The 217,943-nt window shown below is 39.9% G+C and overlaps 5 protein-coding genes and 1 long non-coding RNA gene across 15 annotated transcripts; 4 read left to right on the forward strand and 2 right to left on the reverse strand.

Moving 5' to 3' along the window:
- Positions 1-8,287: 8,287 nt before the first annotated feature.
- On the reverse strand, positions 8,288-15,014 carry idh3g (isocitrate dehydrogenase (NAD(+)) 3 non-catalytic subunit gamma). Of its 2 annotated transcripts, XM_057827097.1 has the most exons (13): positions 14,698-15,014; positions 14,478-14,525; positions 14,302-14,313; positions 14,062-14,159; positions 13,876-13,991; positions 13,252-13,312; positions 13,041-13,173; positions 10,541-10,674; positions 10,377-10,479; positions 9,388-9,534; positions 9,192-9,286; positions 9,054-9,114; positions 8,288-8,981 (listed from the first exon to the last, which is right to left on the reverse strand). In XM_057827097.1, exons 1-13 carry the CDS (start codon positions 14,818-14,820, stop codon positions 8,880-8,882), a joined length of 1,233 nt encoding a protein of 410 aa, XP_057683080.1. In that variant the 5' UTR covers positions 14,821-15,014; the 3' UTR covers positions 8,288-8,879. The 2 variants fall into 2 exon arrangements, with proteins under 2 accessions (XP_057683080.1, XP_057683089.1); XM_057827106.1 differs by lacking the exon at positions 14,302-14,313.
- Positions 15,015-15,480: 466 nt separating this feature from the next.
- Positions 15,481-29,965, forward strand: fam3a (FAM3 metabolism regulating signaling molecule A). 2 transcript variants are annotated; one of them, XM_057825544.1, is made up of 11 exons: positions 15,481-15,784; positions 21,805-21,841; positions 21,919-22,026; positions 22,309-22,332; positions 24,424-24,550; positions 24,785-24,843; positions 24,923-24,973; positions 25,101-25,185; positions 27,678-27,804; positions 29,140-29,252; positions 29,387-29,965. In XM_057825544.1, exons 2-10 carry the CDS (start codon positions 21,829-21,831, stop codon positions 29,236-29,238), a joined length of 693 nt encoding a protein of 230 aa, XP_057681527.1. In that variant the 5' UTR covers positions 15,481-15,784; positions 21,805-21,828; the 3' UTR covers positions 29,239-29,252; positions 29,387-29,965. The 2 variants fall into 2 exon arrangements, with proteins under 2 accessions (XP_057681527.1, XP_057681519.1); XM_057825536.1 differs by having other exon boundaries at positions 29,140-29,964.
- A 1,267-nt stretch (positions 29,966-31,232) lies between these two features.
- Positions 31,233-103,925, forward strand: wnk3 (WNK lysine deficient protein kinase 3). Of its 4 annotated transcripts, none has more exons than XM_057825478.1 (25): positions 31,233-31,925; positions 56,678-57,737; positions 78,855-79,027; positions 79,175-79,395; positions 80,141-80,298; positions 80,381-80,469; positions 80,537-80,756; positions 80,883-81,180; positions 81,266-81,375; positions 81,931-82,077; positions 84,537-87,188; positions 87,404-87,447; positions 89,271-89,409; positions 89,509-89,625; positions 89,872-89,973; positions 90,054-90,102; positions 90,173-90,325; positions 90,493-91,655; positions 93,126-93,372; positions 97,397-97,488; positions 97,569-97,894; positions 97,986-98,221; positions 98,293-98,388; positions 98,543-98,703; positions 100,438-103,925. In XM_057825478.1, the coding sequence occupies exons 2-25, from the start codon at positions 57,039-57,041 to the stop codon at positions 100,981-100,983; spliced, it is 8,238 nt and encodes a 2,745-aa protein (XP_057681461.1). In that variant the 5' UTR covers positions 31,233-31,925; positions 56,678-57,038; the 3' UTR covers positions 100,984-103,925. The 4 variants fall into 4 exon arrangements, with proteins under 4 accessions (XP_057681461.1, XP_057681454.1, XP_057681471.1 ...); XM_057825471.1 differs by having other exon boundaries at positions 31,234-31,925; positions 81,931-82,110; XM_057825488.1 differs by having other exon boundaries at positions 31,234-31,925; positions 81,931-82,110; positions 93,126-93,228.
- LOC130909289 (uncharacterized) lies at positions 72,924-100,392 on the reverse strand. The gene is made up of 3 exons (XR_009061723.1): positions 97,545-100,392; positions 97,353-97,459; positions 72,924-81,132 (listed from the first exon to the last, which is right to left on the reverse strand). It is a non-coding gene; the product is annotated as an uncharacterized LOC130909289 (long non-coding RNA).
- A 5,613-nt stretch (positions 103,926-109,538) lies between the features above and the next one.
- On the forward strand, positions 109,539-131,730 carry phf8 (PHD finger protein 8). Of its 3 annotated transcripts, none has more exons than XM_057825510.1 (23): positions 109,539-109,862; positions 110,917-110,999; positions 111,075-111,179; positions 116,074-116,159; positions 116,270-116,396; positions 116,524-116,684; positions 116,864-117,005; positions 117,109-117,295; positions 117,375-117,537; positions 117,649-117,736; positions 117,897-118,003; positions 118,095-118,186; positions 118,316-118,405; positions 118,506-118,787; positions 118,882-118,964; positions 119,057-119,223; positions 127,884-127,969; positions 128,680-128,801; positions 128,905-129,251; positions 129,371-129,466; positions 129,548-129,675; positions 129,768-130,128; positions 130,215-131,730. In XM_057825510.1, exons 2-23 carry the CDS (start codon positions 110,941-110,943, stop codon positions 130,301-130,303), a joined length of 3,168 nt encoding a protein of 1,055 aa, XP_057681493.1. In that variant the 5' UTR covers positions 109,539-109,862; positions 110,917-110,940; the 3' UTR covers positions 130,304-131,730. The 3 variants fall into 3 exon arrangements, with proteins under 3 accessions (XP_057681493.1, XP_057681501.1, XP_057681511.1); XM_057825518.1 differs by having other exon boundaries at positions 129,548-129,657; XM_057825528.1 differs by lacking the exon at positions 109,539-109,862 and having other exon boundaries at positions 110,917-110,982.
- A 2,412-nt stretch (positions 131,731-134,142) lies between these two features.
- On the forward strand, positions 134,143-197,959 carry huwe1 (HECT, UBA and WWE domain containing E3 ubiquitin protein ligase 1). 3 transcript variants are annotated; one of them, XM_057825443.1, is made up of 82 exons: positions 134,143-134,203; positions 135,451-135,516; positions 144,692-144,741; positions 144,836-144,903; positions 147,093-147,191; positions 147,303-147,509; positions 147,785-147,937; positions 148,034-148,096; positions 148,226-148,303; positions 148,401-148,448; positions 148,518-148,686; positions 150,300-150,400; positions 150,485-150,635; positions 150,720-150,847; positions 150,922-151,062; positions 151,153-151,258; positions 151,375-151,482; positions 151,560-151,661; positions 158,763-158,843; positions 158,965-159,071; positions 160,280-160,457; positions 160,529-160,620; positions 160,689-160,891; positions 161,025-161,082; positions 161,158-161,334; positions 161,421-161,666; positions 163,282-163,415; positions 163,491-163,603; positions 163,670-163,843; positions 163,936-164,152; positions 164,232-164,354; positions 164,442-164,679; positions 165,331-165,678; positions 165,802-165,924; positions 166,000-166,095; positions 166,168-166,437; positions 166,525-166,677; positions 166,750-166,877; positions 166,969-167,050; positions 171,986-172,162; positions 172,245-172,790; positions 172,893-173,088; positions 173,186-173,353; positions 173,514-173,662; positions 173,831-173,897; positions 174,010-174,233; positions 174,332-174,543; positions 174,631-174,813; positions 174,915-175,087; positions 175,205-175,344; positions 175,438-175,513; positions 175,590-175,688; positions 175,777-175,901; positions 175,981-176,140; positions 176,264-176,492; positions 176,588-176,763; positions 176,851-176,940; positions 177,101-177,261; positions 177,337-177,379; positions 178,286-178,672; positions 178,834-179,041; positions 179,135-179,259; positions 181,549-181,769; positions 181,877-182,268; positions 182,355-183,015; positions 184,996-185,701; positions 185,780-185,868; positions 185,965-186,121; positions 186,204-186,336; positions 186,475-186,677; positions 186,754-186,986; positions 187,569-187,668; positions 192,567-192,716; positions 192,804-193,049; positions 193,963-194,080; positions 194,160-194,300; positions 194,373-194,660; positions 194,755-194,860; positions 194,975-195,092; positions 196,848-197,029; positions 197,135-197,325; positions 197,415-197,959. In XM_057825443.1, the coding sequence occupies exons 4-82, from the start codon at positions 144,859-144,861 to the stop codon at positions 197,515-197,517; spliced, it is 13,692 nt and encodes a 4,563-aa protein (XP_057681426.1). In that variant the 5' UTR covers positions 134,143-134,203; positions 135,451-135,516; positions 144,692-144,741; positions 144,836-144,858; the 3' UTR covers positions 197,518-197,959. The 3 variants fall into 3 exon arrangements, with proteins under 3 accessions (XP_057681426.1, XP_057681442.1, XP_057681433.1); XM_057825459.1 differs by having other exon boundaries at positions 178,286-178,600; XM_057825450.1 differs by lacking the exons at positions 134,143-134,203; positions 135,451-135,516 and adding an exon at positions 142,481-143,554.
- Positions 197,960-217,943: the final 19,984 nt, after the last annotated feature.

Raw genomic sequence — 217,943 nt, forward strand, 5'->3', positions numbered from 1 at the left:
CAGGTGTCTTATATACCGATAATGAGTTAAAACAGGTGCCATTAATACAGGCAACGAGTGCCGCCTCGTTAGATCTTGTTAGAGGTGTCCAAACCTGTCCGCAAGGGCCGCTGTGGGTCCTGGTTTTTGTTCCTACCAATCGAGCACAGACAGTTTAACCAATGGAGTTTGTGTTAAAACAAGCAGCACCTGACTGCAATCAACTGATTACACTTCTAAGACACCAGATTGGTGAAAAGATGTCATCTTGTTTTGTAGGAATGAAATCCATCACCCACTGTGGCCCTATGTGGAATAGTTTGGACACCAATGATGTAGGAGAACTTGCACAATTGGTGGTTGACTAAATACTTATTTGCTCCACTATAACTCATCTCTTCAGGCTTTCCTCACTATTAACACGCATTGAACTAATGAAATGTTTTGGTGCCACTGATTATGATGGATGACTAATTCATTTAAAAGGGGAGGGCTAGCAGTGAATGATCATATTCAGGCCTATTGTCATGAAACGGATTTGTGTTTGAAAAGTTGATCAACGACTATGTATGCTTCTGTCACAATGTGGTGAGGTTGTGTTGTGGCGTAATTTCCTGCTTTATTTTGAAAGTTTTATCCTCCCTAATCACCAATTAGTTCCACCTGTGTACCTCAAAAAATCCTGACTATAAGTCACGTCAATGCGTTGTGACGTGAACGTCAAAGGACTGTGATTGGTTGTCAGAACGTTGATTCCGGTTCAACACAACGACACCACAATTTTCAAACATTCAAAGATCTCTGCAAACTTCTTATGTGCCGCCTACGCCTCAACATCTGTTGTTCAATTTTGATTAGCTGCAGCTCCAAATACACGCGTTCCATCTCCGTTGCCATTGCTGTCAATGTCCGGAGGAAAACTAAAGGAATTTGACAAGAGTCCCTCAAAACCATACAAAGACAAAGCCACACCCCTCTAGTGGCATGGCGGTGAATTAACGAGCAACACATTCCCTTGACGCAGAATTTCGAATGCTCAATGAAGACATACGGTCTACGCCGTGGCTCCGCCGTCACCACAACGCAGAAGCATTAAATCAACCTTAAGTGTCTTATTTATTGCCTGGCACGGCCAGACTGTTCTCCCTGTATTTTTCAAACAATGTGAGAAGAGTCTGGGACCCACGCGTCGGAAGTCATCTCCACAACAACACAGATGGCGAATGGGAGAGCCGAGAATATGTTCCAGTCCACGGTAGATTCAGTTTGAAATGACCAAAAAACATCGGGTCGCGAAAACCCCAGCAACTGACAGCACTGGAAGCATTTATTTTAAAAGAAGATGTGCTACAGTTTCTTGTCGCTTCACCAACGTCACTTTCGCCCATCGCTGATTGGTCCACTCCGCTGTCTGTTTGTTGTGGCTTGCTCCACCCTGGGAATTTGATCCGCGGAACGGTCACCAGACTCTATCGCTGGAACAGCAGCTAGTCTGGAGTTCCAGGCAATCTTATCCAACCCCTCTCCTTCTTTCCCTTTGACCTATGAGGAGAGGATTTTCGACTTCATCACATTCTTTAAGAGTTGCACCTAGTCTGTCAAATTTCCAGGATTTTTGCGGGTGTTCTGAATCTGTGGGAATTTGCCAAATTAGCTTGCAAAGTAAAGAATTTGTTTTTCCGATCACCAATCAGCCTGTGACCAAACTGACCGACCAAACTACATTCTTGTAGAACAGTTGTTGTAATTATTGTAAAAGATTATGTTGATGTGAGTTTAGGGGTTCCAGCTAGAGATGTACATACATTTTCACCAGGATACACTGGCCTGCAAATAGTTGTTCCTTTTTGGATGATGGTGCCTTTGGCCCTTCAAGCTGTGACAGGGTGATAATAGCTTTGAGTCATGGCATCATGTTATTATTCCCTTTCTGTATGCTGCAAACTGGCACACAGAAAAGATGTGGTGCAGGTTGTGTAATTGGGCCTTAATGTGAAAAAAAGGAGTCGTACGCTTTATATTGTCCTTTCATAATAAAAAAGTAGTGCGACTCAGGTTTGTGTGCTCATTGAAATCCCGTTTGTGTGTGTGTTTAATACAATGCTTCCTCCCACTAATAATAGGGTGACCATATTTTGATTTCCAAAAAAGAGGACACTCGGCCCGGCCTCAAGATACTTGAATTTTACTCGCAGTTCACTCAAAGATGCCTATATCACTTTAATATATTTAATGTGTGCCTCCTCAGTCTGGACAGAAAAATTCTGTTTTATAAAAAAAAAAAAAGTCATATGGTATATATTAGACACTATATGGAAATGAGTTTTTTACTTAACAGGCTTCATTCTTATAAAAATAAATTAAAAAATTAAAAAAACGCAAAAAAAAAAAAAAAATAGCATGCAGACCCGTAGAAATATAGTACAGTCAATACAGACACACAGTAGGCTTGTGCCACATAAAATTTTGTATAAATTACTATCACGACAATTGTCGTTGAGAAATTGTTATTCCCACTCAATTTTTATTCCCATTCAATGTTCTAGATTACACGCAAACAATAACCAAAATAAACCGACAAACTATTCAACCAGCATGTTTCCAAACACAGCAGTTCAAAACTACGTTTCCCATAATGCCTAGCGCGGCTTAGCTCACTGATAGCTACCCTATTAGCGAGGCAAAATCAAACTTTGCTATCTAAGTTTACAATCATTGGTAGCGCAACGATTTGACATCAAACGGGATTTTACAGATCACGCCAGTACAAAGCTCCAACAGAAGTCAACAGTTGCTATTACATACGTATCTATCGTAAAAAAACTCTTAACAACTAGGCAGGCTACTGGGCTACTGGGCAAATGGGCTACTTAAAATATAATACTAACATTAAACCAAATACACGAACGCAGAACAATTAATACAAGACTAATACAACATACTGCATCTCTTTGTACCCATATATTGTATAATATATAACTTTAAGACACATGAGCCACATTAACAGAAGACAAACTTACAGAAAGGTGTACGGAGCACGATAAACGTCTCTTACAACTACTCCTTATTGTAGTCTGTAACTGCCTCTTCTCTTGCCAAACAGTCAACCTAGTAGATGGCGGTAATGGCCCATAATACAAGGTGTAAACTGTACTCCTTCTCCCGCCCCTACTAGTAGGAGCCACGACAACACAGGCAAGCGCTGCCCCCCAGCGGCCGGAGATATTCTCTTCAAATTGGTCCTGTGAAAAATCATAAAAACCGGACATTTTCATGAATTTATAAAACCGAGGACACGACGTGAAAGGTGGACATGTCCGGGCAAAAGAGGACGTTTGGTCACCCTAACTAATAACATACCTAACTTCCATGTCCTAAAGCCGCTTTAATGGCGAATAGCAGACCGCTGACATACAGTATGCAATTTCGTGTATGTTGAAGCTGAGATATAGTTACTTTAGCTGGGTGAGTGTGAGTATGTGTGTAGTGGGGCAAGTCCCATGAAGGGTGAATGGAGTTCTGGCTGCAGCTGTGGAGGCTGATTAGAGCGAGGCAGCTGGACTGACATCAATCATTTGCTTTGGGTCATATTTTGTACAAGTTGCTTGCAGGGTATTGGATAGGAAGTCATGTGAAGAGAAAAACGGCATCCAAAAAAACAGGATCCATTAAAAAGATTCAAACAGATCTTTTTGATGTGTCACCCAACATCAAAGACAAACAGAATAGTGTTAATTGTACTTTTTTTCAACTTGGAACCATCATCCTATCGACACTATCATCACAATTGTCAGGTGACCCTTCCGATATCATTTTAGCTGCTATCAAGAGAATATCTGTGCGTGTGTTTTTGTTTCCCTTTGGCTATTGTTTGTTTTTTGCGGTGGTTGAGAAGAAGTGCATGTTAAAAATGGTGGAAAATAAAACACCTTTTTGGAGGGTTTCATGATAATCGAAGATGGGTGCTCATTGCTCCGCAAAGCAGTGATTGCCTCGAGAGCTTGTCAGGAAATGGCACAATAGCCACGTTTACATGCTGACTTTTATTCATACCGATTCAAATCATTCCGAATGGAAATTTCAGATCAGCTGTTTACATGTCACTTCATCTATTCCGATCCAGCGTTTACATGTGACTGCCTTTATTCCGAAAGGACGTTTGACAACTGCCGTCTGACATGCGCAGATTAATCAAAACAAAGCGTCACGTTGCAAAACATGGAGATCGATCATCGGAGGGCTGCTGTTTTAACTTTAACCCACTTGTTGTGTTTGTGGGGTCGTATCCGCTTCTGCTGTTTTACTCTTTTGCCTTGTAGTAGCCGGTTTTCCACCGGTTTCTAATCTGGTCAACGCTCCGGTCTATTCCGGCTTCGTGTAACCTCCGTGAACTTTTTTAAATAGTTCACTGTTCCTCGTTTTACGCCCGTCTAAGCGAGCAATTATATTCAATTCTTTTAAAGTTTGAATTAAATACAATCTTTCCGCCGGACTCCAATTTGGTGCGCTGTGCTTGGAAGCCATGTTGCAAGTGACGTTACTTACGTCACAAAGTGACGTCACCACGTCAGTACGGAGCATGTGCAGAAAGAACGCAACCAGACACCATTCCGCTTCCCTGTTTACATGATATAATTTTACTTCTAATTGGTTTGGGAAAAGGAATATTCCACCCCTGTGAATCGGAATGAAATTCCATTCGGTTTGGGCCTGTTCATTCCGAATGAGATGTTTATATGGAACACATTTATTCGGTTTGAACAAATATTCCGATTGTAATTGGAATATGTGGCTCCATGTACACGTGGCAACTGTCACCTCATTTGTTCCAGCTTTATCAATTCCTTACAACAGAATCATAGCTTTGTGTTCAACATAACATTCCTAGATTTTACACAGCATAAGTAAATCATAATGAGATAAATCTCTTTTTGAGTATTCATATACTTTTCATGACATTTTTCTTTTTCATGTGTGCCGTGACAGTAAAATAATAAAACGTCTGAAACACTATGTATGTAGAGGACATACTGTTTTGATTTGGTTGAGCTATTTACTTATTTCTGAACTGTTCGCTTTATTTCATAGGGTGCTAATTCCTGACCTCTTCACTTGTGTTTAAAAAGACTACTATTAATATCATTATTTTTACTATTCTTTAAAGAAGTAGAGATGTCGCATGTTTGTCTCATGTCCTGGTTGCTTACTGGTTACAATATTTTACAGTATAGGTGGCAAAACTATATGTACGTAATTAAAAATACACATATTGATCAAAAATAATACTTGCAAAAGTAAAGAAGTACTGATGAAACGAGTAGTGGATAGAGAATACCAGTGACTTGTTTTAGGATTTTGGGTAGATATAAGCTGATTTTTTTTTTCTGTTTTGACCTGCTATTGCCAACTTCAAACACAACTTTAGTATACGGTACCTACAAGCAATTAAGAGATGATTTTACCCAAATTTATTGAGTAAGTATCTGTTGAATATATACATAAATATTTGGTAAATTTAACACAATTTTATGGAGTAGGTATGTGTTGAATATATACATAAATATGTAAATTTTACCCAATTTATTTAAGTAGTTCATAGCTTTTTATTTCAATTACTTTATAGTCAATATATGGAATTAAATCTACCCAAAAAAGTAGATGCAAATTGTTACCTCAATTTTATTGGGTAAATTCTATAGGTTACTTATTAAAGTGAATGGTTAACTTCTATATATTTTGAGGTGTTAAAGATTAAAATCCTCTTGTGCTTTCTTTTCTCACAGCAAAGAATTCCTATGTGATTAATAACATATCTGTGGTGTGCTCTGGTCAAAAGACATTTTAAGCCTATGTCACATCCCTATACGTTTGCATAGCTACATTTGAACCCATCTGCACTTTAAGCCTTCAGTAGCCGGAATATATCCCATCTGATTGTGAATTTAAAGGTCCCGCTCTATTGGGTTACACAGAGAGCTAGGCCCTTTGCAGATTTATACTGTACACTGGCCCGAGAAGATCAAGTGGCTGGTAGTCTGTTGCAACATCCACCAAAGACCCCCTGGCTGTACAATCCATTGGCCATCTGCCCCTAGCTTTTGCTTTAGAGGGGGCTCAGAGGGGAGAAGATCATGTGAGCCGATGAGTGACAGGGGCCAGAGTCTGCATGTTGATGAGAGGCGAAGTGAGGTGAAATAACTCGAGAGGAAGAGGATGGTGAGAAAATGCTGACCCAATGTGGGGAGCCTCCTGAAAGAAGCACAAATAAAAGCGAGGATTCCAAATGAAATAGAGTCAAGTCAGCTTGTGCGGGCCAAAGGAGTGTCTCTGTAGAGTGAGTTACCGACATGAATGAAAAGAGAGTCAAGAGCCAGCTGGCAGAGGCTGAGCACCACACGAGGTAGCGCTCTCCATAACACTCGTTGCGAATTCCAGTGGATGAGCAAATGTAGGCTGAAATGTGAGGAATGTCATTGCGTCGAGCCTACACTTTACCACAACACAAATGAGCACAGAAGTCACCATACACTCGAAAATTTGTTCGTATCATATATTGTTACTCAGGGGTGAAAGTGGTTAGGATTTTTTGCCGGAATTCCCCATCGTGAAGGTCGCCACGGAGCCAGAAATGTTATTTAATTGTTTTTTTGTTTTTTTTTGGGGGGGGGGGGGGGGGGGGGCAAAACTACTGAAATGCAAAGAAAACTGTTTTGGTCAGTTATTTCTATAACACATACAAAACTGATTTTCATTCAGAATTGTATTTTTTCAATGATTTCCCTCATTTCCTCACATACTAAATGCCAAATCTCAATTTTAACTACTTAAGAACATAGGATGTATATTAAAATTGAAGATAATGTAAACATTTACTCTTTGTTGTGTTTTTTTATAATAAAGATAAAAGTAACATACATTCAGAAAAATGAGTACAATGACATATTATGCAGAGTGAAATGGAAAATATTTTGAAGATTGCGCAACCATTGACTTTTTTTAAATCATAAGGAAATAAATAAGTAGCCGAACATAAATGAACAAATATAAGTCCTAAGTGCACATTGACAGCTAAGATGTTCTGAACCTCCCCATCAGAGCAAATAAAACTATATATGATAAATAAGCCACCTTAACTCTTCCTTTGCTCTTAAAGATTTGATCCATTTTCTGTTGCATTGCCTTTTTGTTTTTTATTTTATTTATTTATTGCTGTTTCAGAAAACATGCACATTTGAACCAATGAGAGCTAACTATCCCTGGTGATCACATGTCAGTATGTCAGCCAATTGAACGGAAAAATGAGTCCAGGCATTTTGCTTTGCTGCGTGCATTCGCACATTGACGTGACTCATCATCATCAGACTCAGATAACTGCAGCAGCTGGTGAAACGTCCATGCCGTCTGTGGAATAAATTAATAAATATTGGTGGAAACGGATTACATTACACAAGCACTTTATTATGCTTGTTGTTAACACTTGTGTATGTAAATCTGATGTTGGTAGATTGTTTTCTCCTTGGAGATGAAATGCATGTGTGGCAGTTTTTTTTTTTTTTTTTTTTACATAGCATTTTGACAGTTGCCGTCATATTTTCGGAATCAAAGCACCGTATACCGGAACAGCGTTCCGGCACTGAATCTTATACCGGAACTACGTTCCTGACTGTTCTCGCCCACTTTCACCCCTGGTGTTACTGTGTTTTAATGAAGTACATTATTATAGTATACTATTTTTCCTGTCAAAAAGAAAATATATTTGGTTTGGGGGGGCTTTGTGACGCCAGATTTATTCAGATTTGCTTCACTTTCAGAACCAATTATTCGTAGTAGCTCGCTTATTGGGAAATTAATTTTGACAATTACGTTTAAACAAGCTGTTGTAAGTCTCACATTCCCAGTCAGACAAGCACGCACGGGCGCGCACGCACACGCCGATCAACAAGTGTGTTTGTAGCCTCGAGTCCTTGACTAAGATCATTTACCCCAATGATTGCCGGTAACCTCACAAGCAGCTTCTGCCTCCTAGTGATAAAATGGAGATAAAACAATTTGCAAAGGCCATTTTGATAAAAAATTCTACCTCCTTTTGCCTATCTGAATTTCAAAGAAAAATGTTTTTAAATTGTTAAATATATTGTAACAATATAATTTTGTGTATATTTACCCCAATAATATTACAAAATGAAATTTATGTAAAACAATATTTTAGTAGTTTGTATCTTATTATTCATAAATCAATGAACCAATTAAGCAAAAAAAAAAAAAAAAAGTACTAAATTATAACGACAAATACCACAGGACTCTTGATCATTTGATACTATTGAAGCAACTTTAATAGCTCAGTTCAGGTAAACTACTTATTAATAGTGTGCATGTAGTTATACAGTACAGTCATGCAAGCAAAAAGCTAAGTCTAGTTATACAGTATGCATGAAGATGACGTGGTCGATATGTTGACATACAAGATAGAAAAGTATGTAACAGAGTACAGTAGACTTTGATATCAAAGATACAGCACAGCAAATGAAGTTTAATGTAAAGGGTCTTAATTACCGGGGTTAAAATTGGTAATATTTTCGGCCATCTCTGGATATTGCAAGGGACTTGTGCAGGTGCCTTAAGTCTATTGCATAACTGTATTTACTTTTAAAGGGCAGAAATTAATTTTGAAGTCAAAAAGTGCTCCTTGTTGAACTCGGCGCATGTCGCCAGGCTTTCACTCGCTAGCAAAAGGTCAACAATAGTATACAGTATAATAATGTGATTGATAAGTTAGCATCTCAATGTGGTCATGGTGGGATTCCACAGTTGGAAAGAAATAACCTTTCTGAAGTCAATAATACAAAATGAGCGATATGGAAAATGAATGAATGAATGTGCATCACTGATGCTTTCAGCCTTTACATCTCAGCCGTGTGTTGTCCTTTACTCTGGATGATTCGCATGATGGACTGAACCACTTCTGATGTGGTGCCCTGGCCGCCAATGTCCGCAGTGTGCAACTGAAGGAGGGAAAAAAAATATATTAAACGGTTCACAGTGACACACATACCTGTTGAGGAAATGGGACTCACCCGGGTTTCATTCATGGTTGTGAGTACAGCATTCCGGATCAAAGTTGCATAATCATAAAGCCTGGAGGCATGCACAAATGGAAGACAACAGTCTAAGCAGTTGCACGGCAGATGGCATGATAAAACCTGGGCACGTACTTAAGATGGTCAAGCATCATGCAGCTGGCGAGCAGCAGAGCAGTAGGGTTTGCAATGTTCTTGTTTGCGATACTTTTTCCTGTGTTCCTCGTTGCCTTGAAAATAAAAAGATCGTAATCAGCTAATCTTGTAAATACAATTTATGCAATTGCCATCGTAATAAAATGGAGGAGTCCTCCTCGCCGCAAGCACTCACCGTTTCAAAGACTGCATAGTTACGGCCGTAATTGGCTCCTGGTACAAGGCCGGGGCCCCCCACCAGGCCGGCGCACACATTGCTCACCACGTTGCCATAAAGGTTGGGCATCACCATCACATCAAACTGCTGCGGGTTTGACACCAGCTGTGCACAGTCAAATGGATGGTCATTTTACCTGGGGTGGCTTCGATATACGTCCAGTTCAAATTGATTGGACGTCTCTTGCTGTCAATGACAATGACTTAATTAAACTTAATTAAAATGAATGATTTTAATAAAATGATTTCATTTAACTTACCCCAATTTCTGAGAAACGAACACAAATTGATCGCAACACGACTGCAAAAAGCCACAGCACGAATGCAATAGGATGACCTGGAAGTACACTAAATTTCATGGAAGTAGACATTAGGACTACAACTCCCACCCAGTTGCTGCCGCGGTCCACATTACAAGTCACATTCTCCATGTGAAGAGTTTGAAAACGCAAGTTACAGAAATTTGCCCACAAATTTACAGTTTAGTATATTAAGTTGTAGTCCTCATGTCTACTTCCGTGGAATTTAGTCTACTTCCGAGTTGTCCTTTTACATTCATGCTGTGGCTTTCTGCAGTTGTGTTGCGCACCCTTTACAGTTATGTTGCGAGCTATCTGCAGTTGTGTTGTGAGCCATTTGCATTCGTGTTGTGAGCTATTTGCAGTTTGTGTTAAAGACAAATTGGGTTTTGTGTTGTGGGCAAATGGGGTTTTTGTCATGGCGATTCGCATTCGTGTTGTGGCTATATGCAATAATGCTGTGGCTATTTGCAATTGTGCTTTGGCCAATTTACATTTGTGCTTTTTTGTTTTGCAAAGTGTTTGGAATTGTTGTTTGTGTTATGGCTATTTTGCATTTGTGCTTTTTTTCTTTTTGCAAAGTGTTTGGACTTTGCAGTTCGCCTGACACTTCTTGGTCACTGTAGCAAACATTCCTAGTGAATACTACCTGCATGGTGGTGTTGTCCACAATCATGCTGTCGAATGTGATGTCGGGGTACCCTGAGGCCACCTCCCTGCAACACTGCAGGAACAAACCGTCGCCCAGTTTCCTGTTGGTGCAGAATAATTAGCCACGTAATATTGAGCCATGGAGATGAGCATACAACTCACATGATGTTGGCCTTGTGGACAGCGGTGACCCTGCGTCGGCCCTTCTCTCTGGCCAAACGGAAGGCATACTCAGCAATCCGGAGGGAATTGTTTCTAGTGATTATTTTAAGAGACTCCACCACTCCGGAGACACTCTAAAAAAGACAAAGCCAGAACACACAATGATGTATTTAAAGGGGCAGAGAAGACCTTAATCGAATCTTAAAATCTTATCTTGTTCAATAGGGAAACGACACATTAATTTTATGATGTGAAATGGTGGTGAAAAACATAAACAAAAGCCTGTATTTCCAGGAAGTGGACACCCTTGGTGCAGACAGACATATTATCAATGTGGGTACTATTTTATCCCATTAAAAGCGAGTATTCCAGATTGCCCGCCCTTCCTCGTGACGTTATTATTACACACACACACACCTATGTGTGAGTCTATTACGCTATGTTCACACTGCAGTTCAATTCCCATTTTTTTGCCCCTATGCGACACATATGTATCTGACATTTTCATGCAGTGTGAGCAGTCAAATTCTTACATTTTAAAATCCGACCAAGGCCTTTTTCATATCTAGATACAAATTAGATATATATTTGGTAACTCTGCCTATGAACGCGCATCTGTACATTTCGCCACTCAGTGTGAACGTACACACAGCAGGCAATGAGCGATTGTTTAATGCATAACTCATGGCCATTGAGCTGAAACCCAACACATAAAAATATCTGCTGTTCGCACACTGCTAAACAGTGTTCTTAATAACGGTGTGAGAATATAATGGCGATACTAAAGGCGTTATTTTTTTCAGTAGTGAGTAATCTAATGAATTACTTTTCTCATCTTGGCAACGCCGTTACCGTTACTGAGGCGTGAAAGGTGTGCGTTACTATGTTGGTTGAATGATGCGAGTAAAGTCTGAGAGAGATGGACTCACAGAGACGAGAGAGCAGAGCAGGAGTAGGGAGGAGGCAAGTGAGTTATGACGGCGTTGCAAACGCGATGCTAGGTGGCTCCAATAATACCTGACTGTAGCTGATAGCCTACAAACTACGCCCACATGATGCTATGGTAGATATCACATAATATAGAACTAGATGCAAATGACAGACATGGCGGCATTAGCAACATGTATAAAGAACTAGATGCGTTAGTAAACAGCCGCCAATAAAGCAGTAGACCTCTCAGAAACTCTTTGTTGTAGAGAAACTTCCAAGCAAACCTAAGTGTTTTTATCTAAAATGCTCCTAAATCGGCAAAATCTTGACTTAAATCTATCTTTAAACGATGAAACAGTTTTAAAACTTACACGTGTCGAAAGTAGACAGAAGGGAACTAATGCAATTAACGGGAGCAATTTTAACAACTTTAACGGCTGATTCACAACATTAAATGACTTCCACACATAGCAAAGGTTACTATCTAGTTATCGCTAGGGGTGCCCGATATCCATTTTTTGAAATCGATACGGACATCGATAACTTCCTGCTCCTCAAGGCCCATACCGGTACGATAACCGATAATATATATGTAATTTTTCGAAGCATATTCGATGCAGTTTTTCAATACTTGTAGGTCAAAAATACTAGTGGTTGAATTAGCATAGATTTGCCTTTGACTGAACCAAAATTTTCATGATGACATGAACATTATTATAATGGAGAAAACAAAGACAAGACAAAAAGCATGAAAATTATCACCAGTTACTTTGCCAAGTAACAAATTACTCTTGCATTCAGGTAACTGAGTTACTAACGCAGTTACTTTTCGGGAGAAGTAATTAGTAACTGTAATTAATTACTTTTTAAAGTATGATTAACAACAGTGCTGCTAAAATGATGCATTCCTCCATATTCAGAAATTGTGGAGTGTGGACATGATATCCGGATTGACTAGTGTCCTCGCAGGTGATTTGTCAATCAACAAAATTGTTGATTGGTTGTACTGCCAGGCGACAGCCATAGAACTATTTATTTTATCGCGTCGCAGGTCGCCATGTGCACGTGTACATGAACGAGCGGGAAATTTCACTTGCAGTAACGTCACTGGTCGCTTAGCCGCAGGAGGGTAGGCGATTTTCGCTTCTTCGTGTTAGTTTCATAGAAAATGAATTGAGCTTGAGCGACGTCCGTCACCTCCCGTGTCGAACCCATCGGTGTATGCATGTGTACAATAAATGTGTGGGTATAAATGACATCACAAAGTTGCTGCACTCGTAAGCAGCGTCGTCTTTTGTGTTTAAACACTATTTTCTCTATCATCAACAGTCTGAGAAATTGACGATTTACCATAAATACTTGGGGCAACTGTCTTTCACATAAAGGTCAATATGTCATAAAGGTATATAATGTGTGTTGCCTGTCCCTTTAAGTAAACACTGGCAGGCAAATTGATTTGTTCAGAATTCTGACAACTGCAGAATCAGCATAAAGGAAATGTGGTCAAATGGGTCTCACTAAAATAAAGTACTGTTGACTGAATCAAACAGAAAAAAAGACTTCATCTTACCTCATGCTCCAGACTACTGTACTCTCCCTCTGTGTTCTCTCGAATTATCATGATGTCAATGTTTTTGTGGCGAGTTTGTACACCTGGGAGAGACTGGCAGTGCATCACATTGGCATACAGGTCCAAGCTTGTGCTGTGGATGCGTACAGAAAAGTAGTAAACAGCTGAAAAGTCTGCGTTAGGCTGTGGTATATATTTTGTTATAACTTACCGAAGAAGATTGTTTCTGGATTTGACAGAGGGGGGCATGGTGTGTTTGGTTTCTATGTTACCTATCAGCAGAATTAAGCATAGTCACCGTTATGGGCAACGGTCATGCCTTTTGTCCATATAAAGAGATATATATATATAGTATTCAATGATAGCTCTGTGTTTTTTCATAAGGTTGGGTGAGAATGTAAACATTAATGTGCAGAGCTTTCTGAAAAAAATGTTTGCCATTGTTTGATATACACAATGAGTAATTAGTATCATAAATGTTTTTGACATGAAATTGCATAACCTTAGGTAGGAATGAGGCCTGGTCCAAGTGTTCAGATACGAAAGCTAGACCAGGCCAACTAAAAATTTCCCAACATTTAACATTTGTGCTTTTTTTATTCATAATGGTTTATGTTTATTATTATTATATTACCATTTATTGTTTACATTGTTGTCTCTACTCAATATTGGCACCTCTCATTACAGAAGGGCTGTGTATGCAAGCACCAAGCAGGTTGTTTTATTCATAAATTGTAAATAGGGATGCTGGATATGGATCACTTGAAAATACCAGAAAACGTGAATGGGTGGTGACAGCATTATAGTTTTAAACGCTTTTGAGAAAATTACTTACCTTTGAGAGCTACGCCATTGCGGCGAATGGCAGTGATGGCATTGTTGATATCATCTTCAGTCTCCAAGGCGGAGTTCACGTGTACCACCTCGAAGTCCACGGGCACACAGCTGAATCTGCAGACATCATGTAGCCATCTCTACTTAGAATAAAATGCTATACTTCTCCCATTTCAGTCTGACCAACCTGAACACTTCTCTGACATGACTAAACAGCTCTGGTCCAATTCCATCTCCTGGTATGAGGGTGACAGTATGTCTGCCGCCATATTTTGCTGGGGGAGGCTGTATAGTTGGGATTTAGATGGCACGAATTATGACTTTTCACATAAAAACAGATTTCCTATGTAGTGACAATTGACCAAGTGGTATTGCTGTATTGTATTGTTATTGTAGCGTGAAATGGGAATCCATGTCTCATACTTACAATGTTCCCGCCCTTTGGACGTAGACAGGCAGCAAAGAAAGCAGATGAACGTTAGAAAAAGTGATCTTATTTGTAATAAACATGAAACATTGACGGCTTGTAAATTAAACGCCATTACAGTTTGTGCAAACGACATGCCACAATTGACACGCCAAGAAAAGAATAAAGCCACTCACAGTTAACACGGCCTTATTCCTGTGACTGGTAACAGTTGTTCCAAATACCTGCAGGATATTTTAAAATTATATTTTCAAAGAGGGAAGTAATTTGGATTACTGGCTTAGTTATTTTAACTCATTTGACCTTGTAACACGTTAACGATAACAAAACAAGTTTTCTTTTAAACCCAAGCACTGCCGCTAAGGTTCTATTTTTGAGAAACGTTTGTCGTCTTACTTTCAATGTGTTTCCAGCAAATCCAGCCCGAAAAGGATTGACTATTTTGGAAATGGAGAGTGCTGCAGAGTGAGCTGCCATCTTGGATTTGTAGTTCAGTTCAAATGGAACATGCAGAACCATAGGAACACAGCAAGAGTTTTTTTTCCCCCCATGTTCAAATCAAATAAAAATACATTTATTTGTGTTACTTTATTATTAATTTCATTGAAAATAACAGTTTCAAATGGCTATTGCTGTTATTTAATGTTTATTTAATGATTCGGAACGGATTCATTCTGGATTGCGGAAGTCCGGAAATGATCCTATTGATAGCGTATATATAAACCTAGATGGCTGCTTCACGGTGTAAGACAATCGGGTCGAGCGTTGCCACTTGTCGGACATTTTGCGTCGAACAGTTCGTTCACTGAGTTCTTGCATGTTCTTCAAAATGGCTATAAATTCATAATTTTCAACCAATTTTGAAATGCATTGGTTTTTCATAAACTTCAGAGATGCGGTTGATACTTAAAAGTAATTATAACAATTTGATTTTCTTTTTTAATTAAGCACCCGGCCCGAATAATAGTCATGTTAATACGGTTTGTTATGAAACATACTTTTTGTAAATCGGTGAAGAATTCAGTTTCAGTATTTTAGTGAAGAAAATCACTCACTTTACGTGCGCTACAATCGAAACCGAGGTGCCGACGCAAGATGGCCGCCCGTTCACTTACGCCGCCGATTTACCCCTTTAGACATCTAGTCTAATATGTGCGATATCTATAGATTCCCCGACAGCCACAAGTGACTCTTTTGGCGCAGACTCAATGCAGACGAGCCACTATTTCCGGGAGATGACCGACATGATTTCTTAATTAGCGATATTTTCCTGCACCCCTGATCGAAGAAAACTTTTACAACACGCTCGTGCAATTGTGTACATTAGAAGCGTTGGGCCACGCGAGGCGAAAGGCCCAATGAGGGTATGAAAAAAGTAGTTAAACTTGTGGGTCTCGTCGACTCTTCCACTTTGAAGCTAAATCGACGGCAAGGAACGAGCGTCGGGACGAAGCAACACTTCCTGAAGCTTTCACGTTGGCAGGTATACAATGCTTACATAGTACAGTGTTATCTCTACATACGAAATTAATTCGTTCCAGGACCTTGTTTGTAAGTAGAATTGGTTGTGGGTCGAGCAGGATTTTCCCCATAAGAGTCCATTAATTCTTTCCACGGCCCGAAAAAAACGAAAAACCTACACTAAATCCTTAGTAAATGCTGCTGGTACTATTGCAAATAGCAATTACACAGAGCAAAACAAATACATTATGAATAAAAATTGGAATAATAATGATGGTTATAATAATAATAATAATAATAATAATGCCTGTAATAATGTAACGATTCGGGTTCTAATGTGGGGATTGTGTTTTGCGTGGTGTACCTGAACGCACCTCGTGGCTGACTTGACAACGTGAGAGAGGGACTTTTTACTTTGTTCAATTGCGGCAGACAGTAGGCATGTCGTGTTGCACAATTTCTGAAATAAAAACCTGACGAAGCTGGCGATGTTTGGGCGATGTTACCATAATAATAATTGTCACCTTAACTTATAAAGACTGGTGTACGGAGGTCGGAGGAGGACCGTCGAGATCGTAGACATTCTACGGCCGTTGTTCTGTCGATTTCCGAAGTAATCTCCCCATTGTTGATAGCAGCTTAATGTTGAACAAATCTACTATACGTTTTGACTAGGGCTGTCAAAATTATCGCGTTAACGGGCGGTAATTAATTTTTTAAATTAATCACATTAAAATATTTGACGCATTTAACACACATGCCCCACTCAAACAGATTAGAATGACAGCACAGTGTCATGTCCATTTGTTACTTGTGATTTTTGGTGTTTTGTCGCCCTCTGCTGGCACTTGGGTGCGACTGATTTTAAGGGTTTCAGCACCATGAGCATTGTGTAATTATTGACATCAACAATGGCGAGCTACTAGTTTATTTTTTGTTTGAAAATGTTACAAATTTTATTAAAACAAAAACATTAAGAAGGGTTTCAATATAAAATTTCTATAACTTGTTCTAACATTTATCTTTTAAGAACTACAAGTATTTCTATCCATGGATCGCTTTAACAGAATGTTAATAATGTTAATGCCATCTTGTTGATTTATTGTTATAATAAACAAATACAGTACTTATGTACAGTATGTTGAATGCATACATCCGTCTTGTGTCATATCTTTCCAGTCCAACAATAATTTACAGAAAAATATGGCATGTTTTATCGATGGTTTGAATTGCGATTAATTACGGTTAATTAATTTCTAAGCTGTGATTAACTCGGTTAAAAATTTTAACCTTTAAGTTTGACAGCCCTAGTTTTGACACGTCTATTTATATATACTACTGATATATTATCGTATTAAATATTTAGCTACTCCCGCTGTTAATATTCTATATTCAACAATAAACACTATTAAAACCCAGGCGACCCACATGTTTTAAACGCAATTCACAGGCAATATCATCAATATTCTATAGTAGTCTTTCATGCATATATGCTGCTTACACAGTTTAGTGGTCAAAAGGCACTATAAAATGGATATAATAATAAATAAAAAAAATACTCGCAGCAAAAACTACAACAACGTTGTAGTCAAAATGGTAGATGAACTCGAAGGGCATTTTACATGTACAGTGGGGAGAACAAGTATTTGATACACTGCCGAGTTTGCTGGTTTTCCCACTTGCAAAGCATGTAGAGGTCTGTATTTTGTGTCATAAGTTCTCTTCAACTGTGAGGGACGGAATCTAATACAAAAAAACAGAAAATCACGGTGTATGATTTTTAAATAATAAATTTGCATTTAATTGCATGAAATAAGTATTTGATACATGACAAAAATCGAACTTAATATTTGGTACAGAAACCTTTGTTTGCTATTACAGATACCAAACGTTTCCTGTAGTCCTTGACAAGGTTTGCACACACTGCAGCAGGGATTTTGGCCCACTCCTCCATGCAGACCTTCTCCAGAGCCTTCAGGTTTCGGGGCTGCTGCCGGGCAACATGGACTTTCAGCTCCCTCCATAGATTTTCTATCGGGTTCAGATCTGGTGACTGGCTAGGCCACTCCAGGACCTTAAGATGCTTCTTACGGAGCCACTCTTTAGTTGCCTTGGCTGTGTGCTTTGGGTCGTTGTCATGCTGGAAGACCCAGCCACGACCCATCTTCAGGGCTCTCACTGAAGGAAGGAGGTTGTCAGCCGAGATCTGGCGATACATAGCCCCATCCATCCTCCCCTCAATACGGTGCAGTCGTCCTGTACCTTTGGCAGAGAAGCAGCCCCAAAAAATGTTTCCTCCTCCATGTTTCACGGTTGGGATGGTGTTCTTGGGGTTGTACTCATCCTTCTTTTTCCTCCAAACACGATGAGCCGAGTTTAGACCAAATAGTTCAATTTTGGTCTCATCCGACCACATGACCTTCTCCCATTGCTCCTCTGGATCATCCAGATGGTCAGTGGCAAACTTCAGACGTGTCTGGACATGCACTGGCTTCAGCAGCGGGACCTTGCGTGCGCTGTAGGATTTTAATCCATGACGGCGTAATGTGTTTCCGATGGTTTTCTTCGAGACTGGTTCCAGCTGTCTTCAGCTCATTGACCAGGTCCTGCCGTGTAGTTCTTGGCTGATCCCTTACCTTCCTCATGATCAGTGATGCCCCACGAGGTGAGATCGTGCATGGAGCCCCAGAACGAGGCAGATTGACCGTCAACTTGAACTTCTTCCATTTTCTAATAATCGCTCCAACAGTTGTTACCTTCTCACCAAGCTGCTTGCTTATTTTTCTGTAGCCCATCCCAGCCTTGTGCAGGTCTATTATTTTATCCCTGATGTCCTTACACAGCTCTTTGGTCTTGGCCATTGTGGAGAGGTTGGAGTTTGTTTGTTTGAGCATGTGAACAGGTGTCTTTTATACAGGTAACACGTTCAAAAGGTGCAGTTACTTCCGGTAATGAGTGGAGAACAGGAGGGGTTCTTAAAAAAGAACTAAGAGCCGAAATATTTACTAGTTGGTAATGTATCAAATACTTATTTCATGCAGTTAAATAAACATTTATTATTTAAAAATTATACAATGTGATTTTCTGGATTTTTGTATTAGATTCCGTCCCTCACAGTTGAAGAGAACTTATGATACAAATTATAGACCTCTACATGGCTTGCAAGTGGGAAAAGCAGCAATATCGGCAGTGTATCAAATACTTGTTCTCCCCACTGTAGATGTCAGTAACAAACTGTTTCGAGGCCACCCTTACCACTAAAAAATGACTAGGCGCCATTTATTATAATGCCAGTAAGTTTACACCTACATTGGGGAGAACACGTATTTGATACACTGCCAATGGGTTTTCCCATTGTCAGTGTATCAAATACGTGTTCTCCCCACTGTATGTCAACAAGCCCCCACTCTAAAAAAAAAAAAAACAACACCTATTATGGGTGTTCATGTATTTTAAGTCAGTTGGTCCCTTTGTATTAAGGCTCAGGGAAACCATGGGGCGAAGACAAAGCAACTCTGTATAAGCGGGGAGGTCGAGTACTGTCGGGAGGCCTCATTACATATACCAGACATATTCAAAGTCCGGCCCGGGGGCCAAATGCTGCCCATGGTCAAATTTTATCCGACCCCCAGCCTCTATCCGAAAATCAATAACATCTGGCCCGCACACAGACTTAATAAGTTGGTCAGCAGTACCGCTACCAGCATATGAAGTAGCTTACACACTAAATGCTACTCATCATTTACCCACTAAAAGGCAGCAGCACTCTAAGCAACATTACCCCATGTGACCCTTTACTCCCAATTTTCTAAAATGACGACAATCAACAACAACAAAAAGTTGACTGTGACGGCCGACGCTTCAAGGATAGGTGGAAATTGGACTATTTCTTCACTAAAATACGCTACAACTGTGTCTGCCTCATTTGCAAAGAGACAGTCAGTTTTTAAAGAGTTCAATGTGAGGCGATATTACCAAACAAGACACGCTGACATGTACGACAAGATTACAGGGAAGATACGTTGTGAGAAATTGAAGCAACTTGAAGCTAGTTTATTTCACAGTAGTATTTCGCAAGAGCCCGAGAGTCGAAAGAGAACGCCACAAAGGCTAGTTGTGAGATTGTTGAAATTATTAGTTAAATAATTAAAAAATAATAATAAAGCAAATGTGACGCACAGAATGGCTTGCTAAAATTTGCTTAAATATATTGTTCTTAGGGCTGTCAAACGATTAAAATTTTTAATCGAGTTAATCACAGCTTAAAAATTAATTAATCGTAATTAATCACAATTCAAACCATCTCTAAAATATGCCATATTTTTCTGTAAATTATTGTTGGAATGGAAAGATAAGACACAAGACGGATATATACATTCAACATACGGTACATAGGTACTGTATTTGTTTATTATAACAATAAATCAACAAGATGGCATTAACATTATTAACATTGTTAAAGCAATCCATGGATAGAAAGACTTGTACTTCTTAAAAGATGTTAGTACAAGTCATAGAATTTTTATATTAAAATCCCTCTTAATGTTTTCGTTTTAATAAAGTTTGTAAAATTTTCAATCAAAAAATAAGCTAGTAGCTCGCCATTGTTGATGTCAATAATAAATATGGTGCTGAAGCCTGACAGTGCTGAAATCCATAAACTCAGTCGCACCCAAGCGCCAGCAGAGGGCGGAAAAACACCAAAAAACACAAGTAAAAAGTGAAAATGACACTTTGCTGTCATTTTAATCTGTTTGAGCGGGGCACGTGCGATAAATGTGTCGAATATTTTAATGTGATTAATTAAAAATAATTAACGCCCGTTAACGCGATGATTTTGACAGCCCTAATTGTTCTACGTAAAAAACGTCAGCCTAGGTCGGCCCCCCAAATTTTTACGACACCAAATCTGGCCCCCTTTGCAAAAGGTTTGGACACCCCTGACATATACTGTAGTTACTGTAGCAGTGTTTTCATTCAAATTTGAGAGGCTAGTTAACAAAACTATTCTTTGGAATAGGAAATTTTGTCATAATTTCTTTCCCATTTTACAGAGCATATAAATGTAAAAATGTCCGCCCTTGAGAATTTCAAAGTCTCAGTGAATATTTTAAGATTTCTGTACTTCTCCATGAGAACAGACTTAGTTTCATCCTGAATCAAAATAATATAGTTGCAAACATCTATTTTTACTTAAGAAATAATGCACAACATTTGTGATAGTTGTCTGACGTGCTATACAACACACCAGTAGATGAATCATGAGGAAGGTATTTGTTTAAAATTGAAAGCTGAATAATTGCTGATTTTCAAATGTGTTTGAAGTAGCACCCAAAGCATATCATTATACAGGATGTAGCTAGAGGTTGAACTGCACTGTTTGTTTACGGAGTAGTTGTATGCAACAGCGCAAAGCACTTACAATAGATCTTCTTCCCCCCACCCCCATCTGTCGGTCTGATAAATACCTGTCAGCGAATGTGTAGTAATATGAAAGGAAGACTTTTTTTTTTTTCAAAAGTGCCTTTAATTGTTTGAGTCTGGTGTTGAAAAGTGAGAAAGAAGTTATTTTACGAAGATCAGGGGTAGAGAGTTGCAGAGTTGGGGGACAGAGTGGCTAAATGCTCTGGAACCGTAGGTGATTACCGTAAGTGGGACAGAAATATGAAGGGTAGAAGAGAAGCGGAGTAGTTGGGGAGGACTGTTGATAAGAAGGAGGTCAAATAAATAGGATGGGGCCAGACCGTGAAGAACATTGAAAGAAATAAGGAGGATCTTGTAGTTGATTCTTTGTTTTAATGGAAGCCAGTGGAGTTGATGATGGATGGGGGTGATGTGGTGTGTATGGTAGGGGTTCTTGTGATGAGGCATGCTGTTGAGTTTTGTAGGAGCTGCATTTTCTGGAGGGATTTGTTGTGACGACTGAAGAGCAGTGAATTGCAATTGTCAATCTGGGAGGTGACGAGACTGAAGAGTCTCTGGTTTGAGGGAGGGGCAAAAATGTTCTGAATAACAAATGATTTTTTTCCCCCACTACCACAGCCCAGATCTATGTGAGAGGCAAACATGAGATTAACAGGTGCGTTAAGCTTTTTCACCACACTATCAGTTACAATTTTGTTTAATTTGACCAGTCTGTTCTGTTTCTTTCCACAGGCCCTATGCGAGTTGTGGCCGTGTTGCTTTTGGTGGGGCTTACATGGCTGCTGGCAAGCACTTTGTTTGGAGGGGAAAACGGATCTTTTGTTAGCCGTTTCTTTAATGGTAAGGGATCGTGAGTATCAACTACCGGCAATTCATCAACAATTCTTGACAACAATTTAACAAGACACTATTGCCCTTTCATTCAAAAATCTTATTGGAATCTAAGGTATCTGTTCTAGACAAATAAAGCTGCTCTTCATCATATTGAAATGCTTTCAGTTGTGCTTTTTGGGCGACATATTAAGACCATCATTTAGTGTGATGCAATTCAGTTATGTGCTTCACTATTAACTCTAATTGCTTAATAGGCATATTTGACAGAATCTTTTTCTTCTTTTTCAGGTGCAAGTCAGGAACCGACTGCTGGTACGGTTGAATAATAAGTTATTTGAATTGTACTTTACATTCAGTTATGTCAATAGAAAAAAAATACAATTGGATATATTTATCTGGAACCATGAATATTAAAGGGGAGAGTAGAATCACAAATAGCACAATAATTTTGTTATCATTGATGTTTTTTAAGCATTTGTGGGCTGTGGGGTTGTAATTACCCGTTGTGATTAGGCGTGGGAACCTCAGGGCACTTCACGATACCATACCATTCGTGATACAAGGCTCACGATAACGATTATCTCACAATATCGCAATACAGCCATTATCGATATATTGGTCATAAAATTGATATGATATTCTACGAGACAACTTTTAAAAACAAGATATTTCAAAATATTTAAAAAAAAATACTGTTTATTGAGTCATTTATTAAACAGTCACACCTTTTCTGTGCAACATTGCTGTAAAATATACTGTATATCTACTGCAAATTCTTTACCTGCACATAGACATAGACTGAGACAGTCAGGAAATTAGAATATTGTGTATTCTAATTTCCTGAGACAGTCAGGAAATTAGAATATTGTGTATTCTAATTTCCTGAGACAGTCCTGTATATATACACAGGACTGTCTCAAAAAATTAGAATATTGTGTATTCTAATTTCCTGAGACAGTCCAGTAGAGGGAACAAACCACAACCACTGATATCTCTTGGAAAGATCATGATGATTGGTTGATCTCTGTTCTTCACATTTCCTTTGTTGCCACAAGCCTTGGTTTGAGCACCATCTGCTTCAGCATTTGAGATGTCAGACTCAGTCAGTCACATTCTTCCTTACCTTAACAACAACAAAACAAAAAATGTAAGCTACTTAATAGCTTTTGAGTTGAAATCCTTATTTTTCGTTTGTTGAAAGTATTGAGTGAATTAAGAAATATGAACTGAAAGTATGGAATTTAAAAATGCAGTAATTACTGTACTCATTGCTAATATGTTGACTACATTAATTAACATGCAAATCACCTTATATACTTATATACTATAAGCTATTCAAACTTTTTTTTTTAGCTCATTGCATCAAAACGGCAGTAATAATAGTTTGTGTAGTAAATTAGATGGAAAGAGGTTTTCAATATCAACTAAATCAGTAAATTAATGTAGGCTTGTTTCATATTCATTTCCATCCAATTTAAGTTCTTGGTTTATTTGATATTATTCAACACCAAATGTCATCAAAATAGTACATGTTAATTAAAGAATCATTGACATCACAAAACTTTCTTACTTCAGGTGATAAAAGCGATGCTGTGATGGCAGGTTGTCACTAAAGAAACCAGGTGACCGCTTTGTAACCAGCTGCAAGTTGGCTGCACTGCATATTCATTGGCCCGGGAATTTAACGCCTGCTTTCACGCACACCGCTTACCAGGAAAGTCCCAGACATTAGACTAAGGCGTGACCTGTGAAATGTCTACGTAATCTCCGTGTCAGTCGACCCGGCAAATTGTTTTTACACATAAGCCCTACCCATTTAAATCCTGCGATTTTCAAGGTATTTCGATGTGTTGTTAAATGGGCTTTATTTGTGATGCGTTTGGTTTTATCAGCCACATATGAGATAAACTAGGTATGTTCCCTGAAAGTCCAGTTGTGTTGATCTGGCTATCAACTGTGTAAAAAAAGCCTTTTTTAGGGGAAAGATGAACAGAAAGGAAACTTACTGTATGTCAACACTTGTGGAAAGGTTAGACTGGATTTTGTCCACTTTTTGTTTGAATAAATTGTTGTACATTTTATATGTCTTCTGTGGCCTCAGAGATGGAAAGTTGGAAAATGTGACTTATCTCAGAAAAATGTTGTTCAATTTACCAGGCCTGTTGTTGATTATGGCAGAGTAGAACTTGGACTGAGATGATCAGATCGAGTGCATTTCCCCTGAAGTAGCTCAAAAAAAAAAATAGCCATCAAAGTGTCATAAGCATTTTAAGTGCCTCATGACATGCACATTGAAATCCACATTTAAATTTCAATTCACTCACAAGATTGTCATATGTAGCACCCCTTTTCTCCAGCAGGTACTATTCCATTTCAAGTTTTTTGCTTCCCTTGTTTTTCCAGCCGATGTTCGACCACGGCGGTATAAATGTGGCCTTTCAGCGGCGTGCCCCCCCAAACATTTGGCTTTCCGTCTGGTGTCAGGAGCTGCCAATGTCATTGGACCCAAAATCTGTTTGGAGGATAAGATGTGAGATTTACTGCTCATTGTTTTCTTTTTGTCCTGTCACCGCTTCACCACCTTCTTTTCTGTCTATGTCCGAAGGAGGTGAAAGCATGCACCGTATGCTTTTCCCCCCCCGTTCGTCCACTGTTCATTTGGTTCACTATCAAGTATTTTTATGTCTTTTACAACAAAAATTGTGACTAAAGGGTTATTTTCGTGTCTTGGTAAGGCTAACCCAGCTGTTTTAATGACTCACAGGTTATTAAGCAGCGTGAAGAACAACGTTGGCAGAGGATTAAACATCGCTTTGGTGAATGGTACAATATGCCAAGAGTTTTCTGCTTGTATTAAATAACTGATAGTCATTTTCACACACATTTTTTTGTTTCATTTCAGGGGTGACAGGTGAACCGCTGGAAACAAAGACCTTTGATATGTGGGCAGGAGGTAATGAAAATTGACATTAGATTGGTCAGCTTTTGAGACTTTCCAACTTCAAGCCACTGTAAATGTCAGATCAATCTGAAATAGAGCCTAAATAACTTTTACCATCTTGTGTGATGTTTGTCTTCAGATGTTTCTGACCTGTTGAAATATCTGCGTCCGCTCCACGAGGGAACTTTGGTGTTTGTGGCCTCATTTGATGATCCAGCTACAAAGTAACAAGCCATTGTATTGTATCTTATTGATCATAACCAGTGAAATTGCATATTAATTTACTCATGCTTCCTATAAATTTGTTGGCCACCCCTCTTGTATATCGTTAGATTGTAGTAGCATCAGTTTTGCATTTTATCCCAAAATGCACAGCCAGGCAAGCCGCTGCTCCTCACCATCACAGTACTCGCCCCGCCTCCGCTGCTGTCGCCCGTTCTGAAAGCATCGGCTCAGTGCGTGTGACTCAGTAGCACAAATTGATGGATAGCTTATTTCGATCAGACACCAGTGCACGACACAAAAGTTCAGAAAGATGACAGAGAAGACTACAAGTAAGTGAATAAGTCAGAATATTCCTTTGTAAAATAAGAAGGGGAAGAATGAGCCATCGTAATGTGCTTTTTAAGAGTTAAATGGTGCTGTAACACCTGTTAGAGCAGCTTTTTTACGTGTTTTCTACTTGCTAGCTAAAGCTGACTGCTGCTGGTCAATTTTCAGACAATGAAAAAGTCGACATTCCTTCTTTTAAGAAGAAAATTGGCACAGAAGGAGAGAAAGACAACAGGGGAGTAACAGAAGATTAGCTAGGAGGAGGATAGAGGAGACAGAGCAGCATGACGATGATGCACAGCCAGCATCAGTGATAGAGCACAGTGATGAGGAAGAAGATCAGACAGCAGCAAAATCGAGTCAGTCGGCACCAACAATGGTCACAGAAGCGAGGCAGGACTCCGCAAAAGCAGGTGTTGGACCTGCTCCTGGACCAAAAGTGTGGCAGATTCTTAAAATCAGGTGACTGACTCCGATGTAAAGTTGCGACTATGTTGCCCTTACAATGAAATTGATGGTTAAGGTAAATGGTAACGTCATACAGAGATTTTTTTTAATTAATGTTGGTGTGCCAACCCAAGATTTTAAGTGGCCCCATCTGGTCACCCCTATGAACAATTTCTGGAGGCGCCACTGCAAACAAATGGCACCACTTCAGGTCCATTTTGCAGTTAATGAGGGGCTGTGTGGCGTCATCGCCACAAATTAAAAGCATATATACAAAACCGTTGCAAAATGGGGGCGCTGGTTGTCTTCAGATTGACCTTTAATAGAATGGCAAATACAGTATCTCAAAAATGATACCAGAAACAATTGATGTTTTTATATAAATATGCATCTGATGGGGGGCAAACTTCACGGAGGTACACACTAGGGATTCGGTTTTTGTTGTTTTATGGCTGACAGGAGAATAAACTAATTTTTGGGTGCGCAATCCAAAACTGATTTCGTTTTTTTCCCATCACGTCAAGTTTTTTTTTTAACTATAGGATACCCCTTTTCTTAAAATATATATATATAAATGGAACTTTGTGTGGGTGGGGGTGTTCGTTTCCGATGGACTTCGAAACAGTTGGGCGGACTTGGATGAAATTTTGCACAGTTGTACTTTGTGTCTTGGAGTCTTCCTAGATGGGTTTGATATCTGTAGGCCTCCATTTAGTGCAAAAAAATAATAATTAGAAACTCCAAAAATTAGTATATCTAATGTGACCTGATTGTTGAGGCGACAGCGATATCTTTTGGGCAAAAGACATGTCTCTTGTGATTGCAATGTCGCTGTTGGCTTTCAAACTTTACGGTTTCATGTACAAATTGAAATGCGCTGTGATGATACTTTGTGGCTTTAATAACTCCACAACAAGACGCTGGATTGAAAAAAGCAAACAAAAAAAAGTACAGTTTTCCGGAATATTATTAAGGGATTCATTTCGGCTGTATGTCCTAATCTCGATAAACAGTTTGTCTTTGCGTTCGTGTTTTATGGATGCAGAAAATGCTGAGCGTATTTTGACGAAATTTTACACAGTTGTACTTTTTGTGTCTGGGAGTGTTCTGAGATGGGTTTGATCTTTGTAGGCCTCCATTTAGTGCAGAAAATTCATTCAAAACTCCAATAATTAGCATAGGAAATGCCAATTCTCACTTTTTCACCCAAGCAACGCCAGGCCATACTGCTCGACAAATCCATTCAGCATACGTGAAAAACAAAATCATGGGGAAGCCCACATTTCAAGGTTTCTTATGTGTCGATTTACCAAACCTTGGCCCCAACAACCCAACGCAAGTAGCATGCCCTGCATATATATATATATTGTATATTACTTAACACACGATTACATATGAAGGAAGATTGTATGACTGAAATGTTTAACACTATTTCTACAAAACTCTCTAACTAGTTGTTTGCATGTAGAGGTAACATAGTAATTGGTTAAGCTTTGGAGACAAACATGACGGGATATAAAAAAAATAATAATTCCGCACCCAAAAATTTAAGAACTGCTTTCACACCTAAAACAACAACAATAAAAATAATTATTCTCTAGTCAACTCAGAATAAAATTGTGGTTTCATTACACATCTCACCACCACATCTTCTTTAAAAAAAAAGAACCACAAATGAATGACACAAAAAAATGACACGAACGCATTTTCATTTTAGGTTGAATGCAGAGTCTCGGCGACTGTTTGAGGAGCTCGGGAGCACTGCAATCAAGGAATTAGCCTTTCGAGACAGTTGGGTGTTCGTCGGTGCGAAGGGTATCGAGAATAAGAGTCCGTTTGAGCAGGTACTTTATAACATTGTACAGTACAGTATTATTTAATGAGTCATTATCTGCAATTGATGTTGAAAAATAATATGTATTTCTATATGGCGGAAAACACATGAAAAAGCGGTTTCTGGTCTTGCACCCCTCTTTAAAATAAACTGCTGTATTTTAACCAAAAGAACTGTTGTTTGATAGAACAATGTTTTTATGCTGCCATAGCAGTTTCATGGCGCATTGAGCCCCAGAACTATTTGTAATTTGTCCGTTTTACCCTGGAGACCCCCGTTTACAGACACCGTGCAACCGCTTTGTTTAACCCAGCCATAAAAAGAAGGTAAGTAATTATATTTATTACTCGAAATGTATATCATTTTTAGCTTATAATCATTAATTGATGTCTAATATTTAGTTAAAAAAAGACTTTACATAATTGACTCGCATATTTTAAACTTTTAAACAAATTACATCACAATGAAAAAAATTGTGTCTGTAAGTAGGTCACAGATGTCTACCTCATAACTATCGCCTAATTGTAGTTTTTTTGTTGCTTGCGCATTTCCCCCAATATTTTAGATGATAAATAATCGATCCAAACAAAGAAAAATTGGGGGAAAAAAAGTTTAAAAGGGTAAATATTTGAAAAAAAATCTCGACTACATTTTGATGTCTGCCATTTCTGCATTGCGACCCTTGTTATATTACCATGTTTCACCCATAAAATCCCCCAAAAGTCTGGCTGTGACCATTCACAGCTGTGTCTTGACACACAGTTTTTTTATCGAAACCAGGTAAGTACGCGATATCTCGTTAAAATCATGGTGTCTTTAAATATGCTCTCTCATGCTCTCGAGTTGGGGTTTATGGGTTTCAATTTTTTTTTAAATGCCCCCCTGTTCAAAATTTTTCTTCCCCCAGAAAATAGAGATTTTAAGCTTTCCAATGATGTATCACACATGCATATAGGACAACTTTGAAAGTTGGCCAAATTGGGGGCCTCAGAGCAGAAATTCAAGTCACCTGAGTGTTTTCCGCCATATATTTTTACCATTAATCATTTTTATGGCTAAATACAATTACAAATAATAACATGTTTATGAAACCAAAATTGAAAATAATAAAACAAATAAAAACAGGAATGGACCCTGCCCTATACGGTATTATTTAACTCATTGCCTGCCACTGACAATGATGGCCATCCAACTCATTTTACAACAGAGGACTGGCTCTCAATGTTCAATATTCAGTACCATTGACGGCGCTAGTCGATATGGATTGGATATATATTGTTAGGGAGAGCGTCATTTGTCCATGTATTGCTGACTAATCTGTTTGGTTTGTTGTGATTCCCCTTAGCGGATGAAGAACAGTAAGAGCAGCAACAAATATGAAGGTTGGCCTGAGTCACTAGAGATGGATGGCTGTATTCCCTTGCGGCCACTTGTTGAAGTTTAATTTAGCCCATGATGGTAAGCAGTTCTGTTACAGCCAACTGACTGGCTGTTTGAAAGATTTAAAGAAATACCAGCTTATGTGAAAAACAGGATGTAGGAGATTAATTTTGTAGTGATATAGAACAAACCTGTGTTCATGTTTTTACAAGGGGAATGAATGAAGCTGGAGTCGATATTCCTTTTTGAGGAACTGATACCGATGCTCTCTCCCAGAATACAGGATTCCCGTATAGCTCACATACCCAAGTTCTTGAAACATTTTCCAGCAGTTTCATGAAGCGCAAAAATTTGCACCTCTGTCGAAGTTTATATAAAAATGCTGTTTTATATTCAAGTAATTTTATTGCTGTGACCAATATTTCTGTGAATTTTTTTTTTTTTAAATTGCAGTAGTAGCCATTTGTTGTTACCTTTGAACCCGATGCACAAGCACAGTGTTTGTCTCTTGCAATTTATTTAGTTGTTTGATGAAAATTATTTATTTAAATGCCAAACATGGAAGCTTTTCTATCTATGTTTTATGTTAGACTTCCCTAGTTTTGAGTAATATCCAATGCTGGTTTACGTTTGGTCCATTGAGTGATTTTGTTGGTACTGTATGTATTTGGTGGCCTTGTTTTTTATTTGCATTTAATAACTATTTAAATGCACAAGAATAAAATTACTATAAATGATCTTTTGCTGTATTTGTGTGGTGACAAATTTATACAAATATCTGTGTGACAAAAGTTCTTCTAAATAAAGTAATTTTAGGATATTTTTTTTCTTTTCTAATTCTACCAAAAAAAAAAAAAAAAGCGGGAGTGGTAATTGGAAATATGCAATTCTAATTATTTTACCGTTGGTGGTGTCAACGTTGGGGAGGATCATTGGTTTATGCCAGTGGTTTGTAACTGGGGTCGATCGAACCCCAGAGATTCGGTGAGTAAGCCTCGGGTTCGGTGACGGTTGAGAAATGCAGAACCCTATTTTGTACGCTGACTAAATCTAGCCAAAGTGCCGTTTTAGACCAGGTTTTGGATTGGTTTGCCCTCAATTTACAGGCTTTATTTCTTTTAAATGCTCGCCCTTCTGTCTTATGGTAGGAGAAATCTGTTTGCTCAGTGGAGGGTCGACTGGCACTTGGTATGAGGAAGTATAACATACCTACAAACAGCGTGAACTCCGTGGATAATTTAAAAAAAACAACAACGTCATTTTAGGCCATGATAATGGTATGTGATGCAAGGATGCTACAATAAAATGAGAATGTAGACATGAATCCAACAAAAAAGGAACAGTGTGAAATGAAAAGTTTAATACACCAATGACAAAATCAACAGCAAAAGGCAAAATTATTTGTAGTAAATTTGAAATCTGGAAGAAATTTGAAAAGGAATTTACTGAGGTGTAAGCTTGCTTGGTTTTGAATTTATTATGAAATTCCAAAGGGTTCCGTGAATGCACCTGTCGATACCTTTAGCAAGGTTAAGATAACCACTGGTTTATGCTTTGCTTGTTGTATTGTGCTCGTTGAATCGGCAGAGGGCGACGAAAGTGCATATGTCATTGAGGTTGTTCGGTTCACAACGCCCCAGGCGTTTTTTCCGCCCTTATTACTGATCTTCCATACTCTGTAAAATAGCTGTCCAATATGTCCAACGTGAGCATGCATTACCCCGGTTTTAGAGTCCCGATAGGTGTCATACGGTGCATTCGAGTAGGATGAGTACAAAAAAAAGATTTTTTTTTTTTTTTTTTTTTTAAAGCATGATGAAGTCTTAACCTGCAAGTTAAATATTACGTAGATTTTTTTTTTAAGCGCGTGGGGGGAAAAAACGCGAGGAGCATTTTGAAACTCATGAAACTGCCATTGTACCCTCGGGCATGTTAGGAAATACAACCTGTTCTAAAGTCAACTATCGAACAAAAAAGTAAACTACAGAATTCGCGCTGTCGTGCTGTCACAGAGAAAATTTTGGAGCCATTGCAATGGTCGTTAAAGCGCATTTTATTTCTTCCTTGCACATTATTTAAAATATCTGACTTGTACAGGCTTGAGAGACTAGTGATCACGTGAACACAACGAGTTTGGTGATTGGTCCCAAGCGCCTGTGCTTGCCTGCTGAAGAAGATGATGGTGATGATGATGATGATGATGATGATGAAGAACCCTTTTGGCAAGTGTACGCGGCCGACCACACTGTTGAGTTCACACGAGAAACCACCACGCGCGTGCCCGCCCCCGTGGGAATAATTAAAGGTTTCTTATATAAAAAAAGAAAAATGTCATGCAGCCGGGTGACAGACATCAATAGTTGGCCTGCTAGCCAAGCAGTGAATGGCCATACGCGAACAGCGGACGGGGACAGTCGTCAAGCGGCGGCGGTGGGCATCGTGTGACTGGAAAAGAAACCAAACACCGACGACAGACAACCGGAGTACCGGAGCCTCTCGGACATCTCGGCTGTCACCGACGGTCGGCAAATATCTGGGGGCATTTTCAAGCCTTCACCAACCGCAGTGAAAATATCCAGCAGACGGACTTGTGTTTTTTTAATAGCCGTTTTCCCTAAAATTTTTGTGTAAATACCAAGATGTTTGAACATAGGAATACTTAACGTTTTTTTTTTTTTTTTTTGTGTTGAGTCCTATTTTCCCTGAAAGAAATTCATCGCGCCTCCACACGAGACACGATATTGCACCAGGGTGAGTGAAGTTTATTAATTGGTATTATTGTGGAATGTTATCGACCAATGACGCCGATCATTAGTCATGGCTCTCTAATGGCTATTATGTATTGTATAATTTGTATTGAGTTTCTATTGTGTTAGGTACGTTCAAACCATTCCTGCTAGAATCTCCGGACATGAAGAAACGTAATAATAATTTGGATTTTTAAAAAATTAATGCCCTAAGTAGCATTAAAGCCATTACAAAGGGTTACTTGTGGAGTCAGAAATCCTTTGGAAAAATAGAAACATCTACAATATTGATACAGGCATTTACAAAGAAAAAAAAATTAAATTACCTTTTAATTGATGCGTCATTAGCTTGCACATTATGTATTACTAATCATTTTCATAAAATCTCACTAGAATGATCAATACATTAAAATGACTTTTTGGTAATTGAAAAAAAATTATGATCATATATTTATCATTATTATTCATTTTTGTATTTTTTTAAATAATTTTTTAAATATAATTCTCTTATAAATGAAATAAAAAATCAATAAAATGTTTAAAATATAATACCTGACCTATAAAAACACTTGTTTTTCGTTTTTCTTTTAAATTTCATAGTACTGACCGCTTTGCTTACCATTAAAATTGATAGACGTCCAATTTATTTTATCTGGGAGGATGGCTCGTGTTTTAGCGCCATTGACAGCACTAGACATTAAAACAGCTCAGTCTATAACAGGGGTTGCCAATCCAAAATGTTGGAAGAGCCGTATTGGAGCAAAAAAACAAATATGTCTGGAGCCGCGAAAAAAAATAAAAGCCTTATATAAGCCCTAAAATGAAGGCAAGGCATGCTGTACATATCTATCTAAGCTGTATTAGCCTACTATCAAAATGACTAAATTTGATACTAATGCAGAATGATTACCCTCATTATTACTGTATTTTCCTGCTCTATAAGGCGCACCTGAAGGCCTCCAATTTTCTCAAAAGCGGACAATGTGCCTTATAATCCAACGTGCCTTATATATGGATCAATATTGGTTAATCGTCATAACATTCTATTTAGCTCAGCTCCATCTTGTGGATGCATAACACAATGCCAACCACCACTACTACTACTACTACTACTACTGTGCCTTAAAATGCAGTGCGCCCTATACATGAAAACTGTTTGAAAATAGGCCATTCATTTAACGTTCACCTTATACTCCGATGCACCTTATAGTGCGGAAAATACTAATAGAAGAATGTTTGTTTCATGTTTGTCCTCCTTCAAAAACCATATTAAAACTAAAAATATATTTCCCTCACGCATCTTTTTCCATTTTCAAACATTTTTGAAAAAGTTCCAGGACGCCACTAGGGCAGCGCTAAAGATTCGCAGAGCCGCGGGTTGCTGACCCCCAGTCTATAAGAATTCATTCTCATTCTCCGTGACTAAGCAGCTGAACAGGACAGGTAAAAAAGAAATGAATTGGACGTCGAGGGACGTCAGTAGCACAAATTGGCAGCCAATGAGTTAAATGGGTGCCTTAACGATAGCAACAATTTGCAACATTATTTTTATAAACTGCAAGTGTTTATTTTTCAGATGATCATTTGATCAAAACTCCTAGGAAATTTCAATGGCCCTTTTAAGCTATTTTTAGCGCAGCCAGTCATGTGGCCCTTAGGGGTGAACTGATGCCCACGGGGACCATGTTGGTGACCCGTGGTCTACGTTCTGTCATTGCAGTTGACCTGGAGGAACGTTCCCATAATACACGTTTCTTTTTCGCTGCTGTATTGATGTGAAAGTACTGCATCTGACATCCACGGCAAGGGCGAGTGGGTGCTCGCTTGACTAAAAAAGGCCGACAGCTGCTGAGCCACTCCAGTCAACTCTGAGCTCAGCCAGATCAGTCATCCATAAAGATTCAGCCTTTTGCAGGAGTAAAAAACAAAAAACGATTTGATAATCTCTAATTTCCATTAACGAGTCTCATTAAGGAAATATTAGTTCTCACTCATCTGAACTGTATGGAAAGGGTTCTTCTAGCTGAGGGTGATAAAAGACAATAAAAAGTAGGCTTAGATAACACAGTTGTTTGTGTCTCTCCCGACTGTGTGTGCTACCTACACTCAACTCGCCCATGCCTGACCTGGATTGCACAAAAGTCCTTGTGTTGTCAGCCTTGGCTTTGCTAATACAAGAAGAACAATCAGCATGTGTTTGAAATTAGTTTTCACAAGATGTCAACATGTTGCCTTAGGTGGACAATGTGACACGTTTTTGAGTCACCTGTCGAAGTGCAATCTTAAAGCCCCTCACTGTCTTTTATTGTTTTTTTAACTTGAGAAGAAGTCGTTTGGTAACAGGCCTATGTGCCTCTTGCGCTAGCTGTCTCCTCACATCACGAGCCTCAATCTTGCTCAGTGGGAATAATACTGAGGGTGGGTGAAGTGCCGGATACGTTCCAGTGCTACATAAATAATGCTGTGCAGTGTTGTTGCATTAGCTTGCATTAGTTGCCCAATCAGTATAATCTTTTTCAGTTGTCAATATCATGGCTTTTACTTAGCATCACACTCTTGGCAAATGCATTACAGTAATTGCAAGTTATTACTAGGTGAATGTGATATAGCCTCAAAATTACTCTCACTTCAGCAGTGTACAGCACTACAAAGGGTACCTGACTATAAGCTGCACAGCCCAAATTTCACAAAAAAAAAAAAAAATCAACATACTGTATATGCCGCGCCTAAGCCACATAAGCCCATGTCTTAATATGAGAGTTGAAACAGAAACATTTTATTGATCAAAACTAGGGATGTCCCCGATCGATCTCATGATCGGAAATCTGGCCGATCGCGCCATTTTTCAGAGGACTTGGGTGAAAAGGATCAAAGCAGAAACAAACAAAAACGCTAATTACTTAAAAATGACTGGAAACCATGAGTAGAACTTTTTTTCGGGTACTAATTAGCGACGTATATACAATGTTGTTAATAACGGCGTTACTAACGGCGTTATTTTTTTCAGTAGTGAGTAATCTAATTTTCTCATCTTGGCAACGCCATTACCGTTACCGAGGCGGGAAAGGCGTGCGTTACTATGTGTTACTATGTTGGTTGAATGACGCGAGAAAAGTCTGAGAGAGACGAACTCACGGAGACGAGAGAGCAGGGGAGGAGTGGGGAGGCCGTTGCAAATGCGACGCTAGGTGGCTCCAATAATACCTAACTGTAGCCGATAGCCTTCAAACTACGCCTGCATGATGGTACGGTAGATATCACATATTATAAAACTAGATGCAAATAACAGACACGGTGGCATTCGCAACATGTATAAAGAAATAGATGCGTTAGTAAACAGCCGCCATCTTAAAGCAGTAGACCTCTCAGGAAGGCTCTGTTGTAGAGAACCTTCCTAGCGAACCTAAGTAACTTTTTATCTAAAATGCTCCTAAATCGGCAAAACCTTGACTTAAATCTATCTTAAAATGATAAAACAGTTTTAAAACTTACACGTCAAATGTAGACAGAAGGGAACTAATGCAATAACGGGAGCAAATTTAACAACTTTAATGGTTGATTCACAACATTAAATGACTTTCACACATAGCAAAGGTTACTATCTAGTAATTGCAATAACCGCAATACCCCTGTGTCTAGTTAAGTTTAGTGTAAAGAATTGGGCTAGGGCCAATTGGCCCAAAAACCCTTTAAACTTCACATTGTGTGACCTGTTTTTTTTTTTTTTTTTTTTTTTTTTTTGTACTTTGCCAAGTAACTAATTACTCTTACATTCAGGTAACTGAGTTACTAACGCAATTAATTTTTGGGAGAAGTAATTTGTAACTGTAATTAGTTACCTTTTTAAAGTAAGATTAACAACACTGCGTATATATATTATAAAGCAGAGTTCATGTAGATCCATTTGAGTGGAACGAAATCCATTTTCTAAACACTTTTTCCATGGTCCCAATACACCCTATAACTGCCATCGTAGAGGCACGCTTGCAGAGGAAATCTTCATCAGTGATGCACTGAGCAAAAGTGACAAAAACAAAACATGATAACAAATGACGTCACAAGCAGCCTAAATATGTTGGGTTTATCTTTCTGGCACATTATTCAGCTCAATGTAAAACAAACATTTTATCTGGCTTTGATCTCTTCACTAATTGGAGTCTTTGGCCTACTTAAATCTAAGTAATAATAAGCATTAAGGTTGATTTTATGACAGTGGTCAAACCAGCTACCAGTCAGTCACTGTTTTTGATGCCACTGTTACATGAATTCTAATTTGGAGTCTACTGACTGTGCAAACCACAGTCACATTCCTTAAAATCTAACCCATGTCATTTGTTGTGCTAGTGATGATTAGTATTGTGTTAGTGTCAAATATACTTTTAAGAAGTAGGGCTTGAAACTTTCAAACTTTGTTTCATCCCACAACACACAACATAATTTCGCCACATGCATTAGGAAAAGTTTTTATATTCTTTATAATATAGGGCTTCTGTCTTGTAACCCTACTTTGTAGCCCTGACATATGAGGAAAACGGGACAATTGTCACATGTAATCAGCAGCCTGTACTTGCCAGAATTTCTTACAGCTCCTTCAATGTTGCTGTCAGCTTCATGGCAACCGCCTTGACCAGATTTCTTCTCATCTTGTCATTAATTTTCGAAAGACTAACAGCTCTTGCTATTGTCACTACTGAGCCATATTTTCTCCACTAGACGATTACCAGTTTAAAACTGTGTCCCATAGTACATATACTGTGCCTTGGAAAATCTTCTAGCCCATGTCATGTTGATAACGTTGAACAATAAGATCATTCTGATATGTAAAATAGGCCTGAATGATAGCGTTTGAAAATCACATGGACTTTTTTTTTTTTTGATCCCACAAAGTTTTTCTGCTTCATGCGTGTACACTACCCAAATTCACTCACACTTTGATGCTCACGCTACCGAGAACAGCCTATCACTTACACAATGAATGAGTTGTCATTGATCGTAGAACAAGCGAGTCGTCAATAGCCTGATCAAAGCTACAAACCTGTAAATCATCGTTAACCTTAAGTAACAAACGCCAGCTCCACGTTGACCAAGAAAAACAGTTTGCTCGCACTGCTCAGCAACCGAGAGGTGTGAGAGGCCGAGTTGACAAACTCAATGAAGCATTTAATAAAGACAGGCATTTTTGTAAGTTATTCTTGTTTAAAAATAATTCACATTATGAAGTCTGAACAGTGGTTAGCTGAAGCTCGCCCCCAGTTTCAACAGGACGTGTTTTACGAGCACAGCGTTTGTGGAGCGTCTTGATCGATTCACGTGAGGATTGCAAGATCACGCAAGAGTCTGTGAGTAGTGGGTATTTAAAGATAACAATACAACAAACCATTTGACTTTCAGACCCCACGTGTTGGTCAGCTTTCTTTCTTAAAGAAAGATGAATAAAGAAGTTGCGTTCTAACGAGAAAAAAAAAACAATTGCAAAGAAAAAGAAAGATTTTAACATGTATTTTAAAAATCCAGTGCCTCAGTGAATCCTTTTTTTTTTTCTTGTGAAACCTTTCAAAAAGCTTTGTTGATGCATTTTCGGAAGTTAAAGCCCCACGCAGAAATTCTTAATTCACCCGCGGAACTACATTGAGTGGGACGATTCCGGGGGGGTTTGTTGGTGGGAAAAGCCGGATGTTTTTAGTGCGGTTTCCAGGTTTGACGCACGAGGACCCGCGTGTGACTTGGTTGACTAACAATTGTAAATAAAACATCGCCGTTTGGTTTGACACGCCGACCTGATCCACTGTATTTTTACTGTATTGTTTGAGATAGGGATTTTTGTTTTTTCTTGACTTTTTTGCCAAAATCATCAATATTAAAACAATAAAAAGCTTGAAGTACTTCAGTTGTGTGTAATGAATGTAAAATATATGAAAGTCTATTGTTTATCAGTACATTACAGAAAATAATGAACTTTATCACAATATGCCAATTTTCTTAGAAGGGCTAGTAAATATATATATATATATATATATATATATATATATATATATATATATATACACACCCACAAAAAATAGCAATTGTAGTTCTTTCCAATATCGTTCAGGCTTAGTGTTAAAGTTTACTGCAGACAATAGCTACAGCTACTACACTGTGGTTGTGATTAATTAGAGTAATTTTAAATGTTGGGAGATGTCTGATGACTCCTATTTAACAACGTTTTTAATGAGATCGGTAAACTTTGAACACAACCACGTCCCCAGATATAAGATGGTGGTTGAAAAAAAATCACCTGTGCGAAATATTTTTGTCTAATGTAGTTGTTCAGCTTATAGTGGACAGATTTGAAATTAAAAAAAGGAAGCATTTGGCAGCAGCGGTGTATAGACATTTGATATCTACTGTAACTGCATAGAATAAGCCTTTAGTCGTTCCACAAACGGTCGTTCTGATATTGGAGCAGCCCAGTGGACAGTAGAAGTGCACTAGATTTATATAATCTATGCACATATAACACCAAGCAATGATAATAAGCAGCAGTACTTTTATATGTGGCAACTGTAGAGGAATTACAGTATATATACTACACACTGTATGCAGGAGCTTCTGGACAAAAGGAAGCAGCAAGACTCGACAGTAGCCAGGCAATAGATTATCCCAAAAGAGAATGTAATGAACCCTGCCTAAATGTATACTTTCTTTTTCAAATGTGTTGTTGAAAGTCTCATCTCAACTCATCTGATTTCATCACGTCTCCTAACTCACTCTTGCTGCCTTTGTTGGTGCAGACATTTAGCTATAGTCACTGCTTTCATTCATACATTCAGCACTGGCACATATTTTATCAGACCTAATCCCTCTAGCCCTCTTTTGTCTATGCCCCCCTCCCCTCTTGATCTCTTTGTTGTTCTTATCCACATACACATACATACACATTTTTCCCACCCCTCACTGAAAGCCCTTTGCTCCCTGCCTCCCTCCTCTCATCTCCCCAGTTTCCAACTCGGCTGTGCAACGACGATCCCTTCCTGTCCCCCTCGCTACTTTATATCCATTCCCTTCATCTCTGTGTCCCATCAAGCCAACTCACATGCAGCCCCCTCTTGTTTTGTGTGCTTGCCTGATTTTCTTGCAACAGTTTGGATGTAGTCATTTCTGTGTAATCAGGTAAAGTATTCAAAGTCAGGAATTTTGATGTGCACCACCAACTTGTTTGACACACTCCCAAACTTTTTTTTTTAAGGTGATTAATTATCCGAAGTTGCAAAGGCCAAAAGTAGTGACAGCTTTGGTAGCAAAGAGATCAGTAAAACTTCCATGATTGCCTTTCTACTTATTTTTTCCCCTAATCCTTTGTACTTGAGTACATGGTGTGGGTGTTGTTTTCCCGCCTCTGTTTAGCACCACTGAACACAGGAATTGTGACATGAATTTGACATGATGTGAACCGAAAACGTTTTTCTTTCAAAGCGACATGTCATCGTTACCCTCTGACAAGTTCAACGCGCAAACAAGACTTCCTTTAATCTGCAGACGTAGCCGTATAGTAATCCTAATGTCATCTACCTTTAACCCGATTTTTTAAATGGAAATTTCATTTTAATAACACATTCAGAAAGAAATACTTAATTTAAAATGATCAAAATAAATGTAATAGTATTGTGAAGGGATTCAAATTTTCACATAACAAATTAATGCCATATCATTCAGTCCTCAGTCTCTGTCTGATGCAGTAATCATAAATCAAATCAGTATTGCTATAGCAGCCAAAAATATCACAATTTTTTTCTAAATTGGTCAACCCAAGTTCATGCTCTTATTTTGTTTGAGGTTGAGTTTTTCTGTGCATTAGTGTTTGCTTGATGACCCTTAGCTGAGTGGGACTCTGCTTTGAAACAAGTAAATAGGGCTGCAGCTATCTATTATTTTAGTTGTCAATTAATCGATGAACTAGTTAGTTTGAATAATCGAGTAAAATTAAAATACCTGAGCTGAGCCTCAAACGATATAAACAAATAAATAAATGAGGATCTAAGTACAACCAAAGAACAATTGGCTAACTTACATAGCAAAAGTATGCTAGCTTAAATGCTATAAAATGCTAACCTTTTTTTTTTTTACAATGCTCTTAACAAATGGTTCAAACTCAGTCCCACAAAAAAATGGCTAAATATACAGTGCCTTGCAAAAGTATTCGGCCCCCTTGAACCTTGCAACCTTTCGCCACATTTCAGGCTTCAAACATAAAGATATAAAATTTTGATTTTTTGTCAAGAATCAACAACAAGTGGGACACAATCGTGAAGTGGAACAAAATTTATTGGATAATTTAAACTTTTTTTAAAATAAAAAACTGAAAAGTGGGGCGTGCAATATTATTCGGCCCCCTTGCGTTCATACTTTGTAGCGCCACCTTTTGCTCCAATTACAGCTGCAAGTCGCTTGGGGTATGTTTCTATCAGTTTTGCACATCGAGAGACTGACATTCTTGCCCATTCTTCCTTGCAAAACAGCTCGAGCTCAGTGAGGTTGGATGGAGAGTGTTTGTGAACAGCAGTCTTCAGCTCTTTCCACAGATTCTCGATTGGATTCAGGTCTGGACTTTGACTTGGCCATTCTAACACCTGGATACGTTTATTTTTTAACCATTCCATTGTAGATTTGGCTTTATGTTTTGGATCATTGTCCTGTTGGAAGATAAATCTCCGTCCCAGTCTCAGGTCTTGTGCAGATACCAACAGGTTTTCTTCCAGAATGTTCCTGTATTTGGCTGCATCCATCTTCCCGTCAATTTTAACCATCTTCCCTGTCCCTGCTGAAGAAAAGCAGGCCCAAACCATGATGCTGCCACCACCATGTTTGACAGTGGGGATGGTGTGTTCAGGGTGATGAACTGTGTTGCTTTTACGCCAAACATATCGTTTTGCATTGTGGCCAAAAAGTTCAATTTTGGTTTCATCTGACCAGAGCACCTTCTTCCACTGGTTTGGTGTGTCTCCCAGGTGGCTTGTGGCAAACTTTAAACGAGACTTTTTATGGATATCTTTGAGAAATGGCTTTCTTCTTGCCACTCTTCCATAAAGGCCAGATTTGTGCAGTGTACGACTGATTGTTGTCCTATGGACAGACTCTCCCACCTCAGCTGTAGATCTCTGCAGTTCATCCAGAGTGATCATGGGCCTCTTGGCTGCATCTCTGATCAGTTTTCTCCTTGTTTGAGAAGAAAGTGTGGAAGGACAGCTGGGTCTTGGTAGATTTGCAGTGGTCTGATGCTCCTTCCATTTCAATATGATGGCTTGCACAGTGCTCCTTGAGATGTTTAAAGCTTGGGAAATCTTTTTGTATCCAAATCCAGCTTTAAACTTCTCCACAACAGTATCTTGGACCTGCCTGGTGTGTTCCTTGGTTTTCATAATGCTCTCTGCACTTTAAACAGAACCCTGAGACTATCACAGAGCAGGTGTATTTATACGGAGACTTGATTACACACAGGTGGATTCTATTTATCATCATCGGTCATTTAGGACAACATTGGATCATTCAGAGATCCTCACTGAACTTCTGGAGTGAGTTTGCTGCACTGAAAGTAAAGGGGCCGAATAATATTGCACGCCCCACTTTTCAGTTTTTTATGTGTTAAAAAAGTTTAAATTATCCAATAAATGTTGTTCCACTTCACGATTGTGTCCCACTTGTTGTTGATTCATGACAAAAAAATTAAATTTCATATCTTTATGTTTGAAGCCTGAAATGTGGCGAAAGGTTGCAAGATTCAAGGGGGCCGAATACTTTTGCAAGGCACTGTACCTATAAACTAAATTACGAATGCATTAAAAACCATGAGCTCAAACAACAACGTAGCTTTTGTTGGTCGTAACAGGGAGCAGCTGGATTAAGCCATGTGAAATGAGTTAATGTCATATTCACTGTTGCCACTGGAGGACTGTGTTTCCACCCAAATCAATAAAACTAAATGCAAACACTTTCAAAACAAACCATTACAACACCACTTTAATAAAACAAATTCTGGAAGCAGCAAATTTTGATTCGACTCTTTATTTTATTTTATTTTTTAATCGAATTATTCGAGTTAATCGATTAATTGTTGCAGCACTGCACGTAAATGATAAAAAGAAAACATGCACAAGATAGGTCAAAATGGCAGTGTGTCCTTGTTGAAGTGTGTGCATTTTTTTATTTGAATGAAATCGTGTTTGCAATTGAATTTGTTCTGCAAACGGTAGGTTTTAAAAAACACTGTGCCTTATTATGCAAATGCCTACTCCATTCGTTCTTCCTCTGTGCCCACTAATATGGCTCATCTTCTATATAGTCTTTTTGTAATCACAGAACAGAATGTAGTCATGTGTTTCCTGCACCGTCTCTACTCGTAAACACTCACCAGATACATTGGTTGTTGCTCACCTGATCATGAGTGCACAGAATTAGGAGATACTCTTAATATCTTTGTTTCTTTGAGTTTTTATAGTACGATAAAGTAGTAGTACAGTAAATTGTAAAGTTGTAGTAAATAGTATGCTGCCATTTTGAGCGTGTCGCTACGCTCGTACACACGTTGCACCTTTGCGAGGCTCTAAAAAAGTTCACCATATTTGCGGCTTTCCACTTTTCGTTCCCCACAAAATTTGATTGGCTGGAAGAGCATTAAATGTGGTAGTTCTACCTTGCATTTGGCTGCACAAATCGGCAGAATAAATAGTGGCTGAGTGCAATCAAACGGGTAAACTTCATGCGTCATCAATTCCAACAGTTGGAAGCAGTAAATCAATCTAAAATACCATACAACAGGGAAGAAGTACTTTCTTTCACGGCGTGGAATGGTTGGTACATTGGAACACAGCGGTCCACCTGCTACACACGGGTTCACAGGAAGCGTCCCAATTTCCTTGCAAAGAAGTCGGAATACTCGGAACCACTCCGAGGGTACTCAGAAATGTCTGATATTTTTATGGATCGGCCTGTCCTTTGGACAGCGCAATGGGCCAACGGAGTTATTTACACGAGCTGGCAGTGATTTCGTATGCCCCAAAACAAATTACAGTAGATCTGAGCAGCCCGTAGGCTAATTCAAAATATAGACAAGACGGAGGGTAATACTTTAAACTGCTGTTCCATGCATTTCATATCCCCCTCTTAGGACCAACGTCTGGCGACAGGTGTGCTTGATTAATCTACGTGTGCAATGTACATGAAAAATGCACTCACCTAACTGACGATAAGCATATGAGGTGTTTCTTGCCAATGAAACCTCCATATCAAATCCTGCCACAAAGAACTGGTAGGCCCCGATGCTTTTATCGGCCTTTAAACTTCGGTGCATGTATGCTCCATGTATTTAAGAAGTATTTGTCAGGGTTACCCATATTCAGGACCTCAGAAGTAGACATCATGTCCTCAAAAACATTTGAGGAAACAAATGTGGATCTGTTGAACCAACCTGGATAATCTTGTCAATGCATCGCTCCCAATGAATGCCTGGTAATCATTGTACCCTATATTTTCAGATATGACGACAATTGACCTTTTGCAAAAGCCCTATCCCGCTTAGTTACCTTGCTAATCAGACAAGCTTCATCACACTACAAAGTCATTGTGGGCAGACGTATATACCAGAGTGTTTTAAGTAGTGTTGCACCGATACAATCTTTTGGCCTCGATAACTGCCTTTGCAGTATTGGCCGATAACATACCGATACCACTTCGTTTGAAATTTATATATATACTAGTATATATATATATATTTATATATACAAAGTGAATCCAGTCGAACTTTTTATTGCATACCTTGTATGGGTGACAGTAGTTAAATAAATAAACATTTGGCTCTCAAAAGCCAAAATAGTGCTAAATTTGTGAAATTAAAACATATATAATACCAGCCCAACAGTGACAAAGTAAAAATACAATGAATGAACTGAATTAACTTTTTTAACCCTGAGTATTGCCTCTCAAAGGTCAAACAGTACAACTTTCATGAAATTATAAGTAGTAATATTTGACCACAGCCTCCTGTCTCTCTATTTGCCTCCTTCTCTGTGCACCGGCACCAACATACACTTAGCCACTTAGCTTAGCTTACTTTTACAGCACTTTTGAATAGGCTTGCCACCCATATTTTTATTATAATTTAAACTTGCCGATTTAACTTCACTTCTCGAAACTTTCAGGCCGCATATCTTGCATGCTGTTATTGTACTCGATGGAGATTATAAACTGAAATACAGTGTATCACAAAAGTAAGTACACCCCTTGCATTTTTGCAGATATATAAGTATATCTTTTCAGGGGACAACACTGACAAAATGAAACTTTGACACAATGACAAAGTAGTCTGTGTGCAGCTTATATAATAGAGTTAATTTATTTTCCCCTCAAAATAACTCAAAATATAGCCATTAATATCTAAGCCCCTGGCAACAAAAGTGAGTACACCCCTTTTTGAAAGTTGTCAAAATTAACATACAACATGTCAACTATCAATATTTTGTGTGGCCACCACTATTATTCAGAACTGCCTTTACTCTCCTAGGCATGGAGTTGACCAGAGCTTCACAGGTTCCCACTGGAATGCTCTTCCACTCCTCCGTGATGACGTTGCGGAGCTGCCGGTTATTTGAGACTTTGCGCACTTCCACCTTCTGCTTGAGGATCCCCAAAGATGTTCTATTGGGTTCAAATCTAGAGACATGCTTGGCCAGTTCATCACCTTTACCCTCAGCCTCTTCAGTAAAGCAGTGGTCATCTTGGAGGTGTGTTTGGGGTCATTGTCACGCTGGAATACTGCCCTCTGATCCAGTTTCTGGAGGGAGGGGGATCATGCTCTTTTGCAGTATTTCACAGTACATGTTGGAGTTCATGTTTCCTTCAACACCTGCAGCACTCATGCAGCCCCAGTCCATGATATTCCCACCACCATGCTTGACTAAAGGCATGACACACTTATTTTTGTACTCCTCACCTGGTCGCCGCCACACATGCTTGAGACCATCTGAACCAAACAAATTAATCTTCGTCTCATCAGACCATAGGACATGGTTCCAGTAATCCATGTGCTTTGTTGACATGTCTTCAGCAAACTGTTTGCGGGCTTTCTTGTGTATCATCTTCAGAAGAGGCTTCCTCCTGGGGTGACAGCCTTGCACACCAATTTGATGTAGAGTGCGGCGTATGGTCTGAGCACTAACAGGCTGACGCCCCACTGCTTCAATCTCTGCAGCAATGCTGACAGCACTCCTGCGACGATCTTTCAAAGAAAGCATTTGGATATGATACTCAGCACGTTTGCTCAGCTTCTTTGGACGATCAACCCGAGGCCTGTCCTGAGTGGACCCTACTCTTTTAAAATGCTGGATGAACTTAGCCACTGTGCTGCAGCTCAGTTTCAGGGTGTTGGCAATCTTCTTGTAGCCTTGGCCATCTTCAACAATACGTCTTTTAAGATCCTCGGAGAGTTCTTTGCCATGTGGTGCCATGTTGGAACTTTCAGTGACCAGTATGAGCTGCAGCTGCACAACAAATTTGAACACACCTGCTCCCTATGCACACCTGGACCTAGTAACACTAACGAGTCACATGACATTTTGGAGGGAAAATGACAAGCAATACTCAATTTGGACATTTAGGGATGTAGTTTTTAAGGGGTGTACTCACTTTTGTTGCCAGGGGTTTAGATATTAATGGCTATATTTTGAGTTATTTTGATGGGAAAATAAATTAACTCTATTATATAAGCTGCACACAGACTACTTTCCATTGTGTCAAAGTGTCATTTTGTCAGTGTTGTCCCATGAAAAGATATACTTAAATATCTGCAGAAATGCGAGGGGTGTACTCACTTTTGTGATACACTGTATGTCCAGACCGGCGACATTTTACCCTCGTAGTTTGTTTTTCCTACATGTGAAAAAGCTGCCCGGCATGCAAAGTGGAACACAACACAGAGTAGAGTGACTTTCAGGAAAAAAAAAACTGCGTTCAGTGTTTGCAATGACTGTCAGGAGAGAAAAAGCTGCCTTCAGTAAGTTCAGTGTTTACCGGTAAATGGTATTGGCGCACTGTTTGTTGGTACTCGCCGATACCGATACCTTTTTGCACACCCCCCACCCCCCGATACTGACATCGGTATCAGTGCATCAATAGTTTTAAGTGATTTCTTTTTCCGCAAAACCAGTGCAACATCCTCCAGATTGAGGCAAAAGGGTTTCCAAAATGCAGTGGATGGTTATACTGAAAATATAAAAGAATTGTAACAAGCTATCGAGGCAAAGAGCATACAGGATCAATACCTACACCGACATTGCAAGGAGACATATAATGGGCAGTTTTAAGTGATTTATTTTGGAGCAATACCTTTGCAACATTGTCCAGATTGATGCAAAAGGGTTTACGATATACAGCGGATGGCTATATTAAAAATATTTTTTAAATTGTAACAAGCTATTGAGTCAAAAACATACAGGTTAGACTTTTACAGCCAAGCAAAAGGTTGGGATACTAAATTGTATGTTCACAAAATGTTTAATGAAAAATAAATACAAAATGGGTTGGAGGCGCTTATTATGGAGCTGTTTACTTAAAGAACGAAGTATTGCTTTAATGTTAGCGCACTCAAACAATGCACTGCAAACGAAGATATGAAGTTAACTAACGAGCTACCATAATAATGAAATAGCCACACTTTTGTAGTGTTGTAGACATTATAGCAATGAAATGCTCGTAAGATATAATTTTTTTTTTTTTTTTTTTTTGGTAAAATAAGTTATAAATCATCATTAAGTCATGATTTTTTGTAAGATAATATTTGATAACAGTAACTACAACTTGGATATCCAGTTTAATGAATATTCTTGCCTCTACTAAAGCATTTTGGTGAGACAGCTCGATAGTTAGCCTTTGGCGTTATATTCATCGTACCTTAAGAGAACACGCTTAGCTGGGTGTGCTGTATGTCCAGACTTCATAATCCATTGGACTCCAGTCTTTTTGTCTGATTTTGGAAGGAAAATTACCGCATTTTTAATCCTGTGGTACCTCGTGTCAGGCACATCGCTTCACCATTTGGATGTCCGTAGCTTGTTGAGCCTTTTCTTCTTCTTCCGTAAAGTTTTATGAAAGTTGGCGATCGCAAAACCACCAAATGAATCAATTAGGCAATGGGGCATCCTAAATCTTGACAGAGCTTGCTCCTTAACAATGGTCTCGAGGACATATGATTGGTCGACTGTCGTTTTAAGTTCAACTTTTTTCCCCACATGTATATTTAGGTAAGTTCAATTTCTAAAAGATGCTGGTTTACATCCAAAATCGCAGGATGTTGTCGTTGAGCCGAAAAAGACGTCAAGTCCATGTGACAGTGAAATTCTTCAATACTGTTTTTACTTCATAGCTTCCACCGATTTAGAATAAAACTGCATCTGACCCGTAAAAGTTCTTTTTTTAAATTATTGCATTATTCACTAAGGGTATAAATAAAAAGGGCTCTATGTGAAGAAAGGCAATTCCTAGATCCACATGTATTCTACTTTCGTGTACAGCACCTCTCCACAAGTTATATTTTACAGGCTGTAGGCCTGTATGTCTGTAATCCTACTCACTAGCGAAAGACAGTTGAAAAATTAACAAAAACGGAAGACGCAGTGATGGGTTGGGCTAGTTAGATGTTCTGTGATAGCGCTGTACGGCATGTAGATTTCATGGGAACTCCTTGCCCTAAGGATATTCAGCTGTAGTCAATGAGCGCCTGCCTACAGGGCAATTTGCCATTTTTATCACTTGTTGTTTTCAACTGTAATAATCATCACATCCTGCTTGAACCCTAAAGTCAGGATGTGTATCTTATCCGATTTAAATACCCTTTAGAACACACTTCCTGTTCACACCTCAATAAAGGAACTTTTTGCTAGTTGTAAAATGGGTGTGCTCAATATTGACTTTTTAAAGCATTTTTGTATTTATTTTTCACAGCTGTTAAAAGACATTTGTAATCATAACCAGGGGTGAAAGTGGCCAGAATATCAGGAACTCCCTGACATAAAGGTTGGCACGGAGCAAAAATTGCTTTTGGCATAGTTATACATACTGTATAATGCACAATAAAAGACGATGGGATTTACACATGCATCAGGCTACTGCATTACACTGGAACAAGGCATAAATGAGAAACGGATTTCATTCAAAATGGTATTTTACACTAATTTGCAAAATTACATTTAAAATTCCATTTAATTATTTTCCCTCATATTCTCAAATCTAAATGCAAAACCGCAATTTTAACATTATATTATATTAATATTAGAACATAGGATTTACATTAAAATTGAAGATAATGTAAACACTTTTGGAGGGGCAAATAAAGCTATAAGTAATATACCTTAACAAAAATAAGTACAAATAACTTATTTTACGCATAGTGAAATGGAATATATTTTGAAGATAATGCAAATATTGACTTTTTAAAAAAATTATAAAGAGAAATAAATAGGTAGCCTAACATAAATGGACAAAAATAAGACAAAAGTTCCATTAACATGGAAGATGTTCTTAACCTCCTAGTCAGCGCAAATAAATAAAAAAAGTAAAGATACACGATAATATCGGTCGCCGATAATTATCGGCCGATAATGGCAATTATGACGTCACACAGATAATCCAGATAATAAAAAAATTCAACCGATAATGCAATCCGATAATTATATACTTGATTTAGCCTCCAAATGTGCACAACCGAAGAATTCAGCACGCCGCTTCCTCAACCCCTTCCCTCTCTGAAGCCCCTGAGAGAGGAGGGGTTGAGGAGGCGGAATTACACGACAAGAAATAGTTGAATATTATGGTAGCTCTTACTAAAAAAACGACGCTCTCGCCATCTGCGAAACATGTACCGCAGAAGTTCCACGAGGCCGAAAGAAAGCATCCTCATTCAAAACCACTAACCCAGCATTCATCTAAAACTGCATCACAGAGATTTTTGGAATGAATACGAGGCTGCTGCTAGCGGGAATGCTAAAGCTATTGTAAACACAAGCTAAACTACGGGGCTTGTGACAATACAGAGTCGGGTTGTTTGGGAAAGCAGCCCAAGGTGGGTGGTAAACTCGCATCTAAGGCTAAACACCGGCATGACTGGAGACTGATAGTCTGCAAGTAGCCGTCTTCCGACGGAGCCCGCCGCTCTGGCCGGTCCGGCAGGCCGCCGCGGGGCGGGCAGAGCCCGGTTCCCCGGCTTCAGGGCCTCCGGCGAACACCCCGGTTTCTCGAGCGTTCCCCCACAGCGTGCGAGCAGAGCCAGGCCCTGATTACGCCGCGGCGAACAGGCCGGTGCGGGCGGATTATTCGGTACGAACGTAGCCGCCGCCGCCGAGACGAGACACGATTTTTTTTTTACCGAAATGACCCGAGAGCCAAAGCCCTACGACCACCATTCTTCATGAAAAACATGCCAATCACATTTTCACCACGGATATTTGGAAAAGTGATGTCCAGTAAGCAAGCTTATCATGACGGCACAGTGGTTCGATGATAATTTAAACATGGAGAAAACGAAGTCAGCCAGTCAATAATGCATTCAGTATGTAAAATGACGAGCGGTCAGATGACTTTGTAACGCTGCCTTTATTTTCGGCTTAACAAAACTCAGGCACAAAACACGCACGGAGATGCGAGCTCCAACTCCATCCAAATAGGACTGCCGTGTATCAGTTTAGCTGCTGTAAAGCACATGTCGTGAGTGCCGCAAATGTAAACAAAGCGCTGCAGAATTGGTAAATGACATCTCGCTCTTCGAGTTAATCATTTTCACAGTGCGCAATAAAGCATATAACATTAGCAATAACTTTTCAAATTCATTTAACTTATTTGTCTGCTCAATTACAGTCACAGTAGATAATCAAAACTTATTGGCACTTATTAACACTTATCAATTTAAATATGCACATCCCTGTTGTAATGAAATAACAATAACATTCTGTAGCCACAAATATTATTCAAAATCTTTTCTTCAAGTTTTTTTTTTTTAGGATTAAGTATAATAATGTATTGCTTAAAATAAGGCTGTTAAGATTATTTTCAGCTAGCTATTTTTCTTCCAAGAAATCTGAGAGAAATACACTTGAAGCGCTGGCAGATAATTTCACTTATTTCCAATACATTTACACTTAGAACTGAGTAGTTTTAAGGAGGTGTGTTTTGCAGTGTATTAATGGTATATATGTTACTTTTGGCTTACTTTTAAAAGCATTTTTGTGCAACTTAGGTATTTACTCTAAGTAATTGTAGCCAAAAGTTTACCATTACACGATGTCAGACAATCTGTCATTATTTAGATGTTGGAATTGAATACTTCATATTTTATGTTGAAAAAAAGAGCAATAAATTATATTTTTGCACAGTAATATTTTCTTTTGTGTATACTTTAAAATTTTACATAAATCTTTTAATAGAATTATCGGCTTGACATTATCGGTTATCGGTTGGAATGAGGAGGAAATTATCGGTTATCGTTATCAGTTGAAAAATGTATTATCGTGCATCACTAAAAATAAGCCTGTTTAATCAATTTTCCGTTGCATTGCCCTTTTATATTGCATTAATTCAACAAGCTTGCCCCTCCCTCTATTTGTTCTCCCCCCCCCCAAAAAACATGCATTTCAACTAGTCACTGCTAACTATCCATGTTGATCACATGTCAGAATGTCAGCCAATTGAGTGGACAGCAGAGTCCAGGGATGTTTGTTCATTGTTGCACGCATATGCACATCGATGCGACTTGTAAGACTCAGATACTGACTTAGACGCTGGGAACTACGTGGAATAAATAAATAATGAATATTGGTGGGAATGGATTACGCTACACAAGCTCTTTATTACGCTTGTTGTTAACACTTTTGTATGTAAATCTAACATACGTAAATCTCCCTATTTGTTCTTGGAGATGTGTGTGTGGCAGCCTGGCAGTTTTTTTTTCAACATGGAGTTTTGACAGTTGGTGTCATATTTTCGGGATCAAAGCACCGTACCCCTCCGTTCCGGCCCCGAATCTTTTACTGTAACAGCGTTCCGGAACGCTTTCACCTCTGATCATAACAACAATTCCCATTCCCAAACTGTTCCCAGGTGTCTTATCTTAATGAGAGGTTTCTGACATTTGGCAAAGGTTAAATCAAGGCAAGTGGACTTTTGTTTGTTGACATTTTCTGACATTTAAAATACTGTACATCACCAATTTACCCCACTGTCAGTTCACTTCCTGGAATTATTCAGAACAGCATTTTTGGAGGTGGAAAGCTCATAAAAGATTTAGTTTGCTGAGTAATTTCACACTTCATAGATAGGCAGACACTTAACAACAAAGGCACTTCCATTTAAATTATGCCCTGTAGTAGATCTCATCATGCAGATGCTTTGACAAAAGTCGTTCGTCTATATTTTGTTGTTTTGCAATGTGTAATCATTTTACAACATGGCCACCTGTTCAAAGCTAAATATAGATTCCCCCAACATCTTGGAATGCAGCATAGCTGGAAGTCTTTCTTGTACTTGAGAATCCTTGAGGCATTTGGTCTTACATCAGCCAATTGTGTTAGTAGTTTCAAAGACACACGTCCAAGTCTGTGCTTTTTAATTGAAGAAATACTGTAGTCTGCAGCCTTGCTCACTGCCCTTTCATGCTAGCCAAAAACACATTTCATGAATGTGATCCTTGCGGATGCATTGGTGAACTTGGAAGTGCTGCAACCTGAGACAGGACTACCTCATAGCAGCGGCCATTTACTGACCCACATGTTTGGTTGTCAAGTAATATATGTAGAGTGGGAAACGTGAGTTGATACGAGAGGCGTGCGAAATTTCCTGATTCTTAGATTATTCGCGATTCGGCCGTGGAAGATTTGACAACGTTTCACAAACATCCAAATTCCTATTAATGAATTATACCAGGTAAAGCGGAACTAAAACACAGTCAGCGCGGTCTTCGGTACGCAATGAGGAACTGACCGAGAGTAGATATCATGTTCTACTCATGCCGCTAGATTAAAAAAAAAAAAAAAAAGAATAATACCTGACTGCGGCCGACAGCCGCTACAAACGTTGCCCAGTTGCGAGTTGCTACAAACATACGGCCATGTAATGCTACAGTTCATATCACATATATTTAGAACTAGATGCGAAATGACAGACGACGACAGCGTTAGAACATGTATAGAGAACTAGATGCGAAATGACAGACTTGCCGGCGTTAGTAAACAGCCGCCATTTTAAAGCAGTAGACTTCTCTAGAAGGCTCTGTTGTGGCGAACCTAATGAACTTTTTTATCTAAAATACTCCTAATTCGGCAAAATCTTGACTTGAATCTATCTTTAAATGATGAAACAGTTTTAAAACTTTGACATGTCGAAAGTAGACCGAAAGGAAATTATGGAATAATGGGAGCAATTTCAACAACTTTAACGATTGATTAACAACATTAAATTAATTGAATGTAGTTTAAAGCTGCGGATACAGAATGGGGACTTTAGTATTATATTTACTGTTTTTAACTGTTAACTTGATACTGAAATAGTAGTTTGGTGTAGCCTAAGAGGATTTGTGAACAATTTTGGAACTAATGTACGGAACATTAAAAGCGGGGTGGGGGTGGGGGTGCATCAATAATCAATGAATGTATGAATGAATGAAGACCAAAAGAACTGTCTGAGGACTTGAGAAGCAAAATTGTGAGGAAGCATGGGCAATCTTAAGGCTACAAGTCCATCTCCAAAGACCTGAATGTTCCTGTGTCTACCGTGTGCAGTGTCATTAATAAGTGTAAAGCCCATGGCACTGTGGCTAACCTCCCTAGATGTGGACGGAAAAGAAAAATTGAGGAGAGATTTTAACGAAAGATTGTGCGAATGGTGGATTAAGAAGCTTGACGAACATCCAAACAAGTTCAAGCTTTCCTGCAGTCCTAGGGTGCAACTGTGTCAACTTGTACTATCTATTGGCGTCTGAAGGCAAAGGGACTCTATGGTAGGATACCCAGGAAGACCCCACTTCTGACCCGGAGACATAAAAAAGCCTGGCTAGAGTTACCAAAACTTACCTGAGAAAGCAAAAAAACATTTTGGAAGAATGTTCTCTGGTCAGATGAGACAAAAGTAGAGCTTTTTGGGAAAGGCATCAACATAGAGTTTACAGGGAAAAAACGAGGCCTTCAAAAAAAAAAAAAAAGAACACAGTCAAACATGGCGGAGGTTCCCTGATGTTTTGGGGTTGCTTTGCTACCTCTGGCACTGGACTGCTTGACTGTGTGCATGGCATTATAAAGTCTGAAGACTACCAACAAATTTTGCAGCATAATGTAGGGCCCAGTGTGAGAAAGCTGGGTCTCTCTCAGAGGTCATGGGTCTTCCAGCCGGATAATGACCCAAAACACACTTCAAAAAGCACTAGAAAATGGTTTGAGAAAAAGCACTGGTGACTTCTAAAGTGGCCAGCAATAAGTCCAGACCTGAATCTCATAGAACACCTGTGGAGGGATCTGAAAATGGCAGTTTGGAAAAGGCACCCTTCAGTCTCAGAGACCTGGAGCAGTTGGCCAAAGAAGAATGGTCTAAAATTTCAGCAGAGCATTGTAAGAAACTAATTGATGGATACCGGAAGCAGTTGTTCACAGTTATTTTGTCTAAAGGTTGTGCTAAGTATTAGGCTTAGGGTGCCAATACTTTTGTCCGGCCCATTTTTGAGGTTTTGTGTAAAATGATAACAATTTAATTTCTTTTTTCTCTTTTGTGTTTTCTCACTGCAAGCGAAATAAATGAAGATATTATTACCAAAGCATTGGTAATCGCAATCATTTTCTGGGAGAAATTGAGCATTATCTGACAGAATTACAGGGGTACCAATACTTTTGGCCAGCAGCATATTGGCATACCGCTACTCTCAATGACCAATACACGCTTTGATAGACCGCGGAGGTGAAGCCATTTTTCTCTGAGTCTCAGATGGAGAAAGACAGACATATTGCAGAGGTACTGAAATATTTCCTTTCCAGAAAAAGAGTATGTTATTTTCTTAGCTACTTGTCATTTCGTCAATTGTAATGTTTTGTGTTAAAACATTATTTAACATTACTTTCTCCATTATCGTAGTTCTAAGAAATTCATAATTTGCATATTCGGATTGTTTGCGCAACCATCTTTGTGTGTGGAACAACATCTATTCTAAAGTTATGGTACCAACCTTTTTGTTTTTTTAAAAATTTGATTTAAATAGACTGTATTTTTTATTTTTTTTAAAAAGATGGTATTGTGGGTAAACTATTATTCCAAATCTGTATTCACAGAATTCTACTAGATAGTGTCACAATGTTCGTAAATATTAAAATCAGAACTGTAACATTTCTTAAATGTTTTTAGATTAGGTCGTACAGTGCAATCACAGCTAAAGGCACAAAAATAAGCTTCAACAACTAATATGACCAATTCAAAACAACCCTACTACTACCCTACTCTAGCTATAGTTTAACCATTAAATGTCTATGCAGCACAACAAATCAAACAAATATATGTTCTTCTCACTTGTAAATGTCTAGGAGTCCCAAGCAATACAGTACAGTGCCTTGCAAAAGTATTCGCCCCCCTTGAATCTTACAACCTTTCGCCACGTTTCAGGCTTCAAACATAAAGATATGAAATTTAATTTTTTTGTCAAGAATCAAAAACAAGTGGGACACAATCGTGAAGTGCAACAACATTTATTGGATAATTTAAACTTTTTTTTAACAAATAAAAAACTGAAAAGTGGGGCGTGCAATATTATTCGGCCCCTTTACTTTCAGTGCAGCAAACTCACTCCAGAAGTTCAGTGAGGATCTCTGAATGATCCAATGTTGTCCTAAATGACCGATGATGATAAATAGAATCCACCTGTGTGTAATCAAGTCTCCGTATAAATGCACCTGCTCTGTGATAGTCTCAGGGTTCTGTTTAAAGTGCAGAGAGCATTATGAAAACCAAGGAACACACCAGGCAGGTCCGAGATACTGTTGTGGAGAAGTTTAAAGCCGGATTTGGATACAAAAAGATTTCCCAAGCTTTAAACATCTCAAGGAGCACTGTGCAAGCCATCATATTGAAATGGAAGGAGCATCAGACCACTGCAAATCTACCAAGACCCGGCCGTCCTTCCAAACTTTCTTCTCAAACAAGGAGAAAACTGATCAGAGATGCAGCCAAGGGGCCCATGATCACTCTGGATGAACTGCAGAGATCTACAGCTGAGGTGGGAGAGTCTGTCCATAGGACAACAATCAGTCGTACACTGCACAAATCTGGCCTTTATGGAAGAGTGGCAAGAAGAAAGCCATTTCTCAAAGATATCCATAAAAAGTCTCGTTTAAAGTTTGCCACAAGCCACCTGGGAGACACACCAAACATGTGGAAGAAGGTGCTCTGGTCAGATGAAACCAAAATTGAACTTTTTGGCCACAATGCAAAACGATATGTTTGGCGTAAAAGCAACACAGCTCATCACCCTGAACACACCATCCCCACTGTCAAACATGGTGGTGGCAGCATCATGGTTTGGGCCTGCTTTTCTTCAGCAGGGACAGGGAAGATGGTTAAAATTGACGGGAAGATGGATGCAGCCAAATACAGGAACATTCTGGAAGAAAACCTGTTGGTATCTGCACAAGAACGGAGATTCATCTTCCAACAGGACAATGATCCAAAACATAAAGCCAAATCTACAATGGAATGGTTCAAAAATAAACGTATCCAGGTGTTAGAATGGCCAAGTCAAAGTCCAGACCTGAATCCAATCGAGAATCTGTGGAAAGAGCTGAAGACTGCTGTTCACAAACACTCTCCATCCAACCTCACTGAGCTCGAGCTGTTTTGCAAGGAAGAATGGGCAAGAATGTCAGTCTCTCGATGTGCAAAACTGATAGAAACATACCCCAAGCGACTTGCAGCTGTAATTGAAGCAAAAGGTGGCGCTACAAAGTATTAACGCAAGGGGGCCGAATAATATTGCACGCCCCACTTTTCAGTTTTTTAATTGTTAAAAAAGTTTAAATCATCCAATAAATTTTGTTCCACTTCACGACTGTGTCCCACTTGTTGTTGATTCTTGACAAAAAATTTAAATTTTATATCTTTATGTTTGAAGCCTGAAATGTGGCGCAAGGTTCAAGGGGGCCGAATACTTTTGCAAGGTATGTACTTTGTGAAACAATGTTTTTTTTTTATTTTATTTTATTTTTTTATGTATTTAATTGTGTGTCCTACTGCTGTCATGACAATGTACATATGTTGAAATAATGTAAACACTAGCATGCAAGCAGGTTTTAAACTGAGGCCAGTAACAAGATTATTTTGCACGGCACCTAAGACACGAGAGTTTAAACGGTTAGAAGCCACCTAAACATGTAATGGTGGTTAGAGTAGTTGTCCCCCAACCCAGAGGTTGTGGGTTCAATTCTCCGCCCTGATGAACTCGCCTAAGTGTCCTTGAGCAAGATACTGAACCCCACGTTGCTCCTGGTGCTGCGTCACCAGTAGGTGGATGGCGAGATAGTGTAAAGCGCTTTGAGCGCCTTGAAAGGTGGAAAAGCGCTATATAAGTATAACACCATTTACCATTTAATGGTCATGTACTGGTTTCGAGTGTAATTTTAATGTTAAGGTTGGAATGATCTCAGATGTGAAGAAGGCCTCAATTTTATTGTTTTCCTTCTCAGCCTCAAAATATCTGTTGTGTTTGTCTTGCAGGCTTTAGTTGGAGACTTTTGCTGGAAGGAAGACTGCACTCCTCCCATCAGACGTGTGGAAATACGAATGTGTAAATAAGGCCTCAAAGGCGTGAGCTTTACTTGGCTTAATGGTGGCCTCGAGTGGATTGTGAAGAAAATGTTGAGGATGCTGCACAGGAAAGCGAGGACATAAACTATTCTCCTGTGATTTCACTGCTGAAGAAATGAATGAGGGAAGAAGCAGAGTGGCTGAAGGTCACTAGGTTGAGTCACGGGTGACGAAAGTCTGGAGGACCTGGAAAGCTGAAAGGCAGAGACGGGGACTGTCAGAAGAGAAAAGCGGAGAAGGAGGTATTGTCAGACTGGGAACTCCAATCTCCATGGCTACTGACCCAGGAGAGCCCACAGGCACAGAGGACTCCTCGGAGAAACCTGATGGGCAGAGAGAGACGGACCTCGACAAAGAGGGTGATGCCAACACGCAGACAGAGAGGACATGCAGGACCCCCTCCAATCTCCTCCAATCTCAGGCTTGCGGAAGGAGAGGGACAGGAGAAGAGTTTAGAGGAGCAGGAGAAGCTCCTAAAGAGAATGCTGTGGCCTTAGTCACACCTCAGATATTCTTCTCAACACCGGCTTTGCCAGTTGACACAGGACAGAAATGTCAGCGGCGGGAGAAGCGCTTCTTCAGGAAAAGTGTCGAGGTTTGTGAGGAGGAAGATGATGTAGTTCTCCCAGAAGCGCCACACAGTGCCCCCCACCTGGAGCTGCGATCTTTTGACCCAGTCTTCACCAGCAATGTCACGCAGCAAGGAACTGTATCCTGCACTGCCCTGCGCCAGGACCCATCAGAGCCCAGTGAACAAGAGGTGAAGGATGGGCCACCTTCTTCACCCACTCAAAAGGGAAAAGAGAGGGAACGTGAACAGGAGGAGGAGGCAGAGATGAAAGCTGTAGCCACTTCTCCTGGGGGCAGGTTCCTTAAATTTGACATTGAACTGGGCAGAGGAGCGTTCAAGACTGTTTACAAAGGCCTGGACACCGAGACCTGGGTGGAGGTGGCTTGGTGTGAACTTCAGGTATAAATATTTCTCTTTTTCTTTTCCTTTTTTGTTTTTCTTTCATGTTGGGAACTTTCACTAGTTCGCCATTTACGCATGCATGGTTTTTCCTCTGTGGAAACTGAAATATGTGTCCCCTTTCCATAATCTATACATTCTAAGATACCACAGGTGTGCACCAAAGCTCTGGCTAATGGGAAAGTAGTAATTGGTGTCTTTGAAGTATGGTGACATCATAGATGTCGCCCAAGAGACTTAAGATCTTTGTCTGGCGAGTCGGAACTTTAGCCTAGCCTTCCCACTGTTACTGAGTAATGTGACAACAATATTTTCTAATATGGCTGTTTGTGAGAGGATAGATGAGTACCAAGAAGTTTAAAGATCAGATGATGGGTTCCAAAAGAATTATTTTTGGATGTGTGTTTGAAAAGAATACTTTCAGCTAAAATCTGTCCAAAAGACCTTCAAGTTAGAGTAAAACTGAATAATTTGATTATTTTTCTACAAACGAGAAAAGCTAGAAAATGTTGACTTTTTTTTAATGTAATTATGGAAATAAACTTTTCCATAATATTCTAATTTTTTGAAATGGGTCTCTGTAAGCATGAAATTAAAGGAGTTCTTCCCTTGAACATTTTACATCCGAACAAGCTGAGTATTAAAGAGGACCATTACCATCTTATTATTATGAATAATAAAAGGTGGGCGTAGCACTGTTTGTGGTAGGATTTATTCATTCAGTTTATGGTATTCAGCGTGTGTATATATACAAACAGGACTCATAATGAATAAAACATTTGGTCCACTTTCAGCATGCGACGTTGTTCCTATCTAATGTAATGAAAGAGTGGATGGAAATGGAAATGAGAGTTGGGGCGAAATAGAGATCATTGTAACGCGAAGTTAATATTACTAGTGGGAGACATTCTTGTGGAGGAGAATAGTAAGTACAATAGAAAGCAGTGTTGTGCCTTACCCTCTCAATTGACTGCTGTCTTTGTGTTTGGTTCTTATAATTCAGATCACTTTAGTCTTCGGACTGACAACTGGCCCCTTTGACCATCGGGGTTGTTTCTACTCTGTCACTGGTACAGAAAACTATTTACCTGATACTTGAATTGTGAGGACATGAAACTTGTTATCCAGCCGTCATTTGTTCATAAGAGAAGAAAGACAGCAGACATACAGTGGGGCAAATAAAGTATTTAGTCAACCACCAATTGTGCAAGTTCTCCCACTTGAGAATATTAGAGAGGCCTGTAATTGTCAACATGGTTAAACCTCAACCATGAGAGACAGAATGTGCGGGAAAAAAAACAGAAAATCACATTGTTTGATTTTTTAAAAAATTATTTGCAAATCATGGTGGAAAATAAGCATTTGGTCTATACCAAAAGTTCATCTCAATACTTTGTTATGTACCCTTTGTTGGCAATAACGGAGGCCAAACGTTTTCTGTAACTCTTCACAAGCTTTTCACACACTGTTGCTGGTATTGTGGCCCATTCCTCCATGCAGATCTCCTCTAGAGCAGTGATGTTTTGGGGCTGTCGATGGGCAACACGGACTTTCAACTCCCTCCGCAGATTTTCTATGGGGTTGAGACCTGGAGACTGGCTAGGCCACTCCAAGACCTTGAAATGCTTCTTACAAAGCCACTCCTTTGTTGCCCTGGCTGTGTGTTTGGGATCATTGTCATGCTGAAAGACCCAGCCATGTCTCATCTTCAATGCCCTTGCTGATGGAAGGAGATTTTCACTCAAAATCTCTCGATACATGGCCTCATTCATTCTTTCCTTTACACAGATCAGTCGTCCTGGTCCCTTTGCAGAAAAACAGCCCCAAAGCATGATGTTTCCACCCCCATGCTTCACAGTGGGTATGGTGCAATTCAGTATTCTTTTTCCTCCAAACAAGAAAACCTGTGTTTCTACCAAAAAGTTCTATTTTGGTTTCATCTGACCATAACACATTCTCCCAGTCCTCTTCTGGGTCATCCAAATGCTCTCTAGCGAACCGCAGACGGGCCTGGACGTGTACTTTCTTCAGCTGGGGGACACGTCTGGCAGTGCACGATTTGAGTCCCTGGCAGCGCATTGTGTTTCTGATAGTAGCCTTTGTTACCGTGGTCCCAGCTCTCTGTAGGTCATTCACTAGGTCCCCCCATGTGGTTCTGGGATTTTTGCTCCCCGTTCTTGTTATCATTTTGATGCCACAGGGTGAGAAGGGAGTTGAAAGTCCGTCTTGCCCAACGACAGCCCCAAAACATCACTGCTCTAGAGAAGATCTGCATGGAAGAATGGGCCAAAATACCAGCAACAGTGTGTGAAAAGCTTGTAAAGAGTTACAGAAAACGTTTGACCTCCGTTATTGCCAACAAAGGGTACATAACAAAGTATTGAGATGAGCTATTGGTGTTGACCAAATACTTATTTTCCACCATGATTTGCAAATAAATTCTTTAAAAATCAAACAATGTGATTTTCAGTTTTGTTTTCCCACATGCTGTCTCTCATGGTTGAGGTTTAACCATGTTGACAATTACAGGCCTCTAATATTTTCAAGTGGGAGAACTTGCACAATTAGTGGTTGACTAAATACTTATTTGCCCCATTGTAAGTGTCTAAGAATTTGACAAGAAAACCTCACACAAATTCTGCGTAATATCAATGCATTAAACCTGTTTCTAAAGTTTGCTCTTTTTTATGGAAGGACAACAGTGGTAGAATATCCACAAGACACTAATGTCCCTGCAAAGTCAACCCTGATAAGCCTGTTACTTAATCAAGAGGTTGTTGGAAACAGCCTGGTAATGTACTACTGTGCAGTATTCTTCTAATGGTAACCACATGGAGAGTGTGAGATAAACAGTGACAAGAGGTGCTGCATGTGAGAAAGAAAGCTGAGAGACAGAGTGGGAGAGAGATGAGACAAATTGAGGATTACTATGGCATCCCTCCCAGAGAGCAGTTGCCTAGCTAATACAGAGTCACCACATGCAAAGAGGAAATTCAAGCACACACTCACTCACATGCACACCAAGGTTATGGGACTGTTGAATTCAGCTCAACACTATATTCGCATGAGCTGTGCCATTAATCCCAATGACCGAATGAGTGCTCGGATTGATGACATCGTAATTATAATTGACTCATGGTGATGATAACAACATACAAGGGATTATGTAACATAATGCCTTAAGAAGAGCATTTACAAGTGGATTCTTTTTGTGGGAGCACCTTGCTTATCTTCCTCCATCCACAAAGACAGGGAAGCCAGAGGATTAGCTGTCCAAACGCAGCATGAAAGAGAGGGAAATTAAAGCTCACAGTGCAGACAGTATTGCTCTTACAGTATTTCTTATCTTTCTCTCTGTGAAATTCCACGGTCAGGGAATTGGAGAGTCATGTTGCATTTGCAATGTGTCCATCAGTCTGTGTGTTCTTGCCAAGAGGCCAATTTAACTTTTTTAGACTCTCCAAACAAAATTTACGATTGAGATCAGTGATATTTGGAATAATTGTTTTTTTTCTCAGTCCAAACGGTCACTATGATTGCCGAAGCAGATATTTCATTTAGTTAGAGGTTCAACAATACGTCGAACTGGATCGCTGTATTCATTTGTTGAGCTCAATTGAATCAAAATCAAAATGCAAAACATCTATCGATATTTTCTTTTGAATATGATGTTTTGTTAAAAAGAATGGTTTTCATTCAAATGTCTGGTATATTTCAGCAAGAAAATTGATAAACACATCGAAATTGCTTTGTATTTTTTATTGCTTTAGATGAATTATGATTGGGTTAAGTGTGTACATATTATTGTATTAAATATTGAAACAAATCTAATCTAACCGTGTCAGACTTTATAATATCGGCATACAATGTATAATTTTCCGAAGAATCAATAATCCTATCATGATATGGGTGATGTCTTAAATCCTAACCTTAAATTTGAGGGGTCTTAAAAATCACATACAGTATGTAATTTTTACCATTAATTTCACATCTGTTCTGTTTACAAAACTCTGCTGAATACTAGTTGAAGGCCAACCTACCAAAGTAAAAGCTCGGTTTGAAAGAGCTTTGGCTTTCTTAACATTAGATTCTGGAAAATATTCTTCTTCACACCACTGTCATCCTTGCATTAACAGCATCACTAAAAAGTTGGGTAAAAAAGCAGTATACACAATTAAATCATTTGTGTTGGCTAAATTGAGTTCTACTGATGTGCACTGACAGGTCATGTGATTACGTAGATGACAGTTGGAACTTTAAAATTATTTTTCACCAAAATTTGTGAGAACCTATAGCACTCCTGATACAGTACGTGTCTGTTTTCAGCCCTGCCCTCTTTTGCTTTCTCACCATCCATAAATTCTGTCCGTGTGAGTGAGCAATCAGGGTGATCCAGGGAGTGAATTTCAGCCTGTCAGTCTGGAACAAAAACCTTGTACAGACAGCATACCACCAGCAGCAGCAGAAAGCAGAAAGCAGACTGGTTCAACCCAGTTGTCCTAGGCTAGAGCTGCTCATACTCGTACACTCCCTTTTAGGCCATTAAGTACGTGGATTAGTTTTGTCATTGTGTAATCTGCACCTCGTGCTCTCGAAACAATGCTTTGACAGAAAAGTTCTCAAAAGGCCTCTTGTTAAGAAGCTCAAATGTTGCTGTTTTTATTACCCATTTTATGTGGGTAAAACCTGTGATAGGACGCTGAAGATGAGAAGATTAAGATACAAAGACAAGAGGACCAAACTTGGTTGGTTCTCAAGTTTATTTATTTAGCACCTTACACATTCACAAGTCAATAAATCACACCAATCAGTTACATAATTTTGGCGAGAAAACATTCAGTTGGAAATATCCCCCTTTCCTGGTGACCAGGGTGCCAGGTGGGCAACATTTGGTTCTGATTACACAGACCCATTTGCACTACTTGAGGTCATTCAATAATATACAATAGTATTGATAAATGTCTACATTTAGAAACAAAATACAATGCACTGTAGCTGAACCCAATCGACCTGAATGGACCAGACAGTGCTTGTCAGCAAAAGCCTCAGGGTAGTAAACCATCAATGGAAATTCTGCTACCGCTAAATAATTATATTCTGGGACTTTAGGAGACTAAGGGGCCGTTTACATGGTGACTCTCCGAGAATACGAAAAAATTTCAAATTTGCTTTTGCTTCTCCATTCGAACAATGTCGCAATTCCGCATGAAAATGATGAAGTATTCATACTAGGCCCTAGGGGGCAGTGCAGGATTACAGGGTGACAGAGAATGATGCACATTGACCCCACCAAGCTCCCGCAGCCCGGAAAAAAATATGCTCGCCCACTTGAAGCAATGGCATTTTTCTTTTGTTTAAAAAGACACAAAAATGGAAACATTCAACATATCTAATTTAAAAATATTATTAAAACAGTAAATTAAAGCCGACATTCTGCCATATTTGCTGTTTTTAATGTTTAGTAACACCACTGCGCACGCGCAATGTGACGTGTACGAGTGCTGACGTTATCGGCGCGGTCTCGCACCAGGGGAGCCTTTGATATGCATGCCGAGGAAGCCCCCCTCGATCCCACGCAATAGGATTCTTCCACTTTGGAGGCAGGATTCAGAATTTTTCGTCTTTGCCTTCCGTCTTCGCCGGCACCATATGCAAGCGAGGCGAGTCCGCCACTCAGTCATTGCGTCTTTGTGTCGCAGAGTCGCCATGTAAACTGCCCCTAAGATTGTATGTAAGTCTGACACTGAAGAGAAGTCGTTTTGGATCAATGAAAGCAGTTTGGTAATGTTTGAAGCCTTTCCATTAATTGCTTTGATTAAGGGCCCGCCAGATCAACCACTAGAAAAAGGCGAGGACAAATTGACAAGCTGCTCCTTTCTGACTGACTGACTGACTGACTGACACATACTGGCGTATTTGGAAATTGGACTGGTATAATATTCATATTTCACCTTAGTATATTGATGAAACATCCATTAAAAGTATTTTAATAACAGTAATTTTACTCACTCAAACTGATGTAATTTCTCAAGGCTAATTCCAGTGTTGTTAATAACACCGTTATTTTTGTCAGTAGTGAGTCATCTAATTAATTACTTTTCCCATCTTTGCAACGCCGTTACCGTTACTGAGGATGTCAAGGTGTGCATTACTACATTTTGGATGACTGACGAAAGATGTCTGAGAGACACGGAAACAGCAGAGCGGGAGAGGGGGAGGGTTGTGACACCGTTGCAAACGCCATGCTAGGTGGCTCGGAGAGTTAGCATAGCATTCGAGTTCTCTCTATCCTTAGCATTTAGCGTGGTGAGCGTCATCTTAAACTTTCGGGCAACTTTTTATTTTTATTTTATTTATTTATTTTTTTACATTCAGTTCATGCCATTCAGGTGGGTAATTTGAAAATAATGAGCTGTTTTCCTGTTCAGTATGCATTATCATCACCAAGTGGGTGTTGTCTTTGACGATACTGCAATATAATAATTGTTTGTTTTTATTACCAAAAATAGTCACTTGCTCTAAGCTTTTCTTGAATGACGTATCCATAAACCTTGTATGATTTTCTTAAAAATCAAAATAACTAGAGCAAAGATAGAAGAGGGAAGAGATTCAGAGTCTCACCTGCATAATGAAAAATATATCTTTTTGTATTAGGGGTGTGATGGTAGACACAAGTCACGGTTCAGTACGTACCTCTGCACGGGGGTCACGGTTTGTTCCGGGTTCAGTACGTCAGGACAAACAAAAAGGCATCTTTCTCATGGCATTTGAAATTTTAAGTTTGTATACCATTACATCATCACATTATATTGGTGAAATTTAAAAAAACAATTTTTAAAAGGGTGACCTATGTTTTTGTGATGAAAAAGTTCAATTAAATAATTTAATACAAATATATTTGATGTGAAAGGCGTTATTGAATGGATCACGTCATAACGTGTAGAACACGAAAAGTAGCGTCAGTTACTTTGCTGAGTAACTCTTCCATTGAGGTAATGGAGTTACAAACTCAATTACCTTTTGGGAGAATTCATTTGTAACTTTAATTACTTTTTTTTTTTAAGTAAGAGTAACAACACTGGTTAATTCTAACTTTTTTGCTTAAAATATGAATCGGGAGGAAGCATAATTTATCGGTCGAAGCAAATTAGCATTGTGTACTTCAATTCCACTATTATACAGTATAATGTCAAAAGTCTGTTACAAATTTATATTCACTAAAGTAACATTATTTTTGGCAGACCATCGCCAAAACCTTTGATTTGGTGACCGATTTTGTTAAGAAGCAAATTCGATCAAGACACAAGGGGTTCTTGAGATTGTTCTTCCAGTTAGCCGTGAACTTGGCCTACTGGCCTGGCATTCTAATCTGGCATGTGGGCCAGCCCTTTTCCAGCGATCTATCCTGTTACTGAGAGCTGTTGTGGCTTACAGTAATCTAATCCCAACCACCCGCCACCTCGGATTGCCAAATGCCGGATGCTTACTTGCACATTACGGAATCAACCATAATCGGAGCAATGTCTAAAGATCTAAACAAAGCTCCTCTTGTATTCATTTGCCTTGTTTATGATCAGTGTAAATATGGAAGCAACAAGTGACTCTCGGTATGCTGCTGACATCTGATGACTCACAGTCTTTTTTCCAAAATAGATGTTTTAGTGCTCAAGTGACCTTATCTGTCGAATATCAACCTGGATGGGCCTTGTAGCATAAATCCTTATCATCTCTCTGCTTTTTTTGTGAGGCCACTTCCAAGGTCACCATGTGTGGCAGGTACAGCTAGGCGATGTGGCACAAAAAAGATCAGATCTTTTTCCTCCCCCGATATTAGCCTATCTTGATTATTTTCATGATTTTTTTTTCACTAGCTTTTTGAGTTTTTCTTTAACTGGTAGTTTTCAGGGTTGCCCCCTAGAAAAGCCCGGTGTTAGAGAAGCCCACCGGTGGCACCACCATGTTTTTGAGAAAATAAAAAAAATGTTAAATTTACAGGATTTTTGAAATTGTGACTATGAATTGTTCTTATAAACCATTTGGTAACAATACTTAAATGGAGAGTCTTACAAAAAATGCATAATTATGAATAGGGGTGGGAACTTCAGGGTACCTCACGATACAATAAAATTTGCGATACAAGGCGCGATAATGATTATCTCACAATATGGTGATGAAACAATTATTGATACTTGGGTCAGGAAATCAATCTACAGTTTTCTATAATGAACTATTAAAGAGTAAAACAAATTATTTCTAAATGGAAAAAGAAGCAATGTTTGTTCTTTGCACTTTTGCGGACAATGCGTCAAAAACTACTGTCTTCCACACATACTTTGAGAACATTTCAGTGTAACATTTATGTGAATAAATATAGCAACACAATATTATTGCGAGCCTATCAACTATGCGTTGTATGTGTTTTTTTTAACATAGGCTCTTTTCTAATGGAAAATTTTGGTAGCAACCTGTAGGGTCCTTTATTATTTTTTAAATTCAATTATTTATTCCTTTAAAAATTATCACCAGATGTGGTTCAGTGTGATTTTTATATTTTCTTTTGTGCATTGCAGGGTTTCCCCTAGGATTTTTGAAGCTGTGGTGGTGGGGTGCATCGGAGTCAGAAAGCCTCACCATGTCATACCACGGCGAAATTGCTTCATTTAATGACAAATAAGAATTTATTTTTCACATTTTTCCCAAGAAGAACCTTAACAAATATCTATTTGAAATATTTCATTAGCTAGGCTAATGTTGTAGCTCTCAGCTCCAGTACAAGTACGTAAAATGCGTAGCTGATTAGGGCTGCAGCTATCGATTATTTTAGTAGTCGATTAATCGATGAACTAGTTAGTTATAATCGAGTCATAATCGAGTAATCAGATAACGAACATAAAAAATTAAAATACAGGAGCTGAGCCTCAAACGGTATACAAAAAAATAAATAAATGAGCATCTATGTACAGGAAAAGAACAATTGGCTAACATGCATAGCAAAAGTCCGCTAGCTTAAATGCTATAAAATGCTAACTTTTTTTTTTTTCAAATTCTCTTAAATGGTTCAGGCACATATTCCCACAAAAAACGGCTAAATATTTCTATAAACTAAATTACGAGTGCATTAAAAAAAATTCAGCCATGTGAAATGAGGGAGACTAGAGGGCAGTATATCCGCCCAAATCAATAAAGCTAAATGTAAACACTTTCAAAATAAACAATTACAGCGCCACTTTAATTAAACGAATACTCGAAGCAGCAAAATTTAATTCGAATCTTTTTTTCTAATCGAATACTCGAGTTAATCGATTAATCGTTGCAGCACTATAACGGATTACAGCTACATTACCAACTACGTAATAATACGACTTTTTTTCTTCAAAGCAAAAACTTACATCTCGTAGTCCTTTTTTCTTTTATTTGGTCCTAATATGTACTACATTACCACATCTATAATACTCCTTCTGTTAACGGACCCTCGTCCGTTGACATCTTAAATCTTTTCTATATACTTCAAAGTACTCAGCTGAAATTACAACCAGCGACATCAGCAAACAACAAATTCTATGCGTGTACGCGACGATTTGGTTCGAACACATTCCACACAGAACTGAAACGTTATGTCACTGTCAATATTCAGGTTGTTTAACAGGCTTAAATCAGAATTACATTCATTAACTTGAAATACCTTTCTGTGCATTTTTCTACTGATTTCCAACTCTGCGGCAACGTAGTCAGGCACAAGCTTGCAACAGGAGAACCGATCTGATGTTCAAAATAAAACGTTTAAAGAAACAATTTGTATTTGACGTGCTATTTCAGATGACTTCTGGCAAATAGTGTGCAAATAATTCAATTCAATTCAATTCAATTTTATTTGTATAGCCCACAATCACAACAGAGGTCTCAAAGGGCTTTACAGAGGCAATATGATACACAATTAGAATAATATATATAATGAGCTATATATATATATATATATATTCATTTTTGCTCATTTTGCGAGTGTCCCAGAGCTCTCGAAACTTAAATGCGCTTTTAAAAAAATTTTTTTTAACAAGGTTTCGTCAGTTGTGATTGTGTATATCCGTCCCCGAAACAGCCTGATAGCACAGATATAAGTACGCCTCCCCCTTTGCTATTGGATGCGTTGTTGACGTTAGCGCGGCGGTGCTTTGAAAATTGAGCAAGGCTCTATATTGGGCCCCGCTCTCGGCGCAAATTTATTCAAACTTACTGTATCACCCAAGACGGCCGTCCACCACTCACTTTCACTGAAAAGTCTGAACCCTTCACACTAGGCTGCCACTAGTTTGAAACTGTTTTAAAAAGAGAAAAAAACTCATTTTCAAGGTGTGGCGGCTTTTATTTTGGTGTAGCGGTGCACCACAATTTTTTTTTTATATGGTAGGGAAACCCTGCATTGTTATAGCATGGCTGAATAAAAGCCTGGTGGCCCGCCAGCCTTATAAAGCACTGAGGGAAACCTTGTTTTGAAGAATCTGCAAAATATTCCCGAGGCGTTTGTGTGTGTTTGTCAACTACATTTCTTCCCAAACACACATCAAGGTACTATTTACTGTAGCTTAGAAACGAGAGGTATGAGAGTCATTTTTTCGAGTGTACCAGAGTTTGCGAAACTTAGGGGGAGGCGGGGGAGCACATTTATCAAGGTTTTGTCAGCCGTGATTGTGTATATCCGTCCGCCGAAACAGCCTGATAGCACAGATATAAGTATGCCTCCCTCACCAACGTCACAGAATGACGTGTCGCTGTATCCGGCCGCCATATTGTCCGTTGGTTTCAATTTGTCGTGCAATTTATAGTGCAATTCATGGAACCCCCGGTGCTTTCAGACGCTGTAAACTCATTGGATGCGTTGCATAAAAGGTGTTATGTGGAAAAGCTTCAGTCTATCCATTCGCCAGATCCATATTTGATGCCTAAATCGATATTTTTCGACCCGCTGTCTTCGCCCTCTCTGCCTGACATCTGCTACCCTGATATCTACAACTATCTTGTCCACACAAAATCAGCGTATTCTCACGAAAGTTTGAAAAACTTTAAGAGCAGCACTCTAAGCAACATTACCCCATGTGACCCTTTACTTCCAATTTTCTAAAATGGCGACAATCAATTAAAAAAAAAGTTGACTGCGATGGCCGACGCTTCAAGGATAGGTGGATATTGGACTATTTCTTCAATAAAACACGCAACAACTGTGTCTGCCTCATTTGCAAAGAGACAGTCGCTGTTTTCAAAGAGTTCGATGTGACGCGATAATGATATTACCGAACAAGACACGCTAACATGTAAGACAACATTACAGGGAAGATACGCAGCGAGAAATTATAGCAACCTGAAGCTAGTTTAATTTCACAGCAGCAGTATTTCGCAAGAGCCTGAGTGTCGAAAGAGAACGCCACAAAGACGAGACTGTTGAAATTATGAATTAAAAATAATAATAAAGCAAATGTGACACACAGAAGGGCTTGCAAAATTTGTTTAAATATATTGTTCTATGTAAATCAGCCAAGGTAGCCCCCCGCATTTTTACCACACTAAATCTGGCCCCCTTTGCAAAAGGTTTGGACACACCTGTTTAACTGATAATCCGTAGACGAGGCCAGATTCTTTCACTTGGTACCAGCTAAATATTATTCAAAATGTAATGATGGTGGAAGAAATAAGCATCTTGAATTTGAAACTATGTTCTCGGCGATTAGCCTCGCAATGATCTTAATTGTGGTTGTCAGCCCAAAACCCTCTAAATATATATTAAATGCATCTTACCAGATATAAAATGACTACTACATAATCTGTGGTAATCGTTTGGAGCCCAGTTTTCTCGTCGAATTGCAGCAGTCCATCTCACTCTCCTCTCCGGGTCTCTCGGAATACGGTAGAACTTCAAGTCTCTCCGTCTATTTTCTCTGTTATTGCAACCAACTGCCACACACGCCTTCACCATTTTGATTATTAATGTTAACGAGCACGCCATAATAGGAGAAATTTACGTAGCGGTAATGCATCAACACGACGAGTAGACTGACAATATGGCGCGCAGGCATGGTTGTGACGTCATGTGAGCAGTGTTGTTAATCTTACTGAAAAAAAGTAATTAATTATAGTTACAAATTACTTCTCCCAAAAAGTAATTGCGTTAGTAACTCAATTACCTGAATGTAAGAGTAATTAGTTACTTGGCAAAGTAATTGGTGATGATTACTTTTTTTTTTTCCTAAAAAAAAAATTAAAAAAAATAAAAATAAAAATAAAAAAAACATTGGCCACACTATGTGAAGTTTTTTGTGAAGGTTTTTGGTACAATTGGCCCGAGCCCAATTCTTTACCCTAATTTACCCTTTACCCTGAATCAACTGTTAAAAGTTGTTAAAATTGCTCCCATTATTGCATTAGTTCCCTTCTCTCTACTTTCGACATATGAAAGTTTTAAAACTGTTTCATCATTTAAAGATAGATTCAAGTCAAGATTTTGCCGATTTAGAAGTATTTTAGATAAAAAGTTACTTAGGTTCGCTAGGAAGGTTCTCTACAACAGAGCCGTCCTAAAAAGTATACTGCTTTAAGATGGCGGCTGTCTACTAACTCATTTAGTGCCATGTCTGTCATTTTGCATCTAGTTATACAGTACGTGTGATATCTACCATGTCTACCATATCTACCATAACATGCGGGCGTAGTTTGTAGGCTATCGGCTACAACATGTATTATTGGAGCTACCTAGCATCGCGTTTGCTCGGCGTCACAACTTTCTTGCCTCCTCCCTACTTCTTGCTCTGCTCTGTCGTCTCGGTGAGTCCGTCTCCCTCAGACTTTTCGACCAATACAGTAACGCATAGTAACGCATGCCTTTCCGTCCTCAGTAACGGTAACGGCGTTGCCAAGAAGAGAAAAGTAATTAATTAGATTACCCACTACTGAAAAAAATAACGCCGTTAGTAACGCCGTTATATTGTAACGCCGTTATTAACAACACTGCATGTGAGTAGGGTCTATTAGACGCGTTGTTGACGTTAGCGCGGCGGCGCTCTGAAAATAGAATAAGGCTCTATTTTGGGCCCCGCCTCTTGGCGCAAATTAATTCAAACTTACCTTACCGCCCAAGACGACCGTCCACCGCTCACTTTCACCGAAAAGTCTGATCCAAAATACACAATGAATGGTTTGCTGCTGAACCCTTCAATCTAAAAAAAAACAAACAAAAAAAACATCTAATTTACAAGGCGTGGCGGCTTTTATTTTGGTGTGGTGGTACCCCACAATCTTTTATATGTTGGGGAAACCATGCATTGTTTTAGCCTGGCAGGTGACAATAAAAGCCTGGTGGCCCGCCAGCCTTATAAAGCACTGGGGGAAACCCTGTTTTGAAGATCTGCAATAAAAACATTCCCGAGGCCTTTGTGTGTGGGTGTGTGACTATAAAAATAAATATGGTGATTTGAGGTTTATTTTCATTAGTGCATGAATGGTATCTTCCATTGTATATTAGCGTTAAGCTAATTGGTGTTCGAAAAAAAAAATCTTGTATTTTAATCCACATTGTGTAATTTTATTTGTATGTTTAGTGTTAAAGTTTACCACAACTGCTTGAACACCATTAATATTTGATTCCTTTAAAGAGACTGTCGCCTATCTGACAAACTTTAGTCAATTTGCATCTTCACCACATCTAGTTGATTAATTAGGCCACGGCTGATCAACGAGATCATCCCAAAATGTTTCTTCGATCTATGATCTCAATCTTAAAATTGTCCAGCCTTACAAGCAGCATGTTTCATAACGGTATGGATTCAGATGTGGTTCACGCATTAGTCTGTTTAGAGTAGACTGAATTGAACTCTGCGTGAACTGTGCAGACTCAAAGACAGCTCGATGCTGCATAAAGAACACAATAGATGCTGAGGTGGCGTTCGAGTCCAGCTCTCCTGTCTAGTCTTGCGCTTGACATCGTGCTTTGAATGATGAGTCGCTCCAGCATCTAGACAGCTGTGGCTACGGCTGATGAATATATCAATACATGTTATAGGAGACGGACATATCTGAATTTAGCCAGCCACGTTAACACAAGCATTACCAAAGGCAGTTCCTGAGGCCAAGCGTGACTGTGAGCCTTGACTACTTCTTACCCTTAATAGTGCAACAAAGAGCAGCCTGGCTTTTTGTTGATGCCAATTTGCTGTTACGAGAGGAGGGCAGGGGAGCTTTTCTTCAGAAGCACTTCCACAAAAGGACACAGAATGTGTTCTGAACGGAAAAATAAACCATCTCATCACAAAAAAAGCTGAGGAATCGATAGAATTGATCAGGGGAACGCTAGCCCGTTATGATGTCATCTATTTTTAGTGAGGCTTGTTTGTGACAGTAGTGCCCCTTGCTGCTATCCATGTATTTTTCTGTTAGAGTTTGCTTGAACATAACAAGTAAATTTGATGCAAATATACACTTCATTTTTAATATCCACTATTTGAGGACTACACAAAGAGAAATTCTTTATATTGTATATTTGCAAAATAAGTCGTCAGCCACATTTGCGGTTATATGATTTGGAATTCATATGTCATGAGTACATCCTCATATTGATTAGAACTAGGGGTGTGTATTGCTTCATATCTGGCGATATGATTCGTATCATGATTCACAGCTCACAATTCGATTTGATTCGATTAATCCCGATTAGGGCTGCAGCTATCGAATATTTTAGTAATCGAGTAATCGACTGAAAATTCTATCGATTAATCGAGTAATCGGATAAAACAAATATATTTTTAGGTGAAGAGCAATTATAGATTTACATGAGAAAACAAGACATTTTATCATTTTCAGTCAATCAATGTCTTTATTTTTTATGTATATTGTTGAAAACAGCGAACAATTGCATCTCAGATGTAACTAGAATTTAAAAAAAAAAAAAAGACTAATTCACTGCTTTCACTCAAAAAACCTTTAGATCTTATTTACAATATATATATATATACTGGACTGTCTCAGAAAATTAGAATACACAATATTCTAATTTTTTGAGACAGTCCTGTGTATATATACAGGACTGTCTCAGGAAATTAGAATACACAATATTCTAATTTCCTGAGACAGTCAGGAAATTAGAATAATAATAATAATATTAATAATAATAATATTGTGTATTCTAATTTTCCTGAGACAGTCCTGTATATATACACAGGACTGTCTCAAAAAATTAGAATATTGTGTATTCTAATTTCCTGAGACAGTCCAGTATGTATATATATATACACACACCTAAAAATGCCTTTACGCTTGATAACACACATCACTTAAAAGTTAGGATTTTCCCCCACGTTTTTCAATTGAATTTCTATTTGTGTCAAGCCATTTTTAAGTTCTAGTTAAGGTCCTGATAGGATTTTGAGTTTTTGCACTGTTCAAAATAAATGTATGATACAGGCTGTATTGGAGCACATTAGGGACTAGTGCTACTTGGTGTTTTATCCAGCAATGACTACTGAGCTAAAATTGATAGTTAGCATTATTGAGTTTTTATTTGACACCCTTATCACTCCACAACGCTATGTTATGTTAAAGCCTGTATGTAAGACACGTTAGCCACGCATCGAAAGTGGTTTTAATTGATTGAAACCTAGCCCTCCGCAGGGCTAACGTAAGATGAGCTAGTAGTGACAGTAACGTTAACCTTATATATTAGCGCTTAGCGCTTTTTATTAGCGCTTAGCGCTCTACTGCTTTAAGATGGCGGCTGTTTGCTAACGCTGCCCAGACGCGGCCTAGTCTGTCATTGCGCATCTAGTTCAACATACATGTGATCTCTATGAGACTTACCAGACGCTAGCTGCAACTAATGTAGCATGTGCGGGCTAGTATTTAGCAACGTCGGCGTCGTTTGTAGCGGTTGTCGGCTGCAGTAAGTTTTTTTTTTTGCTTCTTCCTCTACGCACGTGACATCAGCGCGTTGTCCCGCATTAAAAGTAGTCCGAGCAAAACGTGATGCTTAGAGCTGTCAAAATAAACGATTACTCGAGGTGAATAAAACTACTCGGATCAGTTTTTAAACTCGAGTTACTCGAGTTGCTCGAGTATTCGTTTCAGCTCTAATCCCGATACTAAACTTGAAAACTATTATTGCGATATTCGTATATAATTTTAGAAAAAAACAAATCAAAATGGACATAAGTACATTTATATCAATTTATTCCTGAAACCTCATCCAGCACTCAAGTAAAAAGGTTTTTGTTTTATGTTTGAACAACATACGGCTTTCGTTTTAGCATTTTTTCTTATATTATTATATTATTAAAAGGACTAATCCGAGCAACCGCTAGAGGGCTCCGCCCTGCTAACTACTGGACGGGAGTAGAAGTGCATCCACGGAATTGATTATTTCCACCAAAAACACACGTGTAAGGATCAATTCTGGTGGATTTTAATCGATACAAGAATTGCGTGATGTAATATCGTGATATATCGTAGAATCAATTTTTTTAACACCCCTAAGTAGAACAGTGGCTTTTTAATTTGACATTCAGAGAACATTGACTTTGGTAAAATCTAGAGTTGTTCGATAATATTGGTCATCCATTAATTTAAGCCAATCAAAGCACTTAAATTAACTTTGGAAACCATAGGTGTCAATTCTGCGTCAGTATGTTTGCTGGGTTATAAATTAATGTATACGGCCTTTATGCATCGGCTGGTCAGCACTCGCCTTAACAGTTCTGTTTAGAATTACTTCCGTATGTCTCCAAAATTAAGATAGTTTGTCAGGAATGAGCAGGCAGGCAGGCAGGATGTGTGGACCTAATTGCAGGGAAACAAAAAGCGAGGCAGATAGGGCGGTGCAAAAAATGATTTAATTAAGGCCGACAGAAAAAACAAAGTACAAACCAAAACTGAGGTGATTCCAAAAACACAGCAGCAAAGAAAACTCAGGTTACTAACAAAAGGCTGGGTATCAAAAAACTTACTTGGAACACGAGGGCTTGGAGAGACATAGACGCTGACACTGACATAGACAATGACGCAACAAGGAGTGACAAGGAACTGGGTCATTATAAACGCAGACAAGGGGTAACGAGGCGAGGAACAGCTGGGTAACACAGGTGGATGCAGATTGCAGGATACACTGGGAAAACACACACAGGTGAGAGCAATGGGTAATCACAGGGACAAGTCACACAAGGAGAAACCAAACACAAAACCTAACATAGTTGAGATTTGTTAATGAGGGAAAGACCATAATCACTCATTGTGCACAAATAAAATGAACAATAAATTAAAAATCATCAATTATAAACTCATCACAAAAAACAACTACCTCACCAGAAAGAAATAGTAACCAAGAAAAGTAGTGAGACACGTAATTATCATTAAAAATCTGTGCAAAAGCCCAGCAAAATGCATCTTGGGAATTGTCATTGAATTGGCATGTCCTGTGATTGCCTGCCTGTATTTGTAATGTTTTAGTTTCCCCCTAGTGGCTCTTTGGGATAACAAGTGTCAACGTGATTTATTTGTGTTATTCCTACTATTTATTTACAGACATTTTGGCTCATTTCAATTTATTTTATTTATAGAGGGCATTATTTTGGCACCTTTTCCTATTACCTCAGTTGAAGATGTTCTTACTTTTCACAGAATGTTAATTTTATTTGGAAACTTGAATTGGGTTTTATCATAATTAAAGCATCCAGTGGGGATTCACAATACAAATAGCTATAATATGTTAAGTCCGTTTGATAACTGTATCGGATTTTGGAGTTGAACAACATCGGTATATCGGTTATTGGTTAAAAAGTAATTATCGGACAACTCTAGTAAAATCAAATGTAGCAAAAGGGGAGACGCTCAATGCTTAACCTTTGAATTGTATCATTCAAGTAAACGACACACATTCACAGCTAGTTCGGGTCTATCCGACTCGTCTTTATTAATGTGGTTGACATTGGTGTCAATGGCTGTCTAATCAATTTTAACTATATCATTCATTGTTCAAATAGATTGAACCTGTGTTGCCGTCAGTGGTACTGAATAACTGAAACATCTTTCCCTGTGCCGTCTCTCGCCCTCAATGGCAGCAAACGAGTTAAAGGAAACATTTTAGCTCTGCCATGTCAGTGGATTGTTTTCGCTTCGTCTCTGTCAGCCATGCTGGACATGTGCGGCAGATGGAGCACAACTGGGTTGGAATAAAACTCAAGGTGTTCCCTGTGCACTGCAGAAGGAACACTCTGTGGCTACTGGCATCTAGAGGCCTTCAATATCAGTGCAACATTACAAGGCAAAGCTTCACAGTGTTGTTATGAAGATGACAAAAACAATTGCATTCAGTGTTTGAAATAACAATAGTCACATAAATAATAATTTATTTAAAATATTACAACAAAATGTTACACCCTGTAACAATGTCAGTTTAAACGTGTTTTAACCATGTGGCATTTATAAGTTGTATTTTTTCTATAAATATTTTTCTATTATTATGATTTTATTTTTTTTTTCATGTGAAACAAATCTACCCAACTTTTAAATGTATGCACAATATCATAGGGGTGCACAAAATCCATTTTTTGAAACCAATATCGATAACTTCTTGCTCCTCAAGGCCGATACCGATACGATAACTGATAATATAATTTTTCAATGTATATTCACCTGAGTTTTTGAACACCTGTAGGTCAAAAATACTAGTGGTTGACTCAGCATAGATGATGACATGAACATTATTATAATGAACAAAACAAAGACAAGAACAATTTTGACTTGAAATATAGTGCCCATATTATTTTTTTTCAAATAAATATAATTTTCAAATAAATATAATTTGAGTCAATCACAATCAGTCAGTCAATATCATTGACGATGTGTTCCCCTGAACATTGAGCACTAATCTAAAACAAACATAAACCCAACAGGTATTGTGCTTTGTCAGCAGATAGAACATTTGGTGCAACAGGAGAGGAGACTTTTGTCGTCATGGTCCATGAAACCACTTTCTTAACCTGGCAATTATAGAACAGCAAGCCTATCAATAACCAAAAGGTCTCTCAGGAACTTGTAAACATAACACTGTAAAATGAAAACATTTGCTAATTGACATAGTAAGGTTTCTAACTCAGTGAAGGAAAAATACGGCCTCTAGAACAGTAATAAAACAATACTGGCAAAACAGGAGTGGAAACAAACGCGCACATCCCAAGCCGACACCGTGCCAAAAATATTATTAATAGGCCCGATAATACATACTGTTATCGGATTTATTGGGATAATGTCATAATTCCTATTATTGGACCGATAATTATCTGACCGATAATTATCGTGCACCTCTACAATATAAGCAACATTTCCCATTAAACTTGGTTGTGTCGACTTTTCCATTTTCACTTACAGCATATTGAATTGGTTCTAGGCAAAGGACGACAAAGCAAATAGTACAATTTAACACAAGCAGTTTGCATTCGTGCTTTTTTTCTTTTGCAAAGTGTTTGCAATTGGAGTTCGTGCTTTTTTCTATTTGCAAAGTGTTTGGACTTTGCATTTTGCCTGACACCTCTCGGCCACCGTATCAAAATGCTTTACATCACATGAAAATCTGCAAGACACAATTAAGAAATAGAAACAAAAACACAAATGATACTTAAAAGTAACATTAAGTTATTAAGACGGTTAAAAACAAAAACAGGAAATAGAATTATAAACAATAAATTAATGAAAGCGAAAGTCATACGATATTGAACTTGAACTTTAGGTGCAGCCATGAATACGCAGTATTAAACAATAGCATTTTTAGCCTTGATTTAAAGGAGCTTACTGTTACTGTTACTGAGCACACTTCAGGTATTTTTTTCCAGAGATGAGGATCACAATAACTACAGTAAATACTGCCTCTCTCTGCGTGGTTCTTGTTCTTACAAGACAAAGCAGACGGGTTACAGACGACCTAAGTGGTCCAGATGCTTTGTATGGGGTGAAACAAATCAAGCATGTATTTTGGTCCAAGGCCATTAAGTGTTGTAAACCAGCAGCAGTGTTGTTTTTGTCAACGATGACGACAACAAAAATATTTCGTCAACAAACACTTCATTCATGACGATAACGAGACCATAGTGAGGTCAAAATGTGACATTTTATATGTACTTAGGTTGCATCATAGCAATGTCTGGTTGTGTCACTCATGTGACGTGCTGCGCACCCCCCCTCACCAGTGCAGTGTCCGCTCCAGTCTGAAGGCTTGCATATATGCACACACATTAAGATTTTATTTATTTATTTATTTATTTTAAATCTCGGCCAGAGAGAATACGCAATGCTGCTTTAGACTTCAAAGGTCTGTGCTGGGTGATAGTCACACACTAAATGTAATTTGTAGCATTAGCATAGCATTTGTGTTAGCATTAGGCTAATGCTAACAGCGATTGTCGTCTTAAACTCTCAGACAACTTTTTTTTTTTTTTTACATGCAGTTTGTGCCGTCCAGGTGATTAATGTGCTGTTTTCCTGCTGAGTGTGTATTATCACCAAGTTGACGTTGTCCTTGTCGACACTGCAATATGTGCTCGTCTGTCAATGTTCATTCGAAATAGTTGGGGACCTGTATTTATTTATTTTTGGAGTAAATTTTTAAAATTTTACAGACAAAAGCATTTTCAGTAAATGTCGACTAAAAGTTGACGAAATTAGTCTAGAGTTTTCATAAACAAAAATCTAGACGAAGACAAGCATATATTGAGAAGACTAAAATACGACTAAGACTAATAAATATTAACGTCCTAAAGACTAAGACAAAATTTAAAAGGGCTGCCAAAAACAACACTTGCCAGCAGTAAGATTTTATAGTTTATCCTTTAAATAACAAGAAGCCACAGTAACGATTTCACGACCAGTATACTATGGTCCAGTTTCACAACTGATTTTTTTGTTGAGACCTCTAAATACTCTTGCAATAATCCAGTTTACTGAAGATGAATGCATGAATATGTATTCCATGTCTTGTTTGGACAGAGGGCCCATAGATTGGTTCTAGCATTCATCCCAAAATGTTAACACAAGGCTTTAGTGCGGCAAATCTATCGACTGCAAATAATCTCATCCCACATGGTCCCCACCACTTAGGACCGCAAGCTGACCAAGGCGGAGCAACAGCGCTTCAAGGAAGAGGCGGAAATGTTAAAGGGGCTCCAGCATCCCAACATTGTGCGCTTCTACGACTCATGGGAATCTGTTCTGCGTGGCAAGAAGTGCATCGTCCTCGTTACTGAACTCATGACGTCGGGAACGCTCAAAACGTTAGTGCAGCATTATCTACCTCGTCAAAAAACTGTTATCTGAAATACTGTAAATATCCAAACGTTAACATTTATATGTCAAAAATTTACCTTTGAAGTGTTATGGTACTTATCGTCATTATTACCCTTGACTCTTTCTTCTTTTAGATACTTGAAGCGTTTTAAGGTGATGAAGCCCAAGGTTCTGAGGAGCTGGTGTCGTCAAATCCTGAAGGGCCTTCATTTCCTGCATACCAGGACTCCTCCCATCGTGCACAGGGATCTCAAATGTGACAACATCTTTATCACGGGCCCCACCGGATCTGTAAAAATAGGTGATCTGGGACTGGCCACCCTCATGAGGACCTCTTTTGCCAAAAGCGTCATAGGTAAGCTACAGAGACAGTGTCATTTTGAAAACCATTATTATGTGCAGTTGCTACATCGGCACCAGTTATGCTCCATAAATATGTCATGCCTGCAGAGTATACTGTAAATGACTATTGACAGTCTCTAAAATGTATGTACACAGCACTTACACAAGCATAAATGTAGTGGTTGGACAATTTAAGCAAAGGAGCGCCGACGCAGCACATTGAAAAAGCTTGGTGATAGCCCCTGTTGTTTTATGTGTATATATCCACATCTGCATTCCTCTATATAACTACAAATAAGGATTAACCATTTTTAGAGCCTGATTCATATGAGATTTTGAGGACAGAATGCCAGGGGCTAAAATATAGCAAATATATATTGTTGCCTTAATAAAATGACAACATCAATATACATACTGTAGAACGCTAAATGTTATGTTATGCAAAGAAGAACACTGCTACAGTACATAACCCTTTATAGGGCAAGTGACTATTTTGGGTAATTTACGAAAACTTTCTTTCATAAAGACCTGGCATCCACAGATGTGGACATCACATTTTGGGTAGTGTTGGTCGTCATGTCCCAAAATTTAATGTCCGCACATTGTGAATGCCACATAGGTGTCCGCTAAGGCAAAAGTGTCCTTCAGTCACAAGATGACATAATCTAATAAAAGCGAAAAAAGTTGATTCAACAGTAACAATTTATCTTTTTTTTTTCTTTGTGTTTAAGCCGTTTTGACATTTTCTGCTTGAACAGGAACCCCGGAATTCATGGCTCCAGAAATGTATGAGGAGCATTATGATGAGTCTGTAGATGTTTACGCCTTTGGAATGTGCATGCTTGAGATGGCGACTTCTGAATACCCCTACTCCGAGTGCCAAAACGCCGCTCAGATTTACCGCAAAGTCACAAGTGTGAGTCCATATGACGTCACCTAAGTGTGGTCGAATCATTTCTTGGTTCCCAACCTATTATTCCTCTTATGCCATTCTGCAGGGGATAAAACCAGCCAGCTTTGATAAAGTAAATGACCCCGAGATTAAAGAAATCATTGAAGGGTGTATTCGTCAGAACAAGAGCCAGAGGTAAGCAGGTTTCCTTTTCTGATAAAACCCAAAAGAAGTGATTTCTTCCTCATCATTCCCTACACAGGCTCTCCATCCGAGACCTCCTGAATCACGCTTTCTTTGGCGAAGACACTGGGGTCCGCGTTGAGTTGGCAGAGGAAGACACTGGCACGCAGGACTGTTTGGCCCTGAGGATTTGGGTTGAGGAGCCCAAAAAAATGAAGGGCAAACACAAAGATAACGAGGCTATCGAGTTTAGTTACGACCTGGAAAATGACAGCGCTGAGGAAGTGGCTCTCGAAATGGTGAGACATTGAAAGAATACATACAATGGAAATGCAACAAGCACAGCCGTTCTAACTTACATTTGATGATGTTTCATGAAACAGTAAGACTAAATCAGTCTAAATGTCCATTTTTGTCTGTCGCAGGTGAAGTCAGGCTTCTTCCATGAGAGTGACGCCAAGGTGGTGGGAAAATCCATTCGGGACAGAGTCAACCAAATCAAGAAGTCACGGGAGCGACGACAGCAGCAGCAACAACTACTCCAGCAACAGCAGCAGGGATTTGAAGAGAGACGGGACTCCACTATAACTTCTTGTACAGTCTCTCGTCTCTCGAGCCCATCGTTACTGGGGGGTGCGGCAACTGGAGGTGGTGGGCAGGAGGCTGACAATCTCCCTGAAGTGGACCCACATGTTGTCAGGGGGGCGACACTATGCCTCCCAGGTAATGTAGAAATTATACAGTTTTTTGTGACACTTGAGGCAAACTACTTTTCATTCTCTTTTTTTTTTTTTTTTTAACTTTTTAGGGGAAAGTCTTGGGTCTGCCAGCTGTGAATCGTGCGCTAGCGGGCAGAGCCAGTCATACTCTCAACCTGCGGAATCGTTTGCTCTCTCACAGACTTCTCAGCCCATCTCTGTATGTTGAACACACGTGAATTCAGCTCAATCATACATGACACCAATTACCTACAGATTATAATACCTGCCGCTGTATAGCGGCTCAGCTACATAAGATTCAGATTTTTTTTTTTTTAGGAAAACTGAACTTAATTGCAAGCTTACTTTTATGTGCTTTCACTGAAGTGTCTTGAGATACGAACTTCCTAGTTTTTCGAGATACAAGCAATTTGTTTGGCCTTTTTTTCTTCCCATATTGTGGCACTAAACTCAACTAGCAATTTTTCCAAAAACGGGTTTCAAGTTTCCAGTTAAGGTTTATTATAAAATAAACATAAAGCAAAGACAATTAAGCGTGTATTTAATCAGATACTACATTCATTGAATCAATCCCAATTGAAATTAGTTCTGGAATGAATTTCATTTATTTCAAGGCCCCGATGTACACACCACTGTCTGTCTATATTGCTCATTTTCAGCTAGAGCATATGGGTCTGAAATGTACCCACAGTGATAAACAGGCTTCACTGCATGGATATTGTTTGTAATAATCCTTCATTTCATTGGTTTATAGCGCACTGCCGTACTGACTAATCCTCCGAGGCTCCCAGTTGTTGAGAGTGGAACTGTTGGTCAGAGTGCCAGTTTGTCCAGCATGAGTCAAAGCAGAGGCCCACCTGTTGGTCAGACATTTCTTCAGCCCAGCGCCATGGTTCAACAGGTATCGTCAAGTATACCTCAGCAGTATTATCAGGTGAAAGGAGTTATAACACTAATTTGTAATTCAATTGGGAGTTACTTTTATATGTGGCCCACAGCATGCCACTGTGTTGTCTGTACCATCTCAACCTCATCTATTTAGGGGGTTCAATTTTTATTTTATTTTTAAAAAATTTTTCTGTTCTACTATAACTATCCCGACACTATTTTGTACATTTATGTATTATGCCAATAATAATGTGTAAAAACTGCTCCGTGTATAATGACAATATTTTTTATCAAAGATTGTTTATTTTTCATCTTTAAAACATTCGACTGTTCCTTCAATTTGAAAACCCAATAAGCCGTGGTTCATGCAAATAATGCTGTGGATAACACCCGCCCCCCACTGCTGCTTCTCTTAATGACGTAATACGCAACCACAAATCATTTTCATAGCTTTTTGACACTGTCTCTCTGACTGCATGCTGTACAGGGTTTCCCCCAGGTCATTAGTGGAGCTCAGATTAATTTAATATAATGGCCAAATTCAGAGTGTTTGTGGATCTTTCAAAAGTTATATATAAATATGTTTTAAAATAAACGGCCTAAAAACAAATCTTAAATCTACTGTTCAGAGAACAATGAGCTAAATAAATTGATTTTGTAAGACTTTTTAAACAGTTATAATATTCCAAAGATATAAGTACAAAAATGACATTTGCAGTAGAATATTGAGTTCATTCACATTACACAATTTTAATGCTCGATATCATGTTTTCCCAAACTGAAGTGACAGTAAAATGTCTCTAAACATCTTCAGTTAGGCTTTCATGAACCTGTAGTTGCCCTGTTTGTACAGTGGGGCAAATAGTAAGTATTTAGTTAACCACTAATTGTGCAAGTTCTCCCACTTGAAAATATTAGAGAGGCCTGTAATTGTCAACATGGGTAAACCTCAACCATGAGAGACAGAATGTGAAAAGAAAACCCCAGAAAATCACATTGTTTGATTTTTAAAGAATTTATTTGCAAATCATGGTGGAAAATAAGTATTTGGTCAATACCAAAAGTTCATCTCAACACTTTGTTATGTACCCTTTGTTGGCAATAACGGAGGCCAAACGTTTTCTGTAACTCTTCACAAGCTTTTCAGACACTATTGCTGGTATTTTGGCCCTTTCCTCCATGCAGATCTCCTCTAGAGCAGTGATGTTTTGGGGCTGTCGTTGGGCAACACGGACTTTCAACTCCCTCCTCACCCCGTGGCGTCAAAATGATAACAAGAATGGTGAGCAAAAATCCCAGAACCACACGGGGGGACCTAGTGAATGTCCTACAGAGGGCTGGGACCACAGTAACAAAGGCTACTATCAGTAACACAATGTGCCGCCAGGGACTTAAATCCTGCACTTCCAGACATGTCCCCCTGCTGAAGAAAGTACACGTCCAGGCCCGTCTGCGGTTCGCTAGAGAGCATTTGGATGATCCAGAAGAGGACTGGGCGAATGTGTTATGGTCAGATGAAACCAAAATAGAACTTTTTGGTAGAAACACAGGTTCTCGTGCTTGGAGGGAAAAGAATACTGAATTGCACCATACCCGCTGTGAACCATGGGGGTGGAAACATCATGGTTTGGGGCTGTTTTTCTGCAAAGGGACCAGGACAACTGATCTGTGTAAAGGAAAGAATGAATGGGGCCATGTATCGAGAGATTTTGAGTGAAAATCTCCTTCCATCAGCAAGGGCATTGAAGATGAGACGTGGCTGGGTCTTTCAGCATGACAATGATCCCAAACACACAGCCAGGGCAACAAATAAGTAGCTTCGTAAGAAGCATTTCAAGGTCCTGGTGTGGCATAGCCAGTCTCCAGATCTCAACCCCATAGATAATCTGTGGAGGGAGTTGAAAGTCCGTGTTGCCCAACGACAGCCCCAAAACATCCCTGCTCTAGAGGAGATCTGCATGGAGGAATAGGCCAAAATACCAGCAACAGTGTGAAAAGCTTATGAAGAGTTACAGAAAACGTTTGGCCTCCGCTATTGCCAACAAAGGGTACATAACAAAGTATTGAGAGGAACTCTTGATATTGACCAAATACTTTTTTTCCACCATGATTTGCAAATAAATTCTTTAAAAATCAAACAATGTGATTTTCTGTTTTTTTTTTTTCACATTCTGTTTCTCATGGTTGAGGTTTACCCATGTTGACAATTACAGGCCTCTCTAATATTTTCAAGTGGGAGAACTTGCACAATTAGTGGTTGACTAAATACTTATTTGCCCCACTGTATATAGAGCTTAAAAATGTACTTTTAATATTCAATTTTAATATGAGGAACGTCAACTGCTAAAAATGTGGGAAACCCTGTATTATCAAAATTGTTAATTGTTGTGGCAAAGCTTATTCTTACCTAATGTTTACCTACTTTCTCCCTTCCCTTTTTGTCAACACCAACCATTTCATATCACTACACAGTCACAAACATTCCCATCAGATGCATTTCAAACTGCTGCGCCGCAAGCGTCTCTGGCTCCCTCTCAATCATACATCACTGCTGTTTCCCCACAAGTTCTCACTTCATCCATGTCAGTTGGTGAGCCTGCTGGACTGGTGGTGACTATTCTTCCCCTCGCTCAGCAGTCCCAAGCCCCTCCTAATCAGCTCATTGACATCATTCAGCAGCCAGTGCCCCAACAAACGCAACCTCTGCAGACTATCGTTCAACCACAGAAAGGGCAAAGTGGCCATACCCCAGCCCTTCAGCAACAGCAAATAGAGAGCCAGGGCATTCTGCCAGAAACACTCCTCAGTACCACTCAGCCTCAACGGAACCTTCCAACTATAGTGGGCCGGAACCTTAATGAGCCTCAGCAGCAGATCTGTCTACAGCAGACCCTTCCACTAAATCCACTGAACCAAGCAGCAGAAAAAGGTTTGGAGCAGCAAGCTTTGTCATTGCCACCACATGGAGAATTTTCTCAAACTGTAAGGTGTCCTTGTGAGCAAATCACCATGCAACCACAGCAAGTTTTACACGCTGACCAACATCAAACCTATATCCCGCTCGAACCGCAACAAGTGCAACTAAAGCATCAGCAACCAGAGCAGCAGCACACTGTAGTACAGAAGCACTTATTAAATCAGCAAACAGCTCTTCTACAACAGCAGCATCAAGACAAGCCACAACAACAAAATTTAGAGCAACAGAAACAGTTGTATCAACAAGTGGAAAATCCCCAGGCAACAGTACATGAAGATCCACTGAGGCAACAGCAAGCAGAGCATCAGCAGCCACAGCTGACTCAACAACAAGCACTATTACAACAGCATTTCCAGCAACAGCTTGCCTTACAACAGCAGCAACAAGCTGTTTTGCAACAGCAGCCGCAACAAGAAGTCATCCCTCAACATCAAAAAGAGAGATTACAACAACATGTTGTATTACAACAACAATTTCAAGAGCATCAACAGCGCCAAGCTACCATTGTTCAACTTCAGCAAACAGAAAAGCAAGAGGCTGTTGCTTCTCTGCCAAGGGGCAGTCAGCAGCATATAGAACAGAAACAATCTGAAATGCATCAGGCATACGCCCCTCAGCTAAACAGCGCTCAATTCATAGCTCACAACCCCCTCACAGGTCAACAAGCTGCACTGATCCTGCAGCAGCAAGCCCATTCTAATCCAACACCACCGCAAGAAGTGATTCAGTACCACTCTCAAATTGGACCCTCTGTCCCGGCTCCCATGATCATGCAGCCTGTCATGACGTCAGGGGTTGTCTCTGCTCAAGCTCCCTCGCAGCAAGGACAAAGTGAAGTTCCTACCCAAAGCCTAAGCCATATTCCTGTCCAATATATAAATCAGTCTACAGTGCAAGCAGCTCAAATGATGATTGAGCCCCATGTGGTTCCTGCGGTTGGAACTACCCAAGAAGCGACAGAAATTGTCATCCATGCCCAGAACCAAGTGTCTGCCCAGCCAGTAATTCTGCCTCAGCCTCTGCAGTCATCAGGTTGTCTGTCCCAACCTCTGCTTAGCAAGAACACATCTGCCAACGTTCAGATCATGGGCCAACAAAGACAACCTACTGTCCAACATCCTGTAACAATTTCCGGTCAGGAACCACATGAGACTCTTTTTCCTCATAATGTTCACATGTCAGGCATGCTGCTACCTCAACTTCAACTACAAACTCAAAATCAGACTATTCTCCAGACCCCAAGTCACTGCGCGGTAAGCCATTTGACTGCTCAGTCCAGTCCTCAGACAAGCTATCAGTCACCGCTATTTCGACACGATGTAACAAATACTCCACAGCAATATCAGCAGGCCAACACCACCAATCTCCCTTCTCTGATAGATCCTGCTTGCGTTGTTACCACTGCTGTCAATATTCCAGTAGTCTTGGCCCAGCAAAAACAGCCGTTAGGAAGCACAGAAAACTCCTCTGTAATTCAGCCCATCTCCCAGCCACAGCTGCAGATGCTTTCTCAGGCTCAGCAACTGCCACCTTCCCAAATCCAGTTGCCAGTCAAGCCTATCCAATGTCCTCTCAGTTCTCAGATAGGCAGAGATGAGGCCAAGCTGTCAGCACAACGACCTCAGCCTGCCATGCATCCAGACACACAGCTTGCCCCCAGGAATGAGGCCAATCATCATTCCCAGAGCACCAATCTTTCCTCCTTGTGCAAGAGCGCAGCGATGGGGATGGTACCTTCCCCTCAGCACCAGGACAAACACACGCTAGCAGCCCACACTCACACACATTCTGACATTCAGGCACAGTCACACTCACAAACACACATTCAAAATCAGGCTCATTCTTACATGCAGGTGCCACCTGCTGAAGTTCTTCACGAGGTCCTCCCTGTACATCAAATAATCGTGAGCCCCTCTCTCACCACGTCTCTCCCATCATCACAACCATCCTCCCATCCTGTTCCTGCTCCCTCTGCGCCAGAGCTGCCATCTCCTCCAGCAGCCCAGGTCAACTTACCAGGGCAAGGAAACTTTATTCCTGCCTCCCCTCCACCTGCTGCCGCGATACAGCTGCTTAATTCTCACTCCCCCAAACTGCCCCAAGCCTCGCTGCAAGACTGTGACATTTCCCAACTGAGCATTTCTCAGGTACCCGAAGAATGAATGGAGATGAGTTGATTGTATACCTTGCAAATTACTGTTGGAGTGAATGATAGTGTGTAAAATATTTGATTCAACTAACACTTTTTCATTAATTGGATATATGTTACAGCTTCACTTGCATTCATCGCTGATGTTGGTTGTGGTATTTGTTTTCCTGTGCCTTTTTGTGTTTGTATTTATAACATTGATGTGTTCCTCAGGATTGTCTACCTCTGTCAAATACCGAACGCCCTTCCTCAACTGGGTATGTCTAATTTCACAAGTGTCTTTCAGTGTGCCCATCATCATGCATTTGCATGCATGTAAAAGTAAAAGTGTTCATATAAGCTTAATACCAAGCAGTTTCGAGCATTCCCAATACTGCTATGCACAACCTAATGCTTTTATGTTATACCGTAATGGCCCGAATACAAGACGATTTTTTTTGCATTGAAATAAGACTGAAAAAGTGGGAGTCGTCTTACATTCGGGGTCTAGACATTATACCCAGTCACGACGTTAGATGGCGCCAGATATCATTGAAGCGAATGCTAAACTTGAGTAATGTTCTGTCATGACAGATCTCAGCTACTCTCAAGTTTAACCAGTTTGCATTATTTTATTGCAATGTTTTTCCTTATTCAGATTTGTTTCAAGACTACAGTTAGACCTCTCTTTGATGGTTGATGCTGTTATTGCAATTTTGTTGTTTTATCACAATAGATTGGTTTATTTAGATTTCAAAAACCAGAAGCCATTCATTTACGATTGTGATTGCACTTTAGTTTACATATTTAAATGTTCAGATATTAAGATTTGAATGAGGCAAAATAACATTCTTTTTCTCTCAAATATATTGTTATAATCATTTGTTTCAGATGTACTGTAATTATTTTCATGTTTAAAAATTAATTTGGTGTTCAAAAAGTATTTTTTCAAACTTGAATCTTGAAAAGAGGGGGTCGTCTTATAAACAGGGCCGTCTTATATTTGAGCCAATACGGTATATGATTAATAGAAAATTGAAGAGAGTGAATGTATTGTTTCAACATGCAAATATATTCATTATCATATTATCTTTTTGATGGCAAAGTAAACTCAGTAAGCATGCAAAGTTTTTGAATTGCAGTATATTTTTCTTCTTTTAAGCAAATACTGCGGTGCCTTGAGTTATAAGCGACCCAACGCGTTCATTCCTCAAAATAAAGCATGAGCCATATTTAGTTTTGCTTGTGAGAGACAAATTTTAGATGATTGCTGTATCGAGGTAGTGAACACAACTTTTACTCTCAAACTAAACATTTAACTTTAACAATTACATCTTGCAGTAATTACATCTTGCATTACAATTTAAGCAATAGATACGTATTTAAACAAAAATGGTATTAATTATTACACGCATATACTATACAGTGCAATACTTGACTCCTTCAGTCAGTTGTCCTTCTGTCTGCCATGCAAGTCAGGCTTACAACCAGATGGCGTAGCACAATGACTATCAAACCCAGGGGTGCCCAAGTCCGGTCCTCGAGAGCGCCTATCCAGCTTGTTTTCCATGTTGCCCTCCTCCAACACACCTGAATCAAATAATCCGGATCATTCTCAGGCTCCTGCAGCGCTTGCTGATGAGCTGATCATTTGATTCAGGTGTGTTAAAGGAGGGAGACATGGAAAACAAGCTGGATAGGGGCTCTCGAGGACCGGACTTAAGCACCCCTGATCAAACCGAAGGAAAAAATGTGTCAAAAAATGTATAGATTTTATAGTATATTTATTTATGTCATTGCTGTCTGCTTTTATGAAGTACAATATAACAGTAGTAGTGTGCTTCATTTATTATTTACACATAAAATATTTTGGGGTGGAATTCTGCAATGGGCTAATGCATTTTCAAGTCATTTCAATGGAGAAAAATTACTTGGTATATGAATGTTTCGAGTGTGGTCATTGAACAAATTAAACTCATACGTCAAGGTACCGCTGAATTGCTTTTTAAGACGGATTTGTTAGATTTAATTTTGACATTTTTGTGACCTCTCATGTGCAAAACAATGTGTAGCAACTTTGAGACTATTGTCTTGCCCATAGATCGGTGCCAACAAATGGAGAAGAAGCTGTTTTGCTTTTGGCAAATGGCAAATTGGAAAAAGTAAAGGGCCAGAGGAGAGCATCTTCTCTGAAACATGACAACAAGGTTTCACATCAATTTCAACTGAGTATGCTTCAGGTGAAAATGCTCAACAAAAAGCAATACATATTAGCCAGGAATACTACAATTGTATACTTTTTTTTGTTTTTTAAAATTATCATTATTGTTCTTGCCTAGGTGTCAGGTAGCGGTGATAATATGGTGGAATGCCAATTGGAGACCCATAGTAACAAAATGGTGACATTCAAATTTGACATGGATGGAGATTCACCGGAGGACATTGCGGATTACATGGTAAACTGCTCACGTGTCACATAATTATCTGCAAAATTTTAGCTCAAACTGCACTGAGGGAACTTGCCAAAATAAGCCTCAAATATAAACAGACACTAAATTGCAAAGTTTATTCGTATTGCCATTTTTATGTTGGTCAAGCTTAGTGTCAAAGTTCAACAATCAGTTGAAGGATTTGCTGCTTGCCTTGCATTTTCAATTATTTGGTCGTACTGCGGCAGATAATGGATGGTACTTTGTTTCCAGGTGGAGGAAGTCTTTGTCCTTGATGTGGAAAAAGAGAAGTTCATTGAAGAGCTCAGAGCTATAGTTAAAAAAGCCCAGGAAATTCTTCAAACACATTCTCTTGTATGTTCATTCTACTGTTCAGTATCACCCTTACAAGCTGTGTTTGATTTCTGATTATCCTTTTCGTGGTTCCAAAATAGACTGGGTCTACCGACCAGTTACAAGTCAGCACTCCCACTAGCACAACATGTAAGTTTAACACGGTCTTTTTTAGTTTTTTCAACTGTAGAACAAACTGAAAATACGTTTGATTTCTCAGCCGACTCTGTACCACATTCCTCGCCGGTGGGACGCTGGCGTTTCTTTATCAACCAGACCATTCGCCACAAAGACTCACTCTCTACCCAGGGAACAGCTACAACACCCCCCACTGGAGAAACAAGGACACTCCAACCCCTGAAAACTGAAAAAGGTGAGATCAAGCATCACTTGCAGTTCCAGGAAATTGTTTGATTTTATTTCGCATTTTAAGAAAAGGACAATACAGTTTGCAATTGAATTTTATAAGCAAAGCAACTGCTGTAAAGATGAGGTTTTTGCCACCAAAATGTACATGTTTATTTCTCTCAACTTTTGTAGAGAATGAAACCTCTCAGAATTTGGAGCCCTTCAGCGGAGTGTCCACTCCGTCCCCAGGTTCTACTCTTCTAACCCCTTCGACCACTACTGTGCTTACTTCACACACACTTGAAAGCAGTCATGAAACTGCTGACCCTCAAACTACTTCAGCTGGTCTCGATCTGCCAATCCTCACCTCAATTTCTGTCGACCAAAGACCCAGTGTGCCGATAACCACTCCAATATCTGTTGTCACCAACCTTACCGCCATGCCTGCTGCGGCCGTCATTGCACCCTCCACACCCGCTACGGTTCAGGCGGATGTCACAGTAAGCCACGTTGGCCTGGAGCACCCTAAGCAGATTATTTCCCAGCAGGTTTTGGTAGCCGAGCAACCTCAACAGTTCCTTCATAAACACCTGGCCCAACAGTCCGAAATCCCTGCTGAGCTGCCACCAAAGTGGTGCCAGACACAAAATCCGGAGCGAGAGGAAGTGGCCAGAGCCGCTGATGTACCTCTGAAACAACATCCGCTTCCAAAACAATCCTCGTTACAGCAGTCCGAATCCGAGGTGTCCACGGGAGAGACAAGTGTGACAGAAGATGCGGCGCCGTGGCACCCTTCCTCCGACTCGACTTTACCTCCTCTTCATCTGGGGGCGACAGAAGCCCCCTTGCTCCCTCTGTCCCTCACATTCACGCCATCTCCTGCACAGCCTTCCTCGGTGGCCGAGTCGGACAGCGAAGGGCCACCTAAAATGGAGTTTGGTGATAACCGGATGAAGACTCTAGATGAAAAGCTGAGAAACTTGTTGTATCAGGAGCACAGTGGCACGTCTCCAATAGGTGGGGCCACCTCCGCTCTCACGTCGACGGCCTCCACATCTGCAGGCGCAGAGGAGTCATCGGAGCCGCAGCCGTTGTCATACCCGCCGCCTACTTCTGTCTCGGACGCGTCTCCCCTCTCCACGTCCTCCACCACTTCCTCTTCCACCACCACCACCACTGACCCTGAGAGCTGTGAAGGAGCAGAAGAAGGCTCTCCAGAAGTGTTACACTCAGCCGAGCGGCAGCCTTGCGTTAGTGAGCCCTCCACCACAACTCCCGCATCTCTTTGCTCTGCCAGTCAGGAGATTCCTGCTGGGCCTCAGCGCCCACCAGTGCCAGGAGAACCAACTATCCTTGTGAGTGACTAATATCAATCAATCAGTGTGTCCTAAACAGCGAGAACAGGATTAGTTGTCACATTTTTTTACATTAATTCATTAATATCTTCGTATCAGCACGTCCTACAATAGACATTCATTTATTACAGTGAGTTTTAATATCTTAGGTTGGATTTGACATCCTTTTTATTTGCATCTCTTTTTTTTTTTAAGAGTAATTTATTAATGTTGTTCCTCTTGTGGACACTTACTTTGAAGTTCCATTCCGCCGACATTCATGAACAGATCTTCTTGAAACTTGGTAGCTATGTAGCATAGGCCAGTATCTATCTACCTTCCTAGCCCGGGTTTTTATTTATATATTTATTTTTGTATCAGAGACGATTAATTATTTGCAGTCTTATTTTTGCTTTAGCCAGTACAGAGCATGCAGACGCTTCATCACAGCCTTCACTTTGCAATGTTCTGTAACACGGTCGTTCTTGTTTTTATGGGTGCAACTCTGGTAACTTACCGTATTGGCACGAATATAAGACGACCGTGATTATAAGACGACCCCCTTTTTTTCAAGACTCAAGTTTGAAAAAAGACTTTTGAACACCAAATTAATTTTATAACGAAAATAATTACAGTACATCCGAAACAAATGATTATAACAATATATTTGAAAGTAAAAGCATGTTATTTTGCCTCATTCAAATTTTAATATCTGAACATTTAAATATGTTAACTAAAGTGCAATCACATTCGTAAATGAATGGCTTCTGGTCTTTAAAATGTAAATAAACCAATCCATTGTGATAAAACAACAAAATTGTAATAACTGCATTAACCATCAAAGTGAAGTCTAACTGTAACTAGTCTTGAAACAAATCTGAATAAGGAAAAACATTGCAATAATGCAAACTGGTTAAACTCTTGGAGATCTGTCATGACAGATCATGGCTTCAATGATATCTGGCGCCATCTAGCGTCGTGAATGGGGAGAGTAGTTGAGATCTGTCATGACAGTACATGGCTTCAATGATATCTGGCGCCATCTAGCGTCGTGAATGGGTATAATGTCTAGACCGCGAATATAAGACGACCCCTGTTTTTCAGTCTTATTTCAATGCAAAAAACACAGTCTTGTATTCGGGCCAATACGGTATATGCAGATATTCCACAACACTGCGATCTGGTGTTTGGGTTACGGGAAGTATGACACTAACCTCTGTGACAACCAACTCCATTCTCCCCTAATTACCTCCATGTTCAATGACATGTATGATGCCCTCGAAATAAAGCACAACGTACCAAATAGGATGTAGCCTGACTTCTAGACCTCATGTAATACAATCAAATGCAAGATTAAAAATAAATAAATAAATAAAAAAGTTTCACCCATGATGGCTTAGCTTCATTGTGGTGAGCATGTGAGTCTTCTATCTTTTTCTTGAAAATGTCTGAAATCAAATAAGCCTTTGTTAACTCTCCTACCTGTTTTAGGCTGTACCCTCACAGTGTGACAACAGCACCGCCGGAGAAGCATTGCAGCCCTACCGCCAGCAGATCCCCCTCCAGCATGGAGCGCAGCAGCATATTGAAGGAGGTGGATATTTTGGCCTAAACCTGACATGTCCTAGTATCAGAAATCCTGTTTCTAGCAAGAAATCCTGGACTCGCAAATTCAAAAACTGGGCATGCAAACTGCGCCATTCCGCCAGCTTGTTCAAGAAGCCCAGAGTCCAGCAAGGTAGTGTGCTCTTAGGGATTTCTAGACAGATGCTGAGCGATTGGGTGGCTTTGTTGAGCGTGAATGTGGAAGTCTAATATTTAGTACTAGATTTGACCTAGAGAATTAACCACATTAACTTACAGGAGGTGTTTACATTAAACGTTTACAACGGCATACATTAATATCTCTGTGTTTGTATATTGCTATATGACAGCATTTCTGTGAACCCCCTACCAGTTCACAAGTCATTGGTCACGACTTCATCACCTTAATGAATCAAATTTTATTTATAAGCACTTTTCAACAATGTTATACAAAATGCTTCACAGGTTAAAATCCTCTAAATCCACCCAGCTTCCTACCCGCATCTGAACCTTGGAACTACTTAGCCCCGCTCAGTCGTTTCCCCCCCCCTTATAGCCTCTATTTGCTTTTAAAAAAAAAGTGCTCTTTCAATAAACCATGCCAAGATACCATGACATAATGCCAAAGCTTTGTTTAATAAGAAAATATTACAGTATTTTGTATCTAAAAGGGGTCGAGGTGACTCACATATGAATTTTAATTAGTTATGTGACCATGCTCGTGACTTAAAACACTCCAGTCAAATCATCCTTTTCCACTGAAATTACTAGAAATTAAATATGGTTCCAGATTTCCAAAAAGAAAACTAAAAATACATATCTAGCTAAATATCGCTGTATGTAATCCTGGAAGTTTAGTATTTTTTTAACCCCTTTTTATGCTTCCCTTTGATGGTCATTGTGCTGCTGATATTGGTGTGTGCACACCTTGGCCAAACTGGTACACATAATACAGGGGTTTTAATTTACTATCATTTCTGACATTTTTTATTTACAGCACATTATTATTGTTAAATTGTCATTGCTTTGTGCTCATTTTTTTTCATGCCAGTCTTTCCTTTTACATAAGTTACTCACACGTGTGGCAAGATAGGTGGGGTGTAGTTCCAATGGCCCTTCATTTGACGCTAGCTTAGGGATGTATTCAGTATAAACTCATTCATAACTATATTCTTAACAGCAACAAAAAAACAAATTTACAGTGAAATACAGTGGATTGAAAACGTATCCAAACCTTTTGGAATTTCTCACATTTCTGCATAAAATCACCGTCAAATGTCATTTGATCTTTGTCAAAATCACACAGATGCAAAAAACAGTATCTGCTTTAACTAAAACCACCCAAACATAGATTTTAATGAGGATAGTATGCAAACATAAGCATTTTGTGCCCTCCCCTTTGGCAACAGTAACTTCAACCAGGCGCTTCCTGTAGCTGCAGAGCAGTCTGGCACATTGATCAGGACCAATCTTGGCCCATTCTTCTCTACAAAACTGCTGTAGTTCAGTCAGATTCCAGGGATGTCTGGCATGAATCGCTGTCTTTAGGTCGTGCCACAGCATCTCAATGGGATTCAAGTCTCGACTTTGACTTGACCACTCCAGAATGTGTATTTTGTTCTTCTGGAACAATACTGAAGTTGATTTTGTTTTGGATCATTGTCTTGTTGCAGCATCCATCCTCTTTTTGGCTTCAACTGTCTGACAGACGCCCTCAGGTTTTCCTGCAAAACATCCTGATAAACTTTTGAATTCATTCTTCCATTAATGATTGCAAGTTGTCCAGGCCCTGAGGTAGCAAAACAGCCTCAAATTATGATGCTCTCTCTCCACCATGCTTCACAGTGGGGATGAGGTGTTGATGTTGATGAGCTGTTCTATTTTTCCTCCACACATGACGTTGTGTGTTACTCCCAAACAATTCAACTTGTGTTTCATCAGTCCACAAAATATTCTGCCAAAACTTCTGTGGAGTGTCCAAATGCCTTTTTGCAAACCTTAAACGAGCAACAATGTTTTTTTTAGACAGCAGTGGCTTCCTCTGTGGAGTCCTCCAACGAACACCATTATTGACTAGTTTTACATATAGTTGATGTGTGCACAGAGATATTGGACTGTGCCAGTGATTTCTGTAAGTCTTTAGCAGACACTCTAGGGTTCTTTTTTGCCCCTCTGATTATTCTGCGATGAACTCTTGGCGTCATCTTTGGTGGATGGCCACTCCTTGGGAGAGAAGCAACAGTGCCAAACGTTCATTTGTAGACAACTTCTCTGATTGTAAATTGATGAACATCCAGACTTTTAGAGATGTTTTTTTTAATATCCTTTCCCAGCTTTATACAAATCAACAATCGTTGATCGCAGGTCTTCAGACAGCTCTTTTGACCTAGCCATGATGCACATCAGGCAATGCTTCTCATCAAGACAATTCTTACCAGGTGTGTGTTTTATAGTGGACAGGCAGCTTTAAACCATTCATCAGTGATTGGGCACACACCTGACTTAAATTGTTTGGCAAAAATTGGTTTCAATTGCTCTTCAAGTCTCCTTAGGCAGAAGGTTCACTTACTTATTTACCTTTCTGTTATTGTTTGCATACTATCCTCATTAAAATATGAAAACCTAAAAATGTTTGGGTGGTTTTAGTCAAAGAAGACACTGTTTTTACAGCTGTGTGATTTTGACAAAGATCAGATCACATTTGATAGTGATTTTATGCAGAAATGTGAGAAATTCCAAAAGGTTCAGATACTTTTTCATACCACTGTACTTATAGCTGTGATTTAAAGAATTTATCCTTTGAAAAAAAACAACAACAACAAAAATACACCCCAAAAAATTGTATACTACTTTAGTAATAAATTTAAAAATAGATTTTAATTGAAAAATAATGGTAGAAAGCCTACCAGGATTCGAATCCATCTTGGCAGTCGAGTGTGCAGACTAGCGAACTACTGAAGACTAGGTGCATAAATTGCCTTGCGTCCTGAAGGTTAGCAAAATCTTACTCCCTGAGAATTTGAGTGTACAAGCAGCTGAAATTAGACTGAGCTGTTTGCTCAGTAGTCAGCATCCTCAATTGCCATGGCGACAATGCGGATTCAAACCCCAGTTGGATTGGAGGGATAATGAGAACGGGAGCGCTGTAATGTCACCATCATCATCAGACCGGTTACACATACAGTGGGGAGAACAAGTATTTGATACACTGCCAATGGGAAAACCCATTGACAGTGTATCAAATACTTGTTCTCCCCACTGTACATACTTTTTACAGTCGTTTTTTGGTAAAGCAACAGCTAAAATATAGGTCTTTTATGGAAGTGTGTAGTTAACTGTTATAATGTTCCTTTAATTTTTTATTTTTTTTTACACTGTAAGATTCTTTGAGAGAGCAAATTCTTTATTTGGATTTTGGTTACCCATCAGTGTTTTTTTGGGGGGGGGGGGGGGTACTGTATTATGTGTATATTTTTTAAGCAGCAATAAATTATAATACAATTAATATTTTGTTTTGATGCGTGCGTTATTAATTATCGATTTGGTCCTAATGTTGCTGTGTGTTCCTAAAGTCACTGAATTAATGTCTGGGTGAGAGCGTGGCTGGTAATTGGTGGAGAAGCAGGAAGCCAGTGGTGCACATGAGCAGAAATGCAACAATAGGCAAGAGAGGTAATTTTTGTTGCGGGTGTAGGTGGTGATGAACAAACTTTTCCAAATAAATCTCCTGGAGAGAAACATGATGTACAAAAATCAGTAACTAAATGCTAAAGAAACCCATGCAGAACAATTACTAACTGACCTAACAAGTTTTTACCTAGTTTTTTGTTGCACACAGCATAACATTCCTGTTATAAAGAGGATTTTATCCACAATTTATTTAAAAAAAAAAAATGCACGTGTTCTTTTTAAAACTTTAACCACCAACTCCTTACATGCATGTACTTCGTGAATAATTTGACTTTCTTTGCTGTTATACATTTGACATGTATCCCAGGTTCTTTATTATATAAATCATGTATGGATACATTTTTAACACTAATGTATGTTTGTCTTCAATGTTTGTCTGTGTGTACTGTATTTGTACGACGTCTTTGTTGGACATTTTTCTGTGTGTTCTGCAAATTCATGTACCTGTATCTCTTGCTCCCTGTTGTCCCTTTTGGTTTTCACCCCAGCCTCGTTATTAGATGGACAGTCCGGCAGTCTATCGTCCAAAGAGGTGAAGGAGATGGCCCAACCTACACAGTCGCGCAAAGGAAGATTTCACGTATGGATTTGATCACAACTTTTTCTTTTTAGGTGTGGGGGAAGAGTGATCTGTACCTTTTCCTCACCTGCTCTCAACAGGTGACCCCTGTGCCTCACGATACGTCGTCAGGTCATGGTAGCGCTCAGAGAAAAGTGGGCCGCTTCTCTGTTACAAAGGCTGATACCCAGGACGAGTTGGGACAGACAGACAGCTCGCCGGTATCTTCTGTTCATATCAGGGAGAGGAGACGTTCTCGAACAAAGGAAGTTGAAAAAGATGAAGGCAAGAGGACGCTAGCGATAGCCCATCTTTCGAGAGCTCACGGGCAGAGTCATTCACCCATAGACAGCAGCGACGATGATGATGATGGTAGCGAGTTGGAGGATGAAGATCTGAGGAAAGAACTGCACAAGCTAAGAGAGAAGTAAGTTACAACAGTCTTCTCAAAGGCAATAAATCACTTGCTTCCATTACCAGAGATAGATGTCCAATTGAACTGTATTTTAAATACATAGGCACATCAAAGAAGTGGTTTCGCTTCAGGCCCAGCAGAACCGGGAACTGCAAGAACTGTACAGACAACTACGTTCCCAAAAGGACCAAAGGCAAAGTCTTCCTGCTTGCTTGTCTCGGAGTCCTGCTCTTCCCGCTACGCCCCCACTCCTCTCTCCTCGTAGACCCCGGCCAGCAAAAATTAAACTCCGACCCCGCCCGCACTCACACATGGATAACAACAGCGTCACAAACGCCGGTAGGTAATCGTTAAAGTCACAATTTCCCCTGGTTTTTACTGTGTAGTTATTTATTCTACTACTTCTCCAGCATTCCAGCAATCGAGCAGCTTTTCAGGTGCGGAACAGAGTGGTGTGCGTCCTCATTGGAGCTTAGAGCATCGCTCCTCACTCCCTGCCAAAAGAGGTACTGTGCCGCTAGAGGCTGCAGAATCTGTTTTGTTAGTTACATCATATTTGTACTTTATATACAGTATTTTTTACCCAAATATGCAGTGTCAGTAGGTTACATGGTCAGAGCAGAGAACCCAGATGACTGAATGGCTCAACTTATTGTTCAGATCAAAGCCCTGCCAGGAAAAGCACATTCACAGAACTGCACAAGTTGGTGGATAATTGGACAAATGAGACAGCAGGCCATACCGTGCCCAAACCGTCTCTCAACGAGATCAAGCACATTCAACAGGTGCAGGAGTTGGGAAGCTGGACCCGGCCAACTGAGGTACCAACGACACATTTGTGTGTGGTGATACACAACACTGGCTACGTTTACATGGACCCATTTTTTGGGATTAAGCCTGATCTGAATTGAAATGGACACACACCCCATTTGGAATATTCTAACTAGGGCTGTCAAACGATTAAAATTTTTAATCGAGTTAATTACAGCTTAAAAATTAATTAATCGTAATTAATCGCAATTAATCGCAATTCAAACCATCTATATAATATGCCATATTTTTCTGTAAATTATTGTTGGAATGGAAAGATAAGACGCAAGATGGATATATATATTCAACATGCGGTACATAAGGACAGTATTTGTTTATTATAACAATAAACCAACAAGATGGCATTAACATTATTAACATTCTGTTAAAGTGATCCATGGATAGAAAGACTTGTAGTTCTTTATGAAAAATGTCAGTACAAGTTATAGAAATTTTATATTAAAACCCCTCTTAATGTTTTCGTTTTAATAAAATTTGTAAAATTTTCAATCAAAAAATAAACTAGTAGCCCGCTATTGTTGAGGTCAATAATTACTTACACTATAAAATCAGTCGCACCCAAGCGCCAGCAGAGGGCAGCAAAACTCCGCAAAACACAATTAACAAGTGGGCCTTTCACTCTACTGTCATTTAAATCTGTCTGAGCTGGGCCAAGTGCGTTAATTGCGTCAAATATTTTAACGAGATTAATTTAAAAAATTAATTAACGCCCGTTAACGCGATAATTTTGACAGCCCTAATTCTAACTTGATCAAGCCCATTCTGATCAAGATTCTATTCCAAACGAGAGGGGTGGTTTATGTCGATTTATAATCTGATCATCTTGCATGAAAATACTTATTCCAAAATTTCTGAACAAACCGTCTTTACCGTGTATGTTTGTGGCGTGACGTCAGTATACGCGTTTCTGTTATTGCCGGAAGCTAGTAGAAGCAGAGAGAGCAGAAGACAGTGCAGGTGAGACAAACACTTTGCTGGAGATGTTAAAAAATCTTACAGTTGTTGAAAGACCTGACTGCAGAAAAATAGGAAAAATACATGAAATAATGCTATCAAAGTAGAAGTGGACAGAGTGATCCTTTGTTGACATGGAAGTCGCTACGGCTTCTTCTACTACTACTACTATGCCTGATATTTTTGGTCAATCTGCGCATATCAAAATAATTTGTTTCAGCCATCAGTGTGGTGCCTGAGTGTCCATGAAAGTGGTGCATCTGATCATAATTTTAATCTCAAGTCTGATCAGATGAAAGAAATGTTGTCCTTGTAAACGTAGCCAATGAATTCAAGTGATGATGTGAAATGGAATCTTGTGTAGGCCACAGTTTACCTGCAGAGATTTTTCAGATTAGGTCCTGTGAATCTCTTTTATTGTGATAAAGGGCTATATGAATAAATGTATGTTATATAGAGTATGATAAGTGTTATGTAAAGTACATTACGTTACAGAGTAGAGGCATTACCATTCATTTCAAATGGAACAGATGATTTAAAAAAACAAAGTGTTTGTAGTTATAAACAAGGATATGGAACAAATTTAGATCGTACTTCAGCAAACAGGATGACACTTGCTGCTTTGAATGTGTTGTTTCAGTAGCATTCTAGCGAAATATGTTGTAGTAATATGATCCAATGTAATATGGACGCTAAGTTTGTCGTGCTACACGAGTAAGAACAGACTGTAGCGACGTTACCTCAAGCTGTACCCGCTCTTTCCTGCACAGGTAGTTCCATCGGTTTGGTTTCCCATGGTCCCATTGAACCCACAAGCAGCCTCGGTTGCCGGCAGCTTGTCAGTGGCCGCCCCACCTCAGAACACAGGTGGGAGTAGTCAGTCCATCACCCCTGGGCAACAAGCGCACGTGGCCCAATTACCACAGATGCAGCCCAGTTTACACTTCCAGCAGCAGATGACCTTTCAGCAGGCCCCGGCTTGCCAGCACGCACAGCAACAACCCGTATCTCTAGCGCAGATGCCGGTGGCCGTCCAGCCGCCCGCCTTGTCGCCTCAAAGCCAACCGCCGCTGCCTTCACATGCCGCCGCATCCCCGGCGGCCACTGCCGTGTCTGTGCCGTTCGCGCGCGCTCCCTCTACACCCACAGTAGCCAGCGTGGGGGCATTTTGTTCTTGTTCCTCCTCATCGTCAACCTGCTGCTCCTCCTCCTCCTGTTTGAAAGCTGCTGTACCTTCCAGTGCCAAAAGTCACCCGACAGACACTTCCCGCCTCCACGCTTCCTCTGGGACAGAAATGAAACCAAGGTTAGTGTAATTATGGAAAAGAAAAAAGATGCCACAAAAGGGGAAAGAAAGAGCAGGAAGAAGCACAGATCAATAGTTGGCTGGATTTACACTATAGTAATGTTAGTGACTGACCTTTGTCGCAAGTAGGAATCCCAGGAGCCCCACCCACGTGCAACCGACATCCAAAAAAGAGAATCCACAAGGAGAATTCTAACATAAAGTGGAATGCCATCGACGGGCAAATGGAAATTAGCTTAAAATATACAGAAATATATGATCCCCAAAGAGCTTTCGTTTTAAACTCATGTTACACAATTTCTTTTAAAAAAAATACACTACACTAATTAGCTTGCAGAGAGGCTGAAAGTAGTTCTTCTCTGACTTAAAAAGCTTGTTTCTCAGTTGAGATGTGACACTTTTTTATTTATTGTGCTACTTTTCTATTAAGAATGGGCTTTTGTGGCCATTTCCAAATGTGGCTACTATCAGATATGAATAACTGCCAATCCTACTAAAAGCTATCCAACATTTAAGATCTGTGTTACTTGTATTTGTTTGTTTTCCTGAATGTTTTTGCCACAATAGGTCAAATAAAAAAAAATTTTTTTTTGTTTCTTTCTTTCTTTTTTTCTTTTTTTTTTTACACTTTATTGGCACTAAATTGGACCTGCAATGTAAATCCAGTCTTTGATAGTAAGCGTATAAGGAGGTTTGACTGCAACGAATGACGTAATGGTTCGTGAACGTGAAATTCGAGAGTTTCTAGTATGTACAGATTGAAAGTGACATTGAACGCATCACCTGAGCTTTGTGAATACTGGTATGCATGTTTTTTTTTTTTTATGTGGTATGTTTGTGTACAGAGATTGGCAGCAAATTTGCAACATATCTTGGACATTTATTTCCATAGCAAAACATCTCCATCTCACCTAGCGAAATGGACTGAATGTTTTGTTTCCAGTTGTCAATGCTTGCCATCAAAGGACTATCAATTTTGAAAGTGCAATTAGTAATGATCATGGAACTTGATCAGCATGTATTGTAATGATTTGTCTATGTGTCAGAAAATATTTTTGTATAAACAAAATGATGAAACTCGTTGAGGATCTTTTTAAACGGTTGGCTTTAAGCACAAGCTGCTTCAGTGGACCATATAAAAAAATATATATAATTCAATTAAAACGCTGATTCCAGTATAGATGGTAGATGGACAACTCCGATTTACCAAAAGCAACAATGAAGGATTTCTGCTGTGTGATGCATAATCCCATGGCCACCCTATCACTAAGTAGACTTTAAATTAATTACAACCTCTGATAATTATTCATGTTCATTTAAGTGCTAATAATTGTTTTTGCGTGTAAATTTATGACATTTTCATTTTCTTCTAGCAAAGTTTGGGAAAACATGTTAATAAAGTCATTTCTTATGGTTTTGGAGCAATGAGTGATGCAGTAAATTAAAAAAAAAAAAAAAGGAAAAAAAAGTGACTAAACAGTGTGAATGGCGGAGAGTCATCTGCCTGCACTAAAATTTGTAGGTGATGCGCTTCCTTCTGCGTCGTACTATTACTTGTAACGAACGAGGTTTTCAAATATGTCCAACCATTATAGTTATACTCACAAAAAAAATCTATATTTTTAATTCTTGTGGCAAAATGTCACCTGAGAATGATGTCCTAATATTTTTTACAGTTTAAATGTCATTACATTGGTTTTCAGGCTATTTCAACACTTTAATTTGGTCGAAAATGTGAAATAACAGATGTGGACACAGATCAATCAAAATTAAGATATTTGCTTCTTCTGCTCAGTCTGTAAATCCTTGAAACGGTAATTGTTTTCTCACGCTGCTAATTGAGTGTAACCATATGAGGATCACTTCTCAGTGTAATATACTACAGTGTACGACCCATGCAGTGACATCTTGAAGTTGGACTATACATTATCCCATTGAGAAGAGTAGAATTGTAATAATTCAGTTGAGTCAAAACCTAGAATTTTCTCAAATACAGTATCGTCCAAAAAGGTGGAAACCAACTGCCAAGTTATTATTGTATTTTTTCTATATTTGACATAGAATAAATAATTCACACATTCAAGTATGCTGCTTGAAAGTGATCTGTGTATTTGACCACAAACTGTCATAAAATGATCTGTGACTGTAAGAGGTTCATAGAAGACAGCGACAGCCCTGTGTTATGCAGTGATCATCTTTCCTACTTTATACAGTTCAAGCAGCCACATTGACTGGCTAAGCAGCTCACTTAGCCCTGCACGATGGTCAAGGTTCAACATATTTGCTGTGTTTCTGGACTTTTTCTACTGCATCTGAGGTCAAACAAATAATGATCAGTTACAGTAGTTGGAGTTACTTTTGGCCTCGTTTAGAATACTGTATACCAGTGATATTCTGGAACATTTGCTGTAATGTCTGATACGAACCTGTTGACCACAAGCTTGTTTATCATGTTTTATTATGTGAAGCTGGCTTTGTGTTACCAAAATCTTAAGGTAAAAAAGAAAGATTATTTTTGTACTTTGAAACAGAGATGCTTCATTGTAATAATATGACCCGAATAAAACAAAACACTGGTTCTCAAACTTGTTTCCATAGGACTTGCCTTGTTTCTATACAGTAGCCTATACCTCTTTGTGTCCTGAAACAAAACCATTTGCCAGTCTTATGCCTTTTGCATTTATTTTTTCGAAACTGAATCATACTGTATAAGTCATATACAATACAACTCTTTATCGCTGGCTTTATGCAATTTCCGGATAAGATGCCAAGAAGGGAGTCACTTTAAGGCATGACTGAGAACCACCGATTGGAAAAACACATTTGGGAAATCCTAAAAATACCAAGTATGATGCTAATGATTTCCCATCCGTTCATTGTAACACAGTAGTTTGCTTTTGTTTTGTAACTAATCCAAATAAAAGATATTCAACATCAACACTATTTTCTGTGTTATGTGCAGCATGTTTAAAATGAATGTACAGAATTTATATATATATATATATATATATAGATAGATAGATAGATAGATAGATAGATATACAGTATATGTATACATACATACATACATACAGTGGGGCAAATAAGTATTTAGTCAACCACCAATTGTGCAAGTTCTCGTACTTGAAAAGATTAGAGAGGCCTGTAATTGTCATCATGGGTAAACCTGAACCATGAGAGACAGAATGTGAAAAAAAAAATAAAAACAGAAAATCACATTGTTTGATTTTTAAAGAATTTACTTCCAAATTAGAGTGGAAGTATTTGGTCACCTAGAAACAAGAAAGATTTCTGGTTGTCAAAGAGGTCTAACTTCTTCTAACGAGGTTTAACAAGGCTCCACTCGTTACCTGTATTAATGGCACCTGTTTTAACTCATCGGTATAAAAGACACCTGTCCACAACCTCAGTCAGTCACACTCCAAACTCCTCTTTGGCCAAGACCAAAGAGCTGTCGAAGGACACCAAAGACAAAATTGTAGACCTGCACCAGGCTGGGAAGACTGAATCTGCAATAGGTAAAACGCTTGGTGTAAAGAAATCAACTGTAGGAGCAATTTTTAGAAAATGGAAGACGTACAAGACCACTGATAATCTCCATCGATCTGGGGCTCCATGCAAGATCTCCCCCGTGGCATCAAAATGATAACAAGAACGGTGAGCAAAAATCCCAGAACCACACGGGGGGATCTAGTGAATGACCTACAGAGAGCTGGGACCACAGTAAACAAGGCTACTATCAGTAACACAATGCACCACCAAGGACTCAAATCCTGCACTGCCAGACGTGTCCCCCTGCTGAAGAAAGTACACGTCCAGGCCCGTCTGCGGTTCGCTAGAGAGCATTGGGAATGTTTTATGGTCAGATGAAACCAAAATAGAACTTTTTGGTAGTAACACAGGTTCTCGTGTTTGGAGGAGAAAGAATACTGAATTGCCTCCGAAGAACACCATACCCACTGTGAAGCATGGGGGTGGAAACATCATGCTTTGGGGCCGTTTTTCTGGAAAGGGACCAGGACGACTGATCTGTGTAAAGGAAATAATTATTGAGCCATGTATCGAGAGAGATTTTTAGTGAAAATCTCTTTCCATCAGCAAGGACATTGAAGATGAGACGTGGCTGGGTCTTTCAGCATGACAATGATCCCAAACACACAGGCCAACAAAGGAGTGGCTTCATAAGAAGCATTTCAAGGTCCTGGCGTGGCCTAGCCAGTCTCCAGATCTCAACCCCATAGAAAATCTTTGGAGGGAGTTGAAAGTCCGTGTTGCCCAACGACAGCCCCTAAAAATCACTGCTCTAGGGGAGATCTGCATGGAGGAATGGGCCACAATACCAGCAACAGTGTGTGAAAAGCTTGTGAAGAGTTACAGAAAACGTTTGGCCTCCGTTTTTGCTAACAAAGGGTACATAACAAAGTATTGAGATGAACTTTTGGCTTTGAGGAAATACTTATTTTCCACCATGATTTGCAAATAAATTCTTTAAAAATCAAACAATGTGATTTTCTGTTTTTTTTTTTTTCCACATTCTGTCTCTCATGGTTGAGGTTTACCCATATTGACAATTACAGGCCTCTCCAATATTTTCAAGTGGGAGAACTTGCACAACTAGTGGTTCACTAAATACTTATTTGCCGTAATGTATATATATATATATATATATATTTTTTTTTTACTGTTACATCATTACATTAACCCTGGCACTCGTTTAAGCCATTGGCTGCCATTGGCTGCCATTAACTGCACTAGAATATTGAAATGAATATTGAACATTGAGAGCCAGTCCTCGGTTTTAAAATGAATTGGATGTCCATCATTGTCAGTGGGAGGCAATGAGTTAAATAATATAGGGCTGGGTCTATTTCTGTTTTTATTCGTTTTATTACTATCAATTTTGGTTTCATAAACATGTTATTATCTATAATTGTATTTAGCCATAAAAATGATTAATGGTAAAAATATATGGCGGAAAACACTCAAGTGACTTGAAGTTCCGCTTTGAGACCCCCAATTTGGCCAAATTTCAGAATTGTCCTATGTGCATGTGTGATACATCATTGGAAAGCTTAAAATCTCAATTTTCTGGGGGAAGAAAGATTTTGAACAGGAGGGCATTTTGAAAAATACATTTTTTAAACAGCAAAACCCTAACTGGATGTGACAGCATGAGCGAGCAGAATCAAAGACATCATGATTTTAACGAGGAAAATGAATGAATGAATGAATTATCGCGTACTTACCTCTTTTAGATCCAAAAACTCCATGTAGCATGTATCAACGAGTGTCAAGACACAGCTGTGAATGGCCACAGCTGGATTTTTGAGGGATTTTATGGGTGAAACATGGTAATATAACAAGGGTCGCGATGCAGAAATCGCAGACATCAAGGAGTGGTCGACATTTTCTTTTTCATATATTTACCCTTTTAAACGTTTCTTTTTTAATTTTTTTTTGTTTGTTTGTTTGAATCGATAATCATCAAAAATATTGGGGAAAATGCGACAGAACAAAAACAATACAATTAAGCGATAGTTATGAGGTAGATACCCGTGACTTATTTAGACACTATTTTTTTCATTGTGACATAATTTGTTAAAATGTTTAAAATATGCGAGTGAATAACTTTTTAAAGTTGTTCTTTTTTTTTTTTTTTAACTAAATATTAGCCATCAATTAATTACTCTAAGCTGAAAATGACACATTTCGAACGAGATAAATATAAATACTTACCTTCTTTTTATGGCTTGGTTGAAACAAAAGCAGTTGCACGACTTCTGTAAACGGGGGTCTCCATGGTAAAACGAACAACTTAAAAATAGTTCGGGGGCTTAACACGCCATGAATCTGCTATGGCAGCATATAAACATATTATTCTATCAAACACAACAGTTCTTTTGGCTTAAAATACTGCAGTTTATTTTAAAGAGGGATGCAAGAGCAGAAACTGCTTATATATATATATATATATATATATATATATATATATATATATATATATATATATATATACACATACACATAGTATATAACAATAATTAGGCTCGAGCGTTTACGTCACAGCAGCACGGGATCGTGCGAGATTTGCGACAACGCAGCCATTTCGGAAGCACGTCTGCATCACGGGACATTTAAACTTACGGCAAATACAATTCAACTACGAGTGCCAAAGATAGAAAAATGTAGGGAAAACTTGCCAGTTCGATACAGAGACAAACTTGTTACCACGGCGAAGGACAGATATGTGAGCAATTTTAAGGATGTGAACAATGTTGACCCTCACGAGCAAGCCGAACACAAATGGAATAAAGATGTCGACAAGCTTCCACCACTACGCGAAATGGACATCATGCTGTATTAAGTGTTTGTATACACTCATCAGCAATTCCGAAACTACAAATCGTTACAAAGCTACGAACAGTTTTGCTGCGGATGGGTGCAGGATCTGCACATTATGACCATAGCAAACGGCAACACCATCTTTCTAGCAAAGGTAGGCAATGTGTGTTTACATTAGTCTGTGACCACGGATGTACAAATTTTTTGTTGCAGAAAATGTAGCCTGTGTACAAATTCTTTGCCACTCTCTCACGTCAAAATATTACAGCTTTTTCATTTAGCAACGACAGGAATTATGTCTTATGAAGACAATGCACATGTCTGCATGCTAGTTGTTTAGCTGTAGCTATAGCTAACAACAGGCCGACTTAGGGCATAAAGTTACTGAAATTTGCGTAAACAAACGAAATTAATTTACCGGAGTGGAAGTGCATAGAGCAAACTCTGTGTGTAACTGGAGAATCAAACGTTATGCCCTTCCTTCTGATCGAGGCCACCCATGCCATTCTTCGACGTTTGGTAAGTTCAGATATGACCTTTCCCTCGCCTTTTCTCCATGTAGGGATCCGGAAGAAACTCAGTGGTGTTCCGCCGAGCTGTACATTCTCCTTTCTATTCGTTCGGTTGTTGCAATTCTTTACCGCACAATAATTTCCAACCATTTTTAAAGAGCGACCTGTGTTGAAATGCTGTTTATATTTCTCGCTTCCAAAATGGCGATAGCGGCGGAAACCTCGCGAGTACCACGTCATACGCTCGAGCCTAATAACATTTACTATGATTCAAAATGCGATGCCAGGTATTTGTGTTTTTTTTTTTTTTTTTTTTTGCTAAAGGGTTAGAAATGATCAAAAGATTGAGGGCCAAAGTAAAACCGGCTTCTTCTCACAGTCCTGTTAGCATGATAGATAATTTATCAAATAAGATAATTTGCAGGGACAGAAATTGTCCTAGTGCATGATGAACCATATTAGGCTCGAGCGTTTACGTCACAGCAGCACGGGATCATGCGAGATTTGCGACAACGCAACCATTGCGGAAGCATCACGGGACATTTAAACTTAGCGGCAACCAAAGATGGAAAAAAGTAAGGAATACTTGCCAGTTCGATACAGAGACAAACTTGTTACCACGGCGAAGAACAGATATGTGAGCAATTTTAAGGATGTGAACAATGTTGACCCTCACGAGCAAGCCGAACACAAATGGAATAAAGATGTCGACAAGCTTCCACCACTACGCGAAATGGACATCATGCTGTATTTAGTGTTTGGTATATGTTACTACACTCATCAGCAATTCCGAAACTACAAATCGCTACAAAGCTACGAACAGTTTTGCTGGGGATGGGTGCAGGATCTTCACTTTATGACCATAGCAAACGGCAACACATCTTTCTAGCAAAGGTAGGCAATGTGTGTTTACATTAGTCCGTGACCACGGATGTACAAATCTTTTGCTGCATAAAATGTAGCCTGTGTACAAATTCTTTGCCACTCTCTCACGTCAAAATATTACAGCTTTTTCATTTAGCAACGACATGAATTATGTCTTATGAAGACAATGCACATGTATGCATGCTAGTTGTTTAGCTTTAGCAATAGCTAACAACAGGCCGACTTAGGGCGTAAAGTTACTGAAATTTGCGTAAACAAACGAAATTAACTTACCGGAGTGGAAGTGCATAGAGCAAACTCAGTGTGTAACTGGAGAATCAAACGTTATGCCCTTCCTTCTGATCGAGGCCACCCATGCCATTCTTCGACGTTTGGTAAGTTCAGATATGAGCTTTCCCTCGCCTTTTCTCCATGTAGGGATCCGGAAGAAACTCAATGGTGTTCCGTCGAGCTGTACATTCTCCTTTCTATTCGATCGGTTGTTGCAATTCTTTACCGCACAATAATTTCCAACCATTTTTAAAGAGCGACCTGTGTTGAAATGCCTCATTGCTTATGTTTCTCGCTTCCACAATGGCGATAGCGGCGGAAACCTCGCGAGTGCCACGTCATACGCTCGAGCCTAATTTTTCACCAGTGTTACATTATAGAAGAATCATATTTTTACGAGTCGAAATTAATGCAACTTAACAATTTACAACTCTGTTGATACAATGTTACTTTTTTTTTTTTTTTTTTTTTTAATTTCCGTGGCTTCCATTTCGATCATTTCGATGTGCTTTTTTTTCCCGCTGAAGTTGGATTATACAAACTTTATTGACCGCACAAGCGTTAACAGTGATGAACAACAGTGACGCTGTTGTCTTTGAAAATGGCGTCAGTGCATTTGAAGTCCGCTGTCATTTGTAGCTAAAGTGGTCATTTAGCCGCTTTAGACTTTCTGTTTTGGATACGTTGCGACGTTTCTATTCGAGAATATAATAGTGGCTAAATAAAAATGTGGCGAAATAAAGTGTTACTTGTCCAGTCTGTTGCATAATAAGGCCGCGGCTGCCCCCGATCTCGCGTAGGGAATTCTTGCAGTACTACATCACTCTCACTACGGCGGTGGCGGCCATTGAAAGCTCGGCTTTGCTGCAGCGCCATTCCGGTAAGTTGCTAAACAACACTCGAGTCGGCTCCCGTCTTCAAACTTCTGCTCACGTTGCTTTTCAACTGTACAAGTACAACGGAAAGTTCGAAAGGGCCGCGGGAATGTGTTACAGTTATATACGGATTGTTACAACGTTTGGGAAATGTTGATAGGTTAGCTCCATCTCGAGCTAACATAGCTAGCTGCGTGTTTACAAATGACGAGATATATAAATATATTTTTATTTCCTTAACTATGGAAATACAAGACAGCAGCTTACTAGTTACCTTTGATTATTGGTGGTAAATTTGCTGGACGGTACATGTTTACACTAAAACACTGATGGTTGTGCAAATCCGTTATGACACTTTCATATTAAAAAAAAAGGCTTATGTTTCAAGGCTGAACGATATTAGAAAAAACATACATTGCGACTTTTGGGAGGTTTGCTCTATATTACGATATTTATTGCAATATTAAAACTAGAAGAAGAATTAACACCAGATGACTTGACAAGCTGTGTTTGGGAAGACTGGTTGGCTCACCATGTTTTTGTATTAATATATTGCATACAGTATTTTATTATTATTGTTTTTGCCGAGTTTCCCCCTTGTTTTTCTCATTCCTCCTTGTATTTTTCCTTTATTTTACATGCTTTAAGCAATGTATCATATTTTTTCGTTATTAAAAGGTTATCTTAGTTATTGTAATATTTTATTGTTGCATTAAAGATTTAAGGTGCTTCAATGTGCTTTAATTGTATTTATTTACAAAGTGCAAAAAAACTGAAAAACTGCGTTGTACGATTGTATTGATATAATACTGTTAAACCCCCTTAGCCTGGATTAATCTGTGAATGATGAAGATTGCAGTGTATTAAAGGGATAGAGGAAGCCATGTCTCTGCACATTTGCTGCCTTTATGAAACAAACAAAAGGTTTATGTGGTGAAAAAAATAATAATAATCACACATCCTGCGATAGGACTATTGTGCAGTCGCACATTATATTGTGCAGGCCTTTGTTTTCACTAAAACTTTGTTTTTCTAATTTGATATTTTTTTGCATTTCAGATCCGCTGGTGCACCCAAGTGGATATGTGTCTTCACCAGCCATCACGTCTGTACAGCACACTGACTGTACAAGAGTTTAATTTGTAAATTGGACATTTGGAATAATCACCGTTACTTCAAATAGTTAATGCAAAAAGCTTCTTTCAAATAACACACAGGTTCAGTATGGCTTCTGTACCAGTGTACTGCTTGTGTCGCCTCCCATATGATGTGACTCGCTTCATGATTGAGTGCGACATTTGTCAAGACTGGTTTCATGGGAGGTAAGTGTTTTTTGTTTTTTTCACTTTCATGAATGTCCTTTAAACAAATGTCTAGGTGATTGAAGTTTCACGTTGACTAAAATAGTAGAAAATCGACAAAGAAACGTAAACATTCCAGATTTACCTAACTGCCTTTGTTCTTTCAGAAAAAGTACTTTTTCCTTTTTTTTTTTTTTTTTTTTTTTTTTTTTTTTTTGCTGCTACTTTGAAAGCCTCAGTGCTTGGAGTTCAGTGCCATTTTATTTGGCCTACACCACTGCATGGTCATGAGCCAGTATTTACATATTTACTTATTGCCATTTTTTGTGGAACCTGTCCAGAGTTATTTCTTCGCCCCCCAAAAAATCTTGAAGCACCAGATGCTGCCACATCTAAGCTGCCGTAATAATATTTGTGAATTATGTTGAAATATGTTGTTGTACTTAACTGAGAGATGAGTTTTGATTGTTTAGAGCAGGGGTGGGCAAACCGGTCCTCGAGGGCCGCAGTGGGTCCTGGTCTTTGTTCCAACTGACCCAGCACAGATAGTTTAACCAATGCGGTTTCAGCAGAAATGAGAAGCACCTGACTGCAACCGACTGATTGCACTTGTAAAACAACAGATTGGTGAAAAGGTGTCCTCTTAATGGGTTGCAACAAAAACCCACACCCACTGCGGCCCTTTGTGGAATTAATTGCCCAGCCCAGGTTTAGAGGATCATATGCATGTACACATTAGGGACGCAACGATACAGTTAAGTCACGGTTCGGTACAATTTCCGATACGAGGGACACGATTTTCGATTCGATTAAATACATTTAATGCTCCGAAACCAAAAATACAAGTGTTATTTATTATTTTTTTCACGTTTTTTTTATTTTGCTAACAAGCAAAAATAACAATGCAATCATATAAACATGCATTTTAGTGCATAATATCTATCTGCTTATACCTCTTACCGAGCTGAAGAAATTTTGGCAGCTATGTTCACTACATGAGCAAACATCCTATTTGTGGTCCAAGTCCCTCTGTGTTACGTACTGAATTAACAATATCTGTAGTAAAGATACACGATAATATCGGTCACCGATAATTATCGGCCGATAATGGCAATTATGACATCACACAGATAATCCAGATAATAAAAAAATTCAACCGATAATGCAATCCGATAATTATATACTTGATTTAGCCTCCAAATGTGCGCAACCGAAGAATTCAGCACGCCGCCTCCTCAACCCCTCCCCTCTCTGAAGCCCCTGAGGGAGGAGGGGTTGAGGAGGTGGAGTTACACGACAAGAAGTAGTTGAATATTATGACGGCTGTTACTAAAAAAACTACGCTCTCGCCATCTGCGAAATATGTACCGTAGAAGTTCCACGAGGCAGAAAGAAAGCGTCCTCATTCAAAACCACTAACCCAGCAGCCATTTAAAACTGCATCACAAAGATTTTTGGAACGAATACGAGGCTGCTGCTAGCGGGAATGCTAAAGCTATTGTAAACACTAAGTTAAACTACAGGGCTTGTGACGATACAGAGTCGGGCTGTTTGGGAATGCAGCCGAAGGCGGGTGGTAAATTCGCATTTAAGGCTAAACACCGGCACGACTGGAGACCGATAATCGGCAAGTAGCAGTCTTCCGATGGAGCCCGCCGCTCTGGCCGGTCCGGCAGGCCGCTGCCGCCTCGCCATACACCCCGGTTTCTCGAGCGTTCCCCCACGGCGTGCGAGCAGAGCCAGGACCCGAATACGCTGCGGCGAACCGGCCGGGGCGGGCGGATTATTCGGTACGAACGTAGCTGCCGCCGAGACGAGACACGTTTTTTTCGAGCAGAGCCAGGACCCGAATACGCTGCGGCGAACCAGCCGGGGCGGGCGGATTATCCGGTACGAACGTAGCTGCCGCCGCCGCCGAGACAAGACACGTTTTTTTTTTTTTTTTTTTACCTAAATGACCCGAGAGCCAAAGCCCTGGATAAAAAAAATAATGCAGTTTATACGACCACCATTCTTCATGAAAAAGTGATGTCCAGTATGCAAGTTTATCATGACGGCACAGTGGTTAGATGATAATTTAAACATGGAGAAAACGAAGTCAGCCAGTCAATAATGCGTTCAGTATGTAAAATGACGAGCGGTCAGATGACTTTGTAACGCTGCCTTTATTTTCGGCTTAACAAAACTCAGGCACAAAACAACACACACGCGGATGCGAGCTCCAACTCTGTCCAAATAGTACTGCCGTGTATCAGTTTAGCTGCTGTAAAGCAAATGTCGTGAAAGCCGAAAATGTAAACAAAGCGCTGCAGAATGGGTACATGACATCTCGCTCTTTTGAGTTAATCATTTTCACAGTGTGCAACAAAGCATATAACATTAGCAATCACTTTTCAAATTATTTAACTTATTTCTCTGCTCACTTACAGTCGCAGTAGATAATCAAATTCTTAAATCAATATTCTGTAGCCACAAATATTATTCAAAATTTTTCCTTCTTCCAAGTTTTTTTTTTTTTTTTTTTTTTTTTTTTTTTTTTTTTTTTTTTTTAGGATTAAGTATAATAATGTATTGCTTAAAACAAGGCTGTTAAGATAATTTTCAGCTAGCTATTTTTCTTCCAAGAAATCTGAGAGAAATACACTTGAAGCGATGGCAGATAATTTCACTTATTGCCAATAGATTTACACTTAAAACTGACTAGTTTTAAGGAGGTGTGTTTTGCACTGTATTAATGTTATATGTGTTAGGAATGGCTTACTTTTAAAGGCATTTTTGTGCAATTTAGGTATTTACTCTGTAAGTAATTGTTGCCAAAGGTTTACCATTACACAATGTCAGACAATCTGTCATTATTTAGATGTTTGAATTGACGACTTGTTCATATTTTATGTTGAAAAAAAAAGAGCAATATATTATATTTTTGCACAGTAATATTTTCTTTTGTGTATACATTAAAATTTTACATAAATCTTTTAATAGAATTATCGGCTTGACATTATCGGTTATTGGTTGGAATGAGGAGGAAATTATCGGTTATCGGTATCGGTTGAAAATGTATTATCGTGCATCACTAATCTGCGGCATTATCTATGGCTACTGGTATGGATTGATTTGGCCTGCTTAACTTCCATTCAGTCATGGCGGTGTTGAATTAATCGATGTAGTATATGGAGTAAGCGTCCCATGATCACTCTGGGCTCGCGCAGCCAATGGCATGGGACTTGGGGGGATCTAATGTAGCACATCTAGGTTGCTATTTGATGATATCTAGTGTGTGCTCGCGCGAGTGTTGTCAGGGCATTTACTCAGGGCATTAAAAAAAGTTAAAAAAACGCCACGTCTGCTCATTACTGCACAACACCAGCATTTGACAATCAACTTACATAAACAGGACGAGTTTGAAGTACAGCGCTCTTAATTTGTCACTCGTTGTTTATCATGTAACCGTGAGTTAGTGCTTTGTGTCCCAGGGTTTAAGCTGTCTGGTGTCAAACCTAAGCTAATCGTAGCAGCCAAGTCGGCAACAATATATTGGAGGGTATTGTTGTACACATCCGTAAAGACAGTCTTTGTCAATTATGTACTAGTGGGGATAGCATATCACTAACACAAAATGCTGCCACACAACGGATCTGTATGACGTTGAAACCGACAAGGCGCCTCCTTAAGTTTCTGTGTTTACTCGCGAGCAATGGTCCTTGTGCACCACGGCTCCCGCACTTCAGGCAGTTTGAGGGAGGAGTGGAAGGGGGGCTGCTGCGAGGAGGAGCCTTCTCATATCTTTATTTACAAAAGATGCGCCAGACATTATAGCGAGAGAGACCACAAAAAAAGTTCAGGAAATACATTTTGGGAGCTTTTTCAATTGGATCAAATGTTTTTGCGTATTGAATTGAAGAGGCCGTATCAAATGGTTCAATATAAAACCGAGTATTGTTGCATTCTTAGTGCACACACAATCATAGTGCATTTCAAAGGTATATATACAAATGAAAGATGTTTATGAGAAATATAAAGTTTGAAATACCGTGGTACCTCTACTTAAGAATGTCTCTACATACAGAAGTTTCCGGTTAAGACGCACGATAACATGAAAATATTGCCTCTTTTTACGAAAGAAATTTCAGGATACGAAAGTCAAAAATACAGTATGGCTCGTACTCGCAGCTCCCAGAGTTTATTGAACGTAACATACTTATAGCTGCTCTGCCATTGGCTATTGCTTGGCATTCCTGGCATCCAATGGACTGAGAGGGACCTCTACTATATGTGTATGTGTGTATCCCAGCATCCTCGTCATTCGCCCCTCGTGTACCGACAGCTTTACATGAGTGTGTTAACTTTTATTCTTTATTCTTTTTTACATTATGCACAACTCTGATTTTATGTTTGTTGTGCAATAATCTAATTGTAACATGTATTTGTTCCATGTTGTGATGGATTATAAAAGATTTATGTCTGAATTTTGGGGGGCTTGAAACGTATTAGGGCATTCACATGAAAAACGTGTCTCTACTCACAGAATTTTCATGTTACGAAACTACTTCCAGAACCAATTTCGTAATTAGAGGTACCACTGTATTCCATCGGTCGTAATTAGAGGTACCACTGTAGTCCATCGGTTCATGGGTTCGCTAACAATGATGCTTATTTCCATTAGTTTCTCATTATATTTGCATTTCACCACTGTAATTTTCCTTGCTTCATTTTCTTAGTTGTCACTTAATCTGTTAGCTTCACGTACGAGTGAGAAATAACTAAATAATCTCTATTTTGACTTATTTACTAATCTTTTGAATAGCACAGACACTTAAAAATGCAGCTTCTAAAAAGAACTGTTTGATGGCCAAGTGGCGCTTCATTTTTTTTTCACAGTGCAACCCTTTCTCAGCCTTTTGTTGTTGTTTTACAGTTGTGTAGGAGTGGAAGAGGAAAAAGCAACTGAGATTGATCTCTATCACTGCCCCAACTGTCAGCTCACTCATGGACCCTCTGTCAGTAAGTAAAATATTCCTTTTTTGCCACGTGGAAATAGAAATATTCAAGTGTTTCACACAATTGTGCAAATGTTCACAGTAATCGTCAAGCTGTTTTCTCCATGTTCACAGTGCGTAAACGCCGTGGAGGCAACAAGCAGGTGGACGGAGCTGCCTCTGGGGTAAGAGACCCGGGTCGGTTGGTGAAGACGGGCAGCCCCCAATTCGTGAGGGAACTGCGGAGTCGCACTTTCCCCAGGTAAGATTATTGCCATAAAAAAAAAAAAAAAATCTGAGTTAAATTGTAATGTTTTTGGAAAGGTCTTTTTGTCAAGGAAGACGAGCCAAACAAGCTTAATCGTTTGTGTGTTATGTGTCATCCACAGTGCAGATGAAGTACTGCTGAAGCCTTCAGGGGCCCAGCTCACAGTGGAATTTCTTGAGGAGCATTCATTCAGTGTTCCTGTCATGGTGCTGAGACGAGACGGGCTTGGCATGACTCTTCCACCAGCGTCGTTCTGTGTCAGCGATGTAGAACACTACATTGGTAATTCAATCTCCTGATGTGAAAAAAATGTGTGCTTGTTCGATTTAAACGAAAAAATAGTTCAGATGGGTGATATGGCCCAAAATTCTTAGTAGTGTATTCATTCATATATTGTCATGACATATATCACTTTATTACTCGGATGTGCACTGCTCCAAATGTGTTAACTGTGCCTGCAGGTTCAGACAAAGAGATAGATGTGATCGACGTCTCTCGCCAGTGTGACCTGAAGATGCGACTGGGTGACTTTGCCGAATACTACAACAGCCCCAACAGAGATCGAGTACTGAATGTTATCAGCCTAGAGTTCTCAGAAACAAGGTTCAATAACATACTTGATTTTCTTGTTTAAATAACATACAAAAATGAATACATTGAAATGGAATGTGTTCAGCGTTTAACAGCAATTGTTGTTCCTTTTCAGGCTGTCAAATTTGGTGGAAACGCCAAAAATTGTGAGGAAGCTGTCATGGGTGGAGAACCTCTGGCCAGAGGAATCTGTGTTTGAGCGGCCCAATGTGCAGAAGTACTGCCTCATGGGAGTCAAGGATAGCTACACGGACTTTCACGTTGACTTTGGTGGCACTTCCGTTTGGTATCATGTTTTGCGGGTGAGGGAAAAACTAATTACTTTAAAATAGTTGCGTGTATTTTAATTCCAAGAGGCATCCCATATTCCTGTGAATTTAGGGGGAGAAAATATTCTACCTAATATCGCCGACGGCAGCCAACCTGGCGCTTTTTGAGCGTTGGAATTCATCGTCCAATCAGAATGAGATGTTCTTTGGAGACCAGGTTGACATGTGTTACAAGTGCTCCGTCAAACAAGGAAACACCTTGTTCATTCCAACTGGTATGCAAGAACACATTCATTACTTTTTTACTTTATGTTTTTATTTGACTGTATTCTTCTGAGCATTTGGGAACACATGATAATAGATAACCGTTCCTTTTATTGTTCCAGGGTGGATTCACGCTGTGTTAACTCCAGTGGATTGCCTGGCCTTCGGAGGAAACTTTTTGCATAGCCTCAATATTGACATGCAGCTTCGGTTAGTTTCTTGAAACCTCCTCTGACGCTGTTCACAATACATATACTCTTTGTGTGTACATTTCGCTTTTGAAAAGCTAGATGGACAGAAGTGGAGCGCGTATGAAATGTTTAAATGGTCATAGCAGAATATGCACAAAATCCTATTCTTATGTTTTTAGGGCTTATGAAATAGAGAAGCGGTTGAGCACAGCAGACTTGTTTAAGTTTCCCAATTTTGAAACTGTGTGCTGGTATGTTGGGAAGCACCTTCTTGATACCTTCAGAGGTAACCTTAACGAAACGATCTTTGCTTTACCCTTTGCCTTAAGCACCCTCATTTCATATTTTCCTTTGTAATTCTTTTTTCTGTCTTGTAGGTTTGAGAGAAAATCGCAGACACCCAGCCACCTATCTGGTTCATGGAGCAAAAGCCCTGAATAATGCCTTCCGCGCCTGGACCAGGAAAGAGGTAGCCTGGATTTTTCACGCTGTCTATACTATTTGCATTTTCAAATGACCCATAGTTGTGCACACCAAAATGGCCCCACAAGCAGACAAGTTTCAACCTTAGTTCATGATTGTGCTTTGGTACACACAGGCGCTAAGTGATCACGAAGCGGAAATTCCAGAAACTATCAACACTCAGGCACTGGTAAAGGACCTTGCAAAAGAGATACGTCTAGTTGAGGTAACTGGACAAATGACCAAAAGCGTAGCCATATGAATTCGTTCTCCTTTGTGTCGAGTATTTTTATCTAACATTTTGTATTTGTATTTGATCTTCATAGGATATTTTCCAACAAAACATTGGCCGCACTGGACCTCAATTCCCTGGATCGCCTCTCTCAAAAGCTCCGTTAACCACCTCTCAGAATTCAGGCCGCCCCCCTGGAAATAAGAAAGGCCTCAAACCAAAGGACATAATTGTAAATGTTGTACCAACTGGACCCAAGAAGAAAAACCAAAAGGGTCTTTATAAAACAGAAGCGGGAGAGCTTGACCTGCTTGAGATCCACACCAAACATACTCTGAAAAAAATCCAACCTGGCAAGTCCAGAAGCAAGAACAAGGTACACAGAAAAAAGAGGTCACGTGGAACATTTTGAAAGTTCAGTAGTTTTTTTTTTTTTTTTTTTTCTTTTACTTATATTTTGTTCTTTTCAGTTGGAGCTGCCATTGGAAGACTTCGAAGGAAAGTTAAATAAAAGCAAGCTGAAACTCGTGCTGACCAATGGGAAAATTCAAGGGTAATATTTTTAGACGTCTTGTTTTACTGCCATGTTAATGATTTGTCTCACCAAAGACTGAGGTTTCATCTGGTTAATTTGTTCAACTCTAGCAAGAAAGCTGGAAGTAATGGTGCCGGGGCAGTTGCCAACTACCAGCACCTTGTCATGGAGGGATCCAGTCTCTCTGATCTTGAATCTGAGGATGAGCTCCAAATAGACGAAACCCCTCCTCCACGCCGCAAACTTGCTGGAACAAGCAAGAAGAAGAAACTAAGCGGTAAGATTATTAGTATAACTGTTAGTACAATAGAGTCAAATTCACACAAATCAGTAAGCAGTTGATCTGCACCATTTATAATTTGAAAAGCATCATCATAATGTACAGTGAGGAGAAGAAATATTTGCACCCCTTGTGATATTTCAGGTTCCCCCACTTAGAAAATAAGTAGCAGGCATGAAAATCTCTCACCTTTCGGCGAAATTCGCCGTTTTGAAGTCAAAAAGGATGACCTACGTGAATCGTGTAGATCCGAGGAGAAAATTTTTAGGGGGGGGGGGGGGGGGGTCGTTTGTAGGCATGTGCCAGTTACCTTCACGGATTACCATGCTATGAAAACGTCGCGGTTACAAAACCACTAAAATTTTCCGTCATACAGTAGTACGTATTCGTTATTTTTCATGAGTCGAAAATGCAGCCAGAATTGGCTTGGCGCGGCAGCGCTTACCCCTTCCCCTGTTTAATGCTGCGTGTGTCAGTGACGCTATTCCAGCAAACCCAAAAACAAGCACTCCAAACGCAAGGCGTAAATTCTTCAATTTATTGATCTCTCAAATCGTGGTAACTGAAATATACCAAATGAATAAACTTAAAACGTTGTACACTCGTATTTTTCCACATGTGAGTAGCTTCAACAGTTTAGCTTCATGAAAAAGTTCGTCAAAAACAAAACACACATTTTCCTTTCAAATTCAATACACAAAGTTACTAAAAACTTACAAAGACGAATGATAGGCAAGGCTTAGCTAGGACAGCAACTTCATTGAGGTTAATCACAGCCGCTGAGAGAGAAACAAGTTTGTATGCGGGGAGGGGAAAAAAAAAAAGCGTCAAAGATCGCTAATTGCGACAGATGATCTTGTGCTAAGCACAAATTCACATTCGCTGGAGGAGGTAAAGTATCACTCCCAATTGTTTTTAGATGAATGCATTTGCCAGCATATTGAATTTAGTGAGTAATGGTTTTCGTTTTCATATTTTGTGGTATGACAAAGTTACTGCCGTTCGTTGCAGCTTGCGTTGAACACTGCCGGAGCGTCCGGTGAAAAATAGCTCCCATTAAGGTAGCGTCAAGCTTGTGTATTTAACGGTAATATAAAAGCGGTGTTGTCAATAACGCGGTATCGTAATGCGTAACTAATCTGATTACTTTCTTTCAGTAAAGAACAATCTAACGCGTTCATTTTTCTAAATCAGTAATCTGAGTAAAATTACGTTCCTTGATGCCTGTGCGTTACTATTACTACATAATGTGTGTAGAATGAAGAATACTGTAGTCATGGGAGTGACATCACATGTCACATTTTTTAATCGGGGACGGAACAAAAAGGGTCACGTGTATTACCATGATGTGTGAGCGCTGGGAGTTTGCGGCCAAAACAACATAGCCTTGCTACTTCGCCAGGATGCAATGAAATAGGCAGGAGATATACTACAAACGGCTGCATTTGCACACTGGAAACACAGCCATTACTTCACATTTTTGTCCAGTAAAGATAACAAAAATATCTCCGTGCGCTGCGAACTTTGTGCTGGCTCAAAAAGACTGTCGACCGCTATAAGCATTCAATTCAAGCACCACTTGGAATTACAGCGCAACAGGTAACACGACAGCCGGGACTTTTTGATACTGCTCGTGCTCAATCCTCGGTTCAAGCTCAGTTGTTGTTGAGGGTTTTGAAAGCTTAGGTTTAAAGAAATTCTAAATATCCATCTTGCCTCCTCAGCTGTAGTTTTGGCTAAGCAATGCAAACGGCTGTCTCTAAGGTTCTATAGTCACATGATCTGTTCGAAAAATAATTTGGACCCATTATGAAATACTTTGAAGGATTCCTGTTCATTTTATTCATTTTTGTTGTTTGTTTTATTACTCTAAAACTTTTATAGACAACATTTTAATGGCCATATTCAATGGTCTTTATTTTAAAGGGGAAGTTCAGAATTTTTTACATTAGGCTTAATCTTTGAGTTAGCCGGGGTTTAATTAGTCGTTGGAAATGATTTGAACAAATTCTGTGCAGTTTGACAGTTATTTGTTAGTTTCAGGGCTCCGGAGTGGCTAAGCTAGCGCGAGTCAATGGTGGTTGAAATCAACTCCTTCAACTAATCAAACCCCCGTTAACTCGAATATTAAGCCTTATGTGAAAAATTAAAATGGTGAAATTCGCCACATGTAGGACGTTTTGCCGACGGCGGACATTTTTGCAGAACGCCGGAACATATTTACTCCACACCTTTCTCACCTTTTTAACTCCTGACCCATTTTCATGCCTGAAGTAGAGGTAGAGCATTTTCACTTATAGATTAAGGGTGTAACGGTACATGTATTTGTATTGACTGTTTCGGTACGTGGTGCTCGGTTCGGAACGGAGGCGTACCGAACGAGTTTCTGACGTAATGTAACCCTTACTTTTTGAGGCTGTGAGTCGATCGGGTTACAGTTTCTTTGTGTAGATTATATTTACTCCGTCTTCTCTACTATAATGAGGACCAACACGGTAGGACAGTATAACCCAGAAACGTCAACGGCGCGACAACGTGGCCGCCGCGAGAACGCAGTGAAACGCGGGCATTACAGGGTGACCCAAAAAAAGGTTTACACTGCCATAATACAACTTAAATGCCATGTTTATTCAGCTTAGAATTAGAATTTAATCACAAATTATACATTATTGTAAAGAACACGTACAGTACACTCTATTTTTCAATGTGTCCTCCCTTAAGTGTCACAACAGCCTCCAGGCGCCTGCAGAACGCTTGACAGGTCTTCTTTACGTAGGATGCTGTCATCTTTTCCCAAGATCTAACAATGGACCTCTCCAAGGCTGCCACAGAAGGGTGTGGCTTCTTACAGGCACTGTCCTCCACAGTTGCATATGCTATAATCCAGGAGATTGAGATCTGGACTCTGGGGTGGCCACATATCCTTGGACCAGAATGCCTGCAAGTTGGCATCCAACCATTCCTGAGTCCTTTTGGAGGTGTGTGCTGGTGCACCGTTCTGCTGGAACACATAATTCCTATCCGGGTAGTTGGCAAGGATCTATGGCTTGACTTTATCATTCATAATAGCCAGATATTTGTCTTTGTTGATGCGCACTCCTGAAGGAATGAACACTGGAGGCATCTTCTTTCCATCTGATGAGATGAGGCCAAAAAGCATGACAGAAGCTGGCTGTTTTGTAGTGTTGGTATACTTTACATTATCAGGGACATCTGAAGGACCACCTCCAATCCATCGGTCATTTCTGCGGTTGAGGATTGCATTCACAGTAAAAATCTTTTTATCTGAGAACAAGATCGCACGACCTGCTGCAGCATGCTTGACATCGTTCAACAACACCTTGGACCGACTGAACCGACTTTCTTGTTGCGCCTCAGTAAGCAGTGGAACCTTTACTCTGGCCCTGGACTTCATGTTCAGATCATTCTTGATGAGCCGTTGCATTGATGAGCGGCTCACATCAAGCTCACGTGCCATCTTTCTCATGGACCTCACAGGATTTGTCTTGATGCGCCGTTTGACCTTGTCAATCAACTTTTTGGTCCGCACAGATCAGGCACGTCCAGACTCAGGTTTTCGTGAGGCTGTTCCAGTATCTTTCAGCTTCTTTTTAATTTTGTAGACTGTATTCCCAGATTTGCTGCAATCTCAGTAGGTGTCAGACCGGCACGCAGCAATTCAGGTACAGCTAAAGTTTTCTTCATTTTCAGCAGAAGCACAGGAATTGTAGAGACGAGAGATTACCAGATGCATTGAGTGACCTTAATGAATCACTTAAGCATGACAACCTATTTAGATATGTTTCAATGGCTTTTAAACAAGCAGTCAACTGAGTGTAAACTTGTTTTTGGGTCACCCTGTAAAGTCAGTCAGCCAATGCACACCAGTCCCAGTGTTAGACGCGTCCCAGAAGCGGCTCAACACGACGCACACGACAAGAACGGCAGAGTTTATTATTTGACGCGAGACGCGACCCTCCTGCGTCAATACTACTACCGGTAGCTAGGATCGGGCAGACCGGAAGTCACTCGTGTAAAAATACGGTGGATCCGGTCGATTTTCAAACTAATATGCAATCGTAACCCACTTTTTGAGTCCATCAGATCTTTATAGTGGTAGATCGGGGCACAGTTGACTTGTCTTTGTTGATTTACTGCTGTCTTCTCTGCTATAATAATAACCAACACGGCCCCGTGTTCAATACAAAACCCTCCTACCACAACAAAACAAGTAGGGACTAATATTCACATAGGAACTAAAGTTATACAACATAAAATATACAATATAAATGAATACTACATCACATTTGTAAAATATAAACATATAATAAAATAAATAATAGCCCATTTAAATAAAATAACTTGAAATGAGCTAAAACACCTGTAATTAAATAATAAGAATAATACACAGATCCCGCTTACACAATTAAATTTATTAATTTCTGTGTGGCGCTTTAACTTGAGAAAATCCACCAATAAAACTTTTGAAAACCGTTCATAAGAAAAAAAATGGTTCATTGAGGCATTTCATTTGTAAAATACATGTTAAAATCTTTGTCATTGGGATTGCTTTTCTCTTTAGCACAGGACTTTTTTCTTCTTTCTTTCAGAAAGAAAGCTGACCATTACGCGGGGTCTGAAAGGCAAATTGTTGTTGGATTATCTTTAACTACCCGCTACTTTTTGAGCAGAATTCTAGCTTTGTATAGGCTAATGTTCCTATTGTTGAAAGCACAAAGGTGTGTAATAAACAACTAGCACATTTCTATTTTGCATTTTGTTTTCTTACTGTACCGAAAATGAACCGAACCATGAACTCAAAACCGAGGTATGTACCGAACAGAGATTTTTGTGTACCATTACACCCCTATTATAGATGTAACCCCCCCCCCCCCATTGTTTAAATAAATTTACTGGGGTTCATGAGTATTTGTACCCCTGATAATCAGCAATAATTATTATACGCAAAGAGTTGGCAGTCTACCTTAAAAAAACAGTTCACCGTTACCCCATGAGTAACCACCTACCAACCACCTGTTTGAGCTCAACATTGTCACCTGTGCACCCCAAAGTCAGTTATAATCCAACTTCTACAATGGGCAAGACCAGACAACTTTCGAAAGACACCTGAGAAAAAAATTGTTGAGCTTCATAAAGCTGGAAAAGGCTATGGGACAATTGGAAAGCAGAAAAACATGACTGATAATCTACCTCAGCCTGAGGCTCCATGTAAAATCTCTCCCCGTGGTTCATCACCCTTGATGAGAAAAGTGAGGGCTCAGCCTAGAACTACACGGCTGGAGCTGGTCAATAACCTGAAGGGAGCTGGATGCACAGTTTCAAATGCTACTGTCAGTAGAACACTACGATGCAATGGTTTAAAATCATGCATTGCTCAGAAGGTTCCCTTGTTGAAGCCAGTACATGTGAAGGCCCGTCTGAAGTTTGCCAGGGACCATCTGAATGATGCAGAGGAGTCATGGGAGAAAGTCATGTGGTTCAGATGAGACCAAAGTAGAACATTTTGGTGCAGACTTTACTCGTCGTGTGTGGAGGAAACGGAAGGATGAGTACAATCCCAAGAACACAATTCCTACTGTGAAGTATGGGGGTGGACACCTCATGCCTTGGGGCTGCTTTTCGGCAAAGGAAACAGGATGACTGTATTTTATAAAGCAGAGGATGAATGGTGAAATGTAACGTCAGATTTTGACCCACAACCTCCTTCCCTCAGTCAGAGACTTGAAGATGAGTCGTGGCTGGATCCTCCAACATGACAATGATCCGACGCACACAGCCAAGCTGACCAAGGAGTGGCTGCGTAAAAAGCATATCAAGGTTCTATGGATGGAGCTGAACCTTTGCATTTCTCACCGACAGCCCCGAAGCCTGACCTGAAAAAAATTGTGTGGAGGACTGGGCAAAAATCCCTGTTTCCATATGTGAAAACCTGGTGAACTACAGAAAGCGTCTGACCTCTGAAATTGCAAACAAAGGCTTCTGCACTAAAAATTAGCACTGATTTTCTCAGGGGTACAAATACTTATGAACCCCAGTGAATTACAAATAAATTATTGAAAAATCATACAATGTGAATTCCGGATTTTTTTTTAAGATTATGTCTCTGTAAGTAGAAATGCATCTATGATTGCCAGGCATGAAAATTTCTCACCTTTCGTGAAATTGGCCGTTTTGAAGTAAAAGGGTGCCCTATGTTTATCGTGTAGATCCGAGGAGAACATTTTTAGGAGGGGGTGAGGGGGTTAGGAGATTTTTTAATTTTTTTTTATGTCGAACGTTTGGTATGCAAGATGGGAAAGCGGCACAAAGCCAAAAAAGCGCACCAGAGTGGCCAAAACATTGATTTATTTCAACGAAACAAATGTGGGTACACTGTTGTGCCCTCTCTCTTCAACACCACTGTACGTCGGCCGTGAATGAATACGTAAGCGCCGTCACCCAGTTGGAAGACGACAGGAGAAAATTACAAGCTGGCAGATCGTAAATCCATCTAACTAACTAACGACATGTTTTATTGAAGTTGCAAAGCCTGTCGCGATATGCAATGAGTTCATTTATCGCACGGTAAATAAAAATGAGGGTGGTAATGTTCATGGCTGCGACTTATCGCCGCACGCGTGTATACATTTATGCGTGCGTGCTGATGGCATATGAGACAACAGTTGTTTTCACAGATGTTTATTGGTAATCAACATCAACAACAAAATTAAAGTTCAAACATACAAATTAAGGAAACACATCTATATTAAACACTGTAAACGTTACCATTGGTACATTGAGGCTAATGGGGAAAAAAGACAACTTAATTAGCCTGTTATAAAACATTGGCAGTCTTCTCCAAAACGCAAACTTGCGGTTGAAAGGTGACACTTCAAAAATGAAAAATCGCTGGTTAACTGCATTTGCAAATGAAAAAAATGAGAAAAAAAAATGATTACTGACACCACAGCAATGACAAAAAGAGCTTTTTTGCGGAGTGTAAAGCTTACGGTTAGCGGGTTAGCGGACATACTTTCGGTGAACATTTCAAAATAAAACCATGTCATGTTCGTCATATAAATAACGATTCCTGGAGTTAATCCCACATACTTCAGAATTCAGATTCTACACTAAGAATAGCTTTAAAATGACACCATTTTGTGGAAAAATCTAATTGGGAATGAAGAATTATTATACTACTATTATAGATAGTAATATTATAATATAGATAGATAATATTAAAGCTAGATATTTTTTTTAAGAATCATTTTGCGAATTTTAATCATTTTAAGAATCATGTTGGAAAGGCGAAGTCAGTGTTCTGAATTTGTTTATATTCCATTCTTTTGCACTAATGAATGCTATCAGTATTTGACCTCATTGTTTATTTGTGAGTTATTGTTAATTATGTGTTTATTTGAACTTTAATAAAGAATTTAAGTGTTTCCAAAATGTTTTTGTGAATTATTAAGCGTCATCAAAAATTTCGTTGCTAAATTAGTAAAAAGAAGGGAAAAAAAGGCGGGGGGGGGGGAGGGGGTATTATTAGATTAGTCAACTAATCATAAAAATAATGACTGACCAATCGGGAGAAAATTAGTCGTTTGGGACAGCCCTAGTTGTACAGTGTACCGGAACATATTTCCTCCACACCCTTCTCACCTTTTTAACCCCTGACCCATTTTCATGCCTGTGTACCTATATTCTAAGTGGGTGAACTTGCAAAATCAGACGCGGTGCAACTACTTCTGCTCCTCACTGTACATGTGCACAAAAGTGACTTCACTGGACCTGTTATGTACTGTAGGTGCTTAACTATTTACAGGACACTTATTTAACTCATTAGCTGCCAGTGACAGCACTAGACGTCCAATCCATTTTGAATGGGCGAGACTGTTAGCGAATGACCCCTGTCAGACTCTCAGTCAAAAATGATCGGACACTGAAAGATGAGCATTCACAGCCAGTCCTACCAGTTTAAATTAATTGGACATATATAACAGAATGAAGTGCTACTGGATCTTAGAGCCTTGGGAAAAAACAGTCCTTCGTCCATCTTTGGAAATGTGTGGTTTATTTTGTTGCTGATGACGACCAAAAATGACGTGATCCCCCACACTCCCAGCACAGATAGCGCCGAGTCTCCAACAAGGCACAAGTCTGAAAGTGTCCAACCTGGGTAATTTTCCCCATGTCTGAAAGCCATGACATGGGTAAGTCCTGTTTCGTATTACACAGGAATTTAGTGGGAAGTCTGAAAGGGGCTGTTACACGACTTAAAATAAATAAAAATGGACGAGACTTGTGTGTCATACAGTCGAAATCACTAAAGTCGGGTACGACGTAAGTTCGTAACCTGGGGACTACCTGTATTTCAGTATAACAGGAAAATTAATCATTTAACTTTAAGTCTGACAGTCACAGGATGATTAATCTGCTCAAACGTAGACAAAAGACAGTGTTATACTGTACCTCTCTACACTATAGTTATGATAAAATGGGCAAACAATAAAGCAGGACAGTGAAAAAGAAACGCGTATTGGCTATTCTTACCCCAAACCCATATCACATGTTTAAAAAAAAAAATTCCTATGTCTTACAGCATTTCAATATGTGTTATTAAGTAAAACGAGGTGTGTCAACAATGCCCTTTCCAGGTCTACCAAGAAAGTTGCCCCGAGCAAAGCCTTGCTCCGACCCCAATCGTATTCGGGAGCCAGGGGAGGTCGACTTTGACATTGAGGTAAGATTAGCATGGAAACACAAGAAGCAAACATTGGACTCGTTACATTTTTATGCTGTATACTATTTTCTGGATATATACGTTTCAAATGACTTACTCATTATTCATTCTTACTCATTATTTTACACAAAATAATGGAAATGTTTGTGTTAAATTGATGTGTAAAAGAAGGAAAGTTTAATTTTAAGATGAGGTGAAATTCTGTCAAAGTAACAGAATAGCCAGAAGCGTTACAATTAAATAAGGCTAGTTTCATACCGCAGGTCTTAATGCATGAAACCGATTTTTTCATGTTTTTCCGACTCAAGTGAGGCATTAACTTGACGGTCTGAACGGTAAAAGTCATATAAAAGTGGACCATTTCTAATTCAATCTAGATCAATTTTGAATGTGGTTAAAATTCTATCTGGGCCACATTTTTCCAGAATGGAAATGGCGGCGGTCTAAACAGTCAAGTCCCCCAAATCGGAATTCATGCAGCAATTACATCAGCAAAGAGCGAGAGAGACAGAAACTTGCATTCAGATAACATAAAAGCTACCTGCATGTGCTGATGTTATATACATTAAAATAATGACACTTGTATTGCTGACTTGGCACTGGTTCTGTTTATCCCAATAAATTTAACACATACGCCCCCAGTAGTAGACTTGGAATTGACAAAGTACCAATCTTCATTCAGTAAGTCACTTTTGATTCCATGGCCTTAGGAGGATTACACCACAGATGAAGAAGCACTGGCTGCTCATGGTGTGAAGGGCGGTGCAGGGGGAATCCTGGACTTACTGAAGGCCAGCAAACAGGTGGCAGGCTTGGACTCCTCTGCACTCAGGTCAGAACACTTTTTTTTCCCATCTGTCTTTCTTTTAAAATTAACACTTCTAAATATTATCATTATTGTTTGCTTGGACCACACATTTTTTGTCCTCACCCAGTGAGGAAGCCCCGGCCTCTCCTAGTACTCGTGACGCCATCCAGGGTATGCTTTCCATGGCTAACCCACCTTCCTCCTCCTCATCGTCATCATCGTCATCTTCCTCTTCTTCATCACCCTTGTCCATCTCTGGAGGACTCACTGAGGGATTGGGGATCGTAAAAGGAAAAGGCAGCAGAGCCGTGTGGGTCACTGGGGGGATCAAAAAGACCACTGGGGCTGAGAAAAAAGCTGTTATCCAGCGGCCGGGAAAGCGGCCCATTAAGCGTCCGGCTCGACATCTTAGTGACGAGGACAGCCCCGATGAGCAAGAGACTTTAGGGACCTGTTTTAAAGATTCAGATTACGGTGAGGAACCAATAGCAAATGTAGCCCCATAATGTTGAGGACATCGTGTCAGTGGTTTATTTTATAGTCATTCACATTTATTTACACCAAACCTGTGGTTTTATTAATCATTCTGGTAGTGTATCCCTCATTGGAATCTGATGAGGAGGACCATGCTAACAAAGCTAAAATGAAGCGGAAGAAAAATTGGGATGACACACCTTGGAGTCCTAAAGGTGAAGATGAGAGTGACCTCAAGTTTGCATTTCAGACTCTCGATCCTTTAGCTTTGACTAATAATCCATCTTACTTAACAGCCAGGGTGATGCCTACTCTACCGAAACAGGATCGGCCAGCAAGGGATGGCGCTCGAGTGGCATCTGTGGAAACGGGCTTGGCGGCTGCTGCAGCCAAGTTGGCGCAGCAGGTGAGTGAGGAAACAATGGTAATATTTTGGAATTGCACCTTGACATTTAAGCAGCAGAATGTTTGAATGGTAATAAAGCAGTAGGACATTTTTTTTCTTCTATGACTCAGGAGCAACATAAGCCAACTAAAAGGAAATACACCAAAAAGGTGCGCCCTCCAGTGTCCGTTGTGAGCCCTCTTCAACTTCAGGTAGATCAAGCTCCTCCCTCGCCACCAAACGTTCCAGAGGCAGCACCAGATTTCAGCCCACAGAGGAGGATGGATTACTATTCGGCCAGTTTACTCGACCATGAATACACAGCAGGACCAGGACCTTTTGGTCCTGGTGGCCCTAGAGGTGGCGGGGCTATGGCCCCGGGGGTATTCCTTACTTCACGTCGACCTTCCTTATCACCGCAAAACAGCAGCTCACTCTCTAGTGCGTCACCTTCAGGGCTTGCTAGTCAAGGCGTTGCAGGAGTTGGTCAAGGTAAGCAGAAGGAATGAAACGGTACAATTTCCATATCTTTGTCCCTTTTCTCATGTTTCATGCATGCGTATGTTTTTGACATTTAGGAAAGCGTCCAAAGAAAGGACTTGCAACAGCAAAACAGAGACTTGGAAAAATTTTGAAGATTCACCGCAATGGCAAGCTTCTTTTGTGATGGAATCTGGAACTGTTAGCCGTAGACGTGCATAGGAATCCTCATTTTGTGAAAATATTGAAGGAGATAGCGATAGGAATCTATATTTTATACTTAAATATTTGTTTATTATTGTTTCTACATATTTCTTTGACCATTTCTTGCCCAACATTGTCATTTGTCACTCTACTGTCACTGCCTGACCTGATCGTATCACAAGCACACTTTACTCACTCACACTCCACATAAGAAGTGGAACGTAACAACGGGTTTTCCAGTAACAAGTTTGAAAGGGAAAAGAAAAAAATGATCCATCTTTAAAATTTAATTCCAATGCAGTCACGATAATATTTTCTAAATACCCAATTTTTGCCTAAAAAAAACTTGTTTTTGTAGTAGTGCTTTTCTCCACGTAGTTTTACAAAACGTTGAGTGAGATTCACTGTTTCTTATTAAACATTTCATATATTGATTCTTCTACAAGTCAAGATTAAGTGAAGCAGCAATTGACCTTGTACAATTATTTATTCTAATTTATTTTTACAGGCAATATATTGTCATTTGAAGCGATTTCCTTACAGTCATCCCATCTGATTTTTGTTTGTCATCCTTCTTGATCCCTTCTCACTTTTTTAACCACAGTACAAAAATGTTAGCAGTTGATTTATTGGAAATGTTTTCATATTTTTTACATTTGTTTGAGTTGTAAATATGTAATAATTGTTATGTCTACATAGCTAGATTGAAAGAGCAAAGAAAAGGATTTACAGTGGATATAAACGTTTTTTTCCTCCGGTGTAAAAATGAAATGCAACTTAACCCTTTACTCATTTCCAGTTCAGCGTCAAGCAAGGTATATATTTTCTACTCTACCCTGACATATGGTAGATATGTAGATAAGTTTCATTTTTGACTTTTTGCCCCAGTGGCTAGTCATTTGGAATAATTAAAGCCCCAGCTCCAGCATTAGTTGCTAAAGAATGCTTCTACAAACAATCAGTCAAGCACCACCGATGCTTTTATTAGTGGCTATGGTGCACTTTACGTTTGCGTCTCTTTATATCCACTGTAATTCCAGCTAGGCTTGGGCATTCATTCCACAGAATGTATGAGAAAGAGAATGTCAAGAGAAATGTTGATGAACCAAGTGAAAACATGAATGATCAACTTGTGTAAATATACGTTGTAATTTGGTTTTTATAGTCGAGATGCATTGAAACCTTTCTTATTGTTGTACATGACACATTGCTGTATTTTTTCAATAGGCGTTTTTATATTTGTATGCAGTACTTGTCAAGTTTAGTCATATCTTGGCTGTGTAACATTTGAAGTGTACTGGAGGAATTGAGTTTATTTTGTTTCTTTCTAGTTTAATTAATCCAATGTATTAATTTTGTGTACTATTTTAAATGTCTTTAAATGTGACTTGGAAAGGAAATAATAGCTTTTTTCCCCCCAAAAATGAAGTCATTCATTTTGTGTGCAATGTGTTGATAATTGCTTTTGTTAATTCTACATTTGTCAGAAACCAATACATCCACCTCGGAGGTATTATCACCACACAGGCCTGGGGGCTACTTGTGTGGCTCTTGGAAGGCAACCTGGTCACGAATATACAATATTGATTGATTAAGCAAAATTGAATCGGATCTATATCCTCTTTCAGATTTGCTGTTTCTTTTTCAAAAAGAATGGTTTTCAACCATTTAACATCTGAAATATTTCCGTGACAAAATTGTCCACCCAAAAAAAAAAAAAAAACAAAAAAAAACATTACATTTGCTTTACATTTTGTTTTGGGTAAAATGTTTAAGTTATTGTGTCCAATGTGTAAATATATTAAAATCGCCACGATTGGCCAGTAACCAGTTCACGGTGTACAACCGGTACAAAAGATGAATGGATTATTGAATGGAGTCGTGGTAGATTGAATATTGGCAAATACTGCATCGTTTCCTAAAGAATATTGTTATTGTATCATCATGACATTTCTGATTTGCACCCCTAGATACTATTCCTATCCGAGTTGAGGTAGCGGCATAAGGAGGTACACCTGACCCAGGCCTGATTGCCTGTCAGCCACAGGGCTGTCACAACCTTCATTCCTCACAAATGCTTTTGTCGCATACAAGACCCCAAATTGCTTACAATTCACAACAATGGACATTTTAACTCTTTGGCTGGCTTTTAGAGCAATAGATGCATTTTCCATTCCAAAGACTGATCGCTGCCAAGCCCCCCTAGTCCATATGGATTGGACCGAAGTATGTTGTCAATGGGCTTTTTTTTTTTTTTAAATCTTTTACCAGCTCCGAAAGCAGACACACAGTTAGGATAACACGAGGACCGGTAGTGAATGAGTTAATGTTCAATTAACCTAGCATGGATTCCAAAGCATAAACAGGCATGTTTTGGGAGGAAGAAACCTCAAGAAGGTATTGGTAGAACTCCACTCTGGAAGGGACAGAGATAGTAATAACCCAAGGGCGTAGGTTTGCATAGGGACGGTAGGGACATAATACTGCCAACCTTTCAAAGTGGAGGAGAAAAAAAACAACCGAGCAACCAAGTTGATGAAGCACAAACAGGCCAATGCAATGTTTCCCCATAGCCTAATAGAGTTAATGTCACAATATTAATATGTTAATCAGACATGGGTGCCGATCCCAAGGGCGTAGGTTTGCTTTGGGATGGTAGAGACATAACACTACCAACTTTTCAGGATGCTCAAATTGTCCCCACCAACGTTTAAGCAACCTTATATGGATTATATAATGAGTTCAGTTATACAGGTAATTTAGATTGTCTTCCCATATGTTGTAAGGAAAGAATTGACCCTACCTTTATCAAGTGAATTATTTTCATTATGTTCAAACTTACATATACCCCTTTTTACTTGCTGAATTCGCCTGTCCATTTTTTCCCCCTCAAACACACCTTTGATTGGCTGACGAGTAATGGCTTGACCCACCCCCGACACACACACGCATGCTCACACTCACAGAAATACATGTCTACAACATGCCGTTTCCTCCGCCTCCTTCGAAGACAAGGGATATTAGAAGTTTTTTTCGGCCAGCAGCAGCCACTGTAAGTAATTTTTAAAAAAGACGCCAATGTTGTGGAGGTGGGAAGCACACCACTAATTTTGCTACTGAAAGTCCAACCTGCGTCAGAGTTAGAATAATATTAAACTGTGTGAACTTGCGAACCTGCAAAACTCGAGTAGGAAGCTGCTCAGCGAGAAGTGTCATTCTGTTTGTGTTTTCTACTGTTGACGTTAATTAAACTGTGAGAAATGTAGTAAACTCTGCTGGAAACTATAGATCCAGAAAAACGTGAGCAAAAAGCTGCTTAGAGAGGGACGGGTGCTGCATAACCGCATAGGTTGCTCACACAACACAACATAATCATAGCATTGCGATCAACTGGTTGATCATGATCGACGTAATGAGCACCCGATTTAGCCTAAAAATTAATTGGGTTCATACTCGCGAGAAATGTAACCCTGACCCCAGTTCAATAATCTATTTGGTCTTCTTAATGTCCCAGCCAGAGCAAAAAGTGTGCATGTAGGTTATGCTGTTATATCGTCCCTACCAATGTTGAGACCAAACCTACGCCCTTGTAATAACCACTAGAAAAGTGAAGCAGAACACACAAACTTTCTGCCCTGAGTAATTTTCAATTTGGATAAACCGATTTGTAAATGCGCAATATTCTGCCCACAATTTTTAAAAAAAATCCTCAGTCGCTCTTTCAGCAGTCAAGAGTTCGAATTTTGATTTATTATTTTTTAACATGGGAGTGCCTCCTGCCCCGCCCTGGCAGACAACAGTACGCGTGTATTCTCGCGAGATCTTGTTTTGCCCTCCCACTCGTTAGTCCAAGATGGAGAAGTGAGTTCAACACGCATTCGAGGTAAGCACAAATACTTCGTTAGAAAAGTGTCGCCACGGCATTCTGACGTAGCCAGCGATGTGCATTGTTATTCTTTGACTATAAGCGTCGAGAAACTTGCCTGAATTTCGTTCTTGAGGCCATAGTGTTGTTTTAAGGGTTAGTACACTGTGCCTGTAGCGCCTAAAGCGCCATTTTTAATGTAGCCATGATCCACTGATAGAGCATTGTGGCGAGCTCTCGTTACAAGATTAGAAAATTATTTCAACATACACTATAAAGTACAATCGAGCACCCACTCATTTTCACCACATCGGCGGGACGTGTAAACTTGACACGGCCAAAAGCTTTTTTTCTGCTCCGTAATGGCTTGCTCCACTCAAACGGACACTACGAAAATGTGTACTCGAGTGCTAATTTGATTTTGTAATCTGTGAACCATCGCAGTTAACCCTAAACCTTCAGAATCACCATAACAAGATTTATACTAACGTGGAAACGTTTCATTTTGCTTTTGTTGGAGCAGACATTTCGATAACGGCTAACTGGTTAATATAAACCCACATTTCAAGATGGGCAACATTACTGTTTCAAGCTTTGGTGACATGTTACGTACGTACGCTATCAACGTGTGTGCTTTAATGGTAGTCCTTCTGCTTCCCGTTAATTTATAAATCCTAATTGTGACTCTTAACAGATTGCCATGTTATCGTGGGTTGTATTAAGAGAATGTGTGACGGTCACTTAAGCAAAAATTACTCTATTGTGTGGAGTGGTACCCTTTGCTGAAAATTTGTGTAGTGTTTGTCACCTGTTCTCAAGTGATGACACCGACAAAAGTGTGTTCAAATACTGCCTTGAGTGCTGTAAGAAAAGTTGTTGCCCAGGTCACTGTTTCGCAGCCATTCCAGAACCAAAACACGTATTTTCCAGCAGAAAATACTCATAATTCACCATCAAATACGATCAAAGCACAAACATTGGCATGGATCTATGAAGATACAGTACTGTATATGATTTGTCATCAATAATTTAAATCCTGTTTCAGTAAAACTCAATTATTTCTGACTGATAGTTAGCGTAGTTAGAATTTGTTCTGGAAACATGGCACATTTGAATGATTTAAAAAAAGTTGCCTTTTTTTTGCTGGAACAGTGTCTCTCCTGTGGAATGTTGTGTATTTGAACTTGACTCTCAATAGATAACAGATATCCCTGTCAAAATCAAGTAAAAAAAAGTTGAATGTTCCTATTTTTTTTTTATTCTAGACTCTGAAACAAACTACAAAGCATGCCAGTGAACAGTGGTGGAGCTATTGAACCAAAGCAGTTCTGGTATGTACTGCTTAATTCTTTACCGCAACTGTTCAGAAAGATATGGAAACAAATGTGTGACGATGTCACATGGCAATTGAATAAAAATTTCCAATACTTGTAAGAAAACTATTTAAAGGAGCTCAAATGTTCAGTTAAACATGTAGTGGTCATACTTGTTGCTTAACTGTGGCAAAGTACCTTTAGATTATGTGCACCATTTTCGTAACATACCGCAGCTCTCGCCAGTGGTTGGCATATACTAGTCCTTCTAAAAAAAATAGCATATTGTGATAAAATTATTTTCTGTAATGTACTGATAAACATTACTTTCACATATTTTAGATTCATTAAACACAACTCAAGTAGTTCAAGCCTTTTATTGTTTTAATATTGGTGATTTTGGCAAAATAGTCACGAAAAACCAAAAATCCCTATCTCAAAAAATTAGCATATTTCATCCGACCAATACAAAAAAGTGTTGTTGTTTTTTTTTTATACAAAAAAGTCAACCTTCAATTAATTATATCAGCAATGCACTCAATACTTGGCAGGGAATCATTTTGCCGAAATGACTGCTTCAATGCGGCATGGCATGGAGGCAATCAGCCTGTGGCACTGCTGAGGTGTTATGGAGGCCCAGGATGCTTCGATAGCGGCCTTAAGCTCATCCACAGTGTTGGGCCTGGTGTCTCTCAACTTCCTCTTCACAATATCCCACAGATTCACTATGGGGTTCAGGTCAGGAGAGTTGGCAGGTCAATTTAGCACAGTAATGGCAGGGTCAGTAAACCATTTACCAGTAGTTTTGGCACTGTGAGCAGGTGCCAGGTCGTGCTGAAAAATGAAATCTTCATCTCCATAAAGGTTTTCGGCAGATGGAAGCATGAAGTGCTCCAAAATCTCCTGATAGCTAGCTGCATTGACGCTGCCCTTGATAAAACACAGTAGACCAACACCAGCAGCTGACATGGCACCACAGACCATCACTGACTGTGGATACTTGACACTGGACTTCAGGCATTTTGGCATTTCCTTCTCCCCAGTCTTCCTCCAAACTCTGGCACTTTGATTTCAGAATGACATGCAAAATTTGCTTTCATCTGAAAAAACTACTTTGGACCACTGAGCAACAGTCCAGTACCTCTTCTCTGTAGCCCAGGTCAGGCGCTTCTGCCGCTGTTTCAGGTTCAAAAGTGGCTTGACCTGAGGAATGCAGCACCTTTAGCCCATTTCCAGCACACGCCTGTGCACTGTGGCTCTGAATGTTTCTACTCCAGACTCAGTCCACTGTTTCTGCAGGTCCCCCAAGGTCTGGAATCGGCCGTTCTTCACAATCTTTCTCAGGGTGCGGTCACCTCTTCTGGTTGTGCAGCGTTTCCTGCCACACTTTTTCCTTCCCACAGACTTTCCACTGAGGTGCCTTGATACAGCACTCTGGGAACAGCCTATTCGCTCAGAAATTTCTTTCTGTGTCTTAGCCTCTTGCTTGAGGGTGTCATGATGGCCTTCTGGACAGCAGTCAGGTCTGCAGTCTTGCCCATGATTGCGGTTTTGAGTAATGAACCAGGCTGGGAATTTTTAAAAGCCTCAGGAATCTTTTGCAGGGGTTTTGAGTAATTCGTTGATTAAGATGATTAGGTTAGTAGCTTCTTTAAAGTATGTTTACATGATATGCTAATTTTTTAGATCGGGATTTTTGGTTTTTCTTGGCTTTTTTGCCAAAATCATCAATATTAAAACAATAAAAGCAGGATTTCCCCCAGGATTTTTTGAAGCTGTGGTGGTGGGCTGCATCGGAGTCCGACAGCCTCACCATGTCATGCCACGGCAAAATTGCGTTATAGCATGACAAATGAGATTTTTTTCCCCCAAAAAGAACCATAACAAAGACCTATTAGAAATATTTAATTAGCCAGGCTAATAGGTACATGTACAGTGGTACCTCTACATATGATCGCTTCGACACACGAACTTTTCGACATCCGACGTAAAATTTGACTTGCCGTTTGTTTCTACATCCGACGACATGCTCGAAATACGACGACAATGGCAGCACCGCAGACGAATGCATGGCGGATTTTCTTGTGTGACAAATCAACACAGGTTTCAGAAAAGGTTGGTACAGGTGGTGAAACAAGGAAAAAGTTGACGCTTACCTTCTAAATGAAGATGCAAATGACAGAAAAATATGAGCGTAGGGTGGGCATCCGTGAAATGGCTCAACAATACATCTCCACGGTCCTCCTCCGACCATCGTTCGCCAGTCTTTATAAGTTAAGCTGACAATTCTTATTGTGGTAACATCTCCAGAGAAATCGCCAGCTTCGCCACGTTTTCATCATTTCTTTCACAACTTATTCAACACAAAACGCCTGCTGTCTGCCGCAATTGACAATGTTCTCAAGAAAGCATTGAAAGCGAAAGTAAACTTTCACCCGCTCCCCTCCCTCTTTGTCACGTCAGCGCCGCGGTGCCTTCAGGTACAGAAAAAAACGTCCGCCTTATTAGAACCCGTTTCGTTACACTATTACAGGAATTATTATTATTATTATATTATTAATCCGATTTTTATTTATTATTTATTTGTTTTGCTATATGTAATTGCCATTTGTAATAGTACCAGCAGTATTTTTTAAGGATTTAGTGCAGGTTTTTGGGCTGTGGAACGAATTAATGGAATTATAATGTATTCCTATGGGAAAATCCTGCTCGACATACGACCATTTCGACTTACAAACAAGCTCCTGGAACGGATTAACTTCGTATGTAGAGGTACCACTGTACGTAAAATGCGTAGCATATTACAGCTACGTTACCCTACATAATAATCAGACTTTTTTTTTTTTTGTAGCAATAGTACAATTTACATCTCGTAGTCCTTCTTTTTCCTTTCTTTTTGGCCCTAATATGTACTATAAAACCACAACAATAATAGCCCTTCTGTTAATGGACCAGTGGCGTAGGTTTGCATTGGGACGTTAGGGACATAACACTAGCAACTTTTCAGGATGCTCGAATTGTCCCCACCAACTTTTAAGCAAGCTTATTTGCATTATATAGTAAGTTCATTTATAGAGGTCATTTATATTGTCTTCACATAGTTTGTAAGGATAGAATTGACCCTACCATTATTGAGTGAATTACTTTCATTATGTTCAGACTTAGACTGACACAATTTTTTTCCTCAAACGCACGTTTGATTGGCTGATGACTAGATAAACCCCTTTGTTTTCATTGTAAATCTACCAGAAATAACTTAAATTATCTGGTAGGGCTTCCAATAAATTTGAATCAGATTTCTTGAAATAAGTTTATTTTCAGCTAGCTATTTTCTTAACACGCTTATTTTAAGCAAAAACTGAGAATATTTAATTTTTAAAAAAAAAAAGTTTTTTAGTCAGAAATGTTCTTAATTCAAGAATTCATATTGTTCCAAATGTTATTTGAAAGCATTTTCCCCTTGATTTTGGTGAAAAATGACCAACCTTTGGATGTATGGGCTTAATAGGAACAAATATTTACCTAAAGTAAATTGAATAATCTGACCCATTAATCTGTTAACTAGTCTTTAACACTCAAAACAAGATGGAGGAAATTATTCGACTAGATTTAAAAAAAAAAAAAAAAATTAGACGTTATAAATTTGCAGTGTGAAAGTTAGTACAAGACAATACAGATTTATTTTTGCATTGATCATTTAGCCTATCAATTAATTGGGTTCAAAGAAATGTAGCCCTGTCCCCCCGTTCACCCAATCTGTTTGGTTTTATTGATATCCCGTCCCCTGCAAAAAGTGTACATGCAGGTTATGCTGTTATATCGTCCCTCCCAGTATTGAGACCAAACCTAAACCCTCGGATGGACCCATTTCAACGAGTCTGGGGAAATTATAATTGCCGTGTAAAGCGTTTAACTAGTTTCGGCGAGAAGGTAAATATTTTTTTTTTTTTCCGTGAACTACATTTCCACACAAACGCACATCGATGTACCATTTAGCTTAGCAAGGAGAGGTATAAGAGCCATTTTTCGAGTTCGAGAAAAGCGCATTTATCAAGGTTTCGCCCGCCGCGATTCCGTCCGTTCCGTCCAAGACGGCCGTCCACCGCTCCCTTTCGCCGAAAAGTCCAATCCAAAATACTGTAATGCCCCGGATGAGGGGAAGGTGAGGAGCCGGTATTGCCTTACCCACTTTATTGTGGCAACAATAATAAAGAAAAACAATAACAAAATAACAGCGGGCTGCCGTGACTTGGGACCGCTATCTCTCGCTAGCTCGCCCGTTCTCCTCCTCGCTTCCTTCTACGTCACAGCTCGTCTCTTAAGGAGGCCGCGCATAATTAGGGACATTGCAATACACAATGAATGGATTGCCGCTGAACACCTCACACTCGGCTGCTGCTAGTTTGAAACGGACTTTAAAAAAAAAAAACACACACAAAAAAACATCTCTTTTGCCAGTCGTGGCGGCGTTTATTTCGGTGTGGCGGCGCGCCACAATGTTTTGATGGTACGGGAAACCCTGAAGCTTGAACTACTTCTGTTGTGTGTAATGAATCTAAAATATATGAAAGTCTAATGTTTATCAGTACATTACAGAAAATAATGAACTTTATCACAATACGCTATTTTTTTTTTTAGAAGGACCAGTACATTTGCTGCTTCTTTCAGAACATCGGTAAAATGAAGTGAGAAGGATTTATGCTTTTAATCACCTAACACATTGATTAGATCAGTGTTTTTCAACCTTTTTTGAGTCACGGCAGGTATTTACGTTGAAAAAATCTCGCGGCACACCACAAACCAAAAATGTTTCAAAGCGAATTTCTGTACAGTATATTTAGTTATAATCAATCAATCAATCAATCAATTAATCAATTTAATTTATTTATATAGCCCTTTACAAAACCCGAAAGGTCCCCAAAGTGCTTTACAACAAAGACAAACATGGCTCATAGTAAATAAAAGGCAGGAAAGTATTATACAATGACATTAGGAAGAAAAAAAAGAAAAAAGAAACGAAACAACGCATCACGATAAAAGTCAGACAGCAAATTAAACAGATAAAATCTGAAAACATTAAAAATCCTAAAGAAATAAAACCAGGCTAAACTAAACTTGGGGAAAGGCGAGTCTAAAAAGGTGTGGCTTTAAACGAGATTTAAAAAGGGCCAAATTTGTGGTGGTGCGGATTTCAGGGGGAAGACTATTCCGATTATAAAATCTCAGGATGTATACTTAGTGTGAAACTTGAGCCTGTTTAGATGAACGCAAAGTCGATATCCTTATTCTTCAACAGCTCTGTCTTTCTTTTTATTTTTTTTAAGCATTTTGGCTTAAAAAAGCTCACAATTATCAGACAGGGGGACTTGAGCAATGTCTTTAACCACTTCAGGGCCGAGCATCTCGCAGTCAATGGCTTTGCAGGCAGGTAGTATTAATGTCTCTGTCACGGTGTGGGACTTTTTGGGTTTAGCAACAAGGTAACTGGCTTTGAGGGCTTTCTCATTTACCTTTGTAATTTTTCTCAAAAAAGATGCCTGTTTCTCTGTGTTTTCCCGAAAGCGAACAAAGTACGTGTTTTGTAGCGACGGGTGTTTTGTTTGAAGATGACGTTTAAACTTACTTCACACCATGGCAGTGTTGGATAGCTGCTCGTGCCGCGTCCAAGAACTGCTCGGATTTGTAGCCATTAGCCACATTGCTGTCCTCAACAATGTGTTGGAATAAAACACAGGTTGGAGGATTGACGGTTGTCAGATATGGATAAAATAGGACACTTTCAAGCATATCGACACATAACAAGTCTAACCAAATGATGTGCACTAGAAGTGCTAGCGTCCACATTGTCGCAGACAGCAAAAGCTCATTACTTTGCCTGAATTTTGGGAAGAAAAAAAGGCACATACAAACTAAAAGTACACTCAAGGTACATTTTTTTACCATTTAATACTGAAAAACAATATTTAATAAAATCAAATAATAATAAGACATTCAAATTGATTAGCGACATTAACTCATGAGGACAATATGCCCAACAATTTAACCGAAAACACAAAAATGGAACAAAACAACAGTGTCATTGGACAGAGGGACAGTTTTTATTTTTGCTGCAGGCAATATCAGCTCCTTTGCTATGGTGTGGGGTTATTTTGCACTGAGCAACTTGTTATGTCACCTTATATGATGCCAATAGTGCTCGCTGGTTTACTGATGTAACACTGACAAAGCAACTGATTGTTGGCAATTTTCGGCATGTTTTCAAAAATCAAGCGGCTTATCAATGTGATTTGGGTCTAATGTCTTCAAGTGACATCTTAATTGATTTGGTATCCTGATAAACAGACTGGTCTTTCCTGGTCTCACACTGTATTAAAAGTCAAAGCCAAAAGCTGCATATGCTTTGTCATATTTCCTTGTCTAAACTCTACATGTCTCCAATAAAATGGGAAAATGAGCATTCATTGCCAATCCTGCCAGTCTAAATGATTTGAACGTCTTATTAGTAGGAGTGGGAACCTCTTGGTACCTCAGGATACGATACGATTTGCGATACAAAGCTCACGATAACGATGATCTGACGATATGGCGACACAACAATTATCGATACATTGGTCAGGAAATCATTCTAGGATATTCTACAAACAACTAATAAACAGAAAATCAAGCTTCTGCTGTAAATTGGAATGAGTTTATCACTAGTAGACGTCCAATCCATTTGAACATCTATGGCCGGTAGTGGCAGCCAATGCCAGGCAATGAGGTAATTTTGGGCCATTTAAGGTCATTTACCTGTTGATTTTGTTACTCCTTGTTGATTTTGGGGTATTTAATGGGTCTCTTCCTGTTTATTTTGAGTTACACAACAAGAAGTGACCTGGGAATTACCAAAATGAATAGGCGGTGACTCAAACACAACAGAAAATCAGCTGTAAATGCCCTCAAATGAACAGCAAGTGGCCTGTAAATGCCCTGAAAATCGGACAGAATGACTGTGATTGCTCTGGTTTCGAACGAACGTTCCCAGTCTAAATAGATTGGGAGTCGAGCACCGTCAATGCAGCCTTAGAGTTAAGTGAGACACTATAATGGTGGAAGATTTTTGTAGCAACTTGTTGGTTCATTTTTATTTTTTTAGACATTGACACCTTTTTAAAACGATATCTCAATTCTTGGCAGGAGCGTATCAGTCACCTTTTGGGATACAAAGTATCACGATATATCACCATTTTGATATTTTGTCACACCCCTACTTATTAGTGTCAATTGCAGGCATTGAGGTACGATGGATTTTTTTAAAGTGCTACTACTACAACAGGCGGAAGGTTGTGACGAAGAGCGCGGATACCCTCTACTGGTTAACTTCTAACCTACAGGCAAATATACATTTGCATGTTTGTTTTTTAAATGAACTACCAAAATAGTCACTTGCCCTATAAAGGGTTAGTTGCACATTCGTTTTGACAGCCTATGTGATTACTATACATTTTGAAAGTGGCAGTTTTTCGGATTACTAGTGTTTCTAGTCATTGAAATTGGGAGAGCCGATTTGAATGCAAACGTTTTGTTGAGAAGGTTGTCGGGACGACTTCAATTTGTATGTCAAGGTAGTACTGTACGTGGTTTCAGAATGTGAACATTTGTTGGAAATTCCAATCGGTCAAGTGAAACATATATACACTTTGACTTGCGTTTTAGCGTCTGGGGCATTTTCTCTTCGAATGAGTCCAAATGGCTGGTGTCCAATCAGAGTCTTGTCATTGCTCACTTTTTTATACACTACTCAGACGCCAGTGCCTATGTGCTATGTATACGCGCGGGCAACGTCACTCGTGGCTTAAAAAAATAAACATTTAACGTACGAACAAAAAGGGTTGTCTGCTTAGCCCAAGCCCGTGTTGTCGCTCCCGTGTTTGTCTCCCGAACGCCGAGTAAGAAGCCAAAAGTGTGTCCGAGTGACGACAATGATTCAGCGAGTTGCTCTACGCGTCAGGGCTTGCTAGCGGTAGCTGGCCAGCTAGCGCGTGTTACGGCCGTCTGATGATGAGGATGAGTCGGGGTAAGAGCTGCACGTTTGCCCGCCATAACTCGTTTCACTCTACGGCATGTAATCTTCATGGTCACCCGAGTGCTCGGTGTTGCCCCGAGGCGAGAATAGGCGAGACGGGACCAGAAAAGGAACTGCGGGCTTTTTTTTGTTGTTGTTCGGCCTGCGCAGCCTCGACCTAAATTAGTCTAGAGTCTGTTCAGGACAGTGCGTTTGGATCTCAGGAGTTGTGGATTGACAGCTGCGATTCGGATGGCGTCAAAAGACACTTTGGTGACAAAGTTTGCCTCCGTGTCATGGGCCACCTCCTGTTCGGAGGGATTTGGTCGATTTGAGCACGGTCTCGGGCTTTTTAATGGCTTTGAAGTGTGCATCTTGACATAGTTAAAAGCGGCTCAGGCTATCAGCAACTCCGCAGCGAAAGTCGCCGTGCGTTCTCGTTGCTTGTGCCTCGAACGTATAGTAAAGCGACCACCGGGTATGTTTTGTCGTCTCACATGCTTTTATTTAACACTCCCGCATGTACGAGGGCTGTCTAGACGTTCGACAATGTTGAACATTTTTCATCACGCTGCTGTTAGCGTGTTAGCTCGCTAGGTAGCCGCCTAGCTCTCCAACTTTAAGCTGTCAGCGTGTGGGGTTGTGGCGGTCAAGTCATCCTTGGGCCGCTGTTTATTTGGGATGAAAAGTGCTACGATGGTACAATCATTTGGCTTGTGAGGCTAATTGATAACCCGTGCCACATCTGCTTTACCGGTCGCTGTGTGTTCTGAGCTAGTCAGCGGCTAATGGGCTCCCTGCTAGTTTGCTTTGTGATGAGCAGTCAGTCGTTAGATGACTCCCTAGTCACTTGAAAACCGAATCTCTGTATCTCATGTTTTAACACATTGCTAGCTCAGCACTGTATTGTTGTGACTTTTTTTCAAAATTGAATCCATCCCTTGCCTGCTCAGTGATTTCTTAGCATTCCAAGATGTACTCATTCACAGCCAAATCCAGTGATTGACTTTCAATCCATTTGTTCTAGGAGGGTTTGCAGTGATCGTTCACTCGCAGCCCTACCAGTTAAAATGAATTGTTGCAATGTTGGTGTACAATTTGAACCTGCTGCTCCAACTTCTTGGTTTTCATTCTGCTGCCCTCTTCCAGGTGACGTGACTCAAACATGCTGTTAATCGGCCGTTTACAAATCCACATCTGTACGTATACCTCCAATTAAACCCATGTAATTAGATTGTTTCAAAACAAGTTATATAGCATCAAAACAAAATTCTCACTCATACTTTTCAACAGGAGCTTCAAATCGATCACCAACCATGAAGGTGGACAGAAGCAAGCTGAAGAAAACGCCGACAGAAGCTGTAAGTATCCATGATCGTTGCTGTGGGATGATTCATAGTAACAGCAGTGTTGACCTGGAACACCTTTATAATGTCAACATTCTGCTGCACGTCAGGACCATAACACAACTTAAGAAAAAAAAAATATTTTTTTAATTACTTTAAATTTGCCTTAATGGTCATTTGCAAAATAGGAACACACCATCTTCGGACGGGAAAAAAAATCGATCAATTTTCAATGGGGGAACAGCTGCTGAAATACAACCATAACATAGTGAGATGTAGAAATTCTACAACAGCATCTTATTTTAACGACAACAGAATCTCAAGTGAGCTGTTCAAATTGGCGATAGTTTGAGTTTCAGCCTGGGATACGACATGCTTTATATTTTACAAAGGTTCTTAAAGGAAGTTTCCCTCTCCTGGAGGCTTAGCTGGGCTGCTGCGGCAATGCAGTTGCATGATGTGAATGTGTACATTTGATAATACCTATGGTAGTATACGAATGGAATGTTATGGTGGTTGAATAGCAACTATTCCAGTCACGAACAAAATGTGTGCAAAAGTCATGTTTTTCTTTAAAAATAATAGAAGGAGACCTTTAGCATTGTACTCAAGCCGGGTAATAATGAAATAATAATGATTAAACAAAGACATACACTGTATCATGTTCAACTTCATGAAATTTTCAGGCTATTCATACACCATCCACAGTTAACAATTATTTCTGTCCGAAAATAGGAAAAATGTGGGTAATTGTTTTCCAAAGTACAGTGGTACCTCGACATAAGATCCTTTCGACACCCGACGTAAAATTTGACTCGTCCTTTGTCTCGACATATGACGACATGCTCGAAATACAATTATTGATGACGGCGTCACTATTTCATTTTCCCGCAAGACGGACACACGGCAGATTTTCTTGTGAGCAAAATCAACATGGGTCCCAAGAAGGTTAGTGCAGGTGGTGAAACAAGGAAAAAGGTGATGCTTCCTATTGAAATTAAGATGGAAATGATAGAAAAATACGAGCATGATGTGTCAGTGAATTGGCTCAACAATACAGCCATAATATGTCTTATGATCTGGACGGTCCTCCGATCATACTCCGTTCGCCAATCTTTATATGTTAGGGTGACAATTTTTTTTTTTATTGTAACATCGGCAAGGAAGTCGCCAGCTTCCTCAGGTTTTTAATTATTTATTTCAGAACATGTGTTTCAGAACATGTGTAACACGGCTACTGTCAGCCGACGACAACATGAAAAGAGAAAGTCAAAACTCTTACGCACCTCTCACTCTCTCGTCAGTCACACGGTGCGTTCAGGAACAGCATGCAAAACACAAGCACCACATTGGAACCCAATTCGTTACTTTATTATTATTATTTGAGTTGTATTTATAATGTATTTGTTTTGCTATATGTAATTGCCATTTTGTAATTGTTCCAGCAGTCTTTATTAAGGATTTAGCATAGATTTTTGGCCTGTGTAATATACTAATCGAATTATAATGTATTCTTATGGGGAAATCCTGCTCGACATACGACCGTTTCAACGTACAAACCAGGTCCTGGAACGAAATAAATTTGTATATAGAGGTACCACTGTATGTGCAGATGGTTGCAAATGTCTTGTTTTGATTCAACACAGATAATCAGCTTTCTAAAGGATTGACAGATATAATGACTGAGGCTAAAGCAAAGATTTCGGCAAGTTACATGATGTCTCTAAACTATTTAAATAGTTTTCTCTTTATGTGTTGATTGACAATTAAAAGTTGGCATTTAAAAACCAATTTATTCGAATAATGACATTGTTGAATGGCGTTTACAACGTATAAGAATAGTTATTTGGAGTACATTTTTGTTGCATCCTCTATGCATAGAAGTTCACTTGGGTTTATACGGTCTCGAAAGGTACATAGGGTTGCTGACGTATTTTATGGGGATTTAGATTAAAGAATGTTAGAGCGATTTTGGCTGTGAATTTTTCTGGAATTGGCATTCAATTTGGTTCAACAAATCAAGTTTCACTTGATTAAAAAAAAAAAAAAACAGTAGGAACCCTGTTGAAGTAATCTTGTAATAAATCTGGTAATGACAATTGTCATACCTGTAGTCTCCAATCATAACGAATGGTGAGATGCTGCAAGTGATCCGGGTACTCCATTGTTCCATCTTTAACTTTGTGTCATTTTTAAACCTACAGCCTGCTGATTGTAGGATACTTATAGATAAACTGAAAGCATGCAGTGATGATCAACTGCTTGTTGAACTCCAACACATCAAGACCTGGAATATTGGCAAGGTAATTTCTCTGAAAAGAAATCGACAAAACTAAAATGTAGCATTTTGTTAGGAATGTGTTTCATTTTGAAATCCAAGCTAGAGTTGCTTAAATCCTGATTGTCCTTTACAGTGCGAGTTGTACCACTGGGTGGATCTGCTAGACCGCTTCGATGGCATTCTGTGCGATGCAGGCCAGACAGTGGAGAATATGTCATGGCTGCTGGTGTGTGACCGGCCAGACAACAGCCAGCTCAAAGCCTTGCTTTTGGCAGTGCTTAACTTTACAGCGTTGCTCATTGAGTACAGCTTCTCCAGGCACCTCTACAGTTCCATAGAGGTCAGTCATAAAGGGATATTATTAATGTAGACGTTATCCAAGGTAGTGATGATATACTGTATGAAGAAAATTTTGTTTAAAAAAAAAAACTTTTCGGATTTTTGTGAAACGCTGTAGTCTATTCAGTTAATGAAAAGAATTGTAATATTTAATATTTCAAAATTTAGCAATATCATATTGCAAGATTATCGTTTCCCCTTTAACAAGTATTATGAGTCATACAAGTAGTCACAATAACTCATAAAATTATTTGATCTTGCCTTTTTCCTTTACAGCACTTAACCACCTTATTGGCATCATGTGACATGCAAGTTGTCCTGTCTGTGCTGAACCTCCTCTATGTGTTCAGTAAGCGGTCCAACTACATTACAAGGCTAGGCTCTGACAAAAGAACCCCTCTCCTGGCACGTCTGCAACATCTGGCTGAGGTTGAGCGAATGTTGATAATTTTGTTCATATTGGGATGATTCCACTTGTCACTTGAATGGAAATGTAACATTTTGTCTCATTGTTCACTTCTGCAGAGCTGGGGAGGAAAGGAGAATGGTTTTGGCCTCGCCGAGTGCTGCAGGGATCTTCTAATGACTGTAAGAATCTGTAAATGACTTTGTTGACTTTGATATTATCTTTGTAGGATTTTGTATTGTTAAATTAGTGAAAAAGAACTCAGGCAAGCTGCTCTCCCCCTTCCCTTTCTCAATGATACTGCCTACCAGAAGTACCCTCCCAGTGCCACAACACTGCACTTTGAGTTCTATGCTGAGCCGGGCTCTGAGGTCAAAGTGGAGAGGAAGGTAAAGGCCACTAACTTCTTTAAAATGTTTTAGACATAACGGTTTTGTTGTTGGCTCGCTAATTTTACGCATATCTTGAACTGCTTACTTCCAACAGACGAGCAGCAACACATTACACTATATCCATATTGAGCAACTTGACAAGGTATGTACTTGTTCAAATTATATTAAGACAGTGATAATATTGAACTAAAACATCTTCTTTCACCCTCAGATTTCAGACAGTCCATCTGAAATCATGGAGTCGCTCACGGTGATGTACAACATACCTAAAGACAAGCAGACGCTGCTTTTCACACACATTCGACTGGCTCATGGCTTTTCAAATCACAAGAAGAGACTGCAAGCCGTGCAAGCCAGACTGCACGCCATCTCAATACTGGGTTGGTTGGAGCTATTCATGTCAGATTTAACGCTTTACAGAGCAAGTGGCTATTTTTGCTGATTAAAAAAAACACAAAGAGCTGTCGTCCACATGCTGAATGTGGTCATCACAATTTGGGTCATGTTAGCTAAACTATTAAAATTATGTATATAAGCATGGCTTTAATAACCCAAAATGCAATGTTCATATACAGTGAGGAGAACAAGTATTTGATACACTGCCAATGGGAAAACCCATTGGCAGTGTATCAAATACTTGTTCTCCCCACTGTACGTGGACACCAGGTCGTAATTTTATATAATATATATATGTATCCACTAGAGGTGTGCAAAATTTCCGATTCTTAAATTATTCGCGATTCGGCCGTGGAAGATTCGAGAACGATTCACAAACATCCAAATTCCGATTATTGAAATATGCCAAGTAAAGCGGAAGTACAACACACTCAGCGCGCCGCGCGGTCTTCGGGACGGAACGGAGCGAGAGTAGCTAAACATCATGCTTCTCATTACTCGGCCCCTCAGGTAATGCCAATGCTCAACTCACGGCTCTAGCTCAACTCATGCCACGAGATAAAAAAACACAACAACATACCTGACTGCTGCCGAAAAGCTGCTACAAAGTACAGCCACATAATGTTACAGTAGATATCATTTATATAGGACTAGATGCATTATAGATTCGGTAGCGTAAGCAGCATATCTACAAAAAGCTAGATGTTGGCGTTAGTAAACGGCCGCCATCTTAGAGCAGTACACTTCCCTGCAAGGCTGTTATAGCGAACCTTCCAAGCAAACCTAATTAACTTTTTATCTAAAATACTCCTAAATCGGTAAAATATTGACTTGAATCTATCTTTAAAATAGTTATAAACTTTCACATGTCGAAAGTAGACAAAAGGGAAATTATGGAATAACGGGAGCAATTTTAACAACTTTAACGGTTGATTCACAGCATTAAATTAATTGAATGTAGTTTAAAGCTGCTGATACAGAATGGGGACCGGAGTTTTTTTATTTAATGTTATTTTTGTATATTTGTTTACTGCTATATGCGAACTTGATACTGAAATAGTAGTTTGGTTTAGCCTGAGAGTATTTTTGAACAATTTTGGAACTAATGTACAAAACTTTACAAAAAAAAAAAGAAAAAGGAATCAATAATCGTTTTATAATCGAATCGGAGCCTCTGAATCGTAATCGAATCGTTAGGTGCCCAAAGATTCCCAGCTCTAGTATCCACCTACCCATCCATTTTCTCCCGCTTATCAGAGGTCATCTTAATAACTTAAAATGAGTAGGAAACCTAGAAATACCCTGTGATTATAGTTCCAGATAACTTTCTTAATAGTATTTAAGTCATGGCTTGCCATTAACAACTGTAGACTTCCAATCCCTTTGGAGTGGGAGGCTGTGAATGCTCATCCTTCTTTCTATTCACAGCAATAGTTTACTGCCAGCCGTCCAGTCAAAATGCATCTCATGTCTATCAAAATGGATCTCATGTCTATCACCAGTGGTAGCCAATGAGTTAAATGAGTGCCTAATCAAGGGTTTAAAAAATGTCAATACCTTAAATTAGAAAAAAAAGGGATTTTTCTTCTATTTACAGTGTATTCAAATGCACTTGGCGAGTCCACGAATAGCATTCTATATAATGGCTTGATAGAGGAGCTGGTGGATGTCTTGCAGATTACAGACAAACAACTAGTGGTAAGTGCCATCCAATCACTCTTGACAAACATGCAGGAATTGCTAATGTAAGATTTAGTTTGAAAGGCACTATTTATTCTTCAGGATATCAAGGCGGCATCTCTGCGCACTTTAACATCCATTGTCCATTTGGAGAGAACGCCCAAACTTTCCAACATCATTGACTGCACAGGCACTGCCTCCTACCATGGCTTCTTGCCTGTGTTGGTGCGCAACTGTATACAAGCAATGATCGGTGAGTCTCCTTTTGCTAGCAGTGGGATTGACACCCTGTATGAAGGAGGCTTTATTTATTTATTTTTTTAATCTTCCTTCCCAGATCCTTTGATGGACCCTTACCCACATCAGTTTGCCACAGCACTCTTTTCTTTCCTTTATCATTTGGCCAGCTATGATGCTGGGGGTGAAGCCCTTGTCTCTTGTGGAATGATGGAAGCTCTGTTGAAGGTAAACATCACTGTTGGGAACATTAAACTCCTGTCAAAGCAGTTCCTTTTTTATAGCATTATTCCACTTCGCAGGTAATCAAATTTCTCGGTGATGAGCAGGATCAGATCACTTTTGTAACAAGAGCGGTCCGGGTCGTGGACCTCATCACCAACCTCGACATGGCTGCCTTCCAGTCACACAGCGGCCTTTCCATTTTCATCTGCAGACTGGAGGTCTGTTCCAATGGTTCCGATGTTGCAAATCTTTGAAATTTCAACAACTTTATTCAATCATTCTTTTTTTCTGGTAATCGCTACACGTAGCATGAGGTGGACCTGTCAAGGAAAGAGTGCCCGTTCGTCATTAAGCCAAAGATCCGAAGGCCAAGGCCTACTGTAGATGCTGAAGACATGGACACTTACATGGAGAGTAAGTCAGCGAAATTGAGTCCCTTAACCGTGAACTTTTGTTTTATTTTGTTTTGTTGATTGCATTTTTTTCCTACTACATCTAACGTGAAATGCTAATATCTCATAATTCAACAGCATTGGATGTTACCATGGAAAGCAGCCCTGCGCCGTCAACATCTTCTGCTTTCAGACCAGAAATAGAGCAGAGAGTACAGAGCAGCACTGCAGGCACGCCCCGTGCAGGTAGCCACATTACATTTTCACATAGAATGCTACACACTGTTAAACCTCAAATAGTTATATTTAAACTTTTTGTCTAGGCATGCAATGTATTCCCCAGAGGGCAGCTCTTTTAAAGTCGATGCTAAATTTCCTGAAGAAAGCCATCCAAGACCCTGCCTTTTCTGATGGCATCCGCCATGGTGAGTCAATTGCATCCTTTTTATTTGATGAAGTCCAGCTTAAAGCAATAGAAAACACCTAGATAAATTATATATTATCTTTATTCCGGAATCTCACAGTGGGTCCATAGCACACACACACCAACAAAGAAAAAAAAAAGAATACCGTACATACGGAGACATAATAATAAAGTGACTTGAAAGGAAAAAAAAAAAACAGAACAACGAGGAAGCACTGGCAATCAGTGCACAACAAACAGGCTTTTGTGCCAATGGCACCACAGGCTCGAACTAAATCTAAAGCTCATTGTAGGGTCTGTTAAATTCATTATAATATTATTTCCAGACTCATTTAGCCGACACATGAAGCTGTACATCAATTTTCTTAAAAGCGCTTTAAATGTGGGTAATCCAGAGCTAACAAATAATTGACTGGCGCTGTACCATCTAGGCACACGCAGTAACAGCCTCAGGGCATCATTGTAGGCTACATTTAGCCTCTGCATGGATTTAGCTGTGTACCTTGACCACAGGTGAGCTGTGTAAAATGGTGTGCAGTATGCCTTAAACAGCGAGGTCTTAATGTGGGGGGAGCACATAGAAAATCTTCTTTTGAGCATATTTGCCTGTGCATAAAGTTTACAACATTGACGATGAATATCCCTGTCATCCGACAAGTCTTCAGATATGAAGTGGCCGAGGTATTTGGCTTCATTGCAAATATTCATAGCTATTTTGCCAAGAAAGAACTGAGGGAATATAGCCGCCCTATCTTCTTTAGAACGGACAATCATGATATTACTTTTCTCTGCGTTATATTTGATGTCAAAATGATCACCAAATTCGGAACATATCGAGAGTAACTCCTGCAAGCCAGCACTGCATGGGGAGAGCACCACCACATCATCTGCGTACATAAGATGGTTAATGACAGTGTCTCCTACAACACCTCCCGTATTACACTTATTGAGTCGGCTGGATAAGTCGTCCATGAAAACATTGAACAAATATGGAGAGAGAATTCCTCCCTGTCTTACACCATTACCTACTTTAAAGCAAGCAGAGACCGAGCCACCCCATTTTATGCGAACAAGTTGATTTGCATACCAGAAGGCCAGAATACGGATTATGTATTTGGGCACCCCTCTTTTTGCTAACATAAGAAAAAGTTTGCTGTGATTGATCCGGTCAAAGGCTTTCGATGAGTCAATGAAGCATAAAAACATTGTTGAGTTTAGGCTTCGATATTTAAATAATAGCTCCTTCAGAGCAAATATACACATGTCGGTTCCATGTTTCCTTTTAAACCCGAACTGATTGTCGCTTGTCGAAATAAATGAAACAATTCTGCCCAGTATGATTGACTCTAGAACTTTAGAGAGCACACTGGCCAGGGCAATAGGTCTGTAATTATCTTTACTATTGATTTTACCAGCCTTGTCTTTTAAGATAGGCACGAGTTGTACTGCCATCATAGAGTCAGGTAAGATGCCATGCTTAAAAAACCCGTAAAAACACAAGGCAAGAAGAGGGATTATTTTCTGACTGGCATGTTTTAAATGCTCAGCTGTAATACAATCGGCACCACCAGCCTTATTGTTTTCTAGTTCAGTAATAGCTTTGTGGATTTCATCCGGGGTTATCACTAAAATCTCACTGAGGTCAACATTATCCGGTATGTATATATCACTCTTAATACAGTTAAACAGCTCATAGTAGTGCTGTCTCCATAATTCCGCAATGTTATTCGAGCCACATACTCCGTTAATGTTAAAAGGTAAGGGAGCTTTACACTTATTCAATATTTTCACCTCTTTCCAAAAGTCACAGTATCTATGATTACTAAGTTTGCCAGCAAGGGAGTCTGCCCTCATACTGGCCTCATTCCTACTAATAAAACGTACAGCAAGCTTAAACCTTGCATTTGTGCGCTTTTTATTCTCAAAAAGAGGCCCACATCTAATTCTGCCAGATGCCGCCCATTCTTTAAAGGCTTGCCTAGCTGCTGAGTGAAGTTCAACCACATAAGAATTCCATCCAGGCTTGGCATGAGGAATTTGCCCATTATTGTTATTATGTAAAGTTTTACCAGAGTCATATAGGCATTTAACGATGAAATCATACAAGCTGCACAAATCTTTGCGATGCTGTATGTTTTTGCAGTTTATATCGCAACATAGTAGAGTTTGCTTTGGTAATAACACGGAATCTAACAACATATCCGTTTTTAAGGTGTACTTGCTGATTGTCTCATTTGTTAGGGCTGACCAGTTAAGTTTACTAAAGCTGGCTCTGCTTTCGTCTGCGCTTATCATTGGTATTTTCTCCACTTTGACACACATTAATAACGGAATATGGTCAGATGTAGCTAGATCGTAGCAAATTTTCATACTCATCAGTGAGGCATGGGCATCTGCCGTGGATACGCAGTGATCAAGCCAAGATACAGTATGCCACACATCACTAATGTACGTGTAGCTGTTTGCAGGCAATAACAGTTTGCTGGAGATAAGCAGGCTATTATCATTGCAGAAGTGTAGCAAAAGTTTCGCAAAATTGGAAGACCCATCAGAGATGTCTGCATTATAATCCCCTACCAAGAACACGCTGGTTGAGCCACATCTGTCAATAAAAGCATTAATACACGCCAGTCTGTTACAGTATTCGTCCACATTGCTATATGACTCATAAGGCGTGTAGATATTAATAATAATAAATGATCTCTCCGTGCTTTTAAACTCAATGGCTATCGCCCAGTCAACATCAAGTCTTAACACTGACACAACTGGGTCAAGTGTGCAACTCCACAGTATTGCTACGCCCCCAGGTATTCTCCCACGCACGAACTTGTCCCTGAGATCGGTCGTTGACTCTCCAGCTCTGTGGAAGTTTGGATGCAGCGCATTTAGCCCATCAAGTTCTTGTTTGGCTAACCATGTCTCCTGTAAGCAGAGAATATCACACTCCTCTAATAGCTTGTCTACAACAATACGTCGCGATTTGTCCGCTGCACTTTGCCCAACGCGCAGGCCACGCGCATTATAGGACACAATCCGTATCATAGTTACGCGGATACGAGCGCTGGGGCAGCTATACCCGGCATCCGATCATCCTCGGCTGGAGAGACTATGGGCTTTCTAGGCTCAAAGTAGCGGCGTATAAACGTCCCAGCTGGCCATAGCCCCGGATCATACATATCAGCCACTTCCGTACACTCCGCAGTTACCTGAAAGGAGCTGAATCTGGTCTGGGCGGTCGCGATCTTCCGGCAGATGACCACTCGAACCTTTTTCTCAGCCAAGTAATCCTTAAGTGTATTGGCGTCAAGTTCAGGGTCAAACCTAGTGGCGAAGATGTTCACCAACTTAGTTTTGACCACCGCGATGGTAGAGCACGCACCGGTGCCGACGATCCCCAGCTTCCTCCTCTCCCGTCTGGCAGGCGCCCCACCGGTCCGAGCCTCGGGTCTGGCGGCTCCTCCAAGTTCGGGAGTTTCTGTTGGTCTCTGCCGCCGTCTTCTTACCACCTCGGACCATTGTGGACGTGAAGTGTCGGTGTCCGCTTGCTCCTGCACGTCGATGGTATTCGTTGTTGTTGCCACAACGGCATCCGGTTGTGGGTAGCCATTCTGGCTAACGTTATGCACGGCTTCAATCGCAGATACCCGACTGGCAAGTGATACAGTCACATCTCGCAGCTTTTCACAAGCGCTCGTTTGAGCCTCGATGGCACTTTTCACCCCGGTCATGTCCGAGTTCAGCTGTTGTATCCGTCCCAGTAGTGAAGAGACGTCAATGTGATCGTAGCCAATAGGCGGTAGCTCGTCCAGGTGATATGACAAAAAGCGTGGTATGTTGTCCCCATATTCGTTTAGTAACCTCAGACAGGCTTTAATATTGTTCGAGTCTTTTTGCGGTCCTTTGTGTGAGACACAGCGTTGCGTGGTGGAAGGGCACAGCTCAAACAAAAGTTTCTTGGAAGACTCGATCCACTCCGTGCTGAAATAGCTTGTGGCCAACATGACAATATCATCATGGCCCAGAGTTCTCATTTTTATGACGAGGAAGTTTAGCAGTTCGTCCTCTACTATAGTTTTACCGCTGGTTGTTCGGTAGATTTCAGGTTTAGCTCGCGGCGAGACTGCAGCGGAACGGCCTGCCGGCGGCGCCATCTTGCTTCAATGTTTGCACGATCTTCAAACGATCTTTAAATGACTTTCATGTAAAAGAAGGCTGCACAAAGTGTTTAAATATACAAAACGCACATTTCTTAAGACTTTTGATAATTGGTAAAATGTTTAAACACAAAAAAGATACCCCTTGCAAGCGCATCCATTGTGTGACAAACTTGACATCATTCAACAGTCCGTATGTATAGAACAAAATGATTCACCTGAAACATGCACAAAAAAATAGCTTAATAGGCACACTTTCCATAGGTTCTGTACCTTTGCAATCTTCTCCATCTCACTCGCACGAAGCCCGCTTCACTTCCTCGTAGGGCTGGGCGATATGGCCTAAAGTACTTATCACGGTAAATTGAGCAGATTTACCTCGATAATGATAAATAACGATAATGGGAGTGGGAACCTCTTGTTACCTCACGATACGATTTGCGATACAAAGCTAACGATAACGATCTCACGATACAACAATTATTGATACATTGGTCAGGATTCATTCTAGGATTTTCTACAAACAACTAATAAACAAAAAAAATAAGCTTCTGCTGTGAATTGGAATGAGTTTATCACTGGTAGATGGCCAATCCATTTGAACTGGGTGGCAGCGAATGGACAAATGTTCATTCGCTGCCATCCCTCCCACTTCAAACGGATTGAACGTCTATGGCCGTCAGTGGCAGCCAATTCCAGGCAATGAGGTAATTTTGTGCATTTGCCTGTTGATTTTGGGGTATTTTATGGGTCACTTCCTGTTTATTTTGAGTTACAGAACAGGAAGTGATCTGGGAATCTGCTGCAACGATTAATCGATTAACTGGAGTATTCGATTAGAAAAAAAAATTTTGCTGCTTCGAGTATTCGTTTGATTAAAGTGACGTTGTAATGGTTTGTTTTGAAAGTGTTTGCATTTGTTTTTATTGAATTGGGTGGATACACAGCCCTCTAGTCTACCTCATTTCACATGGCTGAACCCATGTGCTCCCTGTTAAGACCAACATAAGCGTTTGTTTGAGGTAATGATTTTTTTTAATGCATTCCAAATTTAGTTTAAAGGTATATTTAGCCACTTTTTGTGGGATTATGTGTCTGAGCCATTCAAGAGCATTTTGAAAAAGCGTTTGCATTTTGTAGCATTTAAGCTAGCAGACTTTTGCTATGTAAGTTAGTAGAGGTGTGCAAAATTTCCGTTTCTTAGATTATTCGCGATTCGGCCGTGGAAGATTCCAGAACGATTCACAAACATCCAAGTTCCGATTATTGAAATATGCCAAGTAAAGCGGAAGTACAACACACTCAGCGCGCCGCGCGGTCTTCGGGACGGAACGGAGCGAGAGTAGCTAAACATCATGCTTCTCACTACCCGGCCCCTCGGGTAATGCCAATGCTCAACTCACGGCTCTAGCTCAACTCATGCCACGAGATAAAAAAACACAACAACATACCTGACTGCTGCCGAAAAGCTGCTACAAAGTACAGCCACATAATGTTACGGTAGATATCATTTATGTAGGACTAGATGCATTATAGATTCGGTAGCGTAAGCAGCATATCTACAAAAAGCTAGATGTTGGCGTTAGTAAACGGCCGCCATCTTAGAGCAGTACACTTCCCTGCAAGGCTGTTATAGCGAACCTTCCAAGCAAACCTAATTAACTTTTTATCTAAAATACTCCTAAATCGGTAAAATATTGACTTGAATCTATCTTTAAAATAGTTTTAAAACTTTCACATGTCGAAAGTAGACAAAAGGGAAATTATGGAATAACGGGAGCAATTTTAACAACTTTAACGGTTGATTCACAACTTTAAATTAATTGAATGTAGTTTTAAAGCTGCTGATACAGAATGGGGACTGCAGTTTTTTATTTACTGTTATTTTTGTATATTTGTTTACTGCTATATGTTAACTTGATACTGAAATAGTAGTTTGGTTTAGCCTGAGAGTATTTTTGAACAATTTTGGAACTAATGTACAAAACATTTAAAAAAAAAAAAAAAAAAAAAAAGGAGGTGGGTGCATCAATAATCGTTTTATAATTGAATCGGAGCCTCTGAATCGTAATCGAATCGTTAGGTGCCCAAAGATTCCCAGCTCTATAAGTTAGCCAATTGTTCTTTTGTTGTACAGAGATCCTATTTTTCTTTTACTTTTTTTATATACCGTGTGAGGCTCAGCTCAGGTATTTTAATTTTTATGTTCCTTATCCGATTACTCGATTATTCAAACTAAATAGTTCATCGATTAATCGACTACTAAAATAATCGATAGCTGCAGCCCTATTTCGAATGAAGGAACATTCCCAGTCTAAATGGATTGGGTGTCGAGCACAGTCAATGGCAGCCTTAGAGTTACCTGAGACACTTTTATGGTGGAAGATTTTGGTAGCAACTTGTTGGTTCCTTTTTTTTTTTTGTTGTTTTTTTTTTTTTTTAAACAATGACACCTTTTTAAAACGATATCTCGATTCTTGAGAGGAGCATATCGATAACCTTTTAGGATACAAAGTATCACGATATATCACCATTTCGATATTTTGTCACACCCCTAGACGATAAATTCACCGAAGTGGACTGTTATATAATTTGAAAATCTGAATTAATACATGAAATACAAATTAAATGTTTCTCAATAATTTATTTACCAGGTTTCGATTTAACGATTGTACATGCAGTTGTAAATAATGGCTGCTGTACCATGATTACTCAACAGTGTTTACTTTAAAGGGGAATGAGCATACCGCCCAGCTCTACTTCCTAGGTCTATTAATTTTGTCTCCAATATTACACATTGGAAAGATGAACTTGTCTTTTCAGTATTAAAAAAGGTTGTTTCCACTGGATTGCACATGATCAAGGTGTTGTCCATCCTTGAAGACACTTGCATGTAGTTCGCTAATATGGCTGCTCTTTCTGTCTTCACTGTTTCCCCCCCTTTCAAGTAATGGATGGATCCTTGCCTACCTCACTAAAGCACATCATCAGTAATGCAGAATACTACGGACCCTCACTGTTTCTTCTTGGTGAGTCTCTGTTCTGAAAATTTTGAACTGGAAATGAGTTTTTGTCATTTTACTGCGTGTTGCTGTGTTGTAAAACAATAATAATGCTGTTTTTTTTCTTCCTGTCCCTTTGGGTTCGTAGCAACCGAGGTTGTGACGGTGTTTGTGTTCCAAGAGCCATCTCTGCTTTCCTCCTTGCAGGACAATGGCCTTACTGATGTTATGCTCCATGCCCTTCTCATCAAAGATGTAAGTTTTGACAGATTCCTTGAAAAACAAAACAAAAAAAAACAAACAAACAAAAAACGCAAAGCTCAATGATTGAAATCTGATGAGCATAGCATTCACTGGGTTTGACTGTAGCCCAGGGGTCCCCATCTGCCGGGCCGCGGACCAGTACCGGTCCGAGGCGCACTTGCTACCGGGCCACACAGAAATATAGTTTCATAACGACCGCATTCTGGCCGAATTAACCCTGTGCCCCTGCTTAACACACCAATATCCCTGTCTACTCTAGATATAATACTACGGGATAGATTCGAATGTCATAGAAATCCATTGATTGGACTGCTAGCAGTACATCTTGTTTGTGTATATACTATATCTATGTGCGCTTGTCCTCGATAATAACGTATTACTAGGCCGCGGGCGCAACACATTTGTTCCCGGAAATAATTAGCCCCCACACGAGCGAAGATGACTGGAAAACAGATGTCTTTGGAGATATTTTTACGGCGAAAAGGGCACCTGACGAGCCTACAACCTCGAACACCTACGAACTGCGAAGAAGTGGATTCGTGACCCGTTTGTGAATAAACCGAGTGATTCGAGCATGTCAGTGCAACAGGAGGATCAACTCGTAGAGATCGCAAATGATGGCGACCTTATTAAACGTACATTTGAGACAAATACTCTACCAAGGTTCTGGATTAAAGTCATTCCGGAATATTCTGACATCGCTACGAGAGCATTGAAAACCTTGCTACAATTTCCAACATCGTATCTTTGTGAAGCGGGCTTCTTAATTAATGCTTAACGACAAGGCAAAGTCATTAATGGTGAGAGCGGTGTGCAGTTGTTGTGTGCAGCTAACATGGCAGGATGTATCTGTGGAGAACTTTTCTACAAGTCCTTCCATGATCAAACGTAAGTTAATATTCCTTTCTTTCAAGAAAGTTTGTAGTGTTTACTTTGGAATCGCTGCATTTGCGCATTTTGTAGCTATGTTTAACGTTATGCGCATGCGCAGAAGCGCATCGATGCAATTTTGATGGGTTGGAAAATTTGTCAGAACACCAGTCTGTGAAAAAAAGACCCAAATAACACCGGTCCGGGGTGCAAAAAAGGTTGGGGACCCCTGCTGTAGCCAATTTAAGAGATGTTCAAAGCAGCTGTGACATAATGTCTTTGTGGTCACATGCCCTTCAGTGTATTACTTTGGTTTTAACTTCAATTAGGTTCCTGCTACACGTGAAGTCTTGGGATCGCTCCCAAATGTGTTCAGTGCCTTGTGCCTGAATGCCAGAGGCCTCCTCTCATTCGTTCAGTGTCAGCCCTTTGAGCGCCTCTTCAAAGTGCTGTTGTCCCCCGACTATCTACCTGCCATGCGACGGCGACGCAGTTCTGACCCATTGGGTGAGTTTTGCTGTGGCGCCATTTTGGTTTCCTTTATATCCTGCTTGAGTGATACATTAATCCCCCTGCAGGGGACACGGCATCAAATTTGGGAAGTGCTGTAGATGAGTTAATGAGACACCAACCAACTTTAAAGACAGATGCTACTACTGCAATCATTAAGGTAGGTTTTATTTTCCAGGATTTATCCAATCATCTCTCTGTTCTCATAAGTGAATTTCATTTTTTTAGTTACTGGAGGAGATATGCAACTTAGGCCGAGCTCCCGAATATGTCTGCCAAAAACCATCTATCCAGAAAGCTGATGGTACTGTGGCTGTGCCACCAGCACGCTCTAGCCACGCTGCCGAAGAAGCTTCAAGTGAGGATGAAGAGGAAGAGGAGGCCCTCCACACATTTAGCCAGCAGCAGGGGGAAGCAGAGAGCAACAGACAGTCAGTTCCACTTGATCTGTTTGACATTAAGTTGAAATCTCACAGCAGAGCAATAGCTCTGATATGCCTGGTTTAATAATCGATGTCAAATTCATTGTGTCACTCATTATTTTCAACATGTGCCTTCTTTCAGGGTGGTTGGAACTGAGGAGCGGATACCTATCCCTTTAATGGACTACATTTTAAATGTGGTAGGTGTGGAGTCGTGTATGGACTTAAATTTCATTTCAGCTGTAAAACACTTACTGATGTTTGATTTTTTGTAGATGAAGTTCGTAGAATCCATACTTAGCAACAACACCACAGATGACCACTGTCAGGAATTTGTGAACCAGAAGGGGCTGCTACCTCTGGTCTCTATTCTGGGGTTGCCCAACCTGCCCATAGATTTTCCCACCTCAGCGGCCTGCCAAGCTGTTGCTGGTGTGTGCAAGTCAATTTTGGTGAGTTGAATATCACATTTACTTTTCTCCTATATCTACATTTCAACTCATGCAATAAGCATACTGTTTTCATTCCATGTATTAAGACACTCTCGCATGAGCCTAAAGTACTTCAGGAGGGATTGTGCCAACTGGACACTATTCTAACATCGCTGGAGCCCCTACATCGGCCAATTGAGGTCCCCGGTGGATCCGTGCTCTTGAGGGAGTTGGCTAATGCCGGCCATGTCACTGACGCCACGTTGTCTGCTCGGGCGACGCCACTGCTACATGCGCTGACTGCAGCACATGCCTACATCCTAATGTTTGTGCACACTTGCCGTGTAGGACAGGTAAATACTGATTACAGAGTCTGTTTCAATTAGAAACAACAAATGACATGTTGACCTACTGAAAGTGGAAGTGATGTATTAAGTCCCATCTGTTTAGGGCTGCAGCTATCGAATATTTTAATAATCGATTAATCGACTGAAAATTCTATCCATTAATCGAGTAATCGGATAAAACTTTTTTTTTTTTTTTTTTTTTAGGTAAAGAGCAATTATAAAGATACATGAGAAAAAGACATTTAATCCAATATTGAACCATTTTCAGTCAATGTTTTTATTTTCGATGTACATTGTTGAAAACAGCCAACAATTGCATCTCAGATGTGACTAGGGGGGAAAAAAATTACTGCTTTTACTCAAAAAACGTCTAGATCTTATTTAAAAATAAATAAATAAATAAAAATCTTACCTAAAAATGTAATTACGCTTGACAACACACATCACTTAAAAGCTAGGTGTTTTTTCCCACATGTTTCAATTGAATTTCCATTTGTGTCAAGCTATTTTTAAGTTAAGTTTTAAGTTAGTCTAAACTGTAAGTACTGATAGGATTGAGGTTTAACAGTGTTCAAAATGTATGATACTTGCTGTATTGGAGCACATTAGGGACCAGTGCTACTTGGTTTTTTATTCAGCAAGGACTACTGAGCTAAAACTGACAGTTAGCTTTGTGTTTTACTTTACACTCTCATCACTCTACAGCGCTGTGTTTTTACAGATTAAATATAGCCTGTATGTAAGACACGTTAGCCACGCATCGACAGTGGTCATATTCAATAGAAACCTAGCCCTCCGAAGGGCTAACGACAACGTTACGTGAGCGAGTGACAGTAACGTTATATTTATTAGCGCTGAGAAGACTACTGCTTAAAGATGGCGGCTATTTACTAACGCCTCCCAGACGCGGCCGAGTCTGTCATTTCGCATCTAGTTCTAAATGTATGCGATATCTGAGACTCGTCGGACACTACCTGCTACCAAACTAGCATCATGCGGGAGTAGTTTTTAGCAACGTCGGCGTAGTTTGTTGCGGCTGTCGGCTGCAGTAAGGTTTTTTATTTTTATTTTATTGCTTCTTCCTCTACGCGCGTGACGTCAGCGCGTTGTCCCGCATTAAAAGTAGTCCGGGCAAAACGTGATGCTTAGAGCTGGCAAAATTAAACGATTCCTCGAGGTGAATTAAATTACTCAGATCAGTTTTTAAACTCGAGTTACTCGAGTATTCGTTTCAGCTCAATATCTGTTAGTAGTTGCTGAAAATTACTCAAAGGATTAAAAATTGGATTATCAAATTTGCAGGATGAGATTTGTTTGTCATATAATATGTAATAGGATATTTGTAATATGATAGAGATGGGGGAAAATTGGGTAATGCGGTCAAAGGTCACAGAGGTGGGAAAAGGAATTCCACAATAATTTGATAACGGATTAGTCTTTAACTCAAATTTGCTGGGTAGGTTATATGATAAGAGAAAAGTGTCCAAGGTCACAGAGGTCAGAAATAGAGCGATGTTTTGAATTTGGGTGCTTAGGCAACAATCTCGTCTCAGTGCTCTAATTCATTGGTGTTAATGTGTTAATTGGATGCAGCATTATTCTCTTAATGTGTCTTCAACAGAGCGAGATCAGGGCAATATCTGTCAATCAGTGGGGATCCCAGTTGGGCTTGAGTGTTCTCAACAAGTTGAGTCAGCTCTACTGTTCACTGGTGTGGGAAAGTACGGTTCTGCTCTCCCTTTGCACGCCTAACAGGTATCATTTCAATTATCCCTTTATTGTACCCCCAGCGCCCAATATTAACCTGTTAAATTCCTTTGTCTTGAACAGCCTGCCTCCAGGTTGCGAGTTTGGGCAAGCAGACATGCAGAAACTCTTACCCAAAGAGGAAAAACCCTCTAATACGGCAGCAACTACAACAAACCCTGGTCCCAAGAGAGCTGGTAACGTGCATTTTATTGTAAAACTCAAGTTCTTCCAAATAAACTTGTTATCCGCTTCATCAACAGAGTCTGAGGCAGTAGAGTCGACTAGTAGTGGACTGCTGGAAGGCATGGGTTTAGATGGCGATAGCTTGGCTCCCATGGAGACAGACGAGCCCACCTCAACAGACCCTAAGGCCAAGTCCAAGCTGACCCCAGCAATGGCCACACGCATTAAACAAATTAAACCCCTTCTCTCTGGTGAGCTAATGTTCATAGCACAATTCAAGTATTGCGTCAAAGCTGCTCAACAGTTTGAGTGTATCTTTCACTAATATCTTGTCTATGTTCAGCATCATCTCGGCTGGGCAGGGCACTTGCTGAGCTCTTTGGCCTGTTGGTGAAGTTGTGTGTTGGCTCCCCGGTGCGTCAACGCCGCTCCCACCATGCCACAAGCACAGGCACTACACCCACACCTGCTGCCCGAGCCACTGCCTCTGCACTCACAAAGCTCCTCACCAAAGGACTGAGTTGGCAGCCCCCACCCTATACACCAACTCCTCGGTTTAGGTAAGGCTTTGTGATGGGTGTTATGTATTTTGAATAGCAGTCCTTAGGAGTCTGTTTTGTGTTCTTGTGCATCTCACAGGCTCACTTTCTTCATCTGCTCTGTTGGCTTTACATCGCCTATGTTGTTTGATGAGAGAAAGTACCCATACCACCTAATGCTTCAAAAGTTTTTCTGCTCTGGTGGACACGATGCCTTATTTGAGTAAGTAATTTATATTCATTTTGATTGTGTACTGTTTGTATTATCAAATAGTTTCACGTGACTTTCATCGGTTTACTTTTTTTGTAGGACATTCAACTGGGCCTTGTCAATGGGTGGAAAGGTCCCTGTTTCAGAGGGTCTGGAGCATATGGAACTACCAGATGGGACAGGAGAGTTCCTGGATGCTTGGTTGATGCTGGTGGAGAAGATGGTGAATCCAAGTACTGTGCTGGACTCGCCACATTCTTTGCCAGCGAAAATGCCTGGGGTCACGCCAACCACGCCCCAGTTCAGTGCACTTCGGTTTCTCATCGTTACCCAGAAGGTGACCCCCCCACCCAAACACGCTTAGCTTTAACGCTCTAGTGTAATGTATCCTACTTTCAAATCTCTTCAGTATTTTATGTGCCCTTTTCACCATTACCAGGAAACTAAACCAATTTATGTTGCCACTAACGATCACTTTGACTGTTGATAAATCACCAATGATTTTTCTTTAGTTTCATACAGCACAGGTCCTTAAGTGTTACTTTGTTCCTACAGCATAGTAGCGTCCCTTAAGTCATGCTAACTAAAGATTTAGGAGATATGACTGAAATTCTTCAGTTCTCTGAAGTAACATATAATTCAGAGTATTCCTAACTCTTTAATTTGATAATGTAAACGTAATTCACGAAATTTAATTAACTTGCATGATAAAGTAAGTGGGCCATAACATATCATGAAATGCTAAGTTGTATGAAATGGTTGCAATCGCACTTCCAATGCCTTCGAATTATATGGAATATTTAATCAGTTTATGGGTGTCACAATTTGGGTCAAAACATCATCAGCTGCCGAACAGATTTGATGTTAACACTACCGCTGCTGCCACTACAATACTTTCTTTGTTCTATTTGGTTAAGCTTCTTGTTAGAGCTGAATTGTAGGAGCTGCAACCGTGTTGCTAACGGTGCTTCCTTTTCCTTGAATATAGGCAGCATTCAGCTGCATCCGCAGTCTTTGGAACAGGAAGCCTCTTAAAGTTTATGGAGGTAGGATGGCTGAATCCATGCTTGCCATCCTGTGCCACATCCTGCGGGGAGAGCCAGTCATCCAGGAGCGCCTGGCCAAGGAGAGAGAGGGTACAGTGCGACCAGATGATGAGGGCACTCCTTCTGCTTCTCTGGGACAAAGTGGAGCCCCTGGTGCATCTACCACCAGTGGAGAGACACCAGCAGCCACTGCACCACCTGCCGGCGCGCCAGCTGGGGGATCAGCTGAGGAGTCAACTAATCCCACACAGAGACGGGAGCCCCAGGTTAACCAGGCTCAGCTTACGCAGGTAACACCCAGTTTCATTTTTTTAGATTTTCAGATATATTGAGATTATATGCTTAACAAATGTGTAATAATTTTTAGAAGAACCTTTACTGAAAGTAGGTTTTTAATTTTCCTTCAATTTTAGCTGATAGATATGGGTTTCTCAAGAGAACATGCAATGGAGGCCCTAGTGAACACCAGTACCATGGAGCAAGCCACAGAATATCTCCTTACACACCCTCCTCCTCACCTTGGGGGAGCAGTAAGGGTAAATCTTGTAACACGATTAACATTCACTTTTGAAACAATCTTCATTCTAGGGCAATCATTTTTTTTGGTCTAGGATCTTTCCATGTCCGAAGAGGACCAAATGATGCGAGCAATTGCAATGTCGCTCGGCCAGGAAGTCAACATGGAGCAACGTTCTGACTCGCCCGAGGTATGTCTTTCTCACTGTTAAAATTGCATCTAAACCCAAACCGCAACAACACAAATGGGCACTGATTCTTAGGAAGCAGCACGGCGGCGTGAGGAAGAGGACAGGAGAGCTAGGGAACGAGCAGAGGAAGAAGAGGCCCGCTGCTTGGAGCGTTTCATGGAGGCTGAACCCCTTGATCCACAAGAGCTGCATGCCTTCACAGATGCGATGCTTCCTGGCTGCTTCCACCTTCTGGATGAGCTGCCTGACACGGTCTACCGGCTCTGTGACCTGCTTATGACTGCCATCAAGAGGAGTGGCCCGGAGTACAGAGACCTCATCCTTGGCCAGGTTGTCGACCAGGTTAGAGATTTTGAGCTAAATTTCTTACACTTGTCAAAATTTTAGAACCTGACATAAGATGAGTTTGAGCATTGTTGTTGTTCCAAGGTGTGGGATGCAGCAGATGTGCTGATCAAGGCAGCTGTGCCTCTGACAACCAGTGACACAAAGACTGTGTCTGAATGGACTAAACAGATGGCTACACTACCCCAAGCATCAAAGCTGGCTACTCGAATTCTGCTGCTCACGTTGCTATTTGAGGTAACTAAATCGTTTTTATGATTGGACAGGGGAATATTCCTGGCATTAATCGTTTTTGTTCTCTCTAAAAAGGAACTGAAGCTTATGTGCACCACAGTAGTAGAAAGAAGTGGCATCCTTGATTTGCTGATTAAGCTGCTAGAAGTGGTTCAGCCTTGTTTGCAGGCAGCTAAGGAACAGAAAGACATACAGACACCAAAGTGAGTATCTCGTTTTATGAGTACACTAATGCTGGGGTGTTTTTTCGGTGCCAATTTTTCAGAAATGTATTATAATATACATTGTCTACAGGTGGATTACCCCAGTTCTATTGATTATTGACTTTTATGAGAAAATGGCAGTGTCTTCAAAACGCAGATCACAAATGAACAAGGTAAAAATCTGTTTCTCTCTTCATAGAGCAAGTGACTATTTTTGGTCATTTAAAAAAAATTGATACCTTGCGTTTACATCATATTTTGGGTAACATAGGCCACAATTTTAGGCCTATGTGTGGCCTACATGAGTGTGATGTTAATGTATGCGGATGCCAAGTCTCAACTATAAGTATATTATTTATCTTTATTAGGGTTCGTACGGGTCCTTGAAATCCTTGAAAATGCTTGGATTTTACTGCCGTGTTTTCAAGGTTTGAAAAATGCTTGAATTTTGCATCAAGCTCTTGAAAATGTTTGCAAGTGTTAGTCATACAATATTTCTCAGCACCCTGTCTAAAAATCAAAATTATTAAATGAAGAAAAATGAAATAAATTTGCTTAATCGCTCCAACACGCTCATTCTGAAGTTACTTTCCCTTTATTTCCCGCATCACAGCGTCACTCCTAACAGTACAGTGCATTTGATTCCGTGCATGAGTGGTTTATTTAAGCGAACTATAGACCCTATTCACCAACGTCACAAAATGACGTGTCGCTGTATCCGGCCGCCATATTGTTCGTCATTGTTTAGCCCTATTCTCAATGGTTTCAATTAGTCGTGCAATTCATGGAAGCCCCGGTGTTATCTGACGCTGTAAACTCATTGGATGCGTTGCATAAAAGGCGTTATGTGGAAAAGCTTCAGTTTATCCATTCGCCAGATCCATATTTGATGCCTAAATCGATGTTTTTCGGCCCGCTGTCTTCGCCGTCTCTGCCTGACATCTGCTACCCTGATATCTACAACTACACAGAAACTCAGCCTATTCTCAAACTTTGGAAAAACTTTAAGAGCAGCACTTTAAGCAACATTATCCCGTGTGACCCTTTACTTACAATTTTCTAAAATGGCGACAATCAAAAAAAAAAAAAAAAATTGACTGCAACGCGTCAAGGATAGGTGCATATTGGACTATTTCTTCAATAAAATACACAACTGTGTCTGCCTCATTTGCAAAGAGACAGTCGCGGAAGATACGCAACGAGAAATTAAAGCAACTTGAAGCTAATTTCACAGCAGCAGTATTTCGCAAGAGCCCGAGGGTCGAAAGAGAACGCCACAAAGGCGAGATTGTTGAAATTATGAATTAAAAAAATAAATAAATAAAGCAAATGTGACACACAGAAGGGCTTGCTAAAATTTCTTTAAATGTATTGTTCTACGTAAATCAGCCCAGGTAGCCCCCCCACATTTTTACCACGCCAAATCTGGCCCCCTTTGCAAAAAGTTTGAACACCCCTGTTTAACCGATGATCCGTAGACGAGGCCAGGCTTCTTTCACTTGTTACCAGCTAAATATTATTCAAAAAATAAAGATGGTGGAAGAAATAAGCATCTTGAATTTGAAACTGTATGTTGTCGGCAATTAGCCTAGCAATGATCTTAATTGTGGTTGTCAGCCCCAAACCCTCTAAATATATATTAAATGCATCTTACCAGATATAAAATGACTACTACATAATCTGTGGTAATCGTTTGGAGCCCAGTTTTCTCGTCAGATTGCAGCAGTCCATCTCACTCTCCTCTCCGGGTCTCTCGGAATACGGTAGAACTTCAAGTCTCTCCGTCTATCTTCTCTGTTATTGCAACCGACCGCCACACACGCCTTCACCATTTTGATTATTAATGTTAACGAGCAGAAAAACACGTCATAATAGGAGGAATTTACGTCGCGGTAATGCGTCATCACGACGAGTTGACGGACAATATGGCGCGGGGGCGTGGTTGTGACGTCGTGTGAGTAGGGTCTATATACAAATATAGTAGTAGTAGTTAAATTCATAGATCTGCATTTGCTGTGGTTTATTGCAATACTTTTATCGTACGACCAGTTCCTCTTTTTGTCACTTTTTTTTTTTCACAACCTCCGCCTTCCTATGGTAGTCGCTGCTTAATCCAGCTGGGAGCCATTTCTCTCGGCTTCGTCGCTTCTAGGGGGACGTCTACATGGTGACTCTTCGAGAATACGAAAAATTTCAAATTTGTATTTATATGGTCCCGTCTTCATTCGAACAATGTCGAAATTCTGAATGAAAACGATGTAGTATTCATGCCAGGCCCTAGGGGGCAGTGCAGATTTACAAGTCGACAGCAAATGATGCACTTTGACCCCAAAAAGCTCCTCAGCCCGGAAAAAAATATGCCCGCCCACTAGAGCAGGGCGGTAAACCGAAAATTTACCGTCACCGAAATTCTTAACGATGACCGACGTAATTTTGACCATGTCGGTAAATTCGGTAAATTAATAAAACAAGAAAATAGTCTTTTCATCCCGCTTTGATTCTGTGTTGTTCGTCTATGTTCATTCCCCTTTAAGAAAGCAGTGAATGTGCTTACGTAGGGAGTCACGTGATCATCAGGAAGCCAATCAAACAAAAGCCCGGTAAGCTAACGCTAGCAGCTAACGCTACAAGCAAAACGTGATGGAGTGTGGCTTAAGGGAGGTTCACCAAACTTTCAACCGACATTTAGTAGACTCTTGGTGGCATCCAGACGGGCTTTCACCCGCTGTCCTCCTTTGTTCTCACGATTTCCGGAGATGGTGCTTTCTACTGGTAGCCAGGCTAACGCTAGCTAGCGGCTAACGCTACAAATGAACGTTATGGAGTCGGATAGAGGCTCTAACCTGGTCGAAACGGCTGAACTTAATGAGTGGATTGGGCACGGACTGCATCTAGCAATTACTATGTGTCATTATTTTGTATCTGTCTGTGTGTGTGATTCCTCTGATAGCTTTTGTGATGGTAAAGAATTCCGCATAAAGTACAATCCAACGGCGAAACTTATAATGACCGAGAAATGGCCCCAGCTATTTTTATTGTGCGTGCATTTATGAAAAAATGCACTGGGGGGGAAAAAAACCCTTAAACCATAAAGTAAACACTTGTATTTAATAATTATATCACAGCAGCCATTAACAATAAGTTGTCTTTTTGAAGTGTACTGTTCAAGCGGCAAGTCATTTGTGTTACAATTACATGTTTGCACAGGCATATTGATTTTGACAATGTACATTGTTCAAGTCATACACGCTGTTATAAATGTTCATACTTGAATTCTTATTGCTTACAATACATTTTTATTAGGGCTGTCAAACGATTAAAATTTTTAATCGAGTTAATTACAGCTTAAAAATTAATTAATCGTAATTAATCGCAATTCAAACCATCTATATAATATGCCATATTTTTCTCTAAATTATTGTTGGAATGGAAAGATAAGACGCAAGATGGATATATATTTTCAACATGCGGTACATAAGGACTGTATTTGTTTATTATAACAATAAATCAGTTCTAAATCAGTTATAGAAATTTTATATTAAAACCCCTCTTAATATTTTCGTTTTAATAAAATTTGTTAAATTTTCAATCAAAAAATAAACTAGTAGCCCGCCATTGTTGATGGCAATAATTACTTACACTATAAAATCAGTCGCACCTAAACGCCAGCAGAGGGCAGCAAAACTCCGCAAAACACAATTAACAGGTGGGCCTTTCACTCTAGTGACATTTAAATATGTCTGAGCTGGGCAAGTGCGTTAATTGCGTCAAATATTTTAACGTGATTAATTTAAAAAATTAATTAACGCCAGTTAACGCGATAATTTTGACAGCCCTAATTTTTATCAATTTAATGTTTAGACTGCATGTACAATTGTTAAATACAGTATATCAAATTGAATGCTGGTAAATAAATCAACAAGAAATAGTTAATCTGTATTTCATGCATTGATTCAGATTTTCAAATTATATAACAGTCCGCTTGGGCGAATTTATCGTCATTTATCGTTATCGAGGTAAATCTGCTCAGTTTATCGTGATACATGTTTAAGGCCATATCGCCCAGCCCTACCGCCCACTCAAAGCAATGGCATTTTTGTTTTGTTCAAAAAGGCACAAAAATGGAAACATTCAACATATTTAATTTAAAAATATTATTAAAACAGTAAATTAAAGCTGACATTCCGCCATATTTGCTGTTTTTAATGTTTAGTAGCACCGCTGCGCACGCCCAATGTGACGTGTATGAGTGCTGACGTGATCGGCACGGTCTCGGCAGCGGGAGCTTTTGATATTCATATGGAGCAAGCCCCCCTCAACACCCCGCAATCGAATTCTTCCACTCTGGAGGCAGGATTCAGAATTTTTCATCTTCGCCGACACCATATGCACGCGAGGCGATTCCGCTACTTAGTCATTGCGTCTCTGTGTCACAGAGTCGCCATGTAAACTGCCCCTAGGACTCTTCCTACTCACCTGGGTCTCAATCAGCACCCCTTGTTCCACAAGAATTCAGCCACTTATTTTGTTTTAAGGCACGAACGTAAGTTTTTTTGTTGTTTTGAACTACAGTTCCACACAAACCTACATCAAGATATCGTATAGCATAACAATCGGAAGTGAGAGCCACTTTTCAACTTTTGTCCCAAACTTCAAGAAAGCGTATTTATTAATCAAGGTTTTCTCGCTCGTGACTTTTGGGTCTCTGTCCACGGAACAGCATGCTTTCACTATGACAGCTCCCCTGTTATTAGACGCGCTCAGTTTGCCACAAAATGCTCACTGCCACCGGGAACTCGCTCTCCTGGGGGTTTCAGAGGCTGCACCTTTCAAGTTAAATTTCTCGAGCCTCTGGGGTCGTAGAACATTTTAGACGTTTGCGTACTTTTGAAAAAGCTCCCTATTTAATTTCTGCCTCATAGTAAAAAAATACATTGGGATGATGTTTAAAAGGTGCTGGAAAAACTAGAAAATTGGTCTTGAAATGCCTTAAAAAGTGCTTGAATTTGGCCGTGAAAATTGTGTACGAAACCTCGAATGTTCAAGTTGTAAATGACCTTTACATCCGTGGGTGCAACTAATCCATTGTATTTGTGATTCATCTGAAGTATCTTCAGCCTAATGGGAATAACTGGAGATGGTTTGATGATCGCTCAGGCCGTTGGTGCAGTTACAGCGCCTCCAACAACAGCACTATCGACTCGGCATGGCGAGCTGGGGAAAGCAGTGTCCGCTTCACAGCTGGACGCAGACGATATACTGTTCAATTTAACAACATGGTGCAGGTATAAACAAATGCTTTGTACTGGAAACAGTTGAACCTGTTTTGGTTTCCTTCTATTTGAATGACAACAATCGTTGGTATAGGTCAATGAAGAGACGGGGAACCGACGGCCAGTGATGTTGACTGTTCAAAGAGTTCCACGTTTGCCCAAACCTGCTAAGAGCGGCTGCATTACAGACACCGAGAGAGAAGAGGGAGATAAGTGTAAAGCAGAAGAGACGCAGACAGATATAGACTCTGTGGCAACAGTAGAAATGAGTGCCCCCAAGGATGCTTCCTGTCAGCTTAAGGATGTAACTTCTGGCCCTACAACTTCCCAAGAATCTGACTCCATTCAAGGCTCTAATGTCGTCGGCTTGAGTGACGACATGACCACTGTTCTCATCCGCTCTTGTGTCAGCATGATTAGTGTCCCCGTGGACCCGGACACTCTCCATGCTACACTTAGGCTTTGTTTGCGATTGACACGAAATCACCACTATGCCATGATGTTTGCTGAGCTGAAAAGCACTCGAATGATTCTTGGGCTGACGCAGACATCAGGATTCAATGGCTTCACTCCTCTTGTTACGCTGCTCTTCAGGCACATTATAGAAGATCCAGCTACTCTTCGTCACACTATGGAAAAGGTTGTTGTATAGTCTGTTGCTCAACTTTTTTTCCCCAAAAATCAACATAATTTGGGAATGATACAAAGTTGTGTAACTAAAGAGTTCCTCTAATTGCGACAGGTGGTGAGATCGGCTGTGACAAGTGGAGCAGGCAGCACCACCTCAGGAGTGGTGTCGGGCAGCCTCGGCTCAAGGGAAATTAATTATATCCTACGCGTCTTGGGCCCCGCTGCCTGCCGTAACCCTGAGTGCTTTGCTGAAACTGCTAGCAATTGTGTCCGTATTGCCCTGCCGGCACCCCGTGGAGCTGGCACAGGTGAGCAAATGAAGATGTCATTGAGCTGTTAGCTTTTAATTATTTATTTGATTTTTATTTTTGCTAACCTGCATTTATTTGGATTTTGTTTTCATAGCCTCTGATGACGAGTTTGAAAATCTTCGTATCAAGGGGCCTAATGCCGTACAACTAGTAAAAACAACTCCACTGAAATTGTCCCCGTTACCTTCCATTCCTGACACTATCAAGGAGGTGATATACGACATGCTCAACGCCTTGGCCGCATACCATGCGCCAGAAGAACGTAAGATTTGATGATTGAATATTTTATGATGTAATCTATATCCGAGCCAGTCTGTTATCATATTTAATGGGAGAAAGTTGTTCATTTAGAAAAACCTAGCTAAATCACTTTCTTTATCTTTTGAACTTGATGGTTAAACATTTTATTTTTGTTTACATAGCTGAACGTCCAGAAGAACGTGTGGCAGCTGTTCCTGGTGGTCAAGACCTTTGTCAGATATTGCAAGATGTCGGTGATGACGTTTACCAGCAGTACCGTCTCACACGACAGGGCAGTGACTTTGACTCCCAGTCTGCATTCCATATCAATGTGAGTTCTTTGTCCTCCCTGCTGACAGCCAGATTCCGGTACCGCCATCTGACGGTCATGCAGGATTCATAGAACTTTAGTTCTATTAGTGACTTTCGTTTTATTGAGAAGCCCTTTTTTCATTATCCGGTGAAAACGTACTGTCAGTAACGGGTGCCTTTCCTTCAGACTCAAGTTTTTGCTGCGGATGGAGCTGTGGCAGAGTCATCACAATCTGGCACACCGCAAGGAGAAGGTGATTTATTTTTGTGGCCTCCCCCACAAAAAAATGACTGATTAACCCTTTCAGTGTTGTCATTGAACTTTGGTGTGACGACCAGTGATTTACCCTAATTAATTTTTCTTAGCCTCTACGCCTGAGGAAATGCGAGAGGAAAAGAAAGAGCAAGAGGGAGATAAGAGTAGCAGCTCAGAGGAGGCTAAAGCTGCGAAGTTAAAGGCAAGCAAACCTTTAATGCCAACCTCCACCATCCTGAGACTGCTGGCTGAGCTGGTGCGCTCCTATGTTGGCATTGCCACACTAATTGCCTCTTACTGCTACACTGCAGGACAGTCTGAGCTCATCAAGGAGGTAGGCAGCAACATCTGCTTGGTTTAGTCTGATTGCTTAGAGGTGTCTTTGCTTTTAGTGCCAGATTTCTCCCGACTTATACATTTGTATCCCAACAGGATTGCAGTGTACTAGCTTTTGTGCTCGACCACTTGCTGCCTCACACTCAGAATTCAGAGGACAAGGACACCCCAGCCTTGGCCCGTCTTTTCCTTGCCAGCCTTGCAGCTGCTGGCACTGGCACTGATGCCCAGGTTGCTCTGGTTACTGAGGTGAAGGCTGCTCTTAGTCGGGCTTTAGGAATGACAGAAGGAGCTGAAAAACATGCTAGGTAATCAGGATTAGTTACAATACACTCAGAAGATATTACAACCATTAAGCGGTTTGGCAAACGTCAATTCCTCTTTTTCTCTCACAGGCTTCAGGCAGTGATGTGCATTATCAGTACCATCATGGAATCATGTCCCTCGACATCCAGTTTCTATAGCACAGCAGCAGCCAAGACGCAACACAATGGCATGAATAATATCATCCGGCTATTTCTCAAGAAAGGACTGGTCAGTGACTTGGCCCGTGTGCCTCATAGTTTGGATTTGTCGAGGTATGTGATTGGGTATATTGTAATTGACCTTTCTGATATGTTGTGAATAATTAGTACTGCAATGAATCTGAGTGACGCTAATAAATATTTATTTTGTTTAGCCCCAACATGGCCAACACAGTGAATGCTGCCCTCAAGCCTCTAGAGACTTTGTCCCGCATTGTTAACCAGCCCAGCAGTTTGTTTGGGAGTAAAGGATGCTCTAGCAAGAACAAGACCGAGCATGACAATGTGGGGGTCGCTCGGGATAGCAACAGCAACACTCAAGATCAAGGTATCTACATTCACCTCATTCTAATTTCATCTGGTGTCTCTCCTCAAGGGATACTACATTGTGATTTCCCAGTGTTTGCAAAGATGAACGTAAACCGATGCCTGGCAATTGTTACAGGTGAATCTGGCGAGGCAGAGCCAGTGGAGGACAATCACAGGGTGCAGGGAGCAGACAGTGATTTGATGGATGGAGAAACAGAAGGAGATACAGTGGTAATTGCTGGTCAGCCAGAGGTTCTCAGCACACAGGCAATGCAGGTCACTAGCATTGTTTTATACAAGCTATTTAAATGTTCTTTCACTATATCCACAATATAAGTTTCTGTTCATAACATGGCATGGTGCATGAAGGTGGAGAATGAGTTGGTGGATTTGATTGATGAGCTCCTTGAGAGAGACGGCGGTACTGTCAATAGTACAATCATTGGTAAGCCAATTGAGGCCTGCATTTAAAAGTGAAAAAATTCTGAAAGAAATAATTCCCATCCATGATTCCGCTTCAGTCGGGCAAAGTGCTGAGGATGAATCGCAAGAGGATGTGCTGATGGAAGAGGCCCCCTCCAATATTAGCCAGGCATCCACTCTCCAGGCAAACCGAGAAGGTTAGGGGGGAAAAAAATATGGTTTTCACATAAACTGACAAATATGCTTTGTTCCAGATGTTAACAATTCTTCATCCTATGTGATTAGACTCCATGAATATCCTGGAACCCGAGGATGAGGAACATACACAAGAGGAAGACTCCAGTGGCAGCAATGATGATGATGACAGCCAAGATGAAGAGGAGGAAGAGGAGGAAGAGGAGGAGGACCCGGTTAGAATCAGTGGTTTATAGAACGTTCACTCAAGTAGTGTTGCTCATTAAAACTGACGATTGCTCATTTTTCTTCAAGGATGATGAGGAAGGAGATGAGGATGATGATGATGAAGGTTCAGAGATGGAGTTGGATGAGGATTTCCCTGACATCAATGCTGCTCCTCATATCCGCTTTGAGCGATTCGACAGGGATGATGACCTCATCATCGAGTTTGACAACATGTTTTCCAACAGCGGTAAACTCCTTTTCTCTTTACAACCTCGCTACCTGTACGTCAGACATGCTTCAATTGTTTCTGTTTACATATATTGCTCTGCTGTTCACTCAGGCCGACCTGTGTTTTCTGTTTTTCTATCAGCCGACATTCCTCCTTCCCCAGGCAACATCCCTAGCTCCCACCCACTCATGGTGCGCCATGCTGACCATGGTTCCCTCACCCTCGGTGTAGCAGGCACAAGCAGCCGTCTAGCACAAGGCATGGGTCGCAGCCAGCGGACACTTAGGCAGCTCACTGCCAACAGTGGGCACACCATTCATGTCCACTATCCTGGAAACCGCCAGCCGAATCCTCCACTCATCCTGCAGCGGTAAGGGCTGTTTTGTCAAAGCGCCTTTCCCACAAGTGACATTCTTAAATGGTTTCTGTGATTTTAAACATTTCTCCCACTTTTCCCATATCTAGGTTGTTGGGCCCAAGTGCAGCAGCAGACATTTTACAACTGTCCAGCTCCCTTCCTCTGCAATCTCGTGGTCGAGCTCGACTTTTGGTCGGCAATGAGGATGTTCACATCATTGCACGTTCCGATGACGAATTCGATGACTTTTTCCATGAGCAGAGCAGCACGGGAGGTCAAGCAGGTGACATTACTTAAGATTTTATTGTTGACGTAATGGGCTTGTAGTTTGAATTTACTGTAATTCTTTATATGTTGTTTATTTGTATAGGAACCCTCTCAAGCATTCCTACTGCCTTAACTAGATGGACAGATGAATGTAAAGTGCTGGATGCTGAAAGTATGCACGACTGCGTAGCAGGTAAGTTTTGGGAAATGGAAAAGATTAGGAAAGTGTTTTTTTTTTTTTTTTCCCCATGCATAATTAGAAATTTGAAATCTACGTGAGGTATTAGGGCTGAGCAATTTTCGCCTGTGAGGCATAGCAAGAGTCGAGATGAAATAGGGACATCTCTTTTCAGTTGTGAAGGTGCCAATCCTTCAGCATCTGGAAGGTTTGCGAGATGAGGAGTTAGAAGAGCGACGGGAGAAGCGAAGGCGGCAGTTGGCTGAGGAGGAGGAGTTCAAACAAAATGAGCAAAGGGCCTCTGGAGCAGAACAGACCAGAGAGCAGAGCCTGCAGGTTTGCACATTTTCTTGCACACTGGCATACCTGGAATGACGTTCATATTTTCATTGTTGTCTGCCTTGTCTGTAGGGTTCTGGATTGGTGACAACTAATGGTGCAGAAAGCAATGCAGGTACTGACTAGTCGACAGGATTTCAAAATTGTTTCTTTTAATTTGAATAGGACGAGCAAAGAAATCATGGGACTTCGAGTCAACAGTGTGTGCTATGGGATGAGGTAGTAGTTTGTATAGTTTAGGATCATACCAGATCTGGGAGATAACTATACAGTCTACTGTCTTTCTTATGGCAACGCCACAGCATCTTGACGGCATCACTGGCAGAAAAATATCTAAATGTATCTTTAATTTTATCATTTTGAAGCTGGTTCTGCAGTGGTGAGGTAGTAAGTTGTGTTGTTGTTGGGGATCGTACACCCCTCTTAGGAGATAACTATACAACTTACTGCCTTCCTCAGTAGAATCATTTGACAACTTGTTTGTATGTGCTGTATTTATTCTCCCCTGAAATTGAATGCGAAATTAGATGTTCAATCTGCAGACATTTTGTGCGTTTCTTCCTCCAGAATGTCCAGAATGTATATTTTTTTGTTGAGTGTGACTCCTCTTGATCGGCCTATGACTATGTCCCATTTTGTGTTTTGTCGCAACATACAACTGATTTTCCATATTTGTCTCTTTTGGGGACCACAAACTGCTGCTCAGTTTATTCATGTATTTATTTATTTATTATTTACCATTTATATGGCAAGTGATTATTTTTAGTAATTTAAAAAAAAAACTATTATTTTGTACAAGTTGCTGCTTTTGGGTTTTACCAGCTATATTCCCACCTTGTTGAAAATATTGATTTGCAATAGTTTTACATTGGTCAAAAATAAATCTTGTTTGCCCCCCCCCCCCCCCCCCCCCCCCTTAAAAAAAAAGAGTAATTTACTGAAACTAAGGTCAGATTTGGATTCAGTGTCGCAAAATGACTTTGAAATGATTTTGAGAAATTCCCATACTTGTCTCTTTTAGAGGGTGAGCAGTCTCAAGGAGGTGCAGTGCAATGTCTGGACCCGCCCAGGGTATCAGAAGGCTTCCTCACTGCGCCCCCTTCTGGAGAGGTTACACCCACCACCCCAGCTCCACATGAACAGGCCCTAGTTTCCTTGGAAACCGCAATTAATCAACAAGTCCACCAACCGATGGCTGGTCTACTATTGGCTGAGTCTCACGCCAGCTCATTGGCCGCGCTGGCAGGGGCGCGCCTTCCGCCTTTGTCTGCAGCTGACAGACTAAACAGTGAAGCAGAAGCATCTCAGATGGAAATGTCTCCAGCACCCACAATCGGTGAGAGAGGCAGTGGAGGAGAAAGTGGTGATGGTGGTGGTGGTGGAGGAGCGTTGGATGAAGGCAGGGAAGGTAGACTAACTCTCTTAATACAGATTGGCCTTGAGTAAGGATGCCCATAATTTTAAATTAACAGTGTTTAGTTAGTTGTTACACGTAACAATTGTAGAAAGACTTGAAGATTTCTTCTATAATGAATTGAATACTGTAGTGACAAACATTCTTCTTCCCAGCCTCAAGCCCGGATATTGCTGAAACTTCAGAACCTACAGTAGTTGGTGTGTCACGACTGGAGGGGTCACCAATGGATACCAGCAGTCCAGCATCTGCCACGCAAGAAGACACAGTTCCCAACCCTGCCCAGACTGCTCTTGTTTCTCAGGATCTGTCTGGAAGCGTTGAGAGCGGCTTGACTGACAGGCAGACTGATGCAGAGACTGGGTGAGGTTTTTTTTTTGTCATTATTGATTTTGAAAGGATACATTTATGGGGTCTGAAGAAATTGCATTCTTTTTTTTTTTTTTTTTTTTTTAGCTCAACTTCAGTCTCGTCTGCTACGGAAGCAATTCTCCGGAGTGACAGTGCTGACAGCCAATCCCAGGCTATCCAAGAAGAACCTCTCCCATCCACAAGCAATGAAGAAGAGGACCCACTAGCAGGTGAAGTGTATATGCCATACTTTTCAGTCTATGAGCTACCCTTTTCCCCCCGCTTTCAACACTGTGTTTTATAGTCCAGTCAAATTTATTGACTACTCCAACGAGCTGCATGCCTCTCCTGGTGTAAAAAGGCCTTCATACAGTGTGGACATCTGCAGTTTATAGTCACAATGTGGCTCATCTATTAACAAATTAGTTTGCTTTTACATTTGGTGGGGGTGTTTTATAGTCCGAAAATTACAGTAATTTCAAGTGACGTAATTTCATTAACACTTCATAGGGAACTTATTTAACTCATTGGCTGCGATTTACAGGGACTCTCTTTGTGAAAATTAAACGGCCTATATTTTACCGAAATGCCGAAAATTTAAAATTTATACCGAAATTTTAAAAATGAAAAAATGTGTTATCGAGGTACCAAAACCCGAGTCTATTTATTTTGTTGTTGTTTCTATTAACATTTTATTTATAATTCATAATTTACAGTGGTACCTCTACATACCAATTTAATTTGTTCCAGGACCTTCTTTGGAAGTCAATAGTCGTAAGTCAAGCAGGATTTTCCCATAAGAATGAAGAATTATAACTCCATTCTTTCCTTAATATGTTCTGCTGGTACTATATCAAATGGCAATTATACATAGCAAAACAAAAAATGAATAAAATAAATGAAAATTGGAATAATAATATAATAATTCCTTGAATAATGTAACGAATTGGGTTCTGATGTGGCGGACGTTTTACGTGCTCTACCTGAATGCACAGTGTTGCTTACGTGACAGAAAGGTGCGGTAGAAATTTTTATGTTTTGTTGTTGTCAACTGGAGCGAACAGTAGGCGTGTTGTGTTGCACAAGTTCTGAAATAAAAGATTAAAAACCTGGCGATTTCTTTGGCAATGTTAGCACAATCCTAATTGTCACCTTATAAAGACTGGTGAAAGGAGGTCGGAGGAGGACCGTCAAGATTGTAGACATTCTACGGCCGTATTGTCGAGACAGTTCACGGATGCGCACACAACGCTCATATTTTTCTATCATTTCCATTAGGGGTGTGACAAAGTATCGAAATGGTGATATATCGTGATACTTTCTATCTCAAAAGGTTATCGATATGCTCCTGCCAAGAATCGAGATATTGTTTTAAAAAGGTGTCATTGTCTAAAAAAAAAAATAAAAAAATTTTTTTTTTAAAGGAACCAACAAGTTGCTACCAAAATCTTCCACCACAATAGTGTCTCAGTTAACTCTAAGGCTGCATTGACGGTGCTCGACGCCCAATCCATTTAGACTGAGAATGTTCGTTCATTCAAAACCAGAGCATTCAGTCATTCTGTCCGATTTTCAGGGCATTTACAGGTCACTTGCTGTTCATTTTAGGGCATTTACGGGTCATTTCCTGTTGAGTTTGAGTCACTGCCTATTAGTTTGGGTGATTCCCTTGTCATTTTCTGTTCTGTAACGCAAAATAAACAGGAAGTGACCCATCAGATACCCCAAAATCAACAGTAAGTAACTGAAAATCAACAGGTAAATGACCTTAAATGTCCCAAAATTACCTCATTGCCTGGCGTTGGCTGCCACTGATGGCCATAGATGTTTAATCCGTTTGAAGTCCATTTGAACCCTCCCGGTTCAAATGGATTGGACGTCTACTAGTGATACTCATTCCAATTCACAGCAGAAGCTTGTTTTTCTGTTTATTAGTTAGTTATAGAATATCCTAGTTATTTCCTGAGCAATGTATTGATAATCGTTGTATCGCCATATCGTCAGATCGTTAGCGTGAGCTTTGTATCGATAATCGTATCGTATCATATCGTGAGGTACCAAGAGGTTTCCACTCCTAATTTCCATCTTCATTTCAATGCTGAGCCTCACCTTTTTCCTTTTTTCACCACCTGCACTAACCTACTTGGAACACGTGTTGATTTTTCTCGCAAGAAAATCTGCTGTGCGTCCGTCTTGCGGCAAAACAAAGAAACTGCAGCGCGGTCATGAATTATCCTATTTTGTGCATGTTGATGGATGTAGAAACAAATGGCGAGTCAAATATTACTTCGGATGTCGGAAAGATCGTGTGTCGAAGTGATCGTATGTCAAGGTACCCCTGTGTGTATATATAATATTAATAATGAGGTCACAATTCTATACCAATGGTTAATGAAGACCCTAAATGTGATTTCCATATATGTAGATGCCATGTCTATGATGGAAGGGGGCGGGGTTACATTACCCAAAAAGTCCCTTGCCCTATAAAGGGTTAACACATTTTTGGGGGGCCATTGCAGGAATCAGTCTCCCAGAAGGCGTAGACCCATCTTTTCTGGCAGCTCTTCCTGAGGACATTCGTAGGGAGGTCCTTCAAAATCAGTTGGGAATCCGACCACCATCCCGCTCAGCTGTTGCTACCACCCTGCCTCCTTCTACTGCACCTGTACTAACAGGACCAGGGGTTACGGAGGTTAGCCCCGAGTTCCTTGCTGCATTGCCCCCTGCCATACAAGAGGAGGTAAGAAAGCTGACTGAAATTAAAAATGACAGAAAATAAAGGAAAGAGATTTCTTCGAACTTGTTCAATCAACTTTGCCATTTATTTTAAAATGTATCTATTTTTAGGTCCTTGCCCAGCAACGAGCCGAACAGCAACGCAGGGAGGTTTCCCAACAGCCTACACAGGGCGACACTCCTTTGGACCCAGTTACCTTCATCCAGACGCTGCCCTCGGAGCTCCGACGTAGTGTGCTGGAGGACATGGAGGACAGCGTGTTAGCAGTCATGCCACCCGACATTGCAGCCGAAGCGGCAGCATTGCGCCGAGAACAAGAGGCGCGACAGAGGCAGTTGATGCATGAGAGGCTCTTTGGTCATAGCTCAACATCAGCTCTATCGGCCATCTTGCGCTCGCCAGCTTTCACCAGTAGGTTAGGGAGCAATCGTGGCGTCCAGTACACCCGGCTGGCTGTCCAGAGAGGAGGCACATTTCAAATGGGAGGCAGCTCTAACCACAGGTAAGAACCTTTTAATTTTTTCTATGCGTAAACTAAAGGTGTTTTTGAATTTGATCTGTAATCTTAACTATATCTTCTTTCTTAAGACCAACGAGTTCGAGTGTGGACTCTTTATTGCGTCTGCGCGGTCGATTGTTGCTGGACCACGAGGCCTTGTCCTGTCTGCTGGTGTTGCTGTTTGTGGACGAGCCAAAGCTGAACACCAGCCGACTACACCGTGTGCTCAGGAATCTTTGCTACCACTCTCAGACTCGTGGGTGGGTCATTCGTAGCCTCTTGTCCATCCTCCAGCGCAGCAGTGAGAGCGAGGTCTGCGTGGAGACCACTCGTCTCGAAGATTCTCGTGGGAAAAGGGGCGCCCAAGGAGGTTGCGGGGGGAAAGTTTCCTCGACTTCCTCCCTCTGTTCTTCGTCCTCGTCGTCGTCCTCTTCGGCTTCTTCCCTCGAGCTTCTGAACAGAGTAGAATCTCGCAGTTCAAGCCAACTTTCTTGGCTCTCTGTGTCTATGGATGCGGCTTTGGGCTGCCGGACTAACATCTTCCAGATCCAACGAGTATCTAGTAGGAAACATGCTGACCGGCACTCGGCTGCGGGTTCTGCAGCATCTGGAGCCCTGGGGGGAGGTGTGTCCGGAGCTGCCACAGGAGTCACGTGTGCGGGAGGTGGAGGCTCCACTGTACACATCCACCCGCAAGCTGCTCCTGTGGTGTGTCGACATGTGTTAGACACACTCATCCAGCTTGCAAAGGTAAATTGCGCATCGCTATCTGATAAAGGGGGTGACGGGGTTGGTTATCACATTTTTACTCCTACCATCAACATCTTATGATAGTCATTCATTAGGGGAAGCATGCTATAAGTTTTGAGCTTTTGGAACTTTTTGTAAATTCTCCAACTGGCTAAACTGACTGGCTAGGCATACTTATTAATGGCAACACTTTCATTACCTCAAAGTGGTGGGATATTAAAGATGAAGTACAGTGTGTTGCAAAAGTATTCTTACCCATGACCAAAACTGAATTTCTTAGCACCAGTGTTGTTTTCGTCAACAATGATGAAAACAAAAATATTTTGTCAGTGAACAATTTTTTTTTTGCAACTATGACGAGCTAAAAACGTGACTTTGGAGACGAGAACATAACGAGACGAATAAGAGACAAAAATGTGACATTATTTCTGTCATATGTTCACAAGTCGTTACATTTATATTGTTCGTGGAGTACGTCAGCTTGGATCGTGGCAGTGTTTGTGTTGTGTCACTTGTGAGATGTGCTGCGCCTCTCCCTTGGAGTTTAGGATGGGTTTGAAGCTAGGCTTACGCTCCACCTTGCTTGTCTGGACTCAGTAAGTTATTTTTTCCTTATCTTGGCAAGAGAGAATATGCAATGTTGCTTTAGCCTTTACAGGACCGTGCAGAGTGATCAGACGCTAAATGAAATTCTAGCATTAGCATCAGAATGGCGAGCGTCCTCTTATAACACTGGCCAGTCTAAACCAGAGTCACTTTGCTTTTCTGGTCAGTAAGTCTAAAGGGTGTTAAATGCTCGGACATTTTTTTTTTTAAACATAGTTTGTGGTTTTGAGGTAGGTTTCATTGAAAATAATGTACTGCTTTTCTTGCTGATGAGACATCCTCACAAAGTTGGCATTGTCTTTGTGGACGCTACAATATGTGCTCGTCTATTTTTATTCGAAATTGTTGGAAACTTTTATTTTTGGACCTTGAACTTTGAATTTCAATTTTACAGATGAAAACATTTTGAGTAACTGTCGGCTAAAGCTAGATGAAATTTTTGAGATTCCGTCGACTTAAACTCGACTGACGAAAATATTTTGAAATGACTAAAATATGACTAAGACCAATCAGTATTTTCGTCCAAAAGACTAAGACAAAGAGAAAAATTAAAAGGGCTGCCAAAAAAAGCACTGCTTGGCACAGAACAAAGGAAAGGTTTCACCTGTTTGCATTAAAGATGTCCCGATCAGATCACGTGGTCGGAAATCGGCAACATCGACACATTTTTTTTCTTGGTATGAGCAGATTAATGCTGTGGGGCCCCTTCCGATACTTGTATCATTGCAGCATTAATAGACCTTCCTTGTGTAACCTGCAGAATATTGTGAATTTGTTTACATTAGTCCCAGCGACCTCAAGAGACTTCATCAGGTCATCAAGAGATACAGAGGGCTTTGCCCTCGCTTACATGAGCAGTTTCCTGTTGGCTTTTGCAGTGTTTTTGGAAGTACATGGTGTTGAGTGGAGCAACTTACTTTTTGAGGTTTTCGAGCAGCTCCTAGGGCTAAATGACTGCTGTCCGCTAACAAGCACTTGTTGACGGTGGACAGGTCATTATTGGGCACAATTTATCGGGAGTTATAAAGCTACTGTAAGCTAGTCATAAATGACTAAATTCAGTCATGTGACACTGTGATGCAATATTTTATGGTTTGTGATTCATTTTTGACTGAAAATATCAACTTTGGTGCAATGGTGTGAATACTTTTACAACAATGAAATTGACTTATGTATTCTATAGTAAAGACGGTGTCGAAACCGTGAAGGCTGTTTTTTTATGCGTTAACCTTTCATGCAAAGAGGTGAAACATTTTTTCCTTGCTGTGCCAACAAATTAAGTGTTGCTCATGAGTATGAATACTTTTTCAACACACTGCCATTGTAGATTTGTCAATCATTGCAAGCTTGAGATAATTTTTCTCTACACCACAGGTTTTCCCCAGCCACTTCACTCAGCAGCGTTGTAAAGATCTGTCCGTGTCATCCTCTGACTTGGAGGCTCGTCTATGTTCAAGTTCCTCAGGCGTAGCTGCTTTGGGTGGAGGACCAAGGTCAAGTTCACAGGGTCAGAACAACCCAAACTCCTCCAATGCTTCCAGTGCACAGAATGCTTTTGGCTCCTCGGCCATCACTCCCCAGTCTCTGGGAATCTCAACTGATTTTTGGGACCTGCTTGTGAAGCTGGACAACATGAATGTCAGTCGCAAAGGAAAAGCCTCAATGAAGACCGTGCCTTTAGGGGGCAACGCAGAGTCCGAGGGACTCCAGTTAAGCCTGGAGACCTCCCCTCTTGGTCAGTTGATGAACATGCTGTCCCATCCCGTGATCAGGCGTAGCTCCTTGCTCACTGAAAAGCTGCTACGTCTGCTCTCTCTCATATCCATCGCCCTGCCTGACAATAAGGCCACAGAGGCACCTGCTGGCCACGCTACTCCGCAGGCGGCCGACCCCATTATCAGATCAGGATCAATAGCCCCAGTCAGTACACAGGTTGCGGCAGCATCAAGCATCCAGCCCACTGTCGTGGGCACCGTCACCTCGGGGGCATCTGGGAATCAGAGCACTTCCTCAGGGACAAGTCTATTAATGTTTGCAACGTCCACACCATTATCGACATCCACTGGAACAGTCTTCACAGGTAGAAAAATATCAAAGATACTGTAAGTTATAAAGCCCTTAAAGGAGATTATAATCATTTTTAATTCTGCCAAAACAGCCAAAAAGAGCACTTCGAACAGCACAGAGAATGACAATAAGATTGCTTCCGCTGGACTTACGGAGAAACAACTTCAGCTTTCGGTGGAGGTATGAGAAAATGCTCTGGGGTGAAAATTAGATGTACAATAAATCAATAGCTGTGTTTTCTCTCCCGTATTTACACGATACATCCATCTTTTCAAGGTGTTGACTTCTCATTCGTGTTCAGAGGAGGGTCTAGAAGACGCAGCTAACATTTTACTTCAGTTATCCAGAGGAGATGGTTCCACCAGAGACACTGTGCTCAGACTGCTGCTCAGTGGTGCAAGACACCTTGGTTATACCCTTTGCAAACAAATTGGTAAGTGCGATTTAGATTCAAAGTCCTATTTTTAGCAAACACATGCAAGTTGCTTACGCTTTTCTATTTGTTTCCTTCTCAGGTACACTACTGGCGGAACTTCGAGAGTATAACTTAGAGCAGCAGAGGCGAGCACACGCAGAATCTCATTCACCCGATGCACCTCCTGATGATACCTCCATCTCTGCCAGACTGAAGGGCAAAATGACCAGCAGGTAGGCCAGTGACAGTGTTGGCAATGACTGTTTTGTTTTTTTAAACGTAAAAGCACTGAGTTCTGTTCATGTGACATTAAAAGTCAATTGTTTTATCTACCATCTTTTCCTTAAATGTGTTTGTTGTTCGGGGCACAGGTTCGATGGAGCTGAAAGTGTGGTGATTGTGGCTGCACAGAAGCGGACGCTTGGCGGACGAGAACTACAACTCCCCTGCATGAGTTCATTGACCTCTAAGACATCGACGCAGAAATTTTTCCTGCGAGTGCTGCAGGTTATTATCCAGCTGCGTGAGGACACGCGACGTGCCAACAAGAAAGCCAAACAGACTGGGCGAATAGGTGAGAGAATTATATTCTTGTAAGTACTACAGTGAGAGATTCAGTATGGAGTGATAAACACCCTCTCAATGGCCAGGCTCCTCAAGCCTGGGTTCCGCCAGCAGCATTCAGGCCGCCGTCCGTCAACTGGAGGCGGAGGCCGATGCTATCATTCAGATGGTGAGAGAGGGTCAGCGGGCACGAAGGCTCACGCAGACGCCACCGCCCACTGCCGCCTCTGCCGCCGCCGCCACCGCCGGATCGTCAGTCCCGGCGTCTCATGCCCCCGCTGGTGCTGCTCCCCCTGCTGGCACAGCTGCTGCCGCCACGGTTAGCATGGGCCGCGTTGACAGCAAATACATTCGGCATACTGGGGACGTATTTGAACAGCGTATCTTATAAATTAGTTAGTTGTGAAGTTATCGATTTTATTGATAACCATTGACATGCTTTTTGCCATGGCTTTGGCTTTCCCGTGCTTTTGCCTTTTTCAAAATTAGAAGCTAACCAAATAAATAAGGTGCTCAGTTGTGTGCTTTGAGAGAGAAAAAAAATATATATATTTGATCTTATTTAAATATTTTCATGTCTTTTTAAAACGTGTTTTGTGACATGGCTATGTCGGCGATCCACATGTCATGGCAATCTTGGCATAATTGAGAGAACTGGAATGTGCCTGCTCGAATTTTTTCAACCCCCTGACCATCATCCAAAGTGGTGGCTGGCTGGCGTTGCTTCATGCTTTACCCATATCCGCTAAAGCATTTTTTCATTGGATCAAAAATGTCCTGTTGCATGGCAATTTATATCACTCGAGGTAAATTACTCATATGTAAATCGCTCATATGTATTGCTAATTGTTTTCTGTTTCCTATCTTTTTATCCGTGCCCTCCCTGGTTGGGTCTCTACAGTCTGACATGCAGTCTGTGTCAGAGGCTCAGGCAGCTCAGAGAGATGACTCGCCAATGGATGTGGACCAGCCGTCTATGGAGCTGGACTCGTCAACTCTTGGTGAGACATTTAAACCCATAAGACGCCTAACTCCTCAGAGGTCACTTGTGTGTGGGTTTTTTTTTTTTTTTTTTTTTTTTTTTTTTTTTTTTTTTTTTTTTTGTTAATTATGATGTAAAAATGATTTTCTTAATGAATTGACAAAACGCTTAGTATGCCTAGATGCCTACCTGTTATTTTTTCTACTTATTAAAACTAATATTTATATTAGGGCTGTCAAAATTATCGCGTTAACGGGCGTTAATTAATTTTTTAAAATTAATCACGATAAAATATTTGACGCAATTAACGCAGATGCCCCGCTCAGACAGATTTTTATGGAGTTTTGCCGCCCTCTGCTGGCGCTTGGGTGCGACTGATTTTATAGGCTTCAGCACCCATGAGCATTGTGTAAGTAATTATTGACATCAACAATGGCGGGCTACTAGTTATTTTTTGATTGAAAATTTTACAAATTTTATTAAAACGAAAACATAAAGAGGGGTTTTAATATAAAATTTCTGTAACTTGTACTAACATTTATCTTTTAAGAACTACAAGTCTTTCTATCCATGGATCGCTTTAACAGAGTGTTAATGCCATCTTGTTGATTTTTTTGTTTAAATAAACAAATACAGTCCTTATGTACCGTATGTTGAATGTATATATACGTCTCGTGTCTTATCTTTCCATTCCAACAATAATTTACAGAAAAATATGGCATATTTTATAGATGGTTTGAATTGCGATTAATTGCGATTAATTTTTAAGCTGTAATTAACTCGATTAAAAATTTTAATAGTTTGACAGCCCTAATTTATATTCTATCATATATACTATCAAGCAGCTTGGATTGGTCAACACATGTTGGTAGGGCTGATTAAAAAAAAATAATATATATATATATATATATATATATATATATTATATATGGCCAATAATGTCATATGTTCAATTGACAATTCAAGGTCGAGTGCAAAATTAATCAAGTCATATTTGCAAACAGGACAGAATTACATCATAGCATTAAAACATAAGGTCTGACTAATAATGCAAGGACACTCAAGTATTGGACTACTGTTATTGACGATTTGGATGTTTAATTCGATTAATCTTCCAGCTCTGCACGTTGGTAGCAATTATGTTCCACATAATTCGAACGCTGCACAATTTAACCCTTGAACACCTAAGCCTATTTTGGCCAAATTTGCATGCCTCTGATGTTGCCTTTATATTTCAAAGAAAAAATTGTTCAAGTTGGGTCCCTTTTTTCAGGACACCTTGCACTTCATGTCCAAACTGTTGTTTTCTTCACTGACCAATTATAATGCACATTTTTGACCCAAAAAGACACAAAAAAAATCCCAAAATCTTTTTTTTTAATTTGTAATGTTGATGTCCCACTGACAACCAAACGTGTTCGACCAACCGTTTTGAAGGTTGATAATACTTATTCAACTTGTTAGGATAAACATTCAATAGAAAAAAATAGGATTGAATAGTTTAATGTTTGACAATTCAACACAAACAGCACGTATGGTCATAGGCGTTTTTGGCCTTTATGCATACCATGGTCAAAACAGGTTATATACAGTGCAAAATAGTGAGAAAAAATGTATATGTGTGTGTGTGTGTGTGTATATATATATATATATATATATATATATATATATATATATATATATATATATATGGGCTGTCAAAATTATCGCGTTAACGGGCGTTAATTAATTTTTTTAATTAATCACGTTAAAATATTTGACGCAATTAACGCACTAGGCCCGCTCAGACAGATTTAAATGTCAGTACAGTGAAAGGCCAACTTGTTAATTGTGTTTTATGGAGTTTTTCCGCCCTCTGCTGGCGCTTGGGTGTGACTTGCATATGTTATGTGGCGTAATGTCGCCCTCTGCCGGCGATTCATTGCAGCTCATTATTTGGGTTTCGGCGCTTCTCTGACGTTATTATATGTCGACGCGAACTCACACTAATAGACAGTGCTATTCAGACCAGCTAACGTCCGCATCCAGTATTCAGTGGCAGTTCTCATAGCCCCATCACACTGTTTGTGTCTAATACATGCATCACTTGTGAGTTATATTCCTCCTTTGTTTATATTCATGAGGATTAGATAGTTATTGATGATGTGTATTTGAATTTGTTCACATATATGGTGAAATGCAGTTACATTGTTAGATGCTTGTGAGCTAATTGGCTAGTGCTACTGCTCAAATGGACATATGTTATTATGTTATTTTGTGATTTATGCAAGTTATTGACACATTGCCTTGTTATTTTCAGTTTTACAAAAATACAAGAAACGTGCTCCTGTCAAAAAGAGATGACTTCAGTAAAGCCCATGCAACTTTGCCACACCGTCTGATTTCTTTTTGGAACTTATGTTCGCTATCTGTCAATTTGTGTACTCACACACATTGAGGACAGAATAGGCCTACTAGTTTATTTTTTGATTGAAAATTTTACAAATTTTATTAAAACGAAAACATTAAGACGTGTTTTAATATAACATTTCTATAACTTGTACTAATATTCATCTTTTAAGAACTACAAGTCTTTCTATACATGGATCACTTTAACAGAATCTTAATAATGTTAATGCCATCTTGTTGATTTATTGTTATAATAAACAAATATAGTCCTTATGTACCGTATGTTGAATGTATATATCCATCTTGTCTTATCTTTCCAATCCAACAATAATTTACAGAAAAATATGGCATATTTTATAGATGGTTTGAATTGCGATTAATTGCGATTAATTACGATTAATTAATTTTTAAGCTGTAATTAACTCGATTAAAAATTTTAATCGTTTGACAGCCCTAATATATATATATATATATATATATCAGGGGTCGCGTTAACCAAATATTTTCCGTCGTTGACCGGTTTTTTAAAACGGTGACGGAAAAAACTGAAGTCCATCTGTCATTTTGACAGCTTGCAATTCACAATCCAGACCATGGGGTGGCGAGTGAGCATATTAATTAGCTATTGTCTCTCTTGATGCATGACGTCGTTGGCCTTACTTGGAAAAATGTCAAGGCAACTGAGTGTTTGCCTGGCACTGCCAGACTGTTCTCCCTGTATTTTTCAAACACTGAGAGAAAAGTCTGGGACACAGCCTCTCGAGTAGGTACAAAATCAATCGACAAACCAGATTTGTTTATTTGCGTGACGTGTTCTTCACGAGCAACGTCACTCTTGCGCGCCGAAAGTCGTCTCTACAACAACACTGATGGCGAACGGGAGAGCCGAGAATATGTTCCAATCCGCGATAAATTCAGTTTTAAATGAGCTAAAACACATCGACACGAGTCATTGACAACAGTCTGTCTCGCGCTAGCCATGTTGAATAAACTCCATTCTCCTCGTATGTTTACTTCCGCGCGCAAGTCCCTCGTCCTGCTCTCGTCGCTTTGCTAACGGCACGTCTGCCCGTCGCTGATTGGTGCACTCCGCTGTCTGTTTGTCTCTTGTTAAGCTTGTTCGACAGAATATTAATTAAAAATGAATGAAAACTAAATACTATTGAATATGTCATTATTATCATTTTAAAAATGTAAGTGACGGGTAAAAATAGATTATGACTGGATTTTTATGACACTGTCAGTCAAAATGACAGACAACAAAAAAGTCTAGTGCAGCCTCTGATATGTATATATATATATCATCTAACACAAAAAGGGTTTGGAGGAAATCTCTTTGTTAAGTTAGGTATTGTACCCATCACTTTATTAAAGGTATATATGTACTGTACATGCAATCAAGCTTCTCGAACACACATCTATATAAAAATTTGAAAATATTCATAGTGAAGAAAAAAATATAACATTGAAAAAAAGTATTTTCAAAAATATTGACAAGTAGTTCAGTTCAATTTTTTTCAGGCATGGGACCCAAGTTTTTTTTTTTTTTTTTTTTTTGCGCATTCAATAAAGTTTGCTTTTGAACTGGTCACTGAGCTGCGTCACACACGTCACACAGCCTACTGTTCCGCCGTTTGCGCGCTGCTGTCAATTCTACTCGCCGACTCATCCGGGGAAAACTACGACATACAGCTCATCCTCTTCCTTGAGTTAATGAAATAATGCATTAGCTTGCGCTAAATGTAGTTTTCGATTCATTCTGCACGTTGCAAAGTCGTTCGCGCAATCCAACTGGCCGTTGCTTGCTTTGCATGCCTCCCTTTCCTTAGTTGGCGCCTCGCTCGGCAATTTATTAAAAGTGTTCACATTAGGTTCGTCCTTGACATCACAACGGCTCTTGGGATATGTAGTCTTTTGTGCTGGTTTCGCTTTTGAAAAAGGACAAGAAATGATGGTAATATGGAGATAGACACATGGTCCATGCAGCGTTTTAATGCATATTAATGAGTGCAATAAAACTATAAAACTCAAATGACATTATCTCCCGTTTTACTTGGTCGATTGACTTCAAATAAAAACTGGTGTGGACATCAACTTCCGTACTTTCAAATGAGAGGAACCGGCGGCCCGTGGGTGACGTAATTACAGTGTGACAAGGCTTCAAGGATGATATGCGTAAACGTGTCGCGTCCGACACGTTCCGTGTTAAAGGGTTAAACTAGAAGTGCCTTTCCTGAACTTTGACCTCATTACTCCAAAATGTAATCCTTTTCCATTTCATCTGACAAACACATCCTGCCCTGTATTCATTCTTGATTAATGTTGAACACAGAAACGTACGAAAACAAATACTAAAACTTTTGCCACTGTAGGTTTCACCTACTGGTGGGGGTAAAACTATCTATGAAGGAACTCATTGCCCCAATGAGCCAACATATTTAAATCTATTATTTAGTGTGAGCTGTTTTTTTCCTGAGCTTATAGCATACAGAAAAAGCAGTGGTAAAATTGTTGGATATCTTCCATCAGATGAAGAAGGAAATGGGCAGTCCGAGAGTGAGGAAAAACTCCCAGACCTCCCTCTGCTCAGCGAACAGCTCCTGCTGGATGAGCTGTGGGACATGCTTGGCGAATGCTTGAAAGAGTTGGAAGAATCCCATGACCAGCATGCTGTGTTGGGTCAGTGCAATCTTCATATTTGCAGGGTCTCAAATGTCACTTCTCCAAATGACACGAAATTGACTTTAATTGTATCACCTCAATCAGTTCTCCAGCCTGCTGTGGAAGCATTCTTCCTCGTGCACGCAACCGAGCGAGAGAGCAAACCCCCGGTTCGGGACACTCGGGAGAGTCAGCTTTCTCACATCAAAGATGAGCCTCCGCCGCTGTCTCCAGCACCGCTGACACCTGCGACACCGTCATCCCTAGACCCTTTCTTCTCCCGGGAACCCTCCTCCATGCACATCTCTTCAAATCTGCCACCCGACACCCAGAAGTTCCTCAGATTTGCCGGTGAGCTAGACTTCTCATTGGCCTTTAGCTAAGCTTAAAAAAAAAACAAAAAACAAGGGAACACTCACCTAACACATTGTAGATCAAAATACATAAAATATTTTTATTTGATACGTTCTTCTTTCCATAGTTGAATGTGCTGACAACAAAGTCACACAAAAATTAACGATGAAAATAAAATGTATCAACCCATGGAGGTCCAGATTTTGAGTTATACTCAAAATTAAAAGTGGGGGAAAAACACGACTGGCTGGTCCAACTTTGATGTAATGTCCTTTAAACAATCCCTCAGGAGAACATCCGCCACCTCATCAGGAGCATGCCCATACGTTGTAGGGAGGTCATATAGGCACACACACTACTGAGCTTCACTTTGACTTGTTTCATTTCACTTCAGTTTCAGTTCAGTTGATTCACACATCGTATCATGGTACACACAAGAACATGGTCATATATACAAGCAGTTCATCTGACAAGATGCATGAAAGGGACACCCCGAATAAGCTATTCAAAGCTTTTAGTAGGGGTCCAGTCAAAGAGCACACACAATTAACTATGGAAAATTTAAAATTTCTGATTACATCAGATTTGACATGGGATACCTTAGTAATGTTATTCAAAGACAGCTGTTTTTTCCTGTGATTTTAGAGTATAACTCCAAATGCAGACCTCCATGGGTTGAAACATTTGACATTCATTGATGGTTTTTGTGATATTGTTGTCAGCACATTCAACTATGGAAAGTACAAAGTATTTAATAAAAATATTTCATTCATATCGACAATGTGTTACTTTAGTGTTCCCTTTATTTATTTTTTGCAGTGTATATTGGTTTGCTATTAACCAAAGACATATTTATCGGTGCCACACATTGTGTTAGTGTGTAACGAGTTCTAATTTTCCTTGTTTGTAGAAACTCACCGCACAGTACTCAATCAGATCCTTCGTCAGTCCACCACTCATTTGGCTGACGGACCCTTTGCAGTTTTGGTTGACTACATACGCATCCTGGACTTTGATGTGAAGAGGAAGTAAGAGAGATTTCCTAACTTTTGGACCCATGCTCAGTTCCTGACTTTCTGTGGGGCTGACCTGTCATTTATCTTTCAGGTATTTCCGCCAGGAGCTGGAACGCCTCGATGAAGGCCTTCGAAAAGAGGACATGGCCGTGCATGTGAGAAGAGATCATGTGTTTGAAGACTCCTACAGAGAACTACACCGCAAAAGTCCCGAGGACATGAAGAACAGGCTGTACGCTTCTGTTTTTGCGTCACCGCCGTTCAGAAGCAATTGGATAGAACACCCCTGACTTTTGTGTTGTAGGTACATTGTCTTTGAAGGAGAGGAGGGCCAGGATGCCGGCGGCCTGCTGAGAGAGTGGTACATGATCATCTCCCGCGAGATGTTCAACCCCATGTACGCCCTTTTCCGCACGTCGCCCGGAGATAGGGTCACCTACACCATCAATCCCTCGTCCCACTGCAACCCCAACCACCTGAGCTACTTCAAATTCGTGGGCCGAGTGGTGGCCAAGGCTGTCTACGATAACCGGTTATTGGAGTGCTACTTCACTCGCAGCTTTTACAAGCACATCCTGGGCAAGAGTGTCAGGTGACGGACGGGGAGCTTTTTCTGACCAAGTCGTAATGGCTAACTAAGCATTTCCTGTGTAACATTTTTTTCCCCCCTGTTCTTCTTTTCCCAGGTACACTGACATGGAGAGTGAGGACTACCCCTTCTTCCAGGGTTTGGTGTACCTGTTGGAGAATGATGTCTCCACCTTGGGCTATGAGCTCACATTCAGCACAGAGGTTTGTGTCTGGCTTCTGTTTGTACAATGAGCTTCTAGCTTGATCACGAGTGCTGCCTAGGAGACATGTTTGTGAGTTTGAGGCAACTGGAGTTTAACATCTTTGTATGTATAGGTCCAAGAGTTTGGTGTATGTGAAGTAAGGGACCTCAAGCCAAATGGTGCAAACATTCTGGTCACGGAAGAAAACAAAAAAGAATATGTGCACCTAGTTTGCCAGATGAAGATGACAGGTAAGGTTGTGGTTGTAAATGTTTTGAAATGACTCTTAAAAGCAGTGTATTGAAAATGAGTACAGTTCTAAGGCTTTAAAAGTAGGGTTGAGCATTGAGCATCGATGGGACCTGGTTCTAACACTCCGGTTCTCCTGGAACCGTTAGAATTTTAAAATTTCGATTCCATGTTTCGATGCCCTGATCGCCGATTGGGGGGGGAAAAATGCTGCCGAAAGTCACAAGAAGCGCGTGTTTGTGCATTGCAACTTGATTACAACCATGAACACGGTGTGGCGGTGCTCAAAAGTTAACTTAACAAAAAAAAAAAGACGTCAGCTCAGTGCAACATTTGTGACACAACTATATCATGAAAATGTGGCTGCACGACCAATTATGCACGACCGGCTTCATGCAGGGTACCCGCGGGTTATTAAAAGTATTAAAAAAGCATTGAATTTAGTTATCCATTATTAAAGGTATTAAAAGTATTAAATTAGCTGTCATAAGTCTGTCGTAAGTTTTTTTCGGCACAACACCACCATCACCCTCAAATACACAACACGGTTGCTTTATTTTTTTAATATGATTCAATATCTAAATAATGGGTGCGAGAAAAGTATTAATTTTCAGTTGAAATGGCATTAAAAAAGGTCTTAAAAGTCTTGAAATTAGATTTATCAATCCTGGGGGGACCCTGTCATGGAATATAGCCTAAGTGCCAAGTGCAAAGCTAGCAGAGTGCTACATAGTTGACACGCTGTGCCGTCGGAACCAGGTAAGTAAAACAATACATTACGTCGGTCTTCTGCTGTTCCCGGATTAAGCAGTAGATGATTGATAGAAAATAGTACGAGAATAAGTCGTATTGTTATGTCGGGCTGTAGTCGATATCGTGTATATAGAACTAGATGCAAAATGACATTCGGCGGCGTTAGTACATATAAAGAGAAATAGATGCAAAATGACTCGCTGGCAGGAGTAAATAGCTCTAAAATCAACATTATGAAAAGGATTTTTGTTTTGGAATCTGTTGTGTTGCTTATTTAGAAAGAAGCAGCCATACGAAGTATTATTTTTTTTAATAAACTCGTAGCAGCGAAAACATTACATCACAAAAAATCCTAGCCAGACACTCATCTCTTCTCATTATACGTACACACTTCTACAGCGCCACTCACTGGCCTAACTTGTATTGTCACAACATAAACATTGCATGTGTCTAAACACAACAATCGGTTTTACAAATAAGAAAACCTTATTATTTTGCCTCATCTAAATCAAATTATGATCAATATAAGAATTTATACTAATGCTTCGTTGTAGCTCCCAGCTAAGGTGTATGTATGGCAAAAGAAGATGAATGTTTTCTCCGTGAGCTTTTGAAAAAAAAATTCTATTGAAAAAGAAACTTCATCACATTCGAGTTCAAAGACTGATATTGGTATACAGGTTAAAAATAACCCTGTTAGAAGTTCATAAATTTCATATTAATAATAAGTAATAGTAATTTTAAATTCATATAATTAAGAAAAAAAATCGAAGTTAAAACATTAACATCAACTAATATATTTTAAACTATAGATTTTTTGACCCTGCCCTTTTTTTTTTTTTTTTTTTTTGACCATGCCTCTTAAAAGAATCAAAATCGAGAATTGTTCGGAACCGGAATCGAAACATAGAATCGTTGAATTTCAAACGATGCCCAACCCTAGTTAAAAGTGACTGAACGTGCCACTGTTGGGAGTTCAACAGGCTTGAATGATTTTCGTTCAGGTGCGATCCGCAAGCAGTTGGCGGCTTTCCTCGAGGGCTTCTATGAGATCATCCCCAAGAGGCTGATCTCCATCTTCACTGAGCAGGAGTTAGAGCTGCTCATCTCTGGCTTGCCCACGATTGACATTGATGACCTCAAGGCCAACACGGAATACCACAAATACCAGTCTAGCTCCATCCAGGTACCTGAAAAACATGCCAGCTTCCCATGCCTACATCTCAATAATAGTAGAAATGCCTCAAATTCTCAAAATACCTCACCTGCCATTTTTATGTTCTAATTCAAGATCCAGTGGTTCTGGAGGGCCTTGCGCTCCTTTGACCAAGCGGACCGAGCAAAGTTCTTACAGTTTGTCACCGGTACATCCAAAGTGCCGCTCCAGGGTTTCGCTGCGCTGGAGGGAATGAACGGCATTCAGAAGTTCCAAATCCACCGTGACGATCGCTCCACAGACCGCTTGCCCTCTGCTCACACTTGGTAAACTAACTTGTTGCGTATGACAGTAATGACGTGTGAGTTTTTTTTTTAAATAATGGTGAACTTAAATGTGTGTGTGTCCTTTGTAGTTTCAACCAGCTGGACCTCCCTGCCTATGAGAGCTATGAGAAGTTGAGACATATGCTGCTGCTGGCCATCCAGGAGTGCTCTGAGGGATTTGGCCTGGCTTAATCGTCGAGACTTTCAGACACACACACACACACATGCATCCACAAATACCTGAATCACATTTGACTACTCATCATTGTTAGTTTTGGACGCACACACCCCGCATAGATATGACTGGATTACCTTTTGAATGGCCAAGATCGACTGTGTTCCAGTTCATACAGAACATAGTTATTATAGTTATTAAATACAACATGGAGAGTCTCAAGTGATATATACACACACACAAACATGCTTGTTTTGTCCTTCCCCACCAAGTTAAATGGAAGGGGCAGATGCAATTGCTAAAACACGGACTAATATAAGAGACGTTTTCTTCATCTAGTTTGATTTTCTCTGTACAAAAGGTTTGGGAGTTTATTGTTTCAACTTTTTTTGTTCCTCTGGTTATGTAAAAAGAAAAAATATGTGTGAACAGGATGGTTATAAAACCTTTGGGGAAACATGTTGGTTTCGTGTTGCAAATTTTTGACCTCACCAGCCTTGATTTTTGTTTTTTTGTTTTGTGGGGCTCTACTTGAGAAAATCACAAAAATGCACTTTTTAGAAACATTTTGTGGCATTTTTAAGAAGGATGGTAAACTTGAAGCGAAACCTGAAGGAGATTAAAAAAAAAAACATGAACCGTAAGTTCTAGAGTATTTTTGACTATTCAGTTACTGACTCAGCCTTGAGCTATTGAATCTGATTGGATCAGCTACATGAATAAATGCATAAAAGTGCGTCAATGGTCTTTTTGACAGTGTTTCAGCAACCTGATAAGTTCCAAAAGTCCTTCGAAGATGCTCATTATTTAGATACATCAAGGCAGACTGTTGTAATTAACGGTTTCTAACACACTTGCTCAGCTTGAATACATGTTCTTGTCTCCTTAGGCTGCTTTTATGCCTGTACTGTGGTGCCTTGAGATCAATTTCTTACATGACGCATAACTCAATAATTTAGCTGAAATCACCTTTCTGCAATGATATAGTAAGCCGGCATCTAGTGGTTAGAGGCGCAAACGCACTCGTATCTGAAATCTTTGCTCTTAGACTTAAAATCATAAGGTATCATGTACAGTGGGAAATGCTTTGGCAGAATTCCTAATTTTCCACTCCACACAATTAGTAGTAAATACATTTTTAAAAGGCTGCTGTTTACGTTTAAAAGTGGGCTCAGCCAGCTTATCTTTGTCCCATTTGTGAATAGGACAAGTGAACAATCAGTAGAGCAAAAAAAAAATCTCAGGTTTCTCCAGACAATTTGATGGATTTGATCTGTGCTCCAACACCTACTGACAACTGGGATGTTGTGTAGCTGTGTGTAAATGTGCAATGTACTGCAATTGAACTCCATGAGTACTTGTATGTACGTGTAATTTCTTTTCTTTGATCATGAATTTTATACATGTACAGTATGTACTTCATTTTGGAATGACCCTACAATAACAGTGATGCTGATCCCTTAATAGGACAAATGACTTTCGGCCTAATTGGTGTGTTTCAACCGATGTGCCATGAGAGATTGTCAGGTACCCCGCGAGAAATTATCCAATACCTTTTTTTCTTTTTTTTTTCTTTTTTTTTTTTCCAACGTCAGTTGCAGAAGGTAGGTTGGTAGGCGAGCAGATGAGCGAAGATTTCTCAGCCACCTTTCTGTCCACCACACTGTGGACCCCAGTACGTCTACTGTACATTATTTGATTACTCGTCAAGTGTCGATATACATGAAATTGTCCTTTCCATATTATCCATATGTGATGACCGTCAATCCTCCCCCTGTGTTTTATTCCAACACATTGTCGAGGACAGCAAGGTGACTGATCGCTAGAATTCAGAGCAGTTCTTGAACGCGACACCAGCAGCTATCAAACAGCTCCATGGTGCCAAGCAAGCTTAGTCATTTCTCGCCTTTGTGAAAACAGAAAAATGCAATTACCAAAGGCCATTCATTGTCAGTAACGTGCTCGGCCCTGATGCAGGTTAAAGACATTGCTAAAGTCTGATAATTCTGAGGTTTTCAAGCCCAACTGCTACAAAAAATACTAAGCTGTTGAGCTTTGTGTGTGGCTTCAATTCCTGCCAGGATATTGGCTGTGTGTTCATCTAAACAGGCTCAATATTGAGAAATTATTTCATAATTAAATATATGGAAAGTAATTTTGTAAAATTTTTGGTTTGTGGTGTGCCATAGGATTTTTTTCTATGTAAAAACGTGCCGTGACTCAAAGGTTGAAAAACAGTGGCCTAGATGACCCATTGTGGTTTCTACATGTGGATGTCAGGTCTCAATTTTTAATAATTACTTTCATAACTGTTAATACGTTTATGAATTAATAATAGAAATCCACTTGGGTTGTGGCCCTCAGTAACGCTAAAGCTGGGGTGTCCAAACATTTTTTTTCCCTCTGAGGGCCACTTTCAGAACATTCAAAGGATGAATTGACCAATTTGGAATCTTTCCACTTCCATTTGTTAAACAGAAAACACAAAAATACATTTTGAATTGTATTTTTTAGTTATTACCTAGCAGCAAAATAATCCAGTGATATATCGATATTTCAAAATGTATGTTTACTGAAACAAACTTTGCAGAACAACGTGCCCAGTCACAGTAAAGTCAAGTAAATCGCAACCAAGATGGCTCAATTTATCTCGATGGATTTTTAAAATATATTTCCGGAAAACAAAATTCTACAGTTTCTTACATGATTTCAACACTACGTTATTTTTTTCAATTTCATAATATTTAACTCATTGCCTGCCATTGGCAAGGATATATATTTTCAATTCATTTAAACTGGGAGATTTGGCATTAAAAAAAATTGTTTTATATTTTTTTCAATGCCAATGGCGGCGCTAGATTTCCAATTCATTTTTACTGCAAGGTCAGACAGTTCTTATTCACTGCAAGCCTTTTCTGGTCAAAATTGTTTGGACATCTAGCTCTGTCAATAACCAATGAAGTAAATGTGTGCCTTTTAAAGAGGTGATTTGTTTTGCTCTGGTTTTTAAAAATTTTTTTTTTAATAATCCAGCAAAGGGCCCATGACGTGTCGTCTTAGCGCTCACTAGTTGGACAATTTAGGACACTGTCTTACTTGCACCTTTTTTTTTTGCACTTTTTGAAACAGCTGTAGAGTATAATACCAACACTGTTGGAGCTCATGAATAATGAAGACGTCTGTGAGCCAAAAAGCTCTCTGGGTCGTCCTTCCTCCAGTATAATTCACAATATTACTGTGCTCCTACTATGGAAAAGGTTATTTGTTAGCATACAGCCCAATAAGCTTTTGGTAAAGTGTTCTTTTTTACCAAAATCTTTTCATTGGTGTAATTAGCTGGAGAGATTTTATACAGAAGAAACCGCACTTGAATTAAACCTTTCCGTGCAGAATTCATCATCCACTTGGTTTGAGTGTTTCAAGACTCCTTTCCAATGGAAAAGGTGAGGCCTACTTCATAATTGCACTCAAAAAAGCACTCTAATCAGCTCCAGTGCTGTTCACAGTGAGTGTAATACAGCTTGTTTATGTTCTTCCCTGTTAATCCTTTGTTTTATGCATGACGGGCAGTCTAAATATAACACGTCATCCCCGATGGAGATCTACAAATGGTTTCCACACTGTCACAATTCGTCAAATCCTCTGGCGTGTCGAAGACGAGGTTTGTTTGGTGGATCAGAGGAAAAGTGTTCAAGAACGAGATTGGCTTCCTTTTAGGCCTTCACCCGAAGAATCAAAGCAAAAATGACAATCTGCCTCCAGTAAAGGTCACATTCTTGATTACATTTGTGCTTGCCGTCACATCTGAGGTGTGTCAGGGTTTCTGCCGTAATCATTTTTTGTGCCTGTCTGTCACAGTATATACAGTACGTGGTATCGATTAGTCAATCCATGAAATTGGTTTTCTGGGCTAATCTTTTTTCCATCGGGCGCTCAGGATTTGGTTGGCTCTCCTAAAAATGTTCACAATCCAGTTGTAAGATGCAGGAGTTGAAGTATTTACACGACAGTTAACATGCTTAATAGGATGTTGGCTGCAGAGTGAAGCCAACCGAATGCGTGGTGGCAAACTCAATCACAGTCATTTCCCTTCAATTACTGAGTGATTAACGGAGACGCTCCGATGACCTTGTGGCCTCATAATGACTTTAACTGGATCGATGAACCTTCAGCATCGTGACGGCACACAAGTGGACGGACAAATGGACTCCAACCTCCTTTGGCTTTGGTGCCCTCTCATGTTCTCTGTGCTCTGTCTTTAAAGGCCACTTGACATTTTCTTGTGGCTTTTGCCAGAGTCTTCATTTTCAGAATGAAGAAATTTAATTACACATACAGTCCTCTGCTGCTATATAATTAACCACCACCATACACTGTTGTGCCTCGAAATAGACTTCCAATTCCAATTTTGTCTCGTTTCATGCATAACAAAGTCAAAATTAGTGTTTGACCTGGTTGGATGAATGTTCGTTCATTCGCCCCTCCCAGTCAAAATGGTTTGGACGTCCCGCAACATCATTAGCACTAAAATGTGAGCATTCACAGCCAGTCTTCCCGGTTTAAATGAATTGCTGTCAGTGGCAAACAATGAGTTCTATGCGGTCATAAAATAAACTTAAGTGCAGAGGTGGCCAAAGTAAAGCAAAGTACAGCAAAGTAGCCAAAAATTGTACTCAAATAAGAGTAGCGTTACTTCAAAATAATATTACACAAGTGAATGTAAAAGTAGTCATCCAAAAAATGTACTCAAGTCCAAGTAAAAAAGTATTTGGTGAAAAGAACACTCAAGTATTGAGTAACATTGTAACTGCTTACTAATTTGTTTGATTTTTTTTTTCTCAGCACAAAGTTATCTATATGAACTGTTTTTACAAAGATGCTGTACAATAACCCAATACATCACCACATTAAGCCAAAGAAATAAAAAAAAGAAAAGACAAAAAATGACTGGATTCCAGCGGGAGAGAGAAAAAAAAAAAGAAAAGAAAAATGAAGTATTATTCGTCCAACAAGCATGAGTGCCCTCTAGTGGAAAAGATAGGTCCTCCTTTGAAAAGTGAATAGTTTCTTCATAGTTACTATTACGAAATTAAAAGGATCATTTCTCCGGTTTTACGTGGTCAATTGGTGTTAAAGAAAGACTGGGAGAGAGGTTAAAATCCGTGCTTATATATATATATATATATATATATATATATATATATATATATATATATACACATATGTGTGTATATGTATATATGTATATACACATATGTGTGTATATATATATATATATATATATATATGTATATATATATACACATGTATATATGTATATATATATGTATATATAAGACTTGTTTTTTCACTTTTTTCCCCCAAAGTATAATAAAAAAAACTAAAACAACCTTATATATATAAACAAATATACATATATATATATATATATATATTGGGGTGTAACAGTACACAAAAATCTCGGTTCGGTACGTACCTTGGTTTTGAGGTCATGGTTCGGTTCATTTTCGGTACAGTAAGAAAACAAAATGCAAAATATAAATGTGCTAGTTGTTTATTACACACCTTTGTGCTTTCAACAATTGGAACATTAGCCTATACAAAGTAAGAATTCTGCTCAAAAAGTAGTGAGTATGTAAAGATAATCCAACAACAATTTGCCTTCCAGACCCTGCGTATTGGTCAGCTTTCTTTCTGAAAGAAAGAAGAAAAAAGAAGTCCTGTGCTAAAGAGAAAATAAATCCCAATGACAAAGATTTTAATATGTATTTTACAAATGAAATGCCTCAATGAATCCTTTTTTTTCCTTATGAACGGTTTTCAAAAGCTTTATTGGTGGATTTTCTCAAGTTAAAGCACCACACAGAAATTAATAAATTGAATTGTGTAAGCAGGATCTGTGTATTATTCTTATTATTTAATTACAGGTGTTTTAGCTCATTTCAATTCATTTTATTTAAATGGGCTATTATTTATTTCATTATGTGTTTATATTGTACAAATGTGATGTAGTATTCATTTATATTGTATATTTTATGTTGTATAACTTAAGTTCCTTTGTGAATATTAGTTCCTACTTGTTTTGTTGTGGTAGGAGGGTTTTGTATTAAACACGGGGCAGTGTGGGTTATTATTATAGCAGAGAAGACAGCAGTAAACCAACAAAGACAAGTCAACTGTGGCCCGATCTACCACTCTAGAGATCTGATGGAATCAAAAAGTGGGTTACGATTGCATATTAGTTTGAAAATCGACCCGACCCACCGTATTTTTACACGAGTGACTTCCAGTCTGCCCGATCCTAGCTACCGGTAGTAGTATTGACGCAGGAGGGTCGCGTCTCGCGTCAAAAAATAAACTGCCGTTCTTTTCGCGTGCGTCGTGTTGAACTGCTTCTGGGACGCGTCTAACACGCGGCCAAACTGCGACCGGTGCGCATTGGCTGATTGACTTTAACGCCCGCGTTTCACTGTGTTGTCGCGGCGGCCACGTTGTCGCGCTGTTGATGTTTCTGGGTTATCCTGTCGTACCATGTTGGTCCTCATTATAGTAGAGAAGACGGAGTAAATATAATCTACACAAAGAAACTGTAACCTGATCGACTCACAGCCTCGAAAAGTAAGGGTTACATCACGTCAGAAACTCGTTCGGTACTCCTCCGTTCCGAACCAAGCACCACGTACCGAAATGGTTCAATACAAATTTGGCCAAATTCCAAAATTGTCCTACAGTATATCACAAAAGTGAGTACACCCCTCGCATTTCTGCAAATATTTAAGTATATCTTTTCATCGGACAACACTGACAAAATGACAGTTTGACACAACGAAAAGTAGTCTGTGTGCAGCTTATACAATAGAGTTAATTGATTTTACCCTCAAAATAACTCAAAATATAGCCATTAATATCCAAACTACTGCAACAAAAGTGAGTACACCCCTTCCTTTGAAAAAACGTACATCCCTAAATGTCCAAATTGAGTACTGCTTGCCATTTTCCCTCCAAAATGTCATGTGACTCGTTACAGGAGTGCTGTCAGCATTGCTGCAGAGATTGAAGAGGTGGGGGGTCAGCCTGTTAGTGCTCATACCATACGCCGCACTCTGCATCAAATTGGTGTGCATGGCTGTCACCCCAGGAGGAAGCCTCGTCTGAAGGCGGTACACAAGAAAGCCCGCCCGTCTCATCAGACCATAGGACATGGTTCCAGTAATCCATGTGCTTTGTTGACATGTTTTAGCAAACTGTTTGCAAGCTTTCTTGTTTTTAAAACGTCAAAAGAATAAATCCAGCTTGACTGTTTAAGTGATCAGCAGATGCTGTAGTTGGAGGTCAGCCAGCGCCAGTTTAAATACTTGATGCCGGCGTATGATGCACCATGACAGATCCAAACGATTCAATCGATTGCAATATCAATATTTTTGCCACACTATTTTTGCCCGCATACTGTGTATAGTACAGTACTTCACATGATGCGCACACATCCACCTTTGCACAAACAAGCGTCTCCATTTCCGCTCCTATGTAACCTGCATCTCCGAATCCAGACTGCAGCCATTTACTATATTGCCTCAGCACCCCCCTTTTGCTTTTAAGCTGATGGAATTGTCTCCGTCTACCTTCTGCTGACTCCATCTGATTTTCCTTTGCCTCCTGACTTGAAGTCGTTCATTCCAGGCCTTCTCTCCTGCTTCATATATCACTCGCATCTTGGGAGGAGGAAATGAGATGAGCGCTTTGCCGAGGCTGGTGGAAGAGGTGGATAAAAGGTTTTCAAAATGGATCATAGTGACTCCTTATTTCCAATGTCAATTTTCCCTCTCTCATTGATTGTCAAGATACTAGATTCTTAGTTGCACTGTATTATCTTGCAAATTGTAAATTAAGCTGTAAATCGCCAGTTTAATGACAATATGATATTAATTCTTTGGACACAGATACAATATTTGCCCATATTACAAAGTCTGCCGCAATCCGATTTGGATAAGTTTCAAGAGCCTCTAAACCAATTTCATACGGTATTATGTACACATTTAACACATCATGTTACATTTCATCTAAATCATTAAAAAACAGACATTTGGATGTGTTGTTTTTGAACAATACTCTTGCAGAAACATTTGAGACATTTGAATGAAAAGCATTTATTTTCACAAAACGGCATTTGCAAAAGATATCGCTCTATGTTATGGATTTCGATCGATTTGATTGGATTGTTTCTTGCCTGATCGATAGGAAAGCACTAATTTGATGACAATACAATTTAGATTCATCGGACAACAACACAATGTTACACAAACGATGAATGTTTATGAGAGCAATGGACAGAAAGTTTTGAGATGGAAGATTAAATGAACCATTCAACAAAGTCAAATTGAGTGGAGCATTTCATTTTTTCACCGAATGAAATACAGTGATCCCTCGCTACTTGGCGCTTCAAACTTCACGCCCTCAGTCCAATGTGGATTTTTTTTTCAATTAAAAAATAAATAATAAATGCAGTATTTTATTGAGCTGTCTTGTTCCGATCACATAGTAAAGTCTCTCACTCTCGCTCCTGCCGCTTTTCTTGGTATTAAAGTTAACGATGATTGACAGACAGTTAAAGTTTGATCTTGCCAGAGACGATTGTAAACCGAAACCTCAAAGCACCGCATGCGTCAACATTGTTTAACTTGATAACAGTTGCTGTGGCAATTCATTGTGTGTAAGTGCGCAGCTTGAGAGGATTTGAGTGGACTCACTCAATGAAGCATTTCATAAAGACAAGCATTTTTCTACTTTTTTTTTTTAAATGGATTGGGCGTCTACTTTTTTTCTTGTTTAAAAATAATTCGGTGGGACAGTAACATGTTTGAAACTTATCGTAATTGTTGCATTTGAAGCGCTTAAAAATCATTTATTAACCAGTACATACATAAAAGTTTTTTTTATTATTATACTTTTGGGGGGGGGGGGAATAAAAAACGTCTTATATGTACCTCTTTCCAATGATAAATCTGAATACAGTTAATACATTGACCACACACAAATAATTTGGTTTTTTTTAGGGAGAGGTGCTATTTTGTGGTTTTTCACTTATCGCGGTGGGTTCTGTTCCCCATTAACCGCAAAAAACAAGGGATCACCGTATTCTTTCCATTACACAAATGAAAAAAAAAATCATTATTTCTTTTATATGACACCTGAAAAACAAGAGACCATAATACAGTAGCTAGTTATATTGTGTGCTCGCCGCACGGTCACTCACTTCTTGGTTGTCGTATGCACTCTGCAAACGTAAGCAGCGTTCTAACAGCATTTCACAACAGCAAAACGACTGCGCCCTTATTGTGCGAATGTAACAAAATCTAACCATTTGATCATTCATGTCCCACGCATGAATGCTTTGATTTTTCATTGTTGCACAAGAAAGCCACAACCTTTCTCATTTCAAGGTGGAAGGATTATAACATCCATAAAAAAGGCTTCACTAGCTCCGGGAAGATTGCACTGAAGATGGTGTCATTATAAAATGGGGGGTAGGGAACGTTGGTAAACAGCCAAACAGAGATTACAAAACCAGCAACGATTTGATCTAATACAAGGGCCTTCGATCGAGTTATCAATGCAGAACAACGTATCTATGCACTTCTACCCGTAAGTGAATGTACAGTGCGCATCATGATTGAGTACACCCTCTTTGGGAAGTACGATTTTGATCAACATACTAATTACTGTATTGGTCTGAATATAAGACGGCCCTGATTATAAGACGACCCCTTCTTTTTCAAGACTCAAGTTTGAAAAAAGACTTTTTGAACACCAAATTAATTTTTATACAGAAAATAATTACAGTATATCTGAAACAAATGATTATAACATTATACAGCATATGAGAGAAAAAGCATGTTATTTTGCCCCATTCAAATCATAATATCTGAACATTTAAATATGTAAACTAAAGTGCAATCATATTCGTAAATGAATGGCTTCTGGTTTTTGAAATGTAAATAAACCAATCTATTGTGATAAAACAACAAAATTGCAATAACTGCATTAACCATCAAAGTCAAGTCTAACTGCAACTGTAGTCTTGAAACAAATCTGAATAAGGAAAAACATTGCAATAAAATAATCAAACTGGTTAAACTTGAGAGTAAATGAGATCTGTCATGACAGAACATCGCTTCAATGATATCTGGCGCCATCTAGCGTCGTGAATGGGTATAACGTCTAGCCCGCGAATATAAGACGACCCCCAGTTTTTCAGTCTTATTTCAATGCAAACACCGCCTTATATTCGGGCCAATAAGTTTTTCAAAATTGTATACAGTTTTATACGATGCTTGCTGAGTTGTATTTTTTCCCTGCACTTAACACGACGGGGCTAACAACAAATGCTATTTTATATTTGCTGTATTTTTCTGCCGCACCTTGCCGGTGTTCTGACAAAGTTGGCATGCGCGTAATGTTAAAAAGGACCGCGAATGCAGCGATTCCTAAGTACACACTACAAACTTTCTTTAAAGAAAGGAATATTAACTTAGGTTTGCCATGTTTGGCGCACAAAACAACTGCACGTAGCCCTCTCACTTAACGACTTCGCCGTGTCGTTAAGCGTTAATTTACGCCATTTCCGTGTTGCACATGTATGTTTGTGATGTAAATAGTTTTTTAGCACCATTGGATAACATTGAGAGTCCAACTGAATATAAAAGAGGGACACCGGTCCGTGAAAAAAAGACCCAAATCACACCGGTCCTTGGTGCAAAAAAGGTTGGGGACCCCTGCTCTAATCCCGTTCATATTTGTGTCGGTTGGCAGAGCGAAACCGATGATAGCATATTAAATGATAATTATTCTATACATTATTTTGCGGTCACGGTGTATCAGCTTCACAAAAAGAAATGCAAAACATACCATTTGGTGTTTCCCACACGAACTGTTGTCGGGGTTTCATCAGTGTGATTGCTCCCTTCAATGATTCTTTCATTAGGCTGCATTGGCTTTCGTTTGGGCTCAAATTGATAACCCAAAACACCAAAGAAAGGTTCATAACTCTCCTCTTCACCATTAGAAGAATGTTCGTTACGTCGGATTCGTTGCTGCAACTAGAAACGTAATTGTCCGCCATCATCGCCGCCATTCAGTACTAAAGCACTGAGCCGGTTGTTTCCTTGTTTTGATGTCACGCACACTTTCTGCCAGATTTCCGGGATCTCGGGGGCGGGTCTTTTTAGTTTGAAATTGACCCAAATTTCTCTCATTTTCTTGGTGTTGCGATGTGTGTAATTACATGAAGTGACATGATATGAATCCAAAAGGCATTCGTTTATGGATAAATGATGGAATATTAGCATTTCCCCAGGTGTTGACATACACTTTAACATATCAAATACATGTTTGCCCGAAATACCGATTTTGTTGTTGTTTTTTTAGTGCAATTATGACATAATTTTCAACAGCTAATAAATCACACAAATTTTCACATCAGAAATTTAATACTTGAGGAAAGCATGCAGAATCCTCTTAATTTTACTTAACAAAGGTAATTTTTCATTTTTCTATATATAATTACAACTTATTTAGATTTAATTCCGATGTCACCCATGCCTCACTACGTCTTGCCGGCTATCTGGCCCTCGTCGTTTTTAGATTGTAATGTTTCATAAAATAAATCACGTAAAAAACATTTATTTTTGTATGGATGCAGAAATGTCAAATTACTATTTTTTTTTTTTTGCCAAAAAACGGGCAGTTGGCCGAAATTACCTGATCATCTGAATGTAAAGTTACGTTATTGTGTATGGATACAAAATCCAACATGGCGGCCATCACAAAACAAAGAGCTTATTAAATTGAAAATTCTTGTAAATAAATGCATAAATCACAGAATGTATATAGATATGATTGTAGAACGGTCTGGATTCTCGTTAAAAAGCAAAAAACCAGGCAGTTATCATTCATTTTACGTAATTATTTTAAGCAAAAGTTACGCTATTTTTTTCTCCATTCATTTCTTTTTCTTCACAACATTTCAAAGTGCGTGCATGGTGCTATTATATGTAATAATCACCTTGAATCCTCAAACAAATCACTCTTGAGACCCTCCTGCCTGCTTGTACGCACTAAAACCGTCGTCCTGTTTCCACCTAAATCTGGCATTAGAACGCAGCGTGTGTTTGAGTTTATCACAGTAAAGCCACCACGACGCTCTGCCTGGACAGGCCCCCTACAGGAAGCCGTGGTGCAATGTCCTTAGGAGCTGTCTCGTCCACTGTTAGTGATGTCTATTCGGAGGCATTGAATGAACAGATTCTGAAAGATTACAACATCCATTTTATTCCATTCTTCAAGAAATTACCTTGTTTTAAGTCTTTAAGTTGGGTGGAGAGTGAGTCTATTTTTTCCCAAATGCTTTCATAGGGGTGTATTCATTTCTGCCCTATGATCTTTACAGATTTGTTAATACTTTCTCTCTTGAAAGCGCAAATGGACCAATCTCGCTGTAAATTAATTGCCCACGTATGCGGGATTATTTTGCAGTGTAGTTTGCTGTTCAAAAACTTGTTTCTGAAAGGAAAGCAAACATCCCAAAATTTAGTTTAGCAAAACACTTGCCGTCTTGCTTCCCTATTATCATTTTGACCTAGATACAGTGTATTAAACTCAGGTCGGGTTAATGGTTTCCTTTCTACCCTATTTAAGACCATCGTCATTAATCATTTTCCCATCTCGCCAAAGCTTTTGTCTGCTTTGCCTGGCACGAGCGCAGCTGCGGCTGCTAGCAGATGGGCATGCTGGGTCATGGTGCACACTCATATACCGGATTGGACCTTATTTTTTATATAAACAAGTTTACTGAGCGAATATTGGGCGGTGCCATCTTTGACATTTTCTGCTACGGACTTCTGGTTTAGACAGAACACCGTGAATTGCGGTTGAAGTAGACAAAGTTTTAAACTGCCAAATCAAACCAGAAGAACCCATGGAATGTCCAAAAATGCATTTAGCACGACGTACTGTCGATGAGACTCTGGGACATTCCGTGGTGTGCTTGGTTGTGTGAACTCCTGGAGGCACCTATATATTATACTCAGGGGTGCACATATTTTTTTGCCCAGGTTCTCAGAGGAGGACCTGGAGATGTGACTTGGTCCTCATTGAGCTTGAGAGCTGATGCGCCTGATGCGATAAAATTATGACAAGCTTTACTTAGAGCCAATTACCTTTAATTAATTATATAAACAATTAACGCTTGATTAACATCAACTGGCACAACAAAATTGCCATTACTTTGAGGTGAAATGTAAAGAAATAAACATAAAAGCACTAATTCAAAATAAAGGGCATTCATATGCGGCTCCCACATTAACTCCAAGCCTTTGTAAAAGTGGGATGTCCTCCTCATAAGAGCTCATTGAACGTGCATGTTTAGCTCTGTGAAATGTGAGTAGAAACACGTTTGTCAGTGCATGGCGCTATTCTTCAATAACTTTTTTCCGCCACTTGTCCATAGGGCGAGTGGGGTCCTGTCTGACATCGATAGTTTGCTTAATTGCCACATGCTCTGTGTTTTTCGTGCTTTTCAAAGTTTGGATGGCTAACATTCTTTGACCCTACATAAAATGCGCTGCTCTTATTAACGACATTGGGATTCTCACGGCAAATGTTGCACCACATTTCCGTGCGAGCATCATTTGCTTCTAGCCATGGTACCTCCTGCAGCCACTTTTCAGCAAAAGTCCTTTTTTCCGGTAGCTCCGGTGACGTCTCTGTCGTCTGTCTGTCTTTTGACGGGGGTGGGGGAACACGGAAATAATTACTCAGTGGGGCCTGCCTCTTTGACAAGTTATTTTCTCGTGTCCGCCGCAAATACAGTGGTCAGCCATCGGTACGCAAAAGCGTATGGAAGCCGTTGAGGGCCAGCGCATTTGTCTACGTTCAGTACACATCCGTGCATGCGGACCACTTATGTGCACCCCTGATTATACTGTATACAGTATATACTGTGCCAGTGACGTGCGGTCAGGGGAGGCAGGTGAGGCAGAGCCTCACCTGTCATCATGACAAAAAAATAATTATAGCATCAAATTTATATTAATATTTGTCCATTGCTCTTTAAGTATGACTCATTTCAAACATTTTTTATAGTCAAAATCGCTGAATTTGCCCATTTCCTGTTCAAATAACGAAATGAAACGAGAGGTGCGGCAGCAACGAGTAAAGCCTCACCTCTGATTGCGCAATCCATAACAAACTGGGTTGATACATGGAATTGGAGCGTGCTGGTTGCCGTACATCTATCTGCATGTCGCCATTATAATGTTTCCAGATACGTTTATTTGACCTGATTTTCCACAGTCTGGCTAATGTCTTTAACCCTTAAAGTTTAATTTTTGTTAGCGACATATTTAGTTTTGCTGATGGGAAATAAAACCGCAGTGAAAAGGCACAGTTTGCGGCAGATAGTACTCTGCCGCACTGAAAGGGGGCGTACGTGAAACTGGACTTTCAGTCAAAAGTGGACGCGATTAACAACACCGGAGCTAAAAGGTTTGCTTCAAACTACGGGACAGAAGATAACTCGCGCTTTTCAAACGGACTGGTACACCCGAAAAGACTGGCTATGTGGCTGTCCTTCGAAAAAATCGTCTTTGCTGCTTTCCCTGCCTTTTTTTCTCAACTTGTGCCAATGTCTGGACTAACACGAGATATTGTGACATTAAAAAACTACCACGAAGCCTCAGCAAACACGAGAGCTCGACCACTCACATTCAAAGCCTGATTGCTTTAAAAACTTTTGGAAGCTCAAGGATCGATTTGGCTTTGACGAACAGCGGAAGCTCAACGGTAGCATCCAGAATGCTAAGGTAAAGAGTTTGAAATACCTCATTAATGCAACCTGCATCCTAGCTAAACAGGAGTTAACATTTCGTGATAACGATGAGCGTGTAAGCTCTTCTAAATGTGGCATTACATGGTTTTGCTGAGAAAGATGAAAGGTTAGCTAGACATTTGGACACATCCACTGTGTGTTCTGGCTTGTCGAATAGAACACAGCGATCTAATTGAAGCAATCCTCTCCATTGAGGCGGAGAGATTTTTTTAAAGTAAAGGATAATAAGGAGGACTTTTACAAAAAGGGCGTAGGTTTGCATAGGGACGGTAGGGACATAACACTACCAACTTTTCAGGATGCTAAAATTGTCCCCACCAACGTTTAAGCAACCTTACCTTTTTTGCATGATATAATGTTCAGTTATATACAGAATTTAGATCTTTCAATAGTTCCATATGTTGTAAGGATAGAATTGGCCCTACCATTATTAAGTGAATTATTTTCATTATGTTTATGCTAATAAAAACCAGACATTTATTCAGGAAGTGTTCAAAATGTTTCTTTAGTATTTTTTGAAAACAAAGGTTTGAATCGAACAGTGTATCATCTGAACCAATGCACATAAAAGTTATTATCAGTAGATAAGGATTTATTTTGCATTGATCATTTTGTCTATTAATTAACTAGGTTCATATACATGAGAAATGTGGCCCTTTGCCCCCTTCATCCAATCTGTTTGGTCTTATTAATGTCCCGTCCCCAGCAAAAAGTGTACCTACATGCAGGTTATGCTGTTATATCGTCCCTACGAATGTTGAGACCAAACCTATGCTCTTCCAAAGTAACGGCGGTTTTTGTGGTGAAGGACAGGCGCAAGACCACAAACAGTTTTCATTTCAATCTTATAAAAAAAAAAAAAAGAGCTTAGACTCAGAAAAATACAATAGAATATTTAAAAACTAAATTTTGGCCTTAGATAAAATATTCTTTGTTTTTCTTTTCACACTTTTTGTTTAGCAGTCTGTAATAAATTGATTAAAGTATCAGAATTACAAGTTTTAAAAACTGAATATTTCACTAAAGGTCAGAATTGAATTCTGTGGTTTTGTTCACCACTCTTTACTCTCATTTATGTTGAATTATCGCAAATGCAAATTATTTTCTTACTTTTACGTATCGATAATATGTACCGTGTGTGCGTGTTTTGTGAAGAATGCTGATGAGATATGAAATAACCAGTAGCCAATTGGATAAGCTACCCTTTTTGGTTTATATATTTGGAAATCTGACACTAAAGGAGTCAGTGCCTCACCAACCATGAACCTCACCGCACGTCACTGGTATATACAGTATATATATATATATATATATATATATATATATATATATATATATATATATATATATATATATATATATATATATATAGTCTCTCCTCTCAAGCTCGGGTCCTCTACCAGAGGCCCGGGAACTTGAGGGTTCTGCGCAGGATCTTCGCTGTCCCTAGGATTGCGCTCTTCTGAACGGAGACGTCGGATGTTGTTCCTGGTATCTGTTGGAGCCATGCACCCAGCTTGGGGGTTACTGCCCCTTGTGTCCCGATCCCTACTGGCACCACTGTTGCCTTCACTCCCCATATTTTCTCCAACTCTTCCTTCAACCCTTGACATCTCTCCAGCTTTTCGTGTTCTGTTTTTGTGATGCTGCTTTTGTTCGGGATTGCTCCATCTATCACTACTGCTGTCTTCTGATGTTTATCCATCACCACTATGTCAGGCTGGTTGGTCATAACCAATTTGTCTGTCTGGATCTGGAAGTCCCACATGATCTTGGCTCAGTTGTTCTCGACCACCTTTGGAGGTGTTGCCTACCTTGACTCCGGGGTCTCCAGTCCATACTCAGCACAGATGTTCCTGTACACCAGGGGTGTCCAAACTTTTAGCAAAGGGGGCCAGATTTGGTACGGTAAAAATGTGGGGGGCCGACCTTGGCTGACGTCCTTTACGTAGAACAATATATTGAAGCAAATTTTAGCAAGCCATTCCATGTATTACATTTGCTGTATTATTTTTTTTTCCCATTAATTTAATTTAATTTCCACAATCTCGTAACTAGCCTTTGTGACGTTCTCTTTCGACTCTTGGGCTCTTGTGAAATACTGCTGCTGTAAAATTAAACTAGCTTCAAGTTGCTTGAATTTCTCGCTACGTCTCTTCTCTGTAATCTTGTCGTCAATGTCAGCGTGTCTTGTTTGGTAATATCGCCTCACATTGAACTCTTTAAAAACACCGACTGTCCCTTTGCGAATGAAGCAGACACAGTTGTTGCATATTTTAGTAAAGAAGCAGTCCAATTTCCACCTATCGTTGACGCGTCAGCTTTCGCAGTCAAATTTCTTTTTTGTGTTGTCGCCATTTTAGAAAATTGGGAATAAAGGGTCACACGGGGTAATGTTGCTTAGAGTGCTGCTGCCTTTTAGTGGGTAAATGAGGAGCACCATTTAGTGTGTAAGCTACTTCATAAGCTGTTAGCAGTACTGCTGACCAATTTATTAAGTCTGTGTGCGGGCCAGACGTTATTGATTTTATGACAGAGGCTGAGGGCCGGATGAAATTTGACCAAGGGCCGCATTTGGCCCCCAGGCCGGACTTTGGACATGCCTGCTAGCTGGTTATGTCGTTCCATGTATGCCTTGCCTGCCAGCATCTTCCACCCTGTTGTGATGTGCTGGACTGTCTCAGGGGCCTCTTTGCATAGCCTGCTCCTGGGATCCTCTTTGGTGTGATAGACCCCGGTCTCTATTGATCTTGTGTTTAGGGCCTGTTCTTGTGCTGCCATGATCAGTGCTTCCGTGCTGTCTTTCAGTCCGGCCTTTTCCAGCCATTGGTATGTTTTTCCCCATGTCAGCTACCTCCTCAATTTGTCGGTGGTACATACCATGCAGGGGCTTGTCCATCCATGATATCTCTTCAGGGTCCTCCTCCTTACTGGGCTTCTGTTGCCTGAGCCATTCACCGAGCAGGTCATCACTGGGGGCAATTTTCATGATGTACTCTTGGAGGAATGTAGTTTCCTCCTGGATAGTGGCTCTGATACTTATTAGTCCTCGGCCTCCCTCTTTGCATTTTGTGTAGAGCCTCAGGATGCTGGACTTGAGACTCTAAACAATGGGTGTCCAAACCTGTCCGCAAGGGCCGCTGTGCTTCCTGGTTTTTGTTCCTACCAATCGAGCACAGACAGTTTAACCAATGATGTTTGTTCTAAAACAAGCAACACCTGACTGCAATCAACTGATGACACTTGTGAGACACCGGATTGGTGAAAAGGTGTGGTCTTGTTTTGTAGGAATGAAATCCAGCACCCACTGCGACCCTATGTGGAATAGTTTGGACACCGCTGCTCTAAACACTGGACTTGAGGCTCTACACACACACACACATACACACACAAAAATACACACACACACACACACATATACAGTGCCTTGCAAAAGTGTTCGGCCCCCTTGAACCTTGCAACCTTTCGCCACATTTCAGGCTTCAAACATAAAGATATAAAATTTTAATTTTTGTCAAGAATCAACAACAAGTGGGACACAATCGTGAAGTGGAACAAAATTTATTGGATAATTTAAACTTTTTTAACAAATAAAAAACTGAAAAGTGGGGCGTGCAATATTATTCGGCCCCCTTGCGTTAATACTTTGTAGCGCCACCTTTTGCTCCAATTACAGCTGCAAGTCGCTTGGGGTATGTTTCTATCAGTTTTGCACATCGAGAGACTGACATTCTTGCCCATTCTTCCTTGCAAAACAGCTCGAGCTCAGTGAGGTTGGATGGAGAGTGTTTGTGAACAGCAGTCTTCAGCTCTTTCCACAGATTCTCGATTGGATTCAGGTCTGGACTTTGACTTGGCCATTCTAACACCTGGATACGTTTATTTTTGAACCATTCCATTGTAGATTTGGCTTTATGTTTTGAATCATTGTCCTGTTGGAAGATAAATCTCTGTCCCAGTCTCAGGTCTTGTGCAGATACCAACAGGTTTTCTTCCAGAATGTTCCTGTATTTGGCTGCATCCATCTTCCCGTCAATTTTAACCATCTTCAATGTCCCTGCTGAAGAAAAACAGGCCCAAACCATGATGCTGCCACCACCATGTTTGACAGTGGGGATGGTGTGTTCAGGGTGATGAGCTGTGTTGCTTTTACGCTAAACATATCGTTTTGCATTGTGGCCAAAAAGTTCAATTTTGGTTTCATCTGACCAGAGCACCTTCTTCCACATGTTTGGTGTGTCTCCCAGGTGGCTTGTGGCAAACTTTAAACGAGACTTTTTATGGATATCTTTGAGAAATGGCTTTCTTCTTGCCACTCTTCCATAAAGGCCAGATTTGTGCAGTGTACGACTGATTGTTGTCCTATGGACAGACTCTCCCACCTCAGCTGTAGATCTCTGCAGTTCATCCAGAGTGATCATGGGCCTCTTGGCTGCATCTCTGATCAGTTTTCTCCTTGTTTGAGAAGAAAGTTTGGAAGGACGGCCGGGTCTTGGTAGATTTGCAGTGGTCTGATGCTCCTTCCATTTCAATATGATGGCTTGCACAGTGCTCCTTGAGATGTTTAAAGCTTGGGAAATCTTTTTGTATCCAAATCCGGCTTTAAACTTCTCCACAACAGTATCTCGGACCTGCCTGGTGTGTTCCTTGGTTTTCATAATGCTCTCTGCACTTTAAACAGAACCCTGAGACCATCGCAGAGCAGGTGCATTTATACGGAGACTTGATTACACATAGGTGGATTCTATTTATCATCATCGGTCATTTAGGACAACATTGGATCATTCAGAGATCGTCACTGAACTTCTGGAGTGAGTTTGCTGCACTGAAAGTAAAGGGGCCGAATAATATTGCACGCCCCACTTTTCAGTTTTTTATTTGTTAAAAAAGTTTAAATTATCCAATAAATGTTGTTCCACTTCACGATTGTGTCCCACTTGTTGTTGATTCTTGACAAAAAAATTAAATTTCATATCTTTATGTTTGAAGCCTGAAATGTGGCGAAAGGTTGCAAGATTCAAGGGGGCCGAATACTTTTGCAAGGCACTGTATATACATACATACTGTATATGTCCCCACCGGAACATATTTCCTCCTCACCCTTGTCACCTTTTTAACCCCTGACCCATTTTCATGCCTTGTCATTGCAAGGTGGAGATAACTGCGAAAAATGTTTCATTAAAATGTTAAACATTCTTGTCTATTTGCCATATATTGCCACAGTTAACATTGCTGCTTTGGGCCTCTTTTGACCTCGTTGTGTTTGTAAGGTTGTGACTTCTGATTGAACAAACTCGATGCCAATCAAAACATTTGTTCTTCTTTTTTCCCCAAATTATATCGATAAGAGAATCGATAAAGAATGGAATCGTTAAGCAATATCGATAATGGAATCAGAATCGTAACAATCCTATCAATTACCATCCCTAATGATGAGAAAACTGAAATATAAACAAATTTGAATAACTCATTACTTGACATTGACGGCGACAATGTGTGCGAGATCTTTTTTGTAGAGCTTCATTAATTGGTTGCCATTGACTGCGATAGTCAGCAAGTGAT

Source organism: Corythoichthys intestinalis, chromosome 2 (genome assembly GCF_030265065.1).
Source record: "Corythoichthys intestinalis isolate RoL2023-P3 chromosome 2, ASM3026506v1, whole genome shotgun sequence".
Taxonomy (NCBI): domain Eukaryota; kingdom Metazoa; phylum Chordata; class Actinopteri; order Syngnathiformes; family Syngnathidae; genus Corythoichthys; species Corythoichthys intestinalis.

Bases quoted from the DNA above. Each gene is read 5' to 3' on its own strand.
- idh3g (XM_057827097.1), bottom strand. From the start codon at position 14,820: ATGGTTCTGCATGTTCCATTTGAACTGAACTACAAATCCAAGATGGCA. The intron at 13,174-13,251 runs GTAAGTTATAAC...ACGCATCCACAG, and splicing joins TCCAGAAACAATCTTCTTCG to CACAAGCTTGGACCTGTATG. The intron at 9,535-10,376 runs GTAGTATTCACT...GACTGTGCACAG, and splicing joins TGGACAACACCACCATGCAG to CTGGTGTCAAACCCGCAGCA.
- wnk3 (XM_057825471.1), top strand. From the start codon at position 57,039: ATGGCTACTGACCCAGGAGAGCCCACAGGCACAGAGGACTCCTCGGAG. The intron at 79,396-80,140 runs GTAAGCTACAGA...CTGCTTGAACAG, and splicing joins TTTTGCCAAAAGCGTCATAG to GAACCCCGGAATTCATGGCT. The intron at 89,410-89,508 runs GTGAAAATGCTC...GTTCTTGCCTAG, and splicing joins TTCAACTGAGTATGCTTCAG to GTGTCAGGTAGCGGTGATAA.
- phf8 (XM_057825510.1), top strand. From the start codon at position 110,941: ATGTGTCTTCACCAGCCATCACGTCTGTACAGCACACTGACTGTACAA. The intron at 111,000-111,074 runs GTAAATTGGACA...AATAACACACAG, and splicing joins ACTGTACAAGAGTTTAATTT to GTTCAGTATGGCTTCTGTAC. The intron at 127,970-128,679 runs GTAAGATTAGCA...CCATGGCCTTAG, and splicing joins AGGTCGACTTTGACATTGAG to GAGGATTACACCACAGATGA.
- huwe1 (XM_057825443.1), top strand. From the start codon at position 144,859: ATGAAGGTGGACAGAAGCAAGCTGAAGAAAACGCCGACAGAAGCT. The intron at 163,604-163,669 runs GTAACGTGCATT...CTTCATCAACAG, and splicing joins CCCTGGTCCCAAGAGAGCTG to AGTCTGAGGCAGTAGAGTCG. The intron at 164,153-164,231 runs GTAAGGCTTTGT...TGCATCTCACAG, and splicing joins ACACCAACTCCTCGGTTTAG to GCTCACTTTCTTCATCTGCT.
- fam3a (XM_057825544.1), top strand. The intron at 24,551-24,784 runs GTGAGATTTACT...AATGACTCACAG, and splicing joins ATCTGTTTGGAGGATAAGAT to GTTATTAAGCAGCGTGAAGA. The intron at 24,844-24,922 runs GTACAATATGCC...GTTTCATTTCAG, and splicing joins AAACATCGCTTTGGTGAATG to GGGTGACAGGTGAACCGCTG.